The sequence below is a fragment of the Lacerta agilis genome, chromosome 14 (genome assembly GCF_009819535.1).
Source record: "Lacerta agilis isolate rLacAgi1 chromosome 14, rLacAgi1.pri, whole genome shotgun sequence".
NCBI classification, from domain to species: Eukaryota; Metazoa; Chordata; class Lepidosauria; order Squamata; family Lacertidae; genus Lacerta; species Lacerta agilis.
This window is the reverse complement of record NC_046325.1, coordinates 9,402,866-9,685,103: the sequence shown is the minus strand read 5'-3', so window position 1 is coordinate 9,685,103 and position 282,238 is coordinate 9,402,866. Positions and strand designations below refer to the sequence as shown.

Below are 282,238 nucleotides of genomic sequence, written 5' to 3'. Positions count from 1 at the left end.
ATGGGAATTAAATTTCAATGCATTCCTATGGGAAACTGCTTCGCAAGACAAAATTTTCGCAATACGAAACGACTCGCGGAGCGAATTAATTCTGTCTTGCAAGGCACCACTGTATAAGCCACTCCCTTAAAATTCCGCAGGCGCTCACACCTGTTTTACCGTATGTCTGCTTCAGCAGCGATATCGTAAAAGTCAATTGTTGTAAGGTCGCGAATTTAAGCTGCACTTTTAACTTTTCATTGTCGGAATTTGGGGGGGGGGAGTGAGGCTTATATTCAGGCGAATACAGTAATAGGGAAGGAAGCCACAAAAAACCTCGTAGCCAAGCTCACTTACCCGACTGCCCCTCCTTCCCTTCTGCTATCTTCTCTTCCCCATTCTCGGCGACAGGCACCTGGCTGCAGTCCACAGCAGGCTGAGCCGGCTTCCCAGCCTCTTCTTTCTCCGCGTGGCTGAAACGCACCACGATTTTACGGACGGCGCCGGAGTTCTGCAGCTTGTGGAGCTGCCGCTGTTGGCTGCAAGGGGGATCAGCCGCCCTGGGGCATCCATCGTTGGCAGCCTCAGTTGAGGAGCCCTCTGGGGGCAGAGGTGGAGTTGGTCCACGGCTCAGCCTGGCAGAGTCCGGCCTGGGGGGCAAGTACGGTCGTGGCCTGGTGGGTGGGCGGGGCTTAATGATGCGCGTGGGTTTCTGGGTCGGAGGGGTCGCCGGGGGGAGAGGGTCCATGGAGGACATCTTCACAGCGGGTGGGTCATCCGCAGCGCTGCCGCCATGACTTCATTTCCTGGGGGGGGGGCAAGAAGCACACAGTCAAGCAGAAGCCTAAAGGCAGGGGTGAGGGAACGTTTTCCAGCCTGAGGGCCGCATTCCTCCCAAGGGCCACTTGACAGGCTTCCCCACATTAAGCAAATGGAATCATAGAATTGTACATTTGGAAGGGTCATCTAGGGCAGTGTTTTTCAACCACTGTTCCGCGGCACACTAGTGTGCCGCGAGATGTTGCCTGGTGTGCCGTGGGAAAAATTGAAAAATTACTTTATATATAGTCAATATAGGCACAGAGTTAAATTTTTAACATTTTCTAATGGTGGTGTGCCTCGTGATTTTTTTCATGAAACAAGTGTGCCTTTGCCCAAAAAAGGTTGAAAAACACTGATCTAGGGCAACCCTCTGTAATGTAGGAATCTCAGCTAAAGCGTCCAAGGCAGATGGCCATCCAACCTCTGCCTGAAAACCTCCAAGGAAAGAGAGTCCACCACCTCCCGAAGGAGACCATTCCACTGTTGAACAGCTCTTCCTGTCAGGAAATTCTTCCTGATGTTTAGTCAGAATCTCCTTTCTTGTAACTTGAAGCCCAACTGACCACTTTCAGACCACTCCCTGCCGTGCTCATCCTACGTTTGCTGCAAAGTCTTGTGTTTTGTTCATAAACACAAGGGAGCATTCAAAAGACTGGATCCCCACCATCGAAAGTGGCTCAGCCTTAAGGAGGGTGGCAGCTCAGGGGCTGAGCATCTGTTTTGCACTCAGAAGGTCCCAGGTTCAATCCCCGGCTTCCCCAGGTATGGCTGGGAATGTCCTGATACGATAGACAGCTGATGTCAAGCCAGAGTAGGCAATATTGAGTTGGATGGACCAATGGGCTAACTCTGTAGAAGGCAAATATCCTGTGTACCTATGTCAGTTGGTTGTATATAGAGAGTAGGGACCCTTCTGAAACAACAGTAGAATAGACTGTGCCACTTAAGATGGACGGAGGGAATCGCTTTTTTAATGCTCTCTCGTGTTGTTTTTTCAAAAGCCTCTCTGCAAACGGAGAATTAGCAAAGTGAGAAACAGGCCAGAATGGAGCCTTTGTCCCCGATGTACACACATTATTTTATTTGCAGAAAGTGCTTGTTTGTTTTAGCATAAGGGAAGGATTCACAAATGGTCTCCCATTTCACTTGCAATTGTAGCCAACAGAGTCCATTGCACCATCTCGTGACTAAACTCACATCATTCTGTTTAAGACAGGCATGGGTCAAGTCTAGGTTTAAGAAGCTGGAGGGGCCCCGGACCCCTTGGGGAAGGGGGGACACACATACTGGTCTACCAGCCCCAATTTACACTGTCCCACAAATGCTACTAGCAGACTCTCTAGCAGCAACGGCTACTAGCAGTATATATTCATGGGAAGTTGCCTTATCACACTGAATCATACTGGCTGTGTACACATACAGCTAGATAGTTCTTTTCCTCAATTCGGATCGAAGCTGGCTTTGGAGGGGAAACACACTATTTCATAAGAAACAATAGGATGCCGCTAACATCACTTTCCAAACCACCAATGGGAACACACTGGATGCAAAGCAACTGGGAGTGTGCACACTTGGTGTGGCAAAGATGATGCCCTCCAGTTCGTTACTGGACTACAAAACCCATAATCCCTGACCACTGGTCACTCTTGCAGGGGCTGATGGGAGTGGTAGTCCTCAACATCCAGAGGACACTACGTTGATTGCCCCTGTTCCTACAGAGGCAGGCAGCGACTCTCTCCAGTGTTTTTGGGCCAGGGCCTTTCTCAAGTCCAGGGATTGAAACGGGTGTCCTTGGCACGACAAGCACGTGCTCAGTCACAGAGCTACAGCTTTTCGCTCATGGGGGGCTGAGGCAAGAGCCCTGTAGGCAAAGCAGCAGCTTAAAGGAGGGATTGTGTCAACACCCCCTCAACCCTGGTTCAGGATAAAAGTTCTGGGCGTCCGGTTGAATCAGGCTTCCTTCCGGAAGCATTCCAGAGTCATACGCGAGGTCTTGGCAGAGCTTGCCCCAAAGCCTTGTCGTCATCTATCACTTGGACTGGGCCTTCACAACCTCGTCCGTTTCTGCTCTGCACGCAGGCAGCGCATCCTGCCCTCTGGGGAGCTGAAACACGCGGCAGCCCAGCCGGCTCTAAATGTCACCCCTCCCCCTTTAGGGGCAGCTGCCAGAACAGGCCCTCCAGCCTGGCTAGCATACTCCCGGGCGTGGCTCTCATACTTCCAGCTGGGGAAATGACCGCAACAGGGCTGCTCAGCCTGGCCAGAGGCTGCCCACTTGGAAATAAAATAAGAGGCAAGTCATAGGAAATGGAGGAGGGGAGGTTGTTAGTCTGACCCTGATGCAAGCAGCAAAGGAGGATGGCAACTCCACCTATTTTAGGTAAAACAGGAGCATGGAAGGGATCAGACATTCATTTTATTGTGCGTTCTTGACGTTTTGCGCTTGGAGAGTTTATACGGGACCCTGCTTTCCAATCCCGTTTTGTGGCTGCAGAGGTTTCAGGGCAGAGATATGACTTCAGTGCATCTTGCTGAAACCCTGCAGCTTTTTATACAGCAAATGCTCTGCTTTTATTTTTTTTTGGGGGGGGGGGCTTCCTTTCGTTGCTCTATGGAGCAAGAGCCAACATAAGAACATAAGATGTGCTTGCAGGATCAGGCCAATGGGCTACCTAGTCCAGCATCCTGCTCTCACAGTGGCCAACCAGATGCCTGCAAGAAGCCTACAGGCTTCTAGGCAGCAATAAAGTCAATAAAACAAGGCAAGAATCGCAAAATAACTCATAAAGTGGAATGACATGCAGACACACAGCAGGTTCTTATGGAGATGGTCCAGAATAAATCCGCCACTGATGCACTAATATTGTACCAATGGTATGTGATGCAGAATACAACCCACAAAAACAAAAGCCCAACTTTGAAGAGCCCTTGTCTGACTAGGATTTGGCAGAACAGGGTTCAAATCCCCACTCAGCCATGAAGCTCACCGGATGACCTTGGGCCGGTCACTGCCTCTCGGCCTAATCCACTTTACAAGGGTTGTTGTAAAGAGTAAGAGCTGTTTGACAGTGGAATTTGCTGCCAAGGAGTGTGGTGGAGTCTCCTTCTTTGGAGGTCTTTAAGCGGAGGCTTGACAGCCATCTGTCAGGAATGCTTTGATGGTGTTTCCTGCTTGGCAGGGGGTTGGACTGGATGGCCCTTGTGGTCTCTTCCAACTCTATGATTCTATGATTAAATGAGGAGGGGGAGAACTATGTATGCCTTGAGCTCCTTAGAGAAATATGTGGGATATAAATGCAATAAATAAATAAGAAAATGACCAAGCTATGCATTGCAGTTGCATCAGTGGTAGCCGGCACGGTGCCCCTGCCCAGATATAATTGAATACAACTCCCATCAGCTCCAGCCTGCATGGCTGATAGTTAGGGATAATGGGAGTTGTAGTCCAACAGCATCTGAAGGAGTACTCCTGGCATGGCATAATGACATGTCAACCAAAACCAGCTACAGTGGTGGTAGTGAAGGAGACTCTGGTCCTGATTGGGTCCGTGGGAAGGAAAGGAGCCATTTCCCTGCCAAAACTTTCCTGCCCACTCAAAGCTGCTATTCCACCAACCCCCCCCCCCCCGGCCTCCATCCGACAAGTAAAAGTTGTAGCCCTTTTTTCCTCCAGGGCTTTTCCGCTTCTCTAAAGGAACTCACAAAACAGCAGTTGCTACTTGACCCAAAGGGACCGTGACACCCACTTCAGTCCCTGCACAAAAACACACCCAAAACATCCCACAATCGAGTGAATCTTCCATACTTCTGTGTTTGCATGAGAATCTCCCTCCCCCCCACACACACACTCAAACAAACACATCAAGTTTGTAGCCCTTATGATTTCCAAAAGATACGTGGGGGGGGGGGAATATAGGGACTGGTGAAATCTCAAGTTATACAGGAGAGGCCACTCAATGAATGAGTGTTTATATGGTCAGGATGCCAAGCAAGGGCAGAATAGCTCAACCCTCCCCCTCCAAGGGCAGAAGCAGTAACAAAAACTATGCCAAAGAAACTATTAGTGCAACTGCAGTAAGCTTGCATCACCGACTCCACTAAATACTTTTGCATTCCTCAATGAAGAATGTGGAGGGGGCAGAGAGAGAGAGAGAGAGAGAACTATTACAGAGAGCACATATCCCTGTATAGATTCCCTTCATTTCAAATCCAATGCCACAGCTTCTATTTACTTCTGAGCCCGAGCGAGTGCCCTTATCAGCAGCTGCATATAAACTCTCCTGGATCAAAAACTGGGCAGGGCTGGAAAGAATGTGCCAGTCGTCCCCTCTAAAATCCCCCTCCTTGCATCCCAGCAGATTAATTCCCAGGCCGACTGATCCTTTTAAAAATAATAATAATAATAATTGGCGTAGATCTCAATTCCAGAAAACACGTTCCAAACCCGCCACAAAGGGACACACCCTCGAACATCCCCAAGCACACACATACAACACACAACGCTCTTCCTCTGCAGGCTTCAGACTTCCAGTCTGTTCTCCTGGCCTCATCTTACCTGTTCCCGTACCTGACAGCTGCGAAACCACGGCCAAGCAAACATGCACTCACATACATGCATGGCGGGGGACTGGCAACGGGGAGGTGGGGTGGCGAGGAGGCAGGAGGCAGGAATGAATTTGGGACAGCTGTCTCTTAGGAAACAGTTGCAAGGATGTCAGCTGCTGGGTATTTTGGGCCCGCCATGTGGGTAGAGAAAGTCAGGCTTTGTGCCTGTCAGGAAATAGAACAGCAAGGGAGGCAAAGGAGGAAAGCAAGGGCCTGCAGAGAAAGGATGTGTGTGTGTTTGGAGGGGTACTGGTCGGCAACCGGCGGCCGTCAAACCAAAACACGGCCAGTGTAAAGTCCTTGCTTAGCCTGCTGCTCCTATTGGGCCCTAAAATCAAATGCCAGAAACCTTTAGCCCCAGCAGCTCCAAGAGGCTGAGAAAATGTCGCACAGGTTGACCTCCCCCAACAACAGAATACAGCTCCTCTCCCCAATTGGCCCCAAAACATGGCCTCCCCTATACCTTCCCCCCCCCATCGTATGTTTTCATACATATGAAAATAAAAATTAGTCCTCTGTGTGTGGACTAAAGGGAAGAGAAAAGAGAGAAAATCACGGGAGGGAGGGAGCAGGAATGGAATGGAGTATCCTGGAAGAGGGAAGGACTAGCTGGCTCCCTGAACTAGGAGTGTAGGGCCAGGAGCACTCCAGTCTGCAGCTGAGCAGTGGCGGGTTCAAGGCAGCCTGCTCTGCTCTTTCTCATTCCTGCACTGCAGGGGTTGGACTAGATGACCCTTGGCATCCTTTACAGCTCTACACTCCTATGAGTCAGTTGCAGGCCTCTCTTGTTCTCTTTGTGGCCAACCACGAACAACCTCTGGGCAGCACTATAAGACTGCAGAGGAAGTCGGGAACCTTGGGCCTAGGGGCCGAATGTGCCCCCCCCCCGGTCTTTATCCAGCCCTCAGAGCTCTCCCCAGGCAAAACCCAGGTTCACACACCCCAGAGCGGTTTTGCCTAGTTGGCATGCACCCAAGTTTTCTAATAATGCTGGATGGAGGATAAGGAAGGAGTGTGCTAGTATGTAGTACGTAGAAACTAGCCTCCTGTAACAAAGGTAAATTTTACCTCTGTTGCTGTGTCACCTTCTGACAGGTGGCCCTCAGGAGGTTCGTGCAGAAGGGAATGTGGCCCTTGAGCTGAAATAAAAGGTTCATGGTTCCTGCTTTACAATCTAAAGCACTGAGTGTGGACTAGAAGGTTGCAGAGAGTCTGTCTGCCCCGAAAACCACGTGACTCCCTTCCCCAAAGCCAGAGCTTCATCTTCACGTCTTTTTGAGATGCTCTTTAGGCTATGTCTAGGACTGAACCTGTACAAGCCATGGGGTGGGGGGGGGCAGAAGTAGGAAAGGAAACGTTCCCCTTTTTGCTTCTCTGTTCAAAGATGATCTGCTTTATTTGCCTCCTTCATTACCATTCGAGAAGAAGAGCAGGCCTCTCCCTTTAGCAGCAGGAGCGTAGGCCGCAAGAGTGCAGCAGTTGCTACGGCAACCCCGTAGCGGGTACCTTACAGCTGCCCCCACCTAAGGCTTTCAAGCCTTTGCAGCCACAACGAGGGGCCAGAAATTCAACAGGAAAGCTCCCTCCACACCTGTTGAATTCCTGCCTGAGGTTTTTTGCAGTCATTTAGTGCATAGGAGCTTTGCTGGGGGGGGGGGGGATGAGAGGCTATCCTGCCTCCATTCTCTCTGCAGAGTCTCGTTCCTCCCTCTCTCTCCACTCCACCCCCTTGGCCAGAAAAGCCCCTGTCTTGATCCCGTCCAAAAACTCTCGCTCTCAGCCCCTCCTTACACTCCCCACACGCTCATCATATCAATGACAGGGAGGGAAGGCAGAGCATGCATGAGCAGCTGAGGAGCAGCGCATATCCAACGCCAACCAGCCGCACGCCAACGTCCCCCGGGGAGGCCAGAGCCAGGCGCCTCCCAGCTATAGTTCCCTCCTCTCCCTTGACAGGCTGCAAAGCTGCCTGCCTTGCAGCTGATCTTCAGCGTTTCAATGGCAGGCCCCTCCATTCCAGGCTCCCAGGAGAGATACAGCCATGTTTTGGGAGTGGAGAGAGGGAAAACATTCAATAAAAAAGCTTCTCTTTCCTCCAGAACAGCGGAAAACATTTCTGGGGGGTGCTCGCCCCTGCCATACACTTAACAGCTTCTACACAATTCTCAAATTACCTCTAAGCAGCCCAGTCATACTCAGAACCCTATTTCTAATGGTGGAACTCATCCTGGCCCATGAGAAATAATTATAATGATCCCATATATTGAAAGCAAACTGTGAAGATCCTTAGGTAGCCAAAACAACATAGCAGGCTTTTGGGAACAGTCTCTAAGACGAAGTACTGCAATAGAACATAGTCATAATCAATTATGGGGTGTAAACCCCAACACCTCTCATTTTAAGAATTGAATACCAGAGAGCCCTGCTTTCCGAAGAAGAAGAAAATAAAGCAAGATGGTCAGAGCTTGGGCAGAGATTAAGACTTTTAAACTAAGGGAACAATTCCCTATTTGGGCAGCAGCACTTTTGTTCTGAGCAGGCTTAAACTCATCGAGGCAGAGCATGCTAAAACTCCCAGATTCAATCCCTACCATCTCTAGGCAGGTTTGGGCAGGAGCCCTGCCTGAAAACAATCTTCTGCCAGTCAGTGTAGACAATACTAAGCCAGATGAGCCACTGGCATGACTGAGTATAATACAAAACAAAATAAAATAAATTCCTTCCAGTAGCACCTTAGAGACCAACTAAGTTTGTTCTTGGTGTGAGCTTTCGTGTGCATGCACACTTCTTCAGATACCTTCTTCAGATACCTTCTTCTTCAGGTATCTGAAGAAGTGTGCATGCACACGAAAGCTCATACCAAGAACAAACTTAGTTGGTCTCTAATGTGCTACTAGAAGGAATTTTTTATTTTATTTTGTTTTGACTGTGGCAGACCAACACGGCTACCTACCTGTAACTGAGTATAATACAGCGTCCTAATGAATTCTAGGCATGCTCAGAGATTCTCTGGATGGGGAGAGTCAGTTCAGGCATCCTTCCTACAAGTAGAATGCATGACAACATTGTGTGTGTGTGTGTGTGTGTGTGTGTTTATGACTCTTAAGTCCAGCGTCCTCAATTAGCAGAGACAACCCTCATCCGACAACATCCCAAAGCCATTCTTCAACCGATGCAAGCAAGCCCTCCGCCCTCCTCAAATCTGGGCTATGCCCTAGAAACCTGGAGTGATCTAGCCAGCTCTGCAGTGACAAGAGCTTGTTTAGGTGACAGCTCCCTGGAGGTTCACACTCCAGAAGGCAGCAGCTCCTTAAAAGTGGGACAAGCTTAGAATGGGATAGATCCTCAAAATATCAAAATGGAAACACAACCCAGAGCTCTTCAGTTACATCTCAAATAAAAAGCTGCGGCTTGTTTTCTTTAAAAGGTGGGGGCTCTCTTCCCGCTTTGCAGCAAGTTTCTCAGCCTGAGGGCCGCCTTTCCTCTGGAAAACTTTCTGGGGGCCACATGTCAGGGATGGGCAGGGCCAGAGGCAAAGGCGGGCAGAGGAACGAATATAAATGTTACCTTTGTATGGTCAGCTGCTTTCTAAACACATTCCCATACCCATCTCTAGCCTGTATCTAGAAAAGCAAGTGGAATTTTCATAGTTCAAGAGCACATCCCGTCAGGCAAAAACACCAGAGGAGGATTTGAAGAAAGACCAGGTGAGGGTGTGGCTGGAGAGGGGAGTTGGAAAGAGTCCTAAGGATGAGACTAAAAGACAGAATTGGGAGGTATGGCCCCGGGGCCTTAGGTTCCCCACCCCTGCTTTACATAATGTTCCTCCTTCAAGAAACCTGTTGCAATATTCACCTAAGTCCAAACCACATGCTATGCCATGGGTAGCCAAACTAAGGCCCGGGGGCCGGATCAGGCACAATCGCCTTCTAAATCCAGCCCGCAGACGGTCCGGGAATCAGCGTGTTTTTACATAAGTAGAATGTGTTCTTTTATTTAAAAATCATCTCTGGGTTATTTGTGGTGTGGTGCCTCAGTGGGGCCTGCCTGGTGTTTTTACATGAGTAGAATGTGTGCTTTTATTTAAAATGCATCTCTGGTTTATTTGTGGGGCATAGGACATACATTTTTCAAACTATAGTCCGGCCCCCCACAAGGTCTGAGGGACAGTGGACCAGCCCCCTGCTGAAAAAGTTTGCTGACCCCTGTGCTATGCGATAAGAAACTTTGACTTCTGAATTCCTGCTCCTCGTGCAGCTTGGGACTGAGGAGACCCAGGTTCAAATTCCAAGTCAAGACAAGAGGTTCATTGGTAATAATAATAATAATAATAATAATAATAATAATAATAATAATTATTATTATTATTATTATTATTATTATTATTATTATTATACCCTGCGACTTTCTGCTAGCCCCTCTCTTTCAGCCTTGCCTACCTCACTGGGTTGTTGTAAGAATAAAGTAGCCAAGTAAGCACAGCATCATATACCCTTCCCTGAGCAGCTTGAAATAAACCTCCATAAATGAAACAAACACGCTTCCCCTTTCCATCCCCACTGGCACTCCAGATAACTTTACATGGCAAAAAAAAAAATCACAAATTGGTAATATCTGTAAAAATGTTAAAACACTGGCAATTGCAAAACGCAGGGGCAGGCACCTCCCTCCCAGAAGCAAAGCATAGGTGCAGGATTCTACATTTTGAACAGAGGCTCAAGCCATAAGCAACGGCCATGGGGTCGCGTGGGGCGGGGCTTTTGCACAGAAATGCCAAAATAAAAGATACCGTTTTACAAATAACAAGTTGCTAGTCCACATTATTCAGGACCGTACAGGCATACTGCGCTGCAGCCCAGGCTTGTACAGCAACTTGGAGCCACCAGATAGAAACCCAGGGAGGAATCAAAAAGGGTAGGCAAAGCCGAGAGGTGAATCTGTCCGTACCTGGAACAATTCTGCTGGCCCCTCTTGGTCAAGGACCTAGTGGAGAAACTGCAGGCAGGCTCCCTGCAGATGCGACTTGGATCTTCCAAGCCACAGCCCCTTCGTGGATCCTATCCTTCCAATCCTTTTCCATGGAGAAAGGAAATGCGTCTTTCCGGACGCAGGAAACGAGGAGGTTTTAGTTAGCATCCTCTCACTGCAAAGGAAAGGAAATGCTAGGGAAAATGGAACGGCCGGGGAAGGGGCAACAGTTGTTCGGCCAGCACTGCCAGAATATTGTTTTCTTATTATTTCTAAAGCGCCATCTATGCGCAAAAGCTGTGCTTTTTACATCGGGGTGTGGGAGAGCAGCAACTCATCCGCCCCCCCCCCCCATGCAATTTTCCCAACAAAAAACCCTATGCGCCCTGTTCTTTGCTCCTGCTAGACTTTTTCCTGTGTACAAAACTATCTGTCATATATAGCTCAGTTGGGTAGAGTGTGATGCTGATAACACCATTGGTCGCGGGTTCAATCCCTGTACGAGTTCAATCCCTGGACTAGATCAGGCATGTCCAACAGGTAGATCGCGATCTAACGGTAGATCGTGGGGGTGTCCCAGGTAGATCGCGGTATGAAGTGTAGTGATCGCCTTTGGTCAACCCTCCCCTTAAAAAAGCCCAGCAACTCCTGGCAATGACAATGGGTAGATCACAGCCGGTCTTTTTATACTGTGAGTAGATCACAGTCTCTTGGGAGCTGGACGTGCCTGGGCTAGATGCTCATCGAGGTCCCTTCCAACTCTACAATTCTGTTATTCTATGACCCCAAATTCCATGTACAGCTGTGGTCGCCTCACTTAAAAAAATATATACTGTTCTGAGTGATTATATACATACAGATGCACGTATCATAGCACGTTACTTCAATCTGGAACAACCAGTTCACCTGCTTCCGCTAATTTGGAATAAGTGTAATGCGAAAAAAAATCAACTTCCTCCACAAGCAGTGGAGCGAGGTGGTAGAACAGAGTGTGCCACTTTAGCCTGCAGGTGAAGAGGAGGGGTTGGTTGCTGAGGGAGGGGGAGTCCACATTATAAAAAACAACAACCCAACCTGCTATTTTAAAAAACAAAAAGCCTAGGATAGCAGTGAGAAATGTTCCAGACTCGAGCTTTCCCAGCTATACTATTTTTCCACTTGCATGCAGATGTGCTGGGTATGTGGTTTGCTGGGTTTTCTTAAATTCAGGGAAGCATTTTTTAAAAAAAGAAAAGAAAAAGGGAACCCTCCCCCACCTGCAGCCTAAACTGGTTTAATCCACTTTCTGCCCCCTCATTTTACTGCATGTGTTGCCCCACCAAAACTTAATGCATGCGTGTGTTGTGTTCAGAGCACAACTGCCAGCTAAACATTCAGCTGCTTTGAAATTATCTGTCAGCATCAAACCAGCTTCTGGCCACTTCCCAGATGTGGTCCGCTCAGTAAAACACTTTAAAGCCCTTTAAAAGCCCACACAATGCTCTTAAAATGGGCATCCCGGATTTCCAGCGTTTCCCGGCATGACCTAAGGCCGCCGTTATGAAAGAGCTCCCATGCACTTAATCGCCTTTCTTCCAACAATAGCCAACAAGAAGCCACATGCAGGTTTAGAAGCAAGGCATGGTGGGGGAATCCATCACCTGCAAACACTGGGCACCTGCTAGCTGCGAGTCCGGGTTTTTATTAAAGCCAGGAGCAGAGCATCTTAAACCCATATTTATCAGTGCCACTCAGCCACTAGTATTACTCAAGGCAAAGTAATATAGAAGAAAAGAGAATCCCTTCAGGATTTGCGGAACAACCTTCTCTCTCAATTAAAAAACAGGAATCAATATCTATGCAATCATAGGTGCTTATCTGATATTTTTTGGGGCGGGGGAGGGGTTTACACATTTTTGGCCCAGCAGGCCAGATCTTTATCTCCCTCTACCCTGGAAGATAACTTTGACAAGTGGGTGGAGCAACCCACTTATCAATCACCTGGCGCCATGATGACATCAGGTGACCGTTAGGCGGCCAGTCCTGGCATCTGCAGGGTGGGGTCTGCTTCAGCACAGAATTGCTTGCACGGAGCGTACTTGTGAAGCGGCACCCAGCAGGATTGAACTCTCCACTTAACCAACTGATGAGCAGAAACTTCGATCGTGCTCTCTGCAGGGGTCTGCTTCACCAACCCAACAAAACTGGGCCACGTCCCCCTGCCCATCAGTGGCAATGAGTTCCATGGACAAGTTACTGGCTGCAATATCAATACCACACCTTTTTGAACCCAAATAGGGCAAGGCAGCTAAGAACCAAAATGAAACTCTCATCAGGTTAAAAACAAACAAGTTTTATTTCCATGATCAATGAGGGCTAGAGACCTGTTATCTGCAAAACAGCATCTCAGATTCTGGCAATTCTGCACAGCACCCCCACTACTAATCCTTATTGTCTAGGCCTCTAACAAATTCTCTGAAATTGTGACACTGAAAAGCACATAAAAACCATAAAGTTTTTATCTGGCATCTAAAGATACAGACAGGGGCCTGAAAAATCCACCTAGGCAGTGTGATTCACCAGCATACGTATTTGAGACAAAATCTGCAGTGATGCCAGCACACCAGCAGAAGCTACGCACACATAGACTCCTGACCAAAGCTATCGCCACTTGTCAATCCAGGACAATGCCAGTTTCAAGTGTACTCCTGTACTGTGAACTATTGGAATTCATTTTGTTAGTTTGGGCCCAGTTTTACGATCTGTTAGGGTCATCTTAAGTCCTGATTCTGTCTCCTGAGGCATTAGCTACCCCTCCCAGTTTGGTGTCATCTGCAAATCCCCTCAATTCCTTCAGCCAAGTTGTTTATAAATGGTCCCCTCAATTTCTACATTCCAGTCATGAGTCTCATCCCACCAGGTTTCAGTAATGCCTATTAGGTCATATTTGCCATCCTCTATTAAGAGCTTAGATTCATCTTGCTTGTTTCTCATTCTCTGTGCATTAGTATAAAGACAACTGAGACCATAAGCCATCCCCTCCAACTGCTTCCTTCTTTAGTTTCCTGTTCTTTAGGTTTCTGGAGCACCACCTCAGTTCCCTGTGTATCAATGAAGGTATTATCTCTAGTATCTGTCGTCTGTGATATTGTCTCCCTCCCTCTCAGTATTTAGTTTAAAGTTGTCCTTATTGGGTTCCCTGGGCCTCCTGCCACCACTCCCAGCCTGTACCTAGCAGCTGAATAAAGGGAAGAACTTGTCCACAGACCACAAAACGATCTCCTTCTTCTTCTTGAAAACCAAAGTTTACCCCAAAGTTGAAAATGAAAGAAGGAAATAGGGAAGAACAGAATCTGTCTCATTGACTCTTGGTTTACACCAGGGTGAGTCACAAAGCAGATACTGTACTTCTGATTTCCTAAGAATATAAGGAGATTGCTGATTGAACAGGCAAATGGCCCAATAGTGGCCAAACTGCTGTCTGTGGAAATAAGCCCACAAGCAAGACGCAAGTGCAACAGCACTCTTCCTACCAGTGATTCCTAGAACCTGGTATTCGGAGGTATACCGTCTCCTCTAATGACAGAGGTAGAGCTTGGTCATTGTGACTAGCAGCTATTGGTAGTCTGATCCTCCATGAATTCCTCTAATCCAAGTTGGTAGCCATCACTACCTCTTGCGGGAGCAAATTACGCTGTGTGAACAAGCACTTGCTTTTCCCTGGATATCCACAAGTTTTAGCATTACTCCAAGATGAAAGGCAGAGTGAGAATCGTGACCACAAAGCCAAACACACAGAACCTCCGAGGCAGCTAGAGTTCAGCTGAGTTAAGGGGGAGAGGAGAGGTGAGTGGGGAATTATCCTTCAGAGTTACTCCAAATTTACACGCCCCAAAATGGAATGATTGCAAAGAGGTCCGGATTCATTCCAGAGCAGAAAGAGGTAGTAGAGGCGAAATCCCAGGATTTCAACTGAGTGAAGAAGGGGGAGGTAACTACAGGAGAAACTCGAAAAATTAGAATATCGTGGAAAAGTCCATTATGTAAGCAATTGTTTTCATTAGCTACTGGAGTTTAATATATGAGATAGACTCAGGACATGTAAAGCGAGATATGTCAAGCCTTTGCTTGTTATAATTGTGATGATTATGGCGCACAGCTGAGGAAAACCCTCAAGCTGAAATTGTTTATTTGGGGTTCCCATCAGCTGTACGCCATAATCATCACAATTATAGCAAATAAAGGCTTGAAATATCTCGCTTTGCATGTCATGAGTCTATCTCATATATTAGTTTCACCTTTTAAGCTGAATTACTGAAAGAAATGAACCTTTCCACAATATTCTAATCTTTTGAGTTTCACCTGTAGTTTAGGAGACCTCATATTAGTTGTTCCCTGGTGAACAAGCACAGTGAAAGTCAATTGCACTGATGGTCACTAAGTGTTACTCCAGTTTTAAAATAAAAGGAGCCAGACAGTTGGGCTATGTACACACTGGTAGATGGCCATCTTTCATGGATGCTTTAGCAGAGATTCCTGCATTGCATGGGGTTGGACTAGATGACCCTTGGGGTCCCTTCCAACTCTATGATTCTATGAAAACACAGTGAGGTCATTCCCTCTCGCTGCATTTCAAGTTGCTTTTGAACGCTGCTGTGCACACCAGACTGGGAAGGGGGCAGGTATGTCTTCACCTAGAGCGCACTAGCAGATCGGCTTCCCCCCAGCCCTGCAAACCACCATGCCATGAACTCCTAATTCATGAAGCTGTCACCTGGCCGTGTGCTGTCCTCTGTTCATGTGCAATTGCTGCCTCAAACGTACAGACCTTAGCTTAACCGCAAAGCAAACGTGGCCTACGTTTTCAGATCAGATGGAAGCTGGTTGGAGGGGAAACGCATTGAACGGCTGCAGCTAACATCATGTGTACATGACTTCCAACACCAGTGGTGGGAACAACACACTGAAGCCAAAACATGCACACAGCCTTCCTGGCTCCAGCAGAATTACACCTGGTTCACACAAGGATAAGGAGTTGGTGGGGCAGAGGTTTAACAGGGGAGGATCTCCTCCCACCCCCCACCCCCAGTTTACAGCAGGGTGAAAAAAATCAGCCCCCATAGAGCGCTCTTCTTTATTTACAGCAGGAATACACGAGGAGAGTCCATTTAGCTACATGATTATTCCAACGGAGCACAACTTGATCAAACCTAGAGAAAGCTGAAGTTCTACTGCTCAGTATCCCTTCTGCTGGGTAGATATTGGGCTCCTGAATCAAACCCAATTTTTCTGCTGCTAGAAAGGCACTGGAATTGTCTTTGTCACAGTACGATCTCTTCTCCAATTAAGTTATTTTGCTTTGTAACCAAAGACTCCTAATGTGCTGAACTACAGTACTACAGTGGTACCTCAGGTTACCTACGCTTCAGGTTACAGACTCCGCTAACCCAGAAATAACGCTTCAGGTTAAGAACTTTGCTTCAGGATAAGAACAGAAATCATGCTCTGGCACCGCAGTGGCAGCGAGAGGTCCCATTAGCTAAAGTGGTGCTTCAGGTTAAGAACAGTTTCAGGTTAAGAACGGACCTCCGGAACGAATTAAGTACGTAACCAGAGGTACCACTGTACTTGGGGTTGTGGGGTTTGTTCGTTTTTGTTGGTTTAATTTTATTATAGGGGTTTTCTTCTTTTTTTCATTTTTCTGATTTTCTCTTGATCCGTGTGTGCTTGTCTTTCATGAAATTTCAATAACCAATTTATCACTTTAGTAATCTTTTAAAGTCTTTTTACTTTTTCTGGACAAATTTGTGTGTGTGTTTGTGTTTAAAAAGGCAAGATAATCTGGCAACTCTGTGTGTATTCAAAAGCACTCTTTTTGATGACATCACATATTCCTGCCTTTTTATAACTCTCTGAACTGTATTTTCTCCGTGGCTGCAACCAAAGTCTGTCCTGTCATTGTGTTCGTTTAATGGGTTCTTCTCTCATTTGAAAAATCAAACTGCTCGGATGAATCATTCAAAATTGAGAACACATGAAGCAGGCAGCTTTGTAAATAAACCATTGAAATTGGCAAGTGTGGGGGAAGAAGGGAGAGAAACACTCATTCTTTAACCCTGGATATATTTTATTGCCCATACCCTGTTGCCTACTTTAATTTTGGGGAGGGGAGGAGAAGACCCTTTCACTGCTATGTTCCTTTTTAGTTGGCCAAATTTATTCCAGCCCTGCAGTTTTCCCACTGCTCCAGATTTCTGGAGAGGGTGGGGGGCGTTCCTATTGCTGTAAGACTTTTCACACTCCCAGTTCCAAAGTAGGCTCCCTTGGGAAGCGGCTTAAGAAAACACATGTAATCCAGCCAGCAATAAGACACGTTTCACTTGAATTTTAAGCCTGCGATGGGAGAAGACAAAGGATTCCCCAGATAGTGAATGTGGAATTGGTCCCTATGGTAAGGTTACCAGACGTCCCTGTTTCCTGGGGACAATCCCCGGATTTACACAGCAGACCATCGACGTTGAAAAATGTCCCCGGATTCGTTGGGGAAAAAAATCTGGTAACCTTACCCTATGGGGCAGAGTCTTTTCCAGCTGAAGGACCATGATGTCTCCTCTTGGGAAATATTGGGGGGGCCACATGTGAGTGGTGGGTGGAGCCAGAAACAGAAGTGGGAGGGCCAATGGATGTTTGAACAGCCATGCAAAGGAGAGATGCTTCCACAGACACATACACAAACACACGTGTGCGCACAGACGGCCCTCCGCCCAGGCGAGCAAAAGGCATAATTGCAGCTGAAGGACAGATTCCGGCCAGGCAAAAGCACCTGAGGAGTGTGTGCAGCAAGAATGGTGAGGGGTGGGTGTCTCCTGGGGAGGGGGTGTGGCCTATTATGGAGCGGGGCCAGAGGTGTGAAGGACCACGTAGGACCACAGATTCCCTACCACCTTTAAAAAGAACATTCTAGGTGTTGCTCTGAGCCTATGTAATTGGAAGACTGGATCCCAGCCAGCCTCTAGTCCTTCCTGGAGAAGATGGAGAGGTAATTCCTTCTACCACTTCCAATCTACCCTGGGACCAGATCCGTTTCTCCAAAGGAGATTCTCCCAAGCCTACGGAACTAAGAGGAACCAGCTACACCCACCCCTCCACATGGTTGCCAGGGAGTGGGTGGGGTGACGAAAGGCGCAGAAAATCCTGAACAGGATCTGCCCCCTCAAACTGCTGGCATTGATGTTCCAATGAGCAATGAAAGCCCCCCGCATCTTAGGAGAAGATTTCCAAAAGGTTGGGTTGCCTCTCCCCACTGGGACCCTTTTCTCTCCTAAATAAGAACACCTTTGTTAGGCCGTGTTTAAAATTAAATAAAAACCCTTTGTTAAGCCCACCCTCCCAGAAACTCCCTCCTACGAGAAAGATCCATTACCCTTCAGTTCCAGGCTGCCTCCGGAGCATTTCCACGCCAGATTGGCTCGACCATCCACAACGCAGGAAAAAAAACCAACGAAATATCTGCAAGGCTTTGGGAACTTCACATCTCCGACTCACTTGAGTTCTCAGAGAAAAGCCAGAAATCCAGAGGCGGACTTGCACACACACGCACACACACAAAAGAAAAAAAAAGCAATCCAGCTTCCAGAGTGGGAGAAAACCGTCCTCTTCCCTTCTCTCTGTTGTTACAGGATGGTTACAACAGCTGCATTCTGCAAGCCTGCCGCAAACTGAGTCCTCGCCAGCCGTCTCTGCCTGTGGACCTCCAGAGAGAGCTTGCCCGTAAAAAGAATCAAACCGCTCCTTGTTTCTGAGTTGGCCGCTGGAAAAAAAAAAAAGAAAGAAAGGGAGGGGAGGAAAAAGAAGAGCTGGTCCTCCTCTCCTCTTGTTGGAACGGTCTGATGAGAGGGTGCCGGGTGGCACAAAAGCAGGAAGGGAAGAGTTGGGATTGGCAGATGCCTTTGCACACAGGAGGAAACCAAGAGAGAGAGAGAGAGAGAGAGAGACAGAGCATAGCACGCCTTTTTTTCCTCATTCATTGGGAAGGGAAGGGAGTGGCTGTCGGAAAGGTGGGAGACAAGCACAGAGGGCTTATTCAGGGAGCTGGCTTGCTGGAAAGAAGCAAGAGGACCTATGGGGTTTGATTCTGCAAGAAGAAGCAGCGAGGACCACCAGTTTGGATGGCTGTGAAAGATGGTGAAGGGAAAACGTGGATCAGGCTATCCGTGGCTCCTGGCCACGATGGCTGTGTTCTACCTGCATGGTGCCTCTGAATTACAGAGAGAGGTATCTGACCGGCTGCCACAAGAACAGGATGCTGAATTAGATGGGCCATTGGGCTGATCTTGCAGGGCTCTCGATTCCCTCAAGCGTTCCTTAAAGGTTCTGGAAGCCAAGCCTTATGAGGAACGCTTGAGGGAGCTGGGTATGTTTAGCCTGCTAAAGAGGAGACTGAGAGAAGATGCGATAGCCATCTTCAATTGTCACATGGAAGACGGAGCAAACTTGTTTTCTCCTGCTCTGGAGACTCGAACCAATGGATCTAAGTTACAAGAAAAGAGATTCCAACTCAACATCAGGAATAACCTTCTGACCACAAGAGTTGTTTGACAGTGGAACGGACTTCCACGGGAGGTTGTGGACTCTCGTTCCTTGGAGGTTTTTAAGTAGAGGCTGGATAGCCATCTGTCATGGATGCTTCAGCTGAGATTCCTGCATTGCAGGGGGTTGGACTAGATGACCCTCAGGGTCCCTTCCAAATGTACAATTCTATGATTCTTGTGTTTAGATGGGCCAGAATGATGCAAAACGTTGGCATGGGTGGAGATTTGGCTAAGGTATGCCAACTCATTGCAGCATACACCAATGGTTTATTTAAGAGAGCGCCACCCATATCAGGTTAAGGCTTGCTCTCTTCTCCCGGGGTTAAAATGCAGTGTGCCAAATAATGACTGCAAAAAGAATCCATTGTTATTACAAGCAGAAACCTGCAAACACACACACACACACACACACACACACACACACACAGGTTAACAATTTTGGGAACTCAATTCCTTTCAACAGTGGCATATCTAGTTATTACATTTTTGCAACCCCAACCTTCTGCCACAGAGCTCAGCGTGGACTACAAGATTCCCCTGCCCCCAAGTTAAGCCACACAACACCCCTGCGAGGTAGGTTAGGTTGGCCACTGGAGGAGATTGGGTCAAAACGCTTCTGGCTGTGGAAGATCGATCATGCAAGATATATGTCTAGTGTAAACTGTTTAAGTTGCTCCACCTTAGGGTGTAGGGACCATTGGTCTAAAAATAATTCAGCATGTTTTGTATATACACCATTTAATATATTTACATGCGCACTAGTTGGTTAATATGTACTGTGAACTGAGGCGCAAGTCAAACCGTTGGTTCACCCAACCTAACACTGCCAAGACTGACTGGCATTGGCTCCATGGTTTCAGCCAGGAGTCTTCTAGCAGCCATTTTAATTACCCACAATGCCCCTGACGTAGCACCAACCCCAGGCACTGTGGGAAATTAAAATGGACGCCAATTGCTGCTACCTGCCACTACCTGATAAGCCCACAGCGGGAAGGGGAGACACAGCTTTGCCACCCCTTAAAAAAAAAAAAAAAACCTGTAACAAGTGAACACACCGTGTTTATTAGAACAGTCATTCCTGGGCTTTGTTAAACCATAGCTGTGGTACTCCAGATCTTGTTGGCCTACAACTCCCATCATCCCCTGTTCTCTGGCCACACTGCCTGGGGCTGATTGGAGATGTGGTGTCCCAAGAGCCCCAGGAAGACCATGGGGGTCCCCAGGCACTTTGGCTGCAATCCAGAGAGCCCAGCAGATCTCAGTCACTCTCTGGAGCTTCGGCCCTTTCCCTCCCCCAAAAAGTTCCACAACGACGAAGGTGGGATTCGAACCCACGCGTGCAGAGCACAATGGATTAGCAGTCCATCGCCTTAACCACTCGGCCACCTCGTCCTTCCTGGCCTTTCTGTGCACAACATACACCTCATTTGCTGACAGCAGGATCTACACCCCCCTTTTTTTAAAGCTTTCATTTCTTAAATCAGAAATACAGTTTTCAAGGGAAAGGATTTAAAAATACCTTTTAAAAAAACTGCTCTGTGTGCAGAAACAGGCTCCTGCATGCATAGTTACTGTTTCTTTGCACAAGAGGGTTGCGCAAAAACCTTATTACATAAGAGGGGGAGGGAATCAAATGTAGCCAGACATCCCACTCTGAAAGCTTTCTTGCACAACTTTCCCCCAAAGCCGCCCACACCCTGCGCCAAAAGCTGCCTGTATTGTCATGCACTAAAAAATAATGATAATAAAAGAAACTATACCTGAAAAGAACTTGGGTTTGCCCACCTGCACAAATTATGCAATTTAAGGACATTATTTCACCGTGTTTCACATCGTTGTTTCTGCAAATATCAAGGGACGGTCTGCAGCAACAATGCCTTGCTTCCGTGACTTCTCAAAATCTTATTCAGCCACCCCTTCAGCTTCCAAGGCTGAACAAGCATTGCATGCATCAAGCTGGCCTCAATAAGAACTAGAAACTTACCAGGGGGAGGGTATAAAAGGGAAGCATCTCAAGGAGCTGAGCTTTGCTGCCAAAGTCGAACCCTTTTGTGAGTGTGGCGTCTGCATAGCTTTCTCTGGGCACACCCCAGTTTGTAAAGCGCTTGTGCATTCCTGCACAGAGAGTAAGGTAAAGGTAAAGGGACCCCTGGCCATCAGGTCCAGTCGTGTCCGACTCTAGGGTTGTGGCGCTCATCTCGCTTTACTGGCCGAGGGAGCCGGCGTTTGTCCGCAGGCAGCTTCCGGGTCATGTGGCCAGCATGACAAAGCCGCTTCTGGCAAACCAGAGCAGTGCATGGAAACGCTGTTTACCTTCCCGCCGGAGCGCTACCTATTTATGTACTTGCACTTTGATGTGCTTTCAAACTGCTAGGTGGGCAGGAGCTGGGACCGAGTGTGGCGGTTCGCTCAACCTGCACAGGTCCCCCAGACGTTTAACGGTCCGTTGATACCTGCGCTCACCACTTTGTTAATTAACCGCTGCCACCAACCAGTCTGTTTGGTATTTACTTCACTCAGTTCAGTCAAGGAGAATATTGGAACAAAACTGTTTTATTTGAGGTTTGGTACATAAGCATGTGGTTTCTGAATAAACAGTTCTTTCTTGGTTGTGTTCTTGTTAACAACAGTGCCCACCGTTTTCTCCCACCCCTGTTCCTACTCCTTCCAACCTCTCAATACCCACAACAAGCCCCCAAGACAAAGACCAAGACCAAGACCCTGTCAAAAGACAAGCCCCAAAAGACCCTCTGCCTTCCCAGGAAGGGGTTTATATAGACCACTTAACTCCGCCCCTCCTTAAGGTTCTTACTGGTTCATCCTTTTAACTCCTTCTATGCCATTCCTAAGTTTGGGTGATCGCCACACCGAGCAACGGGAGCTCACCCTGTGGCAGGGATTCGAACCGCTTACCTTCTGATCAGCAAGCCATAGGCTCTGTGGTTTAACCCACAGCACCACCTGGGTAGGGAGGGATTTACTGCTCTGCATATAGATTTCTGCATCAGGAGCAACAATATTTTTTTGGCCTTCGTGTGCTGGGTATGGGCCAGCGCAGGGGCATAAGAGCAAGGTTGTGAAACCTACAAATGTGTTCTGCAAACCCACTTGCGGCTTGAAATCAGATAAGGTGTTTTAAATCACACTGCATGTGCTAATTAGCACGCCCGGTGCTCGAATGTTGTGTCAACACCTACACATTAATAACGGTAATTGCCGCTGTCTGTACATTTCTGCCTCTGTTTACATACACAGCCCTGTGTAAAAACACCAGCAACTCAGGAGAACGCTTCTCATGAGGTGGGTTTGTAATGCAGAAAAGGCTCGTGACAAGGATGAGGAACTTGTGGCGGTCCAGATTACCGTATTATTATTATTATTATTATTATTATTATCAGAATCAGCATCAATTTATATACCACCCTTTATCAAAAGTTCCCGGGAAGTGTACAACATTACAAACACATTACAGAACATCAGTGATAAAAACATTGATAAAAAGATGATAAAAAGCATACCGACAGACAGCCTAAGAACAAAATAACCACCAGTCCTCTCCCCCGCACTTTTACACATGTTCCTGAACTACACCTCCCATTTCCCCTGACCACTGGCCTTGCTGGTCAGCGGTTGATGGGAGTCCACCAACATCCAAATGGCTAGCGCCCCCCCCCCCCAATCCTGGACGCATGTCACAATAAAATGTCAAAACAAAATAAAAAATTCTTTCCAGTAGCACCTTAGAGACCAACTAAGTTTGTTCTTGGTATGAGCTTTTGTGTGCATGCACACTTCTTCAGATACCTGTGGTATCTGAAGAAGTGTACATGCACACGAAAGCTCATACCAAGAACTAACTTACCGTAGCTGGTCTCTAAGATGCTACTGGAAAGAATTTTTTATTTTGTTTTGACTATGGCAGACCAACACGGCTACCCACCTGTAACTGGAACAATAAAATGTTTTAGTTGTTCAGGTGCTGCAAGTCTGTTGATGTTGTAGCAGCAGACTCACACAGTTCCCCTGATGGAAATCAAGTGTGATCGTGGGGGTACGCTCCATTTCACCCCCCAACACATAATTATGGGAACTCTGAATGCCAGGCCCCTTTAAAGCAGTATTTTACTACTTTAAACAGTCACGGCTTCCTCCCAAGAATCCTGGGAACCATTGTTTGATAAAGGCACTATTGTGAGTTGTCAGCAGACTCCGATTCCCCTCACAGAGCTACAGTTCCCAGCGTTCCCAGGAAAGGCGAATTAATGGTTAAGCCGTTCTGGGAATCGTAGCTGGAGAATTGTGGCTTGCTGCTTCCTCTTCCCAAGGAACTCTGGGAATTGTAGAGATGAGATTTACAATGCCACCGCCCACCCTGCCCCGCCCTTTTTTGGGTGGTTATGTTGAGACCCAACTGTTTAGAAACTTTTGAAAACTGGCACACGCTTTTCCCAGAGAGGAGGCTGATGAGTCACTTTCCAAGTAAGGGGAGCAGTCCGCAAACTGTCTCCTGTCCATTGTCCCTTTCCAACACAATGTACACTTCCTTCCAGGCAGAATGAGTGCCCGGTAAGCAAGCAATCTCAATGGACATCTACGCATGAAGAGACAATGCCTTCCTTTCGCCTCTCTGCCCCATTTGCCTTTTAGCAATTAAGAAGAAGAAGAACAGCACCCATAGGTGCAGACAGGAAGGTTTAGATTCTGGACTTAATGGTCTCCTGGGGTGGAAGACCCCAATGCATAGACACCATACAGTAAAAAAATATTTGAAGTACACGCCCTCAAAAAAAAAAAGAATTCTGGGAATTGCAGTTTACCTATCACAGAGCTTGTTGTTGTTCAGTCGTTCAGTCATGTCCGACTCTTTGTGACCCCATGGACCAGAGCACGCCAGGCAAGCCTATCCTTCACTGCCTCCCGCAGTTTGGCCAAACTCATGTTAGTAGCTTCGAGAACACTGTCCAACCATCTCATCCTCTGTCGTCCCCTTCTCCTTGTGCCCTCCATCTTTCCCAACATCAGGGTCTTTTCCAGGGAGTCTTCTCTTCTCATGAGGTGGCCAAAGTACTGGAGCCTCAACTTCAGGATCTGTCCTTCCAGTGAGCACTCAGGGCCGATTTCCTTGAGAAAGGCGATCAGCCTTCTTGATGGTCCAGCTCTCACTTCCGTACATTACTACTGGGAAAACCATAGCTTTAACTATACCGGGGGTCAGCAACCTGCGGCTCCGGAGCCGCATGCGGCTCTTTTACACGGCTGTCGCGGCTCCGGGGCGGATACGCCCGCCCACTTCTCCAGCTGGCAGCGACCGCCCTCCAGCTGGCCGGCGGCCCGCCCTCCGGAGGCTGAGGGCGCTGCTCAGGGGCGTACCCAGGATCACCTGGCCTTGAACAGCAGGGCAGCGGGGCTCGGAGGCGGTGGGGACGCAGTAGAGGTGGCGCAGCTCAGCTAAGGGCTCTGGCGGGGAGCGCGCCTGAGGTGCGCACGCTCCTTCGGGAAGAGATGGAGCTGGGCGAGCGGGAGGGGGAACTTTGAAGACCCCGCCTCCGCCTCCGAAGCAGGCGCCCATGGGAGAGGCCGCCCCCCGAGCCTGCCTGGCGGGACCAACCCTGCCCAGCTCCGGGAGTCTTCCTAGCGTGGGAGGCGGCCTTGGGGCGGACAGGGGAGCTCCGGGGTCGGCGGGTATGTGGGACCCCGCGGCATCCAGAGGCAGCTGGGAGGCGGGACGGGATGGGGGCAGGAAGGGGGCCTTCAGACGCGTCCCCGCACGGGCACTGGAGGCCAGGACTCCTCGGCTGGGTCGTGGGACCGCGGGGGAGGGCTGGCCGTGGTTCCTCTCGGAAGGCTGCTGGCTGCTGCGTCGAGGCGAGGACGAGGTAGGCAGCTGTGGCTGGGCCAGGGGCGGCGGGTGGCGGGCGAGGAGGGAAGCCCTCTTTTTAAAAATGGTCGAGGAAGCGGCGCCTGTTTCCCTGCCGCTGCCTCCTTCGCTCCTGGTTCCGCTCTCAGCCTCAGACCGCGCTCTCGCGGGCGCGCGTCTCTCTCCGCCCCGGAGCAAGGCCGGGACGTTTTGCAGTTTTTCCTCTGTCCTGAGTGTGTGTTGGAGGAGCCTTGACAAAGCACCTGTTGGCGTGGAAGAGAGGAGTCCTAACTTGGATCTGTGTTCATGTGCAAAATCTATCGCCATTGTCATTAAGGGGGCAGGGAACTCCCCTAGAAAGGTTTGAACACTACGAACTACTACAGCCACCTGTAAGCAAGTCAGCACAAACATCACAGGCTTCTCTGGTGCAATTCTGTGCTTTATTTAGCAAGAGAGGAGGTTGGAAGAGGTGAACATAGCCTCTGGTCTGGAATATTAAGGGTAAAAGACACTAAGATTATTGTAAAAGCCAGCAGTCTTCAATTAGACATGGGACAAACATTTAACACAAGTGTGCAGTTGAGGACTCATTTTTTTAAAAAAACAACAACAACAACAACAAATCAAATATTTGTATGCTGTTGCAACCCACCTTGGATCAGGCTGTGACCTGGTAGTGGTCCCCAGGGTGGATAAAAATGAATGATTTTTTTTTAAAAAAAATGGATTTTTAAAATTTAAATCGGATTTTATTTTATTTAAATCGGATTTTTAAAAATTTAAATCGGATTTTTTAAAAATAAAATGCAGTGTTATATTTGTTTTAAATGTCGCAATGGTTTTGCGGCTCCCAGTTCTTTTTTCCCCTTCGGAAACGGGTCCAAGTGGCTCTTTTGGTCATAAAGGTTGCAGACCCCTGAACTATACGGACCTTTGTCGGCAAGGTGATGTCTTTGCTTTTTGTCTTGTCACAGAGCTAGCACCCTTAAACTACAGTTCCCAGGATTCCTGCATTGCAGGGGGTTGGGCTAGATGATCCATGGGGTCCCTTCTAACTCTACAATTTGACGATTCTATGGTTCTTTGTGGCTAGCAATGTGCTTCCAAATGTATAGTGTATACGCAGCCTCATTCTAAAATGTGGTACGCCCACCCCGCTGAATTTGGAAGCCCACCTGTTCTTTCTGCAGTGTGGGACCCCAGCCTGCTACTCCAAACTACTGCCCTAATGGTGCCACCCTCAACCCTTAAGAGAGATGGCTTTAATGCTAACAATCCCTTTCACCCGGCTCCAAATTTCCACAGAGTGGCGATAGTGGCTATTAGCAAATTTACATCGCACTCTTCCACCTGAATGAGCCCAGGGCAACAAACACGAAACTGATAAAGCGATGCCCTCAAAAATAAAATAAAAATATACTTAGTCAAGCCACCAGTCCACAATGAGGCAAGAAACCTATGTCTGACTAGCACCACCTGCAGCAGCACAGGGAGGTTCTTAGATAACTGAATGCTTCCCAAGACACAACACTTCCATGCACATAGAAAACTAAGTGTTTAGGGGCAACAGCTAGGCTGCAATCCTCCGAGACACCTTGTTTACCTTGGAAGAGGTCACAAATAATGACTGCCTGGGAATTTCCGACTGGGAATTCCCAGGTGTCAAAAAAAAAGTTATTTATGTACGCTACTACATATTTTGTTAGCCCAAAAATGGAAAATGAGCGAGGTCCCAACTAAAGAAGAATGGCAACTTAAGCTGATGGAATATGTGCAGTTTGCGGACTTTAACATACAGAATAAGAGAACAAGAAGAACATATGTTTAGAGAAGATTGGAATTTTTAAAATTGAATATATGGGGGGAATTGGGTACACTTGAAAACGTTGGCAGCATTAAGATAAATTCAACAGTGTAAATAAGTTTTGATGGATGTAATAATGGAATACTGAAGGGTTTGGTTTATATAAAATATGCAGGAATTTATAATATGCAAAATGAACCATGGAAAGGAAAGAAGAGAAGTCATTGATATTTTAAGGATGTGTAAATGAGTATTCTAAATTGTAAAACAGAAATTTTAATAATATAGGCAAATAATGACTGTGACCAGCGGCAGCCAAAATCCATGAGGCACCAACCTCTTTAAATCTTTGGCATGCTGAATGCATTAAAAAAAAAAAAATTAACCGTGAATGAGCTTTGAGCTTAAACAGGGCCTGTGGCCATGGTCCCTGTCCCCAGGATCATAGATAGAAAGAGCGAGAGAGCAGTTTCGAGCATGCACAGAGCGCCTTCCGCTACGGAGCTATCAAAATAAAAATAGGTTTCCTGGCACGCACTATTATAACATTTCAGGAAAGTCGACCAGCCCACACCCCTGTTGAATGATCGCCCTGCAAAATAAACACATTTACCGCCTCCTGATATCTTACCTGCATTTCCTCTGACACAGTTTCTCTGGTATCTGAAGGTCTGAGGGCCTCCCACAAAAAGCAGGCGATGATCCTGCATCCCGGGAACTGAAACTGGCTGGCGACATTATTATGAATCTCTCCTATTGGGATTTTTTTTTAATTGCGAAAATGCACTTTATGGTTCCGCAGTCCGCAGCTGAAGGCGGAATCTGAACCCAGCTCTCCCCTAGCCAGACTCCAAAGACGGAGTCCACTATGTCAGGCCAACTCTGACTCAAACCATTTCCCCCATGCTGCCAGTGTTTCACGGAAAATAAAACAGCGAAACAATTAAAGTCCCATCCCATAATTCTCTTTATCACCTTGGCCTCCTTTCAACCTGTCTCAGAAGCAGGAAATTCTTCCACACCTCTGCATTGGATATAACTGGACCATTCAATCACTCCTAAAGCGAGCATTCAAGAAAATTCAACTACTTCTGCAAGAGGGTTGGCAATTATCACTCTGCAAGACTCGTGGTTCTCAGCTCCAGTGTTAGAAACTCAGATATATCAGCTAATCACCAAATAGCACTTTAAACCTAGGTTGTGGAATGTCCAGGCACATTTTTTCCTTGTTACAATGAAGTTTATTATTACTGTTATTATTAATCTCTATACAACTTTGCATTTTAAAGAAGAAAATCTCAAAGTGGTTTACAACACATTAAAACATCAAATAAATAAATTGGATAAATAAAACAAATGGAAGCTTCAAAGAAAATATTTCAAATCCTTCTCTAAGTGACGTTTTGCTTTCCCCATATTTATTTACCAACTTAATTTACAGAGCTGCCCCATAGCAGAAGTACTCTAGGGAGCCAGGGTGGTGTAGTGGTTAAGGTGTCGTTGTAGGGATCAACTGAAGAGGCGGGTGGACCTTGGGAGAAAAAAGTGGGATATAAATGCAATAAATAAGCTATTCTGCCTACCTGCTTAAGAAATCTGGAGGGGCCAGCCAGATGGCAATGTTAGTCACCAAGCTGGCATCCAGAAATCACAAATGGACCTGTGCCAGTCCCAAAACGTGGCTGGCACCTGGAGAATTTGTAACACTGCACGGATAGTGAACCTTTTTTGTACCCAGGTCCGTTGACCCATGGGGAAAGAGTTTGCAGGATTCTATAGCATTCCCTCTCTCTAAATCCCTCTCTCTCCATCCCTCCATGCCACTTCATCTGGGCAACAAGCTATATACAATTTGGGCAGTTTCCCCCGAAAGGGTGAGCCTGTTTGGTCTGTTGCAGAAAGAACAAAACGTGGCAAGAAGGCTTTCCACGAGCCACTTGGCAAGCATATGAAGGGATTTGCGACACCTAAAGGCTAGCAGATTTACTGTGGCATAAATCCACATGGAACGGAGCCCACTTCGTCGAATGAGTTGGCAAGCACACATCCCACATGCCCAAGTGTGCACTGAGCGGGTCGGGATGTAAACAACAGGGGTCCAGAGAGCAGGTAACACAATTACGATCATCTGACGCTTCAATTAAAGCTGAAAGGGACGCCAAACAAGCACAGCGGCCGCCGCTACTCATTGCCATATTGAATCAGCCCTGTCTTTGCTATGTTTCATTTCACACAGGAGTCTCCCATTGTAGTTCCTCATTTGGAGAACAGCGACCTTCACAATGAAAATAAGGCTTTTCGGGGTGGGGTGGGGGAACCAGCAACTTCTTTTAAAGACAAAGATGATGGAGTGTTTCTGTTTTAAAGGGAGATTGTTCACATAGATGTGGGGATGTAAAGGTAAAGGACCCCTGGATGGTTAAGTCCAGTCAAAGGCGACTATGGGGTTGCGGCGCTCATCTCGCTTTCAGGCAGAGGGAGTCGGTGTTTGTCCACAGACAGCTTTCCAGGTCATGTGGCCAGCATGACTATACAGTGGCACCTCAGGTTACATACGCTTCAGGTTACATACTCCGCTAACCCAGAAATAACGCTTCCGGTTAAGAACTTTGCTTCCGGATAAGAACAGAAATCGTGCTCAGGCGGCGCAGCGGCAGCGGGAGGCCCCATTAGCTAAAGTGGTGCTTCAGGTTAAGAACAGTTTCAGGTTAAGAACGGACCTCCGGAACGAATAAAGTACGTAACTAGAGGTACCAATGTACCACTTCTGGTGCAATGGAACACCGTGACGGAAACCAGAGCGCACCGAAACACCGTTTACCTTCCTGCAGCAGCGATACCTATTTATCTACTTCAGGGGTCAGCAAACATTTTCTGCAGGGAACCAGTCCACTGTCCGTCAGACCTTGTGGGGGGGGGGGCGGACTATAGTTTTTGGGGGGCGGAATCCTCCCCTCCCTTCTCCACTGCACCGGTTGAGCTTGTGAGTGGCAGGGGCTGGCGGCTTGCAGCGACGGAGGAATGATGAGCGGCGCGAAAGGGCTGGCTCCGGAGAGGGACTGCTTAAAATGGCGCTCAGACAACAAAGCCCAGCCCCCTTCCTCCTCTAGGCAGGGTGGGGAGAAGCCAGGGGGAGGGAGGGAGGGAGGAGGCGCCGCTGCCACAGTGGGGGGGGGAATGGCGCAGCCCGAACGATCAGAATCCCCACGCTGATCCACGTGGCGATCCCCTGACCGTCTGCAGGCCGGATCCAGAAGGCATTTGGGCCGGATCTGGCCCCCGGGCCAGCCTTTGCCGACCCATGATCTACCTGCACTGGCATGCTTTCGAACTGCTAGGTTGGCAGGAGCTGGGACAGAGCAACGGGAGCTCACTCCGTTGCGGGGATTCGAACCACCAACCTTCTGATCGGCAAGCCCAAGAGGCTCAGTGGTTTAGACCACAGCGCCACCCACGCACGACCCTGTGGGGATGTACACCCCCGTTGGCATCCGTCTGTCTGGAGGGACAATGGAGGAGCGCACTTTCAGGGCGAAGTCAAACCGTTGGAGAGTTACCGCCATGGCTGCACACACCCCTAAACAAAATATATTCAGATGTTTATATGCAGCTGTTTTAAATGCCAATAGAGAGAGAGCTGTATATATTTTCAAAGTGCAATATTTTACAATTTTATATATATATGCTGTAAGTATATATATTTATTGTAACATTTCAATATCCATTTTCGCAAGAGTTCTTTACGGCAACTAACGACATTGGAATGAAACGAAAAGTGCCCCAAAGGCAACAGTCTAATTCTCTACACGTCTACACGGCAGTAATGTTTCAACGGGACCTGCTCCCAGGTAAACATATCAATAAAAAGCAATTAACTACAGAACTGCAGCCAAAGATCTGACTGATAGCAGGCTCAGGTATCAGTGTCAAAGCAAAGTCCTTTTGAGATCAAGCACTACGTATGTTGCAACAGGTTAGAACTATAGATTCCGCAGATTTGCAGAGCTGGAAGGGACCATGAGGGTCATCCAGTCCAACCCCCTGCAGCACAGGTGTCTTCTTGCACAATATAGAGCTTGAACCCACGATCCTGAGATCAAGAGCCTCATGCTCTATTGACGGAGCCATCCCAGCTTGTTAGAATTGTCAGGCAAACTATAAACCCGGTGTGGGGAACCTTTGGTCCTCCAGACGTTGCGGAACTACAACTCCCATCATCCCTGACCGTTGCTGATGCTTGCTGTGTCTGATGGGAGTCGTAGTTTAGCAGCAGCTGGATGGCCAAGGGTCCCCCACCTGCTTATAAACATTTAGACCAGCGGTGGGCAACTATTTTCAGGTCCAGGGACCCGTGTCCTTGTAGGCAGCGCTTCAGGGGCCAGAGGGGACAATAGTAAAAGCCACAAATACATTCTAGCCACATATAAATCTTTTCAGTATACCTGAAAGAGCGTCTCCACCCCCTTATCGATCTACCCGGACACTGAGGTCCAGCGCTGAGGGCCTTCTGGCGGTTCCCTCACTGCGAGAAGCAAAGCTACAGGGAACCAGGCAGAGGGCCTTCTCGGCAGTGGCACCTGCCCTGTGGAATGCCCTCCCACCAGGTGTCAAAGAGAAAAACAACTACCAGACTTTTAGAAGACATCTGAAGGCAGCCCTGTTTAGGGAAGTTTTTAATGTTTGATTGATTATTGTATTTTAATGTTTGTTGGAAGCCGCCCAGAGTGGCTGGGGAAGCCCACCCATTTATTATTATTATTATTATTATTATTATTATTATTATTATTATATTCAAACACACTCAAATCACCATCATCCAACCAAGCTAGCAAGAGACATTATCACAGTTCAAGCGCGCATTCCAGTCAGGCAGCAGGATTTCAACAGGTGCTTCTCCCAGAGTCCTTACCTAGAGATGTCAGGGATTGAACCTGGGACCTTCTGCACGCAAGGCAAATGCTCTACCACTGAGCTGTGGACCTGTGGACCTCCAAACCTGCAGCCCTCCAGATGTTATTGGGCTCCAACAACATCTGGAGGACAAAAGCTAGCCATCTGTCTCTGAGAGAAACAGGGCCTCCTGTCCATCAGATTCACCTCCCTGAGTCCGACCAGACTTCCTTCTTCTCCACGGTGCAACTCCAGGATTGCACCCTCAGCTTCCAAGCAACGCGTTTATCTCACTTTGCACATCTTTGCATCTGCGCAGCAAAAGCTTATCAGAAACCTGTGCATTATCTCCAAGCAGGTATAATTCACCGCCACAGGGGTGGTGAACGACCAAAGGTTTTTGGACTATGGTCCTAGGCTCTATAAACGTGGTTAGTGGTTAAAAGCGGTAGACTCATAATGTGGGGAACCGGGTTCACATCTCCGCTCCTCCACATGCAGCTGCTGGGTGACCTTGGGCTAGTCACACTTCTCTGAAATCTCTCAGCCCCACTCACCTCACAGAGTGTTTGTTGTGGGGGAGGAAGGGAAAGGAGAATGTTAGCCGCTTCGAGACTCCTTTGGGTAGTGATAAAGTGGGATAGCAAATCCAAACTCTTCCTCTTCTTCTTCTGCTTGGGAGCAAACTGAAATAATTCTGTGGTTATATAAACCACCGGCTTGGGTGCATGCATGCATGCATGTTCAGGAGAGTATGTGCATTAAAAAAAGAGAAGGTGGGAAAGGGATTTAAATCATCCCGTTAAGAAGAACCCCAAACATCGATCAAGCCCAGCATCCGGCTTCACATAGTGGCCAACCAGATGTGCTCTGAAAGGCGAACATGCAGGACGTCAGCACAGCGGCCCTCTTTGATTGCTACTCTCCAGCAAGCGGCATTCAAGCCAAGGGATGCATTCCCTTTGGGGCAACCTGGCAGGGGTCACATGCCTATGGTGGGTGGGGCCAGAGGCAAGTGGGTGGAGCATCAGGCTAGTTTCGCTGCAGCACAAACCCCACTCTTGGTCCCCCATCCATTATCAGAGTTCAGGGATACAATCTAGCCAGGGGAAAACAACTCGGGGGGGGGGGGAGAGAAGGGCCAGTGAAAGGCGGGGTCTGCAGAGCATTCCAGAGGCCAGATAAAAAGCCTTGGAGGGCCACATTCAGTCCTCCAGCACCTGGAGATTCTCTCTAGTCTCCACAGCTAAAAAATAGTTAGTGGGTCCCCCCCTTCTTCTGGTCCCCTTTTAAAGCCACCTGTTTGAAGCTACAGCTGCTACTGCCATACCTTTGCCAGTTCCTTCAAAAGGCATCTATTTAAAATGCCTTTTTTTGTCCCCACGGCAATTTAAATCCAATCACCCAGAACACACTTCCCATTCTGCTTCAGATGAAAACAAAGGGTCCCTTAGGCACCCGAGATTTGGCACAGCACTGCTCTAACCACTAAGCACGACTTCCTCCAAGAGCAGGACCCCAAATTCCAGGAACTTGCCAGGATGTGGATGCAGCTTGTCACCCATTGGGTTCACTTTCAAACATGAGGCTCAGGGAGCTGGAAGTTCCCCATCACTCGCCCACTAAGCACATGAGTGTGGGTGCAAAGTCACCCAGAAAAAAGGCATCTGTCTTGTGTACACACACACACACACACACACACATGTGCCAAGGATTTCCTCTCCCAGCTGTCTCTGTATGGAAAGGCAATTGCTGACAGGTCCTCCATATTTCATCTCCCCTGTACAAAGCTTCCTTGTCTTGTACACAGGGCACACCTTTGCCATTTCTAGCCCAGCAAACCTGGTGGGTGACAAGGAGAAGGTCTGTAGTTGAGCGGTAGAACATTTGCTTGGCTTCAGAAGGCCCCAGAAGGCTCAGTCCTCAATGGCACCTTCCAGGTAGGACTGGGGAAAGACTCTCTGGAGAGCTGCTGCCAATCAGTGGAGGCAATACTGAGCTAGACGGACCAATGGTGTGACTCGGCGTAAGGCAGTCCCCCCCCCCCCCCGTTCTCTGCAAGCCCTTCTGGATCGTCACAATTTTCAATCCCATTCTGGCAAATTCGGGGTTGCGCAATCAAAGTTGGACTGGGTGGGTGTGCCTTGAACGACAAACCCGCTTGCTGAAAATATCGGACCTTTTGCAACAAGGAAAGCGAAGGGGAAATGCAAACGTGTGAAATAACACTTGTTTGACACGACGTCGTCTAACCTCCTTGCGAACAAATCAGGATAACCGTTCAACAGACAGGTGGAGTGTGTGTGGAAGTGGTGCCCTTTGTCCAGAAAGCCTCCTGATTTTGCCATCTGCTCAGGAATCAGGCGTCACCCGGAACCCTGCAGAGCTGGGGGCTTTTCCCTTTGCCTGTGACTGGAGAAACTGACTCACTCCTTTTGCTCAAGGGTTTCCTGCACCTTCATCAGATTAGAAGCCAGGCTGATCTCTCAGCCCCAAGCTGTAGAAGCCTCACCCTTGTCTACTCCCCACCCGCAACAACCTGGAATCAGTCGCTCCATCTGGGGCCCTACAGTGAAGTAACACCCCAAGGCACTAGGATTATGTGTAAAATAGAGGTTGCAATAGCCTGAGCACAGATCACAGCCAGGTAAACTGAGCGCTGTCATTTACAACATCCGGCTGTGGATGTGCGAGAGAAGGATTGTGCTGGACTTTGGTCAAGAGGTCACCTGATGGACAATGTCTTTGGAGGGGTGTTCTCCAGGTAGCAAACCTGAACCACAAGGTGATCAAATGAGGTGTTCTTGGTGACTACCCTCTGTAACAGCAGGAAATGGGCAAGAAGGTGTTTCTGGAATGGCAGCTATAAATCACTCCCTCCATTAGCAAGCTCAGGTGGTGCATGCCGACAGGACAGTACCAAAACAGGGCAGCCGAGGAACACAAAGGAAGTACCAGCATGCTCAGGGGAACATCCTGAGGACTTGAACATCAATGAGGACCAAGCTTGCTCAATTGGTAGAGAACGCCGAGTTGGAAAAGGGAAACTGGGTGTAGGTGGAATGGAGTGTCCTGGAGGAGGGTAAGCAGGTTGGAACCCTGAACGGAACACTTGCTGAAATGTCGATATACACAGCCACATTCTACTGCTGGTTCCACACATGTTAGGAGCAGCAAATGGTTAAATAAATTGCTTCTTGACTATTTATATGGTCTTTAATTCATTGGCAGTAGAATCGTATGCATATGTACTCAACAGAAAATCCCACAGAGTCCAATGGGGCTTACTTCCTGGTAAGTGTGACTCTCATTGTTCCTGAGCTGCATCCTGGCATTCAAAACCAGGTGAGAGTCTGGAGCCCAGGCTGCAGATTTTTCTAACCTCTGGGGATGCACGGGCATTAAGAATATCTAAATAAAACCAGAGGGTACAAACTGTTTGTGGGGCACCGTTCTAACAATGCGCTGCTATGCACAATTAGTCTCGCTTTCCACAATCCGGAACACACTTGTTCAGAAATAAATGCTACGGAGTTCAACTTCAGCCGCCTGTAAACATGCACAGGAATTCGTGTAGCCTTTCGCCTCCTAAATACATGTACATACCTCGGGGGCAGAGCACATGATTTATATGTGGCGTCAGGCTCGAATCTCTGGCAGTCTCCCGTTTTAAAATCTCTGGCAGCGAGGGTGGCAAAAAGACGCCCACTGCCCATGCCTTGGAGAGTCACAGCCAGACAGAGAGGGCAGCAGTGGACCAACGATCCGACTGAACGTAAGAAACCTGAATACCCTCATAAGTCCAGCTCTTCCACATGAAAGGTGTTAGGGCCGCTGCTGGAAGCCGCCCCATAAAAAAAAAACTCCATAAGGAGTCACCGATTCTCACCGGGGTTGCAAAAGGCACTCTGCATATGTTCAATGACACTCTCACACACTTGCACGCGCTCTCTCTCCATATATACATATATATTCTTCACGCCCTTGGGGAGCGGGGGGAGGAAATGTTCCGGGGCGCAGTGGGAAAGGTGCGCGCGCGCGTTTCTAAGCAGAAAGCAAGATCACCCACCCACCCAGGCGCCGGATCAGGTTTATGGGAGATCCAGCCGACAGATTCCAGAGGGAGCGCCTCTCCCTCACCTTCTCACCTTGAGCGGCTCAGAGTCAGGAGCCTGGCACGATCCGTCGAGAGCGAACGAGGAGAGGGACGCTCGGTCAAACGGGAACGCCGATCTGCGCCTTGGAGAGCAGCAGAGGCGAGGCTGGCGATTCCTCCTTGGTCGCTCCGGGTCTCCGATCTCCCGCAGGAACTGGGCTCGGCCGTCCTCCTTTGTCCCGCCCGCCGCATGCCGCCCGCCGCATGCCGTGCTCGCCTGCTGCTGCCGCCTCCGCCGCCGCCGCCTCCTCCAGGGCGCAGTTGGCTCAGGGACCCGCCTCCATGTGCGCCCCCGCCCTCGCCTGGGACCCGGACAAGAGGAGGAGGAGGAGCCGGCGAAGAGGGCGAGGGAGACGATCCACCGAGACGGCGCCCCCGCCCGGCGCTTCCAGCCCCACCCCGGGGCGCTGCGGGTCGCGCGTAACGCGCAGTACGGGCCCCTGTCGTTAACATGTTTGCTAAGGGGTAAGGCACGCTGGGGTGGGCGGTGTTAGCGTTAGGGTTAAGGGAGAAGTCATAGTTAACTGTCGAGTTGGAAGGGCACCCCCAGGGTCATCTAGTCCAACCCCCTGCGGTGCAGGTCTCCACTTTCAGCTACCGCCACTGCCCCTTGAGCGTGGTGGGTCTCGCTTCTTTGCAAGCATTATTATGAATTCCTTATGCGCAGGACTGCGCTGCAGTCGTTGCAACACTCTCTTTCTCTCTGGGTGAGCTTAACGAGTTGTCTGCGCCCCCAGCCCAAATTATTAGGAATGTAAATGGAGGTCAGGAAAGATCCATACGCAACCAGCGTTCATTAATCATCAACCACCGTTGCCAGGAATCATAAAGTAAAAAAGTAAAGTAAAACTAGTGAAAATAATGAGGTCGCCCTGCTTTTTAATCTCCTCTCTAATGAGATGGACGGGGCTGATAAAGCTTTAACAAGCATGTGACTGTTGGGCCTCAGGGTTGTGAGTTCGAGTCTTGAGCCACCGCGTTTTAAGAAGGTTCGCTTCCGCCTGCTTGTTTGTACAGAAGATCGACAACATGGCTGAATCCAACTTCAACCATCATAAAAAATGTGCCGTGCTCTTCTTTTCCACGCTAGGCCCCTTTCCACTTCCTAGGTCTTTATTCACCCCCTGCACAGTTCCACTGACCCCAGGGGAAACCCTGGTCTAATAGCTGCGTTAGGCTTCAAGCCCAAGACAGTTACTCATTTCTGACCTTATTAAAAGAGAGCCAACCTGTGTCTGCTCCTAGCATTTGGTAAAAAAATAGTATTTTATTTTTCAATGCCTGTAAATGTTTAGAGAGTCCCTGCTTTAAAATGATATAACAAATCCAACCCCACAATACGTTTACTGCACTTTGATTGATGGCATTTACTCCTAGGTAAATGTGCATAGATGGACATTAAGCTTAATACAGTGCCCAAAATAGGGCTGCAGGGCTTAATAAATCTATTAATAGACAATAAAAGAAAGTTCCTCCTGGATGAACTGGGCAGCAGTTTGGGTTTAAAAAATAATAATAATCTGTTATTCTTAATACAAGCCCTTACAAAAACTACAGGCGGCAAAAAAAAAAACCTCAGCACTCTTAACAAACTATACTTCCCAGAATTCTCTGGGGGCACCACGATGGTTTAAAGTGTTGTGATACTGCTTTAATTGGATAGTGCAGATGGGGCCTAATAAGATTTCGTTAGACCAATTACTTCTATTTATTATGTCCGAGAGAGGGGTGTCATTGCTAATGCAGCCAAAACAGCAGCACCCATGCACCAAGGGGGGTATCTGCAGACTCAGGGAGCCCCCAATTTGCACAAGTATTTTTTTTTTTTTTAGCTACTAAAAGTGAGGGTGGCCACACATCAGCCCAGTGAGATCTGAGCATGCTCAGTCAGCACGGAATGCTGGCTGGCTGCTTGTGGCGGGTGGCAGAATACGGAAAACCAGGTGGGAGTGGAAATGGAGTGTCGTGGAGGGGGGGCAGGACTGGCAGACATTTGGTTGCAGCTCCCACTTCCGTTCTGCAAAACATGGGCATCATATGAAAGCAAAGGGTGCTTCTTGCATTGGGTTGACCCTCTGAAATAAATGGACAGGAGGCAATTCCGGTCACGTTAATTCAGAGGGGAAAACCTGTCATATTAAAGTGCAGTAGTCGATGCTCTCCATCAGGATAACTAGGTAATTGGAGGAGAAAGAACCAGCATTGTTCTGTTAACATATGTGAGAATTGGAAACTGAATGTAGCCAGATTTTATCTTTACAAGACAGCCCACAAACAACTCCGCAGTGGTGCATTAATTTTTTTCAGACGCGGCCGTTTCCAACACCCTGGACAGCCATCCCTGCAAGGAAAAACTGCCTGCCAGCTTCCACGTTGGAGCAATTTCCATGCCACTTGGTAAGACCACCAACTCTCTTATGAATCACTTGTATGCTAGATTGTTCCTAAGGGATACTCATCCCTGTTCCAAGCACTGATGTAGAAACTTAAGTGGGCTGCAGGTGAAGGGAACCCAGCATATAAATAAATGCAACACTCTGTCCCTTGTTTGCTAGCCCCTAGCAGGAAAGTGGAGATATATGTGTATATATTCATATATAAAATTGTTAATATATAAATATAAAATCGCATGCTTGTAAATTTTGTGGGCCTACTTGCCTACGATTTGGGGTACCCTCTAAGGAAAGCATGCTGTCGTTCTTATTTTATTTGACTTTAATTTTTTTAAACTAATTATTAACAGTTTAAGAACAGTGCTATGCTCCTGTTCCGTATCGCTGCTTGGACGTTCTAATCTAAACTTTAAAATAAAGAATCAATGTCCACATGTGCCCCTTTTTTCAGCACACATCTCTCAATGCACTGTGCCTGTTTTTTGTTTTTAAAAATAAGAATGTGATGTATGAAGAAGCTCAGAGCCAAGACTTCCTGCTTATTTCCGCCAGGGGTCAGCATCAGACATTTTTTCCCCTCGCCTGTAGAATGTGCGCCAGCATCCCATTCTGGGGCGATGCTAAATGACCATCATTACTCCTCCTGCCTTAATTAAATTGGCAAGTCGCAGAAGCGGGTGGGATGCTCTGCAAAGCTGCCATCTGGAGGAGGAGGGTTGCCAGCTGGACCTTTCCCCACCTTGGATGCTAATTCGCCTTCTCCTATTGGCTGGCCCCCAAGGGCTCCTGGACCAGCCCCAGCATCTGCCAGAATTAACTCTGCCTCTCTCCATCTTTCCATGCTGCATGTGGCTGCCTTTTCTACAAGTTCCCAGAGATTCCAAGGAGGAGGAGCCGAAGCTTTTGTCTGAAGCTTGTAGTCCTCCATGCTGCGAATCTCATTGATCCTGCCCTCCTCCCTCCCTTCCTCTTGGGGATATAAGGAGCTGCTGCCTTTAGGCTTCCCCACCTAGATAAATGGTTTTTTGCCACAAGCGTTTGCCGGTTAGGGTTTTGGTTTATTATTGTTGTTGTTGTTGTTGTTGTTGTTATTGATTTTTGTTGTTGTTGTTTTACAATAAAATGTAATCAAAACATAAAGAATTCTCCGAATTATTTGACATCCTCCTTCCCCTCTGTGGAGTCAATTGATAATCCTTTTTCACTGCATATCATAACGTTCTCTGTTGTCGTTCAGTCGTGTCCGACTCTTCGTGACCCCATGGACCAGAGCACGCCAGGCACCACTATCCTCCACTGCCTCCCGCAGTTTGGCCAAACTCATGTTGGTAGCTTCGAGAAGACTGTCCAACCATCTCGTCCTCTGTCATCCCCTTCTCCTTGTGCCTTCCATCTTTCCCAACATCAGGGTCTTTTCTAGGGAGTCTTCTCTTCTCATGAGGTGGCCAAAGTACTGGAGCCTCAACTTCAGGATCTGCCCTTCCAGTGAGCACTCAGGGCTGATTTCTTTAAGGATGGATAAGTCTGATCTTTTTGCAGTCCATGGGACTCTCAAGAGTCTCCTCCAGCACCACAATCACTGCCTTGTCGTGGCGAAGGGGCTTGAATAACTCAGGGAAGTATGAGCTATGCCATGCAGGGCCACCCAAGATGGACAGGTCATAGCGGAGGGTTTAGACTAAATGTGATCCACCTGGAGAAGGAACTGGCAAGCCACTCCAGTATCCCTGCCAAGAAAACTCCATGGACAAAGACAACGTTCTCTAGTTGTCCATAAAAATCTAATAATATCCATAGTTCATTTCACATTGCAAGAGTTATTGTATTCCTGCCAGTGTGTTAAGCTGCTTACAGTGTTCTCTCAAATAAGTTACAAATTTTCCCCAGTCCTTTTTGAAGTTTTCCTCACCCTGGTTCCTGTTTTTTTTCCCATTCAATTTGGCCATCTCAGCATAGCCCATCAATTTTATTGTCCGCTCTTCTCTTGTAGGAATCTTGTCATCCTTCCATCTCTGGGCTACGCCATCGTTGCATACATGAAAAGTGTTTTTTGCTCCTTTGCTATCTCTGCACCTATAATTCCTAATAAAAAGGCTTTTGGTTTTTTAAGAAAAGTTAATTTAAACATTTTTAACTCATTATAAATCATTTCCCAATAAGCTTGTTTGGGCTTGTTTTAAATGTAGTTGCCATTTTTGTTTCTTTGGCTGTCTTTAACTATTTTCACCTTGAGACAGCAGCTTAGAAGGTGACTAACAAATTAACTTCGTAATAATAATAGCAGCAATAATAGATGGAGGTGGCACATCCTGTTTGGCCATTTGAGGTTACCACCTCAAGTTAACGCGGTTTCAGGTGACAGCTTGTCGATTCTGGGCAAGATCTCAGCAGAAACCATGTGAGGTTGCCCCAAAATTGGTGAGATCTTTCCCCAAATTGTTGCTGGTGGCAGGGGAACACCGTCACAGGGGCTTCTGCCACCTGAGGTAGCAACCTCACCCCATCTAACAGCTGGGCCAACCTTGATAATAGTCATTGTCTAGTGGGTGAGTTTTGGTGAAGGACCTTGGCTCTGCGGTAGGTTTCCTGCTGCCAGTCAGTGTATGCACTATTGGGCTAGATGGTCTGGCTGGGTGTTGTTGTTGAATCTGGGGCTTTTGGCAATGAAAGCAGATACTCTGTCTCTGCACCAAGGTCCTTTCCCAAAACTCACTTGCCAGACAGTGTCCACCCGCCCCTATCCAGCCCTAGAGGTGGACCCACATGGGGCTCGGTTAAAGTGCTTTAAATTGAGACAAAGCCCTTTTGTGGCTGGGGGCGCCAGCGCATACAAAACAGCTAGCTGCTCTTGAAAAGTGCTTTAAATCTTTTTAAAGCTCTTTACCACCAAGCGACTTCCTGCCTTCATGTTTTTAATGTAAAGGACTTGACACGTAGGCCTAATGTGCTTAGACCAGGCGACCGTTGATTCGTAAATCTGAAAGCCACATACATCAAAAACTTCCACAATGTTTCTCAGCTCCTTGTTCCTCAGTCCTTTCAGTAGACTTAGGCCCCACTTGCATACCCCAAAAATGTCCCAGAAAAGCCGGGACACCCCATGTTTTTTGTGAGAGAACGGCGGCCATTTGGGGAGCCATGATCTCGCGCGATTTCGTGCTTCTGTCCCTCTCAAAAAAAGAGCTCTTGTTCAGAACCACAATTTTTCGCAATGCCCCATAATATGCATTTTTGAGTGACATGCCCTCCCCCAAAAAACACTTTTTTCAGCGGAAAATTGCAGCGTGAAATCGCGTATGATCATGGCTCCCAAAATGGCCGCCATGCTCTCGTGAGGAAAAAAAAAATGGGAATACGGCATCCAGGAAGATGGTGTCCCGGATTTTGCTTTTGCGGTGTTGGAAGATATGCAATTGCACTACTGTATATCTTTTTAAAGCTGTATGATGCCATTTGAAACACTTGCGCCTTCTCCCAAAGAACCCTGGGAACTGTAGTTTGTTCAAGGTGCTGAAAGTTGTTAGGAGACTCCTATTGCCCTCAGTTCCCAAAGAGGTTTAGCAAACAATCACTCTTCTGAGGGGATTCTGGGAACTGCAGCTATTTGGGGGGGGGAATAGGGGATCTCCTAAGGACTCTCAGTCGCACCCTTAACAAACTACAGTTCCCAGAATCCTTGGGGGAAAGCCATGACTTTTTAAAGTGGCATGATGCTGCTTTAGACATATAATCTGAATAGCACCCTAGTAAGAAAATTTAGATACCTCTGCTTCCCCACCCCAATTTGGCTATCTCATACCACACTGTCCCCTTAAGATACACCAGCACTCTCGAGTCAGAATCCTTGTTTTCACAAAATGTGCTTTAACGCATGATTACCCCAGGCCACATTTATGAATCAGGAACTAATAGTTCCTACAGGAACCCACCTCCCAATATGCTTCGGCCGGGTCCCTAGAATTGTGTTTGGCCCTATGAAGGTGTGTCAGATTTAATATATATATTTCTCCATATGTTGAAGACATACTTGTTCTCACTGTGATCTTTCACACCCTAGAACAGGGGTCTCCAAACTAAGGCCCAGGGGCCGGATGCGGCCCAGTCGCCTTCTCAATCTGGCCCGCAGACAGTCCGGGAATCAGCGTGTTTTTACATGAGCAGAATGTGTCCTTTTATTTAAAATGCATCTCTGGGTTATTTGTGGGGCCTGCCTGGTATTTTTACATGAGTAGAAAGTGTGCTTTTATTTAAAAGGCATCTCTGGGTTATTTGTTTGGCATAGGAATTCATTCGTTTTTATTTTATTTTTCAAAATATAGTCCAGTCCCCCACAAGGTCTGAGGGAAAGTGGACCGGCCCCCTGCTGGAAAAGTTTGCTGACCCCTGCCCTGGAACTATATGTATCTTAGGACCTAGCCTAGTCTCCTGATTGTAAATTGCTTTTAATGGGTTTTAATAGTTTTACGTTGTTGTAACCTGCCCTGAGACCTGATGGAGAAGGGTGAGTAATAAATGTAATTGAGGATGATGGCAATAATAAATAATAATTGACGTCTATTAAGAAGCGCATGTCTTACACAGAGGAATTCCAGCCATGTAGAAAATTGTTCACTGAAAAGATGGATTTGTGTTTTACTGTACATCGTTTTAATTTTTGTTTTAGTTGTTTGGCGATTTTGAAATGTTATTTCCCTATATAAATGTTTCCAAGAACTAAATCTGTAAAATAATGTAAACTGGTAAAGTTGCTAGTGCTGTTTTAGGTCTCTCTTATTTATAAACATTAGTGTTATTGCTGTTTTTATGTGTCTTTTTTCATTTCTGAGGTGGTCGTATTTGAATTAAGCTTCTAAATGTTGTGTTGTTGCTTTTACTTGAGTGTTGATCGTAAGCTTCCTTAATTTTTTCAAAAGATTTTAAAGAAATGGGGTAGATTTTTTATTTGTTTGTAAAGAAGATGATCTGACTCCACCATATTTTAAAGTATGGTACTTCCTAGGACTAGAGAGCAAAGGATGACAAGAGATGCCAACCCCATTATATGAACAGATCTGAGGAGTCCAATCTCAAAAATAAATAAATTAGGTTTGTTGGGTGGGGGCATGGCTTCTTTCTACGCTCTGGCACTATTACTTTTGCAATGCAACCCCACCCTTGCTTTCTAAATACCTCTCCAGATTTCATGGTGATCTGTGCTCATGATGGCATTGGGGCATTTCCCCATCCCTACTGTATTGTATTTTGTTTTGTTTTTTTATTTATTAAATTTGTATACAACCCTTCATCCAAAGATCTCGGGGTGGTTCACAGCATAGAAACACAAAACCAAACCACAAAATGCAATGCAAGTGTGCTTAGTTAGGACTGCCGCTCTTGAAATAGAAATTTGCCACTGCTTGAGGGGGTTGTAAACCTCACCAGACACGCAGCATCTGAGTCATATCCAAAATACCCACCATCAAGGGACCGTGATTCATCATGCTGGGCCCTGAGGAGACAGGCAGGCATGTGCTATCTAATGATTAGCAACCGCTCAGAGGTGGCCTGGTCACCTTTGAGGCAGCTTCAAAGCGAAGCTCCCCCTCTCGCCAGTGGCGGATGCTAAAACAGCAGCCCAAAATGTCCCACTTGGGATATAAATCTCATTCCATCCTGAGAGGGGTCTGTAAAGGATGAGGATGGTTAGAAACACATTCTAGTCCAGTGGCGGTTGCAGGGGCATACCCAGGATCAAAACTAGAGGGGACAAGCCATGGTTGTTCAGGTTCAAAAACAAAAACAGCTTCAAAAAACAGAAAACCTTCCCCGCCAAACAGAAAACCCCAAATAGCTGAAAAACTCAGTTTCCCAGGATCCTCAGTCCTCGCAAAGGAACTACTCACCATGCAAGGGAACTCATTTTGCCAAGCTCCCTTGCAACGATGAATCCCGGCAACGATGAATTCGCCCCCTGACACTGCCCAAGTCTCAGCCTGCATCCCCATTTGACCAAGCAGGGTGCAGGCTAGGATCCGGTCTCTGATAGGCACCCCAGCTCTTTGTCGGCATGAGGGAGGGGGAAGCAGCTGGCACAACACACACATACACATACACACACATAGAGTGGCCAACTGCCTCGGCAAGAGTGGAAGAGCTCAATTGTTATTGAGATTTTGGGAGGGGGAGAAAGCCCAGTCTTGAGCTTTTTTCTCCTTTTAGGCTGCCAATAACCATTTATTTTATTTATTTGCTTCTGGGTGGGGCAGCTCCCTCCCCCCTGGGTACGCCCATGGACGGTTGTGCAGGTGGTGTCTGGAGCAGCGGTTTTAAAAACAAACACAAAGTTTTTGTCCATTTAGGTGTGGGGGGGGACTTTTTTCAGCCTGATGGCCACCGTCCCTCAGTGGCAACCTTTGCAGTGGGACATGCCAGACATGGGCAGGCAGGGATTAACCAATGCCCATCTTAAAGGTAAAGTACCCCTGACAGTTAAGTCCAGTCATGAACGACTCTGGGGTTGCGGCGCTCATCTTGCTTTACTGGCCGAGGGAGCCGGTGTTTGTCCGCAGACAGTTTTTCTGGGTCCTGTGGTCAGCATGACTAAACCGCTTCTGGCGAACCAGAGCAGCGCACAGAAACGCCGTTTACCTTCCCGCCGGAGCAGTAATTATTTATCTACTTGCACTTTGACGTGCTTTCGAACTGCTAGCTTGGCAAGAGCTGGGACCTTACTTTTGTACAATAAGCAAAATTTCAGCCACGCGGAAGTCAAAGGTACATAGGAACAGACGAAGAGTGCTCCTGGATCAGGCCAAAGCATCCTGCTCTCACAGTGGCCAAACAGATAATCTTTAGAAGACATCTGAAGACAGCCTTGTATAGGGAAGCCTTTTGTAATGTTCTGTTATGTTTTTATATATGTTGGAAGACGTCCAAAGTGGCTGGGGCAACCCAGTCAAATGGGCAGGGTACAAATAATAAAAATGTTATTGTTATTGTTATGCCCATGGGAAGCCCGCAAGCAGGACCTAAGGGAGGCAGCATACATTTTAAATTCAAGTTCTCCACACTGACACATCTGTTTGTGATGTTTTTAAAGTCCCCATGAAAACCCACCAGCATTTTAGCTGCCTGTTTCTCCTAAAGTATTTTTGTACACACTGCCTTGCAAAACAATTTCCCCAAATATAATGCACAGTCGTATGCCCTCCTCACTAATATATGCTTGTTTATGCGGACTTTATCCTAGTAAAAGTTGTGGAACTTCCTTTCCACAGAGGTGCCTCTGGCACCTTCATTATACGGCTTTCATTGAATGCTTTCATCAAATCTTTACTTTGGCTTTTGATACTTGGGGTGTATATATTTAGCACCCGCCTCATTTCTGTGATTGGAAGTTGTTTCAACTTGTCTTTAATATTGTTTTAATTGTTGTAACTCGCCCTGGGACCTCAGGGTGAGGGGCAGGCTTGTTGTTGTTGTTGTATTTGTACCCCACAGCAATAATAACATGCAGTTTTTGGCACACATTACGTGACTGGAGAAATTTTGAGAAGTGTGCATTCAAAGGTTGGTGGTGTTTTGGTTCATATTTGGGGGGGGGGAGCAATCAATCAATCAATCATTCTCTTTTTATTCACAGTTTATACAGTTTACAATGTTCAGACTAAAGTTAATTCCATACTAGCTCTTTTTTATTATTAAATATTTTCTTGATTTACAAAGGTAGCGCAGTGTCTCTCTCGTATTTTTCCATATAACATTTTAACAAATCAGTTTTTGTGGTTCATATATTGTTTCAGGAAGTGCAAATCTCTTAGGTTCACTTTTAAATAAGAATTGGATTGGATTTCTCCTTCACCCCTACCCCCCCCTCAACAACCAGCCAACGGGCACATCCAGGGGTAGTTGTTCCGAATTTTCGCCTTTCCCGCATGGGAGCCAAACCTTGACTCACCCCTCCTCCATCTTCCTGGAGTTAATTGCCATGATGACTAGAAAGCTGATAATGATTTTCGGAGCCTCCTACACACCAGGCCGGTCCATCTCCTCAGGGCAGGAGGCCGTCTTGAAGGAAGCATGTGCTGCTCAGCACATCCTGCAGACTCAGCCAGGGAGCACTTATCATGCCGCTACACATAATTCTCCCAACAAGCTGCAGGTGGAATCTTTTCATGCCACAGCAATGGCCTAAGCGAACATCACTTCCAGCTTCCCACGCATGGATCTCCCTTAGGGCAATGCTTCCCGAGGCATTTTGAATCCAGAAGTTGGGCTGCTAAATTTGTTCCGCCTTCTACCTTGGCCACCCTGCCCTGACCCATAGAGGTGGGGGGGAGAAATCCAATTCAGGTTGTGTTTAAAGCTGTAACCTACCTAATTCACACTTTTGGAAATGATCCATAGACCACCACCCCCCTTGTTGTTGTTGTTGTTGTTGTTCAGTCGTTCAGTCGTGTCCGACTCTTCGTGACCCCATGGACCAGAGACGCCAGGCACGCCTATCCTTCACTGCCTCTCGCAGTTTGGCCAAACTCATGCCAGTCACTTCGAGAACACTGTCCAACCATCTCATCCTCTGTCGTCCCCTTCTCCTTGTGCCCTCCATCTTTCCCAACATCAGGGTCTTTTCTAGGGAGTCTTCTCTTCTCATGAGGTGGCCAAAGTGCTGGAGCCTCAACTTCAGGATCTGTCCTTCTAGTGAGCACTCAGGGCTGATTTCTTTGAGAATAGATAGGTTTGATCTTCTTGCAGTCCATGGGACTCTCAAGAGTCTCCTCCAGCACCATAATTCAAAAGCATCAATTCTTCGGCGATCAGCCTTCTTGATGGTCCAGCTCTCACTTCCATACATTACTACTGGGAAAACCATAGCTTTAACTATACGGACCTTTGTCGGCAAGGTGATGTCTTTGCTTTTTAAGATGCTGTCTAGGTTTGTCATTGCTTTTCTCCCAAGAAGCAGGCGTCTTCTAATTTCGTGACTGCTGTCACCATCTGCAGTGATCATGGAACCCAAGAAAGTGAAATCTCTCACTGCCCACCCCCCTTAATTCACACTAATTCCGAATTTTGCAGTGCGGTTCTCCGGGCGAGTAACGTATACTGCTAGGCAGAAGTTTGCCCACAAATGCATGCGTAAGTGAAAATAACCTATACAAATGCATTGGTGGACGTAACGGTGCCCTGGAGGCTGTTGTCCTCTTCTCAGTTGGTATCTGCGTGTCTCTAGAGACAATGGAGTGCACCTCCAGGGGTGAAATCAAACTGCTGTATTAGCAGCACCAAAGCAATCTCCCTGGGGCCATAGGAGCCAAACCCTAGGGGCCGGGGTCCTTTTGCCCCCCCATAAAATATTTGAGGGCCCCCCCAGTTGATAGGCATTGCCGTGCCTTGTGAGATATGTGTCCGCTGTGTCTTGTGAGATATTATGTGAGATATGTGGGACAGAGCTTGCCTGCCCCCCCCCCTTTTATTCAAGCTGTCACCCCTGCCCAGGGCACTGAAACCTGCAGGTATAGGGCGGTATATAAATTCAATAAATATACATAAAAATGAAGGGCCTGGGCTGCCCAGACGACAAGACCCTCCATCTCAGCCTTGCCGATGTGGTCCAAAGGAAAGCAGAGCAAGACGTTTGGCACTAGCTTGGCTTCAGGAGTTCTCAGGCATGTCCAAAGTCTGTTTTGGGGGCCTAATCCAGCCACTTCAATCTTTAAAAAGCTCAAGAACCTTGGGGTAAAATTGTAATCCTTAAAAAAGCTCAACAACCTAGGCTGGTCCTCATGCATGTTCACTTCATCAAATCTGGCCCTCTTTGAAAAAAGTTTGGGCACCTCTGCTAGATGGACTACCTTCCAAGTTGATGAGCCTCATCGACCCCCCACTTCCCTCTACAGCACAGGCAGAAAGTGCCTTCTTGACTGTAAATAATAATAATAATAATAATAATAATAATAATAATAATAATTATTATTATTATTACTATACCCCACCCATCGGCCTGGGTTTCCCCAGCCACTCTGGGCAGCTTACAGCGTATATAAATACATAGTAAAACATCAAGAATTTAAAACTTCCCAATGCAGGGCTGCCTTTAGACGTCTTATAAAAGTTGTGTAGTTCTTTATCTCCTTGACATCTGAAGAGGGGGTGTTTCCCAGGGAGGGCACCACTACTGAGAAGGCCCCATGCCTGGTTCTGGCCCTCTTCCTGTTCGATTCACTATTGGTCTTTTCTGCCTGTCTTTGCATGGAAGGGAAGTCCCTAACTCACTGAGGGTTTGAGGCCTATTGGCTACCCTCACCTGGTTTCCAGAATTCTCCTGGAGTGGACTGGTTTAGGCTTAGGCCAGAGCATTCTGGAATCCTGGTCCGGATCAATAAATGGATCGACCATAGACGTTACATTTAGTTTGCTAAGGATTCTGAGACCCCCCATTTCCCCCAGAGAACGACAATTCTCAGAGTGGCTTAACCATTAGTTCCTCTTCCCAGGTCTTCCCGTAGGCATCTGCTTGGTCACTGTGAGAACATAGGAACCGAGACAAACCTTTCTAGCTCAGTATTGTCTACACAGTGATTGGCAGCTGCTCTCCATGGTTTCAGACAAGGGATATTCCCTACCTGGAGATGCTGGGGACTGAACCTGGGACTTCCTGCATGTAAGGGAGATGCTCAACCACTGAGCTACTACGGTCCTTCTCCCACAACGGGATGGACTAGATGGGCTCTGCTTTGTTCTTATGACATGTTGGTTCACCTAATAAGGGCATCGCCGTAATATGGATTTAGGGATTTTTCTTATGGGCCAACACAGCTTTACTATTTGTGTTCCTGGGATCCAAGACTGATGTTGGGTGACTGTCACTCCACCAAAATGCAGCATTCAACATTGTTTTGGGGTGCGTGAAGAGGTGATTGCAAGGGGTTAAGAGCTGGCAGGAAACTTTCCTCCTGCGAACTGTCTTTAAGTCATCTTAAGATCCAGTCTGACGTTCATTAAGAACAAAGGAAACACAACAGGGATAAACCACGATAGAGTAAGACAAACTTTATTGGTGACAATAAATAAATACAATAAATAAATAAATAAATGAGTGTTCAGAGCCACACAGGGCCCAACCCGTCTGAATAATTTAACAAATGCAAAATTAAAAAACATTTAACAACAGCACAAAAATAGATATCCTCTCCCACTGTGGACAAGTCTTGGAATAGTTTCCAGGCTAAGACAGAGGAAACCAGATTTGGGACATCTGAAAGATGAGGAGGACAACAAGGGGTTAAAAGGCAAATTAGCAGCTAGGGGAAGGGAAGGGGCTTATGGGGGTTTCCCTTTGGCTCCAGCCTTGGAGGGTGGGGGGAGGTCACAGTGGAAACTGGCAATTTTAAGTGACTTAAACTTAAGTCACTGCCATTTGAAGAGCAAGGACAGCTTTGGGTTGATTGTCTCCCCCAGCAAGGAGTATTTTTTTTGATAGTGTCCTTTGAATACTTCATACTTTTCTACTCAATGGAAAGGAGTTTGGGATCTCTGTTGCTTTTCCTTCTCATTGCAGGAGTAATGCAGAGGACAACAGCAATACCACCCCCCCACCCACCCCCCAAATGATAAGAGAATGGTTTTGTTGCAGAAACTAATGTGGGTGTAAAGAGTCTGCTGTTTGCAAAGGTCGGTGGGAAGGCACCTGAGAATTTTGGGAGCTCAGAGAGTTTCCATCCCCACAATTTGTTTCAGCTCAGTTCGGAGGATACAGACATAGCAATGAAAACACAGTGAACATCACCGAAACAACAGTATCATGGACTCACACAGCGGCCAAGTACAAAATTACATTCTAGCCACAAATCCTTCCTCCCCCCCCCCAAAAAAAGGAACCCAAACCAACACGTGAATTGAATTGAATTTCCCTGAGTTTACAAGTTCTGACTGAGAATTTTGGATTCAGTTGCACGCATACACAGGCCTGAGAATCTGAAATGACTCGCGTTTAGCTGCGTGGATCATTTCCACGCAAATACACAACTTTTGAGGATTTCTCCCCAGATAACCAAATCTAGCACATCGTATCTGGCCATTCTAGTTGGGTTTGCCTCTCATGGCAACCCTGCCGGAGATCGTTCCTTTTCCCTGTTTCTGTTTTAAAATCAGTGAGCAACCATTATCAACGTTGAGCTTTAATGACTTGCCTGAGGCCTCGCAATAAACCCAGGCCAACTTTCTCCCGCTTCATGCCCTCTGGGTGTTGTTAGACTCCAACTCCAAGCAGCCCCAGCCAGATAGCTAATGGTCAGGGATGATGGGAGCGCAGGAGGTTGACCTAGGTAGTCCCTAGTCAAGAACCAGGCTGTTTTCTTAGAGGATGAAAGATACAGGCCATCTTTCTTCCAGAGGTTCTCTTGTTTGCTGCCATCTGTTGTCCAACATTCCACCAGGAGATATTGTCTGACCAAGAAGACCCAATGGTCCAATCCAAGATGGTAGAAGAAAATGGCTGACTGGTTAGAGGATTCAGTTCAGTGTCTCATTACAACAGGTCTGGCTCAGACGTATGTTTTGAACGTCTCCTTCCTGAGGCAGTCGCCGCATTGCTGCCGCCAGCAGCTGTCCATCCTGTTGCCCAAACTCCGAACACGGCGCACCTTCCGTTTGGAAAACTGGCCTTTGCGTTTCTCAGCCATCCTCAGCTCCGTCTGAGCCTCCTTGTTCTTCTTCTCCTCGGCCAAACAGCAGATCCGGACAGCGCCTTCCAGAGTGAGCCCATCCTCTTGGAGGAGCTGCTGCCTGGTGAGGCTGTCTCGGCAACCCAACACAACTTGATCCCGCACCAGGGACTCCCGCTGGGCCCCGAAGTTGCAAAAACGGCACTTGTGCTGCAGGTCGGCCAGGAAATCCTCCAGCGACTCGTGGGGCTCCTGGAAGCGGGTGCGGAAGAGGAAGCGCTCGTAGGCCTCGCTGCGGCGCGGCACGCAGTGTCTTTCGAAGCGGGCCAGCACCACCTCGAAGTCTTCTTCTTCCGCCGGGTCCAGCTGGAAGGAGTTGTAGACCTGCAAGGCCTCTGGCCCAGCCACCGTCAAGAAGAGGGCCACTTTTTGGTCGCTGGGCCACTGCGCTGCGCCTGTCGCTTTCATGTAGAGGAGGAAACGTTGCTTGAAGAGTGGCCATGTCTCTTCCAAGTCCCCATTCATCTGCAGGTCTTCAGGAGGCACCAACAAAGCCATTTTGGGATGGACAGATGCTACGTTTGAGAGATGCCTTGCTGCCGGTATATCCCTGGAGGTTATGTCCAAAGTAGGGAGACTGCTCATGCACTGCTCTGCACACCAGCATCAAGCTCCTATTTGTACCTCCCGTCGGACGCGAAGTGATGAATCATGGGGGAACCATGCAGGGCAGGCAGCGACTCGCTGCCTTGGTTCTCATCCCAGCTTTGTCACTCCAGGGCAGGAGTCGATGAGACTGAATGTACCCATCTGGGAAAGGAAGGGACTCACCAAACAAAGCTTTACATGAGCCGCCTCTTAAGGGCCATTAGATGACAGCTCTCCACCGCCACATTCTCCGACTTCTGCCTGGGGCTGCAGCAGGATTCCCAAGGACAACCCTGTGCATGGGGCTTGCTGCGTCAGCAATATCTGCCGGTTGCACACAGCGTGTACACATGAGCTGCGTACCCATTTAAAGCATGAGCTGCGTACACATTTAAAGCATATGGCTTCCCCCCCCCGAGAATCCTGGGAGCTGTAGTTTACCTTTCACCGAGCTACAGTGACCGGCACACTTAACAAACTACAGTTCCCATAATTCTTTAGGGGAAGTTATGGGCTTTAAATGTATGGTGTCTATGCAGCCTTAGGCGATCCCCCGGGGCAGCAGCATTAGCGGTGCAGAAATGCAACAGCAAAAAAAAAGGATTAATACAAACAGTTCATCTTCACTCGTAAAAGCTGGGAACGGTGTCCTGCTGGGTTAACTATGTTTTCTTCTTAACGCACGGGGAAATTGGCAGCATCGGCATCTGTTGAACAAGCTGTGTGTGGGCATACGTGTGTGTGGGTGTGTGGATGAGAGCGAGAACGCTCACAATCAGATCTATGCATGCAGACTTAATCTCGTGTACGACAATAATAAACCATGAATGCACCAGAATCACAATGTGGGCTCTAAATATAAGTGAGAAATAAAAGATGTTCCATAGTAAGAGCTTTTCGGCAGCGGAACAGGACTCCCTCGGAAGGTGGTAGACTCTCCTTCCTTGGAGGTTTTTAAGCAGAGGTTGGATGGCCATCTGTCATGGATGCTATAGCTCAGAATCCTGCATTGCAGGGGGTTGGACTAGATCAGGGGTCGACAAAGTTTTTGTGGCTTGGGCTGGTTCACGGTCCTGCAAACGCCGCTGTGGACCAGAGTGTGTATGTGTGTGCGTGGCACACATGCATGCGCAAACACTATTTCTGGCGCTCCTTTTGGCATGGAGGAGGCGTGTGCAGCCAGGCCCTTGCAGAGCCAGGCACAGGCCCGGGCCAGGTAGATAATGTGCTCCCCCCTTTTTTACCCTAGGGATTTCAAAGCTTGAACCATATCTGCATATAAAGACAAAATGGAAAATACAGATATACAATAGTGCTTTAAAAAATATATATAGGGAAAAGGATTATTTTAAGTATTTACATTTAAATAATGGTGAGCGATTGTGAATATGCTGACCGAGGCCCCCTTTGGAATCGGAGGCCTGGGCCAAGTGGCCCATATGACCCCCCCTCTCTCTTTGGGCCTGTGTGCAGCTTCCCATTGGCTGAAGGAGCTTGCTGCAGCCAATGGGAAGCCGGCCAGCGTCGCGGAAGGCAGTCCCCGCTCTGCTCCACACACGGGAGCTGACCAAGCGGAGGGGGGGGGTCCCTGAGTGAGCGGTGGGGGTCCATGGGCTGGTTAAACAATCCCCATGGGCCACCTGTGGCCCTTGGGCCTTAGGTTGCCAACCCCTGGACTAGGGGATCCCTCGGGATCCCTTTCCAACTCTACATTTCTATGAAATGGAGGCAGCGAGTGACGAAGATTGAGATGGGCAAATCTGTCAGTTTCAGTTTCTCATTTTTTCCAGTCCTAAATTTGGTTTGCCCTGTTTCCATATTTGTGACTTTAAATACATACACACATACACACACACACACACACACACACACTGTTGTGTATTGATTCAAGGGTTATCATATCTGTATTATTATTGTCTGTATTCACATTAGGGGAAAGTAACTGCCTTTCTGTTCCTGAAGGAACAGCTACTATTGGTTCATTCAAGTTGCATTTGGATCCTCAGTCTTATTGGTTCCCACCAAAAGGCAGCTTTGTGATTGCTTGATATTGTTCCCTCCAAAATGTATCCTTTTTAGCCAGTCTTTCTGTTCCTATAAATGTAGCATCCCTCTCCTCAGTTCCCCAGTCTTGTTTGTCTGAATACAGTAAAGAGTGTTACATGAAGAAGCTGTCTCCTACCTGCTATGTCAGAGCTGAAATCACTTGCTGAATCATGATCCCCACGTTACATGAACATTCATATACAGTTTCATTTCAAGTTCATATTTATGCATATTTTTATGCCATTCTGCCTAGTAGATGCATATACCAGGAAAAAGTACATACACAAATGTGCCTATGAAGAAAAATTGGCATGAGAATTTCCACCTAAAAGAATGTGATCTTTGTACAATGTGTTTGTACTAATATTTTTGCTTCCATTTTTCACTACAACAAGCATTTTTGTATGCATTCTTAGGTGGGAGAACGGCGTCGTGAAATTCATAGAAGAGTGATTTGGAAAGAGCCGTTTTTTCAGCTGCATATTGGTTCAGGAAATGTTAAATTGGTGGTTCACATTAAAAGGGGGGGCAGATTCCTCCTGATGCTCCTTGCTTGGGGCGGCATTTGGCTTTGGGGCTGGGCCTAGTTGCCCTATATCCCCAGGGTCCTGCCAGTCTTGAATAATCTACCTTCTCTGCTCTGTCCAATTCCAGCTGCTCTATGTTGGGCTCCCCCCACAAATGATCCGAAAGCTGCACTTAGTACAGAATGCTGCAGCCACGATTCACCTTTCTGCCCGCTCAAAGATTTTTAAGTTGCCATGTTCCTGGTGAGGATGCCGAACTCCGAAGAGCAACTCTTACCCTCCCTGCCTGTTTTATGGCTTTGTTTCCTGTGTGTTTGCTTCCATCTGCTGCTGTAATTGTTCTCTCCATTTTATATGCAATATATAATGAAATTTTAAAAATATGCACGAAATAAATAAACAAAGTGAGCGACTCCCTGGAGGGCAAAGGGAATGTAAGGAAGCAAAAATAGGAATGCAGGAGCAGCGATTTTAACAGTAATGGGCGGGAACAAATAAGGGACCCTGGGAGGGGGGGAGAGGGAAACCGGAATTGTTGGGATGCCATGGGGATGTGGCAGTTTTCACGCCTATTTAAACCATGCACTTTTTTTTTGGTTTTTCAGTTTTATTTCATTGTATTCCATCTGTTTATCTATCTATCTACTTCCATATCCTCACAACAACCCTGCGAGGCAGGTTTAGGCTGAGGGTTGGTGACTGGTCTTGTCGTCGTGCCGCTGTGTAAATACATGAATACATAAATAAGAATAAGAAAAACAGAAACGAAATGAAAGTTAGAAAGGCCGCCTCAGGCCCTAATAGACAGTGAACAACAGGGTGTGAGTGTGTAATGTTTGTGTATGTGCATTTGCCCCTTCATTTGGAAGTCCTCCCTTCAGTCCTCCTAGGCCTACAAAGGCGACACAGCAGCGTCAACAGTCATTATCTTGTTCCTGGCTCAGGATTCCCAGGCCCTGTTGGGTTATGTAATAGACTACTTTCAGGCAGCTCCCAACTCCCCTCAGGGCTGAAGTTTAATCACAGGCCCTGTTAGGTGACCAAGCGACGCGTGAGCCATACGCCAAACTGGATTCCACCTTCAGGCTGCCAAGTCTTGGGTTCAGTACTTTTATGATGGAGAGCAGATGGGGCTGAGTCAAACGCAGCACATGATTAAGAATAAAGCTGTGTACATACCGTACATTTACTGTACACCCCTCCCGCCCATGAATCCTGAAAACTGAGGTTTATCCCTCAAATAAACTGCAATTCCCAGCACCCTTAGCAAACGACCATTCCTTGGATTTGTGGGTGTGCACGCTTTAAAGGTATACAGCCAGAGGCTGAATCTTGTTGTTGTTGTTTAGTCATGTCCGACTCTTCATGACCCCATGGACCAGAGCACGCCAGGCACTCCTGTCTTCCACTGCCTCCCGCAGTTTGGTCAGACTCATGTTGGTAGCTTCAAGAACACTGTCCAACCATCTTGTCCTCTGTCACCCCCTTCTCCTTGTGCCCTCCATCTTTCCCAGCATCAGGGTCTTTTCCAGGGAGTCTTCTCTTCTCATGAGGTGGCCAAAGTATTGGAGCCTCAGCTTCAGGATCTGTCCTTCCAGTGAGCACTCAGGGCTGGTTTACTTTAGAATGGATAGGTTTGGTCTTCTTGCAGTGCATGGGACACTCAAGAGTCTCCTCCAGCACCATAATTCAAAAGCATCAATTCTTCGGCGATCAGCCTTCTTGATGGTCCAGCTCTCACTTCCATACATTACTACTGGGAAAACCATAGCTTTAACTATACGGACCTTTGTCGGCAAGGTGATGTCTCTGCTTTTTAAGGTGCTGTCTAGGTTTGTCATTGCTTTCCTCCCAAGAAGCAGGCGTCTTTTAATTTCGTGACTGCTGTCACCATCTGCAGTGATCATGGAGCCCAAGAAAGTAAAATCTCTCCCTGCCTCCATTTCTTCCTCTTCTATTTGTCAGAAGGTGATGATGTTGAACTTCAGACCATACAGATATAAAAAACACTGTGAAAATGCTTTTTTTTTAAAAAAATGTAACATATACAATGGAACCTTGGTTCTCAAACATAATCTGTTCCGGAAGTCCATTTGACTCCCAAAACGTTCAAAAAACAAGGCGCAGCTTCCAATTTGTGCAGGCGCCCTGGAAACAATAGCCGAAAGCCACATCGGACGTTTGGCTTCCGAAAAACGTCGAAAACCGGAACACTTGGGAACCGATTTGTTCGTCAGCCCAGGTACCACTGTAAGTTGCTTTGAGTTGCCTTGTGCAAGAAAAAGCAACTAACAAATATGTTAAAACCAATAAACAAAATGAAATGTGTCTGAATCTGTTCTGAATTTGAAATTGTTTTTAATTGTATTCCCATATAGATTTTTTTAAAATCAGTTTTCTTGTTTTTACTGTGAAATCGCTTCGGAGATATTTTGCAGAAAGATAATTCATAAATTGAATCAAATCAAAATAAACCAACTTGTATCAGTCTTTTCCGGGGCCAGCCTAAAGAGCTGAGGTTATATTTGCCAGGGAAGAGTGGCGTCTGTCAGACTGTCCTCATTTACATTAACACTTTTCCTTGAGGAAAACCCTCAGGGTTTTCTCATCTTCCTTTTCTTAATCTCCAGCATTGTCATCTTCCTAAGAAACGTCCTCATTGCATTTCCTCATTCCCTAGTTTCCCACCTGCTCAGTGAGGCCACCAACACATCACATGACTTGTTTGCATTATGTCTGAGCTGTAGACACCCCTTTATTTGAAAACAAACAAACCAATTTTAGAGGGGGGGGATTCCTTCCAGTAGCACCTTAGAGACCAACTAAGTTTGTTATTGGTATGAGCTTTCATGTGCATGCACACTTCTTCAGATTTTAGAGATTTCTCTAGATTTTCCCCTCAGCTTGGTGACTGCTCCCTCTAATTCAGCGGCTGATTTCCCCCCTAGCTGCAGTGTTGCATTACAGCCTCTAGGTGTCACTGTGTTCCATTAAAAATGTGAATCACTAGAAATTTTTCTGGAGCACAAGCAATGCTGCAAGATTGTGCTAGGAGTGATAAGGATGATAGGAAGCCATCATTAGCCTGAATGTATCACCCTCTCGAACATGTGGGCATTATCTTTCTCACGATTACGTCAAAGGGTGACCCCTGCCACTGAATGCAGGTTCTGTGAAACTCACTGCCATAGGATTTGGTTATGGCTGCCACCATAAAAAGCTTTATTTTAAGGACAAGTTGGCTATGATTAAAGCAAGAAGCCTCTGTACTTACAAACAGCATAGCTATGATTTCCTGATGGGAGGAACAAAGCAGCAGCTCTTATCATTTTGTCTTGTTTATGAGCTTCCTCAGGGCAGCTGGATGGTCAGTGTGAAAATCACACCTAGTAGGGCTTAGTTCTGCATACAGCACAAAATATTCATTTTAGTTAAAATAGTATCCCACTCCCAAGGCATTTCTCAGAAAAGGGTAAACGAAAACAATTTTATATTGTGCAATATGAAACACTTTTTAAAATGCATTGCAATAAATATCACATCTGAGAGCCTACGAAAAGAATAAAATCAATTATAACATGTCTGAGAAAATAACAAGGATTTTTTTAAAAATTTATGACAGTGGGAAGAGATGGGGTGTAGATATTGCCCAAGTCGGAAACATGCAATTGTTGTGCCATCACCAAAAGGCCCTGCCAATCTGATCTTAACAAATGACAGGCCAGAAAACAGTGGTATATCCAGTAGGTTTGTATGAGTGCAAACAGACCTTCAGATAACTTGGTAATATATTGTCCTCCAGGGGGAAAATGGTTTCTGTATTTTTGCAATCAGAGGGGAGAAGAGGAATGAAAAGAGAAACTCTCCAGACCTATTGAATTCATGGAATCAGAGGCCAGTCTTGGGCAAGATAATAAAATGTGTGGTTGGACAGAACATAGCCTAGGTGAAATTACTTTTGCCAGAGGACAGACTGAAGGTGTGTCGGTTACACGTAGGTAGCCGTGTTGGTCTGCCATAGTCAAAACAAAATAAAAAATTTCCTTCCAGTAGCACCTTAAGACAGTGTTTTTCAACCAGTTCCGTGGCACACTAGTGTGCCGCGAGATGTTGCCTGGTGTGCCGTGGGAAAAATTGAAAAATTACTTTATATATAGTCAATATAGGCACAAAGTTAATTTTTTTAACATTTTCTAATGGTGGTGTGCCTCGTGATTTTTTTCATGAAACAAGTGTGCCTTTGCCCAAAAAAGGTTGAAAAACACTGCCTTAAGAGACCAACTAAGTTTGTTCTTGGTATGAGCTTTCGTGTGCATGCACACTTCTTCCGATCTGAAGAAGTGTGCATGCACACAAAAGCTCATACCAAGAACAAACTTAGTTGGTCTCTTAAGGTGCTACTGGAAGGAATTTTTTTATTTTTTATTTTGTTTTGAAGGTGTGTCGTTATTGATCCATCCTGGATTCCTTTCTTTCTTAAACATAGAACAGAACTAATGAAATATTCCACCACTTCAAAGAGAGAATGAAAAACAATTGAGCATGGCCAGGTAAAGAGATGAAATTATAACACACACACAAAAAAAAATGTGCAAAAGAGCTAACACAGTAATTCAGTGCCTTGCACCATCTGGCAGGGTTAATAATAAGATGCATTTAATATTTGATCCTAAATATCAGGGGAAATGCAGGGGTTGGTGCTGAAGGCGACCACGTTTTTCTGGAAAATAATGCCAATAATATCAATAGAATAAATGGCTAGCGGTTTGCTGCCGTTTCCTAACACCCAAAACCAGCTGCCCGAAGCAACCACTTCACTCCATCTAATGGTAGGCCCGGCCCCTTAAAATTGTGCACGAAAGAAAATTGTGTTGAAAGCGGCTCCCAACAATACAGAGAAGGCACAGCGACGCAACAGCCTGTGTGTCAAGTTCCCAATAGCCACCTCTCGCTACTTCTGGTTACCAATTGAGCACGCTGTGCTACCATGGCAAAGCCAACCGTAGGGCTAGAGCGACTCCCCCACCCCCCACCGACTTTCAAAAGCTTCAAAACAGACCCCGTGGCACCTCCTCTCAGAATCTCTTTAGGCTCTTTATCAGCTGTCCCCGCACACAGCAGCCTCTCTAGCGGCCCCCACGTGCTTCATGCCCCGCATATGGCTGCCTTCGGAACCACAACCGCAAAATGCCGGAAGTCAAGCCTGCGCGCCAACTTTACTCCGTATCTCTAGGCGTGGTGGGGGGGGGAGAGGGGAGGGCGCGCGAAGAAGAGCCGGGAGCGCGCGCCCTCTCTATACCTGGCGCATGTCTACATTCAACCCGAGGCTCTCCCGCGCCTGCGCACTGGAGCCCGAGCCGCGGGCAGGGGTGGGCGGTCCTCGCGCAGCCGTGGCCGCTGATTGGCCCCGGTGTCGAAGTGGGCGGGGAGAGGAGGCGGTGCCCTATTTAAGGAGGCTCGGAGGGCGGGGACGGGGAGGCGTGTCCGAGCCGCGCTCCTTGTCAGTCGGCGCCGGGAAGCGGCAGGGGGCGGAGGCTGCGGCAAGAGCAGCAGCAGCGGCGCCGGCGGTGGAGGAGTCGGAGCAGCCTCCACCACCCGCCTCCCCCTCGCGGCTTCTTCTCCTTCTCCTTCCCCTCCTTCTCCTCCCGGCCTCGGCGGCGGCCGCCGCAGCCACCGCCACGCTGAGCCTCCAGCAGCGGGACTCGCCGCCGCCACAGCAGCAGCAGCAGCAGCGCAGGTGAGGCGGCGCGGGGGAAGAGCCTGGTCCCTCCGCCGGGGCCTGGCAGCAGAGAGGCCGAAGGATGCCGTGCGAGGGGAGCGAGGCTGCAGGGAGCACGCAGGGCAGCCAGGGATTTTGGGGCGGGGGGTGAATCTGGGGGGGGGGCTCCCTTGCAAAAAAAGAGAGGTGGGGATGCTCGTTATATGTGGTTTTCAGCAAGAGCAGGTGGAAGGGGAATTGCAGAGGTGTGGTGGGGATGATATCTGGGGGTCTGACATAGTGATGAGCGGCAGAGAGGCTTGAAGGGATGTGGGGTCGGTGGTCGGTGGGGTGCCTCGAAAGGGTGCAGGGGGCCAGTGATGGCGTGGCGGTGAAAGGAAAGCGTGGGGCTCTGCTTTGGGTGTCTCCACCAGAGAGGGGTCTAGAGGGATGTGGGGTGGGTGGGTGGGTGGTCCATGTAGCGATGCTCACCAGGGAGGTTCAGAGGGGTTTGAAGGGCGTTAAAATGGGGTGGGAGAGTATGCGGGCCTGTGGAGCAGGTGGGGTTGAAGGGATATAGAGGATGGTATGGGGTGACTGAGGTGTATTAAAGGAAAAAGAGAGGGGGCTGTGCTGTTCCAAAGGGGGTCCAGGAGAATGGGAAGGCTTGATCAGAGAAATTATAGGGGTTTCTTAAGCAGCGAGGGCTCAAAGGAGATAGGGATGCACAGAGGTGTTGGCTTGGCTAGCTGCAGCGAAGGGGAGGACAGTTAGCTGTGGATGAGCTGTAATTCCCAAGGTTCTTCATTTTAAAAAAAATATTGGAAGTTTCCAGCATTTGTTGACCCTCGGAGTATGAGACAAAACGTAAAAGTGCGATTCCCCTCATTTTTGTCTGTGTGAGAAACTACCCTGCCCCACTTTCAGTCTTTTGCTTTGGCCCCCTGCCCCCATAACATTTCTACAGATGCCCCTGGGTGAAAGGTGAGTGGAGGGAATTTGATTGGGGTTTCCTTAAGGTTAAAGGGAGGTCTGATGTGGGGAAACTGCTGCAGGTAAGTGGAGGTTAGGGTGATGGAAACAGGGTAGGCAGCGATATTGGGGTATCTTTCATTGGGTGAGGGGGTTCTTCACCCGAGAGTGACAACAGCAGATACAGGGGTATGGTGGGATGCTGAGAGAAGCGTGTGCATGTGTGAGAAAGCAGGCAATTAATGAAGAGGGGTTCAGGACACCATTGGGAAGAAAGGAAGATAATGTGGGCTCAGGTTGACTCTGCATAAAGGAGGGTGTGTTTTTTTAAACTGTGAGAAATGGATTGTGGCAGTAGAGAGGTACAATAGGGCATTTCAGATGTGGCTGTTAAAATAGTGGCAAGGGGCCCTAAGGTAGTGGTGTGTCCCCTGAAGGCTGTTGTGAGAGATTGGCTTTGAAACAAGAAAAGATAAAATGGGGAATAAGATGCTGACTGCACAGTTGGAATGTGGGGACTTCACTAAGAGGATGAATAAGCTTTTTTGTAGCCTTATCCTTCAGCATAATGCAGGTATCTTCAGCCTTCTCAGGCCCAGCACCCATTTTTAACCCTAACACGCACCTGGAGGCCCATTTCTTCATCTTTTACCATACATTGGCATTCAATGGGCTACGTTCAAGCTACACTAAAGCCAGAGGTTTCTGCATTTGCATGCATCATCTAGGCAAGTGAGAAGCATTGTCACAATTCGAGGACTCATTCAAGCCAGGCAGAAGTGTACAAGGAAGGCGCAGAGCATGGTTGGTGAGTGGGTGTGGCTTGTACTAGAGGCCTGATGTAAGCATGGAGAACTGCATTCAGCCCCAGGGCTTAAGGTTCCCCATCCCTCTTTCCTGTTGCGATCAGACTTTATCTGCTCCCATCAAGAGGACTAGAAGAATGGGGGAATAAAATGGTCTTGGAGAATGCATGGAAGAGAATAGTGCCAAACTCTCTCCCTTTGACTGTTACGATAACTACTAAATTTGATGCCTGTTGCCTTAACAGTTCTGCGCTTGCTCCAAGGATGGCTTTGGCCTACTCTTAGTGTTGGTTACTGAAGTTTGTAACCAATTCAGGTCAAGATTGACTGTATGGATTGCTATAATTCTTACCCCGATTTCATATGCAGCTATTAAGTTGTCTGTCTCTCTGGGGCAAAAGCTAGTGTGCGTGGAAATAACAACCTTGGCGGGACATAGAAGTTCACCTGAGTGTGGAGGGACTTGCAGAATGCTGGAGACACAAAGACTATTGAGACAAGCTTGAGTTCTGAAATGTGCAGCACTGGTTTCGACATTCACTTCTCAATCAAACAGGATGAGGTGCCTCTTGAGTGAGGGTGATCTGAAGTCTTCATTCCCATTAACTTATATCTATATGCTATGAATTCAAGATTTATACACTGCTTGATTTTTTTAAAGTTGAAATGGTTTACAAAAATATTAAATAAAATGCTACAATTTTCAATAAATAGTTAAAAACATTATTGAAGAGCATTCGGAAGATAGTTAACATCAACAGTAGCGGAAAAGAGATAAAGCACATGTAACTTAATGTCTGGACAGGCATGCCTAAACAAAAATGTTTAAGCAGGTGCCAAAAAGAGTACAGGGAAGGTGTTGTCCTGATGTCAATTGGCAGGGAGTTCCAAAGTGTATTTGCTCCTACACTTAAAAATAGGTTTCTTACAAATGCACAAGCAAGTATTATGCAGCACCTGTAACAGTGCCAGTTTTGCAGATCGAAGCAGAAAAGTGGTTATATCTCAGACATGGCGATCCTGCAAGTAAAGTGGTCCCAAACTATTAAGGGCTTTACCTATTAAAGGCTGCGGTGTACTATGCAGAGAGGGTCTCGCTCGTCTTAACTACCACGCTGCAGCATTCTGTACTAGTTGCAGCTTCTGGGTCCAGCTCAAGGGAAGCCCCACATAGAGTGCATTGCAGTAGTCCAGTCTTGAAGTCACCAGTTCCTGTACCGCTTCGGTCAGACTCTCGGTCCAGGAACGACTGTAACTGCCGTACCATTTGAGATGTGCAGGGGCTGGCGTATGAGTCTGCTTGTTCGAGGATGGGAGTTACTATGAAACAGAAGCAGGTCTTTTTGCTCTGATATGCAGAGCTTGGTGGAGATCACAGCTCCCTAGAAGTGATTCAAAGATGGCCATGATAGTGTGTCAGGGTTTCTGGGGGTTTTTTTGGCAGTCAGGTGTTAAGTCGTCTTGTGTGTTCTGCCACACCTCCTGCTCTCCCTCCGCTCCACCTAGGCCTCTGGGATGGAGGGTAGCTGCAGAGGTGGAAACCACATGTGGGAGATGCTAGAATTGGAGCAAGCTCTCCAGTCTAGTCTAATCGATGGCTGGAGCTCGCGGAATCCTCCCCTGAGATCCAGTGGTGGAAAAACAAGCCAGGGAGAGATGCTCTCTTGGGAGAAGAAATGGCAAATGGTTCTTCGCCTTCACTTAAATTGCAGAGGGGTGGTCCCAGCCATGCTACACATTTAAAGTGTACCACTTTAACAGTTAGGAGGGTTATGGGAACAGTAGTTTGGTGAAAATGTCAACCCAATGTGCGGCAGCTCTGGAAAATGCACATTCCCTATTCAACTTCACAAATCTGTGGTGAGGCTGCATTTTGAGTTCTGCATGCATGTCTGGTCACTGTTCATTTAGAAGGAGCTGGAGAGGAATTTTCAGCAAAGAGGAACAAAAAAATGATCTATAGGTTAGAGTCTCTTCACCCATGGAAGAAAGGTCACACAATATTTGGGAAAACAATATAAAAAATTAAAAAATTCCTTCCAGTAGCACCTTAGAGACCAACTAAGTTTGTTCTTGGCATGAGCTTTCATCTAGTTTAGGAGAAAGGCATGTGCATAAGGGAAGCATGATAGAGGTGTGTGAAATTAGGCATAGTCTAGGACAGGGGTCGGCAAGGTTTACCCCACTTGGGCTGGTTCACTCCAGTGGAGATCCCTCCGTGGGCCAGATAGCGCACACAACATGAGTGCGAGCGCCCGCGATTTCTGGCATCTGCAGACGGGATTTCCGGCATCTGTGCATGTGCAGACGCGAGTTCCGGCACCGCAGAACCTAGTCCCCATGCTGTGCTATGCTGGTTTAGCACAGTGTGCGGGGATTCACCAAGCGGGCTGCTCGTCTGGGTCAGGCTCGCTTGTGGCCAATGGACTTTAGGTTGCTGACCCCTGGTCTAGGAGGAAGCGGGTGGGGAGACTTCTTTCTCTTATTATTCCGGAACTCGGGGACCCACATTGAAGCTGAATGTTGGAAGATTCGGGGCAGACAAGAAGAAAGTACCACTTCGTGCAGTGCTCAGTTAAACTGTGAAATTTGCTCCCGCAAGAGGCTGTGATGGCCACCGACTTGGATGCCTTTAAAGGGGAATTGGACAGATTCTCGGAGGAAAAGGCAGTCAGTGGTTACTAGTCATACAGCCTCCAGGCAGCATGATCCTGAATACCAGTTGCTGGGGAGCAATTGCAGGAGAAGGCATATAGTGCTCCTGTCCTGCTCACAGGAGACCCATAGGCATCTGGTTGGCCGACGTGAGAGCAGGATGCTGAACTGGAGGGACCTTGTGTTTGCTTCAGAAAGTTTCTCATGGGTTTGTATCCATGGGCAACTCTTGCAAAGTGTCCTCTTGGGGATCGCGGGTGGGTGGGGAAGAGATCCCTGTTCTTAAGCAATATTATATTTGCTGTGGCAGCTGCTGGTTGTGCCGTCCCAACATGGACTTGTCACCTTTGCACAGACCACCTCAAAGATGCTGAAGTAGCCTGCCACTCATTTTTGTTTGCTAATAAGGTTAAGTGAGATTGTGATAGTGTCCTTGTAATTTGTCGATGGGAATTCTGATTGTCTCTCTGTGGGGGGTAGGAACCAGGGGAGCTAGATGAGCTGGGGGGAAACCTCCGTGCTGGCAGTCTTAGGCCAGCCTTCCTCAACCTGGTGCTCTCCAGATGTTTTGCAGTACAACACCCATCAATGAGCATTGATGTGAGTTGTAGCCCAACTGGAGAATTTGAAGTACACAATTATGGGAGAGCTGGACAAGCAGAGTGGTACCTCCGGCTACGAACTTCATTCGTTCCGGAGGTCCTTAGGAACCCAAAACCGTTCTTAACATGAGGCGCGCTTTCGCTAATGGCACTGCCTGCTGCTGCTGCGCCGCTGGCTCGCGACTTCCGCTCGCATCCCGGGGCAAAGTTTGCAACTGGGAGAATCTACTTCTGGGTTAGCGGAGCTCGTAACCTGAAGCATTCGTAAGGAGGACGGTACGTATCACGAGGTTCCACTATAGTGGCTTTAGGCTGTTGTTGTCCCCCCCGCCCCCAGTCTCCAATGGCTTCCGTATTTAGAGTGTTAAGGTAAAGATAAAGGGACCCCTGACCATTAGGTCCAGTCATGTCCGACTCTGGCGTTGCAGCACTAATCTCGCTTTACTGGCCGAGGGAGCCGGCGTACAGCTTCTGGGTCATGTGGCCAGCATGACTAAGCCGCTTCTGGTGAACCAGAGCAGCACATGGAAACGCTGTTTACCTTCCCACCGGAGTGGTACCTATTTATCTACTTGCACTTTGACGTGCTTTCGAACTGCTAGGTGGGCAGGAGCAGGGACCAAGCAACGGGAGCTCACTCCGTCACGGGGATTCAAACCGCCGACCTTCTGATCAGCAAGCCCTAGGCTCTGTGGTTTAATCCACAGTGTCACCCGCGTCCCATTTAGAGTGTTACTTGGTTGCAATGGATTGGGTACCCTTTCCCAAAGCTGTATCCTCCGCTTTCAAAGCTATCTATCTTCTGTATGCTGTTCGGGGATTTGAAAGCTCTATTGCCTAACAAATACTTTCTGCTAGTATTTGGAGCATGGGGCCTGCTTTAATGTTAAAATTCTGATAAATCTCCACCACTCTGCTTTGAAGTTTTACCAGTCTTCCCTCCGTTTCAAGCTTGAAATGGTACATCCCTATGGACTAGGAACTTGGAGTATGCCGCTTGATGCAAACTGGGATTCAGGCCCCTCCATGGAGAGCCATGCATAATCAAGACAATTGAAGCCACCGCTTTGTTGATGCTTAGCAGGTCTAGGCCTCGTCAGTGCCTGGAAGAGAGATTTACATTTACACCACTTTGGGTTCCATGATGGGAAAAAAGTGGGATAAAAATGTAAGAAAAGGTGGAATGGCTGTTGTCCGTCCCCCCGCCCTCGGCATGAGGTCAAAGCAAAGAGGGAATAGCCAGTCTGGAATTATACATGGAAAAATACAGTATATATATTTGTATTTCTAACACTGAGTGGAAGGTAGCTCGTAGTGGGGGAGTTCTCTTTTTCCAGGAATGTTTCTTGGCCATTAGGGAAGCCTGGACAAGCTTCTGAGTAAATCTATAGAGGTCTCTTGGAATTGTTTGGCAATATGTGGTCATCTGGCCTCCTAGTCACTGCCCAGCCACGCTGCACATCCCTGCTGTCAAGGCTGGCTATGCTGACTGGGTCACAGGATGGCCATCTGTGTGGCCCAGCTCTTTGAACATTGCATTCAAAATCCAATATAGTTTTTATAGCACACAGTGAAAGCTGTCGTTTCTGCTGCTTATTTGTTTGCCCCAGTAGCTAACTAGTCCAGCCCCATCTCAATTCCTGGCTTCCACCTCCTGCTGACTAGGGTGTAGCGATTTGTTTTTTAAGGTAGTTTTGGTTCCTTTAGGCCTCCCGATCAGTCTGCAGGGCTAATTGCTTATGCTTGGTGCAGTCATGGAACATCTGAGCCTTTCTTGCTTTTGCAGTGTGCAGAAACATCAGGTGAGTTCTCTCTCCGCACACCCCTTAACAGTGCACAATACTCAATGAAAATATTAGTTCAGATGTCATGTCTTTGCAGGGGATGAGAAGAGGCGCTCACCTGATTTAGTGGGAATAGATGTGGGTGGTAGAGCTGTCGCCAAATGACATTTGCTGAGGGGCAAAAAAAGAAGTAAGTTTAAGTAGCAGCTTTGAGAGGTGGTGGAGTTAAGTCAGCCACTGCATCGTACTTCCTGTGGTCACATTTCTAAACCAACTAGAGCCCCATTCAGAAAGTGTTGGTGACAGATAACCATACCTCGAGGATGAAAAACCATGGTTTGTTGAGTGAAGTGGAAACCATGGTTTGGCTGCGGTGGACTACTGTTCCCCACTAACCAGAAAGCAATGCTAACCAGATTGCTGCTGAATTGCCAATCCCAGCATGCTTGACTGGGGCTGATGGGAGCTGGAGTCCAGCAACATCTGGAGGGCCACAGTCTCCCCATCCGTCACTCAACATCTCACTCAAAGTCCCCTCTATGACAGTCAAATCTTTGTTTCGAAACTGAGTTGGGCCACTCCCATCAAATGCTGGCCCACCCTATGGTGCCGTCTGCTGCTTTCAGACTATGTTCCTCGACATGTGTTAACACCAGGGTGGGGAAATCTTCTCCGTCGAGGGCTGCATTCCCTCGGTAATTTTGGAGTGGGGCGGTGGCAGTATTAGAAGCCAAGCCCCAAATTTGTCTGGGGACCCCTTTTCTAGGAACAGAGGAAACTGCCTTATACCAAGTCAGACCCTTGATCTTGCTAGTTGAGTATTGCCTTCACCGTCTGGTAGTGGAGCTGCCAGGGACTGATCCGGGGGCCTTCCTTGTGCAAGACTGATGCTCTACCTATGGTCTGTGTAGCTCAGTATTGCTTACCGCGATGGACAGGTGTTCTCCAGAATTTCAGCCAGGTGAGGGAGCCTTCCCTGTCCATCCTGGAGATGTTGAAGATTGATCATGGGACCTTCTGCATGCAAAACCGTGGCCTTTAAAGGAAAGGCGTTTTCCTTCTGTCTCCCCTCTTTCTACCTGTGTGATATCAGCTGCAAGGCTGTGTAGGTTGCTGGCTGCCTGCTTTTAACATCTCTGCTGCCTGGCTAGAAAAGGGGGTCAGCTCTTCCACTGGCACATGCTTACGAGTGATGGGGAGAAAGATTGAATTCTGGGCAGAGACAATGCATAATCATTGGGTGATAGTGCTGAGAGTACAATGGGTGTGGCTTTACATACACCAGCAAATGTGTTAGGACAAAATAAAAGCTTTGTTCCCTCCCCACCTCCACAACCTCTAGCGCTTTTCGCCAAGCGCTCTCTCCGTCTCAACTCAAGGGGGAAACGGCAACTCCCACTGATACGAAAATAGGAGCTGCTTTTAGCACCTGCACCTGCGTGGCCCTCCGAGACCCAGAGAGTCGCTGCGGAGCCCAATTAAAGGCTCTTGAGAAGTCTGAATGAACAATCGCAGGCGACGGGGCTGCAAAACAACGCCTGCGTTTTCGGTCCTTTTGTTCCTCCGGCTACGCTTGCCGCCGCTCGAAGGTATCCAAAAGCAGAGACTCGGACCTGGGGCCGTGTTCGGCCAGTAATTCCACAACACTCATTTTAGAATGGTGTAAGCCAGCTTTCTCCAACCTGGTACCTTGAGATGTTTTTGGACTGTGATACCAATCATCCCAGACCATGCTGACTAGGGGTGATGGGAGTCAGACAACATCTGGAAAACACCTGGTTGGGGAAAGCCAATTTTGGCCACGCTGGAGGCCTGCTAATTCAACACCCCAACCCCCTTTTAGCCTCTCGTCGTAGGAAAGGTGCCTCAGCCCGCTGGTGGTATTGGTTGCCCTTTCCTGTTCAGTGCTACCTTGGTTTAAGAACAGCTTAGTTTATGAACAACTTGGAATAAGAACGCTGCAAACCCGGAAGTAGGTGTTTTGGTTTGTGAACTTTGCCTTGGAAGCAGAACATGTTCCGCTTCCTGTTGAGTGTGTTCCATTTGTAAATGGAGTCCCCCGCTGCTAATCGGAGGCTTCCTGTTGAGTCTGTCGGCTGTTGAGTCCCGAGCACCCACACAACACAGAGGGGCCATTCCGTGAAAAATGAGCCTGATAAGAATGCTAGATGAGCACTGGACTTTGGTGAGGAAGATTCCAAACGTGCAGTCTAACCATTTTTTTAAAAGCTAAAGACAAAAGAAGTCCACCCACGTAGTCTTCACAGAAGTGTTCAAATTAAAAGTTTTCTGATGATTGTCCCACCCGTGACAGCATTTTTTCCTTAATTTTGTATCATTAAATTTCTTAAACTTAATTCCTGATTGCATAGTTGTAACCAATAAACATTGATTTAAACAGATATGCTGAGTTTATCATTGAGTCACCTCCCAACTCACAGAGTTTTTCCATAAATCAAACTTATCTCAAGCTCCGTGTCCTTTTTTTGTCCCACCCGTGACAACACTTTTAACATTTAATAAAATTGTCAAAAATATCCATAAAATAATAAAACATTAGTAAAATGTTCAGTATCTTATTAAGAACATAGTTTAAATTTTGGTTGTTAATTTTTATGTATATTTACATTGTTACACATGTGTGAATACCAAAAAACATGGTCAAAGTGTCCCACCCGTGACAATGGAATGGCCCAGAGGTGATATTGGGAGCTTTTGGTTTTTTGTTGCGTTTTTGTTTGTGTGGCTTTTCATATTTTTTTACTGTGACTTGTTCTTCGTTTTACAGGACTGACTTGTGACTGTGGCTTGTGACTTTGTTTTTGAGACTTGTTTTTGTGACTGTGTGGAACCCAGTTCAGCTACTGGTTGATAAAAGCCCCCCACCCAAAAAATGACTATCAGTGCACGTAAGAAAAAAAATTAGGTTTAATTTTTATAATCTACAATACTGTCTTATTTATTTTATAGTACAGTACATTGATTATTGCTTTCATTTTATGGATCAATGGTCTCATTAGTTAAATTCATGTTAAATTGCTGTTTTAGGGGTTGTTTTTCATCGTCTGGAACAGATTAATCCATTTTCCATTACTTTCTATGGGAAAGCACGCCTTGGTTTAAGAACGGGCTTCCAGAATGGATTAAGTTCATAAACCGAGGTACCACTGTACATCAGGTGTGTGGAACCTTGGGGCTCGGAGTTCAGATGTGGCCCTCCAGGCCTTTCTACCTGGCCCCTGGAGTTCTTCCCACTCTTCTGTGTTCCTTGAGTCCTTTTTCCTGGCTGGAATGGGTCAAGCAGTTAAACTGCCTCTCGCTTGTCTGGTGGAGGTTCAGAAGGTGTGAGTGGGGATGTGGCTGTACGTGTAAACCTCTGACTTTTACTGTATAAAGGGAAAGGTCACACCTGTTTCTCCACAAACTTGGCGTGCAGCCCCCCAGAATGTTCTCCTTGAAGAAATGCGGCCTCCAGACTGAACCCCCCCCCCCCCCGCTGTGCATTTTCCAGCTCTACAATATCCCTTTTTATGAATGGGTGAGTGGACTTACCGCTGTCTTTTGTGGTGGGCTTGGGAAAATGATGCTGCCAAATCTATTTTCAGCCCCTTTCCTAAGAATTCCTATCATGGGATTCCAAAGGCCTTCGACACCCCCCCCCCCAACCTTATGTAGGGAAGCTTGTGCAATTGTTTACTGTTTTTTCAACCTCCCTCCCTTCCCAGAAAACTCGGCAGGCCTAGTCCGTCACTTTCAGCCTTAGGGGCCCCCCAGTAGACTGATGGTAACAAGATGGTAAAAAAAGCAGAGACATCACCTTGCCGACAAAGGTCCGTATAGTTAAAGCTATGGTTTTCCCAGTAGTAATGTATGGAAGTGAGAGCTGGACCATAAAGAAGACTGATCGCCGAAGAATTGATGCTTTTGAATTATGGTGCTGGAGGAGACTCTTGAGAGTCCCATGGACTGCAAAAAGATCAAACTTGTTCATTCTTAAAGAAATCAGCCCTGAGTGCTCACTGGAAGGGCAGATCCTGAAGTTGAGGCTCCAGTACTTTGGCCACCTCATGAGAAGAGAAGACTCCCTGGAAAAGACCCTGATGTTGGGAAAGATGGAGGGCACAAGGAGAAGGGGACGACAGAGGATGAGATGGTTGGACAGTGTTCTCGAAGTGACTGGCATGAGTTTGGCCAAACTGCGGGAGGCAGTGGAGGACAGGCATGCCTGGCGTGCTCTGGTCCATGGGGTCACGAAGAGTCGGACACGACTGAACAACAACAAACAAGGAAGGGAGTCAATCATAGGAAGTCATAGCTATGCCCCAGTTTGTGTCATCTCTGGGCCTAACTCTTTCCTCCTTGAAGACCCTATGAAGGAAGCAGCAGCCCCAAAACTTCAGATCAAAGACTAAAGATTGCCCTGTGATAAGTATGCTTCATGTTGTCATCTCAGCAATGTTTTTCCCCCCAAGATCCCGCATAATGCCTTCCTCATCCACTCTTTCTTTTTTTTTCCTGGCTTGCGGTAGTTGAGATGTGGCCAATGTGCTGTTGCCTAGCAACCCCATGAAGGTATCTTTGGTCGTGGTCAGAAGGCTTGCTCTAGGCCAGGGATGGGGAAACTCAACTTGCTTGGTAGCTGGGACCTGCCAGTCATTTTGCCTGTATCTTTAAGTCACCTGTTTTCTTGTGTGAATTGGTTGACATCTGGTATAGCATGGTTTATAGAAAGTGGGAAGGGATATGTATTTCCTCACTTTATCATAATATTAGGACCTGGACCACCCAATGAAGTTGAAGATTTCGGACAGACAAAAGTAAACTTTTTCACACAGCACCTAATTAAAACTGTGGAATTGGATGTAGCAAGTACCCCAGTTGATGGAGGATAAGGTGATCAATTGCTACCAGCCACCATCAGTGTTAGAAACTGGGATGGAAAAACTAGGAGCCAAGTGGCTCCTGGGACCTGAGCTGTGGGTGCCAAAACAGAATGTGTAGTCGCCATTTGGGGAGATCGGCAACACTTTTTATTATTTTGATAAGCATATTGTTAATATCACATTTTTAACAGAAATTGCGAATGCATGTTTAATTTAGTGTTTACAATAAAAATACTGGTACCATACTTAACACTCTGCTCTTTATTGCTAAACTCCTTAACGTATTGTCTCTCCTTAACATATACTTTGAGGTTTCAAAGCACATACATTTCAGTGATCCTTCAGTGTCAGCCAGGCGCAAAAAAAAAAACGGCACCCAGACTTTTAGAGGTGCTTGCAAATGGAGAATTTTTAGGCGTGAAATGCGCCTGGTGCCCTGCTAATTTTGAACCCTGGCCACAACGCCTATGTTTCTCTCCACAGTCAGAGGTAGTATGCCTCTGAATATAACGCTCTGCACAACAGTCCACTTTTAAAATGAAGCTGCTGCGGTCAAACCTGTCTGGAAAGTACACAGCTGTTATTTCTTCCACCATGGATCTCAAGACTGTACGTAGGGTTCCTAGGCAGCCTCCCATCTTAAACACTGGCTGGACCTAGACCTGCTTAGCTTCTGCAGTGTTATTGCGCCCTCTGCTTCCTAACCATGCAGGACCTCAGCAGTGGCTATTGGTATGCAGACAGTCTTCTGTAACCATGAGTAGTAGGAGAGGGTATGTATAATTGCTCTGGTCCTCATGGTTACGGAAGACAGCTTGTGTATGATCAGCCACTGCTCAGAGCCTAGCCTGCTCACCCACAAGGTCCCTCCGAAACAGATTTTTACACAACTGGAATAAAAAGCAGGGGAAGGAACTGTATGCCAGCCCAGTTGGCGCTGAGCAGCTGACTAGGGTTTGGCAAAAGTGAAACCCATTCTTATGCCTTCTCATATCAACGGCTTTAGCCAGTACGGCGCTTAATGATTGAGAAACACTCCTGAACGCATCTGCGCAATGGGATTGGGCCGAGAAAAACACTCAAACTTTCAGTTGGAGTTAATGAGATCCCAAGGCATTTGCTCCAGAGTTAGCAGCACAGCCCCCCTCAGAGGGTGCTTTCCTCAAAAGACATTTTGGAGCTTGGAATACAGAGACTGGTCTGTAGTCTGGGTGACAATTGCTGTTCATGGCTTCTTTTAGGGAACAAGGCAGGCCAAGGCTGCCAGTACTGGGCATTATTAAAACTTCCGCTTTTGAGGCAACCTACTGTCTGCACCGTTTCCTTCATATAACTCGGAGAGTTCCAGCTCCATTTGTTATCACCATATGCCCGGAGTCCGGGACGGATGGGGGGGGGCAGTCGGCGTTCTCAGTTTGCAGGCTTAATGTCTTAAGAACGTAAGGTGAGGCCTTCTGGATCAGGTTAAAGGCCCGTGTAACCCAGCATCCTGTTTCCGCAGCACCCAGCCAGATTTTATTTACGTATTTGTAATCCACACCTCCGTTGAAATATGTCAAAGTGGTATACGGCGTGCAGTGAATAAACTCTACAAAAAGCATCTCTAAAAATCTGTCAGTAAATGCCACTTGGTGAAGAAGAGAAAACTCGTATTGCAAAGGCCTGTCTGAACAATCTCGTTTTCAGAAGGCGTCTGAAAGAAGGTGTGGGGGGGTGGTTCCTGCTGAAACGCTGCAGGCAGGGCCTGCCATGCCAAAGGTTAGGTCCATAGTGAAGGCCAGCTGATGCCCATTGGATGCCCACAAGCAGGACTTGAGCACAACGGTGCTTTCCTTCCCTGCCGTCCCTCAGCAGCTGGCATTCAGAACCACCCTGCCTTGGACTATGGAGGTCAAAAATAACCATGGCGAAAAGATGGACTTCCCATCCCTGAGCTTGTCTAATGTTTCCAGGTTGGTACCTTTACATCTTGTAGGAGTGAATGCCATAGTTTTTGCTATGTGCCTTCTCCTGCCCCATTTGCTGGCCAAGACCTCAGAAAGGCATCTCTCTCCTGCCCCCTGTTCCCCCCACCCAAGGCTTTTCCAAATTTTATGGGTACTGAAACATGCAGACAATTGGGTGGGGGGGGGGGAAGGCTATCAGCAGAACTGCATTGATCCCTGGGGCTGAGGTTCCCCATTCTGGCCAGAGGCTCGTGCTGATCCTCAAGCGCCGACACAGTCTGGATTGGCTGCAGTTCTTTTCAGAGTCCAAAAAAAAAGAGAGCAACTGCTTGCTTGGCCTGCATCTCTCTTCATTCCGTGGCTGACGGCTGCTTTTGGCCCTCGCGGTGTTTGCTCAGCTCTGCTTGTGCTGCCAGCCGGGTAAACGAGAGATTTTCCGATGAATAAAGTTGCGCTGCTTTGGAGGCCAGGCTAAAAGCCAGAGCCCAGCGATCTTCTGTAATCAAACTGGAGCGGAGCCGGCCCAGCTTGTTCCTGCGGCCTTTATGCGCTGCTCCTTCACTCTGGCAGAGAATTCGTCCAGCTAGCGCAGGAAATGGGAAGCTTGGAGAAATGTTTAGTTTGGTACACTTTGAGAACCAGATTTGCATTATTTTTCTTTTTGTGCAAAGGAGTAAGAGAGGCAAGATGGCAGGACAAGAAGCTGGAGGATGAAAAGTTCAACCAGAGGCAAAACAGCAGACTACTTAAGCCTGCACAGAAGCAGCTGTGCTCTATCCTGCCTGCAAACACCTCTCCCTTGTGCTGGCAGGGCGCACAATCTATTTTCAGATGCCTCATTCAGAACTCTTGCTACTGGTGATGTGTCTGTCCCCTCCTTCTTTCCCACCAGACTCACACATGAATCAACACACAGGTGATGTTTCCTGTCCAGTAGTGTTCCACTTTCTGCAGACAGTAAGCACTTGGGACAGGGAACTTGGAAAGCTTCCTCTCCCGTACGGTGTCACTCTCTTCAACCTGGTGAACTTTCTGCTTGTCAACTATCGGCTTGTGACTCAGCTTCGTCGCTCTGGTCTCATTTCGCAAGGCAGAGAAAACGGCTGTATGAATAACCCCACAGCTCAGTGGTAGAGCATCTGCCTTGCAGGTCATGTTAGAAGCTCAGATACATAAGCTAATTGCCAAATGAAACCTTAAACCTAGGTTATGGGACCCAGGTGGTGCTGTGGGTTAGACTACAGAGACTAGGGCTTGCTGATCAGAAGGTCGGCGGTTCGAATCCCTGCCACGGTCCCAGCTCCTGCCCACCTAGTAGTTCGAAAACACATCAAAGTGCAAGTAGATAAATAGGGACCGCTCCAGCGGGAAGGTAAATGGCGTTTCCGTGCACTGCTCTGGTTCGCCATAAGCGGCTTTGACATGCTGGCCACATGACCCGGAAGCTGTACACCGGCTCCCTCGGCCAGTAAAGCGAGATGAGTGCCGCAGCCCCAGAGTTGGACACGACTAGACCTGATGGTCAGGGGTCCCTTTACCTTTATGGTTGCCACAGTGGTATATCTAGGCACCTTTTATGGTGAAATTTGTTGTTGTTAATTTCATTTGTATACCGCTTTATATTTTAAAGGAAAAAACCTCAAAGCCGCTTACAACACACTACAGCATCAAATAAAACAACCCAGAATAAAACAAACCCAGTCTGTTGGACCTGCGCCAGTCGCAAGACACACCTGGCTAATTTCTAACACCATTTGCAAGCAGAAGGTTCTAGCTTTGGACCTCTGGCATGCCCAGGTAGGGTTCCTTGAAACCCCCACCTGAAATCCTGGAGAGCTGCTGTCAGTCAGTGTAGGCAGCACTGAGCAAGATGGGCCAGTGGTCTGACTCCACATTAGGCAGCTTCCTGTGTCCCCTGACCTGTTAGGGGAAATCTCGCTTGCTTTCAGGTGCTTGTGTCTCCTTAACACCTTGAGGGCTAGAGCCATGCCTTGACTTTTCTTTAAAATAAGAAGCTGTTGGTTCTGTAGATTCCGGAGGTGTCCTCTTTTCATCTTGGGAGGCCAGGCTCCTGCAGTTGAGTGCTGGGTTTCCCCTGCCTCTCCCGCAGCTTTCCTTGTTTACATCTTTAGCTCTTTCTCTCTCCCTTCTTTATTTATTGATGGCCAGAGGCCGCAGTCCTGTCGGATTGCATCAAGGAGAAGAGGTTGCAACTCGGTCACCGTGCGTTGCAGAGCCGGGAGCTTGGGGTGGGGGGGAGAGGGGACGCACGGCAACAGGGGGGCAAGTGGCAAACCAGGGCCAGTTTCTACGGAACATGGCAGTGCTGAGGTAGGAAGGTGCTGCCCACCCGTCTTTTTCGGGGCAGTGTGGTGGATTGGACTGCCTCTCCCCACACGAACAGCTTAGCTTAGGCAGATCTGTGGGGTTGATCGCTGTGTCCCAGGAGGGGAATTTGGGTATCGGAGAGACCGAAAGGCAGAGGGAGGGAGGCAGGCAATGCGCTGGAATAGGGATGTTGCGCTCCATGAATTTTGATCCATACTTTGTGGACCCATGTGCTGATTGTGGTGCAGTTACCCTTCCCGTTGTGTGTTCTTTTGAACTTTGCTCTTACGGTACTCAAGCTGTGCCAGAATGCATTCATTGCGTCCATCGAAATAACGGGTGCACTTTTTGAACACTGGAAACCTGCCTTTTGCAGAGTCAGACTGGTTAGCTCAGGGGTAGGCAGCCTAAGGCCCGTGGGCCGGTTGTGGCCCAATCGCCTTCTCAATCCGGCCCACGGACAGTCTGGGAACCAGCGTGTTTTTACATGAGTAGAATGTGTCTTTTTATTTAAAATGCATCTCTGGGTTATTTGTGGGGCATAGGAATTAGTTCATTATTATTATTTTTTCAAATATAGGCCGGCCCACCACATGGTCTGAGGGATGGTGGACCGGCCCGCAGCTGAAAAAGGTTGCTGACCCCTGGGTTAGCTTGTCCACTGCCTGGCAGTGGCTCTCCAAGGTCTTGGAAAGAGAAAGAGGGATTACCCCTGATTCTTTTAAACTGGAGATGCCATCAGGGATGAGCCTGGGGCGCTCTGTGTGCAGATCAGGTGCTCCACCACTGAGCTGTGGCTCCTTCTGGAGGAAAAGGAGGGTGTTGGTATTAGTGGGCCCATTGGGCAAAAGATTCCTGCATTGCAGGCATCGGACTAGACGGCCCTTGCGGTCCTTTCCAACTCTACAATTCTATTCCTTTGAGGCTGTACCGATAGAATAGCTCTATGTTAGAGCCCATGCTTTGCATGCAAAAGGTTCCAATTTCAATTGCTGGCCTTTCCATGTAGGTCTGGACAAGAGCCCTTGCTGAAGATGCTGCTGCCAGTCAGTGTAGACAGTATTTAGCTAGATGGAGCAATTGTCCAACCCTCTGTAAGGCAGCTTCTTATAAGTGTGATGAGCAGCACTAGCACTGGATACAACCCAGAGGGGGAAATGTGTTAAACATACCCGCTTCCGTTAGTTGTTAAATGACTTTTTTTATATATAAAATTGAGCTTTTACCGTAATACGATAAAATTAGAGCTACGGAAGATAAAATAAAAAGAAATGTTAGCAATCTAACACGATCTGTCTCTTTATTTCTTCTTGATTTTTGGAAACAAGATAATACCAAATGTGAGTGCGAGTTCTGCATAGCGAAATGCAGAAATCCTGGAAAGGCTGGCATCGCGTGGCTCCTGCTTTTTGGAAGGAGAAAAAAATAGAATAAAATTATGCTTTGGCTATATTCAGCTCCCTAAAAGGTAGTCAAGGGTCGTGAGAGGCAACCAGGGGGTGGGGCAGAATCTTCAGCTGTGCTGCTTTAAGGCTGTTTGGGGATTAGGAGTTCACAGGCCATGTGCACCGATGGGGGAATTTTCTCTCTAGCAACCTCCTCCTCCAGCAACCTTTGCTATACTGGATGCAGCTTTGACACGGAGGTGATAGCAGCCCCTGCCAAGTGCAAGGAGGTTCTTCCTTCCTTTACGGTTGCCTTAAGAGGATTTCTCTCAAATCCTCCCCATAGAGCTTAGCGCTTCTGCTGCTGCCGCCTCACTTCCTTAATGGGGGTTGGGAAGCTGAGGGCACGAGAAACACCTTTGCTGCAAGTTGTGAGCAGTCTTTTCCTGGACAGGAAGGGAAGATGAGGACCAGGTGCTGGGCTAGATGGGACATTGGGCTGATCCAGCCGGCCTGCTGTTGATTTCCTTAAAAAACCACAGACCTAATCGTTTGCCAGTAGGTGCCTCCTAACCTGAGCTCGGTCGTATTCTTCGACATTTATTTATTTATAAGGTTTTCCTCACCTGCCTTTCGCCAGAAAGTCCCAGGAAGAGGTTGCAGTAGATTCATATGCACAAGCAAAAGAATTACAGTCATGAAACACAATAAAACCATTCCAAAACGGGACCAGAAAAGACTTTTTATGTACGCGACAGCAGCCACACGGATGCTACTAGCCCAGGGATGGAAAGAAGAACAAGTCCCTGCCAGGGAGGAATGGAAAGCTAAGCTGTTGGACTACGCCGAAATGGCAAAACTGACTGGAAAGCTCAGGAACCAAGAAGACAAAAGCTTCAAAAAAGAATGGGAAAAATTTATAATCTATTAAGAGACCATTGCAAGCAGATTTTAATACAAAAAATATTTTTGTATTAAATTTTTAATTTTAATGTAACAAATATTATGGACCATATGGGTTGATATGGAATATAGAATAATACACAGTTGTAAATGCTGACAATAGGATCCATGGAGGGAAGGCTCGAGATTCAAAATAATCTCTATATATGAATAAGCATTTGGATTGTTATAATTTTATATTTCTAAAAACAAATGATTTCATTAAAAAAACTGTTCCAAAATGGAGCAGATATCCCTTTCCCTCTCTCTCTCTCTTTTTCTCCCCTGTCGTCTTAGAACCTCCGATCTATAAGCTAATTGCCAAATAGCACCTTAAACCTGCGTTACTATCGCCGCAATGGAATGTCTAGGTGCCATTTTTTAATGGTAAAATTTATTAGTGTTGGTATTAATTTCATTTTCATACCACTTACAGCCGGTCACAATTTGCAGGGATAACCTACCTACCTTGCGTTTCGGCACAGGGCTACGTTGGAGAGTTTGTTCCAAGCTCAGGCGGAAGGGGCTCCCCCTCGCCCTGCTTGTAAGTGGGTCCTCCTGACAGCGCTTAATCCTTCTTTCAGGACCAAGGCAGCCGTCACGCTGAAGCGCCACAGGTAGCCTCGTTCAGGACGGACCCTTCTGGCACTTGACCATTTTGCAGGTGAGTCTCCCGCTCCCCGCATCCAGCAAAAGGGAAGAGTGAGGGGCGGGCGGGGGGGGGGAATTGCTGGGAGCCTCTGCCAAGGTGGAAAGCATGGGGGGCATCCTTCCCATCTGCGCCGTGATGTGGGCAATGTATTTCTGCGTGTGTTTCCTTTGATTTAACATTTGTCTGCCGCTTTTCCAGCAGCACCAAAATGCCTGCTGAAAGCTTCCATTCCTCCAGGCCTACACAGGCAATTAAGAATACATCCTTCCACAATAGTTACTGTATTTTTCCGTCTATAAGACTAGTTTCCCCCCCTAAAAAATAATGTCCAAAATTTGGGGGCATCTTATACATGGATAGATGTCCCCCCACTTTCTTAAATCGGAGTCCCCAAGAATAGGGGGCATCTTATAGTCAGAAAAATACGGTAATTGGTTTTTCAAAACTATTTTAAGGTTTTATTGTGTGGTTTTATATTTTTCTTGCTATAAACCGCTTTAATGTAGAAATATTTATATAAACAACTTTGAGCACAACAATTAAAAATTAGCAAACGGCATTGCCATCGATGTCATCCTGTCCAATGAAATTTGGAATTAAGTAAGGGAGGTTCAGGAATATAGTGAATGCAGAGGATAGGTTAAAATGATAAATAAAATGTGTAAGATGAATATTTAGTAAAAGAGTGTATAAGGAAAATGTGAGAAGGAGGAAAAGTAATATGGGGATCAATTGGCAATAACTGTGAATTAGGGTTAAATTGAAATCAACGGGGGGGGGGGAATCGGGGAAGTCTGTAAAAGCAATGATGATAAGTGTAAAGCAAGTGGTTAAATTGGGAAAGAATTGTTGATCACCCCAGTGAGAGGGGGGGTTTGTTTGGTATGCTTCCCTTGGTGAGAGAAAGGGGAGTTGGAAAAAATTTAATCATGTATTGTAATTTGGAATTAATTGGAAATTTTTAAATAAATATTATTTTTTAAAAAATCGATGTCATCCTGTCCAAAAACAGAATAATATGTAAGTAAAGTGGAAATAAGCCATCCAGCGAGTGATTAATGCAGCTCATGCAAACACCTAAGAATTCAAAGCAATTGAAAATATATGGCGCCTGTTTCTCATGCCTCAATATTACTGTGGTGATTGCATTGGAGAAGCGGAAGAAAACAGGAGCTGAGGTTGCATCCTCCGTCAAACCTGAAACAGATCACATATTCTGAGTCTCATTTAAAACTAGCTTCCTTCATCGCTCCTCCACTACCAATCTGAGTGGAGGGACAGGGGACCCATAATACTTCGCTTGACTGTTCTTGCTGGTTGCTTTGATGCAACAACATCTGACATCTGGCAAGGCTAGACAGAGCATTTCAAATTTCGAGGGATCCTCCAGAAGCAAAAATAAAAGTAAAAATGTTTTTGCCTGGTGCCAGAGTGGCGCCACAAATGGGGCAGCGCAACTGAAAAAATCCCACTTTCCTCTGGTCGTCTACCTGAATTCAAACAGTGGTGTTGGTAGTGAGATATAAGGGGGAGCCTTGGGCTGATGAGTTTATTGTTCAGGCATGGATCATTTGGTATTGGGAATTCCCAAGAACATTGGATAATACATGGCTGATCAAAGGTGAGCGATGCACTTAGAGCAACCGCTGCACAATCTTGGGCTCATCCAGATGTTTGGGGCTGCATTTCTCATCAGCCCCAGCCAGCAAAACGCCTGGAGGGGCCAGGTTATTGGGAGGCTGACTTACGGTAAGTGATGTGGTCGCTTCTTTATAAAGGAGTCACAATAGCTTTGCCAACTCCTGACTTGACTTTCTCTCTCTCTCTCTCTCTCTCTCTCTCTCTCTCTCTCTCTTTCTCTTTCTTTCTTTCGTCACTCCAACAGTGGAATACCGGAAACGCGCAAATCTGGGTTTGAAGCTATGAGCTCGGTAGCAGTGTTAACACCCGAAAGCTTTGCTGAGCACCGCAGCGGGCTGAGGGATGAAGAAACACGAGGTGAGATGGGCAGGAATCCTCTGGTGTGGGTGTGTCGTGAGGCTGCTGCTCGCGCAATGAATGAGATGCGTGTTTGATGATGGGTAAGGCCGGGTAGAAGCTAGAGTGGGATCCATTGGTGGAACTAATAAAACCAACACACTTGGGAAAGGTAAATATTCAGACACCCGTAGAAGAAACTCAATCTTCCTGGGACGCTTTTGTTACCGGCCCTAAAGTTGTCATTCAGAAGGGAGACTCTAGGGTCAAGTTGCTCTATTGAAGCTTCTCAAAAGTTCAGTTCTATCACCTGTGAATTGAATCAAACTAATGGCTTCTTATCCCACTACAAGTGCTGTATTGGCTGAGCAATGGCAGGGTGCTTTGTGCTATCAGCAACATTGGCTTGTAAACAGCCGGCTGCACTTATTTTACATAATATATTTCAAGCTTGTGGCATGATGGTCACAATCCGCATTGAATTTCTTTTTTTTTTATGAGATTTTATTAATTTTCCCTTTTATAAACAAAAACAAGAGATAACACAAAATACATAATAACACGCAAACATTGAACAACAATCATAACAATAACAATAAACATAAAAAGAAATAAAACATATACAAACCTCAAACATACATCTCTATCTTATTCTTGATTCAGACTTGTCTTATTTCAAACATTGTGACTTCCCCCGTTCCCCCCACTGCATTCATAAATTATCTATGGGCTCTGGGTAGTTTTGTATCTTTTCCCGTAACATTTGCCATATCTCAAACTTCAAATCAATCAAACGAATATATTTATAAACTTCAACTCCATTTCCATCTCCATTTTATATTAACATACAATCCGCATTGAATTTCGTTCCCCTCTGGACCTCGCTGCTTAATTTTTGTTTTACTCTACACCAGTGTGTGCATGTATTCCTGCCAACTGAGGATTGTACTTCACTTGCAGGCATTGGGAATTCTAATACACCCAAAAAATCAGTGCGGTTTTGAAAGGTTCCACCTGCCTTGTTGATTAAAAGTGGTGTACGACTGCATCCAAGCATAGGTGAAAACCTGCTGATTGATCTCGGGAATCATCACGCAAGGTTTGGTGCCCAAATGCATCACAGAAATGCCCCCTCCCCACCCCCACCCCAAAAACCAGAGAGCATCCAAAATGAACCCCAAAACAAACCTGTATCACAAGATGCTGTGAAAACGAGGCTTTTATTTTCAAAGCATCCCAATGCTGCCTTTTTTGGGGGGGGGTCACATGGAGAAAACAGGCTTAGGAGATAATCTCTGCTAGATATTACCTCCCATTTCCCAATTCATGTGAACGGGAGATACATATGGAAAGATCTCTGCAGGCTGCTTTTCAATTTTGACCCCTGAAGCAGCGCCTTTAGGCAATAAGTGGCTGAAACGACATTGGGCTGCTTTGAAAATAACATCCTCATTTTCGCAGCATCTTGAGATGCCGCCTCTTTAGTTGCTGGGTTCAAATGCACAGTGGACAGGCAGCTTTCCAAAACATAGAGGAGATGCATCTGATTAAGTGGTCTCTAGTCCATGAAGTAATTTGATAGAAGGATGGGTGTGTTTCCTCTGTTGCCTGCACAATCCCTTCTCTAAACCAGGATTCCCTCCCCCCCCCCACCCTTGTGTGTGATCTTGCCGTCTCTTTCTGTGTTTGTCTGCTGGGCAGGTGGTGTCCCAGAGGATGAGGCCTACATCCCCACTTACTTGGAAGCCTTTCCGCCACTCCCAGAAAAGGGAGCCCCGGGGGAAAAGTCCAGTGAGCTTACGGGAGTATGGAACAAAATTCGGCCTATCAAATCCTCTGTCATCACCCAGGTGAGTGTGCAGAGGCAGGGCACAAAGAGTTCCACTTCAGCTGCTGGCCTGTCTTCGCAGAATACCTTGTGTGTGGTTTGCGTGCGTGCAAGGGGGAGAGAGGCTTCCCTATGGGGGGTGTTAATTGTGAAGTGTTTATCTCATGGCTGGATGCGTAGCCAAAATAATCTGCAGACCTAGAAAGATGGTTATGAACTTGGAAGCAGTAAAGCTGTACTTGTGTTGCCTCGCTCAAAGCCAGCGTCTTGGATGTACACTAGGCAAAGGTTTGGCAGCGACTGTGCGAAAAAGCCTCTATGCATACTTCTCTTACTAGGAGAGCATTGTCATGGTTGTTCTGTCTCGGCTCCAGTATCTGAGACCTCTGGGTGCCAGTTGTTCAGAGAGGAGGAGCAGGAGAGTGCTGTTGCGCTCTTATCCCGCTTGAAAGCTCAGTTGATAGGGCATGAGACACTTAATCTCAGGGTCGTGGGTTTGAACCCCAGTTAGGCAAAAGGATTCCTGCATTGCAGGGGGTTGGACTAAATGACCCTCGTGGTCCCTTCCAACTCACGATAGCTCCTTGTAGGCTTCCCAGTAGCAACTGGTTGGCTGTTGCAATAACGAGAATGCAGGGCTAGGTGGGCCTTTTGGTATCCCAGCAAAGGAAGAATGGATACAAAAACTTATGGAATATGCAGAAATGGCGAAATTTACCAGAAGAATAAGAAATCAAGATAATATTTTTTAAAAATAAAAGAATGGAAATGGTTTATTGAATATTTACAAATAAATTGTAAACAGATAATAACATTGGCAGGATTATTGTAATAACCTGCAGCTTCATAAGAGTATATACAGGTATTTAAAGATGAGTAAATGAGCAAATTAAGTTAATTTGGATATGCAGAAGATCCTAAAAATTAAAGGAACCGCAGAAAGAGGGGGAAGGAAGTCAAGCTTTGAAATGTCAAAATGATTGTAAAATTAGTGAAATGTATAAATGTGAAAAGTATAAATAAAAAAAATTAGATGGGCCATCCAGCAGGGATGGGGTTGGGTAGTGTTACGATCTTCTCATCCATCCAGTTAAGTAGATTGGAAATGGAGAAACTGCTCCATGCTGCACTTAAATTAACACGTGGAACCCTCCATGGTGGCTTTGAAAGTAGATTGCGCACATTCATTTATTGCCCTTATATCTTGCCTTCTTCTCTGTGGAGATCAAAGTGGGTGGCGTGGTTCTCCTGCTTCCCCTCCTTTTAATCTCCACAACCACCCTGCGAGGTAGGTTAGGCTGAGAGTGAGTGACTGGCCCAGCATCACCCCAGTGAGCTTCACAGCCAAGCGGGGATTTGAACCCTGGTGTCCCAGGTTCTAGTCCAGCACTCTTAACCACTGCACCACACTGGCTCTCATGCAGGATAGATGTTTGCAAATAGCCATTGGCGGGCTGAGAGCTAAACAGAACCTCCCATGTTCTGAGGCACTGTGCCATGTCATGTGCAGGAGGACAACGGGGTTATAGCTGGTGCATCTGTGGGCTTATTACCAGGAAACACCTGGTGGGCACAGAGGGAAGCAGGATTCTTTGCTGGGTGGGCCTTTTGGTCCAGTCCAGCGTGAACTGCTCCTGCATTTGGAAATAGACATTTTGCGGCATGTGGACACGGCCCCTGAGGTGTTCCTCCCTTGGCAGGTGTTTCACGTCCCCCTGGAAGAGCGACGCTACAAGGACAACAGCCAATTCGGAGAAGGTGACGAGGCCAAGGTGTGCGTGGACATCATGCAGAAGACCGGGGCTCATATTGAGCTGTCCTTGGCCAAGGACCAGGGCCTGTCCATCATGGTGACCGGCAAACTGGACTCCGTCATGAAAGCTCGGAAGGAAATAGTCGCTCGGCTTCAGACCCAGGTGTGTGCAACGCCCTTCCACCCCAAAGTGTGTTCCCCTCCACCCCAGCCACTCTTGCTTTCCCGCAAGCGGCTATTATTCTGCAAACTGCCTTGAGGTCTTTTGACGAAGAGTGGGATATAAATTTAACAAATGAATAACGCAGCTCCCCTGTGTTTCTGCATCAAGCAGCCCTTGTTAAGACTGCATTTGGAAAACCCTGCAACGCCACTGTCCTCTCCCCTTTCCGCAGGCTTCAGCTACTGTCACAATCCCCAAGGAACACCATCGCTTTGTGATCGGCAAGAACGGCGAGAAACTGCAGGAGCTCGAGCTGAAGACGGCCACCAAGATCAACATCCCGCGGCCCGAGGACCCCAGCAACCAGATCAAGATCACGGGCACCAAAGAAGGCATCGAGAAGGCGCGGCACGAGATCTTGCTCATCTCGGCAGAGCAGGTGAGCCGGGGGTGGGGGTGGGGGGAAGAGTCACAACTCCCCACCCTTTACCTCCAAAGGGGGGACTTCTGGCGGTCAGCCCTCATGGCTTCTCTTCGTTTTAAAACCAACGAGCAGGTTTTTGCAGTGGACTCTGGCACTCTGCATTCTTGCGGCTCTAGACACAACGTGGAGGGGTTTTATGCAGGGCACAATATGGCGCGGCCAGTTTTTATTGCTAAATCTGGAACCCCAGCCTTCAATTTGGGAAAGCTAGGAAGGGGTACAATCCGCGATGGCCATCTTTCCCCTTGGCTGTCAGAGACAGTTTGCCTCAGAGGTACCCATTCCTGGCGATTGCAAGCAGGAAGAGCGTTGCTGTGTTCTGGCCCTGCTTGCAAGCTTCACACATCCGGTTGGCCACTGTGAGAACCAGGATGCTGAGCTATTAGTGTTTATTTCTGTGGGAATGTTGAGGAAAGTAGAAGAGCATATATTGATTAAATGTTATCCTTCCTCACTCACGCTAGTGAGCAAGCAGCAGAGCACATTCCCGTGCACATTGCTGGAAGCTAGTTGATGGATTCGTTAGAATCATTTAAGATAAGCAATCCAGTCTGGCTTGTCCAGTCTGGATTGCTCCTGGTAAGTTTCCCTTTTCATTTCCTTCTGGAATAATAATTACACGACAGTCTTGATTAAAAATAAGAGTAAAGCTTACTTACATTCATTCCACAGTTGTACTTTGAAGACTGGCTTTATCTTGTGGTTACAGTTACATTTGTAGAGAAAAGAAGTCTGAGCTTGGCCTCAGACTTTCTACCTTGTGGCTTCCATCCTCTAAGGAAAGACCAAAAGAGAGGCACAAGAGGGAGATGGCTGCGTGACTAGCCCTTTTACAGTATAGGGTCTGCGAGGGTCACGCCCATCTACCTGGTCGCCTGCAGGGGGAGGATGCTCCAGACAGGTGTGACAGGAATTCCTTGCTGTCTGGAGCAACAATTGCCTGTGTGTCCACTCTGGGCAACAGGAAATGTTGCATTTAACTGCTTCAGTGATGATACATCCCACAGTTTTCAGGTTGACATACAGTACCATTCATTCAGAACGCCTAAGTAGAATAGATTAGCTTTTCTAATCTGGGCTCTGTGTATTGGCCTTGACTGCGTTTCATGGACAGGAGCTTCTGTATCCCAGCTCCCTTCTTCAAAGGGAAGTTCATAGCGGGGAAAAGAAATCAGTCTTGGGTGATTGAATGGAAGGGGAAAGCATACAGTGAGCAATTCACCTCCCCGTTCTTTCTGAATAGTGAAGAACTGAGACTTGATCCACAGGTTTTGGATATACCAGGCCGGGGCAACCTGCGACGAAGCAGAGGTTGCTCCTTTTCAGGTGGGTCAGCAGGTTCCCCCTTGTGTTCCAGGATAAGCGGGCCGTGGAGCGCTTGAACCTGGAGAAGGCCTTCCACCCTTTCATTGCTGGAGCCTTCAACAAGGTGGTCCAGGAGATCATGCAGGAGACAGGGGCTCGCATCAACATCCCACCGCCCAGCGTCAACAAAGACGAGATCATCATCACCGGCGAGAAGGAGCCGGTGGCCCAGGCCCTCCTGCGCATCCGCAAGATCTACGAGGATAAGGTGGGTGGGTTTGCCTGTCCTCGCGAGAGGCGGCATTAACGGCACTTTGACGGAAGCACCAAAGCTGTAGAGGGCTCTGTTGCTTAGCGTTTTAGCTGGCAGGTTCTGCAAGAAAGGGGCGTCAGCTGCATCAAGCAGCCCCTTTGAGTGCAGGTGGTTCTGGCACTGCCTGGGGCGGATGGGAGTGACAGGCCAAGACATCTAGCAGGCACCAGGTTGGCAAAAAACCTGCCCTAAAGAAATCAGTGGCCACTTCTACATGCACTTCCTACATGAAATGGGTGGATTTGGGGCCGCCACCTTGCTGAAATTTGCAAAGGAGCAGCAGAAAAAAGAAACATTGATTTTATTTTATTTTTGAGAACGTGCATGTGTGTTGCAGCAGAAATCCTCTTAAAAGCATTTCCTCCCTGTTAACTGGAGGGAATGCACCTTCGAAAATGGCGCTTGCAAGGTGCAGGAGAAAAATCTACCCCCTCGTTAATCAGGGACACCAGAATGTTTGTAACTTCATGTGAGCCATTTAACAGGATAAAGTAGGGATGGGGAGCCCATGATAATAATAATAATTTTAATATTCATATGCCTCCCATCTGGCTGAGTTTCCCTGGGCAGCTCCCAACAGAACATTAAAAACACGATAAAACATCAAACATTAAAAACTTCCTTAAGCAGGGCTGCCTTCAGATGTCTCCTGAAAGTCAGATAGTTGTTTTATTTCCTTGACATCTGACAGGAGGGCATTCCACAGGGCACCACTATTGAGAAAGGCCCTCTGCCTGGTTCCCTGTAACCTCGCTTCTTGCAGTGAGGGAACCGCCAGAAGGCCCTCGGAGCTGGACCTCAAGTGTCTGGGCTGAACGAAGGGGGTGGAGACGCTCCATAGCCCTCCTGATGTTTCTGGGCTGCAGCACCCATCATCCCTGGCCATGGCCCATGCTGGGTGGGGTTGATTGGTGCTGGAGTCTGCGCACAGCATCTGCAGGGCCGCCACCACCCCATTTGCGGGATAAATGCTGCAACCCTAATTTTTACCCTATTCCTGAGTGCAGGGCGGGAAGGTTTTGTAGTAGCTTCCTTTCTCTGGGCGTGCCGTGAGGCTTTTGGCGGCTTTGCCCGTTTCCATGCTGTGAAGCAGCTGCTTCTCACCCCCCCTTCTTCTCTCAGAAGCGCAAGACGACCACGATCTCGGTGGAGGTGAAGAAGTCCCAGCACAAGTACATCATCGGCCCCAAAGGCAACACCCTGCAGGAGATCCTGGAAGCCACCGGAGTCTCGGTGGAGATGCCGCCCCTGGAAAGCAGCTCGGAAACAATCATCCTCCGGGGGGAGCCCGACAAGCTGGGTCCCGCTCTGACTCAGGTCTACGCCAAGGTAGAGGGATCCGAGCATCTGCGTTGGACCGCCTGGTCCTCTTTATGCGCAGTTTGGACCAGGTTCTCAATGTGGGCCAACTGAACACCAAGGGTGGATTGACTGCACTACTAAGGACGTTCAAGAAGGAGCATATGTAGTGGCTTGGCAGTTTTATTGCTGTTGCCAAAAAAAAAAAAAACAAAGGCTATACCCTTTCTTTTAAAGCAAGTTTATGTAATCAGTTTTTTTTTTTTTTTTGTTCCTTGCAACCATGTAGATCTTTAAAAGCACCTAGTGGGAATTGTCTTATGCAACTGTAGAGATTAATCTTCCCTTAGGAGGCTCTCTGTCCCCCCCCCCCCCACACACACACAAGGTCTTTGTCCAAAATAAGCTTTTTCTTAGCGGAGGAAAAGAAAAATAATGGTGCCGTTTAAGAGGCTGCACCTGGTCTCTCTTTTATCACAGGTTTTAGACCTGTGTTGGGAGTTATTTACACTCGTGCCTTAGTTTTCAAACAGCTTAGTTCTCGAATGTTTTGGCTCCTGAACGCCGCAAACCCGGAAGTGAGCGTTCCAGTTTGCAAACTGTTTTTGGAAGCCGAACATCCGATGCGGCTTCTGATTGGCTGCAGGAGTTTTCTGCAGCCAACCGGAAGCCGCGCCTCGGTTTCCGAATGCTTTGGAAGTCAAACGGACTTCCGGATCGGATTCCATTTGAGAACCAAGGTGCGACTGTGTTTAGTATTTATTCAGTTTTTATACAGCCCTTTATCCAAAGAACCCAGGGCCGTGTACAACATTAAAAACACATTTTATGGAGCATTTGATAATAAAAACATAATTAAAAGTGTAATAACAGTCATAATAATAAAATAATCGTAATAACAGTTCCCCACCCACTCACTGCTTTAACAGGCCATAGATTATTTAATGGCCAAAGGTCTGGGTAAAGAGGTGAGTTTTTCCAGGCACCTAAAGGCATGTAATGATGGCGCCAGGCGAGTCTCTCTGGGAAGATCTTTCTGCAATCGAAGAGCCACCACAGGAAAGGCCCATTCTCATGTTACCACCCATCAAACCTCTCGGGGGTGTGTGTGTACATAAAGAAGGGCCCCAGATGACAAGCACATGGTCCGGATTGGTTTGTATAGGGAGAGACGGTCCTTTCTGAGCTGAGTATTACTACATTTATATGCCACTTTTTTTCTTCCAAGTAGCTCAAGGGTGGTGTTCATGGTTCCCCTCACAACAACCCTGTGCGGTGGGTTAGGCTAAGAGATGGCGACTGGCCCGAGGTCACCCAGTGAGCTTCACGGCTCAATGGGGATTCGAACCCTGTTCTCCCGGGGATGCTAAGTATTGCGACTTGAGATGGATGTTTGAAACGGTATTGTGGCGGCACCTAAAGACAGAATGCAGTCATTGCTGCACTAGAAATCTGGAGAGGCTATGTGTTTAAAAGGGGGAGGGGAAAAAACCTAGCATGCCAATCTGGTCTCAAGGGAAACTGTGATTTGACCACTGAACCCTGCCTCTTCTCTCACCCCGCCAGGCGAAGAGTGTGATGGTAGCTGAAGTAACCGCCCCAGCCTGGTTACATCGTTTTATAATCGGAAAGAAAGGACAGAACATTGGCAGGATCACCCAGCAGCTCCCGAAGGCAAGTATCGCCCGCGCAAGAGACCGGAGTAATCGGGATGAAACTGCATGACTTTTCATCGGGTTTCCATTTCGATACGCGACGTATGATCCCTGTAGCCTGAGAGAGAGCTGGGTGCATCCCCCCGGTGATACCCAAGCAGCGAGACATGGGCTAGGTTGGGCTGCTGGGAGGCTTGGTTTGGGTGTTCTGACGTGCCTATTGGACGGATAGAAAGGGCAGCTAGCAAATGAGCCTGCAAGTTACTAGTCCACAAGTTTTTACTACATGTCCCACCCATTAGACCAGGGCCAGTCACCTGTGGTGTACTGATGGCCTCAAGGAGCAAGGCTTAAGACTACAAGGAGAATCCTGCTGTATCAAGCCCAAGGCCTACTCAGTCCATCATCCTGTTACTCGCAGGATCCAACCACACACCTCTGGGAAGCCCACAAGCAGGTTGCAACTGTACAGTGCTCTTTCCCATGGGTTCTCCAGCAGCTGATAACTCAGAGGCTGCTTCTAATACTAAAGGTAGTATGTAGCCAAAAAGGCTAGTAGCTTTTGCTAGTCTTTCATGGGGATACTCATCTAATCCCCTTTTTAAAGCTGTCCAAGTCAGTGGCCGCCACTGCATTGTGTACCAGCAGATTCCATAGTTCAACTATGTGTTGTGTGAAGACGTTCTTCCTTTTTGCCTGTCCTGATCTCCAACTATTCAGCTTGTATTTTAGCATCGTGAGGTGGTCACCTAGAGGCAATGACTACTCGCCGCAGGGGAGTGGCAGTTTAGCAACCTGCCTTAGGCATGCAGGACATAAGAGATGCCTTCGGGGATACTTGGGTCCTCCCCCCCCCCCAATCTGGCATATCAGAAGTTTGATTGCTTGTCCGTTTTCAGGTTCACATCGAATTCACGGACGGCGACGAGAAGATCACGCTGGAAGGACCCACCGAAGAGGTGGAGCTGGCTCAGATGCAGATCCAGGAGATTATTCGGGACCTGGTGAGCCGCTGCAGCTTCTTGCCGCACAGAGTTGTCTGTTGCTGGCCCAGACGCAGGAGTACGAACTGAAATCCCACCACCTTGTGAAAAAGTTCACTCTCGCAGGAGCCCCCTAGCATAGGGTGGGGCTTGGTATATTGAGAGCTAAGATGATGGTAATGATAATGAAAATAATAATTATTTATACCCCGCCCATCTGGCTGGGTTTCCCCAGCCACTCTGGGCGGCTCCCAACAGAATATTAAAAACATGATAAAACATCATACATTAAAAACTTCCCTAAACAGGGCTGCCTTCAGATGTCTTCTGAAAGTCAGACTTAGTTGGTCTCTAAGGTGCTACTAGAAGGGATTTTTTTATTTTGTTTCTAAAAGTCAGTTGTTTATTTCCTTGACATCTGATGGGAGGGCGTTCCACAGGGTGGGGATAAATAAAATGCCTCCCATTAACATATGAGATGGAAACCGAATCTGTTAAGAAGCCTTAGGAATATAATTAGATTATTATTTTCTAACTGCCCTTCTCCACAAGGTCCCTAGGTGGGTTTCAACAGTACAGTTATAAAAGCAGATAAAACCATTCCTGGCAGACGGGTCAGGATAATGCTGAGAGTAGACCGGGCAGAAATAGCATCAGTGTTTTTCTGCGAGGGAGTCCATATCTCCGGAGGGCACAGTAGAATTGCAAAACAGAGCCACTCTGGGCAGCGGCCACGAGACAAGCTCACCATCTTCTCTTTCCCTCCTGCCCTCCCCAAAATATTCCTTTGCAGCTCGGCCGGATGGACTACACCGAAGTGCTCATCGATCAGCGGTTCCATCGTCACCTGATAGGGAAGAATGGAGCCAACAGTGAGTCCTGGTGTGGCAACACAAGTGCTGGGCAGTTTGTCTTGTGTTGGAGAAGTTGCGCTGGGTGGCGGCTATGTGACAATTGAGGATGCTTGCCTCTGTGTCTCTGATCCTGTCTGCCTGCCTGTCTCTCTCTTCCCTCCTGCGTTCTGCCAGTCAACCGCATCAAGGAGCAGCACAAAGTCTCCGTCCGCATCCCGCCCGACAACGAGAAGAGCAACCTGATCCGGATTGAGGGAGACCCGCAAGGGGTTCAGCTGGCCCGCAAGGAGCTGCTGGAGATGGCTGCTCGCATGGTAAGGGAGGCCAGCATCTTCAGCTGGTACCCACGTCTCTCGCTTAGCTTCCCCAAGCTGGAGTTAGGGTGGAAGAAGAAGCAGGAGCCAATCGGGAAGAGAGAAGGGGAGATTGGAATGGGAAATGCATGGCAGTGGGAGGGGGTCAGGCTGGAGGGGTTGCAGGTGTGAATGAGATCTTATTTGGTGGGGGACGGAGATGGAGGGCTAATAACTCAGTATTTATTCTTTCCATTTGTATCCCGTCCTCCTTCCAAAGGAGCCCAGGCCAGCAAACACATCTATTTTTTTATTTTATTTTGATAATAATTTTAGTTTTCAATTACATTCCAATAATAGCCTCATTATTAACAATGCCAACTTAAAATACAGTTAGTAATACCAATCGTTCAAATACCAAATTATATAATTTAGATCCCGCCCCCCCCCCCGCATGCTAGAATTGATGGTTTGATGTTTTCTTTATTTCTGCGTTCCAAAATCTTACTAATTTCTATTACATTCCGGTCAAAATAATAATCCTTTATTTTGGAATCCTTTATTCAGAGACCAGCGAGACCAAAAATTTATTGAAGATTGGAAAAATTTACAAATTATTTAAAGAAATATACACAAATGAATACGTTGATAGGTTTACAGGAAGCTTTGTAGTCAAAAATGAATATTATTGTATGATGAATAAAGATAAATTATTTAAGATAAGAAAATAAAAGCAATAATTTACAGAATAATATAAAAACAAAGATTTGTATTGTTAAAACCAGACGGAAGGATTGTTGGAAGTCCAGGCCTGAAGAGGCCAAAACACAAGACGACTTATATGTAATAAATTGTAAATATAATGTACATTTGTGAAAATTAATAAAAAGATTATGAAAATAATAATAATCCTTTATGCCAACAACTGCAATATAATAACATCTATTCATGTTAACACATTAAATGATTTATAAAACAAGAAGTGAGGCACTCAAACTATATCCTTGTTCTTCCTGTGTGTGGCAATTATTCTGTCTGTGGTGTTTCTTCCTGTCCTTGTAAAATGTTATTTCTATTTCTATTTATTTTAAAGAAACATTATAAAAATTGTTCTAAATATACTCTCAAGCCGAAGAGATGCCATGAACAGTGACTTTCAGACATCAAACGCCTGGGTCAACAGGGTTGCTTTTAGATTCCTTCTGGGAGTCCCTTAAGGAGGGAGGCAGACGCTTCGCATCAGAAAGGGTGTTCCACAAATGTGGAGCTACCACTGAAAAGGCCCTGTTGGTAACTTTCCAGCCAGGCATCCCCCCCCCAAGCCCTCACTGATTGTCAGAGTTGATTGTCAGCTTCTGCCAAAGCAGGCAAGATTAGACTAAATTTGACCAGTGATCTGGCTCCATGCAAACCAGAGCCTCTTAAAGTGGAAATATTCTGCCTTCTGTAGAGTCAGAGCAGCCCACAGCGAGGTGCATTGGTTGGAAAGTTGGGCTTAGGAACCTGGGAGAGCAGGGTTCAAATCTCCACTCAGCCATGAAGCTCACTAGGTGACCTCAAGGCTGGCCACCTCCTCTCAACCTGAACCCTACCTCGCAGGGTCGTTGTGAGGATGGAACAGGGAGGGCGGAGAACCAAGTATTCCACCTTGAAGCTCCTTGGAAGGGTCTGATAGAAATGTATTGAATAAAAGAAAGGGGGAAAAAATACGACAGATGGGACTCTGGGTGCTCCTTTGTGGATCCCCTCCCAGACTTTTGCACAAGGGCAGTGCTTGTAGCAGCCCCATTGCGCAGGAAGGGCTCTCTCTTGGGGCAGATGCAGCTGACTGCTTGTGTGGGCTCTCTGTCCTAGGAAAACGACCGCATGAAGGACCTCATAATCGAGCAGCGCTTCCACCGGACCATCATTGGGCAGAAAGGCGAGAAAATCAAGGAGATCCGTGACAAGTTTCCTGAGGTAGGAAATAAAAAATCTCATATATATACTGTAGATTCTGGCGTATAAGACTACTTTTTAATCCAGGAAAATCTTCTCAAAAGTGGGGGGTCGTCTTATACGCCGGGTGGAGAATCTGCGGTCAAGTATATCTCAAACTCTATTTTAACTGGAAAAGTTGGGGGTCATCTTATAGCTCCAGTAGTCTTATACGCCGGAAACTACGGTGGTGTGTGTGTGTGTCATGAAAGTCTACTCATATTGATCCAGAGTAGATTCCAATGTATAGTTAGCAGACTAAAAACCTTAAAACAATTACAGGATTCACAAAAAAGGAGCAGAGGCAATTAATGCAGCAGAGCTTTACTGCTATTGAAGGCCAAAGGAGAATAATGGTCAGAGATCCAATACATTCAGGATTGGCACTGTCCATAATAAATCCAGTTGCAGCAGATTATTCTAAGTTGTTGTACGTTAAGTAAAGTCTAAAACATTATGCTATAAGTGGCGCTCAGGTTGCGAACACGATTCGTGCGGGATGGCGCGTGACACAATGCAGTGCTCATGCGCAAAGCGCGATTCAGCAAATGCACGGGTGCCAAAAATGGAAGTAACCCGTTCTGGTACTTCGGGTTTGCCGCGGACTTTCGCCGAAGCGGACGCAAGCGGAGGCGAACACAGAATGGTTTTGACTGTAGAGAAGTATGGCAATACCTGATTGAAAGTCAGAGGATGAGGACTTGGTGCCCTTTGTTTTAAACCTCATGGTTGCGCATGGAGAGAGGGAAAGTCGAGTTAAAGATGCAAAGCACACCTGATAGGGGAGGTCACAGGTAGCTGCGATAGCCTACTCTGCACGATCTCTAGAGTTGCTATCAGCTTAGAAGCTCCCCTTTTTAACTCTGTCCTGTTAATCCCTCCCACGAAAGAAGGGACTCGAGGTGCCTTCCCCTTGACTCTGCGTACTGATAACTGCTCCACCCCTACAGGTTATCATCAACTTCCCAGACCCTCTCAGAAAGAGCGACATCGTGCAGCTACGTGGGCCCAAGAACGAAGTGGAAAAGTGCGCCAAGTATCTCACACAAAGTCATTGCGGAGCTGGTGAGTGCACCCGGTTAGGCTTGCAGATGAACAGGGTGCTGCTTGGCTCCCCCCCCCCCTTTGCTCAATGTGACAGAATCCCACCGGGGCGAAACCCACCCTTTCCTCCAAGAACTGGGCTATTTGGGAAGGGAAGGAGGAAGGGAAGGGTGTCTGTTTGCTGCTGCCACGACCAGCGTCTTGCTAAAGTGTTGCTGCTCCGCCAGGTGTGCTTCTTTTGCCCAGGCAGGTGGCCTTGGGATGTACCACCTCATGTGGTCGGAAAGGGGTAGCACAGCGATGGGCCTGAGATGACTGGCAGGCGAGGGAAGCTTGGTTGGATACAAGGAAACTTATTTTATTATTATTATTTATTATTTAGTAGTTTATACGCCCTGTTCTTCCTCCAGGTTGGAGCACGGGGCAGCTTCCGATGCAACGCGCAACAGTAATCATATAAAAAAACACAATAAAACCGAATAAAAGCATACCACCATTGTAAAAACAGCCAAACTAGGCCTCAACTCCAGCCAGTGTCTGCATCAGGTTCCAAAGGCCTGGACAAATAAATAGGTGAAAATATATCTAAATATAGCTACTGTGGAAGGTTGACCTATTTCAATTTGGAGGGTTTTCCATTAAACAGGGCACCACCACTGAGAAGGCCCTGTCTCATTCCTTATTGGAATAATCATAATTATTTAGTTATTGTATATTCATTAATTCATACCCATTTCCATATCTTCCAATCTCGTTTCCTGTTGCCCATGATTTCCTGCCCTAATTTAAAAAGAAAAGTTCCTTCCATTTTGCTTCTTCCGTTCTTTCTCTAGGAGAATTGCCAGAAGCTTGGTGGCTTTGTCCTCTGAGTTTGCCCTTTGCCCTTGTAGCCAGGATCCTTTCTGTCTCAGCTCTATCTCTGCCATCTCAAGATGCTTCTGAATGTCTCTATCAATGGTTCCATACCTCTCCTCCAGCATTGTCTGTCTCAATTATCCAGGCACCATATTTAACTTCATGGATTTTCTTCTTCTTCTTCGCCTTAGGTTGAAAACAGTTTTTCTATTCCAGTCCCTATTTTCAAGCAGTTCCACAAGAACATTATTGGGAAAGGAGGCGCCAACATCAAAAAGGTAAAAGTAGGGGGTCTCCTCCCTATTTCCTCCCGTCCCCCCAAAACTGGGCTTGGGGTGGTGGAGTGTCTCGCTTTCTGAGGAAGGAAGTAGCTTCTGTGGATAGAGGTCCAAGCCAGTTAAGAATCGGAGAGTCAATTCCAGCATGTTGGCCTGACACCTCTGATGTTGTAAAGAACCAATGCAAACCTCTGAAGCTTTGGTCTGAGGTCCTAACCAACTGCTGCAGGACAGCGGTCTGCTCACCTAGTCACTGCGGGTGGCGCTGTGTTCTAAACCACTGAGCCTCTTGAGTTTGCCGATCAGAAGGTCGGCGGTTCGAATCCCCGCAACGGGGTGAGCTCCCGTTGCCCTGTCCCATCTCCTGCCAACCTAGCAGTTCAAAAGCACACCAGTGCAAGTAGATGAATAGGTACTGCTGCAGCGGGAATGTAAATGGCGTTTCTGTGCGCTCTGGTTTCCGTCACTCTGTTCCGTCGCGCCAGAAGCAGTTTAGTCATGCTGGCCACATGACCCGGGAAGCTGTCTGTGGACAAACGCCGGCTCTCTCAACCTAAAAGCAAGATGAGCACCGCAACTCCATAGCCGCCTTGTACTGGACTTAACCTTCCAAGGGTCCTTTACCTTTTTCCTGCTCACCTGCCTGCCTCCCTCTTCCAAGCCACTGCCAAGGGCTGCTCCTTGTAGAGTCCCTTACGGTAGCCTAGCCTTGAGGGTCTGGGTTTGATGTTATCTCTTCACAATAGATTCGAGAGGAAACCAATACCAAGATTGACCTCCCCACAGAAAACAGCAACTCGGAGGTGATCCTGATCACTGGGAAGAAGGCCAACTGCGAGTGCGCCCGGGACCGCATCCTGGCCATCCAGAGGGAGCTGGTGGTGTGTGAAGCAGTTTCCTCCTTTTAGTCTTTCCAGATCCCAAGGAAATGGCTTGGACATGTTCCAGTCTGTAACACAACGGCTGCAGTTGGAAGTCACACTATCAAACCAGAGTTTATTGTGACAGGAGTGAGCCTAGCCTCTCCTCGGGGGTGCATGTTCACTCCTTCCTCACCTTGGCGAGGAGCTCAGAAGCTCTCGGCTTCCGTTTTAGATTAACCGTGGCTTGGTATGTCATCCAAACCTTAACATACCGCTTAATCTTAACTCTGGCTTGTTTGAAACCCAGGCAACATCTAACCATGGTTTGATGAAGCCGCCTTGTTTCAACAAACCATAGATAGGATTAACTACAGTTTTAGGTTTGGCTGCAAAGAATAGAAAATTGGAACCAAAAGCTTCCACATTAACCACTGGAAGTAAAAGCTTCATTTGTTTTCCTTGTAACCGTGCCAGTGGAAGCAGGGAGATTCGGTGCCTAGGGGAAGGCTAGACTTGTTCTTTCCACAATAAGCCATGGTTTATGGTGACGATTGTCTGGATTGGGCCAAAGGCAATCTGTAGCATGCTGTATGTGGGGCTGCTCTTGGGACACCCCTGTTTCCATATATTTTAGTCCCTTTCGCTTCTGCCGTTGGATGCAAGTTGAGCAGTTTATATTGTATCTTAGTTAATTGTTTGCTCGCCTTGAAACCTTACAGGAAGGGCAGGATATTAAAATTTTATGGCAATTGCTTTGGAAGCAAGTGCCAACTTTGACCTTGGAGAAAGGGTTTTGTAGCCCTTGTCTCTCTGTGTTTCTATCTCTCTCTTTCCTTTCTTTTCCTCCCTTCCCTCCCAGGCTAACATAAAAGAAGTGGATGTGTCTATACCGGCCAAGCTGCATAACTCCCTGATCGGGGCCAAGGGGCGGCTAGTGCGCTCCATCATGGAGGAGTGTGGCGGGGTGCACATCCACTTCCCTTCCGAGGGGTCGGGCAGCGACAAGGTCACCATCCGAGGGCCTGGCGAGGAGGTGGAGAAAGCGAAACGGCAGCTGCTGCAGATCGCGGAGGAGAAGGTACCAAATGAATCGGAGGCTGCCTGGTGTTATCAGAGAGTCGGGAGAGCGTGGGGAGAAAACAGCTGTTCCTTTGGCAGTCAAGTTGCTACGATAACAGAGAGCATCCTTCACACCTCCCCGTTTTCCTTTGAGCCATGGGCCACATCCTCGGCACACTTTTAAAAGCACAATTATACCACTTTAATCAGTCACAACTCCCCCCCCCACACACACACAAAAAAAGGAATCCTGGGAACTAGTTATAAGGTGCTGAGAGCTGTTAGAATCATAGGACTGTGGAGTTGGGAGTCCAACCCCCTGCAATGCAGGAATCTCAGCTAGATCCCTGTTCCCCTCACAGAGGTACAGCTCTCAAACCACTCAGAGAAAGGGGAAGATGGGTCTCCTCTAACAAGTCTCAAACTCCAATTTCCAGGATTTTTTTTGGGGGGGGGAATCTAGAACCATTTAAAGTGGCATAATAGCGCTTTAAATAGCATGTGAATGTGGCCTTAAAACTCCATATTCCAGCATCATTTGCTTTCCTAAATTACTAGCCTATGAAGGCATGATTTCAAAGGCACACAACATGGTTAGGGCTTGCTGATCAGAAGGTCAGCGGTTGTTCAGTCCCAGCTCCTGCCCACCTAGCAGTTTGAAAGCACATCAAAGTGCAAGTAGATAAATAAGTACAGCTCCGGCGGGAAGGTAAACAGCGTTTCCGTGTGCTGCTCTGGTTCGCCAGAAGCGACTTAGTCATGCTGGCCACATGACCTGGAAGCTGTACGCCGTCTCCCTCGGCCAATAAAGCAAGATGAGCGCCGCAACCCCAGAGTCAGACACGACTGGACCTACTGGTCAGGGGTCCCTTTACCTTTTATGTCCCTCCCACCTGGCTTACCCCCCCCCCCCCAATGTGATCTGGCTGTGGTTCCTTGATGGAAGGAAGGACTGGAATTTAAATGTAATAAATCAAAGACATGGAAATTATCCCTAGGAAAAGAGCAGTATTTTAAAAGTGCAGCCCATCGCACGAAGAGTTTGGATCATTCATGGTTGCGCGGTATTTTTTGGCGGCACAACATCCACACAGAGCAGCTAAAAAAATAATTAGCAACTATCTGTCCTGGCTGCAGTTAGTGCAAATGCATTTTAGGAGTTCTCCTGCGGCTTATCTCTCCTATAATTCCTATGAGACAAAACACCCCCCTCCCCCTTTTCGAGGTGGTTTGTGCTTGAGGCTGCTGCAGCTAGCATAGTATAATTTTAACTCTGCCCTAGTTTTTGCGTTCCTTCCCACACTTCTAATGTTTTTATTGTATTGTGACATAGCTGTAGACCGCCTTGAGATTCGACATGATAGGCGGTTTGTCATTTTTATCGATTTGGCTGATCAGTCCTGCGTTGCCGAGGTCTCCAGATGACTTAAATCTGCAAACATTTTTTTTTAAAAAAACCTGAATTCAGAATTCATATAAAACGTTAACATCCTCACACAGACTTTTTGCGTGTGGAGATGTTTCTTTAAATGAATAAGTAGCGTGCCAATTCCGCGGGCTGGATTGGCTGCACACAAAAACTGTACTGAAAGCGCTCCCTTGGCAGCGAGTTCCACAGTCTGGTTTAGGAGGCGGGCGTATTTATCTGTGCCATGGAGCAGGGCGCCATGCCCCAGGGGGAATCCACCAGCCTGGAAGGGCTTTTTCTGCCACCGCTTTCTTGGCAAGCTTTCAGCTGTCCATCCTCTGCCCTCTCCACCCGCAGCAAATCAACAACCACTCGGCAGAGCTGCACGCCAAGCCAGAGTACCACAAATTCCTGATCGGGAGAGGGGGCGCCAACATCCGCAGAGTGCGGGACCGCACCGGTGCCCGCATCATCTTCCCCAGCCCCGACGACAAGGACCAGGAGATCATCGCCATCGTGGGGAAGGAAGATGCCGTGCGGCAAGCCCAGCACGAGCTGGAAAGCCTCATTTGCAACCTGGTATATATATATAGTTGGATGCTCGGCTATTTCGTTGCATTTGGATCTGGTTTGGATGGTTATATGCATGGCCAGCATACAGCACCCCTAGAATTGGTTTGGGTGAACGGAAGCCTAGCAGTTCCTTAGCCACCAACCGCTAATCAGCTATCAAGTTGGTAGCATTCAGCGTAGTGGTTAGTGTTGGACTTGGACCTGGAAGATCAGGGTTCAATCCCCACTGGGCCACGAAGCTTCTGGGGTGACCCTGGGCCACCTCTGGGCCTAACCTACCTCTCAGGGTTGTTGTGGGGTTTAAATGAGGAGGGGGAGAACCAGTGTGGTGTAGTGGTTAAGAGTGGTAGACTTAATCTGGGGAACCGGGTTCGTGTCTCCGCTCCTCCACATGCAGCTGCTGGGTGACCTTGGGCTAGTCACACTTCTCTGAAGTCTCTCAGCCCCACTCACCTCACAGAGTGTTTGTTGTGGGGGAGGAAGGGAAAGGAGAACGTTAGCCGCTTTGAGACTCCTTCGGGTAGTGATAAAGCGGGATATCAAATCCAAACTCTTCTTCTTCTTGAGCTCCTTGGAGAAAAATGCAGGACGTGAGCAGCAATACTAGGCTGACTTCCATAAAGCTCATTGTCACCAATCTCCTTGCCGAAGGACTACTAGCCTTCCAGAAAGAGCCCAAACCTTTGGAGAGTAAGATTGCGCAAAGCTGGATGGCCTCCCTTTTCCGCATTGGCCATGATTTGGGGGAGAGACTGTAGCCATGGAAGGAGAGGCTACAGGGCCCTTCCCCCCCACCTCCTCTTCCTGCCCCCAGGATAACGTCATCGAGGATTCCATGATGGTGGACCCCAAGTACCACCGCCACTTTGTGGCACGCCGGGGGCACGTGCTGCGGGAGATTGCGGAAGAGTACGGCGGGGTTGCGGTGAGCTTCCCACGGACGGGCGTCCAGAGCGACCGCGTGATGCTCAAGGGAGCGAAGGACTGCGTGGAAGCTGCCAAGAGACGCATCCTGGAGATTATCTGCGACCTGGTAGGCCTCCGTTTCCGGAGTGTGGGTCAGAGAGGGCGTTTGGAAAGACCTATTCAAAGTGCTTGTTTTGACCTATAAAGCCTTAAACAGCTCAAGACCGCAATACCTCAAGGACCACCTCTTTCCATATGAACCTACCCAGACCCAGATATCGTCTTCTGGGGCCCTCTTTCGTGTGCCTGCTCCTCGAGATCTCCAGAGGGTGGCAACACGAGAACAGGCCTTTTCTGAAGTGGCTCCCCATTTGTGGAATGCTCTCTCCAGGGAAGTTCGCCTGGCGCCTTCATCATACACCTTTAGGCACCAGGCAAAAAGGTTCCTTTTTAGCCAGGCCTTTGGTTGATCCAATTTACATCCTGTGCCCTTTTAAAATATGTTGGGGTTTTTTGGGGGGGGCTATCGTGGTGTTTTAATTTTCATTAGGTATTTTGTGGTTTTACATCTTGATTTATACCCCCAGGTATAGGGCGGTACATACAGGTGAAACTCGAAAAATTAGAATATTGTGGAAAGGTTAATTTCTTTCAGTAATTCAACTTAAAAGGTGAAACTAATGTATGAGATAGACTCATGAGCAAACAAAGGCATGACATATCTCACTTTGTATGTCATGAGTCTATCTCATATATTAAACTCCAGTAGCTAATGAAAACAATTGCTTACATAAATGGACTTTTCCACGATATTCTAATTTTTTGAGTTTCACCTGTAAATTCAATAAATAATAATAATAATACCCCCCTTTCCAACATGTGTCATGTTGTGATTCTCTTTTAAGATGAGAACAATACCTGAAGCTGCAGGTTGGTGATCCTGGGGGCTGAATGTGCCTCCCCACCCCATAACCTTGCAGAATTGAAATCCCTTTCCCCCCTCTGTTGGCTTCAAAGTCGCCGCAAGCTTGCTTAGCCCCGATGCCCCTTCCCCACAACCTTAACTCTCCTTTCTTGCCCTGCCCCTCTTTTTTTTTTTGCTTCCCATCTCTTCTCCAGGAAGCTCAGGTGGTCCTCGAGTGCGTCATCCCGCAGCGCTTCCACCGGGTCGTCATGGGAGCCAAAGGTTACAAAGTGCAGCAGATCACTCGGGACCACGACGTCCTGATCAAGTTCCCGGAGCGAGATGACAATTCAGGTAGAGGGGATTGCGGGCAGAGGGAGTGGAGATTCTATGCAGGGAAATTTTTTCACCTGGTTTTCTCCCCACCCCCCTAGGTTCAGAAGCACAGTCTCAGGAAAACGGCGACATCAGCCCCGAGCTGGACTCTGCCCCCCGCAAATGTGACACCATCCTTATCTCGGGGCGCAAGGAGAAATGCGAGGCGGCGCGGGCAGCTCTGCTGGTAGGAATCTTCTCTCTCTGCCCTGGGCAGGTATAGGCACTGCAGAAAAGGCCCTCTCCTTGGTCACCCCCCTTCAGAGCTTTCTCAGAAGGGGGGGGAGTACCTGGAGGAGGACCTCCGATGTTGACCTAAGTCTTAAGACAGCTTTCTCCAAGCTGCTGCCCTCCTGATGTTTTGGACTGAAGCTCTTCATCGGTCCTGACCAGCATAGCCCAATGGTCAAGGGTGATGGGGAGGGGGGGGTCACAGTCCAGCAATAGCTGCAAGGTGCATCGACTTGGACAATGTTGAGAATACAGAAGCCCAGGCAGGTTCATGGCAGGGGAGGAATTTGGCCAAGCCCTGAACTGAGTACGGTTCTAGTTGCACATGCATCATTGGGGAGGGAGTGGAGGAAAGAGGCAAAAGATTTCAAGTAGAACTACTTAAAAATGATTTACAGATGGTGTTTAACTGTGAGTAGTCTTGTTAATATGTATAAGACTGAATCAGATAAGTGGTGGAGATGCAAGGAGTTGAGGGATTGTTTTGGGGTTTTTTCATGTGTGGTGGACCTGTAAAAGGGTAAAAGTATTGAGAAATAATCCATAATGAATCGAAAAAGTGTTTAAAAGTACTTAAAAAAAAAAACAGAATCCTTTTCGTTGGGGATAATTCAAACGGAAATTCCCAGGTGTCAAAAAAGGTTATTTATGTATGCCACTACTGCGGCCTGTATTTTGTTAGCCCAAAAATGGAAAACGAGCTAAAGAAGAATGGCAACTTAAGCTGATGGAATATGCGCAGCTTGCGGATTTAACATATAGAATAAGAGAACAAGAAGAACATACGTCTAAAGAAGATTAGAAAATGTTTCTTGAATATATGGGGGGGGTGGAATTGTGCACACTTGAAAACGTAGTTAGAAGAAGAATTCAACAGTGTAAGTTTGGATGGATGATAATGGAATACTGAATGGTTTAGTTTATGTAAAATATGCAGGGACTTATGGTATGCAAAATGAACCCCATGGAAAGAGAAGAAGGGAAGTCAATGGTGATATAAGGATGTTTAAATGAGTATTCAAAACTGTAAAACAGAAAATTTTGTGTGTGAGAGAGAGAGAGAGAAAGGGGCAAAATATTGGGAACCTGATTCTTTAGATGCCCTGTCAGGGCACCTGCCCATAGGGAATGTTTTGATTTGGATTTCCTTGCTCGGTCGTGGATAAACCTTGGGTGCTGTAAGAACACAAGCAGAGCCCCGTTGGGGTCAGGCCCGTGGCCCACCTACTCCAGCATCCTGTTCTCACAGCGGCCGACCCGATGCCTCTGGGAAGACTGCAAGTTGGTTGGAAGAGCGACAGCACTCAGTCTGCCCTCCTGCGATTCCCAAAAACTGGCCTCCAAATAAATCCCTTATGTTTGTTGCCCTTTTGGTCCCTGCCTTCCGCGGTTCTCAGGGAGGTGAGATCGCAAGCCATGTTCCCTACATGGACAGGCGCAAAAGTGTTTTTGGCAGCCCCATGGAGGTGAGACGGGGCCTAATCCAGGGGTGTGAGCCTGCATGTATTTCTCTGGCCTTGCTCAGTTGGTTTTTCGCTTCTCGTCCCCAATTCTATGCACCAAAATAGTTATTTGCCCTGTGACCTCTGGGTATAGAGCGGTATATAAATTTAATAAATAAAAGCAAATAAAATAAAAAGAGGCCTCTATAGACACGGAGGACCAAAACAACTCTGAAGTTCCCTGCATACATCCTTACTCTTCTTATCTTTCCAGGCTCTGGTTCCCATCACAGTGGACGTAGAGGTCCCCTTTGACCTCCATCGCTACATCATTGGGCAGAAGGGGGCCGGCATTCGCAAGATGATGGAGGAGTACGAGGTAGGAACACGTGGTCCCCCTTCCATTCCTGTGTGTGGCCTCAGCATTGGCTTTGGTGTACCTTTTCCTTTAAATGCTGTGCGTGTTCTGGGTTCGCTGTGGATGGTGTATGAAGCTTCAGCGGTCTGCAACCAGATTGGCTAGGGGGCCAAATCATAGACTCACAGAATCGTAGAGTGGGAAGGGACCCCAAGGGTCATCCAGCCCAACCCCTGCAATGCAGGAATCTCAACAAAAGCATCCAAGACGGTGGCCATCCATTCTCTGCTTAAAAACCTCCAAGGAAGGAGAGTGCACCACTTCCTGAGGGAGTCTGTTCCCAGTCAGACAGCTCTTACTGTCAGAAAGTTCTTCCTGATATTGAGCTGGAATCTCCTTCCTTGAAGCCCTAGCCTCCGGAGCAGGAGAAAACAAGCTTGCTCTGCCTGCCATGTGACAGCCCTGGGCTTCCTTGTGCCAGACCAGGTTCCCACGATAGCAGCACATCTACGTTAACCCCGCCACAGCTAAGGAAGTATGAGAACAGGAGGGGAAGGGATGAAGACCCAAGCGCACTGCTAAATTTGTTTGTGTCTGTCACCAGTCCTGTTGCTTTCAGAGAGGGCACTGCCACAAGGGGGCACTGCAAACAAACATATGTAAAGGTAAAGGGACCCTTGACCGTTAGGTCCAGTCGCGAGCGACTCTGGGGTTGCGGCGCTCATCTCGTTTTACTGGCTGAGGGAGCCAGCATACAGCTTCTGGGTCATGTGGCCACCATGACTAAGCCGCTTCTGGCGAACCAGAGCAGCGCACGGAAACGCCTTTTATGTAGAAATTTCCCTTTTGGGGGAAATTTTGGTTGGGCCCAATTCACAGCAAACGGCTTTTCCAAGGTACATAGTTTGCTGAGCACTTATTTGGGTTATTTAAGAGCTTTTTAATAAAAAATAATAATAAGTTGGCTCCATAAAAAAGGTAAAGGACCCCTGACGGTTAAGTCCAGTTGCAGACAATTATGGGGTTGCGGCGCTCATCTCACTTTACAGGCCAGGTCATGTGGCCAGCATGACTACCCCAATTCTGGCACAACGGAACACCGAAACCAGAGCAGCGCACGGAAACGCTGTTTACCTTCCCGTCGGAGCGGTACCTATTTATCTACTTGCAGTTTTGGGCATGCTTTTGAACTGCTAGGTTGGCAGGAGCTGGGACTGAGCAACAGGAGCTCACCCTGTCATGGGGATTCGAACCACCGACCTTCTGATTGGCAAGCCCAAGAGGCTCAGTGGTTTAGACCACAGCGCCACCCTTTGGCTCATTAATCATCTGTAATTTAACCAAGATACCCAACACTAGAAAGTTAAACCTAAGTGCCTCTTTTTTTGAGAGACCCCTCACTGTACCCCTGAGGTTTGGCCAGCATTGAACCAGGACTGAACTTTTAGTGTGGCAGACCCTGCTTTGGGGCACATGCCAAAGAGATGTTTGACAGGGCTCCTCTCTGCCTCCTTTAGGGCACCTTTTCAAAACTGCTGTCCAGACAGACCTTTGGGACGTGAACTTTAAAAAAAAAAAACACCACAAAACCAACCTGTTCATGGTGTTGTTTGTTGTTGTTGTTGTTTTATGTTGTCTTCCACCTTGCTGCATTTTCTATGCAATTTAAGTAAATGATATTTTAAAGAAAAAAACTGGATGGGCAGTTAAGCTAGATCAGGAAACTAGAACTGTAGGAACTGTGTGTTTGTAAAGGCTGTTTGTTCTGAAGATTTGCTCCGTAATTATAGGTGTGTTTAGCTGCCTGTTTTAGTCTGGGTGGGTTCCAAGGCATGCATATATTTATATATATATATCATTCACTCATGTTTGGTGTAATTGTACTTGAGAAATAATGCGAAGGGAGAGGCCTGCTGCTTTCTCCATTGGCAGCAGCAGAAAGTAGTTTGTAGGAAAGGACTCTGTGGAGCACCTGAGTGAGGGAGGGACTTTCAGAACCACTCTGAGAACAGGCCTTTGCAAAGGATCCTGGGAACATTGCATCTAACTTGGAACACTTCGAAAGCCTAATGGGAGCCTTTGAGATGCGCTGTTCGTCCCAGAGCAGGGAACATTTTATTTGCAGATTAGCAATTGATTTAAATGTTCTGTATACACAGTTTTAAGTGTTATTGTTTGGGACGGGTTATAAATTTATCTGAAGGAAAGGTAGGAAATGACACTAGACCGTAGGCCCCTGCCTGACAGGTTTGCAGCCTGCACTGCCTTTCTTTTAAAGACAGCAACACTTCTCCCCTTCATCAGGTGAACATCTCGGTGCCCCAGCCAGAGCAGCAGTCGGACGTCATCAAGATCACGGGCTTGGTCCCCAATGTGGAGCGGGCCAGGGCCGGCCTCTTGGAGAGGGTCAAGGAGCTGCAGGCAGAGCAGGAAGACCGGGTAAACTGCCAGAGCCCAACGCCTCAAGACATAAACACACCCAACCCACTGGTTTCCCAGCTGCACCGCTTCCACCCGGCATGGAATACTGCAGGATGGGTTCCTGAGGCCAACCAGTAACTCCCGGCTTCCCTCCTCCTTCTCCTCCCCAGGCGTTGCGTGGCTTCAAGCTGACGGTGAGCGTGGAACCCAAATACCACCCAAAGATCATTGGCAAAAAAGGGGCGGTCATTTCCCAGATCCGGAAGGACCATGACGTCACCATCCAGTTCCCGGATAAGGGGGATGAGAATCAGGTGAGTCTCTCTCCTTTTGCTGTGTGGCTGGCCCCCTCTACCCAGGGGGATTATGGGTCGGGAGAGTGGCTCCATAATGCTCCACCATAGTGAAAAGGCACAGATGTTCATAAAACTTGTCTATGCTCGCTTATAAGTACAGTTGCAATTGGTTTTGGTTGTTTTTAATTTTATTTCTATTTATTAAATTTATTTACCGCCCTATACCCGTAGATCGGGGCAGTTCACAACCTACAATCACAATATGAAAAACACAAAACACGTAATAAAAATGAAAACAAAGGTGACACAATAAGCCCTCCTTCCACAATACATTTAAAAGGAACATTTTGAAAATTAATGCTTTGTATGTCCTTTAACCTTTATGGTACAGTGGTACCTCAGTTTTTCGAACGTAACCCATTCCGGAAGACTGTTCGACTTCCGAAACGTTCGACAACCGAGGCACAAAGGGCGGTCGACAGAGTCTATGGAGAAATTGAAAAACATGCAGTGGAAGCCATTCGACTTCCGAGGCGCATTTGAAAACGGAAGCAATTACTTCCGGGTTTTCGGCATTTGAAAAATGAAACATTTGGCTTCCGAGATGCTGGAAATCCGAGGTACCACTGTATAATACATTTTTATCTTTCTCTTTTCAAATGTAAGTTGCTTGGAGACCTCCGGAAGTAACAAGCGGCCAAGAAGTTTGAAATGAATAGTAGCCTCACCTAGAATCAGATACCCATGTTCCTAACTTTGCATAAAACCCATTTGGTCAAAGTGATGCCCATTTGTGGGGTTCCCTCCCGTCCCCCTCAATCTGTAGTGGCGAGGGAATGAGGCTTCTCTAAACGTCCCGCTGACTTTTTGTCTCCGCCTCTCTCCTTCCCCCGCCCGGGTCCAGGACCTCATCACGATCACCGGCTACGAGAAGAACGCCGAGGGGGCCCGGGACGCCATCTTGAAAATTGTGGCTGACCTTGAGGAGATGGTCAGCGAAGATGTCCGCTTGGATCACCGGGTTCACGCCCGTATCATTGGCGGGAGGGGCAAAGCCATCCGCAAGCTGATGGAGGAGTTTCGGGTAATGGGGGGGGAGGGTATCCAGTGGCTGTTCTCTCTCTGTTTGAGGGGCGGAAGCTGCCTGACCCTGCTGCAGTCTGCCCCACCAACAATGGCGGGCAAGCAAAATCGTGACAGCCAGGCTGTCTTTGGACTGTGCAATCTTGTGACCTCGTCTTTCTCGCCCCGGCAGGTCGACATCCGCTTCCCTCAGCCGGGTTCCAGTGACCCTGACAGAGTCACGGTCACAGGGCTGCCCGAAAATGTGGACGACGCTATAGACCACATGCTCAACTTGGAAGAGGAATATGTGAGGAGGAGGGAGATGGCTGGGAGGGGGTGCTCAAGCAGATTGATGGATGGGGGGAGCTTCCTTCTAGCTATATATACACATCCGAGAGACAGCATGGGCAAGATTCTTGCCATATCACGGGTGCATGGGCCAAATTGGACTGGTGGCCAGGGCTGCCCACCTGTCAGGTCACCTTGATGTCACGATGATGTCAGGTGGTTGGCAGAGCTGATGTTGCTTAATCGGAAAATAATCGCTGTTGACATTTATTAATAGTTGGAAACCTCTTATGGGCTTTCTGCGCAAATGAACTTGTGGTATCAGGGTAAAGACTTGGGGCGGGTGGGAAGCTGAAGGTTGGTTTAGGGAAAGTAGGAGAGTTGAATGTTACTAGGAAGTAAGAATTTTACGCAAGTTTTTAAAGCTGATAGAGAATCTAATTTTTCCCCCTTTTTCCTTTATTTTCTTTTAATTTTCCTGTTTAAGAAATGCTTGATATTTGATGTTTCTATACCATTTTTTCTTTGTTCTTTCAAGCTCTAATAAAAATTCAAGGAAAATAATGATAAATAAATAAAACAATGTTGTCAGTTGACTGGGCACTTTAAAGTCCCAGCAGGACTTACAAGAAAGAGGGCCCTGCGAGGTGCTTTGAAGTGCCTGAGGCTTTGCCTTGCATGTGCAAAATCGGCACAAGTAGTGTGTGGGTTTAGTTGGTGGTTTGAGGGGTTGAGGGCAGCTACTGCTCCTTATTCCAGTTTTTTTAATCTGTCTTGCATCCCGAGAGGCCCTCGAGTTGACCATGAGACTCTGCTAGCACCCTCCAATTTTAACAGGGGGCTTCTCCTTACAGATGATGGACGTGGTGGAGACCGAAGCCATGGCTGCGTATATGAAGCCTCCGTCCCGCTTGGAAGAGGAGCCCCGGGGCCCGGCCAAGGGCTTTGTGGTGCGCGATGCCCCCTGGAACGCGTCTGGGAACAAGGTATGTCTGCCTTAGAAGCTGCCCACTTTGGCCAATATTAAGAAACAGTGCATGTGAAGAAGGGGCCAGGAAAGCCAGGACCCTGCTTAGTCTAAAATCTCCAATCTGTTCAGTCTTTCACTCGAGACCCATGAGGCCTAGTGCCTTGGGTTCCTTTTAAAAGCGGAACCAGCTTGCTCAAAAGGCAGAGGGTCTTTGCGGTATGCGCTACCCATTTAGAACAGAAAATACATCTTCTCCCTCTCCCCTTTCAGGCCCCAGATGTGAGCAGCGCCGAAGAGTTTCCCGTCTTCGGCACCGGCGTGGTCCCCAAGCAGACGTCGGTCTGGGGCCCCAAGAAGTTCTGAGGCGGTGACAATCCACTGCCAGCCAAGCACGGCTCCCGCCCTTGGGCATTGTGGCGGCTTTCTCGCGCCATCGACTCCTCTTGCTGTCGGGATGTGGCAGATTCTTCCTCCTCCGCCTGCACTCTCTCTTTCCATGACTCTGTGCAATCCATTAACCGATCAAAAGCCATAGCCAGCCCACTTCCCCCGCCGCCCCCCTTTTCCTTCTCCTTGTCGAGCCAAAGCAGGCCAGGTTGTAAGCACACAAGTGGAAACGAGCCTCGTGTGGCTAACTCGTTTCTCTCTCTCTCTCTCTTCTCTCTCTCTCTCTCTCTCTCTCTCTCTCTCTCCATGCCAAATTTCAGGGCATTAGTCTCTCCTGGCCAAATTTGGCTGTAACACCCCTACTTCCCCCTCCCGGCTGAAAAAGGAGGAGGCAAGGACCCCCTTTCTCCCTGTCTCCGACTGTCCTCCCAGGTGTAGGATACTCGTACGGTCCACACACCTGAACCAAGGGGAAGGGCCAAATGTTTTAGGGGGACTCAAAGGACAGGCAGATTTCTCACACTGCCAACCCTAACATTATCACATCTCCCTTCCCCCTAGCCAGCCAGCCTGCCTGTTAATTGCTTCTCCTCCAAGCTTGCAAATAGCCCCTCTCCCGGGCGACAAACCGTTAAGATCTGAGCTGCACCATAGAGACAGGTTTGCGGGAATCGCTGCGTGGATCTGTGCATGAATGTGTGGACCTCTGGAAGGAGACTTCCGGCTCCTGTGACCAGAAGGAACTCTTTAGAAGCAGGGAGCACTTAGAAACTTTGGCACTCGGCAGTTCTGTCTCCTCTCCAACCCCCACTTTCCCCACCCAATCTTTCTCATCTCATGGCACAGTGTGGACTAGCCTTGCCAACCTGGCTCCCTCCAGATGTTCTGGAAAGCAGCTCTGACCTAGGGGGAGCTGCTGGCCGAAACATTGGGGAAAAGGAGCGCCACCCGCGGTTGGCAAAAGCTGGTGTCGAGTTATTGTGACTTGCTCCATTTCTTCTCTTTCCATTTTCAACCTCCCTCCCTCTCTGTGCTTTTCCTCTTTCCCCTCCCTCGTGTCTTCCTCAAGATGCACTGCTTTGAAACATTAGGGGAAAAATATGCAACATTGAACAAAAAAGTTTAAGAGCCAAGCTCTTTCTCTTTCTCTTTCTCTAATCTTCTCTCCTCTTCTCTCTCTTCTCTTCTCTCTCTCTCTCTCTCTCTCTCTCATTCAGTTTCTAGTCCACATCCAATTTCTCCAGATTTTTAAACTGTGACTTCTGGACTGTGTGTGTCTGCGTGAGTGATGTGTGTGTGTGTGTGTGTGTGTGTGTGTGTGTGGAGATGCGAGTGGGCTTAGTGGCTCCACCGACCCAACTAACCCCCGTCCCCTCTTTTTTTTTTTTTTTGCTGTGTCAACATGACAAGGCAAAAAAATAAGAGAAAAGCTAGAGTGGAGCAACATAACCAAGTTTTGTTTTGTTTCTTTTTGAAGGCAGGGTTTGTGGGGAGAAATAAAGAGAATTTAACAAAAATAAAAACGGCAGAGAACACTATTGGCCTTAAAAGAAAAGAAAAAAAAACAAAAGAGAGTAAAAGGGGGGGGGGAAGGAACTTAATGTTTAAGGAAATATGCAAACTCTGTAGGTCACATGACGGTGACTGTGGACTTTTCTAATTGCAAATAAAAATGGAGCGAAAAACTGAGCGGCAATTTCGGCGTGAGAAAGTTGTATGATTGGCGGCCCCGGGGTGGATGCAGGTCCCAAAGGATGGGCAAAAGGAACATCTGGATGAGTTTTTAGAGGAGGCTGAGAACTCAACCAATTGCAGCAAATCTTTCTGTTCAGTGTTGCTGGCGAAGAGGAGAGAACACTGGAGGCCTGAGAACGTTGGCTATGAGATGAGCCCTAACTTGATGATATGCTTTTCCCTTGGTACGGACTGGACTTCTCCAAACCACCATGTGAGCTTCACAACCCTTTGACAGCAAACCACAAAGCCCTAGCTCATAACAAACTTCCAAGAGCCCACACCTGTATGTGGTTTGTGGGATGGCACCAACCTGAGCTGGGGGGGGGGGGCAGAGAATCTCTGTTAATCTAATGTACAAATCCTTGCTTTGCTTGCGAGTTCTAGTAATTGGAGGAGACTACCCATTTGCATGCCTATAGTGAATATAGGCACTAGCCAATGCCATTAGCTGCCATCACTGCCCTCGCTCCCTTTATAACTTTCACTTGCTCCGAAGGACAGAACGCAAATAGTTTTGCAGTCCAGGCTTTTCAGTTACAGATGCCCATTCTTTGCCCTTTAACTACCGGTAGGTGAGATCATCACATCTCACTGGCTTTCAGTTTCCCATCCTTTTGAGATGTGGGAGGGAGGGGATCTGCACTGCACTTCGTTTCCTAAGTCAGGTGTGTATGGGAACCATGTTGGCCTGCGGAAGTGGACAAAGCAGAGCCTTATGCAATATCCACACTGTTTTTAACTTCTCCCCAGATCTACTGTTTTAGGAAATACAAGCCAGCCCTGCTGAAGAAATACCTTTTCAGCTTATTGCTGACCTTTCAGTTCAACTTCCAATTGTCTCACCCAAGCGTCTTTGTTGGGCTACAGAACCATTGCAGGCATTCTACATACCTCCATATATATATACCGGTAGGTCGCAATTACAGGATCAGTAAAACTGGAGCCTTTCAGATCCATAATTGTTTTCTTCTTCTTCTCCAAATAATTACTATGAAATTGGAGATCTCCGTCTCACTGCTACCACCACCACCAGTTATTTGGATCTGTGCGTTTACAGTCGTAAGGGACCCTCCGCTGTACAACTCGGAATGCCAGCAAGAAACACGATACATGAATTGAGCTGATGGCTTAGCAAAGCTTTATCTGCAGACATTCAAACACTGCATGGTTCACTGGGCACAGGTGTCCCACAGCACATCAAAACTTCTGGCAAGTATTCTCGACAGCCGTCAGCCTTGGGCGAGGGTTCTCCCTTGAACCCTTCCTTGCCTGTCTTTTGGGTGCTTAAAATTGCCTAGAAATTGGGGAAGAAATCTCCTTTAGGCACCTGTGGCTGTGAAAACACAGCTGTGTTTAGGATAAGAAAGGAGATGAATAACGTTCTTTGTGTTCCAATTCATTGCAGCAGAGATGTGTTTGGTTGCACATTGCAGCTTTGTTTGGTTGCTGTGGCTATAACTTTAAAAAGGCATATTTATTATTTTAGCAATTTATATACCGCTTAGTCACAGCGGGGTACATAAAGCAGACAGTGAATTGATAGTGTGCTGCTAATATTATCAAGGCTAACTGGTTGATATCACCAGCCTGCACAAACTCCCAAAGAATGGCCACAGTGGCATGCTAGATTGACAGGTACCTATCAGGAACTCCTGTGCTGCTGCTGCCGCCACCATTTTTCTATGTATAAATGCTGTTTAAGATTCTAGTTTTCTTAATCCAGGATCCAGCTACTCTGGTCATGTGGTGCATGAGAGCAGAGTTGGACAGTGGCCCGGTTTGTGAGAATACGACGATGGCTTCCTGCGGACAAGCAACTTCTATTGTGAATTGCTCAAACGCCCTGAACTCTGCTGCTGCTGCTGCTGCTGCTGCTGAGCTGGGAAGAAACAAACCATATCACTTACCTCAGGGCACTTCCAGCCCCTCACTATTTGGGGTAGAATTCAGTCACATCCCAGCAAGTTCAGGTTGTATTTCATTAAGAGGTCTTGCGCAACCAGACATCTTTCCCCCACAAAGCAGACTTCATGCAACAAGAGAAGAGATGGGGAAATCTCTGGAACAGGTGGGATAACAGTCGCTTTGACAGGTTGCCTAACCTCCCTCCCCACAAGCAAATCAGGAAAAAGGCTCAATAAAAGTATTTACCTGGGAGCACACCTAGTGAGGTTTTTTTTATGAACCGTTAATTGTTCATCTCTCGACACCCCTTGGGTGGAAGCCAAAAAGAAACATTGAGTTCCACTTCTGGAACATAGGAAGCTGGATTCTTGGTCCATCTATCTCACTAACAGCAACTCCAGGGTTTTCGAGCAAGGTCTCCTCCCATCCCTGCCTGGATATTATGGGAATTGAACCTGGGAACTTTTGCATGCAAAGTAAAACCCTTCCCCAAAGGAATTCTTGGCCCAACCGGATCAAGCCACCTGCATTGTTTGGGGAGAAGCAAGCCCTGAATGCTAGCATTGGGGAAATTTTAAAGGGTTCCTAGACTGGAGGCTACACTCACAGAAACCCAAAGGCAAAAGATGCAGGCTCCAGGTGAAAAGAAGCCTTTATTGAAATACAAATGCACACAGGGACAGCCTCAAAATGAGGAGGAGGAGGCTGTAAAGAGCTACACCCAAAGTGTTTTTTTTAATCCACACGTGATTTTTACTTGCCGCTCAAAGGATCACAGCGATTGTAATAGATGCAACCCCACTGTCATCCTGAACTAACCAAAATTATTTGGCTCTTCAGCCCTCATCATAATATGTGGTTGCATATAACCATTTTCAGTGTGTGTCTGACTATTTACCTATTCAGTAAATGTCTCCCAATATCCTCTTTCATCAAGATAAATCCCAATTACCATGCCTAGCCGATTCTATTCCAAGCATACAATGGCCAACCTTAGATTCCAACAGTTATTTTTTTTTCAATGTTCTCAGTACAGAAATATACTACATACAGTACCTAAAAGCAGCTAGTTCTGTACTGCAAAAGGTAGGAATGCACAGAAACCTTAGTGGCATTTTCCATTTAAAAACTTTAACCAGGAGAAAAACTAAATTATGACCAAACCTGCCACTCCCTTTAAAGTTTAGGAACCAAGCATGCAGGGAAGAACTTAAGATAACAGATGCCAAGGGATTTGCTTAAAGCAGGCAGGCTAAGCCCATCTTTGCCATTTGTTTAGCAAAGCAGCAGCTGCGTTGGTCATATGCTGCCAGCATGGATCGCTGTCCTAAGCAAAACAGGATCCACTTCCTTGCAAAGACTAGTCAAGAGTAGCGGGCAGCGACCCTCCACTGTTCCAGCCCGATCTGGAAAGTGAACCTGCGAACTTCTGCATTCAAGGATAGATGCTCTGAGAGCTGATGGCCTTCCTCAAAAAACATTCCTTGGCCCGTACGGGGATTCGAACCCGCGACCTTGGCGTTATTAGCACCACGCTCTAAACCAACTGAGCTAACCGGCCGGCCGCTGTGCTTTGGAAAGTGGGTGGAGAATTGTGCGTGCGGTAACCCAAAGTGACAGATCAGACCTCGCATTTAGAACAAAGATGAGAAATGTTTCCAACAGACGAGGATCTTGAGTAGAGCCCAGTTCAGATCCTGCGGTCATCCACGAAACAGTCACGTTTCTTACTAGGCGGCGTAAGACACTAGGGATTTCTTTCGTTTCTTGTTACGCTCAAGTCCGTGGTTGGAGTCGGACACACGCTTCTCTGAGCGAGGTGCCCGCAAGCCACACGTGCCTCCGGGCCCCGTGCGGTGGAAGGCAGCAATGCATCGAGTAGAATATCTCTAGGGGCCTGGGGATCCAAGGATAAACGTCCAATTCCCATCAGTCCCGGGCCCCATGGTCAATGATCAGGGATGATGGGAGTTGTAGTTCAGCCAAGAGGGCCACGCAGGTTCCCCATCCCTGCTTATAAATGCTTTGCATGCGTGCGCGTTTTGTATTTCGCCCAGGCCTCGGGGAATCACCGGGAGAGCGATTGCAAAGGTAGCCAATGCGGTGCCACCAGCCGGAGCTTTCGTTAAACTGCAATTCCCATCAGCCCCAGCCAGCATGGCCAACCGCCAGTGATGATGGGAAGTGTGGTCCAAACCATCTGGAGGGCACCACGTTGGCTACCCCTGGCGGATCTCGGTTCCACCTTTCCGCCGCGGGGATTCAGGCCCCGGCATTTCCTGTCCGTCGCTCCGGAACTCCAAAGGGCATGTGCCCTATGCAAGCGCGCCTAGCAAACTTAATCCAGTTTAATTACTCACGCCCACCAATGCCCTTGAAAGCGACGCAGTTAGGTGCACACTGGGGCTGTTTGCAGCATTCAGCCCTCTTTGCATCGTCATTCGCCCCAAGGAAAGTCTTGGCATTTTGATTTAAGGGTCTGATCCTACGCCGCTAATAAGAATAATTCGGTTTATTAAGGCCCATTGGGCGCAGCATTGGGCTGACTCCGGAGCAAGTCAGTCTGTTCTCATACCCTCGTCGCTTCTGCAGAAATTAAGTTTGGCACAGTAGCTTCTATTATCGAGATGATCGCGGAAAGACAGACACCCCCCGCCTCCCCCCCCCCACCCCCCACCCCCCAAAAAAATCGCATTTCCCCTCCCGCCTGTCCTGGTTTAACCCGCCAGGTTTTCATTCATAAGTCCTTGGAGCGCTCAGGTCAGGCTGGGCTAAACAGGCCCCGCCCACCACGGCTATGCAGAAAAGGAAAAAGGAGGGGGCGCGTCAGGTGTCGCTTCCCCGATTGGTGCACCAGTGGAGCGACATCATGGGAAGTGGCTGGCCGTTGGACAACTGCGCCGGTTGGGGGCGTGGCCCATCCCTGCCGCTGCGGGTATTACCTCCCGGCAAAGCCGGCGCTGGCTTAGATGGAGAGGAGGCGGCGAAGGGCGAAGGTGTTTGGTGGGAGCGCCGCCTTTGCGCACTGGCCACGTGAGGAACCGGGGATCCCGCTTCCCATCTGACAGCAGACCCCACCCCGCATTTCCCCAGATTTCTCACCCAATGCACCCCACCCTGTCCTTAATTTTGTGGTTTCCCTGGAAGGTTGTCCCCCAACACCACCCGTGGCTTCTCTGCAGTCCTCCATCCCGGCTTCCATTAGTGGTGCAGGAGAAGTCCCGCTCCTTTCTCTCCATCCATCACCATATTCTCTTTACCCCCCACCCCAAAAAAGAACCCCCTGTGCAGCAGAATCCTCGCCAGAGACTGGATCCCAAATAGCCTGGGATCCGTTGGCCACTGATCAGCAGCTTTTTAAATATTTTCCCCTGCTAGCCTCACCAACCCAAATTATGCCCCTATTTGGACCCCTTTCAAATTCTAGCTTCACACCTCTCAAAACAGTACCTTTTCCCTCCAGCCCTTAATTTCCCAGTTCCTTGAATATCATTCCCCCCCCCCACCTGGCCCCCAACCTGGAAAAAAGGAAAATCTAAAATCGTCAGTCACCCTGCTTGCCTCCCACCCCTTCTGAACCCTTATCACCTGAAAGTTTCTGGGACCTTTTAGATTGCCCGTTTCCTCCTTGCTCAGAGCTGACCCATCCATAAATGTCTCTACTCCATCCTTCACAGCTTCTGTTTCCCTCCATTTCTCATCCCAGCACTAGTGCTGTTTTGGCCTTCTGGAGACCTATAACCAAGGTCCAGTGTTTTTGGAGGGGAGTATATCTTCCTAATCCATCCAGGTCCCTTGTCCCCCTCCCCCAACTCCTTATAACACCTGGTCTTCTTCCATAGAAAAACCTGCATCGCTTACCTTCCAATCACCCACCCCAACCGTATTTCTTTCTCCCTCGGGCTCCCCAACAATGGACTTCCTCCTCAGTGGGGTGGCAGCCTGCGGGGCTTGCCTGTTTACCAACCCGCTGGAGGTGGTGAAGACCCGCATGCAGCTGCAAGGAGAGCTCCGTGCTCCGGGGACCTACACCCGCCATTACCGAAACGTCTTCCACGCCTTCTACACCATTGGAAGGGTGGACGGCCTGTCAGCTCTGCAGCGGGGCCTCTTGCCCGCCTTGTTTTACCAGTTTGGCTTTAAACGGACTCCGCTTGGGCCTCTACGGGATCGCCGACACGGCGGGCTACATCCACGCCTCCGACGGGAGCATCAGCCTGCTGCGCACCACCGTGGCTGGGGCATTGTCCGGGGTGGTCAGCGCCACCGTGAGCAGCCCCATCTATATGGTGGGTCTCAAAGCGTGGGGAATCGGTGCAGGGATCGATGGGGAGGGGTTGCAAGCCGTTGGGTAGGTGGGTGGAATTCCGTCCTCCCAAATCCGGAATTCTGCAACCTGAGTGGCAAGAAAGTCAGATTTGTGTGCTGTGTAGAACTGGGGGGTGCATGAAACTTTGCATGTGTCTGTCCTGGTGTGCAGCGGTGTCTGCTGCCCCTTGGGGACTGGTAGGGTGCAAGGCAGGGAGACCAGCAGTAGGTGCACCACCACAACCAATGGCAAGCAGAGCCCACTGATTCTAGTTTTCTCCCCATCTGCCCCTTGCTGAATCCCACAAAAGCAACACTGAGACTCAGGAGGAAGCCAGTGGGCAAGTGCCACCCCTTGGGCTGGTTGTAAGAAATAATAGGCCAGTGGGGTTGGTGGCACAGTGCCCGATTTGCTCTAATGGACCAGCAGCCTCTGTTGCTGGTATGCCATGTATATATATATATATTTTATCACTGAGTTCCAACTTGAAGTTCTTCTGTGGTTTTCTGTCGACGCAATCATTCATAGGAAAAGTCCCAGTTTCCCTTCAAGACGTACGTCTTGATTTGTCTCACTGGTCTTAAGTCCAATTTAAGTTCATTGACAGTCTTGTCAAAAATGACTTTCCAATGACTCCCTTTTTACCCATCTGACAGCACCCACTGCTGCTAGCTGTTGGGGATTTGGCCAAGACGGGATGTGGTGCCTAGGCTGAAAAGATCCTCCTTTAACTGCTACATATTCCGCACCTAGTCCTCAGCATTTAAAACACAGAGAGGGACAAACACACAGAGCTGTTATTTTTCTCTCATTTACAACCAACTGGCCTTAAAGTCCCTGAGATCAAAACACTGTCATTATCTGTCACACAGTGTCAGATGTTGACTTTCTGGACATCTTGTCATTGCGGTCCATCCATTCCTGCATCCTCCTCCCTGCCAACACTGGCCAATAGCAAGATGCTACAGGACAGCCTGTGTGTGCGTTTGTGTACGTGTTAAGTAATGCACTCTGTTTTCCTGTACTTGGAAATTTTGGACAGCCTTGAATGTAGGCGTTTGAATGGCCTGGTTCATGGAACAATGTTCCACCCGAGAAACACTTCCCTGCCTTGGAACGGAAGTGTCGTTTCTAGTTTTCGGAGATGGCATTTCTCTGTAGGGAGGCATATCCTCATTTTTATTAATAGGCCCCTTATGTTGTGACAAGACGTTTCTTCCATTTCCACTGCAGGTGAAGACCCACATCCAGGCTCAGTCCGCTGCTGAGATCGCTGTAGGGCACCAATACCAGCACCAGGTATGTGGGGCTCACTTGGTCTTTTACATTGTCCAGAGTCAAACTGCTGGTCCATCTAGCTGAGCATTGTCTACACACTGGCTTGCAGTGGCTTTCCTGGATTGAACATGGACAATATCTCCCATGAAAATATATTATTACCCCGGCAACCCTTAGGGTTGCCCAGCATCCAGGCCTCCCCGTGGGGGTCACTACCAGGAACAGCCAACAACACCGTTGATGAAGTGTACTCAATGGCCACAGAGGATGGCCGGGTTCCAGAGAGACAAGGTGTTGTTCTCTTTTCATATCCACACACTTCAGGTAGGCATGTGAAAACGGGTGGGGAACCTGTAGCCCTCTCTTTATATGTTGCTGGACTCCCAGCTCCTATAGTTCTTGGCCATTTACTATATGGACATGGGCTGATGGGGGTTGGTGCCCAAAAATGTGAAAGGCCACAGGTTGCCCACCTGTGTATTGTTCTAGGCTGGCTGCCCCCTAATGGCAAAAAGGTGTATTGCAGGATGGGGTTGCGTTACACCTGAGTTTCCCAAACTTGGGTCTCCAGCTGGCTTTGGACAACAACGCCCATCTTCCCTAGCTAGTAGGACCAGTGGTCAGGGATGATGGGAATTGTATTCCAAAAACAGCTAGAGACCCATGTTTGAGAAACCCAGCATTACACACTCAACAACGGAATGTCTAAGCCACTTAGACTGTGTGCCCGCCATACATTTAAGGGACATTTCAAGGACATGATTTCTCCTGAGAAGTGTAGTTTACCCCCATAGAACTACAATTCCTAGCACCTTTAAACTACAGTTCCCAGGATTTTTTTCGGAGGGGGGGGAAGTCATGTATTTTAAATGGATGGCATTCCTTCTACCTTACAAGTGTAACAGAATAAGTCTCTATATTCCCATGCTGGGTATGTCTTGGCCAGTGGTGGGAGCTTCTGGGCCTCCAGATGTTAGACTCCAGTTCCCATCATACTTAACCATTGGCCATGTTGGCTGGGGCTGATGGGAGTTGGAGTCCAACAGTACGAGACCTTGTATTGCGAATCATTAAACCGGGTGCCCAATTAATTGCAGCTCCCGTCGCAATATATCACAGTATCTTCAATTGATTCCCCAATTGATTCTGGTTGGCCACTGTAAGAACAGGATGCTGGCCTGATGTAGCAAGCTCTTTATACGATCTAACTGGCTGCACGTTTCAGTCCTAACTGACCAATGACGTTTCAGGGGGACATTTGGTTCTCGTTTTCTCTCTCTTCCCATGCTCAGGGGATGCTCCATGCTCTGGCCATGATCCACAAAGAGCACGGCGTGCTAGGACTGTGGCGCGGGTCCCTCTCATCAGCACCTCGTGTCATGGTTGGCTCTTCTACACAACTTGCTACCTTCTCTACTTCCAAAGAATTCTTTAGCCGACTTGAGGTAAAGAGGGAGCAGAGATGTAGAGGTGACTGGGCTTTTGTGTGTTACCATAGCAATTGCAACAGCATCCTGGGTTTGGATTGCAATGGTGCTCCACTCTGCTCTGATGGATATAGATGCTGTTTGCTGTATAGTGCAAGATAGCAGCCCACAACTGACAGTTAGGTTGGTATGCATCTTTGGTTTATTTTGAACTCGCACTCCCTAAGTCAGGTGTGAACTACAACTCCCATCATCCCTGACCATTGACTGTTTTTTTTTCTGCTGGGGCTGATGGGAGCTGTAGTTCATCAACATTTGGAGGGGCAAAGGTTCCTCATAACTGCCCTAAGTAAGTCATGGTGACATTGCTCTTTCCCCTCGCACCTCTGAGCATTCACTTAATTGTGTTTGCATTGCGATTTGCATTACGAGTTGGGCTTGATTTGTGCCAGGAGAGCAGGTTGCAAGTGGACTCTCTATTGCGTTCAAGACGGCTGAGGCCAGGATTGTGTGTGTGCTGCTGCCCATTTTAAATATAATTAATACACTGGTTCAAATCTTATACCAAGCCCCCCCCCTACAAACTGAATACATAATGCAGACAAAAGAAATGTGCATCTGTGTGATTGCTTTGTGTAAATTTATTCTACTTTTGCCTGTTGTGGAGAAGAAAAAAATGGCTCTGATGCCAAGGAGCAGAGTAAGATGCTGAAACTCTTCCCCCCTCGTCTCCTGGAAGTTTTTCTCTGCTTTTGAGATGCCACCAGGTACTTTGCACTTGGTGCTCTGGTCCAAAGGGTGTGCATGTTTCATTTCAAAATTAAGCATGTGGTTCTCAGAATGCTCATTCTCTGCTCAGTTTAAATCCCTAAGTTTATGGGTTGCAAACCCATAAAGCATTCGGCTGATGGTTCCTGCACTATTCCTGCTTCTAGAGCTCGTGACCCCATTGGTCAGACCATTGGTCCATGTAGCTCAGCATTGTCTACACTAGGGATGGGGAAACCTATGGTCTTGGTGGGCCAGATCTTTATATCCCGCTTCCACCCATCATGTGGGCCAACTTTGATCTACTAATAATCTGGCAGCATAGAATCATATAGAGCTGGAAGTGGCCCCCGGAGGGTCATCTAGTCAAATCCACTGCAATGCAAGTATCTCAACCAAAGCATCCGTGACAGATGGCCACCTAAACTCTGCTTAAAAGATTAAAAAGGAGAGTCCACCACCTCCCAAGGGAGACCATTCCACCATTGAACAGCTCATTGTATGATGTCAAGTGACTGGCACATGGTGGACCTGCCCAGAGTTGGCCAACATGGTGGAGATAGCAGCTAAGCAGGGCTGAACTATCTGCCCATCAGCAAATGTATGGAGAGCTCAGTCCTCCGTACTGCAGGGAGGGACCAGCTACATGAGTATCCAATCATCCCACATCTCTGCCTGCCACACACCTGTCATCACATGGCAGGTTGGCACTGTTTTATGGAAATGGCCTGGTGGGCCACATCTGGCCTGGTTGCAGGGTTCCTCACCTCTGGTCTACACTGACTAGCAGTGGGTCACCAGAGTTTCACACAAGTGACTTTCTCATCCCTGGCTGTAGATGCCAGGAATTGATTCTGGGACCTCCTGCTTGCCAAGAGCTCTGCCTCTGAGCTGTGGCCCTTCCACCTGCTCCTTCTTGATCACTCACCCCATATCCTTCCCATCTCCCATTCCCAGATCTTCCCTAAGGACAGTTGGCTGCTGGCATTGAGTGCTGGAATGCTGAGCAGTGTCACTGTGGCTGTCGCCATGACACCCTTTGATGTGGCCAGCACCCGCCTCTACAATCAGCCTGTAGGACCCCGAGGTGAGGTAAGCATGGCTTGGGAGAAACATGGTGAGAAAGCATGAGCTATTGGTATGTTTTAGGGGCAGGGTGGACAAGGGCGAACATGGAGACCATGGGAAGGATCCAGGTTAAATTAGTTGCACTTATGCACCATTGAAATCAATAGGGCTTAAGTGTGTGTCATGAGTCACCTCATTTCAATGGGACCTAAGTGCAACTAACTTGGTCTGGATCCCAGCTTGCCCCCAGATCCACTATTAACTCACCCCACTCATTCTCTGTCCATCTCAGATGTCCCAGTCGATCCCCGACAGCCCTAGGGCACTACACAAACCTTGTGTTAAATTGAAATACACACACACACACACACACACACACACACATGAAGCTTTCCATAACATTTTAGAATTAATAAGATTACCAATAAGATTTAAAAACTGGATTTTGCTGAAAGCGAAAATAAATTTGCAGGCCAATCCTATGCATGTTTATTTGGAAGTAAATCCCTCCGTGGGGAAATGTGCATACAGTTTCATCTTTTAGGAAGCTGACTGTATCTCGAATCAAACCACTGATATTGTCATCGCTGATTTCCAGGGTCATTCTTAGCCCCCCACATGAAACCTGAAACCTTCTGCTTGCAAAGCAGATGTTCTACCACTGAGCTGCAACCCTTTCTAAAATAATTCACAGCCTATACAGGGATCAAATCCAGAGTTTTGGTGTCATTAGCATGGAGCGCTAACCAACTGAGCATTTCAAACATTCACTCATCAGAAACTGAAGTCCAGCCTCTCGAAAGTAGTTTGAAAGTTCTCCCCTTCTGAATTCGTAAACCAAACCCATCTGAATAAATCCCCCTTCTGATATTATAAACTACCAATATTTGCCTGTTATCTATACACAATCAATTCCTTCCATCTCCAGTAGCCTACTCTCTTTTTGCCTTTAAAAACAACCCTGGCTGTTGTCTTGATCAGTTTCCTGGCACCGAAGGTTTCTTTGCAAAGCACAAGGCTTCACCCAAAGCACAAGGCTTCACCCAAAGAATCTCAGGAACTATAGCTTACCCCTCACAGAGCTGATTCCAAGCAACTTTAACAAACCACAGTTCCCAAAATCCTTTTTTGGGTGGGGGAGAAACCCAATTGATGTTTCCTGCAATTCAGCTGTAAAGATTGGGTTTCCCTGGGCAGGGGCATCGTAGGGTGGGGGTGGTGGGGGCGGGCCGCCCCTCGTGCCGCCCCTAGGCGGGTGTGTGCGGTGCTGCTGCTCCCGGGGTGACGGAGGCAGCGGCGGCGCGTGGGGTGACAAGCGGCGGCCCCTCCCACCACTCCCACGCGCCGCCGCTCCCTCCGTCACCCTGGGAGCAGCAGCGCTGCACGGACAAGGCTCCCGAAGTGGCGGCCCGGCATCCCCGGGGGCGGGGCGTCACCGCGTGTGCGTGCGTCATGACGCACACGCAGCGATGCCCCGCCCCCGGGGATGCCGGGCCGCCGCTTCCGGAGCCTCGGTGGGCTGCAAAGAGCCCTGAAGCCGCAGCCTGGCACCCCTTTGCGCTACGGCAGCGGCTTTGGGGCTCTTTGCAGCCCGCCGAGGCCCCCAAGCCCCCGCCCGGCATACCCTGGGGGCGGGGCGGGGCCGCGCGTGCGTCATGACGCACATGCAGCGATGCCCCGCCCCCGGGGATGCCGGGCCGTCGCCGCGCGTGCGTGCGTCATAACGTCATGACGCACGCACGCGCCGCGATGCCCCGCCCCCCAGGGGTGCCTCTGGACTTCCCGCCCCGGGCAGCCAAGGGGCTAGGAACGCCCCTGCCTGGGGGAAAGTGGGAGAACACAAGCTGAAGTCTGGATTGAGACCTCAGTGAGTTTTATAAGAAAGGGGGGAAATAAAAACACAGCTTGATTTTCTTCTCTCTCTCTGCTGCAGGGCCTGATGTACAAGGGCCTTTTTGATTGCTTCTCCAAAATCATCCGTTCGGAAGGTTTCTTTGGGATCTACAAAGGCCTAGGCGCTTGCTATTTCCGTATCGGTCCTCACACCATCCTGAGCCTCCTCTTTTGGGACCGGCTGCGCCAGTACTACCGGGGCTGGACACAGCAGAAGCGATGATGTCAGCTGCGGCGGCCTTTGCCGGCTGCCTGCTTGAACTCCCCTCGCATCTGCAAGGCCAGGGTCATCTTCCTGCAATGTTTCTGACCTTGGCTCCAGGGCCACGGCGGGCATTGCAACCCATCATGCGGCAGCTGATTTTGCCCGCCTGAAATGATTGTTCTCACCAGCTGGACTTTTCTCTCTCTTGCTGGCTGCACGTTTGGGAAGATGCTTTATATATACATACATATAAATGTAAATATATATACATATATGCCCACAAAACCCTCCCCCAAATAGTAAAGCTTGCGGCCATAGCTTATCAACTGAGGAGACCTCGATTGTGTGAGGCGAGTGGATGGAGAGCATGTTTTAGGATTTTTGCACCCAAAGCAGCCCCCTCTCCCCAGGCCAGCCCACCAAGCTGAAGGTAGTTTGCTGCGAGTTGTTTATTATGGTCTGCTAAGTCCTTGGCCAACAGCCCCAAGCAAGAAGCAATCAAAGAAAGATTTGTGGCTGGCTAGGCCAGCCCCACATTTTAGATGAAGAGGCCTGCGGAGCCTCACAAGGCGTTTCCATAGCAACCATTGTAGTAGGTAGGCCTCATAGGCCTCCTGTGCCCATGAGAACCCAGTTGCAATAGGCCAGCCCCTGGGTGGCGCCAGAGAGCAATATATCTCCTTCCACTACTGCCAGTCTCAGCTAGAATTAAAATTCAATTGTCGGAAGATGGCAATTCAGGTTACTTTTTGATTCCATCCTCTCAAATCTGCTGAGGAGGAGGGGGGAGAGTGACAGCTGTCCAAAGATGTAGGAGATCCAGGGTTTTATCACGATTGTGACTAAACCACGTTGTACAGCAACAAACCACACAAACGATAAGAAAAGACAAGTGCTTTTACCACAGGTGTGGGGAAACCTCTGGCCCGCCAGATGTTGCCAAACTACAGCTCCCATCAGCCCCAGCAAGCATGGCTAATGGCGAGACAGGGTGTGTAAATCTAGCTCAACTCATGTTCTAATAGCTGCAGCCCCAGGAAGAAGAGGTGGCAAGGTCTTTATTCCAGTTATCATTGGAGTAACATTTATTTGCAATCCATACACATCATTCCTAAAAAATGGAACTATGAATTCCAGTTAGCACAGAGCAATATATATGACTGGGTTTTTAATGCAAGACTTAGAAGTATATCATTTTTTATATATATTTTAAAAGGCTGGTCAGTTACTGCCTTTTCCCAGCATGCCTCTGTGCAACTTGACACTCTAGCACAGGGCAATATATAACCTAAAGAAGTCTGAAAGAACCACCTTAGTTGAAATAGCGACAACAACAGGGGGATGAGAATGTGTAGGAAAGAAAAATAAAAGAAACATCTCATGAACATCTGCTTTTGATCCTCAAACCCAAGAATTTACTATGTATGACTAAAAGCTTATACCCTATATTATAAACATTGGTTGGTCCAAATAAAAGGCATATTGTTTTGGTTTTTTAATTGACTCTGAATTTTGTTCTAATGGACTGGTACACCAAAACACCCTTGTTGCAGGAAATTCAAAAGGCAGGTTGAAGAAGGTGGTTGATACATTGGCAACCAGGACAAGTCCAGCTTCCCTCCCTGAACTGGGTGGGGTTACGTAGTTGGAGCTGAGAGGAACAGACCCCCTTCTAAAGGCAAACGGAAGCACAGCAGGCCAATATCGTCCAAAGGCAGGGGGAGACCTGAAACCACCTTCTGGGAGAGGAGGTGCCACGAAACCGCCCTCTGCCATGCAAATGTCCTTTGGTCAATTGGAGTCAATGTCCAGAGAGCCGAAGCAGCAGATGGATGATCCAGACATTTAACCAGAATTAGCCTCCTTAAGAGTCTTCACCCAAACGATTCTGGGATTGCAGAACAGATGGTTAAGCGGCTGCATCCTGGAGATGTCCTAACCAAAGATGCCGGGGTTGAGAAGCCGCACGCTGCGTACGAAGGTGTGGAAATGCTCCACTGTCCACGGAGGCTGAGAAGGAGAAGCTGGAACCTCTGTTCCTGGGGCTGCGCTGCTGCTTAGAGGACTGGCACCAGAGGAAAAAAGGGAAGGTGGTGTGTTACTGTAGGAGTACTCCAAATTCTCTCTCTCTCTCTCTCTCTCTCTCTCTCTCTCTCTCTCTCACACACACACACACACACAGCCAGCCAGCCAGCCAGCCTCTTCCTCTTTACCACCACCTTTGCAAAGTGTTTTTCCTTTCTGCTGTGCCCGTGTGTTCAAGAAGCAATGCAGAATTCCTCCATGAGGACTGGCACCTTTCCTTTAAGGTTTTAAAAAGCCCTGCCCCAGGAGCCTGCCTAGCAGAGCTCTTATCTGTTTTAAAGCAGGGGTGGGGAAATTCAGCCCTCCTTGGAGCCAAATGTTGCCCTCCCAGCCTCTCTTTCTGGCTCTTGAGACTCTTCCCCAGTCACACCCTCCTCGAGTATTTCTGCCCGGCTGGTCAATGCGTCCTTGCTCGGCTGGATGAAGAAGAGGGAGAAGCGAGTGTGGTCCTCAGTCTCCAAACAATTCTCCAAGTATACTCACTGGATATAGGTGGGGTTGTTAAAGGTGAGAAGCAGGTCTGTCCCATACTGGGGCAGGCGCAGCAAGACTAAATGTAGAGTCACCTCGTTCTTGGCCTGTAAGCGAAAAGGGAGTCATCAAAGCCCTTGGGAATGGCCTTCTGTTTTCTGATCACCTAGCATCCCCCCCACCCACCCAAAGAGCTGCCCCCCCACATGCAAAGACACTACTCAAGAAAATGAGTGTAAAAACACACACACGAGAAACGTAGTTTACCCATCACAGAGCTACAATTCCCCGCACCCGTAACAAACTGCAGGTGGAATTGGCAGAGGAATGTTGAAAAGAGAAGGCGCTCTCTCCCGGCTTTTAAAAACTGGTCCTTTCGAATCCTAGCCTTACCTGGCAGTGCTGGGGATTGAACTCAGCCACAAAAATGGGTAACGCCCAAACAGGGACTTGAACCCTGGACCCTCAGATTAAAAGTCTGATGCTCTACCAACTGAGCTACCTGGGCTCTGTGTGAGGGACAGGGGACCTGTGGCCTTCCAGCTGCTGTTTGGACTCCCATCAGCCACAGCCAGTGTGGCAAGCGATCAGGGATGGGAGTCTTGCAGTGTCTGGAAGGCCACAAGTCCCCTATCCCACCTCTAGTGATAAAAGAAAGAGAAAGGGGGGAAAGGAGGGAACTAAGTTTGGAGTCCCTCTTCCAAAAAGAGTTCTAAGCAGACACCTTCTGTTTTAACCACTGAATGCCTGCTGGAAATTTTCCATGCTATAGAATTTATGTAGGCAATTTAAAAACAGTTCATCAACTATGTTTTTTGATTGGATGGCATAGAAAAAAATTCAGCAGGCATTTAATTTTAACTTGTTGCATGCTTTTAATTTATTATATATACTCTTGCTGTAAGCCACTTTGGTTTCCCCCACCCCACACCCAATGATGAAGCAGGATATATTTTTGTAAATAAATAAGCAACCCCTCTGCCCCCCTGAACAGACCTTGGAGAAAACTTGAACAATCCTTGGGAGAAAAATTCCCAACTGATAACCAGGCAACACTGCTAGGATAATTTATGCCTGCATTGGGGTGGGAAACCCCTGTCTCTGTTTATGCCTATACTGATAGAATCAAAGTTCCTGATAAGTTCTATTCAGGCAGCCCAGATACCCACCTCCTCATCGAACTTTGCCACCAGCTGGCGGGCAGTGAGGCCCCAGGCGCTGCTGCAGCCTTCCAGAGCCAGGAGGTGGGGGGCAAACGTTTCCTGGCTCAAAATCTCAGCGCTGGCAGAAGCACCAGATATGTCCTCAAAGTGGTATCTGGTTGGAAAAGGGGGAGGGGGGGGAAAGATGTGAACACCAGTCTCAGTCATGGAAAGAGACCAACAGGTGACCTACAGTTTCTCATAGATAAACAGAGATCAAGCCTCACACTCTATCCAGCATTTCGCAGGAAAGATTTGGCAAAACTGGAGATGCTGGGGATCGAACCCAGGGCCTCATACATGCAAAGCATGCGCTCTCCCACTGAGCTACATCCCCACTTCCTGTTCTTGCAGGCTGGGAGCGCTCTCATGGTTTGTTCATTTGTTCCTCACCTTACACAAGAAAGTCAATGAAAAATTGCACAGAAACAAACTAAATTGTTATGTCTTTCATAATATGGCAACAGTGTGTTATTGCCCTAATGGGTGTAGAGGGAGTGCAGAAAGAACAATCCATAACAATCTGATTAAAGATTAAATGTACGCAAAGTACCACCCACAACAGCAGCCATTTTGGTAATAACACAGTCACCCTAAGATGGTTAATACTTATAGTGAAACCATTGTCTCAATTCATGCCCATATTATGAAAATCGAACTTCCTGTTAAGTTCTAATTCAGCTGTTTCGCGGTGGAGTCCCCCTTTAAAGGTCCTTCACTGAAGAACAGCAATTGAAAACTGGAAGCCTGAAATATTTTTCCACTGGTCCCTGAATGTTAAATGTCCACACATTTAAAATGGGGGGTTTGCTCTTCTTCATTCTGTCTCTTTAGATGTTATCTAGAACAGGAGTGAGGAGCAGGGTGGCTTGCCACAGATCAGCAAGGATGCCGGACTCCCAATTGTTTTAAAAGGGCAGGAACAAATGTCAGCGCCCAACCCCACCCAACTTTTCAGATTAAGTTGCTCTTGAAAAGAAGAATAACCAGGAATGGGCTTATTTTGTGAAGGGACTGTGAGCTCAGCTCAGTTCTAGTACTCAAAACAAATCCTGGTGTGTGTGTGTGTGTGTGTTTTAAGGCTACGTCTTATCCACCCAGTTGACGGATCTTGGGTTTTTTGTAAAACACTTAGCAGAACCTGCAAGCTTGAAGCCATAAAATCATAGAACTGTGGAGCTGAAAGGCGATCCAAAGGGTCATCTAGTCCAAGCACCATCTTCTTTGTACCCCATGTTAAGAACTCTGTGCAAACCCCCCCAAATAGTTAGAGGAAAGACCCTAAAACTAAAGTGTACTTTTCTATGCATGTGAGACAAAGACTGCCCACAAACCTGGGTCTTCGTCATTGCTAACTGGTTCATTTGTACGCTGCCAACCATTTTGTGCCCCCCCCCCCCCCGCATTGCAATCTGGATAATTGGGGGGTGTCTAGAGAAGACCATGCTTATAGTTTTCTGTACAGTGTTACCTCGGGTTACGTCCACTTCGGGTTGCGTTTTTTCGGGTTACGAACCCCGCAAACCCAGAAGTGAATTTTGTCGCGCAGATGCTTCTGCGCATGTCTGTGCATGCGCAGAAGCGTTCTGCGCAGTTCGTGAATGCGCAGAAGCACGCTATCGCACTTTGCGCATGCGCAAAATGGGCGCTTGTTACGTACTTTTCAGGGTGCGAACGGCACCCCGGAACGGATCGGGTACGTAACCCGAGGTACCACTGTATTTGTAATTGTTTGAAAAAAACAGTTTTTTTAAAAAAAGGAAAGAAGGTGGAGATGCTGGGGATTGAACCCAGGACCTCATACATGCGAAGCATGCGCTCTACCACTGAGCTACATCCCCTTCCTGGGTCTATGAGGCCTCCACTAAAGCATCTATTGTTCAAGGAACTAAATGTGTCTCTGAGAACCCATTGTTGCCAGCTGGGTGAGGAAGGGATCATTAAGCCTCAGGCTACATTAAAACAGGAAGCTAGAAATTAGCATCTGTCTTTTATCCAAGCAAAAGGAGCATATTTATCTGTCTGCATACCTACCTAGGCAGTGGGACTACAAACAGATCCAGAAACTCATTTATGCTTATAGGCAGGTAGCCATGTTGGTCTGCCATAGTCAAAACAAACAAACAAACAAAAAATTCCTTCCAGTAGCAAATTAGAGACCAACTAAGTTTGTTCTTGGTATGAGCTTCCGTGTGCATGCACACTTCTTCAGATATTTATGCTTTTATTATTTTATTTATCATTTATGCTTGTCATTCATTTACCCTCTTAAAGGTAAAGGTAAAGGGACCCCTGACCATTAGGTCCAGTCGCAGACGACTCTGGGGTTGCGGCACTCATCTCGCTTTACTGGCCGAGGGAGCCGGTGTACAGCTTCCGGGTCATGTGGCCAGCATGACTAAGCTGCTTCTGGTGAACCAGAGCAGCGCACGGAAACACTGTTTACCTTTCCGTCGGAGCGGTACCTATTTATCTACTTGCATTTTGACGTGCTTTCAAACTGCTAGGTGGGCAGGAGCAGGGACCGAGCAACAGGAGCTCACCCCGTCGCGGGGATTCAAACCGCCGACCTTCTGATCGGCAAGCCCTAGGCTCTGTGGTTTAACCCACAGCGCCACCCACGTCCAATTTACCCTCTCAGGCTTCAAAAAATCTGGATTGCACCAACTGAATGCCGTGTTCGAAACTCCCATTGTTCTAGGCGCGTTTTGCGACAGCGAATCTCATTAGCGCGAGCAGTTTCTGAGCTCTGGGTGCAGTGCTGCGCCTAAGATTTCAGATTAAAACTGCAGAGTGGAAGAAAAGGAGGAGCTTTTTCTGCCTCCCCACTTCCAGCTAATTTCTGAAGACTGGAGAAGAGACCCTCTTCAGAATATCAGGAGGGGTGGGGGGCAGGGGAAGGACTAGACCATGTGAAAAATGAACGCAGTATTTTAGCTGCAGTTCATACTTCCCTTACGTTTCTCGTTTGCCTGCAGAGCAAGGAGTAAAAAGGGGAGATTGCACCCAGAACCGCGCATACATGCACAGCATGCGCTCTCCTACAGAGCCACAGCTGCTGAGTACTCTCTGGTTATTTTTTTATTAATTATTAGATTTATATATTGCCCTTCATCAGAAGATCTCAGGGCGGTTCACAGAGGGGAAAAAGCACAAATAAATAGTTAAAACAAAAACAAACGAACTGTAAACCCCCACCTTCCCACAAACACATTTAAAAGGCATTTAAAAGCATTACTGTAGCCTCCATGATCCGCGGAAGCAGAGAAAGAGCCTCCGTCCTGGCTGTGTTCAATTCTAGCATTAAGGGCAGCTCTAAGGATCACATTTCCTTCCATGTGTTTTAGGCTTTTCTCCCTGCACACAACACATTTAAGGCTGGAGTCCTGCATAGGGACACTTCCCCTGGGGAAAAGCACCCCTGAACGCAGTCCGGCGTAAGCCCAAGAAAACCTGCCAAGGACCACACTGTAAATCCTTTCCTTAACTCTGCAATTCGAAGGCAGCACATATTTGCTAGAAGCAGTTAAAAATCAGGTCGCTTTCTGTCCTGTCTTGTCTTAATGGCCACCACTCCAGGGGTGCAGAGAAAGAACAAGGGAATGCTAACTGTGTATTCATGGGAATAGCCAAGATTTATGTTTGGGGGGGGGGATGGCGGGGACAGAACACTCACCTGTCATCTTCCCCTGTCTGGCTGTGTCTAGCAGATTCAGAATGAAATGTCTCAGCAAACTTACTTTCTTTGGACCCCAAGTGCTCAGAAAAATCTCTCAAAACCTTTCTACAATTTCTACATTTAGTTAAGTATTTTTATTTATTCACCCATGTGTGTATGGCCTAAAGCATTTATTTATTTTTTTAAAAAAAGAGAGAAAGAACATTCCTGTGTTCCAGTCACACTGGATGCACACAAAGCCACCAGGCAATAGGGAAAAAAGAACCACCCTGGAGATGCTGGGGATTGAACCCAGGACCTCATACATGCGAAGCATGCGCTCTACCACTGAGCTACATCCCCTTCCTGGGTCTGCAGTGTCTCCACTAAAATATCTACCACTAAAGGAAATGAAAGAAAACCTGACAACACATTGCACCCAACTAGGTGAGGAAAGGGTATTTTTTTAAAAAAAAAAAAAAAGCTTCAGCTTGCATTAAAAAGGAAACTATAGTTTAAAACCTGTCACTTATCAAAACATACCTAATGTTGGAATCATAGAATTGTAGAGTTGGAAGGGACCTCATGGGTCATCTAGTCCAACCCCCTGCAATGCAGGCGATAGATAGAACGATAGATAGATAGATAGATAGATAGATAGATAGATAGATAGATAGATGTTTGTTTGTTTTGTGTTTGTGTGTGTGTGTGGTGGTAAAGGGTAGGGAAGAGCCTGGATGATATCTGTGGGTCACTTCCAGGCCTGTGATTCTGTAGCTGGTGAGGTTTGGAATCTAGTAGAAGCAGCTGCTGAACACGTCAGACCAGTTCCCTTTGTTAGGCTGATCTCCTTAACAGCCCCTCAGTCATTTCCCTTGGACTACTGCAACACACTCTACGTGGGGCTACCTTTGAAGGTGACCCAGAAACTACAACTAATCCAGAATGTGGCAACTAGATGGTGACTGGGAGTGCCTGCCAAGACCATATAACACCAGTCCTGAAAGACCTACATTGGCTCCCAGTACATTTCTGGGCATAATTCAAAGTGTTGGCGCTGACCTTTAAAGCCCTAAACAGCCTTGGCTCATTATACCTGAAGGAGCGTCTCCACCCCCATTGTTCTGTGGTCCAGCGCCGAGGGACTTCTGGCAGTTCCCTCGCTATGAGAAGCAAAGTTACAGGGAACCAGGCAGAGGGCCTTCTTGGTAGTGGCGCCCGCCCTGTGGAACGCCCTCCCACGAGATGTCAAAGAAATAAACAACTATTTGACTTTTAGAAGACACCTGAAGGCAGCCCTGTTTAGGGAAGTTTTTAATGTTTGATCTTTTACTGTGTTTTTAATATCCTGTTGGAAGCCGCCCAAGAGTGGCTGGGGAAACCCAGCATTATTATTCCCTGCACAGCAAGGAGTAACAAAAAGTGGAGATGCTGGGGATCGAACCCAGGACCTCATACATGCAAAGCATGCGCTCTACCACTGAGCTACATCCCCTGGCTCCGCACCTGCTGACCATTCTCAGGTTGGTTGATCTGTGCCACCACATGGTCACTTTTCTCATTATTGGTCTGTTATGGGCGCTAAGGTGTCGTTAAGATACCCTTCGCAGAGCTACAATTCCCAGAACCCTCAACAAACTAGCGGTCCCAGGATTCCTTGGGAGGAAGCCACAACAATTAAAGTACTTTAGATCTATGGTGTGGATGTGACCTATACTTCCCTGCTGGTGGGATGTTTTCACAATCATTCTCTTCTCTCCCCCAGTTCAAATAAATCGCTAGAAGAGCGTAAGATGCGATGGACAACCTCCATTTTTGTCCTGCCTTAATAACCATCCAAAGGTGCAGAGAAAAAGCAAGGGAAATGTTTTAACATTCCTAAAACAGCACGTTAAGAGCAGGGATGGGAAAATCGGTCTATTTCGGATCTTTCCGTTTCTCGTTTTTCCAATCTGTTTTTCGTACGCAGTTCTAATGGAAACATTTTTCAGAGCAATTTTCCCTAACGGAATGCATTTCTTTACATAGTTCTCTCTAATGCATGGCTCTGTATGCACACACTTTCCCCATATATATACCGGTATATATATTTTCCATAAATGACGGTTGGTTAGAGAACCGCATCGCAAAGTGCAGATAAAATGGCCGTGTTCGGTTCTCAAATTGTTTCAGATTTGATAAGGTTCGGCTTTAAACGCAAAGTGAATCAAACCACACACCCCTAGTAAAGTCTTTAAAAGGGATTTGAAGGAAGAAAAAGCAGCACACTTCAGGAAAGATGTGCTGAAGAACAGATGTTTATTCCCTCCTCAAAAAATCTGGAGATGCTGGGGGTTGAACCCAGGACCTTGCTCTCCCACTGAGCTACATCCCCTTCTCCTGTCTTTGCTCTGTTACTGCAGGCTAAGAGTGGCCTTGCATGGTGATCTGGCCGATGTATTATTGAATTTATTATTGCAAAATTGCTTCAAGATGGTTCCTGGGAAGGGATTCCTGTGTGGAATGAAATAAATAGGCTTCCCTGTTTGTTTGTCTGTCTGTTTGTTAGTTAGTTAGTTTGTTTGTTTAACTCATGCAGAAATACATCAGATAAATGCCCAAAGGGAGAAAACGTTTTATGAAGGTCTTGAGGAAGATATACAAATACGAAACTCATGATGTCCCCCCCCACCCCACCAGTGTTGAGAATCAGCCCTCTCTGCATGTGATGATAAGAGAAGATTTCTCTGAGCAGGTGAAGTGTGTATTTAAATCTCAGTTGGTCAGTTTAGGATTAGGGTTCTTCCTGCAAAACTTTACTCTGTTTCACAACAAAAGGACTGCAATTCTCATCACAAACCTGGCAGCATTTTCGTCGGGGACATCTGCCTGGTACTCCAGAAGTTCTACGATGACGCTCTGATCCGTGCTGGGGTGAACAAAGACTTCCTGGTTGTCGGGGACCTGGCGCATCTCACTGCAAGGGAAAAAGTTGGGTAAGATGGGAGGAGAATCAAATAACACTGGGCTGACTTTGCTAAGGTTGGGCAGGCGGGCTAAAGGTATTCCTCATCGCTCAGCCTGGACACTGAGGTCCAGCTCCGAGGGTCTTCTGCTGGTTCCCTCACTGCGAGAAGCGAAATTACAGGGAACCAGGCAGAAGGCCTTCTCGGTTGTGGCGCCCTCCCTGTGGATGTCAAGGAGATAAATAACTGCTCCAACAGAGCCTAACCAGATGGCCCCAAATAGACTCCAATGATAACATCCACACTTTGCCACTTCCTCCCAGCACCTGGTAATCTGAGGTCTACCGTGCCTGCTTATGGATGCTCCATTTATCACAATCATGGCTGATAGCCATTGATAAGCCCATCATTGCAGAGGGCCTTCTCGGTTGTGGAACACCTTCCCTTCAGATGTGAAGGAGATAAAGAACAATGCAATGTTTAGAAGACATCTGAAAGGCAGCCCTTTTTTATGCTTGATGTTTCACTATGTTTTATATATAGGCTGTAAGCTGCCCAGAGTGGTAAGGGAAACCCAGCCAGATGGACAGGGTATAAATAAAATCACCACCACCACCATCATCATACATGATCGTGTCCAATCCTTTTTTTTTTAATTAAAAAGATGGCGAGGGGAGGGGAGACATGTAAGTTATAAATTAGCACAATCTCTTCGGCCAATTAAATCCACAAGCTAATTGTGTATTGCATTTTTTAAAAATGCAAGGGAATGCACGAAAGCTTTTACTTCCCTCTATCACCCTCTTTTCTTACCTTAGGGGCAAAGCAAAGGGGAACTCTTAGGTGTGAGGATACCCTCAATCAAACTGCTGCCCCCGAGGTCTGGCGTACCTGATATCCAGGCTTCCAGGAGGGAGGAAAGCAGAAAAGGCTCCTCCAAAGAGCGGGTGGCCTTGCAGCTGTGGACCCACCTCATTGTCCATGGCCTTCTGCCTGCAAGAAAAGTGGGTGGGGGAGAGATTCATGTGAGTGCACTGATTTTTGGAAAGAATTTGAAGCTGAACATACAGGTGTCATCACCTCCGATACCCTGGCAAAAAGTATTGCTTAATTTCTTCAGATAATATTTAATTATTTGATTTCTTACCTGCCCTTCACCACAAGATCCCAGGTCGCAGTAAAATAATATTAAAAACAGTTTAAAACAAATCACCGTCACAGTAAGAGGCGAGTCCTAATATATAACTCAGGCATCCAAGATCAGGATATAAAGAGGGGCCTCTTCTGCATATGAGGGACAAAAGCTGTAGGATGACATAACACACAAGGAAAAGAGGAAATGGGGGGAAGAGGAAGAAAAATCAAACTCAGGCACCAGTTCTTAAACATTGTATATGCCGAGAGCCACGGATTCACTTCTTACATATTCTCGCTCTTTTACATACACAACCTACAGCAGATGCCTACAAAAATGTACACAGGGAAGGGCCATAGTTTGGGGGGGGGGTGTCTGTGGCTCAGTGGCTGAGCATCTGCTTCGAACGCAGAAGGTCCCAGGTTCAATCCCTGGCATCTCCAGGTGGAACCCTGGAGAACTATTGCCAGGCAATGTAGACAGCTCTGAGCTAAGTGGTGTGACTTGGTAAAGAACACAAGGATGTTCCTAAGAACATGAGGATGGTGTGGTCCTTGACTCTAACAGCTTGAAAAGAAGGTTAGAAAAATCCATCATGGGCAGGGTTTTTAAAACTACTTCTTCAACCTTGGGTACCCAGATGTTGCTGAACTACAATTCCAATCACCACCACAAATTAGCCATTGGCTAAGCAAACATCTGGAGAACCAAGGTTGAAGAGTTAATAGACCCTCCAGGTTCAGAAGCAGGGTACCCCTGAATCTGGAAGGAATCTGGAGGGTCTACAGTATTAACTAATAGCTTATTGATCCTCCAAAACAGGGGCGGTCAATGTGGTGCCCTCCAGAGCTTGTGAGACTACAACTCCCATCATCCCTGACAACTGGCCATGCTGGCTGGGGCTGGCGGAGCTGGAGCTGAACAATGTGGCGGGCACCACTCTAGCTACTCCTGAAAGGCGGTGGGAGGGTTGTTGCTTTTAATCGTGTCCATAATCATCTGACCACCCACAGTTGGAAACAGGAGACTGGGGCTAGATGGCCTTTTGGCCTGATCTAGAAGGGCAGTGATTATATTAAAGGGAGAAGAGATGGGCAAGGTCGGCCGATGGGGACAAACGACGAAGAGTCAATGGCACCTGGAAGAGTGACAACTTTAATATGGCGCAAGCTTCCGTGGACCACAGGTCACTTCGGAGCTACGTCATGGAAAAGAGGGAATTCCTGGAAATCTGCACGGGGGTGGGAAAGAAATAATTCCTTTGATTTTATTTTATTATTATTATTTTTGAAAGGCTCCCAGCTTGATTATTGGGGTGTGGCCCGCTCTCCCTCGGCCAGGCTCACCTTTGAGTCACGTTCGTTTCAAGGGCTCCAGCCGCTGCTTCCCCTTTAAATTGTACCCCGCGAATGAATTGCCCGCCCAAAGGCGGAAGGTTTTGCAGGCAAACCAACCAATCAGAAACTACGGATTGGACTCTGCCGCGCCATCGCTCCGTGCATTCGATTGTGACGTCCGCAGAAGGTGGTGTGACTGACATGCGCCTCGTCCAATCGCGTAGGTCGATGTAGCCGACTGGTTTCGAGCGACTGGCTCCAGCAATCTATGCCCCACCTAACTCCAGTGACGCTTTGAAAGGCGGTGAATGATACACGTAGCAGCGAATGAATGAGCTGCTGCTTGTGCCAGCTTGAGAAGCATTCTGTGTGACTCAGAAGCTGACACATTTCCTACCCAATCGTATCTCTTACGATACTTTTTCTGTTTTAACTATTTCATTTAAAAATCATTAACTTTGATAAAACTGTGGCTGCAATGCTCTACCCTTTTACCTGGGTCAATGGGACTAACTTCTGAGTAGCCACGTAGAGGACTGCACTGCGTATTTAACGGGGAAGCGATTACTTTGATGTATCCATGTATTTGATGTATCCATGATTATAAATCTAGGAATAATTTCATTTCCATATCATTCCCCGCCTCCCACTCCAGTAGCTACACACAATGTGGCTTCTTTGATTTAACTGAATGGTTTTGGGATGAATTGGGGAAAAATTGCAAGGGTTACTACACCTTTAATAGTCATGCAGAAGCTGGAATTTTAGTAAATGTAGCCAGTCACCTGCTGGAATTTCTTCTCCACAACTATTAAAGAAGCAGGTTCCCTGCCCTTTTCTCTTTTTCTTTCTTGTTTTTCCACCTGGCCACTGTAATTTTTATTGTGATGGGTCATTTAATTTTTAAATTGTTGCTGTTTTAAAGATGCTCTGTGTTGTTGCTATTTTCACCCTCTGGTTTTATATTATAAACCAGGTAGCAATTATAAGCTGAAGCACAGTTGAAAAGCACTGTGCATAAATTAATATTTATTGTATGAGATATATAGAAGTGTCAAGTGGAAGCTTCTTTTTTGCCATCACAGAGATAACAAAACTGCACCTGTTGGATGTCTGACTGTCTTGCCACTATTCAAGGCACAGACCTGCTGACAGAGGTGATGCCTGCTTATACTACCCTAATATTTTTTAAGCATCTTGCTGATTTATTGCAGCAATTTATATGCTGCTCAACACCATAGTCAGTACAGTAAAGTTTAAAAGCTACAATAAAGATAAAATCAGTTAAAAGTAGCTGTAAACTTTTTTTGATGTTACTGTTTTATCTTCTGTAAGCCAACTTCTTTTCCTCTTAAGTGCTCCCATGCATTTAATAGACAGAAATTCAGCAGCAGAAGCTTGTCCTGGAGCTGCATCTCAATGCAGGGGGGAAAAGCTTTACCTGCTGAATTCCTGTCTGTGAAAGGCACAGGGCAGGAGGTGACCAGGGAGAGGAAAAAGAAGAGGTTGCAAGCCTACAAGCAGAAGTTTTGTAAATTCCTGAAGAATAAAAGAAGTAGAGAACGTGGGAACAGGAGAAGGCAATTATTCCTTTAACACTTAAAGCCAAAACAGACATCTAAGCTGTTAGCAAGGTATAAAACCCAATTACACAACATGTAAAAACGTAAATCCGTACAGATCTCCTCTTGATTCACAGCATCCTGTTAGTCCATTTAGCTCAAAAGCTATGAAATTAGGACAACCCCCCTAACAGCTCCTGATGGTGTGACTAGGAGCAGGTGAGAGACACTCTTTGGAACCAACAAACAATATAAAGTGTTCTCATCTGCTGCAAGTCAGAGGCAGCTTGGGTGGGAGGCTGCTAGGGGAAACTCTTAGGGGAGAGAGTAATACAGTAGAATCATGTCTTCCCCTTCCTTCGCAGGGTAAGTCAATTTTATTTTTCTTAGTACGTCTTTGGGCATGGGGGGCAGTGCTGTTTGTTTTCTGTAAGAGAGGTCTTCATCGTAAAAAAAAAAAAAACAGGTTGTATTCTAGATTAGAAAGGTTATGTAAATAATTGTGGTGTAACAGCATTTTGCCCCACCGGTACTTGATCTATCGGTAGGGGGAGGACAGTAGTTAGGGAGTGTGGAGGGTCTTCTAAAACTCCCAAACTTTTTATGCTCATGTAGCTTTTTAACTGCATAACTAGGGGAGAGTTCCTGTCCCCCTGGAATTTGTGGGTGCTATAGTATAGTGGCTGTCATGCCTGATTTACATGTAGGTTTTGGGTGTGAACCCAATGGAAGCCAGTTTCATTTTATGAGGAAAGGGTAGAGCATCAATTCCTGGCACCTCCAGGTAGGTTTAGGAGAGACTCCTACCTGAAGAGCTGCTGCCAGTCAGAGTGGACGCTACAGAGCTGGATGGACCAAGGTTTTGACTGTGTATACGGCAGCTTCATGTGTTAACTATGGAATTTGAAAATCTGCTCACTTGACCCCAAAAGTTTTCTAGTGCCTCCTTGGAGACAGCCATACAGTACTTGTTAAGTAAACAATCACATCATTGAATCGATGTGGGGTTGTTGGGAGGGGGAGAGAGATAGAACGGGTCTGTAATGAAATGTTGTGCTGTGGGTCAGAGCATTCTTGCGCTGCATTTCCTAGTCATAGAATCTTAGAATTGTAGAGCTGGAAGGGACCATGAGGGTCATCTAGTTCAACCCTCTGCAATGCGGAAATCTTTTGCCTAATGTGGAACTTCAACCCACAATTATCAGATAAGAGTCTCGTTCTCTACCCACTGAGATATCAGTCCTCTGCTCCCCAGAATATTCTCTTTTCTTCCTCTCCCCTGTCTGCTCTCTCCCTGCCCTAGGGAAGGTCAGCATTCTCAGACCCCGGGTTGTTATTAGGTGTTTTCCCTTTAACTTAACACACACACACACACACACACACACACACACACACATATATATATAGTATTTCTGCAAACCTTAAGGTGGGGTTGCCATATTTCAAAAACTGAAAATCTGGACACAATAGTTGAGATTTTTTTTAGCCAAATTTGTTGAGTTTAATTTTTCTTTTTTTGCAAAATTGCAAAAAAGAGACATTTCTGAGCTATTTTTATGGAAAACCGGCCAAAACAACACTGCTGACATGGGTTGCCATATTGCCTAGACATTTTGCCCAGACACTGTTACCAACTATAGTGTTCCTTGTGTGTATGGGAAATTCTGGGCGTATGGCAACCCCAAGTCGGTGTAGACAACACCGAGCCAGCTTCACCAATGGTCTGACTCTGTATAAGACAGCTTCCTAAGAAACGCACGTAACAATCATTTTATTCAGCAAAGCTGAAATCTTGAAATATACCCTCCTACTGACATGCACGCTTGTCATATGATTTCAGCTGACTCTGTTGGAGAGGGCTTTTCATCATGAGGCGGGCATGTTCTGTAACTCTTTAGCTGCTTTAAAAATAGAAACTACACAGGAAATTCAGAGTGCACGTGAAGACTTTTATTTGCAATACAAAGAGGGACTTCTGCAAATCGCATTTCAAGCTGTACACTTCATAAAGGCAATAAGAAAAGCCAGTGAGGCTGCAAATCTATATCCATTTGGGAATTAATTCCTACTGAACTCATTCATTGTTGTATTTATATCCCTTGTGTACATGGTTCTCTGTTTCCCTCCCTGCCCTTTCTAACTCCTGCCATCACAGCTGACTCTCTCAATGGGATTTTATTCTAAGGCTGTGTACACACAATAACTTTAAAGCACATTACTTTCCTCAAAAGAATTATGGGCACTGCAGTTAGCCAATTAGTATTGCAATTCCCAGCAAACTACAGTGAGATTTGGACACCTGGCGTTTTCAATACTGTGCTCAACTCTTCCTCTAGAGAAGGAACATTAGAAATAAACTGTTGGGTTGGCGGTTTTTTTTTTTTAAGGTTTCTTTCTTCAAGCTTGAATGCCTTTTTGAACCTTAAACCTGAAAGTTTCCCAGTTTTATAGGAATTTGTTCTCTTCTCTTCTGCTGTCCTGAGATCTCTGGATCTTTCCATAGGTTAGAGGGGGCTACACATGCATATAGCTGGAGATCATATTGCTCAGTTGCCGATTTTGCACCCTTCCCTACTCAAATGGGGCTGTGGTGTGTGATGCTCTCATAACCTCTTTCCTGTGTAAAAGCCAAACTGATTCAGTTTCTGTCTCTTGGTTTCCTTATTTAGGTTAGCCCTGCTTTGTATGTTTCTGTCCCAAGCGGTGGAGTCGATACCCTTCCCCCCAGGTGAGCATCAGGTCTTTCTGTCAATGCGCTTGAGGGTAAAACTAAGAGGGAGGGAGTGGGTGGGTCGGCAAGTGATCTTCATTCTTACCATCTCCTTTGTGTGGTGCAACTATCGGCTTCAGTATTCAGCGTTTCTCAAACTCGGGTCCCCAGCTATTGTTGGACTACAAATCCCATCACCCCTAGCTAGCAGAACCAGCGGTCAGGGATGATGGGACTTGTAGTCCAACAGCAGCTGGGGACCCAAGTTTGAGAAACACGGGCTGTATTTTGGAAAAAAAGCTACTTCAGGCATCTCCCCAAATATGTCTGCTCAGAGTTTCCTAAACAGCACAGCTCCATAATGCAACAATTAGCATTAGTCAGTGGAATTCAGTACCCTTCGATACTGTTCTGTGAAGCCATATACACTCGGATCTGCTGGTCTGCGACTGGATTCCTGTGTGTGCAGCTCTGGGGATAGTGTCTAAAGCAGAGATGAGAGACCTGCGGCCTTGTCAAAGTGGTCTGTGGAGGGTGGGAGGAGATCAGGATCCAGCCTACTGACCAGATCCAGAACTCCACTCCTAAAGCGGATGTGAAGGAGGAGGATGTTTGTCTGCTTGTTGGGGCAGAAGGGAAGCTGGGATATAGAGTGTCTGTGGGCCTTTCCTTGATAAAGAAACATTTTCTTTCCCGGAAGGTGCTGCGCGGACAGAATGTCGGGGCCGTTATTTCTGGATATGGATGGACAAGGCTGCCTTGGGCCAGAATTTATGGCATTACAGCGTCTTCAGTAAGTATGGAGCATTCCTCTTGAAAGGAAGAAGTGCTAAGGCAGCCGTTTCTTGGCATCGTGCCCTCGGGTCCTTTGGACTACAACTCCCATCAGCCTGAGCCAGCATGGCTGCTGGGAGTTGTAGTCCAAAACATCTGGAGTGAATATCGGGGAAGGCTGTGGTCAAAGGTTCACTCCCGATCCCAGGCACACGGAGGCTAGCTGTGATTTCTCTGCGGTAGGAAAGGAATTGTCGGCGCATGCTCAGAGGCACTCTTTACTTTCCCCCCAAGCTAACTGAACCCTGGAAATCACAAGTAAGTGGTGTCTTGGGGTACTAGAGTGACTTCTGCCATATGGAATCAGCCCTCCCCAGTGGATTGCCAAGAGACTGAATCAGATTGTTGGCAGCACAAGAGAAAGAAATTCTGCCAGTGCAAATTTTCTTGCTGAAAACAGTGTCAACTGGGGCTGGGGAACCTCAGGCTCAGGGAATGTGGACCTCTGGGCATCTCTGCCTAGCCCTTGGGACTCTCCCCAGACCCCCTCCCCTCTGTTGTACCCTCCTTGAGTGTTTATTGCCTGGCTGGGGCGTGCCACTGAATTCTGACAATGCCTCTTGCCTGCCTGGATGGAGCATAGAGAAGTGGTGTGTGTGTGTGTGTGGAAATTCACCTACCATTCACAGCTAAAATGTGCATTCTTTACTCCACCCACCTTTACCTCTGGCCCTGCCCACCACTCGCATGTGGCCCCTGGAAGGCTGCCCAGAAGCTGCCCTCAGACTCAAAAAGTTTGCCCATCCCTGTTGGATGCCTGAAGCAGGATACTCTGTTCAAGCACCCCTGCTGAGGTGGGTAACCAAGATCCAGTTGCTTCAAGGAAAGTTCAGCATGATGCAGGAAGGTCTGTTGTGAGGGTGTTTGTGTGTTTGTGGCGTGTGTGTCTGTTATGGAAAAAATCCCAGGTGTGGAACTGCCCAGCCACCTGGCCCTTAGGGATAGGCCCACTGGTTTCTGCGGAGTTAAATAAAAGAAGTCCAGCCACTGGAGCAAGGACAAGACAGGGTTTATTGCGCAATAGGTTACAGTCAAACTGCACACCCAGAACAGTGTTACAAGCACTTTTAAAACTCCTATCATATCCCAGAATACAGTTTGGAAACATCATCACTACATCATCACTACCTCACAAAAGGGAAGGGTTATACATGATTTGCATATAGGAAAAACAGGAAAGACAAGATTAGCATATGGGGGAAACAGAGCAATATCAGGGAGATAGCCCTGAGAAGTGTGAATGGGTGTTAAGTATTGGCAAGGATACCTTGAGCACTTATCTGGGAGAGAACAATGGGATTCTGGTTGAGGGATATTAGCCTGAAACACCCAGAGATTACCTGCTGAGGCATTTCCCTGTGTACGTGGTCTCTCGCCTACTGGATCATGGCAGAGAGATGGGTCCCCTTAAGGGCATCACTCCATACCCCAAATGAGTTTACTCAGGAGGAGACTTTGCTTAGGTGACCCCCCCCCCATAATTTCCGTATCATTCCCCCCTTCGGAGATAGATTTGCATCAGGTTCTGAAAGAACCGCAAATCCTTTCTCCGCACTGAACTACAGTTCAGAGATAGACATATTTCCCACCCCCCTTTCGTCCTGCATGTTATATACACTAAATATTATCATGGCATCCAACCTCCCAGGTGTGGGTGTATGTAACCTGAAAGGGACTTGCATGTCACGCCTCTTAAGGCTCTTTGGAAGTGTATCAGTGTACCTAGCGAGACATAGGATATTACGTAAAAATAACATATGCTACATTTTGTTACTAAATTACTATTCTAGCACTTTGGGAGAATCATTTCCAATAGTGGTTTATGCTTATTTACCAGAAAGGTCCGCCTGTGACTGAAAATGCAGTTTGTTTTGTTTTTTCTCTTTTTTTGTGTGTGTTGTGTTCCCAGGTGTCAAAGCTAGCTGTCCTCTGGTCTCTTGATGCCACAGCAACACCCATCAACATGCATCCCTGGTGTAAGGGCTTGCATTGACTTGACCTAAAGCCTTTTTTACCCCATGTGGTTAGGTGTGACACTCCCTGGAGAGAAATGCCGCACCCTGACCAACTGTGGGGCCTCTGTGGCTTTGGTCCTGCTCTCAAAGGGGTGGGCCTGCGCTCTTGCTATTTAAGGGGACAAAAGCCAATGGCACCTTGGATACACTTTGTCCAATTCAAACAAAGTCCAATTAGAATTTACATATGCCCCTGGTTCTCACTTTCCAAACCAAACTGTGAAAAACCATTCTAAAAAGGCAGTGGTCCAAATTAATAATTTAACCTATAGGGAACCATTCCTGCTAAATCAAAGCATAAACACCTTCATGTATCTGGGGTTCTGTTTTGATCTTGAAGTTTCTTCTTGATAAAATGACCTAAAACAATCTAAAATGTGTAGGGAAGGTTGGAATACCATGTGAGACAAGGAATGTGGTCATAAATTGGTCTAACCTAAATACATGACTATGCAATAGCCTGATCTATTGAAACATAAAATGCATGCAATATACTATACATTAAACATAAAAACAAAACAATTAAACACAAAAGGAACACACTATCAGACACATTTCAGCATTCCTACATAATAACACATTATACACAACATTCAATTATTAATTCCACAGCAGTTGGATGTCTTTGAGGAACTCATGTGATTTTGAGACAGAATCTTGAGGTCAAAAGAAAAATGTCCTTACAATTCAACTCCCCCCTTTGTTAATTCCCCCAAACCCCCCTCAGTCTTATGTCCTTTGGAAGGAGATTGCTGTGGCCACTCTGAAAACTCTGAAGTCTTGTTGCTGTTGTTGCTGCTGCTGTTGCAGGAGGTAGCTAGTCTTGTGGTCACATGGAATTGGGCTGAGGGTTTTCCATCATTGGGTCTGCATTAACGTCTGTAGAAGGGATATCCTGTAAGGGGTAGGGTTTGGGGGCTTAAGGACATAGTTATCAAGGGAATAAGTAAAAGCAAAAAAAAAATAAAAATAAAAAAATCTCCCGGAGTCCTCCTGGGAAACTGCAAACAAAAAAATCTTGATGCATTAAGCATTTTAATTATTTCAATATTATCATCATATTTCTATATAATTACTGTTAGTACCTACTTAGTTTGTTTGGATTCTTTTTTTTCAAAAGGTAAAAATATTAAAAGGAAACAAAATTAAAAATTAGATCCACATTAAACAATGTGCTATCTGATAAAAAAGAACTTTATGAAGGAAAAACAAACAAACTTATAGATGGTACCTGACCCCATCCAAGTTAGTCAAAAATAAATAAATAAATATCAACCATAAGTTTAGGAGATGCAACAAATGACATGTCCCCAAAATAAAAAAATGACCTATGAGGAACCAAAAATAAATGATAAAAAACACAATTTCTAACAATGGTTCCCAAATGAAACAAAAAAAATGTTTGTTTATGTGACAACATCAGCTAGAATGTTAATAGCAAAAATAACACCAATAAAAGAATACTTGGTTGTGCTTAGATCAATTTCATAGACATAATGGAGAACTAATTTAATAAATGAAAAGCAGATTATTTGTAGCCTAAAAATATAGGGAAGTAAACTAACATAGCAGGGATTATTAGCAGGGATTCAAACTTGTTATGAAGAGAGGAAAGGGTTATAGCAGATTAACATAAGAGAGAATGCTTGGAGTCAAATGCAAAGAGTGAGTACCTACTGGGAAAGAACAATAGAACCTTCGTTTTGCATAGTCTTATCACCTGAGTGGATTTCAGAGGAAGCATTTGACCAAAGGTGCAAATCAGTGGTAGAATAAAAAGAAGACGGCAATTTACCTTTAGGTGCCCCTCCCCCATTCCTTAACATCCCCACTCAGAAATAGAATTTGCATTTAAGGTTCTGAAAGAACTGCAATTTTTTTTTTTTCTGCACCCTGGATCTCAGTATCCTGATGTAAAAGGAAAATTATTGCCTGTGAAAATCTGTCAGGATGTGCTGTGGATAAAATGCATAGGCATACATACATACAAAACAAAACAGAAGGGGAAAAAACTACTAAAGAGATGAACTAGAGTGCTGGGATATTTACCTGTGGAAAGAATTTTGCATGTTAGATTTGGAATGGCAACCTCCTAACTTGCAATGGTTCAGTACTTAATCCCCCCCTTTTTCAAAAAAGAAAAGAAAAGAAAAGAAAGAATAGTGCTCCTGAGAGAGCACTCATTTTTACCTATTGAAAGAATTTGGCATGTTAGGATTTTAAAGCCCGAATACTTAATTCTGTTCTTGTTCTTCAGGTGGCTTCTGCAGCAATCTCCCTGCAGGGCTAAACTTTGTCAGTAGCCTCTGTGCATGTACAGAGTTCATGATTTAGAAACCTATTGTACCATTTGAAAGAATTGTATCCATTGGCTAAATTACCTTGAATAAAGGAAGGTAAGCGTGAAGAGTAGATTTTTAAAGAGCAGGGTGGGATTTTTAAACAGAAACCTAGCAATTCACACCCCTAACCAAACAGCAATGAAATTGGTCAAATTAAATTTCGGTTTGGTCAGTTTAAATCCATTTTTCTAGGGTTTCGTCCTAAGACATTTTCTGACACATTTCCTGTTTCTCACTGCTTAGGAAATGGGCTTATAAATCTTAAACTTTAAATAATTAGAACTTCAGCATTCAGACAAACCTAGCTAAGTTTGGTCAAATTAAATTCCTAATAATGAAGTCTCAGCACTAATTAATCATGTTTACGGTATCAAATAAACATCTCATACCCCAGGCAAAATAAATTGGGAGCTATGCCTCCTTTATCTACAGGTTTCGGGGTACAGATCTCTATTAAATGTGGGCTATCATTATTTTGTGTGCACCCCCTCTGGTCATTTAGCAGAATACCTGCTCCCTTATATATGAGTAAAAATGGCCAGAGAGTCAGAATTCATAAAATTCAAATATTCTCAGTGATTTTAGCCAAGGCAGACTAAACTCTCTGCCCCCCTCATGTATGGGAAAATGGCTCTTATAGGGAAGGTCAATTTTGTATGTGTGTGCTTAAACTTTAAAACTTAAATAATAGGTGAAATGGTAAAACTTAGATAATCACTCCTTTAAAAAAAACAAAACACAACACTCTCCTCTTAACTCGGAAAGCTGGGCTGAATTTCAACCCACCACCACACCAGGATTTAAAAATTACCCTACAATGCTTGCAGACACATGGCCTTCCACATAGCTATAAAGTGGGAGTTGAAAGAAGGACCCTGAGGTCATCCAGTCCAACCCCCTAAATTACAGGGTTCACAAGTTTTGTACTACCTCGTTGTTGTTGTTGTTGTTGTTGTTGTTGTTGTTGTTTTAAGGCTTAAGGCTGATGAAAATCAGACACTGCAGTTTATCTTGTAAAACTTAAGACTTCTGCAGCAGGAAAATTGTGTATTGCACCCTCTTTTACTCTTTGGAGGGGGGGGGGGAAATGGCCTTCTACAGTCTCTTTAAAACAACAAATCTTTACACACCACTTCCACCCATTCCAATATTTGCCATGTTTTTGGGTTGATCAAGCCCTCACATTTTTTTTTTTTTTTTTTTAAACTGTGCACCCTTAAGAAGCTATGGCCAATTTCTAAGGCTGACAAACTCAAAAGGAGAACCTGGGCAAACTCCGATTTGGGGACCAGAAAGAGACAGAAACTGAAGGGGCATTTTCCAAGAAAAGGGCTAGTTAATCCTGGCTGATCTTACAGACTGATATTGGGAGCCTTACAATAACCCTTCTGTCCAACCAAATCAAAGTTAAAACTGGACTCAGATAGACAATTGCTGGCTATGGAAGCTTCTACCCTTAATAACACTTTTCCTAGAAGGAACACCATATTCTCATAGGCATGTAGTCATAACAATTCCTCAGAACAACAGCAACCACATTTCTCTCTCAAAGGGGAACCTACCTAAGGCTTAATGAAATTACAGGCGCTGCAGTTTAGCTTGCGAGAGCAGTTATACTCAACTTGGCTGTCTGCAGCAGAAACATTAGGCTAAATTCACAGCACATTCCAAAGTAGACTAGAACACAATAGTAGACTAGCTCTCATAAACTTACGTTGCAACTAAACATTTCTCATTAGGTACAGATTTCTTTCCTGTTTAGTTGCAAAAGGAAGGGGGGGAATCCCCCTCTCAGAACACAGTCAAACCCCTTCAGGGGATTTTCCTACCACTTGGAGAGACACTTTTGGAGCCTCTCTTGAATAATAAATATTTGCTCACACCTCAGTTTTATATTCAATAATAATAATAAGTTATTATTTACATCCCACCCATCTGGCTGAGTCTCCCCAGCCACTCTGGGTGGCTCCTAATCGAGGGTTAAAACATATCATGTTTAAGTTGATCAGGTCCAAATAGTTTCTTTAAACTAAAAATTTGAAGCAAGCTTGCAGTTTTAAATTATGCACACTTAAGAAGGGCAGTCTGATGGCCAGTTTTAAAACACAACTCTCTTAAGATCTCTAACATACATGCTCTCAGACTGGATTTTTGTAATTGTTTCTGGTTTTCTCTGGCCCTTTTAAGATCACTGAAATTACATAAGGAAAACAAAATGACAGAGACACAACAGACTCACATACACATAACAGACAACATGTAACATGTAAAAGAAAACTTAACAACTAAACCTATCAACTAAACTTCCGTGTACACCTCAACAACCGTCTGGTTCCCTCCCCAGACCTCTTCTTCCTTATTCCTTTTCCCAGGGGTGCAATCTACCACTCTGCCTTGTCCTGCCCCTCAGGCCAAGCTCTCCCTCCTGGCAACCTCCTACCTATTGTCACAAACTTGAGAAAAGGGGGGACACCCTACTGAACGCCCACTCAATGTGGTGCCAGATCGGGTGGCCCCTGGATAGAAGACAGTCCTTCCAACCCCTTCTGTCGACAGGACACCCGTTTGCAGGGAGGTGGTTGTTTAGGCCGTCCTCCCCGACTTATTCTTCGGGCTCCACACCGATAAGGCAGGCAGAAGTATGAAAAAGAACTCTGACCCCTTGCTTTCGATAAGGTGCCCACAGCGGTGAGGTGGTTGTTTAGGCCGTCCTCCCCGTCTTACGTTCGGGCCCAGTCTCGGTGCGGCTGGCCAGAGAATTTGAGAGAAAGTAATAGAGCTCAGAACTCCCCTGTCGAGTTGAGCAAAGGTCCACAGGCTTTGTGGTCTGGACCAAGAGAAAGGCAAGAAGTAATAACAGGTAAGAGGGCAGAGAATTCGTTGCCAGGAGTCACCACCCCTCTCCCACCAGTGCACTGGGTTTTTCCCTTTAACCTATACTCACGCGTCCTGCGCTGGGATCCCGGGATCAATGAATAAGCCGGCTGGATCTTGTCTTTGCTCCCCGGCTGGCTCCTTAGAGACTTGCAAATTACCGCCCCTGAAGATGGCCGGGGGTCCAAAAGATCTTCCCAGGCAAATGGCCTGGTGCCGGCTGAAGATTTCAGGGCCCCCAGTCAGCAACATGGGAGAACCGCAAGTCCCGGCTTTCGGCACCAACTGTTATGGAAAAAATCCCAGGTGTGGAACTGCCCAGCCACCTGGCCCTTAGGGATAGGCCCACTGGTTTCTGCGGAGTTAAATAAAAGAAGTCCAGCCACTGGAGCAAGGACAAGACAGGGTTTATTGCGCAATAGGTTACAGTCAAACTGCACACCCAGAACAGTGTTACAAGCACTTTTAAAACTCCTATCATATCCCAGAATACAGTTTGGAAACATCATCACTACATCATCACTACCTCACAAAAGGGAAGGGTTATACATGATTTGCATATAGGAAAAACAGGAAAGACAAGATTAGCATATGGGGGAAACAGAGCAATATCAGGGAGATAGCCCTGAGAAGTGTGAATGGGTGTTAAGTATTGGCAAGGATACCTTGAGCACTTATCTGGGAGAGAACAATGGGATTCTGGTTGAGGGATATTAGCCTGAAACACCCAGAGATTACCTGCTGAGGCATTTCCCTGTGTACGTGGTCTCTCGCCTACTGGATCATGGCAGAGAGATGGGTCCCCTTAAGGGCATCACTCCATACCCCAAATGAGTTTACTCAGGAGGAGACTTTGCTTAGGTGACCCCCCCCCCATAATTTCCGTATCAGTGTCCTGATTTTTTTTTTTACCCGATAGAATTAACCTGCTTCCTCTTGTCCATAGATGAGCAGAGACAGCGCATCCCAGTGACAGGGCATGTTGCCTCTCAGTGTGGCTTCACCAGTGGCACAGACTTGTATGGCAACCCTGAGATAAGAGTTTCCTTTCTGGCCTGCTCGGTCCGCAATTCGGTAAGCGGCTGCTGCACTTTCTTGTCAATGATGTCTTTGTAAACTTGTTTAAAAAGCAAACTGGCATGCTTAAATCTTGCGACAGCTGGGGCATAACGAGTGGTGCGGGATACATAACGCACTTTATTTTTATTTTATTTTTAAAAATCTTATTCCGCTGCTTCCCAGGCAGGCGGTCTCAAATTCAGTCTGCCCCTGCCTGGATGGCAGGCAGGAAAACTCTTGTTACAGGACCGGCTATGCTGCTAAATCCTTCGGAAGGGGCAGGGGTCATGCGATCATGGCAAAATAGGAGAGGGAAGAGAGGGAGGTGCCTTATTCAGAGTCAGACCGTTGGTCCATCTAACACAGTGTTGTCGACACTGACTGGCAGCAGGAAATGGGCAGGACTTGGGCTTCATCCTGGTGCCAAATGCCAGCAGGCAGGAGAGAATCTGTGCACCTCTGAACCTGCCATGTGATTTGTCCCCCTTTCCCATCTGTTAAGCCAAGGTCAGGGCCAGGGTCCAAATGCGGCCCTCTAATCCTTTATCTGCCCCTTGGGACTCCCCAGAGCACCACCACAGATCAGCCATTTTTAAGGAGCATTCTTGCCTGGCTGAAATGTGCTTAAACTTTGTAATGTGTCTTCCTGGATGGAGGAACAAGAGTGTGGGTCCTTGTGGCCTGCTGTACAAAGGTAAAATTTACATTTGTAACCAGGGATTTTTTCAGGGAGAACTCGCTGGAACTCAGTTTTGGCACTTCTCAGGTGGGTGCCATTGCCATTCTAAGAGAAAGAGGTGTTCATGGTGAGTTTCGGTACCTCTTTCTCTAGAAAAATAACACAGAAACTTAATAACAATTATAAAAAACACACGGCAGTGCCCACAATGGTGATTTTGTCGTTCATGCGGAGATAAAAAGTTCAAGAGTTTTAGGCCACATTCACACCATACAAGTTGAGTACTATAATAACACTTTAAATAGTCGTGGTTTCACCCACAGAATTCTGGGAGTTGTAGTTCCCTTCACAGAGCTACCATTCCCAGAGTTTCCTGTGAAGAGGTTCTGACTGTTAAACCGCTTTGGGAATTGTAGTATTTTGAGGGGATGAGGGGTCCCCTAAAAACTCTCAGCACCCTTAACAAACTACAGCTCCCAGAATTATTTGGGGGAAATTGTGTCCATTTAAAATGGTATCAGCGCGCTTTGAATGTTATGGTATGGATGCAGCCTGGGGCAGGCGAATGCTACTGAGGGGACGAAGTGGAGGAGAAAATGAGATTTCCTTTCTGTCCAGTTTGACCAGGAGTTCAGCCTCCAGCTCCAGGTGGAGGTAACCAGCCCAGCAAACTTGACGGCCACTTACGACGTCTTTATGAACTGCCCCCTTGGTGCCCCATGGAGCCCCCGCGAGATCGTCTGTGAGGAAAACTACATGGAGGTGAGTGGAGGTGGAAGGGAAACCTGCGTCCTTTTCGCCTATCAAAGCAGGTTTGGCAGGAACCCGAAAACATGGGGGTGTCCTGGGGAGATGGTGTCGGAAATGCACAGCGAGGTAACAAATGCCCCAACTGCCTGCAATCAGGAAAGAGAAATGGCATGCAAGGTGATGCAGAGACAACCACTGGGGACATTTAGAAGTTGTCCTAAGGTAAAGGTAAAGGGACCCCAACCATTAGGTCCAGTCGTGGACGACTCTGGGGTTGCGGCGTCCATCTCGCTTTACTGGCAGAGGGAGCCGGCGTACAGCTTCCAGGTCATGTGGCCAGAATGACTAACCAGAATGGCGAACCAGAGCAGCACACGGAAACGCCGTTTATGTGGAAAGCCCTTTTTGGGGAAATTTTGGTTGGGCCCAGTTCACAGCAAGCGGCTTTTCCAAGGTACATAGTTGGCTGAGAACTTATTTAAAGAGGACTGTTGGGTGATTTAAGAGCTTCCAGGTCATGTGGCCAGCATGACAAAGCAGCTTCTGGCGAACCAGAGCAGCACACGGAAACGCTGTTTACCTTCCCACCGGAGTGGTACCTATTTATCTACTTGCACTTTGACGTGCTTTCAAACTGCTGGGTTGGCAGGAGCAGGGACCGAGCAACGGGAGCTCACCCCGTTGTGGGGATTCGAACCACTGACCTACTGATTGGCAAGCCCTAGGCTCTGTGGTTTAACCCACAGCGCCACCCGCGTCACCTAACATGTCCTAACAACATGCAAATCTATCTACTTTTTTACCTTGGCTATGCTGGGGGTCTTTCTAGACGAGAGAGAGAGAGAGAGAGAGAGAGAGAGAGAGAGAGAGAGAGAGAGAGAAGCGGGATCAGGTTAACTAATTTACTGATGAATTAATATTGAGTGAAGATCGCTTTTGAGTGGCCAACTATTGAGCTGGCTCCCTTGCTCCTATCCATTTTTATTGATAGTTTTAAGTATTTCAAGGACAAAGCTCTTGCATAAGGTAATTAGAAATGCAGTATATTTTATTTCAATGAACAGTCATGTAAAGCAGCAGCTTAAGCGCAATGCACAGGCTTGCAACATACCACTGTGAGCTTCTTGCTGCCATTTTAAGAAAAAGCATTTCAACCTAGGAAAAAAGGGTTCCCCACCCCCAGACCCTTTTGTAAGCCTGTAGCAAAGTAACTGTGTGCAAATCACTTGAGAGGAAGTTCACGCTCCTTAGTCTGTACAGCCCTTGTACAACTCGGAGAACGAAACTGGATAGCTCAGTTGGTTAGTGTGGTGCTAATAATGCCAAGTTTGCAGGTTTGATCCCTTTATGGGACAACTGCATGTTTCTGCTTTGCAGTACAGGGGGCTGGATAAGCCGATTCTCAGGCCCCCTTCCAACTCTACAATTCTATGAAAACTGGAATTGGTTGGCTCTTCTATCATTGGTTCTGGCTTCTCCTATTCTTGGCCTCCCTGCTTTCTGCTCTTCTGGTCCCAGTGGGCATCAGCAACCACTGAATATGGGGCCACCACTGAGAAGGTCTCACCTCCTGCCTGCCAAGCTGCTTGATCTTGCATTTGGGCTTATGAGCAGGGCAAAACTATTCATAAAAGTACAGGCAGGGGATGTGTTAGCGAAGGCAATCTTTCAGATCTAGAGAAGAGTGGTGCTGCAAAACCTCTCCCAGATCTGAGCATCTCTGTCGTGGCTCTTGGGAACTGCACACTGAGAGCGCCAGACCGGGTGCTTTTATGGACCAACGCAGGGCTGTTGTTGCAGGTCTCCGTCCGACGGGCAGTCCCAGGAGCAGCTAGCGAGGCTCTGAATGAAGACTGGATTGCAGTGTGGCCTGTGGTAAGGATTTTGAGGGACAAAGGGGGCGGTGGAAGATATTCTTGATAAGAGGGAAGTAGGAGGAGAAGGCTGGATGGATCTCTTCAGGGAAGTCAATAATGAGCTAGTGTTGTCCAGAGTCAGCCCTACCATTAGACCAAGTGAGGTAGCTGCTCTTTCAGGCAGCAGATGCGGAGAATGTTTGCAAAGTATTGGAGGACAGAGCTCTCTGTGTGTGCCAGGCTGTTGGCCGCTCACCCTCTCTAAGCCAGTTTTGATGCCCTCTGGGACAGTGAATGGCTCTGTCCTTTCCCCAGCCCAGCTGAACAGTCAACCTGGTCAGCTTCTGTGGGGAGGGCAGTATCTTGTTTTCTGACTTAGGCACCAAAACGGCCTGCCTTGGCTCTCTCCCATTGGGTATGGGGGGGGACCCTTGAGATGTTGGACTACAAGTCCCATCATCCTTCACCATTGGCCAAGCTAGCTGAACCTCATGGGAGTTGTGGCTAGCACCCGTCTGTTTCGAGAGACAATGGAGTGCGCCTCTGGGGGTGAAGGCCAACTACTGCATTAGCAACACCAAAGTGACCTCCCCGGGGTACCTGCCCCAGCCTAGAGGGCCCTGTGTGTCATTGGGAAGGCAAGTGGGTTGACTCCAGTCTCTGTTTAAACACTCGCCTTGTGGGTTTGCCTTTTGTAGGCCCAAGGGGCTGTGAACCAGGTGTGGCAGGTGGCTTTCCACTATCAGAACGGCTCCCTGCAGAACATGATGGCCACCGAAGCGCACGCCTTGGGCTACGGCGTCAACACCACGGCTACCCGCGTCCTTTTCCGCACACCCTACGGCACCCAGCAGACCGAAGTCTCCCTGGTAAGGAGAAAGAGAGAGAAAACGCCTGTGTCTGTGTTGGGAAGGATTAATGGCTACCAGCCATACTGCCTAACTATGGTGTGGTGCTCAGTGCTTGGTGCCGGAAGTGGGATGGCTTTCCTGCATGCAGAACATGGCAGCGTGGTGTAGTGGTTAAGAGCAGTGGACTCATAATCTGGTGAACCGGGTTCGCGTCCCCTCTCCTCCACATGCAGCTGCTGGGTGACCTTGAGCTAGTCACATTTGAAGTCTCTCAGCCCCACTCACCTCACAGAGTGTTTGTTGTGGGGGAGGAAGGGAAAGGAGAATGTTAGCCGCTTTGAGACTCCTTAGGGTAGTGATAAGGCACGATATCAAATCCAAACTCTTTTTCTTCCCTTCTCTTCTTAGTGAAAAGAACCAGACTAGCTCAGATACCCTTGCCCTCTGGGGCACTGCAGTGCGCGTTCCTAGTTAAATAATTTCCCACTTAACTTGCATCAGCGGTGCACTCGCAAAAGTGTGCAGCCAGTGCTCTATAGCACTTTGGTTTTTTCCCACAAAACGAAACAAGAACACCCGTTTAAAGAAGATTGGAAAACATTTATTGAACATATGGGAAATAACCGTATACAGCTGAAAACGCTGGCAGCATTAAGATAAATTCAACAGTTTTTGATGGATGCAATCATGGAATACTGAAGGGTATCGTTTTTGTAAAATATGCAGGGACTCGTGATATGCTAAATGAAACATGGAAAGAGAAGGGAAGTCGTTGATATCTTAAGCATGTAAAATGAGTATTTTAAATTCTAAAACAGAAAACTTAATAAAAATTATATAAAGCATTTTGGGGGTTTTAAGGGAGTCCAGACAATTATCAGATCTGGGATGTTCTGCCTGTGGCCATCCAAACATTGCTGGACTACAACTCCGCTCATCCCTGGCTATTGGACGTGCTTGCTGGGGCTGATGGGAGTTGCAGTTCAGTCGTGTCCAGAGGGCTGCAGGTTCCCCAGCTGTGCTGCCAATTAAGAACTTGGCACCTGGAGAGCCATGGGTTGTTTAAAGCCATTTTTTTAATGTTGGATTTTAATGCTGCAACCCACCCTGGGACTGGGGAATGAGGAAGATAATAATGACACATGAAGTCCTTCCCTAATGGTTTCGCTGCCTGCCTGGCCTGCTAGGTTTCAGTGCTGGAGCTTTAACCATACATCCTTACTGTCCATTTCCTTTGCAGGTAGAGGGCCTGGAAGTGGAGGTGGCAAGGGCCACAGTCTTTTACAAGCAGGCCTGGATGATCATCATGGTAGACACTGCTCTTGCCTGTCCCATTAGTGAGTCTCTCTGCTTTTGCATTGCCTTCAACATTTAACACTGGGACTTAGCCAGGGGCCGGATTTGGCCCTCTAGGCCAGGCATAGGGAACCTTCGGCTCTCCAGATGTTTTGGCCTACAACTCCCATGATCCCTAGCTAACAGGACCAGTGGTCAGGGATGATGGGAATTGTAGTCCAAAACATCTGGAGAGCCGAAGGTTCCCTATGCCTGCTCTAGGCCTTCCTACCTGGCCCTTGGGGGATTCTTTGCAGGTCATGCCCCTCTCACCAGTTGCCTCATAAGTTTTTTCCAGGATGGGAAGTATCCTTGAGCAGTGATGCCTCTTGTTTGCCTGCTGCTATGGAGATATATGTGCGCCTGTAAATCTCTGTGTGTGTGGCAAAAAACAGTTATACTTGCTGCTGCTCCTAGTCCTGTCTCTGGCTCCACCCCCCCACAATATGGCCCCCAGAAGGCTATCCATAACGGAATGCGGTCCTTGGGCCGAAAGAAATTGCCCAGCTCTGATTTAACGGATTAAAAGTGACGGCACTCTTTTTCAATAGACTTGTCCCTATTCTTAATGTCTGGCATTGATTCCAGAGCATTTACCTCTCCTTTACTTGCTGCTGAAGATTCTTATTTTGCTATGACTATGTGCTCCGTCTGCAGTGGCAGCAAAAGGTCCTTTCTTTGCATCAAAATATGCGTGCAATGGATACGGGGACAGTGAAATCCATTTGGATAGTAGAGCTGAAGGCTGTTGGCTGAGCTGTGTGAGCAAATTCCCCACAAGATCACACAGCCTGGAGGACTGACCATGCTAGCAATTTCCCCCAAGGCAAACTCGCTCTGCACAGCAGATGATCTGAAGAAAGCAGGCTCATTGTTTCCTAAACTCAGGTCTCCAGCTGTTTTTGGACTACAACTCCCATCATCCCTAGCTAGCAGGACCAGTGGTCAGGGATGATGGGAATTGTGGTCCAAAAACAGCTTTTTGGGAAACCCTGTTTTAAAGCATCATGCGGGGTTCTTTGGAAACCCTGTGGGGTGCTTTGAAGTCCCAATTTTGGGGGACTTCTAAGTGTCAAATCACCTGACTTCATTGTGACACCAGGTGATTGAGAGGTCCCTCCCACCTGTCGAATTTGGCTCACGTGGCTAGTGTCTGATCCAGATATAGCCTGCAAACCCAAAACGGTTTCCTACTCCTGCTCAAAAAGTCTTGCGCCCAGATGAGCCTTGTACTCGCCATGTCCTAGAAGGAAATTCCAGTTTCTTAATGCCAAATCTTTTTAAGAGTACTATAGGAGACGTCTTTGTTGATCGCTTCATGATGTGATGCAGTGCCCAATAACAAGGGGAATGTCACTGTCTCTTGCAGATCTCCCTATTTTCACCACCACCACCTTAAGGTGGGGGACCCCCCGGATCTTGCCGTCCCTGGTGAGATCCCCGCATCTGTACAGAGATGAAGCTGCTGAGATGGGCTTGGACGGGCGTGTGATTGACGCAGCCACCATCCTGGCGAATGGATACAGCTTCCTGGCGGACACCAAATTCGTCAGCATCACAGTGCCCATTGGGGCCGCAGGAGGTCTCATGGAGGTCAGTATCTGCTGTGTTTTGGAAAGGGCTATAGCTCAGTGTTAGAGCATCTGAAGGTCGCAGGTTCAATCCCTGGCATCTCCCTTTTGCAGAAGAAATAACCTTTTGGGAAATTGGAGAATTTACTGTATATTCTGGTGTATAAGACTACTTTTTAATCCAGGAAAATCTTCTCAAAAGTCGGGGGGTCGTCTTATATGCCGGGTGGAGAATCTGCGGTCGAGTATATCTCAAACTCTATATTTTAACTGGGAAAGTTGGGGGTCGTCTTATATGCCAGAAAATATGGTACTATTTTTGGCACAGCCCTAGCTAATATTCTTCCAATGAAAGAAATCTGGCTGCCTTCCAAGGAAGACTTCTTTTTGCCCTTACTCCATTTCTTATACTTTCTTTCACCATTAGAAAGTTTATCCTAATGTCTGGCTGCGATCTATCTTCAGATGGTGAGTGTGGAGGTTAATAGACTCAGGGGTGGGGGGATTAATGCTAGGGTTGCTTGTAAAGAAATTTGGGGCAGTGAAAGGAAGACAGGAAAGCAGCCTTATGCAGAGCTGGTACCAGGCTCCATCAAGTTTAATATTGTTCCCACTGACTGGCAGCAGCATCCTCTCTAATGTTTCAAGCAGGAGACATTTTTAACATTCCTCCTCCCACTTTTTGCTTCCAGAGCGACGTGATTGACAACCGCTATGGCACCACCTACAGCATAAACCTGCTGTTGGACCGCAGGTGGCAGGGAGACGAGAGTGACCGGACTCGCCACCGCAGCCTCAAGGCCATCCGCACGCCGTTTGCTCCTCATGCACCTGTGCTGACTGACAGTAAGCTCAGGCCTTGTTCTTCCTTCCTCTCGGAGCTTGAAATACGCCCCTGTCTGGGCAAGAGAAATCGCATTCGCATCTGAAATCCTATTTTGCGTCCTAGCAAGCTGAACGTTGGCTTAGCCCATCCATCTCGCCCTTCTTTGCATCCTGGTCCTTTGCTTGTCCACTTTTGTCTTTTAAATTTTTTATTTTTTAAAAAGCACCACATGAAATGAATGCACCCATCCGTACTCAGATGTCCTTTTTATTGTGCATTCGTGACGATCCGCACTCGTGACAGCACCGGGGCGGTTATACTCGAGCCCATGTTGTTCGCACCTGCAAAAGCCTGAGGGCAGACATGACGTTTATAAGCCATGCTATGAAGCCCTGTGGGGTTGTAGTCAGTGTTAGCCCTACTCAGGGTAAACCCATTGAAATGAATGGCTGTGGCTCACATAAGTCCATTAATTCCAGTGGGGCAACACTAACTTAGGTGGAAACAACCCTATTGGTGGAGCTGAAAATAATGCCAGTATATTTCACAACTAGCACACCACCTGAAGTATATTTTGCTCTTGGAGGCTTAGTTTGGTCAGAATTGAGTATACAGGTCTACAGTTAATGCTAAATACTTCTGGTAAATGAGCCACCATAGCTGCTGTGGAAATTTGTGTACCAAACTTTATAGACTCGTCTACCCCTGTACTGTCTGAGACCAAAGGGGCACATTGGTTGCTAGATGTGATTTTTTTTTAAACAGCTCTCCTACCCCACAATACGTAGAATATTCGGGGGGGGACCCCCAACATTGAACATTGTGGTACAAAGAATGGGCCTTGGCAAGGTTTCTAGAATATTCCCAGCCAACATGGCGCCCATCCTGACTTCAACTCCTATTGGTTCTGAGGACTGGCCATGCTGATGGGAGTCAAACACATCTGAAGAGGCGCCATGTTGGCTACCATTGGTCATAGGCCCTTGCGAACATCCATTCTTTCGAGGGAAGCGGAGCCGTGGGGGACAATTTTGCCCAGTGTTAGAAACTGAGATAAGGCAGCTAGGCGTTAAATGGCACCTTAAACCTAGGTTATGGGCGCAACAACGGAATATCTAGGCACACTTTTTAATATATATAACAAAGCTGAAAATGTATGAACTGCAGCTAAAATACTGCGTTCATTTTTCACATGGTCTAGTCCTTCCCCTGCTCCCCACCCCTCCTGATATTCTGAAGAGGGTCTCTTCTCCAGTCTTCAGAAAGTAGCTGGAAGTGGAGAGACAGAAAAAGCTCCTCCTTTCCTTCCACTCGGCAGTTTTAATCTGAAATCTTAGGCGCAGCACTGCACCTAGAGCTCAGAAACTGCTTGCGCTAATGAGATTCCCTGTCGCAAAACGCGCCTAGGACAATGGGAGTTTCGAACGCTGCTTTTGTCTCCGCCTTAGCTGACGCCACCTGCTACCCAACGCACCATCTCTCTTCCAGACACAGTCGCCGAGAGAGGTTACTTTGACATCAGCCTGGGCAACTTCCTCCTAGACTTGGAGCTGGTCACCATCGCGGTTGGCGGGAAGCCCTTAACGTCCGCAGAGCTCAAAGGGCATGGTTTCGGCCTGGGCGAAGCCCCCAACCCCAACAACACGAGGGTCTTCATCCTGCAGGTCCCTTTCACTGACCCTCTGGTGGAGCAGGAGGTAGGGGCCTAACTTGCGGTCAGCTTTGAAGGATTGTTTCTGTTACACAGGCACCGGGGTGGGGGTGGAGTGTAGTTTTCAGAGGCCATGATGCTAGTCCTCATTGCTTGAGCAGGGAAATTACGCTCTTGTCATTTGAAAGACTAGAATGTATGTGTTTGCTAGGCTTTCGAGGTGAGGCGTAGAAGTTCCTCCATTCAGGGAAGGTAGTCAAAGACCTGTTTACATTTACTTTGGGCTCTTGTCCTTTAGCATTCTCCTTCTGAGTTATCTGAGTAAACTTCGCCTTGGTACAGCAGCTTAGTTTCTACTACCCCCACCTGTCCTCTATCCAGGAAAGCAGAATTTAAGTACAGGATATTCCAGCCAGAACAAAAGCGCTTGGGGTATAAGGCCTGTGAAGGATGTGGCATGGGGATTGCTAAGGGCCACGTTCGGCCCCTGGGGACCTGAGGTTCCCACCCCTTTTCTAGAATATCTTACATTTCTTACTTCTCCATCACACAAGCAAACAAGAGACCTTCCCAGTTGTAATTTGGCTATCCATAACCATAGCAGGTAAAACACTATTTTAAAAAAGAAGTTAAGCCAACTATATTATTTACAAGTCGGCTTATGGGCCAAAGAACTGTTTAAACAAACATGTATTTGCCTGGTAGCAGAAGACACAGGGAAAGGTCCTAAGTCAGTGGCAGAGTAACTGTTTTTCATGCAGAAGGTCCCTGGTTCGAATCCTGGCATCTCCAGGTAGGGCCCTTCCTGAAACCCTCGAGAGCTACTGCCAGTCAGTTTAGACAGTATTGAGCTGGATGGAACCATGGTGTGACTCGGTATAAGGCGACTTCCTATGACTCAGCTAGCAAAGCCTCTCATGGCAAGGAGTTTCAGAGCCTGAGAATAGCCACCGAGGGGGTCCTCTCTTGAGTTCCTGCCAAATGAGCCTCAGATGTTGGTGGGAGAGGCAATATTATTATTTATTAAAAAGAGGGCCTTCTCCCAAGCAGCTTAAACCCAGGCAGGCTCCTATGGGAGAACACGGTCTTCCGAATAACCTGTTCTCAAATTGTGTTTGTAGAGCTCACAACCCACACTCTGAATCATGCCTGGGAACTGGCCAGTAGTCGTTGAGGCTACTGTAGCAAGCAAATCACATACCTCGGGTTGCATTCGCTTCGGGTTGCGAACGCGGCAAACCCAGAAGTGTTTACTTCCGTGTTTCACCAGACGAGCATGCGCAGAAAGTGTTCTGCGTAGTTCGCGCATGCGCAGAAATGCGATATCGCCGCTCGGGTTACGGACTTTTCGGGGTGCGAACGGCACCCCGGAACAGATCGGGTCCGTAACCCGATGTACCACTGTAGTGTACAGTCATACCTCTGCTCCCGAATGCCTTGGGAGCCGAACGTTCCGGCTCCCAAATGATCGAAAACTGGAAGTGATTGTTCCGGTTTTCTAACGTTCTTTCAGAAGCGGAACATCCGACAGGGCTTCCGCAGCTTCCGATTGGCTGCAGGAACTTCCTGCAGCCAATCGGGAGCCACACTTTGGAAGTCGAACTGACTTCCGGAACGGATTTTGTTTGACTTCCGAGGAACGACTGTACTGCCTATAAAACCAGCCCGGGTCAATATTTTGGCTGCATCGTTCTGCGCCACCTGAAGTTTCAGAGCGCCCTTCGAAGGTGTACCCATATAGAGTGCATCGCAGTTAAAAAAAAAATAGTGTCATGCTGATAACAAGCTGGATGGAGAGAATGATGGAATATTCTACTTTGTAACCTTTGGGGTGGTGTAGGGGCTTCCAGCTTTCATTGTGCTGTGAATGGGCCCTTCTATTCTCCAGTACCTGTATGGCAACATCAGAAGATACACCCTGAGGCTAGAGTACACCTTCAACCTAGTCTCAAAAGGCAAGCCTTTCACCTACCCTGCGGTAATCGAATGTGACGTCACTGATGTTGGTGAGTCTGCTTGAGTAGGGTGGGATTGGGATTTGAAGTGTCTGTCTTTCAAAGCATTTTTAAATATTATACATGGGAAGGAATTTAGTGTAGCTCAGTGAATCTATTATGATTGCCTATCAAGTGTAAATTACATCTGTACAGACCTTCTTAGAAATAAGCAGTGCCGGATTTATGTATAAGCTAAACAAGCTATAGCTCAGGGCCCCACTCTCTTGGGGGCCCCCAAAAAAGTTAAAGGGAAAAAACCTGGATGTACATTTCCAAAATACAAGATAAAAAACAAATAAAATGGCTTTAGATACATGCGCGACATTAGGTTCATAAATTACCATATAACATACAGTGGTACCTTGGGTTACATACGCTTCAGGTTACATACGCTTCAGGTTACATACTCCGCTAACCCAGAAATAACGCTTCAGGTTAATAACTTTGCTTCAGGAAAAGAACAGAAATCGTGCTGTGGTGGCGCAGCGGGAGGCCCCATTAGCTAAAGTGGTGCTTCAGGTTAAGAACAGTTTCAGGTTAAGAACGGACCTCCGGAACGAATTAAGTACGTAACCAGAAGTACCACTGTATATTCAACACAAAAAGCAGTGACAATTTGTTGTTGACAAAGGACAGCTGGACATACAAAGGGCCCCATTACCTTCAGTAGCTTAGGGCCTCATCAAACCTAAATCCGGCCCTAGAAATAAGCAATAGTTTGGAAAGATTCACACCATATGTCGGAAGCACATTTCAAGCATGTGGTTTCCTCCCCAAAAAATATTTGGAACTGTAGCTCACCCTCTCCCAGAGCTACATTTCCCAGCATCCTTAAGGAACTACAGTTCCCAGGATTCTATGTGGGATCCTTTAAATGTATAGTGAAAGCCTTGTTCTCTCATATGAAACCTTTTTGTTTTTAAGTTTGTGCTTATGTTTTATGTCCTTGAATTAAGAATAGGGGCCTCTGGCCTCCTCACCTTGCAGAACTGCTCTTAAGTTATTTCATGCAGGTGTGCCAAAAAAAACCCCACAACATAATTGCAAGCATTATAATAGATTAGGGATACCCAACATGGTGCTCTCTAGATTTTGAACGCTCCTCAGCCAGCATGAATGATGGTCTGGAAGCACGGGAGCTGGCATGGACAGCATCTTGAGGGCGTCTATGTTGCCTATCACTGAAAGAGACCGCAGAGATTCCTAATGAAATGTCTGGAATCTCTGGAGAAGACGGCCTCTCTTGCAAGTAAAGCTCAAAACAAAATAATTCCTTCCAGTAGCACCTCAGAGACCAACTAAGTTTGTTCTTGGTATGAGCTTTCGTGTGCATGCACACCTCTTCAAAACTGTGTGTTTTTAGAGAGGCTGTGCCTTGTAACGTCTTCTGTATACGTAGCAAGATATATTTGGTGATGCCCTCTCCCTCACCCACCATCCTTCAGTTCTTCCGACCTTCGAGGGCTTCTGTGAGACGGGGAGGATTGGACTGGTAATGACCCGTGGAAACTTGGATCGCTACTGGGTCCCGTACGTGGGGAATTTGCAGCTGACAAATGAATTGGCCGCATCGCAGAACTACACTCTGCAGGACGACGGCAGATACTATTACCTCTCTGTGCCCTTTTTGGCATCTGGCTTGGTGTATGAGGTAGGCCTGAGCTGGGGAAGGCTCCTGTCGCCACTTTTGGCCTTGAGTTGACGCGGTAGCCGACCCGATCGGATATGTGTGACGTGAGTTTGTGTGTGTTGCCACAGGATATCTCCCTCCAAGGACTAACTGCCCGGCTCGACTTTACCCTGAGGGACAACAAGACATCGGCGACACTGATAGCGTTCCCTGTTGGCTGTATTTTCCCTACTGGAAAACTGCTTGGTAAGGAATTTGGCCTGGCGGTTCCATTTGGTATAGAGTAAGACGCGGGTGGCGCTGTGGGTTAAACCAGAAGGTTGGCAGTTCGAATCCCCTCAACAGGGTGAGCTCCTGTTGCTCGGTCACATCACCTGCCCACCTAGCAATTCGAAAGCACATCATAGTGCAAGTAGATAAATAGGTACCACTCCGGTGGGAAGGTAAACGGCGTTTCTGTGCACTGCTCTGCCAGAAGCGGCTTAGTCATGCTGGCCACATGACCCGGAAGCAGTACGTCGGCTCCCTCGGCCCATAAAGTGAGATGAGCGCCGCAACCCCAGAGTCGTCTGCGACGGGACCTAATGGTCAGGGGTCCCTTTACCTTTAAGACTTGTTTGGCAACCTATTTCAACCCAAGGCCCACATTCCCTAATAGGCAGCCCTCGGAAGGGGGGTGGGCATGTAGCAGGCAAGGCCAGAGGCAAAAATGGAGAGATTTCAGCTATGTTACGAGGGTGGAATTGAGACTTCTTGTAGAAAGTGATGAACAATAATTTTGGAGAAGGACTTTAGCTTGGTAGTAGAGCTGTTGCTCTGTATGCAGCAGGGCCAGGGAGCGGGGTTCTGCCCCCGCCACCCCCCATTTGAAGTCGGCCCCACATAATGTCCTCTTCTGGGGGAGGGTATATTTACCCAGGATTTCCCCCCCCCCAAAAAAAGCTTTAGGTGTCCTGGCTACACCCATGCTGGGTAACATGGTGCCCTCTGTGAGGCCAAAATTTGACACACACGCCCAGCCCTCATGCCACCTTCCCAAAGGCCAGGTAAAGGAGGTGTCTTCTGGCGGTTCCCCCATTGCGAGAAGTGAGGTTACAGGGAACCAGGCAGAGGGCCTTCTCGGTAGTGACACCCGCCCCGTAGAATGTCCTCTCATCAGATGTCAAGGAATCAACTATCTGACTTTTAGAAGACATCTGAAGGCAGCCCTGTTTAGATAAATTTTTAATGTTTGGTGTTTTATTGCGTTTTTAATATTTTGTTGGAAGCCGCCCAGAGTGGCTGGGGAAACCTAGCTAGATGGGCAGGGTATAAATATATTTATTATTTTATTTTATTTTATTTTATTTATTATGAAGGAGGCACAAGGCTCTGGCAGGGTCCTAGAGCTCTTCCACCTCTGACCCAAAGCTGGGCAAGCGCTAACTAAGATTTGGGAAGGAGACAGGAGGACTCTAGGACCCTGCCTGAGCCCTCATGCCTCCCCGCCAAAGCCAGACACACATTAGGCTTTGGCAAGCAGTTTGGAAGGCACCTACTTGTCAGCTGTGCAGGGGAACTACCCTAAATCTGCCTCTATGTGCAGACTCCTGCCTGAAACTCTGGGGAACTGCTGCCAGTCAGTGTTGACAATGCTAAGTCAGATGGACCCAATGGTCTGATTCAGTAAAAGGCAGCTTGCTGCATTTTCTCTTTCTCCCTGCAGTGTGTTTCCCCAATGGAACCATAATGGCCACGGTCCTCGGCCTGGACACGAAGCCGGCTTTGGACCCCAGGAAAACCCACCTACGGGACAAGAATTGTGGCCCAGTGGCTGCTGATGAGTCCAAGGCCCTCTTCTCTTTCCCAGTGGCTTCTTGTGGCACCACGAGGAGGGTAGGTAGCTCCCAGGACGAGGGAGCACACAAACCACCTGCTCCTGACAGAACTCTACAGCTTTGGGCAAATGCTGAAGACACACTTGGGCCGGAGACACTTGAGACATGCGGATTCAAGATTCCCCACCCTATTCCTGTCACTGTAGTCCGTGTAAACTGCTTTTAATTCTGAATTTTAAATGGTTGTCACCTGCCCTGGGACCCACTAGTGGAGGGCAAGTAACAAATTTAGTAGCAAAACAGTATTTAGTAATAATGCTATTTAGCAGTAACAGTATTATTAACCACTGTTGGGGCAGCTCCTCTAGCACCTTCCTTGGGGCTGCTAAAGACCAATAATGGCGGCAGTAGCAAAAGAGGCACAGGCCAAGGAAAACACATACCATTGGCTCCCATTTGGCCTGGGAGAGCTCTCGTCATTCTTCGTTTTATCGAATGGTTTTAGTGTAAACTGCCTTGGCTGGCAGAAAGGTGGCTTATGAGTTCAACAACAACAACAACAATAAAATTACGTACAGTCAAGAGGCCAGGTTGTAAAGAGGTGCGTCTTCAGATGGAAACAACATAATGAAGCTGCCAGACGCACCTCTGTAAGGGAGACGATTCTGCAAATCTGGGGGCTGCCACACCACAGACAATGCCCCCCTTCCCCAACTACGGAGCCCCCCCACACACACACTGAATTTCTTCTCCGCCCTTCAGTTTGACGGTAGCTACTTGGTGTACGAGAACGAAGTGACCTTCAGGAGAGAGTTGATTCCGGAAGCAAGTCCAGTTATAACCAGGGACTCCCAGTACAGGTGAGGCCGCTCTGCGGTTAAAATGTTCCAGGAGAGATGCTGTCCTTTTCCTCTTCCTCTTTTTCCGCTGGCACTGGAATAGACCACGTGACTTGTATAAGAGTACAGGTCTGGCTTTTCTCTCCAGGCTGACCCTGCGCTGCCGTTACCCCCTCAACGACGTGCTCCGGGTGTGGGCCCGCCAACTGCAGGGGGGGCAGGTGACACCTCGACCCTACGCTCTTGAAGCCAAAGGTAAGCGGGTCCCTCACGCTGTTGGCATGTGCTTCCCGGATCGGGCATGCATACTGCCTAACCGGGAGAATTTTTTCTCCCTCCGTTGTAATGCAAGAACTTGGTGGCATCACAGCGAACGCAAATTCGTGGAGGGATGTGGCTGCCCGTTTGCTACTCGCCACAATGGCTGTGTTCTGCCTCCACTGTCAGTGTGACTTAGAAACTCTGTAAACCTGTTGCTGGGAAGTGCAGTTGGAGAGAATGTTGCTGTGCTCATATCCTGCTTTTGGGGCTTCCTGTGGGCATCTGGGTGGCCTCTGTGAGAACGGGGTGCTTGGTATATTATATATAGTATGGTGAACTCACGAGCAGGATTTCAGCTATAAGCCACAGAAGTAATTGGGTTGTAATACTGTAGTTATAGGACCCAGGTGGCGCTGTGGGTTAAACCAGAGTCTAGGGCTTGCTGATCAGAAGGTCGGCGGTTCGAATCCCTGCCACGGGGTGAGCTCCCGTTGCTTGGTCCCAGCTCCTGCCCACCTAGCAGCTCGAAAGCACGTCAAAGTGCAAGTAGATAAATAGGTACCGCTCCGGTGGGAAGGTAAACGGCATTTCCGTGCTACTCTGGTTCGCCAGAAGCGGCTTTGTCATGCTGGCCACATGACCCGGAAGCTGTCTGCGGACAAACGGCGGCTCCCTCGGCCTATAGAGCGAGATGAGCACCGCAACCCCAGAGTCGGACACGACTGGACCTGATGGTCAGGGGTCCCTTTACCTTTACCTTACTGTGGTTATGATTTAATAGACAGAAGGATGCAGCAGAAGAGGAGAAACAACAACTCCATGGAAAACAGGTTGCGAAGTCGACAAAAAGAAAAGTTGAAATTGTTTTGATTGTACATGTTAAAAATGTTGAAACTTAATAAAATGTAATTGAAAAAGAGAACAAGATGCTTGACCTGATAATGCCTTTGGCCAACTCCTAAGGGTTAAGGTACCTTCGCCCCCCCCCAAATAATATTTGAGAGGGCTGCGCCTCCCCCAAAATGGATGGGCATTGCCATTCAAATGGTGAGTGTGTGCTGTGTCTTGTGATTATGTGGGGTGGGGCTTACCTACCCCCCCATATTTTATTCAACTTGGCACCCCTGGACTTGAAAAGGGCTGTTTTCAGTTCCCAGAGAGATATAGGACAACCTTTCTGCCTCTCCACTTCTTGAAAGCATGTTGTTGTTGTTGTTGTTCAGTCGTTCAGTCGTGTCCGACTCTTCGTGACCCCATGGACCAGAGCACGCCAGGCACGCCTATCCTTCACTGCCTCCCGCAGTTTGGCCAAACTCATGTTAGTAGCTTCGAGAACACTGTCCAACCATCTCATCCTCTGTCGTCCCCTTCTCCTTGTGCCCTCCATCTTTCCCAACATCAGGGTCTTTTCTAGGGAGTCTTCTCTTCTCATGAGGTGGCCAAAGTACTGGAGCCTCAACTTCAGGATCTGTCCTTCTAGTGAGCACTCAGGGCTGATTTCTTTGAGAATGGATAGGTTTGATCTTCTTGCAGTCCATGGGACTCTCAAGAGTCTCCTCCAGCACCATAATTCAAAAGCATCAATTCTTCGGCGATCAGCCTTCTTTATGGTCCAGCTCTCACTTCCGTACATTACTACTGGAAAAACCATAGCTTTAACTATACGGACCTTTGTCGGCAAGGTGATGTCTTTGCTTTTTAAGATGTTGTCTAGGTTTGTCATTGCTTTTCTCCCAAGAAGCAGGCGTCTTCTAATTTCGTGACTGCTGTCACCATCTGCAGTGATCATGGAACCCAAGAAAGTGAAATCTCTCACTGCCTCCATTTCTTCCTTGAAAGCATGGCTTCTGCTCAAATAATGATCCCATTTCTAAGGACCCCAAAGTGTTATGCTAGAACAGGGGTCAGCAAATGTTTTCAGCAGGCGGCTGGTCCACTGTCCCTGAGACCTAATAATAATAAATAATATTTTATTTATACCCCGCACATCTGGCTGGGTTTCCCCAGCCACTCTGGGCGGCTTCCAACAGAATGTTAAAATACAATAATCCATTAAACATTAAAAGCTTCCCTAAGCAGGGCTGCTTTCAGATGTCTTCCAAAAGTCTGGTAGTTGTTTTTCTCTTTGACATCTGGTGGGAGGGCGTTCCACAGACCTTGTGGGGGGCAGGGCTATATTTGGGGGGGGGGATGAACGAATTCCTATGCCCCACAAATAACCCAGAGATGCATTTTAAATAAAAGGACACATTCTACTCATGTAAAATCACACTGATTCTCGGACTGTCTGTGGGCCGGATTTGAAGGCGATTGGGCCGGATCCGGCCCCCGGGCCTTAGTTTGCCTACCCATGTGCTAGAATTTAATGTGGACACATGTGGTGGGTGTAGGAACAACTCCATTTTGTGTTCCTCTTGTGTAATGTTTGATTGCTTCCTAACAACTGGGGTGTGCCTCCCTTTCAGCATATCAGCGGAAGAGGTCTGCAAATCACCATGCTGCATCCCAGATAGCAGGCCGCTCTACATCAGGTAAAGCCTCGACCATCATCTCAACTTGTGGGATGCCACTTTGATAGGAATAAGTATCTGGTCTTCAGTAGCCCAGATATCCCAGCAGGGACTGTGTGTTGTGGGAGGAGGGAGGTTGGTAACTTTGGGTAGATATCAAGGACTCAGGCTATGTGTAGAGAAGAAGGTGGGATGGGGAGGGGGGTTGGTATCTTCAGGCAGATACCAAGCGTCCCAACTGGCAGCTAGAGCTCTATGCTGCGGGTGACACTCATTTGTCCCATGGGCTGCTGAAATTTTGAACCAGCCTTGTCTGCAGGTGCTTGACTTAAAATCATGGCATGTTGAAAATCTGCTTCTACAAAAATAGAATAAAAACACACTCCGAAAACCCGCCACTATGGTCACCCCCAAAGGTAAAGTAAATGCTAATAATACAACCTGGAATTGATGTCATATAAACTTTGGGGAGCTCATGTTTCATGATAGTTCATTGGGGAGGGAACAGAACTCAGTGGTGTAGTAGAGAAACAGACTTTGCATGAACGATGGTCCCAAGCAGGTTCAATCTCTGGTCTCTGTCTGCATTTAAAGTTTGGAGGATCAGGTGATGATTGCAGAGATCCTCTGCCCTAAGATGAGCTGCTGGTAGTAGGACCTGACAACACTAGGCTAAGATGAACAAATAGTCTGACTTCAAGTATAATAAGACCACTTGCTGTGTTCTTAGGGCAGAGCCTCTGCGGCCCCGAGTCAGCTCAGTAGACACTAACTCCTTGTTCCTTTTGTTGCAGGAGCAGCTGCAAAATCCATCTCCATAGCTCTGTTTGGGGTAGCTGCTGCAACCGGCATGATCCTCCCTGTTGGATTATTTGGTTGTTAAAAACAATATTCTGAAAATGTTATGTATCCAAAAAGAAAACAAATAAAAGGCTTCAAACGACTTATGAGTTGGAGTTTTTCAGTATAGCCTATCTTCTTTGGTGATCACTCATAGCCGAGTAAGATTGTCTTCCATAAACACGGTTTTAAGAAAGAATCCGTAGCCTATAGGTCTCAACTATGGGGCGACAAACCAAATCCCCGCATGTAGAAAATCAGCATGTCAGGGAAAAGGCTTGGCTTAGAATCGTCCATCCTGACCTGCTAGTAGCCAGCTGCTACGTGTATGGATGTTTGTGTGTTCTAATAGACAAATTGATTTGGAAATCTGCACCACTTCCTTGGCACGTGCCTAGTAATCTTTCAACATACCTCTCCGAAATATCTCTCTTGAGGCTAAGTAGCCACAGGTGTGGTTATACTTGATCTTAGCTGGAAGTGGTAGGTGGCATCAATTGCATATCCTAAACAAGCCCACATAAGGAATCTGCAAAAATTATTTATTAGACTGCCGGAAGGCTAGCAACATGGAAATGCAAGCCCGTAGCTTCATAGCACGCTAGTGAAAAAATATTTCCACCTACCAGACAGGGAAGGGGCAGCGTGGAACTGCCCCAGGTAGCTTGGGCGCCAGGCTAGCTGCAAACTGAAGGCAGCTGAGCAGATTCACTTGCCTGCCCTCCATATTGCCTTTGGGCAATGTTGTCGAATACAAAGCTGTTTCATGCTACTTCTGCTCTAGGGAAACTGTCACATAACCCAGGGACATTGAACTGATGGACCTCTGAATGTTGCTAGACTACAAATCCCATTATCTGTTGGGCCAGGTTAGGTATTTTTCCCACTCCTGCAGGCAAGAGGACCACACACACCTGTTGATGGGTGATGTCAGGTGAGTGGTCCTCCTGCCCACCTGTCAAAGTTGTCCCATGAGGAGGGGCAGAGATGCTTCCCTAAGCAGGATTGAACTGACGTGTGGTGGGATGTTCACTCCAGCTTCCTGCTGCCGTGTCTCTACCTGGCATCGCGTTGGGTGTGGCTTTGGGAAAACAGGCCTTTGCGGGACAAATGGGGAGGCCTGCAAGGCCAGCCCAGGGATTGGCAATGCCGGCTGGGCCTGAGGGGGGAGCTGGGAGTCCAGCAACATGTGAAAGCGGCAGCAGATTCCCTCTCCCTGGCACAGCCCCAGACTCGTGCTGGCCTGCCAGTCAGCTCATCTTCTGCACAGGGCTGGGGGGACACACTGTCCTCAAACTCTCTGCAACGTGCACTCTGAGCTGCCAAAAAAAAAAAAAACTTTACTCTTACGGTGGCCTGCTTTGGCCTGTTTGGGCTCTTACAGGAGGCCAATGGATGGTGTGTGGGGTTATGGTGTCCCCACCCCCTTCCCTCTCACACTCCCATGGCCTTGGATGAGGTATTTCGCTGCTGTTATGACGTCAGCAGAGCAACTAAAGGAGAGTTGGTGGCAGCTCCACATTTGCTCTGCAGAAGGCTTTGTGCTGAGCAAGCTCTGGAGCTTTCAAGTACGGGACTTCAGTTCTATTAACGCCACATTGTTAACTAAAATAACACACACACATCCTTCTTTTTGTAACATACACTATCTTCTCTCTCTCTGTTTTGTTTTCTATGTGGGTACTATTGCTTCTGTGTCTTAGCTTACTCTGTGTGCTTGTAATGTTTCAATAAATAATAATAACGATAATAAAAAGTACAGGAAACGACCATTCTCCGCCGTTAAGTTTCCCCGTCCAATCTGATCTGCTGTCTCCCACCCCAGCAGTGTGATAAACCCCATCTACTAAAGTTTGCATTGTTAGAGTGTCTTCCTTTCGTTTGTCCTGAATGAAAAGAAGCCTCCTGCGTCAGGCCAGTGCCCCAATCTGGCCCAGCGTCCTGTTTGCATAGCGGCCAACCAGGTCCAGGAGAAGCCACCAAGCAGGACCTGAATGCAAATCCACTTCTCCTGACTGCCTTTCTCAGCAACTGGTATAAGAGTCTGCTGGGTTCAGGCCAGTGGCCCATCTAGTCCAGCATCCCATTCTCACAGTGCCTTCCTGCTGGAAGCAGGCAAGCAAAAGTATTCAGAAGCAGTAGAGGTAAACCCTAGCGACCAAGATTAGTAGCCACTGACAGCTTTATCCTGCATGAATTGGTCTAATGTAATAATTCTCTCATCATTACCTTGTCTGTCTGTCTGTCAGGAAGGGAGATGAGCTCCAGTTGGTAAAAGAAACAAGCAATTCTGGCAGAAGGCCCTGGATAGAGCGAATTGGACCCTAACTGTCAAAGGGTGGTTTTATAGTTAGTTGCAGAAACTCACGCCTAGGGCCCAAATAATAGAATTGTAGAGTTGGAAGGGACCCCGGGGGTCATCTAGCCCAACCCCCTGCAATGCAGGAATCCTGCCCACAGCTGTCCCTGGATGGGCTCGAACTACCAACCTTCTGGTTAACGGCAAGACACACCGACCCATTGTGTCCCGCCGTCTCTAGCTGGCCCTTGGGACTCTGCCCAAGTCATACCTATCCATAGCTATCGGCCATTATGGATAAACGGAACTGCCATGTTCAGAGGCTGTGTTACCTGTAACCATTTATTTATTTGGTGTGGCTAAAGAACAGCATTTTCAGAGCTGCTGCCTCCGGACTCTGCTGCCTGCTGAACCAGACCAGTGGTCTGATCCCATATGGCTTTTTCTGTATTCACCAGGAGCTGGTTAATAATAGATCTGGGAACTGTTAATCACTGACACACCAAAGGTTGGATGACAGGAGGGCATCTGCTTATCCACCCTGGGGAGGTTCACTGAACCCCACAAAGGTAAAAAAGATCAAGTCTCTCCCCCCTCAACCCCAATTAATTTTGGGAGACTTGGGCCTTGTCTTAGCTAGTTTAAACCTGATCATGATGGGACAGGGAGCGATATTTCTAAAGAATTGTAAAAGTGCCTCTGTGGTTGTATGTCGAAATGTACACTCAGGCTCAAATCTGAACTTTGGTCACAATCTGCACATATAAATTTAGACTGGGCTGAGAAGGGAAGGAACTCCACAAGCTACAGGAACCCGCAGGTGGCAAAGCCTAAACTTGGGAGACTTAAGTAGCGGAGCAGAGGGGTAAGTACAACACCCATTTATTTTATTTATTCAAGCAACAGCTAATTAGGCTAATGAGAGCACAGCAAAGGCCAGTAACGCGAGATGAGCGCCCCAACCCCAGAGTCGGACACGACTGGACCTAATGGTCAGGGGTCCCTTTACCTTTAAAGGCACTGTGTGTAGCAGAAGCCAAATCCTACAATAACTTAGAATCAGAATTGTAGAGTTGGGAGGGACCTGAGGGTCATCTAGTCCAACCCCCCCCCTGCAATGCAGGAATCTAAACTGAAGCATCTATGGCAGATGGCCATCCAAACTGTGCTTAAAAAACATCAAAGGAAGGAGAGTCAATTTCCTTCTGTGTTTCCTGGTTCATACTAACCATCGTTTGCTGTGAAATCTGAAAGGGGGGAGGGGAGGGATGGACGACAACAACATATCACTGTAGTTCCGCGTTCAAATCACCCAGCACCCCTGATCGACTTTAACTGCAATACCTTAATTTTTTGGTATCCCACCAGAAATCAGCAATATTCTGGATGTGCCCTGGACAGGTTTAACCGACCTATGATTTTGGTTGCTCTAATAAAACTGTCACCCTAATAAGGATTTTGGAATTTTCCCTTTTTTGTGTGCTTGCCCCTCCTGGCATTAGACTTAGCTACTTGTGCATACTCCTAGTTATAGGCTGAAATTCTGAATCTAGACACATAAAAAAGCTAATCGCTTAAACGCGTTGTGAACTTCATACAGGGAAATCCCATTGGCGAAAGACAACCATCTGGTGTTACAGTGTTACAACGCATAAAAAGCGCTTTATCTTTACGAATGTAGCTGAGTCCATTATATAGTTACTCTGGGCATACTGCTAGTCTGTATCCAAAGAAACAGAAATAAGTTGCCATATACTGTAATGCATGAGACTATTTTTCCATCTAAGTCAGGACTGCTTATACTGCCTGGCGGTAGCAGCAGCTTTCTGTAGTCTCTTGCCATTACTGTTGGATCTCAATCAAGCAATCAAAAATAAATTTCGGACCACCAGTGATGGACTGTGAACCCTTTCTGCCGGCAAGCGTGGGTTCTGCCCACGAGGGTTCTTTCAAAGCTTCCATGTCTTCACACACAAAAAAACCTATGGAGTAGGTTCCACCGAGATTTGAACTCGGATCGCTGGATTCAGAGTCCAAAGTGCTAACCATTACACCATGGAACCTTACACAAGAGCCTTCCCTGGTTACGAGCTAATTAGCTACCTGGCTCTGCTACCTCGTAACCCCCAGAAAGTTAAGTGGTTTGGAGAAATAAAAGTAATTTTAAAAAAAGTTTCTTTAAAAAACAACAAGCTCAACAAGGGGCACGAGGAGGAGAGCGCATTCTCAGCTCAGGAGGGAAGGAGAATGAGCTAGGACTCCTGGGTTCTCTCTTCCTGGCTCCGATCTCAAGAATAGGAGATTTGGGAGGCAAAATGTCGAGGTGAGGGGTGGAGATAATGACTCTCTATGGGGAAATCGTAAGGAGGAAGGGGGTCAAGATTCCTGGGTTTACCTCCCACTGCCTTCCGCCCCCCCCCCGCAACAAAGTTTGGCCATCGCCCCCACGTGCCTCCATTCAAGGCCGGGAGGGAGGGAGGCAGAAGGGAGGCAGGGGGATCGGCCAATGGGGAGGGCGCTAACTCGAGTCGCCGCCTCCCCCGCGGAACGTCCCCCTTTTTCTCCTCCCACCAAAGGGGCTGCGCGCAAGAAACCTTCCCCCCAGCGCAGGGAAGGCAGGCGCGCCTCTTTTCGCCCCGTGATCAAGGGCCCGCCGGGGTAAAAGATCGCGTTGTTGTGGGGCTCAGAGAGCGTGTGAGAGAGGAGGCACTCCGCGGGACCCACAGGTAATCTCGATGGCACGCGGGGAACCAGGGTGGGAAGGCTGGCTGCCCCTTGCGAGATCCAGGGGCGCGTGGATCCCAATCATTTGCTCCGCGGCCGCGATCTGGTGGGTAGTAGGAAGTGCTTCTGCTCGGGATTCGAACTCTAGACCGCTGCGGGCATGTTGGGTATAACTAGCAGAGGCTATGTGTGGCGTGCGGAAGTTGTTGGTGAGTTTCCACTTCGCAGGGCTGAATCCAATCCTTCCCGGGATAGCTTCCAGGCTTCTGCAACGGTCCATCTTCAAGGTGCTACAGATTTATTAATTTTTGCTCCTGCTTATGTTAATTTTCGCATCCTTGTCAGAAATAATACCGAACCCGCGTGTGGGTTGTCCACACGTGATGATTCCTCGCTTGGAGAAAGGGCTGGTGAACAGAGGCATGCAGACGCAGCCCCGTGCTAGAGAGCAACATGTGATCCAAACACGACTTTTTTTTTTTTTTTAAAAAAGGGGGGGGGTTAGAAAAGGCCAGCCCACGATCATTTTACAAATTGGCCCGTGTGCCCCCTTTCACACAAATGCTTGTGCGCGTGGAGAGACAGCGTCTACCTGCAGGTTGTGGCTGTAGTCAGAACATGTGAGCAAGACATTTCTTGCTGAAATCGTATACAAGTTTATTTTCCAGTTACAGGATTTCAGCAGGCAGTTGCAGGGCATGTGCAGGCTGGAAAACTGTAGAATATCTGTTCTGAACCTTTTGCAGCCTCAAACAGTATTGAAAGTGGGAGCACATAATGTTACCATAATGAGCACAAATAACCGTGAATACACAATATAAAGAAGATGTCTGCAGTGGCCTTTAGGCACCAATCCCCTATTTCTTCTCTTTAGATAGCTTTATGGGCGACTAAAAGAATTCCTCAATCCACTTAAAATTAGCCAAAACTAACTAATCCTTGGCCCGTGTCCCTGAATTAAATGCATCCTCCTCCTCCCTTGGTTATCCTTGCCTCCGTTTCCCTCGTGCCTCATTTGGGTTGAATTTCAGACTGTAGAGTCTTTGGGGGCAGGGAACTGCCCTCTTGCACTTCATAAAACACCTTGGCGCTTCAATGAGAACGTTATTAATCATATTAATCATCAATAAGAGCATCGGCACTTTAGTCAGGACTTCAGTGATGGCAGTGACAGCAAAGTCCCAGCTAACTTTAGCTAGGTGTTTGTGGAAAGAATAAAGGATCGAGCCACGTTCACAGAGCCAATCTCTGCCGGTTGCACGTGGTGCGCGGTTTGCCGTTTGGTTCTCAGTTGCCGTTTGAGAGGCGGAGAATTGGGGGATGTTCCCCGAGCCTTTTAAACTTGGACGATGAAGCAAGAAATGTGATTCGGAGGCCACTGACCTATTTGCTTCTTCTTATCTCTGGGATATTTGGCTCCAGCGAGCTGGCCTTTGGGACATCTGTGATTAGAGCAAGGTGGATTCTGGGGTGGAGAGGGACGTTGAGAAAAGGGGGTGGGGGTGGGAAACTCTTGGGTTGATTCAGCCCACTCAGGGCCGGCTCACGCATGAGGCAAGGTGAGGCAACAGCCTCAGGCGGCAGGATCCACAGGGGCAGCAGATCTGCCCTCCAATGAATGCATTGCTTGCTGCCGCTGCCGCCGCCTCTACAGCGCCTCTTGGTAAATAGGAGGTGCTATTGGTCTTCTCCTACCCTTGTTCCCAATGGACATCTCCACCCTTCTTCCCTGGTGAGGAGAGCACCATTTTGTGGTTTGCCTCAGGCGCCAAAATGTCTTGGGCTGGCCCTGCCACCAAAGCCTCTTCATCTGTTCGCAGACACACACTGGTAAGCTCTTGTTGTCTGTATGCTCATTCCCCTGGCATCTTGCTCTGTGTCTTATGTCAAGGATGGGCAAGCTCTGGTCCTCCAGAAGTTGTGGGGCTACAGTTCCCACCATCCCTGGTCCCTGGCTGGGGCGTGGAGTTCAACATCCGGACGGCCACGCTTTCATGCCTTGAATCACGAACCTAGTCGACGCCTGGCAAGCCCTGCTCCCTCCGTTACTGTGGTCCTTCACCTGCCATGGGTCTTTTCCTGCTGTTCTGCGGCATCTGCTCCCTTTGCCCACCCTTCCTTTCCCTGCATGGCCTGGGTAGACCAACCTAGGAAGCTGAGTCAGACCCTTGATCCATCTAGCTCTATGTAGTCTACACTGTTGTTGTTCAGTCGTTCAGTCGTGTCCGACTCTTCATGACCCCATGGACCAGAGCACGCCAGGCACGCCTATCCTTCACTGCCTCTCGCAGTTTGGCCAAACTCATGTTAGTAGCTTCGAGGACACTGTCCAACCATCTCATCCTCTGTCGTCCCCTTCTCCTTGTGGTCTTTGTCCATGGAGTTTTCTTGGCAGGGATACTGGAGTGGCTTGCCAGTTCCTTCTCCAGGTGGATCACATTTGATCCAAACTCTCCACTATGACCTGTCCATCTTGACCTATCCATAGCTTCCCTGAGTAATTCAAGCCCCTTCGCCACAACAAGGCAGTGATCCATGAAGTCTACACTAGCTGGCAGCAATTCCAGGGTTTCAGACCCACAACCCTACCTGGATGCACCTTTTATGGAGGAGAGGTCTGTCGATGGCTACTAGCTGCAATGGCTGTGCTCTTCTGCCACAGTTGGGGACAACAGTGCTTCTGAATACGAGTTCTGGAAACCAGAGTCCTCTTGTGCTCAGATCCCGCTTGCTGGTTTCCCACAGGCCACTGTGAGAACAGGGTGCTGGATTAGATGGTCTGTTTGGCCTGATGTTCTTATTGAACCTTCTACATGCAAGGCAGTTTTACTGCCACAGACTTAGGTTCCTTCCACCAAGATTTCTTCCATCTCATTTTGTGTTGTTTTTTTTAAAAAGGAAAATGGAGGCCCCTTACAAAACGCCATCCCAAGCAGTCCCTCACGGTTGCCTTCTGTTCTTTCCTTGGCAGGACTCCGCCATGGGGGTCCTACACTACTACCAGCGGCCCAGCGAGGCGGACACTACTATGGGCACACTTCTGCATTCGGCCGAAGCCATCTTGGGTAATGGCGTCCAAGGGGTGCAGAAGGAAGTATGTTTCAACGTCAACTGGACAGGTACGAAAATGGGATACAGACTGTGTCTGGATTCTGATATGAAACGAATGGGGAGTTATGGAGGGAGGTGTGCATATTGATTCTTTTTTCCCCTTTTTGAGTGGGTAGAGGTTTGGCATGGGGCTGCCCCCCCCCACCCCTTCTTGTCGCAAAGCCAGTTGCCTCTTGGGTGATTGCCCTGTTGCATTGTGGGTAGCTACAATCTTTTCTCCCTTCTCTTTCCTCGCCAGGAGGAACACCCCCAAACTCTGAGGAGACGGAGATGCTGCTGTGGATCTTTGGTTGCCCTTTCGAACACGGCAACATCGCAACCAAGTCCTTCCTTAGCCCAACTCCTTCCGATCTGCTGATAGAGATCGGCCCTCGGTATGTCCTGAGCTGAGGGAAAAGCCACTCTGCTCACGTCCTATGGCAAGGGGGGAGAGAGAGAGAATGTGTGTGGTTTCAGGCATCCTGAACAGGCCTCAGGCTTACACAATTGTAGAGTTAAAAGGTACCCCAGGAGTCATCTAGTCCAGGGGTCAGCAAACCTTTTCAGCAGGGGCCCAGTCCACTGTCCCTCAGACCTTGTGCGGGGCTGGACTATATTTTGGAAAAAAAGTGAACAAATTCCTATGCCCCACAAATAACCCAGATATGCATTTTAAATAAAAGCACACATTCTGCTCATGTAAAAACACCAGGCAGGCCCCACAAATAACCCAGAGATGCATTTTAAATAAAAGGACACATTCTACTCATGTAAAAACACCAGGCAGGCCCCACAAATAACCCAGAGATGCATTTTAAATAAAAGGACACATTCTACTCATGTAAAAACATGCTGATTCCCGGACTGTCTGCGGGCCGGATTTAGAAGGCGATTGGGCCACATCCGGTCCCTGGGCCTTAGTTTGGGGACCCCTGATCTAGTCCAACCCCATGCACTTCAGGAATCTCAACCAAACTTCCAAGGAAGGAAAGTCCACCACCTTCCAAGCGAGTCAGTTCCCTTCTTCGTTTCCTGGTTCATGCTAACCATAGTTTTCTGTGAAATCTGAAGGGGGGGATGACAACATATCACTGTGGTTTGCCTCCAAACCAGAACTGGAAACTCTTGTTTAAGAACCATGGTTTGCAGTTTGTGTCTGGTGGCAAACCAATGGTTTTGTGGATTTTGATGTCAGGGCAAACTGGTTACTGAGAAGCAGAGTGAAAATCGGAGTACGTTGGTAGGAAGGAGTATCCCACCCCGATGCCTGATCACAACAGACAAACCATGGATTAGTTGTGATGTCTGAAACTCGGCCTTTACAGCTGAATCAAATGTTGTATGAAAGCTTTCATTTGCCAACTTAAGTTACTTAACCAACACTGTTGTTTATTTGTAGGCCACATCAAAATAGTTTGACATAGTTCGTTGTTAATATAAGCCACATGAAAACTTAAATAGTATAAACATTAGGCTAACAAAAACATCTATTAAAAAATGTACAGCAAAACTGAACTGTCTGCTAATAATTCATTACAAGGTCTAAACATAACAATGCAAAATGTAAGCCAGGCAACAGCAGAGATAATGCATCTCCAAAACAAAAACTTGACCTTAGACGGCAATCCCTAAACAACTCCCCACCCCACCCCAAAGGTCTCCAGGGATCCCAAACTGGATTGTCTCTGGAGTCAGGCAGGGTCCCTCACCTCCCAAGCCTGGTGAAAATAGAGCAGCCAAAGGAAGGAGCAGGTTTTGCTGAAACAAATGTTTTATGTTTGTAGGTTGAACTTCTCAACTGCGTCTTCCACAAACGCAGTGTCGGTGTGCTGGGCAGCCGGACTAGAAAAGATTGACCGAATCGAATGTTCCCGTCGATACCTTTTCAAGGTGACTGTGGGTGGATCTAAACACAGTGGATCTAAACCGCTATAAGATCGTTTTAACAAAAGGGGAAAAATCTCTATGGAAAAACGCGTTTTAAAAATTCCTGCTCTCTGACGCCATCTGGTATTGCATGTTTATAGCGTATTCAAATCGCTGTTTCTTTACTAATGTAGCTGAGTCCCAAGTGTGTTTCTGTCCCTTCTTGTGAAGCCAATACATTTCCCACTAGAATAATTATTTTGGCACAGAGTATCTCCGATTTACCGCCTCCCATGGCTCATCTTGGATGGAAGCTGTCTTCATGCTACACATGACTGCTTAAAGTGACATCACAGTGTGAATGTTACGTAAAACCCTTGGTGTGTTTTTTTTTTTATCTTGATAATTCTCTGTATGACGAAATTGCCACCGTGGACAATGCCATGATTTTATTGGCATTACGTGTGTTGTTATAATATTCCACCTTTTCTCCAAATAACTCAAGGTGGCATATGTAATTATCCCTCTCTGTTTTATTCTTACAACGACCCTGTGAGGTTGGTTAGGCAGAGGGGAAGAAGCTTTGTAGCTGAGTAGGGATTTGAAGCCCTGCTCCCTTGACCACTACACCAGCAGAGGTGGATTTAGGGGACAGTGACCGATTCGGTCACACAGGGCAACACAACTATTATTTAGGATGGAGCTTGAGAGGTGGAGGGTCGCTGAATTTTGGCATCACACAGGGCATGAATGAAATTAGAGACTCCAAGTTCTGTCCCTGACCCCCAACCTGGCACTCTTTTATCACACTGTTAATGTGGGGGGCTGAGAATGCTAAAGTGATACCTTAAGACTGGAGCATTTGAAAGTTTTCTCAGGAGAGGGAAGGGTGGCAGAGAGAGGCAATTTAGCTTCTTTCAGAAGAAGCGGCCACATGCTGAATGGCGTACCAGCCTGTTGGGAGGGAGAGCATGACTGAGTTCACGCTAAACAGGAACACTCCTGCTAGGAAGCGAGGGTGTGCTGCAATATTTTGTTGGAGGTTGAGCTTTCAGGCATAGGCAAACTCCCGGCCCTCCAGATGTTTGGGACTACAATTCCCATCATCCCTAGCTAACAGGACCAGTGGTCAGGAATGATGGGAATTGTTAAACTCATCTTTGATCCACTTGGCTGCCCACTCCCAAGATGATGATGATGATGATGATGATGATGATGATGATAAAAATAAATTTATTATTTATAACCTGCCCAACTGGCTGGGTTTCCCCAGCCACTCTGGGCGGCTCCCAACGTAATATTAAAAACACCTAACATCAAAAACTTCCCTAAACAGGGATTCCTTCAGATGTCTTCTAAAGTCAGATACCTGTAGTTGTTTATTTCTTTGACATCTGATGGGAGGGCGTTCCACAGGGTGGGAGCCACTACCGAGAAGGCCCTTTGCCTGGTTCCCTGTAGCTTCACTTCTCGCAGCGAGGGGATCGCCAGAAGGCCCTCAGAGCTGGACCTCAGTGTCTGGGCAGAACAATGGGGGTGGAGACGCTCCTTCAGGTATACTGGGCCCAGGCCGTTTCGGGCTTTAACGGTCAGCACCAACACTTTGAATTGTGCTCAGAAACATACTGGGAGCCAATGCAGATCTTTTAGGTCCGGTGCTATATGGTCTCGGCGGCCACTCCCAGTCACCAGTCTAGGATGGCGCTTAGGAACATTGCACTGACTTGCAGTCCTCTGGATTCGTTACGCCAGCACATACACAAGAACCCCATAGGGATTTGGAAATGTTTAACCTGATGGCTTCCACACCCATCTCTTTCAGTGCGGGCAACGGCCTTCGGCATCCCAGGAGGCCTCCCTAGCATCTACGCTGTATGATCGGATGACGGAACAGTGTTACCCAGAACCCATCAGCAGTTTTGCTATAGTCACCCGCCCTGAGCCTGTGTTCCACGTTGATATTTTGGGAGAAGGGAGACCTGCTCTGGTCAAGGCCAACAACCAGCTCGGTATGAATCAGTAGGGCAAAGCTGGGCTTGGATAGAGATGGAGGACCTTCAGTGGCTATGCTCTACCTCTCATGTTTCTGAATGCCAGCTTCTGGAAGCTAACTCCGAATTTATTATTGTCCGACCCTAGCTTGCATGAGCACAGCTTTGGCAAATACCTCCTCGGATCCTTTCTCCTTTTCACTTAGTTTGCAGAGACCCACGTGGATTTAGAGCAGTGTTTCCCAAACGTGGTTCTCCAGCTGTTTTTGGACTCCCAACTCCCATCATCCCTAGCTAGCAATGGGAATTGTAGTCCAAAAACTGCTGGAGAACCAAGTTTGGGAAACACAGATCTAGAGGGATTCAGCCTTCTGGTCTTAAAGGGTTTCGTAGAATTTTGGAGCTGTGGAAGAGACCCGAGGGTCATCTAGTCCAACCCCCTGCAATGCAGGAATCTCAACTCAAGTATCCATGATAGATGGCCATCCAACCTCTGCTTAAAAACCTCCAAGGAAGGAGAGTCCACCACCTTCTGAGGGAGGTGATAAAGCTGTGTTCGCCCCAGTCCGGGAGTATTCTGGCCCTACCTCTGAAAGTGGAAATCTGTTCTGTCCCAGTTTCCCTCGATTATGAGAAACAATGTTCTTTATTTGGCCAGGTTTGTGTGTATGTGTTTAGGATAAACTATAGATGCTTCTCTGCCTTACAGGTCTGGCATTTGATTCCTGGGACCTGGACTTCTACACTGACCTCTTCAAGAAACTTGGGAGAAATCCCACCAGCGTGGAATGCTTTGATCTTGCTCAGTCAAACAGGTGTCTGCTTGGATATGGGGTGCAGGGGTTGGGGGTGGGAGTGGGGCGGAAACTGGGAGAAACCTCCCTGCTTGAGGCACAGGGGCAGCTATCTTGAAGCATTGAGTTCTGCAGATTTTCACCATGTCCTGGTGAGAAGTATGCAAAGTTTTTATAAAGTAAAAGTTTTTAAACTGCAAGTTGCCTTGTGGGTGGGGGAGAGGGCCTTTTCGGGTCAAAAGTGGCTTCATATTTTTTTTGTTAAATAATTAGATGTTGGATAACCCTATGCCAGAGGCTTTCAAAAGTCCATGGCTCTCTTGACCAACTACATTCTTTCTGTGGCACCCCTGTGGGGCTCAGGAGCCCAGCTATGTCACCCCTTACCTTGAGAGCCAGTGTGGTGTAGTGGTTAAGAGCGGTAGACTCGTAATCTGGGGAACCGGGTTCGTGTCTCCACTCCTCCACATGCAGCTGCTGGGTGACCTTGGGCTAGTCACACTTCTTTGAAGTCTCTCAGCCCCACTCACCTCACACAGAGTGTTTGTTGTGGGGGAGGAAGGGAAAGGAGAATGTTAGCCGCTTTGAGACTCCTTCGGGTAGTGAAAAGCGGGATATCAAATCCAAACTCTTCTTCTTCTTACCTGCAGAGCTGGCAGCCTCTCACCCTTTTTCGAACACCCTCCCTTGTGGTGTGTTCCCTCAGCCTCCTCTCCTCTCCCCTCTGCTTGGGAATCCTCCGGGCAGCTGATCCCGCTGACCCTGGTCTCTGAGCTGCCCCCCCCGCCCCAAAGAGAGATGCCTCCTCACACTGCCCCATAATGGCCTAGGACTTGTCTGTCCATTCCCAACAGCAAGGGCTGGCTGACTGGGGTCCCTCACCCGCTTGCTTGCTTACTCTGAGGCTGCCTCGGCTCCTGGCAACCGGCACCCCCTGGCCAGCCCCAGAGGCACCATTCGCCTGCGGAGCTTGTAGCCAGGGCTGCTGCAACAAACAGCCGTGGAAGCCTTTGGGAGGTAGAAATGCAAGAAGGCATCAGAGGAGGGAAGGAAGGAAAGAGGGACAGAGGTCAGTGTTGTTGGCGGCACCCCTGACCATCATTCAAGTCACCCCAGGGTGCCACGGCACACTGGTTGAAAACCACTGCTCTATGCTACCTCTTCAATCCAGAGGAGCGATTGGTGAACAGTTGATGGGGATGATAACAGGAAGGGGCTTATTTCAGCTTCCCATAGGCATCACTCTGGGAAACGGGATGCTCAACCATAGAATCATAGAATTGTAGTAGAGTTGGGAGGGACCCCCAAGGGTCATCTAGTCCAACCCCCTGCAATGCAGGAATCTCAACTGAAGCATCCATGGTAGAAGAAGAAGAAGAAGAAGAAGAAGAAGAAGAAGAAGAAGAGTTTGGATTTGATATCCCGCTTTATCACTACCCAAAGGAGTCTCAAAGCGGCTAACATTCTCCTTTCCCTTCCTCCCCCACAACAAACACTCTGTGAGGTGAGTGGGGCTGGGAGACTTCAGAGAAGTGTGACTAGACCAAGGTCACCCAGCAGCTGCATGTGGAGGAGAGGAGACGCGAACCCGGTTCACCAGATTACGGGACTACCGCTCTTAACCACTATGCCACGCTGGCTTCCAACCTATGCTTTAAAACCTTCAAGGAAGGAGAGTGCACAACCTCCCAAGGGAGTTTGTTCCTCTGTCGAACAGCTCTTACCGTCAAAAATTCTTGCTGATGTTTAGTCGGAATCTCCTTTCTTGGAACTTGAAGCCATTGGTTCTAGTCCTACCCTCTGGAGCAGGAGAAAAGCAGCTTGCTCCATCTTCCTCGTGACAGCCTGTGAGATATTTGAAGATGGCTATTGTATCTCCTCTCAGTCTCCTCTTTTCCAGGCTAAACCCGCCTCTTCTTCCTGCAGCGAGCACAGTCGCCACTGGTTCTTCAAGGGGCGCCTCGTGGTGGATGGACAGGAGCTCAAAGAGTCCCTCTTCGAGTCCATCATGAAGACCCAGGAGCGGAGCAACCCCAACAACGTCATCAAGTTCTGCGACAACAGCAGGTGGGGGTCCTTGGGAACCGGCGGGAGGAGCGGCTAGCCTGCAAAATGGCGGCTTCTACTCCCCTGTCACTGTCCTGGGAGCAGAGAAGAAGCAATGGGGCTGGCCTAGAACAGAGGTGGAGAACCTGTGGTCCTCCTTGATCTGGTTGAACTACCATCATCCCCAACCGTTGGCTGAGGCCGAGGGGAGTTGGCATCCCAAATTGTCTGCATGGACCCAGGTTCACAACCGCTTCTGAGCCAACTCATAAGGCCTGGCTGGGGACCTGGTCACTCCAGATGTGGGCAGACTCTTAACTCCCATCATGCCTGGCTTTTGGCCTTGTTGGCTACGGTCAGTGGGAGTTGGGAGTCCCTTCCCGTGTGTGGCTTTCGGTGTCCGTGTGGCTTCTTCTTTTTTAGTTTTTTTTTTAAACTTTTCAAATTTATTCATTTCATTAATTTTACAATCCGTTTAACGTTTCAAAATTTGACTTCCTTCCCCCTCTTTCTGCAATTCCTTAAAATTTATTTTTTCATACCCTCTGCATATCCAAATTCATTTAATTTACTCATTTAATTATCTACTGAAAGTTATATACTCTTACAAAACTGCAGATTATTACAATAATGCTGCTCATGTTTTTATCTGTTTACAATTTATCTGAAAATATTCAATAAAAACATTTCCATTCTTTTATGAACAGTTTGTTATCTTGATTTCTTATTCTTCTGGTAGGTTTCACCATTTCTGCATATTCCATAAGTTTTTGTATCCATTCTTCCTTTTCTGGGACTTCTGCTTCTTTCCATTTTGGGGCGATTAACATTCTTGATGCTGTAGTAGCATACATAAATAAATTTCTATACAATTTTGGTAGTTCTGTCCCTATAATTCCCAAAAGAAAAGCTTCTGGTTGGGTTTTTTTTTAAAGTTGTTCTGAACATCTTTTTAAAGTCATTATATATCATTTCCCAGTAAGGTTTAACCTTACTACAAGACCACCTCATGATAAAAAGAACCTTTTTTCCCTTTACATTTCCAACATTTGATTTAGATTTATACGTTTTTGCCAATTTACTTGGTGTAAAACGAAGGCCGTGTGGCTTCTTGAAGCTGAGCGTGTGTGTTGTCTTCCCAACACAGTGCGATCCAAGGAAGGGAGGTCCTCTCGATGTGGCCCAGAGACCCATCTCGCGCCAGCCCCTTTGAGAAGCGGACCTCCACCCGGCACGTCATTTTCACAGCCGAGACCCACAACTTCCCTACTGGTGAGTGGATGGGAAAGGGGGCATGGTCTGAAGGGCAGGGGGCTTATTTCTAGTGCATCGCAAATTCCTCAGGCACGTAGGCAGGCAGGCACCCCTGTTGACCACTACTGCCTCAAAACAAATGACCGTCTCCCTTGCATTGACAGAGTCGGTGAATAACCTGCCTGGGTGCTCCGTGGAGGGAGTGCATTTGTGTGGGCTTTGACGTTGCTTTTAAACTCTCCTTGCAGGCGTTGCTCCCTTCAGCGGTGCCACCACTGGGACTGGCGGGCGGATCCGCGATGTGCAGTGCACAGGCCGCGGGGCCCACTATATCGCTGGCACTGCTGGCTACAGTTTCGGCAATCTGCTCATTCCAGGTTAGTAGCGGTGGCTTGGGCCCAGCATCCTGAAAAGGCAGCCGCGGAAGGATGTTTTGCTTGGCAACAAATGGATGGGTGTTCTACAGGTCGTCCCCCCCCCCCGATTCCTTCCTCTCTCCCTTCCGAGTCTCCGCTCCCATCGTTCAGCCCGGACCCTGAGGTCCAGCTCTGAGGGTCTGGTGGTTCTTGCATCTCAAGAAGTGAGGTTACTTCTTGTGATTGGGGCGGGAGATCATGGAGGGCAAAAATCGGCCCCCTCAATATGGGCGGCTGAAGGCCATCCTGTCCCCTATACCTGGCCGGTGTCCCTGCCAAGGCAGCAAGGTGTACATGCACAAAGGTGATTTGAAGCAGCCCTAGGCTACGGGAGAAATCTGTCCTGTTCTTTCCCCATTCCTCTCTGCAGGATACACTTTACCCTGGGAAGATCCGTCCCTGCTGTATCCGGACAACTTTGCTCCGCCTGTGGAGGTTGCCATCAGAGCCAGCGATGGCGCTTCAGACTACGGAAACAAATTTGGGGAACCTGTCCTGGCAGGTGAGATGTGGGGGATATTTGGCCCCTTTTCCACTTCCGAGGTTCAGTGTCCGGCTGGTTGGTTTGTTTCTTTCTTTGAAACCGCGGCATCCTTTAGCAACAACTTAGGGCAGCTGAGAGGCCAAAGCGAGGGAGAAAGAGGAAGGCCGTGTGTTTGGAAATGTGAGAAAAGCCCCCCATCACCTGTCTTCCAGGTTTTGCACGGTCTTTCGGGCTCCGTCTGGCAAATGGCGAACGGCACGAGTGGATCAAGCCCATCATGTTCAGTGGTGGCATTGGAGCGATGGAAGATGCCCATGTCCGCAAGGAAGCCCCACAGCCTGGTAATTTTTATTTAATTTAGCCTGTTTTGGAGATTGCACTTGCTGTGGTACTCATGCTTCTTCAATGCATCTAAAACACATTGCTCTTTATTCCTTCAGCGCTAATGCTTTTGCTTTCAAAAATGATTCATCGATCGATTGACAGTGATGAATTTACCGATCTGTTATTATTAGTAGTAGTATTTATTAAACTTATTAGTTGCTTTAAAAAAAAAAAGACGTAACTCAAAGGGACTCACGAAAAGAAATAAACAACACGTACATTTGAAAATCAGCACAAACGTTTAAAACGCATTCACGTTTTTAAAAGGCAAAGCTAAACTTCTGACCCGCTGAAGGAGGCCACTGACCATTAAGGGCAAAAAGCCTGGTCGCAAAGGAATGCTTTTGCCTAGCAGCTAAAGATGGTGGTTCCAGGTGTATCTCCATCACTGAAAAGTCCAGTTCTTGTGTTCTTTGAACCTCCCATGAATGGGGCGTTCATAGAGAAGGAACTCAGATGATGATGATTGCAGGAACCGGGTCAGTTCATAATAATGAGTGCTTGCTTATTCTGCAAAAATGTGTTATGCTACCTCTGTCGAGCTTGGGGAAGTTAAAGAGCTGCTGAAGCATCTGCTCCCGTGGAAATCCCACCCTCCAATCACTTGCGTTCTGATATTTTACCAGATGCTCCCAAGGAGTCATGAGGACTAGAGCCTTTTTTTTTCTTTGAAAGAAAACAAATCACAGTTGAGATGCTCAGAATGTTGAATTTGGACCAGAAGTTAGATTCTTTCTTTCTTTCTTTTCAACTGTACAATTGCGACTTAAGTTCCCATTTCCTCCTTAGGTATGGATGTCGTGAAGGTTGGAGGCCCCGTCTATCGGATTGGGGTTGGTGGAGGAGCTGCTTCCTCCATCCAGGTAAGTTGGGCATTGCCTTCTGCTCCTCACCTTTGCAGGTGAAGGTGGCATCTCCCTATCAAAGCCTTAAGGCGAAGGTTCGGAGATGCAGGTACCTTTTAGGATCCCTGGGCAGCAGAGGCGTAGCGAGGTGGGTGTGTCGCCTCCGAGGGGGGGGGGGTAACAAAATGCTGCGCGGCACTCAACGTCTGTGAGAGATGCAGCGGCTTTGGTGCGCGCAGGCTTCCTGCTGGTGAAACTGTCCGCCTGCCGGCTCTACCTCAGCTGTAAAAACCTCAACAACTTTGGCTCTTTAATAATAATTTAAAAAAGAAATAAAAGTCAAACCATTTTTGCAGGCAAATAAATAAATAAATTTCGATGTTTGGTGGTGGTGGGGTGACGACAAGAAATTTTCCGCACCGGGTACCACCTGACCTTGCTACGCCACTGCTGGGCAGCAGGCCCTCCTTATTGGCCTCATTCCTTGGCCGCCTTCTTAATTGGCGATTGCCGACAAAGCTAGCACTTCCCTCCGGGAAGCCCTTCACACCTGCAAATGCTCCCTGTGTGTGCAGGTGCAAGGGGACAACGCCAGCGAACTGGATTTTGGGGCGGTGCAACGTGGCGACGCCGAGATGGAGCAGAAGATGAACCGGGTGTTGCGAGGCTGCGTGGAGAGCGGGGAAGGCAATCCCATCTGCAGCCTGCACGACCAGGGCGCTGGAGGCAACGGTGAGCGGCTTTTGGGAATGTGGCTCTCGCTTTCCCCCCTCCTGAGTGGTTTGATTTGGGCCACATGCCACAGCTGAAGAGCGTTTGGACCTTACGGCGAAGGGGAAACTTGCAGGATGAAGAGCAGAGCGGTTTCTAGTGGCTCAAATGTGGTTGAACAGGATATTTCCTTTGTGATGTTAGGGGGCCAGGGAAGGGCCGTAGCTCAGAGGTAAAACCCCCTGCTTCGCATGCAAAAGGTCGCAAGTTCAATCCCCAGCATCTCCTGGTAGGACTAGCAATGTCCCTTTGCCTGAAACCCTGGAGAGTCGTCACAACAATTCTGAGCTAGCTAGACGAAGGATGTGACCGAGCTAGATGGATCAAAGATTGGACTCAGCAGAAGGCAGTTTCCTGTGTCCGTATGTCCCTAAATTTCCCTTTGACCACAAAGGTTATGGGATGACCTTAAGACAACCCCCCCACCCATAGCATAGCCGACTTCACTATAAGTATTCTATACCTGCTTGGTACATTAACTGGCTCATTGGCCTAAGGGTTTGATTCTTGTTCTGGGTGCAAGAGGTCCTAGGTTCAAATCCTGCGTTCTGGTTTCCCACAGGTCTCTGGTTGGCCACTGTGAGAACAGGATGCTGGATTTGATGGGCTATTGGCCTGATCCTGCAGGCTCTTCTTATGTTTACATTGTTACAAAGAAATTACGTTAACTAAGCGGCAGTAAATGATTTGTGAATTGCAATGGTTTTGTTGCCTGGATGCTCTTGGAAGAGGAAATGGAAGATGAGAAGGTAGTCTTCGGCCATCAGGGGTTCCCCCAGGGAATGAATGGCTGCACTTAACCATTCCCCCCACCTCCAAAGGTTGTTGTTTAGTTGTTTAGTTGTGTCCGACTCTTTGTGACCCCATTGACCAGAGCATGTGAGGCACTCCTGTCTTCCACTGCCTCCCGCAGTTTGGCCAAACTCATGCCAGTCGCTTCGAGAACACTGTCCAGCCATCTCATCCTCTGTCGTCCCCTTCTCCTTGTGCCCTCCATCTTTCCCAACATCAGGGTCTTTTCCAGGGAGTCTTCCCTTCTCATGAAGTGGCCAAAGTACAACTCTACCTGCATGGATAAGGACAGTGTTCTTCAACCTTGAGTCTGCAGATGTTGTTGGACTACAATTCCTATCATTCCTGATCTTTAGTGTTATCTATCAGGGACAATGGCAGTTGTAGTCCAGCAGTATCTGAAGACCCAAGGTTGAAGAACATGAGATAAGAATGTTTTGAGCTGGGTGCGAACAATAGGCCATTGACGGATAATTTTCTGGGTGATAATAAGTTTGGAAGAATTATAGTAGCTGCTACCTCCAAGGATTTGTGTGTGTGTGTGTGTGTGTGTGAAAGTATTTCCAAAAAAACCAATTTGCTTTCTGTTGTAGGGAATGTGCTAAAGGAACTGAGTGAGCCAGCCGGGGCTGTCATCTACGCAAGCCGCTTCCAGGTCTGTTTCTCATTTATGACTTTCCTACAGACACCAAGCTCTTGTTTCTTCTGGTCTACCATCCATTATATCTATTTATTACTCACCCATAGATGTTTCCCTGTTCCTAAATGCACAGAGCAGGGAGCAGTAGATTTAAAAACAAACCCATGCAAACAGAAATCTGGAAAAATCCCAGATTAAATCTAGAGCTGTCAACCTTCCTTTTTTTGCATTGGGAAACGGCCATAGCTGTCAACTTTCCCTTTTTTTGCAATGGGAAATGGCGCTGGAATAAGGGAATTTCCCGCAAAAAAGGGAAAGTTGACAGCTATGTCTACATCTGGGTGGAGAACCTCAGACCTGAAGGCTAGAGGTGGCCCTCCAGGTGTATTTGTCTAGGCTGCATCCTCTCTTTCCCAGCCAGCGCGTCTGGCTTAGCACCCTCCTGGAGTGTTTTTGCCTGGCTGGAATGTGCCCTTGAACTCTTGACAGCATAAATAAAAACATAGTAAAACATCAAGCATTAAAAACTTCCCAATAGAGGGTTGCCTAAAAGTTATGTAGTTCTTTATCTCCTTGACATCTGAAGGGAGGGCGCCATCGCCGAGAAGGCCCTCTGCCTTCTCAGTTCTTCGTCATTCAGTTTCTCTCTTTCTTCTTCCTTTTCCCAGCTAGGCGATCCCACGCTGAGCGTTCTGGAGATCTGGGGTGCCGAGTACCAAGAAACAAACGCCCTCTTGCTACGCCCTCGCCATGCAGATTTCCTGCGCCGCCTTGCCCGCCGAGAGAGGTGCCCTGTCGACTTTGTGGGCAAGATCAGTGGCGATGGACGGGTATGACAGCGGGAGCCAGGGGAAGAGGTGGAGAGAATAGGTGAAACAAACCATGGAGACTGCCTTGATGTGGGAAGGCCCGTGCAGAAAGCCATGGGCATTATTTGGACATAACAATAAACTACACTAGCGGCCAAAATTGTGGAAACCTTTTGGAAAAAAGTCAAAACAAAATAAAATAAAAAATTCCTTCCAGTAGCACCTTAGAGACCAACTAAGTTTGTTCTTGGTATGAGCTTTCGTGTGCATGCACACTTGTTCAGTGTGCATGCACACGAAAGCTCATACAAAGAACAAACTTAGTTGGTCTCTAAGATGCTACTGGAAGGAATTTTTTTATTTTATTTTGTTTTGACTATGGCAGACCAACACGGCTACCTACCTGTAACTGGAATTTTGGAAAAAGTGTATTTCTGAGCTTTGATGGCTCATAACCTCACTTTTAATTTGGAGCAATGCCATAAAATTATATACCAATGGAAAGATAATTTAATGAAGAATGCGATGCAACAAGGTTTGTTCCGTTATCTGTATTCTATCATAAGTTATAGCCGAATAACCAGAAAAGGGAAGCACAACTTTCCTTCATTTGAATGTAGCCAGTGAGCAGGAGTGTTTAGAGAGCCAATCAGGTGTTATGAACCATCAAACCTCAGAAAGACACTTTCCCCAAAAGGTTTCCACAATTTTGGCCACTAGTGTCCAGTTGTGGGAACTAGCTGCAGCCGAGACCCTTGGGGTCCTGCATTTCTTCCCTCCCTTCTCTGGCGAAGTGGGAGTTTTGAAACTTCCGCTTCCATTTTTAATGGACGCAGTTTAACATACTTGGGAGAGGTTAAAGTTGAGTGCCAAAATCCAAGAAGGGAGAGAAGGAATTGGGAAGGTTTGAAGGCTGAACAGTTTGGGCATCAGCAATATCCAAGCAACACGATGACCATGTACATACGCAATAGACAATCTTTATAGAATTTCTTCAAACCATAGCAAGTGCAAAATGAAATCTTTAGTCCAAGTCTCTAAAAGTCTTTAAATGAAGCGAGGTACCAAACGTTATACGATGAAAGACAAGCTGTGAAGCTTTGTGTACTCAGCGAATATAATGTCCAACATTGAACAGTGATTCTGGATATTGACAACCGTTTCATAGAATTCTTCATCAGCATGGTGGGAAGATATAGAATAGCTTCATAAACTGAAAATAAAACTTACAGACGATGCACATATCATGCAGATCATCATCTGTAAATTTTATTTTCAGTTTATGAAGCTATCCTATATCTTCCCACCACGCTGACGAAGAATTCTACGTGTTGCTTGGATATCGCTGACGTACTTTTTGCAACACGGGGGTTTGTTTGGTGAACAGTTTGGGAAGCGTAAAAGTGACTCCTCTTCCTCCTTCTGGGCGGATCCTCGACAGATTGTGCTAGTTGACGACACAAAGGTCCCGGCGAGCGACGTGGAGCTGGAGAAGGGGCAGGTTGGAGGGAGAGACACTCCTGTGAACTTGATGCTGGAATGGGTTCTTGGCAAGATGCCACGCAAGGTATGGCACACGTATGTGTGTGTGTGTGTGTGTCCTCCCCCTGCCCTGCCACCCCCAAAGAAAAGTCTTGGTAAAAGATCTGCTTAAAGGTGTCCCAGTAGACCAAGGGTGGAAGAACCTGTGGCCTTTCAGATGTTGGGACTACAGCTCCCATCTTCCCTGACCACTGACCAGGCTGCCTGGGGGCTGATGGGAGTCGGAGTCCAACTAACATCTGGATGGCCACTAGTTGCCTCACCCCTGCAGTACATCTTGATGCTTTGAATCTGTGATATTCAAATATTTATTTATTAAATTTGTATACCACCCTTCATTCGTAGATCTCGGGGCGTTTCACAGCATAAATACACGAGACAAAAACACGAAATACATAATACAAAGGAAAAGGAAAACAAACCAATCCCTCTCCCGCATTTGAAAAGCCATAGAATGTTAATCAGCCAAATGCCTGGTTGAAGAGAAATGTTTTCGCCAGGTGAACCACCACAAATGGGGGGCCACTACAGAAAAAGCCCCGTTCTCGTGTCACCACCCTCCCATCCCTTCTCTAAAATGTTCTGGCTTGGATTCCAATATCCTGTGTCCATTATTGTTAATTCCTTCAGCTGGTTAGGATCTGTCCCTTTTATACTTACTGGACGAATATTTTCAGGAACTTTGTTCTTTTGTATTTGATATAGAGTTGTTGTTTTTAATTTAAGGGGGGGGGAAGCATTCTCAAGCCGTTTTACGTTTGGCGGACTTGTAAGTTGCTTTGAGACATTTTCTTAGCGGTGAGTACGTGTCATAAATGAACAAACAACAGCGACTATTTCTGCCAACCAGGAATTTGTTTTGAATCGTGTCCACCGAGACCTCAGGCCTCTGTCTCTTCCCCGTGGCCTTAGTGTGTCAGACGCCCTCCAGCGTGTGCTCAGGCTCCCGGCCGTGGCCAGCAAGCGCTACTTGACCAACAAGGTAAATGCCTCTCAGATTTGCGCCTCTGGGTTCTTTTAACCCAGCCGTCTTTTTAAAAAATGGAGGGAAGGTATATTTGCTGCTGATTGGATCTTCTCCCCTTTCTACCGCTGCCCTTCTCTCTCTGGTGCAGGTCGATCGCTCAGTGACTGGCCTGGTGGCTCAGCAACAGTGCGTGGGCCCCCTTCACACCCCACTGGCGGACGTCGCCGTGGTGGCCCTCTCTCCCTTTGAGACGGTGGGAGGAGCCACGGCCATTGGGGAGCAGCCTATCAAAGGGCTCATTGACCCCGCAGCCGGTGCCCGATTGGCTGTGGCAGAGGCCCTCACCAATCTGGTCTTCGCTCGGGTGACTGACCTTAAGGTGAGGCAGTTCCCCCCCCCTTCCTTCTTGCCTTAATATCTCTGTTTTCCATCCTCCCCATTTATCCGAGGTGGACTAGGCTGAGAGAGGGTGACTAGCTCTGCACTCTGCGAAGGTCTTTGAAATACCTTCATTTTGCTAGAAGCTGTGGCATTTTGTAGTGCTTTCAGTTTTAAGAAAGGCTGCTTTCATTATATAATTTTGCGCAATAACCGACATGACTGCTGATTGGTTTTCTTTACTGCTTATCATATTACTTCATTTTACGTCACACACTAGCCTAAAGGGGCCGGGAAACGTTAATATCTGTTAAATCGGCCAACCTGAGGCCCTGCAAATTTTTTGCGCTGCAACTCCCATTCAGAGCCAGTGTGGTGTAGTGGTTAAGAGCGGTAGACTCGTAATCTGGGGAACCGGGTTCGCGTCTCCTCTTGTCCACATGCAGCTGCTGGGTGACCCTGGGCTAGTCACACTTCTCTGGAGTCTCTCAGCCCCACTCACCTCACAGAGTGTTTGTTGTGGGGGAGGAAGGGAAAGGAGAATGTTAGCTGATTTGAGACTCCTTCGGGTAGTGATAAAGCGGGATATCAAATCCAAACTCTTCTTCACGCCACACTGGCCGGGAGTTGTAGTCTACAATATCTCAGGAGAGTAGGCAGGGGGGCAGGTTGGCAAAGACTGTGTTAAATCTTAATAATGCACAAACTCTTAGATAATGGGTTGCTTCTGATAGGGCTGGGTGATTTATCAACATATCATCGCAAACCAGTTTGAAGTCCATATCGCGATATCGGTTTCATACTTTTTGCCCTTGCAATATATCGCGAACCGTGATGTATGTGTTATGCAAACATTTTTAAAAGGGGGAAATCGTGACGCTAGCCAATGCCTCTATGTAGCTCCATCCTTATTTCAGACATTGTGATGTATCGGTATATCGCGATGTTTAGCTTGGTGACATATCACAATGTTGAAAACCAGATTATCGCCCAGTCCTAGTCACTGACCAGATCATATTGTGTGTAGGACCCTCACTGAAATCAACGCATTTCTCTTAAGAAACCTCTAAGCAGTTTAAATATAAAACATTAATTTGTGTGCTAGAGTTGGAGGCTAGCCGTACAGGCAACCGCCTCCTTCCCACTGTTGCCTAACCTCTCTCTCTGTATATGTGGCGGTGGCATTTGTGTCCTTCCAGGATGTGAAATGCAGCGGGAATTGGATGTGGGCAGCCAAGTTGCCTGGCGAAGGGGCTGCCTTGGCGGAGGCCTGCAGGGCCATGTGCTCCGTGATGGCTGAGCTGGGCGTGGCTGTGGACGGCGGCAAGGACTCCCTCAGCATGGCAGCCCGCGTTGGCACGGAGACCGTTAAGGCACCTGGTGAGGAACGGAAGAGCTTCTGCCAAGGGACTGGGTGGTTAGTGCCCCCTCCCTCCAAAAATAAAATTGCTCTCCTTAACTTAGGAGGGTTCGTTTATCTGAGGATCTGAGGCTTGTTTCGTCCTCTGGTGTGTGTTTTGCATTTTCAACTCCTCCCTTGCCCTTTTCATATTTTTATTGCCTTTCCAAGCCATCTCTGCTACTTATTTTGGAAAGACCGGCTTCTGATAGGGCATTCAGACACCTTTTAAGATATTGTAACCAAATTTTGCCAGATGGTTCCTGAGACCAAGGAGCAGATATTCATCAGCGTTTGGATAAAATTGCAAGCCCTCCTGAGTAAAAGTGGTGAACTTAACATTTCGAAACTGCACCAGTTTTAACCACTGACTTCAAAACTGCAGATTTATTTTTATTTTTTTAAAAAAACACCTTAGAACTTCTGAGCGATGCCAGGTTTGAGGCAGCTAGTGTGTATGTGTGTGTTTCACATATATGCACAGATGCACAGACATTTTCCAAATCCAACTGAATGTGGATTATAATAAACTTTAGAGGCCGAAACACTTTTGAAAGGGAGAGAAAAAGGTTAGGCTCTAGCTTTGTCTAGTCTCCTGGGAAATAGATCTCCCCGCTCCTTGGGCTGATGGGACATTCTGTCCAAAACACAGGAGCTACGTTTTCCCTGTGGTTGCACCTTGTCAAACAAGCTCTGAAAAATCCCCTGTGGCTGCTTGACTTTTGGTCCCCCCAGTCAGGGAGAAGAAGGGTGTTGTTATTTCCTGACAAGGTAACAAGTTCCTAACAAGCTTGACTGCAGGCGACTTTGGGTGTTTTCCTAGCTCTCAATAAATGTGCTTTAACACTCTGCATATTTTCTGCATTTCCAACTCTCCCCCCACCTTTATGCTCCTTCTCCCAGGGACACTTGTCATCTCGGCTTATGCTGTCTGTCCAGATATCACTGCTACGGTCACCCCTGACCTCAAATGTCCGGATGGAAAAGGTAAAGTCAAGTGCTGATGAGAATAACATCTTCCTGCCACACTTGCCATCTTCTCCTGCCTCACCGCTGTGGCACGTCACACCCTTTGAAAACCACTGCTTTAGGGAATGACTTGTAGAATATTTGCTAATACAGTCAAACCTCGGTTGTTGAACATAATCGGTTCCGGAAGACCGTTCGGCTTCCGAAACGTTCGACAACCGAGGCGCGGCTTCTGATTGGTTGCAAGAGCTTCTTGCACTCAAGCAGAACCCACATCGGACGTTCAGGTTCCAAAAATGTTTGAAAACTGGAACACTTCCTTCCAGGTGTTCGGGAGCCGAAACATTCGAAAACAGAGCCATTCGAGAACCGAGATTTGATTGTACCCATTTGTCACTTGTGGCAATTGAAAGCAGACGATGAAGCTTCTGTAAACTGGGTAGCAGATTTTTAAATATACATTTGTTGCCTTTCCAAGCCATCGGGTAGCTTCATGTGGGCTAGTAACTTTGGACTTGCTTGCAAACTTGACTCGCAGGATCCTCGGCTATCTAGGTTTCTCCCACATAGAGGGCACCTGCTTTCTTTCACCCTAAATAAGGTGACAAATGAGGAAACTTTTTTCTAGGCTCAATCCTAGCAAGGAGCACAACTGACTGGTTATCTCAGCTGGTTAAACCGTGGTACTAACTTGAACCCATGACCCTGAGATTAAGACTCTCATGCTCTACCAGCTCACCCAGTATAAGACTGCTTCCTATCTTCCATCAAGGGACATATATTCTCTCCCCCCCCCCAACACACACTTTGCTTTGCAAGATTTTTTTCCCCATTTCATTTCATTTTTTATATATATACAAAAAACAGAGAACAGTTATAGCAACAGATGAAAATTAAAAAGAGGAAAACAAACTACAAAATAGGCATGTAGAATGAGCAGAGTTGCACATGGGTTAAAATAACAAGGTCCAAGTAAAGAACATTAGCAATATATTCTCAAGTAGATTTCCAGGTTTGCCAGGCTTGGGATGAGGGTTGTCTTGAAAATGATGGCTCTGCTTTATATATTATGAAGGAATGCCAAATCACATAAAAGGTGCCTGGAAGTTCTAATCCTTGTCAAAACCTCAAATGATGCACTGTTTCCTCTATTTTAGCTATTCCAGAGGGTGTGATGCCAAGCATCTAGCGTAAGATTTTAGGCTTCTTTTCCACCCCGTTGCAATTACTTCTTAAGATCAGATATGACCAATTCTTTTGGCAACGGATCTACATCGGTATCATCTGAAATATTCAGTAACATCCATTTTAGACAAGAAGCAGTGGCTTCTTTAGTAATATTTATCATTTCTGTCATATTCCAAAAAACACTGCACCAACTTGCCTTCCCACCATAAAGGATAATGTGTACTAAGTGCAGACAACAATTAGATCTCTCTCCCCTCCCCCAACACTTTTTGTAGGTGTTTTGCAGGGGAGAGAGAAAAAACCAAGACAGTCGTTTTGTCCTCTTCACTGATTTCTTCCCATTTGGGGCATTTTTCAGGGACCCTCCTTCACGTGGCAATCTGTCCTGATCGGCACCGCCTGGGGGGCAGCGCTCTGGCCCAGTGCTTCTCTCAGCTGGGGGATGTTTCGCCAGACCTGGATAACCCCAGTACGCTTGTTTCCTGTTTCCAAGTCACCCAGAGTCTGCTACAAGGTAAGCATGTGTTGAACGAGGACAGGGTCACTCCTGGCCTGCCCACCCCCAGACTCAGCCCTTCCGGTCCCAGTCCCTGGTACAAGATACTTAAATATTTGCTTATAATCCCCCATTGTGTAAAGGCACTCTAAAGGTAAAGGTAAAGGGACCCCTGACCGTTACGTCCAGTCCTGTCCAACTCTGGGGTTGCAGCGCTCTTCTCGCTTTACTGGCTGAGGGAGCCAACGTACAGCTTCCGGGTCATGTGGCCAGCATGACTAAGCCGCTTTCTGGCGAACCAGAGCAGCACATGGAAACGCCGTTTACCTTCCCGCCGGAGCAGTACCTATTTATCTACTTGCACTTCGACGTGCTTTCGAACTGCTAGGTTGGCAGAAGCAGGGACTGAGCAACGGGAGCTCACCCCTTCGCCGGGATTCGAACCCCCAACCTTCTGATCGGCAAGCCCTAGGCTCTGTGGTTTAGACCACAGCGCCACCCACGTCCCTTCAAAGGCACTCTAAACACACGTAAATGAAAGGCAAGCACTCTTACCTCTGAGCCATGGCAGAAGGCAAGAGGAAGGTGGAAAGAAGAAGCAGGTCCCTTATACTTCTGTAATGGGAAAGAGGATTTGGGAGGCAACCTTGTGCTGCAAAGTAATCTGAACTGAGCACCAAAGAAAAATGAATATTCTGTGACCTGGGTAAACTGAGCACAGGTGAATGTATGTGCTTATTTTGCGTAATTAATCCTGCTTCTGTTTGCCATAAGGAAAGGGCAATTTGTAGAATTTGTACTGTTAAAACGGAAAGGGGTCAAACCATTGCAAGAGGTTTTGACGTTTTGGGAGGTTAGATAGTTACAATGGAATTGTCTCGGGGGTAGGGTGCACATTTATTTATTTTTATTACTTTGTCAAAAATAAAAATAAAAGGACGGGGTAACAAGTTTTGCAGGGCTCTTTTGAAGTCAGGCTCTTTGACTTCTGCAGATCCTGCTCTGACCTCGCCCGGCGTTGTGTACAAGCCAGCTTCCTATCCATACTAGAAACTTCCTTTTCAAATTAAATAAAAGATGAGGTTCTCAGAATTGCAGGAGCCGCTGTTCCAGTAGCAAAGTCTCTCTTGTGTGTGTTTTTAACAAAGCTGAGGACAGAACTCGGCCACGCAGACAAATTTCTTTCTCTCTCTCCTACAGACGCAGTGATTTCCGCAGGGCATGACGTGAGCGACGGCGGCCTCTTGACTTGCATGCTAGAAATGGCCTTTGCAGGGAACTGCGGTGCCCACATCGAGCTGGGGGCGCCTGGAGTCAATGGTCAGTGAGTTAGGGAGAAGAGGAGTTGTGGCGTGGGAGTTTGAGGGTGTCACTGAGCTTGGGTTGCTGCCGGAGATTGGCTGATTTGGAACAAGATATGCAGTGGGGAGGGAGGGAGCGCCAAAGGGAAGTCCTTGGCAAATGAATGTGATGGGCAGGGGCAGCTGGGATAGTGCCTTGAGATCAAAGCATGAGCGGGAGAGTTGGTCAGGGGTAGAGAAGAAAGGCACGGAGAACGTTGGGCAGAGAAGGATGAAAAGGTTTCCTTGACCTGGGTCTCAGAATGCAGAGGCAGCTGCTGTCCATTGGGTCTGATGGGGTGGAAAGCTGGGAGCTGACAGTAGGTGGCGCCAGAGCCCAGAGCAGGCAGAGCCAATTCTCTCCCCGTTGAGTTCTGCAAGAAGCAACGCTAAGACAAAGAAGGAGGCACTGGTAGTCGTTGCAGTGCAGCAGCAATTGGCATTCAGAGAGGCATTACTGCCTTGGAACCTGGAAGTGGTTATATACCAGACATCCTGAATAGCAGTCACCGGTAGCCTTACGCTCCCTGAAATTTACAAAACTCGTTTTGTAAAAGCCATCTGAATTGATGGCCGTCTCCACTTCTTGTGGCGGTAGTGAATTACATCCTTTGGCTATCAGAGCTCTGGCCCGAGACATCTTTGATGCCTAAGGCAAAGGACAAGATGGTGGCCCCCTGAGAGCTGACTCAGACTTCAACTCCAGCAACAAGAGAGCAGCACCACACCTGAGGGTTGCTGGCTGGGTTAGAGGGTACAATGCTCTCCCGCTTCTGAGGGGAACAGCCATTGAGGTGCTGCTGCCCACCCCTCAGCTTGTGCCGCCTGAGGCGGTTTCCTCCCTCTGTCCTATGGTCGCGCCGCCCCTATTGACTAGGCATTGTGGGAAGAGGTCTCTTTTCAATCTTCCAACGTTCAGCTCCTGTCAGGATGCTGCCAGCGCTCCCAGCTGGTTGCCCAGGAAAGTATAAAGACAAGGAAAAGTTTCTTCCAGAGAGAGACTATAGAACCCAGCCTCTTGGATAATGGCGTTGTCCCGAGTGAATCTCTATCTCTCCCACCTCCTCTACTGGTGCCTCTGTCTTTGAGCTCTTTGCTCTCCTACTTTTAAGGCTCGCCTGGTTCTGGGAGATGGAGGGTCTGGACAGGGGCGTAGCGAGCCGCTTGGCTGCCAGGGGCGGCAAGCCAAGCGGCACCCCTGGGGGGCGGGGCGTCGCTCCGTGCGCATGACGTCATGACGCATGTGCACAGAGTGACGCCTCCGCCCGGGCCAGCGAGGAGGGTGTCATACTTGTGGCCCACCCTCTCCATTCCCCAGGAGCCCAGCCAGCAGCGAAGAAAGCTTTCTTCGCCGCTGTTAAGGCATGGAGAGGGGTGGGCTAGCGAAAAGGGGTGTCACCGCTTCTCGCTGGCCCGCCCCTCTCCGTTCCCCGGGAGCCCTTTCTTCACCACTGGCTGGGCATGGAGAGGGGCGGGCCAGCGAGAAGGGGTGTCACCCCTCCTCGCTGGCCCGCTCCTCTCCATACCCCGACTCCACTCAGGGAGCCCAGCGGCGAAAAAAGCCGCTGAAAGGGGGAGAGCCCCCTTTCAGTGGCTTTCTTCGCCGCTGACTGGAGGCGCCGATCATGGAGGGCGGGGCCCCGCCCCGAGTGTCACCCCCCCCAGGCGCTACCCGGGGTGGCCCTCCCCCTTGCCCCCCCTTGCTCCGCCCCTGGGTCTGGAATGCTTTCTAATAACAATGTGTCAGCCGGGTGTTGCTCTGGCTCTCCCATGATTTCCCAGCTTTCCTCCTCCTCTGCCTCTGAGCTGCGACCTCCCTCAAACCCTTGCTCTAAATCTATACTGTCTTCCTCTCTGTCCTCCCTGGAAGGGTCAGGATGCGGAGGCAGTCTCCACCATTCCTCCTCTGCCCAGTCCCTGACAGCTCCACTGGATTGCAAGAAAAACGTCTCTCTGCCTGCTTTCTCCTCTATAATGTCCCTCCCTCATTACTCACCTTTCTCCCCTAAATTAACCAGCGCCCAGTTCCCTCACCCTAACGCAGCCGTGCTTCCTCTCTTCCCTTAGCCCTTGACGCGCTCTTTGCCGAGGAGCTGGGCTTGGTGCTGGAGGTGCCCCGGGCAGCAGCGGCCGACGTCTGCCAACGGTACCGGCGTGCTGGTGTGCGGTGCGTGCCAGTCGGGCATTCAGGCCCCCGGGGCCCTAATGCTATGGTGAGTGTGGAAGTGAGCCCTGGGGGGGCAGCAGTGGGGCTGGTGGGGGAAGAATTGCATAAAGGGTTGCTGTTAAGAGATTATTTCCAGGCCGCCTTTCAACCAAGGAAGACCCTCCGAGGCAGCTCACAAAAGGATACCACACAAACACAACATTCGAGTAAAACAAACCCTTTCTAGTTATTTAATATATATCCAACCCCTTTTCTCTGAGGAGGTGGCGTGCATGGTTCTTTCCCCTCTTCCTCATTTTATCTGCACAACACGCCTGTGAGGTAGGCTAGGCCGAGAGGCAGTAGCTGGCCCAAGGTCACCCAGTGAGCTTCATGGTTAAACTATGGAACTCCCTCCCACAGGAAACAGTGATGGCCACCAACTTGGATGGTTCTATTATAAATAATATAAGATCTGTAAATTTTTATTAACTTTTCCATTTTACAGTTTAGAATATTCATCTAGACAACCTTAAAATAACAATAACTTCTTCTCTTTCCGTGGTTCATTTTGCATACCATAAATCCCTGCATATTTTATATAAACTAAACCATTCAGTATTATTACTTCCATCAAAACTTATTTACACTGTTGAATTTATCCTAATGCTGCCAGTGTTTTCAAGTGTACACAATTCCCCCCTATATATCCAATAAACATTTTCCATTCTTCTTTAAACGTATGTTCTTTTTGTTCTCTTATTCTGTAAGTTAGATCGGCAAGCTGCTCTTATTTGATCAGTTTAAGTTGCCATTATTCTTTAGCTGGGACCTCACTCATTTTGCATTTTAGGGCTAGCAAAACCCAGACTGCAGTAGTGGCATACATAAATAGCCATTTTTGACACCTGGGAATTTCCGTCTGAATCATCCCCAACAAAAAGGACTCTGGTGGAAGGTTTTTTTGGTGGGGAAGGTGCTTTCAAACATTTTTTTTTCAATTCATTATAAATTATTTCCCAATACTCTTTTACCCTTTTTCGAGTCCACCACATACGAAGCATTCTTCCAACTTATTTTAGAAGGCAATTTGACAAATTCACAGAGGCAAGGGCAATTGATGGGCCACCAGTCACAATGGCTATGCTCTGCCAGAAGAAGAAGAAGAAGAAGAGTTTGGATTTGATATCGCGCTTTTCACTACCCGAAGGAGTCTCAAAGCGGCTAACATTCTCCTTTCCCTTCCTCCCCCACAACAAACACTCTGTGAGGTGAGTGGGGCTGAGAGACTTCAGAGAAGTGTGACTAGCCCAAGGTCACCCAGCAGCTGCATGTGGAGGAGCGGAGACGCGAACCCGGTTCACCAGATTACGAGTCTACCGCTCTTAACCACTACACCACACTGGCTCTGCAACAGTTGGAGGCAGCCATGCTTCTGAATACCAGTTGCTGGAAACCACAGGAGGAGAGAGGGCTCTTGTGCTCGAATCCTGCTTGTTGGTTTCCTGCAGGCATGCTGTGAAAACTCCTGCGGGATGCTGGACTCGATGGGCCTTTGGCCTGATCCAGCAGACTCCTCTTGTATTCATGGCCAAGCAGGGATTTGGTCTTCCCACTTTCTTTTCTTTTCTTTTTTTAATAATAATTTATTGGATTTTCAAAATTAAACAAATTACAAATACACACACTACGCACAAAACAACACAACACACACAAAACAACACAATTAATAAAAATCCTTCACTTCTTTAAAATCCTAAACTTGGGACTTCCTCGCGACCTCTCTTATGCGTTCATTTCTAATCTTCTTCAGTAGCTTTGTAACATTGTAAAATCTAGTTTCTTACATCTAATCTTAATCTTGCAATTATAATCAACATATCTTAACTCGTACAACTTATTCTAATCAAATAAAACATCAAGTTCCAAATCTTAACTTCTTATATCCTTTCTTCTCTTAACTTAGTAAAGCTGTTGCTCTTGTTACTTCCGATTCCAACTTCAGAAATATATAAATCAACACATTTTAACAAAAAATCTAAGTATTTCTTCCATTCTCAAAATCCTTTCCCCCCTCTGATGTCGGGGTACCGTGGTCAGCATTCAAAATACATCTCTTAAATTCCATTACTTTCCCACTTTCTCCCCTCTTTAAGGTTTTTCCATCTCCCGCTGCCGATGCCTCCTGCTTTTTGTTGTTGTTGTTGTTGTTAACTTGCTGCCTTGTTGTGACGCTTTGCAGATCCAGGTCACCGTGAACGGCCAAGAAGTGTTGGCGGAGAAAGTGTCCGCCTTGCGGGGCTGGTGGGAAGACACGAGCTTCCAGCTGGAGAGGCTGCAAGCTAACCCGGACTGTGTGGCCCAAGAAGAGGCCGGGCTGGCCAAGCGCATGGAGCCCAACTACACCCTGACCTTTAACCCCCAGGAAGAACTTCCACTGCTGCAGGAAATGGGTATGGGGCAAAGACCAGTCCCGAGGAGAAGGGTGGGGAAAGGGGGAGGCCGCCTGGTACCTGAGTAAAGGTTGCCGACCCATTGACAGGAAGGAGCATCAATTCGCTAGGCAACATGGACTTCAGTTGGTCTACTCTGAGTTGGGCTAGCGCTAGATACCACCCTGAGAAAAAAAGGAAATGGAGCTGTTGCCTGACCCCTTAGCAGATTAATTTTAGTAAATTAATTGATTGCATTTGCATTTGGGTAAGAACAGTGGCGATGAAGTGAGAATTGTATATTTTATTAGCTTTGGATAACACATGCATGAGCCCCTGTAGCCATGATCTTAGGAGAGACATCCTTTTGTGAGAGGAAATGGGGGAGGGGGTTCCTCTTCTGAGATGTGATAATTGTAAATACAGTCAAACCTTGGTTGTCGAATGTAATCCGTTCCTGAATGTTCGACAACCGAGGTGCGGCTTCTGATTGGTTGCAGGAGATTCCTGCACTCAAGCGGAAGCCGCGTTGGACGTTTGGCTTCCGAAAAACGTTCGAAAACCGGAGCATTTACTTCCAGGTTTTTTGACATTTGGGAGCCGAAATGTTCCAAAACAGAGGCATTTGGGAGCCGAGGTTTGACTGTACCTGTATTAAAAATTATGTTTAAAAAAACCCTGCCCACTTAATCAAGGACACTTTTTGAGTTGACTTAATCAGTAAGGCCACTTTTTTTTAGTTGACTTTATTTTGAATTGGAAGGTACTAACATGAGTTTGGCCAAAGTGCGGGAGGCAGTGAAGGATAGGCGTGCCTGGCGTGCTCTGGTCCATGGGGTCACGAAGAGTCGGACACGACTGAACGACTAAACAACAACAACATTTTGAATTGTGAAATCGATTAATTGTTCATGGTAAAATCTTGTAGCCTCATTATTAAGGGATGATAACAAACAGTGCCTCTCTTTCCCACAGCCCTTCCTGCCCCCCGAGTCGCTATCCTTCGCGAAGAAGGGAGTAACGGAGACCGTGAAATGGTGGCTGCGCTCCTCATGGCTGGCTTCCAGGTGAGCAGAGCGATGTGGATTTAGTGAAGGCATCCCCCACAAGTGCTTTCAGATGGAGATCTAACCTAATAATGTAAGAAGAGCCATGCAGGATCAGGCCCCAGGCCCGAACTCCTCCAGCATCCTGTTCTCACAGCGGCCAAGCAGATGCACTCTCCCCTCTTGTGAGGGCACTCAGAGGCATAAAATGGTCTCTGGCACTGGAGGTGGATCTCGGCCATTGGCTAGTGGAATAACTATGTCTTAGTTCAGGGGTCTGCAAACTAAGGTCCCTGGGCTGGATCAGGCCACCCTGGGTCCTGGACATAGCTGTCAACTTTTCCCTTTTCTTGTGAGGAATCCTATTCAGAATAAGGGAATTTCCCTTTTAAAAAGGGAAAAGTTGACAGCTATGGTCCTGGATCCGGTCCGTGCCGCAAAGCCAGAACCCACCGCAAAGCCGAGACTCCTGCCGATGGTGACGGGAGGAAGAGGCCAAGCGGTGGCTCTGCCAATCAAACGCCACGCCTGGTTTACCTCAGCGGCGTTTGATTGGCAGAGACGTCCCTGTGCTGCCCTGAGGTAAACCAGGCACAGCGTTTGATTGGCAGAGACGTCCCCGCGCTGCCCTGAGGTAAGCCAGGCACAGCGTTTGATTGGCAGAGAGGTCCCCGTGCTGCCCTGAGGTAAACCAGACACAGCGTTTGATTGGCAGAGACGCTGCCGCTCGGCCTCTTCCTCCTTCCGCTGCCGCCCTGGTGCTCTTGTGGGCCAGAGAGCGGAGCGGACAAGCTCGCTTTGCCTACCCACAAGAAGCAGCGGCAGCGGCGGCAGCCCCTGGGAAGTTAAGCGCAGTGGGTGGGGGTGGGGAGGAGGACTACTTGCTCCCCCTTGCCTCTTCTACCAGCTCCCCCCCCCCAGTGCCACTTCTCCAGCCCGCCACAAGGTCTGAGGGACAGTGGACTGGCCTGCTGTTAAAAAAAATTGCCGAACCCTGTCTTATTTATTTATTTATTTATTTATTACACTTAACACACCATATTTTCCTCTGAGGAGCTCAAGGTTCATATTCATGGTTCACCTCTTTCCCCCATTTTATCCTCACAACAACCCTGTGAGGCAGGTTAGGATGAGTGACCGGGCCCAAGGTCACCCAGTGTGAGCTTTGTGGCTGAGTGGGGATTTGAACCCTGGTCTCCCAGGTCGTATCCTGGCACTACGCCACACTACATGGAGTAGGTTCGTTGAGATTAACGGACGTAAGCCATTTCAGCGAGTCTCCTCTCGGTAGGACTTTTAACACTGGATATCACCGGAAAACTGAAGGAGCAGGAACCTCGCGCAAGGAATTGGATCTCCTACCCGCAACGCTTCTGTCACTTTGATCCCCTCCCTTCCCGAAAGGCCTCCTCTTTATTGTCCTCTCTCCGCCCTCACTTCAGGTCTGGGACCTCACCATGCAAGACCTGTGCTCGGGCGAGATGACGCTGGACTCCTTCCGCGGCCTGGTGTTTGTCGGAGGGTTCAGCTACGCAGATGTTTTGGGCTCTGCCAAAGGTCAGCCTTGCCTCTTGCAAGGAATGGGGCCGTCCGCTTGCCTCGGGTCGAGGAGAAAGCTTCCACCCAATCTTGCGGCCAGGGACGGCGGCCTCGTCGCTGGGTTTGGGGCAGGGGATTCCCACCTGCCTCACGCTTTTTGTTGCCGCTGAAGCTGCGGGGTCTTTGGCGTGCGGTCCAGAAGGGCTTGCGAAACCCACACAGTTGATCTCCTTTTTTTTTTGCTTGCAGGCTGGGCAGCTTCGGTGACCTTTAACCGCAGGGCGCAGGCTCAGTTCCAAGCCTTCCATCGGCGCAGAGACACCTTCAGCCTGGGCATCTGCAATGGCTGCCAGCTGATGGCACTGCTAGGTTGGGTGGGGACCAAGAGCCCTGATGTGCAAGAAGAAGGTAAGCGAGTTGGTAGTGGAATGGACTCCCTCGGGAGGTGGTGCCCTCTCCTTCATTGGGGGCTTTGAATCAGAGGCTGGATGGCCATCTGTTGGGGGGCTATTTAGTTGTGATTGCTGCTTTGCAGGGGGTTTGGGCTAGGGGACCCTTCATGATTCCAGGACACTTGGAGCGAGGGCATGCTTGCTTTGCACCCTGAATGCTGCTCTGAGGATCCTGGGAAACATTGGCCTGCGAGCGCTTCCAATTGGACAACAGTCTTTACCCAAAGGTGTCATTTGAAGACACTCAAACTCGGGACGAAAGGGAGAAACGCGCTAAGAGAAAGGCACGCTTGGCAAACCCTCGCCGTGATCGACTCCCGCCCGGAAACCTATGTCCCTGCTGTGGAAGGGTGTGTGGATCCAGAATTGGCCTCCACAGTCACTTGCAGACTCAACTTTTAAAACTGTGTTTGTGGAAGACAATCTTACTCGGCCGTGAGCGATCGCCAAAGAGAGGTTTGAGGGTGGTGCAACCGGTTCGGCCGCAGCGGGTGCCGCACAACAGCAACGCTGTAGAACAGAGCACAAAAGGAGGGGCTGGTGCTGAATTTTAGCATTGCAGAGGGTGGCCCTGAAATCTGAGAAATGCCACTGCTCTGGTGTTGGCATGGGTGACAAATCTTGGATTGTGGCGTTTCAAGGTTACAATCCTAACCTTGTCTGCTCAGAAATAAGTGGTGGCTGGTGCCCCTTGGCAGAGAGGCAAACTCTGTGCAGCCAGCGCCAGTGGGCAGGCAGAGCCAGCAAATTCTAGTTTTGACCCCATCACCTTCCCTGCTCCTTGCAAGGGCAACACTGAGACTCAGGAGGAGGAGGGAGCTGAGAGTCAGGGCCTCCCCCTGGACTGTATGCAAGTAAGGAGAGGGGCAAGTGGGGGCAAAATTTGTTTGGTTGGGCAGCACCCTGTTTGCCCTAATGGACTGGGGAAGCGAGGTTAGACCTGCAGCCTTAAATCTGTAAGAAATCAATCTTTTTAGTGTGCACTTTGGAACTCCTTGCCTCATGATATCAGGCAGGTAGCTTCACTGTACTATTTTCAGTGCCTGCTGAAAACCTCTTTGCTTTGGCAAGCCTCTCCAGGTATGTAGAACACTGGCACATGTTTTAACTTGTTTTCAGCTTATGGCTGATATTAATCATTCTCTGAATTTTGTAAAAAATACTTGCTTCGGCTGTTTTTACTGACAATGTCATTGTTTTATTTAAACCACGCTGAGGTTTGTTGGGTTTATTTTTTTACAACCGAGCAGTATGTAAATCGTATGAAATAAAAAAAAGAGATATAAAATCTTTCTTGGTCTTTGTTATTATTCCAGGCGGTGCCATCCAGCCAGGTGTGCTGCTGAGTCCCAACAATTCTGGGCGCTTTGAGTCTCGTTTTGTGAGCCTTGGCATCGAGGAGAGTCCGGCGCTGATGCTGCGGGGCATGGCTGGTTCTACCCTGGGCATCTGGGTGGCACATGGAGAAGGTAATCCTAGAAAAAATAAAAATGAGTGGGGTGAGGAGAGGGTTCATAATTAGATTTAGAAAAACCTTCTGTGCAAGTACTGGAAATGAGGATAAAACACCTATGATTTCTGAAAGGCATAAAAAAAAATTTAAGGGGTTATTATACAGTAATATGTAAAATGACAAATTATATTTATTTTAGAGATGGGGATTAAACAAGCTTGATTGATAGCCAATTAAAACTGCAAACATATTTTCTATCTGTAACATTTGTATTCAATATGCTGCACTTAGAACTCTGGTGCACAGCGTTGACTTTTAATAACATAATTGCAATAATTAATAAGCTTCAGTACTGGGAGCTGGAGGCCGCCTTTTTCATTTTTAAAACATTTCTATTTTTTTTTTAAGAGAACACAGAAGCATGCAAATATGAAAAAAACCAAGACTTTAAGCTCAAAATACAACAAGCTAAACAATGCACACTCTTCATCAAGAGGAGCTATTGGGAATGGGGTTAGGAGAAATGAAGGAAAAAAAGAAACTTTTTTCCAAGTCCGGTGATCCCTCTGACTTGTGCTAACACCATTGCCAGACCTTGCGTGCGTGGGCATGTCCTCCTGGGAAAAATTCTAATTCCAGTAAGAAATCCCCCCCCCTGGTTTGTTTGTTTTTAGAATTCAACACAAAGCATTAAGAAAACTGCCCTTGTGGCCCCATTTGCAAGTTCCTACTGGACTGAAAGTAATCTAGGCTGGCCAACGGAGTGAGGCTGGCGCATAAATATTGTGAGAGTCCATGACTCTTCACTCACCTTTTCCCTCTTCCTCTTCCCCCCAGGTCGGATGCGATTCCGCTCAGATGAAGTCCTGGCGCAAGTGCGCTCTGCCCGCTTGGTGCCTCTCCGCTACGTGGATGACCAGGGTCTGCCAACGGAGGAGTACCCTCTGAATCCCAATGGGTCTCCGCTGGGCATTGCGGGCATTTGCTCTCCGGATGGGCGCCACTTGGCAATGATGCCTCACCCAGAGCGATGTGTCCTTCCCTGGCAGTGGCCTTGGATGCCCGCCTCCTGGCGCCAGTCTCTGAAGGTCTCCCCATGGCTCCGCATGTTCCAGAACGCCTGCGAGTGGTGCTTGCGCTATCCCCAGGGCCAGCCTTGACCTTGCTTTCCGCTGCCTTTCTGAAAACTTTTACACAAGCTACACTGCACCATCAGCTGCAAGATGGACTAGACCAGATTAGACACGGCCCCTGTGCTGTGGGCACAAAACTTTCCAGTGCCATTATCCTCATACATAGTCTGGGTCCCTAGCCCCCACACCCGCAACACACATTTGAATGAACTTAGGAGGGGTCAAGGAAGAATGGATGTGCAGTCCCTCCAGTGGGCACAGGGGGGTGACATTGTGCAATAAATAAGTTGGTTTGTACCAATCCAGTTGTGGGACAACATGGGACCAATGGAGTTTCTATATTGACAATAAAATCAAATTTGACTTTAGAAATATGCACCTGTGTGTCTGTGGCCTGTTTTTGTTTTCCTTTGCGAACTAGGAAAGAAAATCCCAGATGTGGGTATGAGTGTACTGAATTGTTTCATTTAGTTGAGTTAACTGCCCGGTGGTTCACAGCATACATCTATTAATTATTTAATTAAATATGTATTTAATTTAATGTTTAGTAAACCAAGGTATACAGGCTAACATGCCGTCTGCCATTTGAACCCAGTCTTCTAACCACAGGGTTAAAAGTCTATCCCTCTGAAAGGATATTATCAAGGTTGGTGGAAAGTCAAGTGGCAAAGTGCAGCTGTTGGCTACAACTTTCCACTCCCAAAGGCAAAATCTATGGGGAAAACTTTAATATAGGAAAAGACATAAATCACAAATTACAAAAAAAAACAAAAAAAAAACATTTAACACATTTTTAAAAATCAGTAATGCTGAAGAAGGGGAAATGCAATGTTACAGTGAGATGCATAGTAGCTGAAGTCCAAAGAGGTCATTTATTGAATCTGTTATAAGGCACTCATTTGTTAAGAATATAAGAATAGCTGCACTGGATCAGGAATAAGATCCATCTAGTCTACGACTCCATTTCCATTGTGGCCAGTCAGATGTAACAGGAAGGGCAGTAGAGCATATTCCTTGCATGCAAGAAGTCCCAATTTCAATCCCTGGCATCCCCCGGTATGGCCAGCCAAGACTCCTGTCTGAAAACCTGGTGAGCTGCTGCCAGTCAGTGTGGACAATACTGAGCTAGATGGTGGTCTGACTCGGTGTAAAGACAGCTTCTTAATGTTTCCATGCCACTCAGCAGCTCATAAGGAGGATGTGAAGGCAACAGTCCTCCACTGGTATCTGTTGGCATTTGACCACAGATTTTTGAGGTTCTACACAGGAATCTTGTTCTTCTCTCATATTATTTGCTGTTCCTGTGCTCAGAAAGGAGAAAAGCCAAGCCTTTAAAGGACAAAAGCCCTCAATTTCATGCAGAGCTTCTGACCTCATAAATCAGATGTACATTGAGCAAAGACACTGAGATCCCAATAAATCCCATTAGTCATATACAGTACTGAAAGGCCTTGGGCCAATCACTCCTTAATGCCTCCAGCCTTGACTGGTTGCTCCTCTGCAGATGCTTGAATGACTTATTTGTGTGTTTTTTTTTAAATTAAAAAAACTAACAACAACAACAACAAGGAGCCACAAATGGAAGAGATGGCAGGTGCAGGCAAATGAGGGTTGGACAAGCATGGATGAATGCCGTCCACCCAGGAGCAAAAGACACAACTCAGCTTGAAGCTCACAGGTCTGTTGTAAAGATGAAATCAGGGAGTGAGGAGGAGAACCACCATAATCGTGGAGGAAAGATGGGATATAATTGAAATAAACACCAGTTCAAAACGCCTTGTAATGAAATGCAAATACCTTAAGGGTTCTTTTTTTTTAAGGAGCGGTGAGGTTGATGCTCTTCCCTAGAAGAAGAACTAATATTGAGAGCAGGCCAGAAATAAAAATAAAACCACATTATAGACCCATTATTTCCCTGAATCAGACCTCCGCTAGTATACAGGAACCCCAGAAGACGCCTCATACGCGATAGATGGAGGATCCAAGCGTGCCCAACCGAGGCACCGCCGCCTGACTTTTATGCCGCCAAAATTATTTGCAATTGCTAAGCACATTGAGTGTGTCATTATATTGTAGTATGTAGTTATGGAAGCCTTGAGCAGAAAGTGGCCGGTTAGCTCAGTTGGTTAGAGCGTGGTGCTAATAACGCCAAGGTCGCGGGTTCGATCCCCGTACGGGCCAGCTGTGTTTTCCTTTTTTTTTTTTTTTTAAAGTGCTACCTTATTAACTTTCTCATCATTTCACAGTAGGAAGTTGTACCGTCTGATGCAATTCCAAAGGTCCTAGTAGGCACTAAAGTGGGGAGAGAAGGGATCGGGATCCCTGCTCCAAAAGATTCCTTCAAGCCCCATTGTTTTCAGTCAACCATTAGCTTTTAAGAGGGTCTATTGGCCACCTCATGAGAAGCGAAGACTCCCTAGAAAAGACCCTGATGTTGGGAAAGATGGAGGGCACAAGGAGAAGGGGACGACAAAGGATGAGATGGTTGGACAGTATTCTCGAAGCTACTAACATGAGTTTGGCCAAACTGCGGGAGGCAGTGAAGGATAGGCGTGCCTGGCGTGCTCTGGTCCATGGGGTCACGAAGAGTCGGACACGACTGAACGACTGAACAACAACAACAACAACAGAATACTGTACTGCGTACAGATTGTTGCTCCTTTTCTATTGCATGTTCTGTTTCTTCCACGCCGCTTTGAGTTAGATCATAAAATTTTGGCCAAACAACGGTGTCGCTCCTGCATTAATGTATACCACCTCCTTTAATTGTTGTGGAAGGGGAAAAGCAGAAGGAAGCCGTTGTTTATAGCTTCCATGCGTATTTCTCAATATTCAGTTCCCTTTAACTTTTTCAATCAATTTCCATTATAAAAAAAACCACCTTTGTGGTTCCACTGGGGCTCGAACCCAGGACCTTCTGCGTGTAAAGCAGACGTGATAACCACTACACTATGGAACCCACGACGGGAGAGAAGGTGGTATTTTCCTACTTAGAAGAAGTGTTACTGTTTTTAAAAGGGATGATAGCAAAGTTGTAGTGGCTAACTTAGAAAACAGGCTTTCCAATTGATATCAAATACTGTACATCATAAAGAAATGACACACTAGAACACACACGCGACTGTTTTGAGCAAAAGGAAGCATCCCGAGAGCTCCTACCGGAAGAGACGAGGTGGCCGAGTGGTTAAGGCGATGGACTGCTAATCCATTGTGCTCTGCACGCGTGGGTTCGAATCCCACCTTCGTCGAGGCTGTTTTTTCCTTTTTCCTTTTTTTGCTATTCCTTCCATTTGTCTGTTATTCCCACAGGCGAAACCATTCTGAGCTCCCGACTTTCTTTAGCAAACCAACATAAAGGTCAGAGATGCTTTCCTGTGTGGTGATATGACTTTCCCCTCCCTTAAACTTCGTTATTTGGGCAGTGATGTCTAAGATAATGTGTTTATTTGCTGCCCAATACCAGAATTGGACAACACACACATGCACGGAGGCGGTGAATCTGGAGGCATGCTCTCTGCCTGAGATTAGTTACTGATTTGTTAAAGCTCTCTGTATGTGCTCAGAGAACTTCTCACCTCAACTGCTAAGCGCAATTGTGACTTCTGTTTATAATGCATGAGCAACCATCACGCAAATGCAGTTTTCAAACTCTTGCTTTGCCTTGCAAGTATAATAACTATTATTATTATTATTATTATTATTATTATTATTAATCCCTCGATTCCAAGGGACCCCAGATCATAGCAAGTTAAAAAGATACAATCACGTGGAGATGGTGGGATTTAATAAAAGCAGCAACCATCACAATAGCAATATATCGACATCTTCAATGGTGAATGTAAAAGGCAAGGGCAAATATGGGATTTTCACACAAGTAGAGCCAGCTAGTCAGAAACGTCTCTTTAATGGAGAAACGGTAGAGAAATGTCGTCCCGCAGCGCCCGTAGGTTACAGAAATCTAATAAACTGCGCACACAAGCTTTTCAAATGGATAGGCAATATGACTGATAATTGACGTGCAATGTAATTGGTTGTTTGGCACTTGCAAAAATAGAAGCTCTTCAGAATATTAACGCGGGAGAAGCCAAAGATTAAATCAAAAGCATTTCTTTTAAACTGAAAGGATGGAGAAACCCTGCCACAGCGGGCACACACGAACGTCATGAGTTTGTAAGGCTGTCTAAAGGAGTCTTATGAATCATTGTCCTAGCATTGCACAGCAGCACCTTCAGGTCGTGTGGGTTTCCCTTGTTGAGCACAAATATAACATTGAATCACAATGGTACAAAATAACTCAGCAAGCTGACATTCATAGAATCATAGAATCAGAGTTGGAAGCAGAGGCGTAGCATCCAGGGGCGGCATTGCCGTGGAGGCACCCCCTGGGGGCGGGACATCATGACGCCATGATGTCATGACATCATGATGCATGCGTCAGGACCCGCCGAGCGAACGCTGGCTCCTGGGGCTTCCCTGTCTATGCTGCTTTAAAAATCCGGGCATGCGCAGTCCATCTCAGCCGGCGCTGCTGCTCCAGGGGCGACCCGCTAAGCGAGTGCTGGCTCCTGGAGCTCCCCCGTCCGTGCTGTAGCAGCACGGGTGGGGGAGCCCCACAAGCCGCCGATCTCGCAGGGCAGCCCCATAGCGGCAGTGACGGGTGGACCCCGGATGGGCCGCAGGGCAGAGTGGCTTCACTCTGCGGCTTTCTCTGGGCCACCGGCGGGGCGGGGCTGGCCCAAGTGTCACCCCTGCCCTCCCCTGGAATCTGGGGCAGACCGCCCCCCGCCGCCCGTCTCTATGCCCCTGGTTGGAAGAGACGACAAGGGCCATCCAGTCCAACCCCCTGCCAAGCAGGATACACCATCAAAGCATTCCTGACAGATGGCTGTCAAGCCTCTGCTTAAAGACCTCCAAAGAAGGAGACTCCACCACACTCCTTGGCAGCGAATTCCACTGTCGAACAGCTCTTACTGTCAGGAAGTTCTTCCTAATGTTTAGGTGGAATCTTCTTTCTTGCACTTTGAATCCATTGCCCCGTGTCTGCTTCTCTGGAGCAGCAGAAAACAGCCTTTCTCCCTCCTCTATGTGACATCCTTTTATATATTTGAACATGGCTATCACATCACCCCTTAACCTTCTCTTCTCTAGGCCAGCTCCCTAAGCCGTTCCTCATAAGGCATCGTTTCCAAGCCTTTGACCATTTTGGTTGCCCTCCTCTGAACACGTTCCAGCTTGTCAGTATCCTTCTTGAACTGTGGTGCCCAGAACTGGACACAGTACTCCAGGTGAGGTCTGACCAGAGCAGAATACAATGGTACTATTACTTCCCTTGATCTAGATGCTATACTCCTATTGATGCAGCCCAGAATTGCATTGGCTTTTTTGGCTTCTGCATCACACAGTTGACTCATGTCAAGTTTATGGTCTACCAAGACTCCTAGATTCTTTTCACATGTACTGCTCTCAAGCCAGGTGTCACCCATCCTGTATTTGTACCTATCATCCCCCCCCCCAAGTGTAGTACTTTACATTTTTCCCTGTTGAAATTCATCTTGTTTGCTTTGGCCCAGTTCTCTAATCTGTTAAGGTCATTTTGAAGTGTGATCCTATCCTCTGGGGTATTAGCCACCCCTCCCAATTTGGTGTCATCTGCAAACTTGATCAGGATGCCCTCAAGCCCATCATCCAAGTCATTGATAAAGATGTTGAATAGACTGGGCCCAAGACAGAACCCTGTGGCACCCCACTAGTCACTTCTCTCCAGGATGAAGAGGAGCCATTCATGAGCACCCTTTGGGTTCGGTCAGCCAGCCAGTTACAAATCCACTGAATGGTAGCATTGTCTAGCCCACATTTTACCAGCTTCTTTACAAGAATATCATGGGGCACCTTGTCAAAGACCTTGCTGAAATCAAGATAGGCTACATCCTCAGTGTTCCCTTCATCTACCAGGCTTGTAATTCTGTCAAAAAATGAGATCAGGTGAGTCTGACATGACTTATTTTTCAGAAACCCATGCTGACTTTTAGTGTTCACAGCGTTCCTTTCTAGGTGCTCACAGACCATTTGCTTAATGATCTGCTCTAGAATCTTTCCTGGTATTGATGTCAGGCTGACTGGGCAGTCATTTTTTGGGTCCTCTCTTTCCCCCTTTCTGAAAATCGGGACAACATTTGCCCTCCTCCAGTCTGCTGGGACTTCGCCTGTTCTCCAGGAATTCTCAAAGATTACTGCCAGTGGTTCTGAAATCACCTCTGCCAGTTCTATTAATACTCTTGGATGTAGTTCATCTGGCCCTGGAGACTTGAATACATCTAAACTAGCCAAGTATTCCTGTACTACCTCCTTACTTATTCTGGGCTGTGTTTCCCCTGCTGAATCATCTGCTCCGTATTTTTCAGGTTGGGCATTGTTTTCTTTTTTTGCAAGCAAGCCGCGGAGCGGGGCCGCTCCACCCCGCGGCCTGCCTGGGACCCGCCCACCAGCGCCACTATGGCGCGGCACGCATGCGCTGTGCGTCGCACTCAGCAATGGGCCAGCGCCAAGAAAATCCTGAAGAAGAAGAAAAAGGAAAGGAAAGCAGCACAAGCGGCTGCTTCCCTTTCTTTTTTCATTTTTTAGGAAGGGAGAAGAAAAGCGTGTGGCGGCCAAAGAGCAGACGGTGCTCCATAGCGCATGCGCCGTGACGTCGCCACAAACAACAACAAAATAGATACAAAAAAATACACAAACAAACTAAAACTACAATACAAAACATCTATCAAAAAATAAAAACAAAAAACAAACTTTCGTATTAAAAAAGCTCCACTTTCCTCACATCTTTACATGGACTTCCTCCTGTTTCCCCTTATTTGCGTCCCTTAAAAAATATTTCACGTAACTTCCCAATTTAAATTTATCACATATTCTATACATACTAGTAAATGCAAAACAATTTCCAGATCTATTTCTATACTCTATACTCTCCTAAAATTCGTATTGTTAATTCACATTATATATTTGACAGCCTATCCTTTTCCTTCAAACAAAAATCTAATTTTGAATCTTACAATACTTTTTTAGATACATTTTAAATTTTCCCCATTCCTTCTCCACCACGTCGTCTCTCTGGTTACGGATTCTCCCGGTCATTTCTACAGGCTCCATGTACTCCAACATCTTCATCTGCCATTGTTCAATAGTAGGCAATTCCTCCAACTTCCAGTTCTTGGCTATTAATACTCTCGCTGCTGTTGTGGCATAAATTTCTATCGCATTTCAAAATGTCTTTACCTAAAATGCCTAATAAAAAGGCCTCTGGTTTTTTCTTAAAGGTATATTTAAGAATTTTTTTTCAGTTCATTATATACCTTTCCCCAAAACTCTTTCACCTTAGGGCACAACCACCACATATGAAAAAAAGTTCCTTCTGATTGCTTACATCTCCAACACTTGTTACTTAAACCACGGTAAATTTTTGCCAATTTAACAGGTGTCAGATACCACCTGTAAATCATCTTCATAAAGTTCTCTCTTAATAAACTGCACTGTGAATTTGATATTTTGACTCCACAACCTCTCCCAATCTTCCATCATGATGTTGTGCCCCAGGTCTTTTGCCCATTCAACCATTGCCGATTTTACCAACTCATCTTGTGTATGCCACCCCAATAACAGATTATACATTCTGGAAAGATTTTTCCTTTTCGGCTCTATTAATTCCGTCTCCAACTTGGATTTTTCTATCTGAAAACCAACTTTCTTATCTGCTTTAAATGTTTCATTGATCTGATGATATTGTAACCAATTTGTGACTTGTTCTTTCAGTTCTTCATAAGTTTTTAATATAAAATTCTGACCTTCTTGTATCAAAATGTCTTTATATTTCGGCCATTGTCGGTCCAAATTTGCTCTTTTATGTGCTTTAGCTTCTAAGGGTGATAACCATCTGGGTGTTTTGCTTTCTAAGAAAACCTTATATTTCATCCAAATTTTAAACAGAGAATTTCTAATTATATGTTTCTTAAATCCACTATTTACTTTGCATTTATCATACCATAAATATGCATGCCAACCAAAAACATTGTCGTGACCTTCCAAATCTAATACATCAGCATTATCTAATGTAAACCATTCTTTCAACCAACAAAAAGCAGCTGCTTCATAATAAGTTCTTAAGTCTGGCAGGGAAAATCCCCCTCTGTTCTTTGCATCTATTAAAATCTTATATTTAACCCTGGGTTTCTTTCCCTGCCAGATAAATTTCGTTAAATCTTTTTGCCATCTTTTAAAACATTCCATCTTATCAATAATTGGCAACGACTGAAACAAAAATAGCATTTTTGGCAGAATATTCATTTTTATCACAGAAATCCTTCCTAATAATGACAATTTCAATCTAGTCCATATTTCTAAATCTCTCTTTATCTCTTTCCAGACTTTCTCATAATTGTCTTTATAAAGGTTTATGTTATTAGCAGTCATATTAACACCCAGATATTTTACTTTCTTCACAAAGCTAAGCCCTGTTTGTGATTCCAATCTCATAATCTCTTGTTTACTCATATTTTTGGTTAAAACTTTAGTCTTGGTTTTGTTTAACTTGAAGCCTGCGACCTGCCCGAACTGTTGAATTGTTTCCAGTGCACACACTGCACTATTTTCAGGATCCTGTAGGGTTAGGACCAGATCATCGGCAAACGCTCTCACTTTGTATTCTCTTTCTCCCACTCTTATTCCTTTAATATTCTCATTCTGCCTGATCATATTTAAAAGGACTTCCAGGACCGTAAAGAAAAGTAATGGGGATAGGGGGCACCCTTGTCTTGTTCCCTTCTCAATCCTTATTTCCTCTGAAACCACACTGTTAACAATGATTTTTGCTTTCTGCTCTTGATATATTGCATTTATTCCGTTCATAAAAATTACCTCCCATCTCCATTTTATAAAAGTTTTGTTTCATAAAGTTCCAAGATATGTTGTCAAAGGCCTTTTCCGCATCTACAAACATCAAAATAGCTCTTGTATTGCTTCTCTTTTCTAACCTTTCCAGCACATCCACTATATTCTTTATATTTCCATTGAGGTGCCTTTCTGGCAAAAAGCCTGCTTGATCATTGTGGATGTACTCCTTCAACACTCCTCTCAGTCCCTTGGCCAAAATACTTGCAAATATTTTGTAGTCTACATTCAATAAGGAGATTGGTCGGTAATTTTTAACTTGTGTTTTTTCTGTGTCCGGCTTTGGTATCAGAGTAATATAAGCTTCCTTCCAAGACTCAGGTGCCTTCTTCCCCTGTATTATTTCATTGCAAACCTCCATCATTGGTTGTATCATCCAATCTTTTAAAACTTTATAGTATTTTGCTGTAAGTCCATCCGGTCCTGGAGCCTTATCCAACTGCATATCCTTTATTGCTTCTTCTATCTCTTGCTTTGTGATGGGGAGATTGAGCATAGTTTTCTTTTCCTCTGGTATCTTACGCATTCCATTTTTCTCCAAAAACTGTTGGATCAAATCACTATCCTGTTTTTCTTTCTTATATAATTGCTTATAGAATTTTTGAAAACATTTCCTAATATCCTTAGGATCCTCGATGCTTTTTCCTTCATAATTTAGACTTGTAATAGTGTTCTGTTTCTGACGCTTCTTCAATTGCCAAGCCAATAACTTTCCGCATTTATTCGCCAACTCAAAGGTTCTCTGTCTCAGCCATTTAATTTTCCACTCTATTTCCAAATTTATCAAATTTGAAAATTGAACTTTTAGCGCTTTGATTTCTTTTTGTATCTGCTGGTCTTTTGGTTTACTCCTCAATTTTTCTTCTTTCTCTTTAATTTTTGCCAAGATTCTTTCTTTCTTTTCATTTTGTTCTTTCCTTCTGATCGCATTTTGCTGAATCAGAAAACCTCTCATTACGGCTTTGCTCACGTCCCAAATCACCCTCTTTTCCAAATTCATATTTAAATTGATTTCAAAATAGTCTTTTAGGGTTCTTTGGGCCTTCTCAATAATTTTATCATTTCTTAGAAGCGAATCATTCATCCTCCATCTGAATGAACCTTGCAAAGTCAATTTTAATTCCAATTGAACCGAATTTTGGGTCTATCTGTACCTTAGTGATTCTTGGTGCCAAATCCTTTGTAATCCATATATAATCGAGTCTGCTCCAAGCCAACACCGCCTCTGAAAAGAAAGTTGCCTCTCTTTCCAGAGGATTGTGCAGTCTCCATGAGTCGATTAAGTCCAAGTTATCTGTCATCTCAAAAAATGATTTTGGTAGTCTTCCTTCATTCGAAAACTTGGTTCTTTGTGACCAATCCATTAATGTGGAGACCACACCATTCAAATCTCCCATGCAGATAATTTTGTAATCCAAATAGTCCAATAGAGTATCATGGATTCTTTTAAAAAAGTCCACTTTAGCATCATTCGGTGCGTAGATTCCCAGAATTAAGAATTTTTCTCCTTGCATGTTTATTTCTATTGCCACGTATCTTCCCTCATTGTCCTTGAAAAGTAATTTTGGATTGTACTTTTCCTTTGCGTATATCACCACTCTTTTTTTAACTTTGTCTGATGAAATAAAGTCCTGTCCCAGCTTTTTGTTCTGTAATACTCTTCTGTGGATTCTCACAACATGAGTCTCTTGCAAACAGATTACATCCAAATTTTGTTTAATCAATATATGATTTACCTGGTTCCTCTTGGCCTTTGAGTTAAGACCTCTTACATTCCACGTCAAAAACCTTAGCGCCATTTTTACTCTTTGTCAGGTATCGGTGCTGTTGCTCCCAATAGCTCTTTGTCGTCGTCCTGTTCAGGTCTAGCTGGTGGTCTTGATGACGGTAGTCCCAACCTTCCCAGAAGTGCTTCTTGTTCTTTTCCTGCGTCAAATTCCTCTGAATATGTATCCAGAAACTTTTGTTTCTCCTCCACTGATCTTATTCTTATCTTTCAATCTTTATACTTGAAGGAAAGGCCTTATGGAAACTCCCACCGGAAAAAGATTCCTTTTTTCTTCAAAACTGTGGTCACGTCAGTATATCTCTTCCTCAGGTCAAGGAGGAGTTGAGGGATGTCTTTAAAAAGTATAAATTGCTGGTTGCCAATCACCAAATTCGTTGCGTAATGGAGTTCCAATATTTTATCTCTATCTTCCTTGGTTCTAAATTCGATCATACAGTCATTTACAGTTTTCCTTTTCTTACTTTTCCCACCAAATCTGAATGCTCTCACCACCGTTTTATTCAGCTCCTCCTCATCCAGATCCCAAAATTCTGCCAGCTCTTCAATTTAAAAAGTTTTAAAGTCCTCTTTTTCCAGTTCTGGTAGCGATCTGATCCTCAAATTAGTCTGTCTCTCCTTCAACTCCAGCATAGCCATCCGAATCTGCAATTCCTCCTGCTGTTGATCCACTGCCTTTAATTTGACATTTTTGATAGTATTGACTTGTACTTGCACTTCTGTAAGTTGTTCCTTAGTTTGCTTTATTTCTGTTTTCATAGAACCCACCTCCTTACCCAATCTGTCAAGTGTCTGTGTATTCTGACGCACCTCCTGAGAATTTTGCTTCAATTGTTCTGTGTTAGCATTCACACTTGCTGTCAATACTGCCAGCTGTGCTAAAATTTGCTCCTCAAAAGATTTCACAGAGCCTTTTCTTTGATCCCTTCTTTTCACTGTCTGTGCTGGTGTTGTTTTATCATCATCCATTCTCAAGGTCACCCAGCTGCAGATGGTTTCCTAGGCTCTGAGAACTCCAAAAATCACTTTAAACTGTCAAAAGCACTATTTTTTATGGCCACTAGAGGGACCCTTGCTGTTCAGTCTGTAATCCCAATAGATAACCACAGAAGTCGTACTGTTTCACTTTCAGTTACAGGTGGGTAGCCGTGCTGGTCTGCCATAGTCGAAACAAAATAGAAAATTCTTTCCAGTAGCACCTTAGAGACCGACTGAGATTGTTCTTGGTATGAGCTTGGTATCTGAAGAAGTGTGCATGCACACGAAAGCTCATACCAAGAACAAACTCAGTTGGTCTCTAAGGTGCTACTGGAAAGAATTTTCTATTTTGTTTCACTTTCAGGCAAAGTCAAAAGAGTTACCAAAAGTTTTTGTACAAATCCAAAGTGTTTCAAAGTGGCTTTCTGCTCCTTCTAACCCTTCAAAGTCCTCCCAGGGCTTCCACAGGTTTCAAAGCAGCAGTAAATTCAAGTCGGAAACAATGTATCCAACAGTATACTCAGTTCTTTGCATCACAATGGCTGCCCACAGACTGACCCGGCTTCCGTATTCCAGAGGGCGCGTGAGGCTTCCTCTTTCAATTTCGCCTTCAAAAACACTCTTAAGTCCCACTTTCTTGCCCCCCCCACTGGGTTTTACCCCTCAGGGGGCTTGCTTTTCCCAAACTTTAAAGTTTTTATAAACTTCAAAAAGTTCTCGGCTGTACATTAAGTCCCGTTACAACAGTCCTATCGCAAGCAGGGGGAGACGGACTTCCTTTTTACGTCTCCCTCCGATCCAAATCTTCTAAAATTTTCAAATAATGAATGCTCCTTACTTACAGAGTCCAAAACTTTCAAATCCAATTTAAGGAAGGATGAGGCGCTCTTAATCCGCCGGCAACGCTGCTTCACAATGTCAGGCAAGCGGTTGATTCAAGCGCCCGCGCCTACCACCTCACCCGCTCTCGGCAGCTCTTATTAGAGCTTACCGGGGGGCAAAGGAGGCGCAAAGGGCATCAGCCGAATCTCCAAGTCTGCAGAACTCTCAATCTGCAGTTTAAACGGGGCCGTATCACAGTAACGGTACCCCAGAAGCCTGGCAACGTCGGCACCCCCCAGACTGGGAAGGAACCCTGCCGATCGGTAATGGCGCTCACCGGAAGTCCAATAGTTTATAAATTTTACCCAAAAGGTAGACCTCTATTATGATGGACTCAAATTTTGTCTTTTCAATGATTGAACTGTCTTTCTTGAATCTGGATATAAGTTGAGAGTAAGCAAGCAGATTCATTGTAGAATTTTACAATTTTAAAATTCTACAAGGCAGGCTTAAATTTTAAAATTCTACAAGGCAGGCTTAAGCAGTACGTGGACCGAGAACTCCCAGAAGTGCAAGATGGATTTTGAAGGGGCAGAGGAACCAGAGACCAAATTGCAAACATGCGCTGGATTATGGAGAAAGCTAGAGAGTTCCAGAAAAACATTTACTTCTGCTTCATTGACTACGCAAAAGCATTTGACTGTGTCGACCACAGCAAACTATGGCAAGTGCTTAAAGAAATGGGAGTGCCGGATCACCTCATCTGTCTCCTGAGAAATCTCTATGTGGGACAAGAAGCTACAGTTAGAACTGGATATGGAATAACTGATTGGTTCAAAATTGGGAAAGGAGTACGACAAGGCTGTATATTGTCTCCCTGCTTATTTAACTTATATGCAGAATTCATCATGCGAAAGGTTGGGCTGGATGAATCCCAAACCGGAATGAAGATTGCCGGAAAAAATATCAACAACCTCAGATATGCTGATGATACTACCTTGATGGCAGAAAGTGAGGAGGAATTAAAGAACCTTTTAATGAGGGTGAAAGAAGAGAGCGCAAAATATGGTCTGAAGCTCAACATCAAAAAAACTAAGATCATGGCCACTGGTCCCATCACCTCCTGGCAAATAGAAGGGGAAGAAATGGAGGCAGTGAGAGATTTCACTTTCTTGGGTTCCATGATCACTGCAGATGGTGACAGCAGTCACGAAATTAGAAGACGCCTGCTTCTTGGAAGAAAAGCAATGACAAACCTAGACAGCATCTTAAAAAGCAGAGACATCACCTTGCCGACAAAGGTCCGTATAGCTAAAGCTATGGTTTTCCCAGTAGTAATGTACGGAAGTGAGAGCTGGACCATCAAGAAGGCTGATCGCCGAAGAATTGATGCTTTTGAATTATGGTGCTGGAGGAGACTCTTGAGAGTCCCATGGACTGCAAGAAGATCAAACCTATCCATTCTTAAAGAAATCAGCCCTGAGTGCTCACTGGAAGGACAGATCCTGAAGTTGAGGCTCCAGTACTTTGGCCACCTCATGAGAAGAGAAGACTCCCTGGAAGAGACCCTGATGTTGGGAAAGATCAAGGAGAAGGGGACGACAGAGGACGAGATGGTTGGACAGTGTTCTCGAAGCGACTAACATGAGTTTGGCCAAACTGCGAGAGGCAGTGAAGGATAGGCGTGGCCTGGTCCATGGGGTCACGAAGAGTCGGACACGACTGAACGACTGAACAACAACAACAACAACAACAACAACAAGCAGATTCATATTTCTCTTCTTCTTTAATACTTCAGCATGAATTTGATCTGTTCTTGAAGACGAACCATATCTTGGTACAATATATAGTCGTACATTCTCCTCTTGGCTCTAATAAAAACGTTCCAGTGGTCACATTAACAGTGCAGGAGAGGGTATTTTTGTGTTTAATGTGGTGCAACATGATTTTTGTGGTGCAGGTTGTGCCCCGGGCTATGATGTGTGATTTTCCGGTGACTTCTGGGTGGCCCAAACAAAAAGGGTGCGGATCAATGAGGATCCGTGCTTCAGAACCAGGTTTTGGGGCCGTGGTATCACCACGAAACGGTGGATCCGTGTTTTTGTGGTGCAGGCTGTGCCTCTGGCTATGATGTGTGATTTGCCGGTGAGTCTGATGTGGCGCAGTGCAAAAGGGTGCGGATTCGTGAGGATCCGCGCTTCAGAACCCCGTTTTTGGGCCATGGTGCGGCCAGGAAGCGGTGGACCCGTGTTTTTTGTGGTGCAGGCTGTGCCCCTGGCTATGATGTGTGACTTGCCGGTGAGTTTGATGTGGCGCAGTGCAAAAGGGTGCGGATTCGTGAGGATCCGCTCTTCAGAACCCCGTTTTTGGGCCGTGGTGCGGCCAGGAAGCGGTGGACCCGTGTTTTTTGTGGTGCAGGCTGTGCCCCTGGCTATGATGTGTGACTTGCCGTTGAGTTTGATGTGGCGCAGTGCAAAAGGGTGCGGATTCGTGAGGATCCGCGCTTCAGAACCCTGTTTTTGGGCCGTGGTGTCTCCAGGAAGCGGTGGACCCGTGTTTTTTGTGGTGCAGGCTGTGCCCCTGGCTATGATGTGTGACTTGCCGGTGAGTTTGATGTGGCGCAGTGCAAAAAGGGTGCGGATTCGTGAGGATCCGCGCTTCAGAACCCCGTTTTTGGGCCGTGGTGTCGCCAGGAAGCGGTGGACCCGTGTTTTTTGTGGTGCAGGCTGTGCCCCTGGCTATGTTGTGTGACTTGCCGGTGAGTTTGATGTGGCGCAGTGCAAAAGGGGTGCGGATTCGTGAGGATCCGCGCTTCAGAACCCCGTTTTTGGGCCGTGGTGTCGCCAGGAAGCGGTGGACCCGTGTTTTTTGTGGTGCAGGCTGTGCCTCTGGCTATGATGTGTGATTTGCCGGTGAGTTTGATGTGGCGCAGTGCCAAAAGGGTGCGGATTCGTGAGGATCCGCGCTTCAGAACCCCGTTTTTGGGCCGTGGTGTCGCCAGGAAGCGGTGGACCCGTGTTTTTTGTGGTGCAGGCTGTGCCCCTGGCTATGTTGTGTGACTTGCCGGTGAGTTTGATGTGGCGCAGTGCAAAAGGGGTGCGGATTCGTGAGGATCCACGCTTCAGAACCCCGTTTTGGGCCGTGGTGTCGCCAGGAAGCGGTGGACCCGTGTTTTTTGTGGTGCAGGCTGTGCCTCTGGCTATGATGTGTGATTTGCCGGTGAGTTTGATGTGGCGCAGTGCCAAAAGGGTGCGGATTCGTGAGGATCCGCGCTTCAGAACCCCGTTTTTGGGCCGTGGTGTCGCCAGGAAGCGGTGGACCCGTGTTTTTTGTGGTGCAGGCTGTGCCCCTGGCTATGATGTGTGACTTTCCGGTGAGTTTGATGTGGCGCAGTGCCAAAAGGGTGCGGATTCGTGAGGATCCGCGCTTCAGAACCCCGTTTTTTGGGCCGTGGTGTCGCCAGGAAGCGGTGGACCCGTGTTTTTTGTGGTGCAGGCTGTGCCCCTGGCTATGTTGTGTGATTTGCCGGTGAGTTTGATGTGGCGCAGTGCAAAAGGGTGCGGATTCGTGAGGATCCGCGCTTCAGAACCCTGTTTTTGGGCCGTGGTGCGGCCAGGAAGCGGTGGACCCGTGTTTTTTGTGGTGCAGGCTGTGCCCCTGGCTATGATGTGTGACTTGCCGGTGAGTTTGATGTGGCGCAGTGCAAAAGGGTGCGGATTCGTGAGGATCCGCTCTTCAGAACCCCGTTTTTGGGCCGTGGTGCGGCCAGGAAGCGGTGGACCCGTGTTTTTTGTGGTGCAGGCTGTGCCCCTGGCTATGATGTGTGACTTGCCGTTGAGTTTGATGTGGCGCAGTGCAAAAAGGGTGCGGATTCGTGAGGATCCGCGCTTCAGAACCCCGTTTTTTGGGCCGTGGTGTCGCCAGGAAGCGGTGGACCCGTGTTTTTTGTGGTGCAGGCTGTGCCCCTGGCTATGTTGTGTGACTTGCCGGTGAGTTTGATGTGGCGCAGTGCAAAAGGGGTGCGGATTCGTGAGGATCCGCGCTTCAGAACCCCGTTTTTGGGCCGTGGTGTCGCCAAGAAGCGGTGGACCCGTGTTTTTTGTGGTGCAGGCTGTGCCTCTGGCTATGATGTGTGATTTGCCGGTGAGTTTGATGTGGCGCAGTGCCAAAAGGGTGCGGATTCGTGAGGATCCGCGCTTCTGAACCCCGTTTTTGGGCCGTGGTGTCGCCAGGAAGCGGTGGACCCGTGTTTTTTGTGGTGCAGGCTGTGCCTCTGGCTATGATGTGTGATTTGCCGGTGAGTTTGATGTGGCGCAGTGCAAAAGGGTGCGGATTCGTGAGGATCCGCACTTCAGAACCATGTTTTTGCGCCATTGCAGCCTCACGGAATAGTGGAAACGTGATTTTTTTGGTCCTGCCTATAGATTAGTATTTGGTGTAGAGTATCATGGTGGTTTTATTTTGTTTCAATATAAAAATCATATGAATTCATGTGGATCCATGCCTCAGATCTATATTTTTGTGGTGCAGAACCCCGTTTTTGGGCCGTGGTGTCGCCAGGAAGCGTTGGATCCGTGTTTTTTGTGGTGCAAGCTGTGCCCCTGGCTATGATGTGTGATTTGCCGGTGAGTTTGATGTGGCGCAGTGCAAAAAGGGTGCGGATCCATGAGGATCCGTGCTTCAGAACCCCGTTTTTGGGCCGTGGTGTCGCCAGGAAGCGGTGGACCCGTGTTTTTTGTGGTGCAGGCTGTGCCCCTGGCTATGTTGTGTCATTTGCCGTTGAGTTTGATGTGGCCCAGTGCAAAAAGGTTGAGGATCCGTGAGGATCCGCGCTTCAGAACCATGTTTTTGCGCCATTGCGGCCTCACGGAATAGTGGAAACGTGATTTTTTTGGTCCTGCCTATAGATTAGTATTTGGTGTAGAGTATCATGGTGGTTTTATTTTGTTTCAATATAAAAATCATATGAATTCATGTGGATCCATGCCTCGGATCTATGTTTTTGTGGTGCAGAACCCCGTTTTTGGGCCGTGGTGTCGCCAGGAAGCGTTGGATCCGTGTTTTTTGTGGTGCAGGCTGTGCCCCTGGCTTTGATGTGTGATTTGCCGGTGAGTTTGATGTGGCGCAGTGCAAAAAGGGTGCGGATCCGTGAGGATCCGTGCTTCAGAACCACGTTTTTGGGCCGTGGTGTCGCCAGGAAGCGGTGGACCCGTGTTTTTTGTGGTGCAGGCTGTGCCCCTGGACATTATGTGTGATTTGACGGTTAGTTAGGGGTGGCCCAATGCAAAAAGGGTGCGGATCCGTGAGGATCCGTGCTTCAAAACCAAGTTTTTGCGCCATATTGTCGCGAGGAAGCCATGGATCCCAGATTTTTGTGGTGCAGGCTGTGCCCCTGGACATGATATGTGATTTGACGGTGAGTTTGGGGTGTCCCAATGCAGAAATCATGAGGATCCATGAGGATCCGTGTTTTTTAAACAAGTTTTTGCACCATTGTGGCCCCACAAAACAGTGGGTGCATGATTTTTTTGATGCTACATATAGACTGAGATGTGGTCTACAGTATCATGGTGGTTTTTTTTCATTTGAATGAAAAAATCATATGAATTCATGAGGATCCGTCTAGATCCGCCTTTTCCCCTTTTCCATCCAAAGAGGCTATAAGGAATTTGCTAATCTCCTGTTTACCCTGTAGACCATCAATGCACTTAAAACGAACTTTCCTTCTTTCAAACCTGCTTCGATTTTATTTCACATCGAAATGTCTGTGCTATTCTTATCAGCTCCGGAAAGTTGTGGCAGCCTAAAACTCTCCCGCTTCTTAGAAACACCATCCTTAGCCTCCTCCTCACAAGTGTGGGTGACAGCGAATGATGCTCTCCTCTCTTCTATGAAGACGAAAAGTCCTCTGCACCTGACCAATGAACTTTTCCCACGTTTATTTACATGCATTGCTGCAGGGCAGAACCTGGTCCTGCTTCTTCAGCAATAACCCATCGGAAGGCATTTTAAACTATACAGCGCCACCGTGTGGCGGATAGGTTCCCTTGATTGCGATAGACTTCCCTTCCCCACGTTGGGGACCAAATGGCTGCCTCCTCCCCTGCAGATTAGGTATCAACTGGGGAAAGGAAGGCCGTTTTCACTGAGGGTGATTCTTGCTAACAAGCTGATTTATCAGCTGCTCCTCACTGATGTAACACATGGATAACTGTCTTAAACCAATGTATTATAATGAAACATACTTTCTTCAACAAAGAAACCCCCTTTCTCAAGTAGTCAGGATGGCCGAGCGGTCTAAGGCGCTGCGTTCAGGTCGCAGTCTCCCCTGGAGGCGTGGGTTCGAATCCCACTTCTGACAAGCCAGCTTTTCTTGGGTCAGATATATTACGGGCAACCAGGACTCACCAGGTTATTAAGGCATTTTAGCGGACTTAATACGTATCTGAAGAAGTGTGCATGGACACGAAAGCTCATACCAAGAACAAACTTAGTTGGTCTCTAAGGTGCTACTGAAAGGAATTTTTTTATTTTTTATTTTGTTTTAACTATGGCAGACCAACACGGCTACCTACCTGCAACTGGAGATATCTTTGTGTTAGGTTACTATATCTCTCTGAGTAGCTGTTCTCAGAGTCAGTTAAGTATTTAAGAAACTCGGTGCCACTCTTACCTGGGCTTCAAATCTACATTGGGGTGGGGAAGTAAAGCCAGGAACTGCTTTAAAATTGCAACGTTTCCACCCCAAGTCAAAGTTATTTATGTAACCGGTTATTTAGCTTCCTGAAATTACAATAAGCTGCTTGGCGTCTTTTCTTCAAGTATTGTGTGCGGAACATAAAAATGGAAAAAGTAGGGCGTTGGAATTTACTAGCTTTCATGGAGACATAATGATAAATAAATTTTCTCCTCCTCCCAGCAGGAAATAAACGAAGATCTACCCTGAAGTTTAAAAAGGCTTAACATAAAACTCCTAAATGCATTTCAATGTAGTGCAGTTACTAAAGAGCCAGAAAACCTGCAGATAAAGATCAAGAATCGAACAGATACTCGGCAGCTGCCGGAGATAATTTTGCATCGTGCGAGCTCTTTTCCAAGACCATGTGGTGGCTCTTAAAAGAGCCTTTGCGGTGCAACAAGATTCGTGTCCTGGAGACGCACACAGGCGGGCGGGCGCTTCTCAGGCCCTCTCTCCGCGGAGAGCTGGATGTCCTTGGGCATGATGTTGGCGTGGATGGCGCAAAGGTTGATGCCCTCCAACAGGCCCACCAGGTAAGCCTCGCTCGCCTCCTGCAGAGCCATCACGGCTGAGCTCTGGAAGCGCAGGTCCGTCTTGAAGTCCTGCGCGATCTGGCGCACCAGGCGTTGGTGTGTTAAATTGAAAAGAAAGGGAAGAGAAGGTGACTTGTGTATGTGGGGGTGGGGTGGGGTAGTGGGGAAGTTTGTATGGTGGGATTTGGGAAGTTGTGCTGGCCCCGGGGGTGCCTGGGCCAGTGGACACCGGGTGGGAAGACCAGAAACTCACCAGGGGCTGAGCGGGGCGTGGTCAGCAGCCCCAGACAACAGAGGTGGGTCCAGTGAAGCGACCAAGTCCTGGATCAGGTAACAGTCAGTGGGTCTAGCTGGGTGGTCAGAGATCAGGAACACGCCAAGGGTTAGTCCAAGAAGCAGGGTCAAGGTCCAGTCCAAGGTTCAGCAGTCCAATATGATGTCAGTCCGGCAGGAAGCAGGGCAAGGTAAGGGTCAGGAACAGGAACAAGGACACAGGCAGGCACAGGGTTGCAACTGTGCTGCTCTCGCAATTTGGGGCTGGGTGTGGCCGGCTTTTGTCTGCCCCGAGGCATAGGCCGGCCCCAATCATCTGGTGACTTGCCTCTCCTGGCCTGGAGTGGAGCACTCCTCCTGCGGGAACTCAGTTCCCTTCACCTCTCTGTCCTGAACCTCTGCAGCTCAGGAGAGGCTGGTGGGTTACCGGACCCAGGAGCAGCCTTGGCTTCCTCTGAAATGTAGAATATTGATCTCCAAAAGGACACCAGGGTCACTTAGTCTGACCCACTTCAATGCAGGCATTTCGACCAATAAATATAAAATATTGACCCCGGGATCATCTAGTCTGACCCCCTACAATGCGGGAATTTCAAGCAAGAAATACAGAAGTTTGAGCCCAAAGGGACATCAGGGTCATCTAGCCTGACCCCCTTCAATGCAGGAATTTCAAGCAAGAAATAAAGAAGATTGAAGCCAAAGGGACCTCGGCGTCATTTAGTCTGACCCCCTTCAATGTAGGCATTTCAAACAATAAATACATAAAATTGAGCCCAAAGGGACCCCGGGGTCATCTAGTCTGACCACTTCAATGCGGGAATTTCAAGCAATAAATATAGAATATTGACCCCCCCCAAAGGGAACCCAGGGTCATCTATTCTGACCCCCTTCAATGTGGGAATTTCAAACAAGAAATATTTCAAGAAATATAGAAGATTGAGGCCAAGGGGACCCCAGAGTCATCTAGTCTGACCCCCCTTTCAGGCAGGCATTTCAAGCCAGAAGTATTTCAAGAAATATGGAAGATTGAAGCCAAAGGGAGCCCAGGGTCATCTAGTGTGACCCCCTTCATTGCAGGCATTTCAAGCAATAAATATAGAATATTGCCCTCCTTTCCCCTCCTGGCACACCCTCCTTGAATGCTGGAATGTGCCCCGGAACCCTGATAACTCCACTTGCTCACCTGGATGGAGGCTAGAGAAGCGTGAGTATTTATCTATAGACACAAGCCTACTATACAAAGATACATTTGCATCCGTTGCTCTGCCCCTGTTGTCTGTGGCCACACCCACCAATGGCATGTTGCCCTCAGGAGGCTGCCTAGAAGGGAATGTGGCCCTCAGGCTGAAAAACATTCCCCACCCACTGCCTTAACCCTGTCTAAACATCCTGCTTTCAACAGTGTCCAGGCAGATGTTGCCTAGAAGCCCCAAGCCAGGTCACAAAACGAGGAACCTTCCGCTACTGTTTCTCCTTCAGCAACTGATATTCACAGATAGACTGCCTCTGGACATGAAGGTTCATTTTCGGGCATAAACTGCTTCGGCCTCACCTTATCCTTTGTGATCTAGTCACGGCTCACTTGCAGGTTTTCTGAGTACAGCCAACTTTCGTTGGTTTTGGGCCTTACATTTACTGCCGGAGGGCTTGGAAAGGTGTGGAGGAGTGGGGGAAATCAAATTTCACACTGTCTAAAAGGAGTTGAAGGCCGGAAACCCACACAGGTGAGAATGCTGTGCTTTGCTGTTTTTTCCTGCCAGCTGGTTCCGGAAGGCTCATGGGGAAACTTTAGACCAGTCTTCACCAACCTGGTGCCCTTGATGTTTTGAACTACAACTCCCATCATGCTGCCTGGGCCTGATGGATGTTGCAGTCTAAAATGGGTGCACTGTCTACAAATGATGGGAGTTGCAGTGCAAAACTGTTAAAGAGATTTCAAAGTGCCTACGTGCAGCTAGCCACCTATGTCAATTAACTGTTGGCTGAAAGCCAAGATCTGCTCTCTCTCCAGACCCTTAGCAACAACCTATGATTGGTTCAGGAGTTCCTAAAGAATGAGCTCTGAGTGAGAGCTGTGTGTGGTGTGTGTAACTTGGTTAATGAAGGTTGAGAGAGAGAGACAGACAGAGAGGGGAAAGGTTTTTACTTTTGTTTCTTTTATTTCCAAAGCCTGTACATAGTAACTTATGGATACTAGTTGTTTCAATAATACTGTATATAGTTATCCAAGTGAGTTGCTGAGTTCCTGCGTTGTGCTGTCCAGTCAATGCTCTACAGCCAGAAGCTTCCAGAAAACCTGTGTTCACTCTGCTGTGTCCAGGACTACGTTATTTCATGTTGTAAGAAAATCTGCCTTATTCCCTTATGGGGTACACAACAGCCCTTGCAAAGTCCTCTGCAGTTCTCCATTGGTAGGAGTAAAAAACAGAGGCCAACCAGAGAAAACTGAGAAGCAAAGCAGCTAGCAAGCTTGATCTTTATTTAAGCTGTTGCAACAACGGTGTTTCAGGGAAAAGACCCAGAACAAAGCCAGCATGCTCTTATAAAGACATTTCAAAACCCCCCTTGGAGTCTAGCCCACCCCCAGAAACATCAATCACGGAATAGGTGTAACCCAAGCTCATCACCCAGGCGCTATCTGATGTCTCTTCTCAGTAGCCTAGCCATTCCTTTGAGATGGTAATCTTCTTTAATTCCTGGAACAATTAAATCCCTCACCCCTCCTTCCTTGCAGAGACCCATTTGGTAAACATTTGGTCATTTTGAGAGTCAAAATGGTGTGAGACCTGTCTGCCTCTGACATGTGGCCTGTTTGCTTGGAAAATTAATAACAATTATAATATATATATAAAAGAATTGTAATTTCTTATAACATTCCTGACACTAAATCTTAATAAAAACATCTGCAGAGCACCCAGATTGGTGGAGCCTGATTTAATTTGAAATGGACAGCATTTTTACATCCCTAATTAATTTATTTACTACCATCAACATCTGTATGTTGATTTTTCCTCTCTCATCCTGACGCTTCCCCCCCAAAAAACCATAATTTACCACTGAACTGGAGCAAACGGCAATTAGGTTTTCCATGGATAATCCACTTACCCTTCCGCTACTCTTTCCAGGGACTGCCTGCGATTTTAAAGCTCCATATCTGAGCGCCCCCCCCCCTTTGCAGTTTCTCTGTGAAGACCCACTCATTGAAGCTCAATCACAGCAAACATCAATCTTTGGAAACCCAATAGCTGTTTGCTCCAATCAGCTTTAAAGAGCGGGTTTTTGCTGGGAAAACCTGGGACAAAGAAAAACCACACTTGGATGCTGAGCATTAAAGTGCGGACCTCTGCCTGCAAAGAGCGGGGCAAAAGATAAGTGTGGATAAGCCGGTACAAAGTAGGAAAATGCCAGGACAAGAAAAAATCCACTGGACCTGGAAAGCGTGGAGCAGTGTGGAAAAGCAGTCCCGTCCCCCACCATTTCCCTGGTTACATACGCTTCAGATTGCAGGACTCCGCTAACCCATAAATAACGCTTCAGGTTAAGAATCTTGGATCCACTTTTTTAAAAAATAGTCCAGTCTGTAGGCGTGGCTTCCAGATTTGATTTGACACCGGATTGTTGAGTTATTTTTTAAAAAATTAGAGGATCCATGAGGATCCGCGTAGACCCGCGTTTTACCCAGACCCCTTGCGGATCAGCAGCTCCGTCGACTTCTGGTAGCGGCGGATCTCGCGCAGCGCCACCTTGCCCGGCCGGTAGCGGTGAGGCTTCTTCACTCTTCTGGGCGGCTTTGGTCGCCAGCTGTTTGCGAGGCGCCTTCCCGCCAGTGGACTTGCGAGCCGTCTACTTCGTGCGGGCCATCTTCCTCTTCACGCGGATAAAAACTTCTTCGTCAGAAAGGAGAAAGAAATGAAGCAAAGGGGCTTTGGACCGCCTTTGTATAGCCAGCGGCTGCGTCGATTGGTTGAATGAGGTCAAGGGGACCGTTGCAGAATTTGAATTTCCCGGGCTAGGCATTGATTGGATAGACTTTGCAGCACGCCTTCATCCCTCCGCTCCTTGCCAAGGTTTTTCCTATATGGAAATACAATGCTATAAGAAATATAGGGAATGAAGTGGTTTATTTCTCCCCCACCCCGGAAAATATCTTAAAAGTAGGAAGAGTTTCAACACATCTCACCGCAGCACTTAGCCGTAAACAATAGGTGATCTGTAGGACCCTGAATGTGAAACTATAGTGGTGAATTTCAGTAAACTTGATAAGGGGCATTGCATAACATACATTGAAGACTGATTGGATGCGTTAATAAATTGGTTCAGGCTGTTGCATTGCTTTGCACGCTTTCTTGGGAGTAAACTGCACTGGGCTGAGCGAGACTTCTCCGTAGACATTCATAGGATCAGGCTCCACGTCTTATTGCAGCTCAAGACTCTTGTCTGCAACCCTATACCCACTTTCCTGGGAAGAAAGTCCATTGAAATCGGACATTTCCTTAAAGACTAAGAATTCATTTAGCCATTACTGAAGAAACTGAGTTGCTAGATAATCTGTTAACAAAGGATAATTTGAAAGCCGCGCCCTAACATGTGATTGGCTACTCAAGGGCTCCCGCCCTCAAAACACCGCGGGGTTTTTTTCATTTGAAATTGCCGCCAAAACCGCAGTTTTATGCTTTCAAACATGGATTTCACAATTGTGTTCGTCTCGTAATTGTGCAATTCTATGCAGTTACACAACATAAAATCAGGTTACTCGCAGCAGAATTGGTTAGGTTTGCAACTACGCTCATGGAATTGAACCAATCAGTGAAATATTCATTGAACGGAGAAAACTTCGCATTTAAGTGGCAATTCCAGAAACATTTTATCCTTCTCACTTACAAGAGCCTTCTAGTATCTTTTAGTATCTTAAGTGACATGTGATATAGCGGAACCCTATATAGTTGCAGCTTTCCCCCCCTCTGCAACAATGTAGCACATTTCACATTATTTAAGTTGTATCATGGGTATTGGCCTTGAAACTTTTTTCTACACCTGCTTAGGAAAAGTACACACGGTTCCAAAAGGCAACGCTAAAAAGCCTAAGTTTCATATGATCAAAGCTCTTATGAATTGTGGGTGGCTCTTAAAAGAGCCTTTGTGGGGTTTTTTTTCTGCTGTAGTTCCGATGAAACGGTATCTATTTTCCTTTGGCCTTGTGGCTCTCGGTTTTCTTGGGCAACAGCACAGCCTGGATGTTGGGGAGGACGCCTCCTTGAGCAATGGTGACTTTGCCCAGTAGCTTGTTCAGCTCCTCGTCGTTGCGGATGGCGAGCTGCAAGTGGCGAGGGATGATCCTGGTCTTCTTGTTGTCCCGTGCAGCGTTTCCGGCCAACTCCAGGATCTCAGCAGTCAGGTACTCCAGCACAGCAGCCAAGTAGACGGGCGCTCCGGCTCCGACGCGCTCTGCGTAATTCCCTTTGCGCAGAAGACGGTGCACACGACCAACGGGGAACTGGAGCCCAGCGCGGGAAGAGCGAGTCTTTGCCTTGGCCCGAGCCTTGCCTCCTTGCTTTCCACGTCCAGACATGATTCTAATTTCAAAAGAGTATAAAACTAACGAGTCCTAGCAGACACAACACAGCTGAAAAACAAACGCGCTCCTCGGCCTTTTATTCAGTCCTGCGGATTGTAATTGCGAATTCCCATTGGTTAGCTTTCGAGTTTCTCCCTATCTGTCCAATTGGAAGACCGGTGCTTTTTGCTACCCAATAGGCAGACAGCATTTATACCATCCAATAGAAATCAAAGATGTAGAATTCTACTATTTGCATGTAACAATCTAATCGTCCAATAGTCGTCGCTGGTTTCTGAGCCAATGAAAATTCGATTGTTTCAATCCTGCGATTAGCATGGAAGCCGTATAAATACAGGACGCTCAGTCGCTGCTTTCATTTCGTCTCGGATTTCCTGTTGATTTGCCTGTGATTGAGAGAAAACAGTACCATGCCTGAGCCAGCCAAATCTGCTCCCGCGGCCAAGAAGGGCTCCAAGAAGGCCGTCACCAAGACTCAGAAGAAGGGCGACAAGAAGCGCAAGAAGAGCCGCAAGGAGAGCTACTCCATCTACGTCTACAAGGTGCTCAAGCAGGTCCACCCGGACACGGGCATCTCCTCCAAGGCCATGAGCATCATGAACTCCTTCGTCAACGACATCTTCGAGCGCATCGCGGCCGAGGCTTCCCGCCTGGCGCATTACAACAAGCGCTCCACCATCACCTCCCGGGAGATCCAGACCGCCGTGAGACTCCTGCTGCCCGGAGAGCTGGCCAAGCACGCCGTCTCCGAGGGCACCAAGGCCGTCACCAAGTACACCAGCTCCAAGTGAATTTCGCCTCCTCACATACCCAAAGGCTCTTTTAAGAGCCACCCACTTTTTCATAAAGAGCTGTTATAACTACGGATATTTTATTTATTTGCTTGCTTGCATGCATTTCTAAACTGCAAGCTGGTTTACAATATGGCACGGTAACCAATAATGCCCCGCCCAACGCTTTAAACGCCATAGATTGCTTCATTAGTTAAAGGGCTGGAAAAACAGGAATGTTTTTGCCTGCCGCCTAAACAAGATAAGTAACAAGGGTCCCAGGCAAGCCTGAGGGCAGCATTGAATAAAGTTGGGAGTTGTTACTATGGGAGTATTGAAAACGTATCCTATAGTAAGAAGACTTTAAGGAGTGTTGTGCCACAGATAGTTAGCTAATATCTTCTTAATAGGAGTTTTAAGAGAGTCGAGATCTTGTCCCTCTCATTTAAAAAATAATAATCTGATTTCTAAATTCTTCCTTAAAAGTAGCATATAACTTTATGGCTAGGCTATGCTGCAACTTCAACGAATTTAATGTTTTAGTTTATATACTACAGTCCCCTCTTATTTGGCTATTTTAATGGCAGATAAAATCTACTTCACTTCCGCAACAGTGACAGTCTCCCAATCCCAGTTGTTGGGATAGCGTTTAAAATGCTAAATTTTGTCTCTAACCAAATTAGAGTAAATTGGGTTGCAGTAGATTGCCAACCCAAAAAAAGAAGCATTAGGGCCAGTTTATTTGACAACCCAGTAAGAGAGACGTTAGAGACGTTTATGCTTATGACAGTCCTATCTGCTTTGAAAAATTCGTATCCTACCTCTTCTGTTTCATCCTTTCATTTGTTGAGGTTTCAATGTCACGCTTCCATGTTACGGGAAAGCGCTGCAGTGATAAATTCGCATATGGATAGCTCTATGCCCCAGAGACGTTTACAAGGAGTACAGAGTTACAGAAACACGTGATGGTTGCAGATTAATTCCTTCTAGTTTGTGTTTGCGCCAGATACATCTTGCCCGCAAATTGAGTAGCCCTGGTCTTTTTTCACAAAAGAATATGTTATTTGCACACCGTAACTGGAGTGTTTTATTTTTCCGTGAAAGAACTCGAGGCAATTTCAGTACATATTCCTGGTATCCCTGCGGAAATGCGTCGAGTTTCCTTGTTCCTTGTCTTTTGGCGCCGCCTTGTGATGTGATTTTAAAAAACAATGCACAGGACGTAGAGCGTTTCCACATGGAAAGAATGAGCAACGTGCAGCTGGCCGGTTAGCTCAGTTGGTTAGAGCGTGGTGCTAATAACGCCAAGGTCGCGGGTTCGATCCCCGTACGGGCCACTACACTGTATTTTATATTTGTGAAGCGTCACAAGGCTAATGTAACAACAAACTATATACTATTATATATGTTTTCCAATGGAAAGTGAGGCCTTTCTGACCCAAACTGTATTTGAGCATTCTGGAGAAAGTTACACATCATGCTAATGCTAAATGTGTTTATAACATTTTATGCTAAAAGGGGGGGGGATATTTTGCAAAGAAGCTACTAGTTTTGCTGTCCTCACAAAAAGTTTAATACTAGGGCACTGAAAAGCCCCAACCAGATGTTTCAAAAGTCTTTTCTCTTCTTCGATGAATGTTGAAGATGTGGTGAGTATTGAAAACAGTACATCTTTTCATTTGTGGAACAGCTGCCAAAGCTTCATCTCTGGGTGGGTGATTGATAGTAGCTTCCCTGAGACATAGGAACCTGGAGTTTGGAAAAGAGCCTATGCTACACAATTTCCACTTACTTGGCTGAGGCCTCTTAAGAGCTTGAGTGATAGACTGTCATAATGTTCAATATCATAGGCCAGGGGTGGCCAGCTCCCAAGAGACTGCGATCTACTCAGAGTTAAAAACTGGCAGTGATCCACCCCCTTTTTGGGGTTCAGGTCAAAGTTGTTGTTGTTGAGCTTTTTTTTAGGAAGGAGGAAGGCCCATTTTTTAGGGGAGTTCGGGTCAAAGTTGTTGAGTTTTTTCAGGGAGATGGTAACATGTTGAACTTTTTTAGGGGGGCCACAGTTGTTCAGCTTCTTTGGGGGGACCCAGTGATCTACTGCAGACGTCCAGTGATCTACCGGTAGATCACGATCTACGTGTTGGACATGCCTGCCATAGGCCAATGGCCCATCTAGTCCAGCACCCTCATTCTCAGTCGCTAACCAGATGCCTGTGGGAAACCATTGAGAGCAGATCATGAACACAAGAGCCCTGTGGTTTCCAGAAATATTCAGAAGCATTGCTGCTTCCAAATGTGGAGGTTGAACATAGCCATCATGGCTGGTAGCCACTGATAGCTCTCTCCTCCATGAATTGGTCTAATCCTCTTTTAAAGACATCCAAGGAATTTGATACACGATAAAATAATAATAAATAAAATGGTGACAGTCACTGCCTTGTGAGGAGTGAGTTCCATAGAACAAGCACTTTCTTTTATCTGTCCTAAATCTTCCAACATTCAGTTTCATACGATGTCCATAAGAATAAAAGAAAATTATGATAAATTCATTTGGAGATGGCATTTAACACCAGTCAGATTAAATCAAATAAACAAGGAATATTCAGTGTTATGTTGGAGGGGATGCCAGGAAACACGGAATTATGTTCACATGTGCTGAGGGTGTAAATATGTTTTAAAAAAATATTAATGAATGGCAAAGGGTGTTTAAGGAGATAACAGAAATCACTGGGTTAAAGCTGACCAAAAGCCCAGAGGTAGCATTATTATCAATTTATGATGGTGTGGAAGGTTTGCAGGCTATGAAGGACTTGCTCTCAAATTTATTGACAGCTGCACAAATTATGATAGCTAGGAAGTGGAAGGGGCAAGCAGAATATAAAGTGGAAGAATGGTATAAAGGGGTGTGGGATATAGCTACAAATGATAAATTAACATGTGCCACTAAGGTAAGATGGGGAACAAGCAAGAGAAATGATTTTGAGGAGATATGGAGAATGTTCATAGAATCTGTACTGTTAAAACAGAAAGGGGTCAAATCTTCGCAAGAGGTGTTGAAATTTTGGGAGGTTGGATGGTCTCACTGGTGGGGTGTACATTTTTATGATTATTACTTTGTCAAAGCAAAACAAAACAAAATAAAAAAACAAGTACCGTACTGGTGTTATGAAAGAGGGAGAAAAACTTTTCTCTACTTCCACTTGCATAACTTTATAAACTTCGCCTTTTACTTGTCTTTTCTATATATTAAAAACTACCAAACATTGCATCTTTTCTTCATAGGAGAGTCGCAATGCTGGTAGCCCTTTTCTGAATGTTTTCCAGCTCGACAATATCCTTTTGAGGTGGTGTGACCAAAATTGTACACAGTACTCCATGTGTGGTTGCACCATAGATTTGTATAGCAGCATTATGATACTGGCAGTTTTATTTCCAGTTCCTTTCTGAATGATCGCTAGCATGGAATTCACCTTTTTCATTGCAGCTGCCAACAGGGTCAATATGGTCACCAAGCCATCTACTATTATCCAAAGGTCTTGCTCCTGGTCCATTACCTCCAGTTCAGACCCCATGAATGTGTGCGTAAAATTAAGTTTTGTTTTGCTCCAACATACATGACTTTACTTTAACAACCCTGAACAATTTAGAGTCATCAGCAAACTTGGCCATCTTTATTGCTCAGTCCTAACTCTAAATCATCAATGAACAAGTTTAAAAGCACAGGTCCCAACACTGATCCTTGGGGACATTGTACCACCTGGCCAATGGCCAGGAAAATTAGCAACATTATATATGTTTGGGTAGCTAGTACCACCTGTATACACAGCACTTTTACAGCTGACACAGAGGCAAGTCGCTGCTCCAAAGCCCTTACAATCTAAAATTTGACAAAGAGAAGCTGAAAAAGAAAGATAACTGGGTAACCTATGGAGATAAGGTCACCATTTTGGGCTCAAAGACTCTTTCAGGTTACATTCCCAGTGAGTAGACAAAGACATCCACACCCTGCCCCATTCATGATGCATTAGAAGGAATGTTTGTCTGGCAACCTTATCTAGGTCATTTTGCTTCAGTTGCATCAATGGGCACTCCAAGTCTGTTTTTAGCTTTGGGTGAGGTTCAATAAGATATTGGCATTTTCAGGCTGTGCATTTAAAGTTGTTTGGGAGGTCTTGTGCAACAAACTTGCCTGGATTTATTTATTTTATTTTTTTTACAAAGAAAGCAATGGGGAAATGCACTAGAAAGTGATTTGAAACAACTTCGGCCTCCCCACAGACAAATCTGAAAGCCTTTTCTGAGGCCAGACGAATCTGATGCTTCAGCATATGGCTTCTGAAGCCCTCAACACATGAAAAGATAGTTCCAGTTACAGGTGGGTAGCCGTGTTGGTCTGCCATAGTCAAAACAAAATAAAAAATTCTTTCCAGTAGCACCTTAGAGACCAACTAAGTTTGTTCTTGGTATGAGCTTTCGTGTGCATCTGAAGAAGTGTGCATGCACACGAAAGCTCATACCAAGAACAAACTTAGTTGGTCTCTAAGGTGCTACTGGAAAGAATTTTTTATTTTGTTTTCACATGAAAAGAGTAATGTTTAGTAGATTTTGAAGACTTGGTTGCTGTATCTGACAGTCCAGGAAATGCTTGTGTTATAAGACATCGAAGGTGTCATAAATAAAATGAATGTTCATAAGTGCACAAGGTAAACACACATGCTCATACCAAAAACAAACTTAGTTGGTCTTTAAGGTACTACTGGAAAGATTTTTGTTTTTAATTTATTTTTTATTTTGTTTTGACTATGCGTAAGAGTGTTATAAGAATTTTAAGGTCATATATAAAAAATTAAATGTTCATAAGTGTATATATAAACCACATGTCTGAAACCCCACAGATAAGCCCCTGAACAAATTGACCTCAAATATTTCTCTGCAAGGTCTGTTACGGAAATTATGGGGGGGGGGTCACCTAAGCAAAGTCTCCTCCTGAGTAAACTCATTTGGGATATGGAGTGATGTCCTTAAGGGGACCCATCTCTCTGCCATGATCCAGTAGGCGAGAGACCACATGCACAGGGAAATGCCTCAGCAGGTAATCTCTGGGTGCTTCAGGAAGCCACTGGGCTAATATCCCTAAACTGGAATCCCATTGTTCTCTCCCAGATAAGTGCTCAAGGTATCCTTGCCAATACTTAACACCAATTCACATTGGCCCAGGGCTATCTCCCTGATATTGCTCTGTTTCCCCCATATGCTAATCTTGTCTTTCCTATATGTCAATCATGTATAACCCTTCCCTTTAGTGATGTAGTGATGATGTAGTAATGATGTTTCCAAACTGTATTCTGGGATATGATAGGAGTTTTAAAAAGTTCTTGTAACACTGTTCTGGGGGGCAGTTTGACTGTAACCTATTGCGCAATAAACCCTGTATTGTCCTTGCTCCAGTGGCTGGACTTCTTTTATTTAACTCCGCAGAAACCAGTGGGCTTATCCCTAAGGGCCAGGTGGCTGGGCAGTTCCACACCTGGGATTTTTCTTTTACAGGTCAAAGTGGGAAATCTTCCCATTGTCTCTATCCTCACAAATCCTGTCTTAAGGGCACATTCCAGATATGAACAGGGTGTGAGCCTGTGACCTGTGACCTAGATTCAGGAATTAAGTAGTTATAATAACAAAAGAGTGGCCAAAACCCAGATGATGCAATCAGATAACTTGCTGGACAGGAGATAAACAACGCCTTTGCAGACTCCAGCAGGACTTTAACTGCAGATTAATTTCAGTTGTGTGTGCTTCACAGCTGCAGAAGTGTCTTGCTAATATATCAGGGCGTTGTTTGGTTTTCCAAATGAAGTGCCTTTCTTTTTAAAAAAATAAAATAAAAAAATCCAAAGCAGAACCATGTTATTTTACTGCAGGAAAAACAGCAATAAGCCTTCTGGCATCTTAAAGATTGCCATATCATTCCTGTATGGTAGAAATTTTGTAGCCACAAGCATCCTGCAAAATGGGTTCCTGAAAGCTATATGGCATAAGAAATAAAGTTGTTAATATCTAAGGAAGCTTAAGGACTTGTTCTTCCTTTTAAAAATGATCTTACAATTGTGATAAAATGAACACATTGTTTTTGAACATTTATTTAACCTGGTAATGCAGTAGAAACAAAAGAGGGAGGAAACAAAATGTGAATATGAGCTTTGAAGAAACCAAAACAAAGACCTGCGTTGGCCGGGAATCGAACCCGGGTCAACTGCTTGGAAGGCAGCTATGCTCACCACTATACCACCAACGCATTTGGTGTGAAACGCATTTTCTGATTCCTTAGGGCTAAGGATCCTATTAGTTATGCCTCTGAGTTTCCACATGGTGGCGCCATCCACTAAGGATTTGAAAGTTGTGGGTCGCTTCATACATTTATGTCGAAGTTTTTCAAAATTCACTCCTTGAGTGGGAGGGGAATCCTTTTCTCACCTTCACAACTATAGTGAAAGTTAAAACCACTGTCGAATGGTAATCAGTATCGAAACACACCGTGCCACCTTTTTGAAATGTTTTTTTTTTCTAGTTCCATGGCTCAACTTCAAATCTTTAAGCACATCTGCTAATTCTCTAAGATTAATGAAAGAATCGGTTAATGATCGGGGACGCAGGACGGAACAAAGACCCTGGGGAGTAAAATTTATGCTCCAGGTGAGGCTCGAACTCACAACCTCGGCATTGCTTTCACAAGTACTGCTGTATAAGTACCGCGCGCTAACCGATTGCGCCACTGGAGCCACTGCTCCACAAGCCTCTGCCCAGTTTTCCTTGTGTAGCTCTCAAACTTTTCAAAAGTACTGTAAGTACTGTATTTTTTTAAAAAAAAATACGACAAATCTAGCGGCACAGAATATGCCATTTATTTATTTTAATGAAGGACAGACATTCGTAGCAAGGATTTCAAAGTAAATGGGAAAGATTGTCCTGGAGTATTCTTAAGTTTCTATCACATCTTTGTGTGCCTGACTTTTTAAGATCAGGCCGCCCCAGTAAGTGGTTTTGTCCCACAGAACATCCACCGGAGTAAGCATAATTAAATTGGAATAAGCATTCAAAAAAGGATTATGTTTTAAAACCACGGGGTAATCTTTTGAAACTACAGGATTTTTTTAATGGCAGAAGTACTGTACTAACAGAAGTCTATGTAATAAAAATCCATCTTGTCAGAAGTGGGATTCGAACCCACGCCTCCAGGGGAGACTGCGACCTGAACGCAGCGCCTTAGACCGCTCGGCCATCCTGACTTCCTGAACTCTTAGCCCCCTCCCCACCTATTTGCAGATTACAGTAATACACTCTCCCCTCTCCCTCTTCTCAGTGTAAACCTTTGGCATATTGTTATAATGTAAACCTTTATGCTTTATCATTGCATCATCATATATTCCTTTTTTTAAAAAAGGTATACTTTCAAAGTACGAATTTCAATAAGATTACGAAGGAAGCACCCCCATCGACGAAGGCAATAAATTGTTTTACAGTACATCCAGCTGCGCGACTACAATTTAAGGAACTTCAAGGGTGCTGTCACAACGTAAATGGAAGCCTTTGGGAGTGCTGCCCACTTTACGGATTGGTTCTCACGTGCGAAGTCTTTACGTGGTTACCGGACACTTGTTCAGGATTCACACAAGAAGCATTCCCAAGTGTACATTATCTGTTGTTGTTGTTGTTGTTGTTGTTTATATGTTTGATGACCGGCCACTGAGCAGCGTAAACTGGCTGGACTGAGAAATCCATGGTGCGTTTGTGTTGATGTGGCGGGGACTAAAGGTGTGCCATAACTTTGTTGACCCGTTCCCACGGCCACGGTGTTGGTCTGAGTCTGCTGATTGTTTCAGTCTTTTTAAAATAGTGACGGAAGAGGAAGCTCTCTGCAGGCTGATGATTCAGGTTAATTAGAAAACACAGTCCTGTGGTGTTCGGCGAGGAAAATGTACTGACTGGAAGCTACAGAATTAAGTATGGTCTCAATTGCTAAGCTCAAATGTCACCTTCCGTGACATCAATTTGTAAAGCAGCAGACTGAAATCGTAACTATTTCCATAGTATGAAAGGTTGCACGATTGTTTATCACTTGGTAGTCGTGGCCGAGTGGTTAAGGCGATGGACTAGAAATCCATTGGGGTCTCCCCGCGCAGGTTCGAATCCTGCCGACTACGCAATTCATAAATCTTTTGTTTGGGATCTTTAAAACCTCGCTTCTTTTGTTGTGGTTTCCTACATTTTTAAATAATATTTTCACACGGTAACCGACCATTGGGCTGGAGAAATGGTGCCTACTGTTTGCTAGCTGTGTCATTTTACGCAAACGACGCAACACTTACGATAGACGGCTTAGATAAATTGGGGTTGCTGTTCCTGTCGCTTAGAGTGTGTTTCAAAGGATGGATTCAGCCTCCATGGTGGTGGTGTGTGTACTTTTTAAATGTCCCGCTTGGTCGATTCAGTCGTTCACATTTTAATTTTTGAAAAGCAGACGTGCAGGAAGCGATTGAAAAAGAAAAAGTTTCCTCAGCCCTTCAAACTTGGCTGCTGGGTGCGTTTGTTTTTCAGCAGGTTCCGCATTTTTTATATGCTCAGATGATACACTATCTCCTGGGCGGTTACATTTCGCAGGCACCTAATATGGCTGAGCTCTGGTTACCTGAACAAACCTCACATTGCGCTTTGCCCTGAGAAATCGTTGGTTAACTTTGCGCACAGAATTTATGTACAGCAGGAGTAGGACAGTCAATTTACTTCTCGTTCATGGTTTGTCACAATTGACGTATGCTGCATAGCAGGGAGAACTCACGAACTTTTCCTTCGTAAGCGTTGGTGGTATAGTGGTGAGCATAGCTGCCTTCCAAGCAGTTGACCCGGGTTCGATTCCCGGCCAACGCAAAGAGTTTTTCTTTTCCGAGCTTTAATATTTTTAAGGCTGTTTTTTTTTTAACTATTAAAATACTGTTTTCCGGTTTTCGTTTTCAAAACAATTATTAAACTTTGTGTTCAGGGAATAAAGGAGGAAGAGGAATGAAAAGGGATCATAGGTTACATTTTATTTCCGTAGAAGAATGTGCCTGCATGGACAAATTTTTATTCAACCTGCTCTGCAGCATCTTTCTTTCTTTCTTTCTTTCTTTCTTTCTTTCTTTCTTTCTTTCTTTCTTTCTTTCTTTCTTTCTTTTTTTTCTTTCTTTCCTGAACGAGTTCTTCGTTACGGTAAATTGAAGCTGAGGATTGAAAAACTAGGCATAGTTTTGAGGAGATAATTGAACCATGGCAAAATATGATGTTAATATAAAAGTTTGTAAAGTACTTCATTTGTAGCAGCTTTTTCCACCCTTGTGAAAAGCAAATGCGTAACCAGGTCCTCGTTAGTATAGTGGTAAGTATCCCCGCCTGTCACGCGGGAGACCGGGGTTCGATTCCCCGACGGGGAGATGGTAATAATTTTCTCCCTCATTTATTTATGGGGGACACACGCACACTAAAAATGCTCCATTTTCAAAAGCAATTATAACGCTACAAACTCAGTAACATGGAATTGATTTACAGTGTATGTATGAAATCTTATTAACTTAATGTTTAATGTGCGAGTGGGGGTGTTGTGAAAGATAGATAGCGCTGCTTAGCTTAACTTAACTGATCTCTTGCTTGATCTGTGCCTTGCTTAATTTCTAAAATATTGGGCTCACTGCCCCCAGACTAGCTTTGAAATGTTGTCGTTTCACCTGACAACCCTTTCTTTCTACGCTCAGCAGACTGTGATTGTGGCACAGGTCACGTGTAAGAAAGGGACATTGTACATGTTATGAAGAGAACTCTTTCTTTTTCCTTGGCCCGCTCCAGAGTAGTCTTATCAATGAAACAGGTTTTGGGAACCCGGAATGACCATGTCCTCATACCAAGAACAAACTCAGTTGGTCTCTAAGGTGCTACTGGAAAGAATTTTCTATTTTGTTTCGACTATGGCAGACCAGCACGGCTACCCACCTGTAACTGCATATATGGATTGAAAGAGAAACAACTACTTCCCTAAACTATTACATAAAGTGTGTGTGTGTGTGTGTGTGTGTGTGTGTGTGTACATTTTATTTATATATAAATTATATATATGTAAATTAGTTGGCATCCAATTTCATTGTACTTGTACAAGGGCAATAAAGAAATCTTATCTTATCTTATCTTATATATAACAACTACTTCCCTAAACTATGTGTGTGTGTGTGTACATGTATACATTTTATATAATAGTTTAGGGAAGTAGTTGTTTCTCTTTCAATCCATCTCCAAAGACACCTGACTGCATTTCATTTTATTCCACATTATTTAAGAAAATAAAAAAATATTTCCCAAATAGCTTTTTTTCATGAAAGTGTTATTTTTAAAATACTCTTTTTGTGAATGTTTCCCTGCTTTACAGTAATTGTTGTGGGTGCGTGGGTGTGTGCTTTATTTAACATTAGCTGGCCCGACCACAGGTTGCTGTTGGGTGTTTTTTTTGTTTTGTTTTTTTGCTTTTTAAAATTCTCCTGACCCCAAGAGTATTCTGGAAGCCCCTGTTTTCATTCTTCCCTGTCCCTTTAGAGCAGGGGTCAGCAACCTTTTCCACCCATGGGCCGGTCTACTTTCCCTCAGACCATGTGGTAGGCTGGACTATTTTTTTGGGGGGGGGGGAGGAATGAACTAATTCCTATGCTCCACAAATAGGTCTAACCCGGAGATGCATTTTACATAAAAGAACACATTCTACTCATGTAAAAACACCAGGCAGGCCCCACAAATAACCCAGAGATGCATTTTAAATAAAAGAACACATTCTACTCATGTAAAAACAGCACGGCGGCCATTTTAAGTGAGGGCACTGGGGACCTTAAAGAGAATTCTCCCCCACCATAGTCCCAAAATTACACGCCCCAGCGACACAATCCCCTCAGAGCCGGTCTTGCTCAGTGCAACCTCTCAGGCATGCCTCCTGCTCCGTTTTTTTATTTTTTTATTTTTTGCGCATGCGAAGCTGCAGCGGCCATTTTAGATGAGGGCACTGGGGACCACCCCAGCCCCACCCCCATCCCACCAAAAGCAAGTTTGCCTGCGCCACGTTTCCACTGATTCCACTGAGCGGTTTGTGTCAGAAAGTCCTCAGGTGCTTACAGATGGCAGTTTTAAAATGGTGGACAGGGCATTGTTGCTCTGGCCAGGTCTGATGATGTCGACGGGCGATCTGCCTTTCTATTGGATGCTGTTGGAGTCTTCATTCCTTTTGCTGGTGAGGTATAATAGGCGCGCCACTCCCCCCCCCTTTATCCTTTATTTTAGGCATGACAGGTGTGGTTTTTTAAAAAATTTATTATGCCAGATACTTCCTTGATGGTCAAGTTACGCTTTGTCCTAATTTGATGCTGTTTGGTGCAGCGGTTACGGAGAACATTGGTGTCCGCCACGCACACAATGGGAACATTTTTATATATATAGATAGATTATCCTTTTTTCTGCTGTTGTTGTATGTACCGGTAAGACTTTTAGAACAGGACCAAAAAGGAAAAAAGAGAATCAGTTCAGAAACACAAAGGCACCACTGGGATTTGAACCCAGGATCTCCTGTTTACTAGACAGGCGCTTTGACCAACTAAGCCATGGCGCCCCACATGTATAAGAGAGAAAGCATAGAAATTAGAGGCTTTTATGCAGTTATAAATGGAAAATTCTCAGTGGCAATAGAGCTCGAAGACCTTTGCTGAATGCAAATTTTAAAAGAGGCAGGCTGCAATCAAGCGTGTACACTCTTCCTCTGTGCAAACTCTCCCACCTCCATCTGAGTGTAAATTGTCGCCGTGGTGCATTTAAGATAGTGCGAACAGAAACACAAATTTTAAAAGGAGTTCTAGGAAGCGTTGTCTCCACTGGGAGAGACAAAATGCTGAACTGGATGGGCCCTGGCCTGATCCGGCAGCGCTCTTCTTATGTTCTTAAGCGGGTTCAATGTTTTTTAAGACACATTTTTTGCTCAAGCGAGTCAGAGAAGCTAGTTCTCATACTATGTTAGTTCCACTTGATTTTTTTTTATGATTATGGTTGTGTGGACGGACTCCCTTGATCAACACTGCTTGCGGTTCTGGAAAAGACGCATCTGATGGCTTGCTAACCTGAAATGAAGCAGGCAGTGGGCTGGAAGGGCAAATAAAACTATTTATTCTAGAAGCTACTTAATATAATACGTTAAAAAAGGTGTTCAAGAGCCTGGGTAGCTCAGTCGGTAGAGCATCAGACTTTTAATCTGAGGGTCCAGGGTTCAAGTCCCTGTTCAGGCGTGTCCTTTTCCTCCTTAGGAAATAGAAATCATTGTTTTCTTTAAATAACTCCTCTTCACCTTTCCACCTTCTTGACAATTAATGGTTAGCATAGCCTTCCCCAGCCCCGGTGCCCTAATATTTTGGGTTATATCTCTTCTCTGGGGCTGATAAGAGTTTTAGTCCCAAACTTTAGGGTGGGGGGTGACTACTAGGCTGCAATGGCAGCACCGGGGATGGGGGGAATGGGGGAACAGACAGAAGGGACAAAGTATAGTTCTAGATGGGTGAGCTGTGTCCCACAGGTAAAGAAAGCTCTCTGAAAGAAAGAAAGAAATTCTGTATATGTTAGTGGCAGGGGCCCAGCAATGGGGGGCAACGTAGGGGGCGACCTCCTTATTTGGGGGCACTTGCCTCCTTACCCCCCTACTCTGGTGCCAACCATGCTAGGCAGGGTTAATTTAGAGGAGGACAGATTGTCTGAGTGTCACATTATAACTGTGACATAAGCTTCTGCAATCACTGACTACAAATTTGGCAGGCCATACTCTACATTTATTATAATCCCATTTGATCACCATGTGGTTTGGCAGAAGTGGCCTAAAAAATGCTTTATAAATAACGAAATCTTTTCCGCCTAGCAATTTGTACCACTGAGGAAGAAGATGGGGAGCTTGTTGTGATAGGCAGATTGTTGTTACCTGGAAATACAGGTATGTAGGGCAGGGCTTCTGGGAGAATATCTGTGGCCCTCTAGATGCTGCTTGACTACATAGAATCGTAGAGTTGGAAGATAGCCCGAGAGTCATAAAGTAGTCCAACACCCTGCAATGCAGGAATATCAACTAAAGCATCTATGACAAAAGGAAAAGTGAGGAGAGGGGGGGGGCTCTGTGAAATGGGAGGAGACCCTCCCTCAACTCAGTTAGAGTTAGTTGTAAGACAAAGGGAGAACTTGAAGGAGAGTTTTAGGGTTGGCCATGAGGGGAAAGAATTGCCTGCTGTTAAAGGCAGCAAGCTGGAGAGGGGGTCAAAGCATGATCACTGGTGTCTAGCTCCAAGGCTGTGACTATGGGAGAAGCAAGACCTTCCTGGGGTGCTAATGCGGAGAGCCCCTCCATTGTAGGCTCAAGTTGTATATACCAGGTGAAACTCGAAAAATTAGAATATCGTGGAAAAGTCCATTTATGTAAGCAATTGTTTTCATTAGCTACTGGAGTTTAATATATGAGATAGACTCATGACATGCAAAGCGAGATATGTCAAGCCTTTGCTTGTTATAATTGTGATGATTATGGCGTACAGCTAATGAAAACCCCAAAGCTGAAATTGTTAATTTGGGGTTCTCATCAGCTGTACGCCATAATCATCACAATTATAACAAATAAAGGCCTGACATATCTCGCTTTGCATGTCATGAGTCTATCTCATATATTAGTTTACCTTTTAAGTTGAATTACTGAAAGAGATGAACCTTTCCACGATATTCTAATTTTTCGAGTTTCACCTGTATGTGTAAATAAGCCATAGATCAGGGGTCAGCAAACTTTTTCAGCAGGGGGCCAGTCCACTATCCCTCAGACGTTGTGGGGGGCCAGACTATATATATTTTTTGGGGTGGGGGTGAAAGAATACCTATGCCCCACAAATAACCCAGAGATGCATTTCAAATAAAAGCACACATTCTACTCATGTAAAAACACGTTCATTCCTGGACTGTCCGTGGGCCAGTTTGAGAAGGCGATTGGGCCGGATTCGGCCCATGGGCCTTAGTTTGCCTACCCATGCCATAGATCCTAAAGACACCACAGTCTCTGCTGTACCTCATTTCCAAAAGGACTCGTGAATCCCTGGAATCTCACACTGTTTGGTGTGCGACAATATAAACTTTGGTGCCTTGTAGAGTTTCCTGATTGAGCTCTATTTCAAACGTTTGTTCAGATGAGGAACTAGGGACTATTTACCAAGAAGCCCACGTGACTAGGTGACCCTGGGCCAGGCACCATCTTTTAGCCTGCCTTGCCTTACAGGGCTGTTGTGAGGGTAAAATGGGGTGGAGGTGGGGAGAAAACACTGCCTTGAGCTCTTTAGAGGAAAAGACGGGGTAGAAATTCAATAAATAAATAAGTAATAAAATAAACAACAAACCAGCACTATACTATACTGCTGCTAGTAGCATTTGTATTTTTAAAACTCTGCAGAGTTGACAGGAGTCTGCTTTTGTTAAGGATCCTGATCATTTAATGACAGTCTCATTTAAGTACAGTGCATATGAATAGTTCACGTGAATGCTATTAATACAAAACGAGGAAGTAAAATTATTACCTCTGGTTTCACCCACCTGCTGCTGGTACTCATTTGGAGAGGAATATCATTAAGTTATATTAAATCGGTGTGATGGGGGGAGGTGTTATGCCAGCATATCTGGAAAGTCCTCTTTCGAAACAACCCAAAGATCTGAATCTTTACTGAACATCTGTGTTTAGTCCTGAAAAGAAATGACTTGAATGAAACGGAGTGACACTTTAACAGTAGGAAGTCAACAGAATAATAGAGCAGCATCTAAGGTAGTGTGGCCGAGCGGTCTAAGGCGCTGGATTTAGGCTCCAGTCTCTCCGGAGGCGTGGGTTCGAATCCCACCGCTGCCAAGTGTCCTTTTCCTTCGCTATGACTTCTAATTTAACGGCACCGCTTATCTCTGTGAGATTTTCTTCCAATGCAATATACACATAACAGAGGATAAGCGGTTCAGGAAGGCAAACGTGTAGACTTAGGGTTTTGCTTTCTTATACATTCCCGTTTTTCTTCCTGCTTTTAAGAACTTTGGCTTTAAACAATAAATAAAACGAAACTTCCCACCTAAAAAACCCTTTTTGGTTTCCTGTTGTAGACGGTAGAATTCTACCGCCGCTTCGAATCAAAGAAACAAAAAAGTGCCGTTTCTGCCTCCCACCAATTAATGCATGTTGTAGAATATATGAAAATATACAGTAAAGTTAACGAAGAAGCCTGGCTACTGTTTCAAGACATGGGTAAGGCTGGATATCTGGCGGCGGCGGATAAATACATAGCGCTATCGAGGCTAGACTGAGCACGCAGAAGGCTAAAAGAAGTGAGGAGAACGCTTGCAATAACTGCCCGGCTAGCTCAGTCGGTAGAGCATGAGACTCTTAATCTCAGGGTCGTGGGTTCGAGCCCCACGTTGGGCGCACGCTTTTTGTCTAATTATAAAAAACAACAACCAGTAACCATTTTAGAAGCCATATGTTACCGCAGACTCCTTTTTTTATTTGTTGTCTTAAGTGAAGCAGGACGGAGCAGTAGCAGGAAAATGGAACAGAGGAACCGTGGACTTGAAGTCAACCTTCCAGAAACTTGGAAACTTTGGCACTGAACAATGGAGGCAAATCAATGGGAATTGACAACCATGACTATTCATAGCGGCTTTTAATTTCATCAGGATGAATTTGAAAGGTCATTGGATTCCATGTCACCACAAGATCTACACGTTACTACATTGCAATCCCGTGGCTGCATTCTGATTACAAGGTCTGGTCTAGCACAGCACAGAGAGACATTTTTTGAGAAGCACCAGGTCCACCAACAAACCCCCGCATTTCCCAGCGCTGATTCATCAGGGAATCATATAAGTTTATCATCTAGTTCAGCTTCATGCTCAGTGCAGGAATCTTGCAACAAGCACAGCACCTCAAAAAAAGCCCTTGTTAAAATAGCTCTAGTGAAGGAGAGCCACCCTCCGCCAGAGACAGAGTCTACTGCTCTGTCCAACACCAACAGCTCCTACTGTTAGGAAAGTCTCCTGATGTTTACTCCGAATCTAATCTGTGCAATTCTGCCCACTTGCTCAGTTCTGCCCATAGGCTGTTGCGCCAGGGCATAAATCAAAATCCATGATTTCAGAAATCTGGTTGAAGAAGCTACACTGTGGCAGTAGCAGGGCTGGAGCACTCACGTGGCAAGGGGAGGTGACCAACTCAGGTGGAAGGATCCACAGGGGCAGCAGATCTAAACTCCAAGGAACGCATTGCCCACAGCTGTTGGCACTGCCGCGCTGTGGCACACAGGACCGGTCCTAGGGCTGCTTGCACCTTAGGCAAACCACCTTCTGGTGCCCCCCGCCACCCCAAAGCCTGCTTTAGCGGGAGGTGGGGGGTGGTGGAGAGGCAAGCAGCAGTTTCTCCGCTGTAGCAGAGAAGCTGCTGCTCGCCCGCCCCGCCCAAGCCTGTCCAGCGCCCCCTACATTTTGGCACCCTAGGCAATTGCCTAGTTCGCCTAAATGGATGCGCCGGCCCTGGTGGCACACTCTGGTCAGATTTGCTGCCTCTTCAGCATTCCCCCCCAAAGCTGCCTCTACAGTGGCCTCTTGGAGCGTAGGAGGTACTGCTGGTCTCCTCCCACTCCTAGAGTAGAATTGGCCAGAGCAGCCCTCTTGGGTCTCCTGGCTACTCTGCACCCATTCAGTGTGCCACCGGGCAAGGTTGACTCGACTCCCCCACTTGTTTCCGATCTACTTAGATCTTTATTCCCTCTTTGTTCCTGATGTTGATCTTCACTCACCCTCTCTGCTGGGAGGGGGACGCAACAGTTTATGGTTTGCCTCAGGTGCCAAAATGTATTGAACCAGTCCTGGATAGTCTTAAAGACTTTTCAACTCAAAGGACTGAGAGACCACCACCACCACTAAGACAAACTTCATCCCCAAGCACCCTCTCTCAGAGGTCCAGAGAGGATCAGGCCACTTCCCGATTTGAAATCATAATAATAATTAAAAAAGAAATGATCCCACATGCACTTGATCTAGAAACAGCCACTAGTGGTGGGTTGTTGTTGTTTTTTTTTACACAACCAGCTGGTCTGAGAGGCCATGTTCATCATGGTATAATCTTCTGCCATCAGAAGTGATCTAATTTAATTTAATTACTATTTATGAATACTTAAAACTCTTTAATATGACAAAATATGCATTTTACCAAATAACATCTCTTATTTGTTTAAATTTGCAGCTCTAAGCTGAAAGTGTGCCAGAATTTAGGCCGATGCGCATGAAAAGTAGTTGCGAAATTATCAAATGCCAAAAGAATTGACACTCAACTAAATCTAAGCCTTCCACAACCTGGTATCCTTCAGATGTCCTGGACTATAGCTCCCAGTATCTCTGACCATTAGTCCTGCTGTCTATGGTTGTGTACACACTACACCTTTAAAGCCCATTCATAAGCACACTCTTTCCTTCAAAGCATTCTGGGCACTGCAGTTTATTAATAGTTGCTGGGAATTGCTGCTCCCTGGGGAGGGGGGGGTGTAACTACAGTGCCCAGAATTCATTGAGGGAATGAATGTGTTCCAAATGTGCTTTAAAGGTATGGAGGGTATGCAGCCTACACCTAGATAGAAGGTGCTAGGTGAAGGAAGACTGCTCTAGGGTCTATGTCTCTTGGCATTTGATCCGCCACTGCTGAGAAGCAGGATGCTGCATGGACCTTTGGTCTGACCTGGAAGGGCTCCTATTATCTTCACATATCTCTTCATGGTCTCTTTTGTATCCCACTTTGTCAAGGAAGAAACATGCTGCTTTCAGAGACAGAGCTCTCTTCATCATGCAAGGAAAAGAGAGGATGCTCCTACGGGTTCTTCTGTCACCCTCCTTCCTTGTGAATTTTTCTGGGGTGGGTAGCTGCATAAAGGCTACTGCAGCAAAAACATAATAATAATAATAATAATAATAATAATAATAATAATAATAATAATAATAATAATAATAATAATAAATCCTCTGCTACTCTGGGCGGCTCCCAATAGAATATTAAAAACACAATAAAAACACCAAACACTAAAAACTTCCCTAAACATGGCTGCCTTCAGATGCTTTCTAAAAGTCAGATAGGTGTTTCTTTCCTTGACATCTGATGGGGGGGGTGCATTCCACAGGTCGGGCGCCACTACTGAGAATGACATCTGCCTGGTTCCTTGTAACCTCACTTCTCACAGTGAGGGAACCACCAGAAGGCCCTCGGCGCTGGACCTCAGTGAATGATGGGGTTGGAGACGCTCTTTCAGGTACATTGGGCCAAGGCCGTTTAGAGCTTTAAAGGTCAGCACCAACACTTTGAACTGTGCTCAGAGTACAGTACAGTATTGCAAAGTTTTCTATACACACACACACACACACACACACACACACACATTTATTATGGCACAAGTTTTAGTGAACCTCAAGTGTACCTCAGCTGATGCACGGAGTTTTATCCAGATCTATATATACACATCAGGAGTGCCAACTTGGCCCCATGACCATTGGTGCCTGGGGCCGTGGGTGCCATGCAGCATGCACGCCCCTGGCACCAAAATTTGTGGGTGCATGGCCCCTTCATGGGAAATTTTGTGGGTGCTCAGGGCCCCAGGGAGTTGGCACCATTGATACACGTGGTTTTCATATGCGGGGGAATCTTAAGTAGTAATGTTAGAGGGAGAAGGCATGCAAAAAACAAAGCCTGTGAGTCTGTTACATTAAGCAGGCGTGAAGAACCTCAGGTCTGGGGGCAGATGTGTCCCTCCAGCCATCCCTTGGTGCTCCCTCTAGGCCATGTTCCCTCCCCAGGAAACTCCTCCCAGGTTCTGAAGAAGGTATCTGAAGAAGTGTGCATGCACACGAAAGCTCATACCAAGAACAAACTTAGTTGGTCTCTAAGGTGCTACTGGAAGGATTTTTTGATTTCATATTTTGTTCTCCCAGGTTCTGTTGCCTAGATGGAATGTGTTGAACTGTGGTCATGCTTCTTGCTTCCCTAGGTAGAGAGGTGTGTGTTGTGGGGGCATCAGTAGAAGCTCTGTATTTGCATTACTGTACTGGAGTGTAGCTTACGGTGCAAAAGAAAGAGTCACCTTCATTACTTTGCCCATTTCCTATTTCTACCCAGGGTAGCGTGGCCGAGCGGTCTAAGGCGCTGGATTAAGGCTCCAGTCTCTTCGGGGGCGTGGGTTCGAATCCCACCGCTGCCAGTGAATTGCTTTTCATTCTCATAGCAAACATAAAATCTTCCCAAACAATGCAAGACTTCCCCAAACTTTCGGAAAACAAAGCTTTGCTAAGGGAGATACCGGTAGTTAAAAACATAGGGACTATCGTTGTTTTTGAAAACAGTATAATTTTTTTTAAAAAAAATCTTCCAGTAGTGCCTTAGAGACCAACTAAGTTTGTTCTTGGTAAGAGCTTTCGTGTGCAGGTCTCTAAGGTGCTACTGGAAGGAATCTTTTTATTTTTTATTTTGTTTTGACTATGGCAGACCAACACGGCTACCTACCTGTATTTGAAAACAGTAGTTAGGCTTAAAGGCCAGTAGTTAAGAGAACGATCATAATAATAAGCGAAGGAAGGCGGAAACAGATGAATACTTATTTGTGTGATCTAAATTGCACCTCTCAGTTGTTTTAATAAATAGAAGTCACATCACCCATTGAAATACCCAGAAAGTTGACCTAAACCAACCTGTTGTATGGAAATATATCTGGCAGGATGCTTTCATAGGCATATGAGTGCCCAAATATAGGAAACAAACTTTTTTAAAAAAATCTTTGCGAGGTTGAACATAATTCCATCGGAATGCTCAGCGATGAATTCTCTCATCCCGCAAATCGTAAACTAAGGTCTGATAATATGTGTTAGCATTCGCTACTTTTGCAGCAATCGACAGTTACCTCTGTGGAACAAGAAAAGTCGCTGTTGACCTTTGACATGCGGTTGCTATTGAGAAAAGGAATCCAATCGTCCCTGGGTGGGCTCGAACCACCAACCTTTCGGTTAACAGCCGAACGCGCTAACCGATTGCGCCACAGAGACTGCCTCGCTAATGGATTGGAAAAAGAGTCCTCAAATAGCACGAGGAAGCACCTATTTCCCCCTTCTAGCTTTGTAACATATATGCATTTTTTAAAAAGGCTTGTTGTAACAGAGTTACAAGCAGTGATCAAGAAATAAGAAATTACCGTCCTCTAGGTGCTCTGCATACAGATCATCATGAATTGGCACGCAAGGCTAGACCAAATAACTTGGTTTCCCTTTATGTCAGGGAAGGGGAACCCAAAGCCAGGGGTCCAAATGCAGCCCCCCCCCCCCCAGGGCATAGCTTTCATTTGCCCTGCCTCGCTCCTCCCGCGGGCTGGTGTCAAAGACACATACCTGGCTGGTATGTGTCTTTGAACTCTAAGAAAGCCTCTTGCTCCCCTAAATGAAGGAGCGTATGCAGAAGCCAGCCTACGGCACAAAGAAAGCTAAAATTGACTTTTGTCGCTCTACCCACTTTCTTCTCTGGCTCTGTTAACCACTGCCTGCCACGTGGCCCTTGGAAGCTTGTGCAGAAGAGAATGTGTACCTCGGACTGAAAAAACAAATATCCCCCAGTCCTGCACTGTGTGATTCTAATAAGTATTTTACATCAAATTAAGACGCAAAAAAACGAAGTTGGCAGCGGTGGGATTCGAACCCACGCCCCCGAAGAGACTGGAGCCTTAATCCAGCGCCTTAGACCGCTCGGCCACGCTACCTTCTATGTACGGTTTTTCGGGGAATAGTGTGAACAATGCTTTCCCACCTCCTCTTTCCTGTCGTACAGCATTCATTCATTCATTCATTCATTCATTCATTCATTCCGCTGATTGCTGAAGGTGGCCTGCATGAAGCACAACTACATGATGATCAATTGCACTATAAACTGATTGCTCTAGTGATGAGATACTGAAAAGGTTTCAGCATCTTGAGGCTTTGAATCAGTGGGGTTAAGCGAGAGACACTTGCTCCGCGAATTAAAAAATAAAGGGAGTTGCGTCTGAAACTCCAAGAGAGTTGTTGGTAAGTTCTACAGCACGCCATGGGGGAGGGGGTGTCATAAGAGAAAGCATGATCAGAGAGGGGAATTGGGGGATATGAACCTGCCCATATCTATATTTGTTTCGCATTTTACATTTATATGCTTCCAAATTGTGAAAGAAGGTGCTTAGGACTCCAAGAATGCATCTGAATGTGTCCTTAGTGAGAATGCATCTGACTGTGTCTTTACTGAAGAATGTACCCTTTTCCTTGCTCCAAGAATGTATCTGAAAGAATGTGTCCTTTGTGTCTTTCACTGAAGAATGTATCCAGTACATTTCCGAGCACAATTCAAAGTGTTGGTGCTGACCTTTAAAGCCCTAAACGGCCTCGGTGCTGTATACCTGAAAGAGCATCTCCACCCCCATCTCCAGCCTGGACACTGAGGTCCAGCGCCAAGGGCCTTCTGGCAGTTCCCTCGCTGCGAGAAGTGAGGTTACAGGGAACCAGGCAGAGGGCCTTCTAGGTGTTGGCGCCTGCCCTGCGGAACGGCCTCCCAGCAGATGTCAAGGCAATAAGCAGCTATTTTACTTTTAAAATACAACTAAAGGCAGTCCTGTTTAGGGACGTTTTTGATGCTTGATGTTGTATTGTTTTTAATATTCGGTTGAAAGCCGCCCATAGTGGCTGGGGAAACCCAGCCAGATGGGCGGGGGTATAAATAATTTGTTTGTTGGTTGGTTGGTTGGTTGGTTTATATTGCTTGCAGGAAAAATGTAGCGCTGTAAAATGTATCTCTTTATTTGTATATCCCCAGAACCTGTATCACGGTAGTATAACCTTTAATTTGTATCAAATGTATTTTAGTGTATCTCTCTTTTATGCATCTTTTTAAAGAAGTATTTTCTTGTATCAGAAGAGTGTATTTTATTTTCCCTGTTGTGAGACCACCGTTCACGAACTGTCAAAACACTTTCTTTCGCCACAGCGCCACCTACTGGGTCTACAAATGACACAGGGAACACACAAAAAAATATGCAATGAAAAACCAGTTTAATTAATAAAAATATGCAAAAAAATGGAACTTCACACCAGAACTGATAATTATGCAGAACAAGATTTCACACCAACACTGAAAACCATTTCCCAATTATCCAGCCATGTAATCTGCATGCGGATCGCCGGTACGGAGCTTTCACAACAGTGCTCCTCTCGAGGGTCCGATCCTCCTTATGAGGCTGGGACCCCCTTTGTAGGGATTAATTTGTCTATTTCACATGTACACCTCCCTCCAATATTCCACTTCACTCATTCAAATGCCACCTTTACCCTAGCCAGTTCCACCTGCCCCTTTCTCAGTTCCTGCTCTCTCTGCCCCATCGCAACTGTCATACATACAGAGACTTACTTTACCCGCACTTCAATTAACCTTGCCATTTAGCACAGACATGAACCCCTCTCTTCTCTCCTTCCCAGCCCCCACCACCATGAGTGATGCCATCCTTGCTCTGCCAGGAACATTCTCTAAACAGACAGGATCCCAACATGGCTGCCTGCTCTTTCCAGTACTCCATCTTCTGCCATGGTGCCTGGCTGTCTCCTGCCTGCTTTTCTCTGCCCTGAAATTAACTTGCCCTAACCTGCTCCATTTGTTTCTAGTCATCATGCTGTCTTCTCAAGGCAATCTCTCCCTGCCCTAGAGCTTTAGGAAACAGCCAACAAAAACAGTGTGATGACAGACTAGTGAACATATAATACAGAAAGATATTCCACTCACAGCATCATCAGTGCACATCAGGGTGGGGAACCAAAGAGACCATTCCCCATTCCCTGCTCTATGTATAGTGCATCTTTTCCAGATACACTGACATGATCCCAGTATACTGGTTTGGCCTTGATATACTGGCCCAGGCCAGTACACTCTTCCTATGTTCTTATGTTGCTATAGTAAATTATATATACAAAAAGAGACAGGCTCATGCCCTGCCTTCCAACCAAGCCTAATATCCAATAATACCTAACATTTGTATACTGCTTTCAAGCACTGAAAGCACTTCATGCACATTATACAGCATTAATCCTTATAAAACCCATGTAAAGGTTACAGTGCAAGGCCATGTCAATAGTGTATTATTATTTGTGGGAATGTTGTGGGTAGCAGGAGAGGATATATTGATTAAATATTATCCTTCCTAACTCATGCTAGTGAGTTTATTCATACAGCAGAGTACATCCCCCTCTTTACGCAGCAGGAAGCTAGTTGGTAGATTTGTTTGAATCTCTTTACTCAAGCTTTTAGTGTCTTTATTCTCTTTAGGAGGGAGGGATAAAAAGGGGATTTGCCAGGAACCAAACCCAATCTGAACAAAGCCAGATTGGATTGCTTCTTTTAAGAGTAATAAGAAGTTTACTCACATTCAGTTCACAGTTGGATCCCTGAAGGCAGGCTTTAGCTTAGAGTTACAGTTACAGAAAAGGGTTTGAGTTCATCCAATGGGAATGAGCCCATGTCCTTCCTGGTGGCTGAGAGCCAGCAGACAGCAAGGTCTGCAAGGGTCACGCCAACTTACCTGGTCACATGCAAAGGAAGGATGCTCCAGACCAAGTGTAACAGGAAGTTCAACTGGCTGGACCAACATCCCCCTGCATGTCCACTCTAGCCATCAGGAATTGTTGTATTTGACTGCTTATGTAACACCCCACATTATTCCCCCATATTTCATATATGGGGCTGTGGTTAATAAACAGTGGCTTCCTTGCCCAGCTAGATATGTTCACGACAGGCAAAACTCAAGGGACGTCCTTAGTCCTACTTCACACTCTTACACCAGTTTGAAATTAGATATCATAGTCTAAAATGGATTTGGGGAGGGAGGTAAGAATGTGGGAATATGAATGTACTCCTACTTTAAAGCTTACTAAGGAAAAAGGCAACAGAAGCAAACAGAAACTTTAAGATCCACATTTACTTCATAAGATCAGGAGAGGAGCCTCCTGGATCAGGCCAATGGCCCACCTTCATAATTATTTCTGGAATTAAGCATTGCTTACCTATTCATTTTGAATTATGGTGCTGGCCTGGAGGAGACTCTCGAGAGTCCCATGGACTGCAAAAAGATCAGACTTATCCATCCTTAAAGAAATCAGCCCTGAGTGCTCACTGGAAGGACAGATCCTGAAGCTGAGGCGCCAGTACTTTGGCCACCTCATGAGAAGAGAAGACTCCCTAGAAAAGACCCTGATGTTGGGAAAGATGGAGGGCACAAGGAGAAGGGGACGACAGAGGAGGAGATGGTTGGACAGTGTTCTCGAAGTGACTAGCATGAGTTTGGCCAAACTGCGGGAGGCAGTGGAGGATAGGCGTGCCTGGCGTGCTCTGGTCCATGGGGTCACGAAAGGTCAGACATGACGACTCAACAACAACAACAACAACAACCTATTCATCTGTGCTAAAAACAAGCAAGCAAGCAAGCAAGCAGCCCAACCCTTTTCATTTTCTTAACTATATTCTCCAAACGTGCATTAAAATACTGGTTTATACTGAGGCTGAAACATTATCAAAGATGGGGAGGGGGAGAGAGAAAAAGTACCACTATCTCCTCGTCGGGGAATCGAACCCCGGTCTCCCGCGTGACAGGCGGGGATACTCACCACTATACTAACGAGGAGAAAGCTGAAAGCGTTTTTTCTCTCAAACGGCTCTAATAGATAAGAAAAGCCAACTCACTTCACATGTGTTTCTCTGTGTTTTTTTTCTTTGTGGGGAAGAAAGTCGGCAGCAGAAACATGTAGAATCCCCCTGTCCTTTGAAAACAGTTATTAAGGACGTGCAAATATATATAACCCATATTCAGCCTATCACATACCATAGGGTTTAAAATTAGGAATATGCACCCCTTCCTAGACATTTTTTTATTATCCTTTTTCATACATTTATGTCCTGTCTTCTATTATGGAAACCAAAGTGGTCCCCAGGCAGCCCCCTCCGCCATCAATGCAAAAATCCATACTTGCTTATTTATTTATTATTAAATTTATACCCCACCTTTCCTCCAATAACCTCAAGGTCACTTACATGTTTCTGTTCACAACAGCCCTGTTAGGCTAAGTGGCGGGAACACAGTGAGCTTGATGAGCGGGTATTTGAAACCCTTTTCCGTCTCTCTAGTCCTTGTCCAATATGATGGTAGTCCTCATAATCCTTATAAGCGAACACTGATTTAATGCATTCTCAAAATAATACCAAAGTTTGTCTATTAGGACTGGAAATTGTAGCAGTGGGAGGATTTAGAGCGCTCAACATACTTTTCCAGCACACCACAGCTTCGAGCCTTCCTTATAAATGTATTATAAGCAAAGATGTAAAAGGTAGGAAAAGGGAGTTGGGTTGTAGAAGTCCTGGTAAAAAAAACAAAAAGTCCGCCACCCTCCAGAAAAAAAACAACTACTGCGTTGGCCGGGAATCGAACCCGGGTCAACTGCTTGGAAGGCAGCTATGCTCACCACTATACCACCAACGCTTACATGAAAAGTTTCTGGAGAGCATATTTACGTATCATATAAATGCTTTTCTGAAGGAAATGAATATGGCATGTCAAAACGCTACTGATACAGTAGGTGGCGCAATTCTCTTCGGAACCTAAATTCAAAGATTACAGGTGTGTTCAGCTGTAATTAGTTTAGCTCTCTCTCTGCATATATTTACATTTCATATACATTTCACATACAAGTTAATCATCATTACAATGACTGAATCCACGCCATGAAGTGGGATAATTGTTAAGAAAAGCTAATCTCAGTGGAATGCAGAACCCTTTTTTTTTTAAACTTGCTATTCCTGAATGACAGCATTGCACAATTCATAATGTAGCAATACTAATTTAAACCTTCCCAGTTTAGAAGAGGAGGCTTTTAAAAAGAGAGAAAGAGGTAGTATATCAAGCAAACTAACTGGTGAAGAAACAATCAGTAGAAGAAGAGAATAATGCTCTGATATGATGATTATTAAATATGGATGCAGGTGATTTCAAAAATATTATATTTTGAACGTAGTCGGCAGGATTCGAACCTGCGCGGGGAGACCCCAATGGATTTCTAGTCCATCGCCTTAACCACTCGGCCACGACTACCTACATTAATGTATGTATTAATACGTATAATATATATATGTCTCTCTCTGTGTGTGTTTATATACATATGTGCATGCACACGAAAGCTAATACCAATAACAAACTTAGGTAAAGGTAAAGGTACCCCTGACCATTAGGTCCAGTCGCAGACGACTCTGGGGTTGCGAAGCTCATCTCGCTTTATTGGCCAAGGGAGCCGGCGTACAGCAGAGTATGGAAACGCCTTTTACCTTCCCGCTGGAGCGGTACCTATTTATCTACTTGCACTTTGACGTGCTTTCGAACTGCTAGGTTGGCAGGAGCTGGGATAACAGACTTAGTTGGTCTCTAAGCCTTGGTGCTCCTGGAATGAATTTTATTATTATTATTATTTTGTTACCACTTCCATAGTGATTTTTCCTTAGAGCAAAGCAAACTTTCAGCGTAGCTGTAAAAGCCTTAACAGTCTTTTGCCTTTGATGACTAGTGATTCTCATAGGAGAAAAATTACAGAATAAATGCTGCGCAAAACTTAGTAAGTCTGATTTTTTTCTTCAATGAAAAATGTTGTTGTCGTACTCTGGATATCATATTCCACCCGTGAGCCTTTATATTGACTTGCACTAATATCCTGAAACGTTATGCAGCTATAATTAGTTTGTGCAAAAACGCTGACAGCTGGCTCGTTGGTCTAGGGGTATGATTCTCGCTTTGGGTGCGAGAGGTCCCGGGTTCAAATCCCGGACGAGCCCAAACTCTTTTCTTTTTTGCTTCAATACATACATAGAATAATGTCATTTTTTAAAAGGAAAAAAATAATCGTTCTATGGCTACATTTGAATTTCTACATTTCTGAGTAACCAATCAACTAGCAAACTTTAATTGCTGTCAAATGAATATGTAACTGTATTTGTACTAACAGCAAAGTCTTTGTCAAAGGGCTGGGCCTTAAATCGCCCAAACCGCACCATCCGGTCACAAAAGGGGGAGGGACCCTAATGGCTCAGTGGAGCATACTTTGTAGTAACATAACGTTGAATGCCCCCTTCATGGATCACTGCCTTGTCGTGGCGAAGGGGCTTGAATTACTCAGGCAAGCTATGGACAGGTCAAGATGGACAGGTCATAGCGGAGAGTTTGGACCAAACGTGATCCACCTGGAGAAGGAACTGGCAAGCCGCTCCAGTATCCCTGCCAAGAAAACTCCATGGACAAAGACAACAGGCATATAAAAGATATGACGCTGGAAGATGAGCCCCTCAGGTCGGAAGGCGTCCAACTTGCTACTGGGGAAGAGCGGAGGACAAGTACAAGTAGATCCAGAGCTGATGAAGCGGCTGGGCCAAAGCCGAAAGGACGCTCAGTTGTAGATATGCCTGGAAGCGAAAGGAAAGTCCAATGCTGTAAAGAAAAGTATTGCATAGGAACCTGGAATGTAAGAACCATGAACCTTGGTAAGCTGGATGTGGTAAAAAATGAGATGGCAAGAATAAACATTGACATCCTAGGCATCAGTGAACTAAAATGGACAGGAATGGGCGAATTCAGTTCGGATGACCATCATATCTACTACTGTGGGCAGGAATCCCGTAAAAGAAATGGAGTGGCCCTCATAGTCAACAAAAGAGTGGTGAAAGCTGTACTGGGATGCAACTTCAAAAATGATAGAATGATCTCGATACGAATCCAAGGCAGTCCTTTTAACATCACAGTAATCCAAGTTTATGCACCAACTACCAGTGCTGAAGAAACCGAAATTGATCAATTCTATGAAGACTTACAACACCTTATAGAAATGACACCAAAGAAGGATGTTCTTCTCATTATAGGGGATTGGAATGCTAAAGTAGGAAGTCAAGAGATAAAAGGAACAACTGGCAAGTTTGGCCTTGGAGATCAAAATGAAGCAGGGCAAAGGCTAATAGAGTTCTGTCAAGAGAACAAGCTGGTCATCACAAACACATTCCAACAACACAAGAGACGACTCTACACATGGACATCACCAGATGGGCAACATCGAAATCAGATTGATTATATTCTCTGCAGCCAAAGATGGAGAAGCTCTATACACTCAGCAAAAACAAGACCTGGAGCTGACTGTGGCTCAGATCATCAGCTTCTTATAGCAAAATTCCAGCTTAAACTGAAGAAAGTAGGAAAAACCACTGGGCCAGTAAGATTCAATCTAAATCAAATTCCCTATGAATACACAGTTGAAGTGAAGAACAGGTTCAAGGATTTAGATTTGGTGGATAGAGTACCTGAAGAACTGTGGATGGAGGCTCGTAACATTATACAGGAGACAGCAACGAAAACCATCCCAATGAAAAAGAAATGCAAGAAAGCAAAGTGGCTGACCAATGAGGCCTTACAAATAGCGGGGGAGAGAAGACAAGCAAAATGCGAAGGAGATCGTGAAAGATACAGGAAATTGAATGCAGATTTCCAAAGAATAGCAAGGAGAGACAAGAGGGCCTTTCTAAACGAGCAATGCAAAGAAATAGAGGAAAATAACAGAATGGGAAAAACCAGAGATCTGTTCAAGAAAATTGGAGATATGAAAGGAACATTTCGTACAAAGATTACCACAATTAAGGACAAAAGTGGAAAGGACCTAACAGAAGCAGAAGACATCAAGAAGAGGTGGCAAGAATACACAGAGGAACTATACCAGAAAGATATAGAGGTCTCATACACCCCAGGAAATGTGGTTGCTGACCTTGAGCCAGACATCCTGGAGAGTGAAGTCAAATGGGCCTTAGAAAGCCTTGCTAACAACAAGGCCAGTGGAAGTGATGATATTCCAGCTGAACTATTTAAAATTTTAAAAGAGGATGCTGTTAAGGTGCTGCACTCAATATGCCAGCAAGTTTGGAAAACTCAGCAGTGGCGAGAGGATTGGAGAAGATCAGTCTACATCCCAATCCCAAAGAAGGGCAGTGCCAAAGAATGCTCCAACTACCGCACAATTGCACTCATTTCACACGCTAGCAAGGTTATGCTTAAAATTCTACAAGGCAGGCTTAAGCAGTATGTGGACCGAGAACTCCCAGAAGTGCAAGCTGGATTTCGAAGGGGCAGAGGAACCAGAGACCAAATTGCAAACATGCGCTGGATTATGGAGAAAGCCAGAGAGTTCCAGAAAAACATCTACTTCTGCTTCATTGATTATGCAAAAGCATTTGACTGTGTCGACCACAGCAAACTATGGCAAGTTCTTAAAGAAATGGGAGTGCCGGATCACCTCATTTGCCTCCTGAGAAATCTCTATGTGGGACAAGAAGCTACAGTTAGAACTGGATATGGAACAACTGATTGGTTCAAAATTGGGAAAGGAGTACGACAAGGCTGTATATTGTCTCCCTGCTTATTTAACTTATATGCAGAATTCATCATGCGAAAGGCTGGGCTGGATGAATCCCAAACCGGAATTAAGATTGCCGGAAAAAATATCAACAACCTCAGATATGCTGATGATACAACCTTGATGGCAGAAAGTGAGGAGGAATTAAAGAACCTTTTAATGAGGGTGAAAGAGGAAAGCGCAAAATATGGTCTGAAGCTCAACATCAAAAAAACTAAGATCATGGCCACTGGTCCCATCACCTCCTGGCAAATAGAAGGGGAAGAAATGGAGGCAGTGAGAGATTTCACTTTCTTGGGTTCCATGATCACTGCAGATGGTGACAGCAGTCACGAAATTAGAAGACGCCTGCTTCTTGGGAGAAAAGCAATGACAAACCTAGACAGCATCTTAAAAAGCAAAGACATCACCTTGCCGACAAAGGTCCGTATAGTTAAAGCTATGGTTTTCCCAGTAGTAATGTACGGAAGTGAGAGCTGGACCATCAAGAAGGCTGATCGCCGAAGAATTGATGCTTTTGAATTATGGTGCTGGAGGAGACTCTTGAGAGTCCCATGGACTGCAAGAAGATCAAACCTATCCATTCTCAAGGAAATCGGCCCTGAGTGCTCACTAGAAGGACAGATCCTGAAGTTGAGGCTCCAGTACTTTGGCCACCTCATGAGAAGAGAAGACTCCTTGGAAAAGACCCTGATGTTGGGAAAGATGGAGGGCACAAGGAGAAGGGGACGACAAAGGATGAGATGGTTGGACAGTATTCTCGAAGCTACTAACATGAGTTTGGCCAAACTGCGGGAGGCAGTGAAGGATAGGCGTGCCTGGCGTGCTCTGGTCCATGGGGTCACGAAGAGTCGGACACGACTGAACGACTGAACAACAACAACAATATTTTCTCCCAAAATTTCTTTATTTCATTGCAGTTCCACCAAATATGCATAAATGTACCCAATTCTTTGTTATATCTCCAACATATATTGTTACTGACCTTACACATTTTTGACAATAAGATACCATCTGTATTGCATTTTGTATATATTTTCTATTAGAACGTAATTTCGGGAAAACTTCATGTCTTTTATCCACAATCTTTCCCATTTCTCTAACATGATTGTCTGCCTTTGTTGACTGGCATTCAGGGACATATTTAGGGAAACATGAGATTTGACAAGACTGGCTCTTTTCTAGATTTTGTTTGACTCAATCATGGAATCTGGGCCAATTCTAATGCCTGCCATCTCTTTGTACAACAAAAAGCAGACCAGAGCAGAAAAAGAAAAAAGAAAAAACTGTCAGAATCTGTTGTCCAATGCCTTTATAAACAACATGGATGGAGGAATTGAGGGGATGCTCATCAAATTTGCAGATGACACCAAACTGGGAAGGGTAGTTAATGTCACAGAAGACAGAACCAGAATTCAAAATGACCTTAACAGATTGGAGAACTAGGCCCCAGCTAACAAAATGAATTTCAATAGGGACAAATTTCAGGAAGAACAAGATGCACAAATATAAGATAGGGGACACCTGGCTTTACGGTAGTACATGTGAAAAGTATCTAGAGGTCTTAGCTGACTACAAGCTTAATATGAGTCAACAGTGTGATGCAGCAGCAAAAGGGGGAAATGATCTTCTAGGCAACATCAACAGAAGTCTAGTGTCCAGATCAAGGGTAGTCATAGTACCACTCTATTCTGGTTTGGTCAGACCACATCTGCAATAGTATTTCTAGTTCTGGGCAACACAATTTTAGAAGGATGTTGACAAGCTGAAATGTGTGCAGAGGAGGGCAACCAAGATGATCAAGGGTCTGGAAACCAAGCCTTCTGAGGGTCACGAAGAGTCGGACACGACTGAACGACTGAACAACAACAACAACAACGTTGAATGCATGTGTTGGTGAGGGGTGGAAAAGGAGGGAGGATGGGATTGGATAGAAGAGGGCAGTAGTGCGGACTTGTAACACTGAACTGGTGTATTCCACGGGACAATATTTTGTCTCTGTTTTTGCATCATGTACCGAACTATTCCAGACCTTAACGTTTACACACTTTTGATTTATATGGACGTTAAGTCCAAAAGTTGAATCGGAAGTTTAATGAAAAACGAATGTGATTTACCAACCAGTTATGGACTTTCCTGTTTGTGTCTAGGTTTCCCATTGGCAGAACGGTAGCGCTCCGTGTTCTGTGCGTTGTGGATGTCCAGAAAGGGGCAGGAAACTCAGAGGAGAAAGCCATACCAAGCTACAGCAAATGGTGGTGGATACTGAAGCCTTGCTGAGTTATGATCATAACTTCTGCAGATTGAGCCTGCTAGAGACATTTCAGTGAGAGGGAAGGACAGTTAGATAGCAACAGCTAATATAGGTTTGTGCCATGCTGTAAGATCGTTAAACGTCCTTTGCCACGTTCTGTTGCAGAGTCTGATGAAACGTCATATATTTTATTAAAGTGTAGCTCCAGTGGCGCAATCGGTAAGCGCGCGGTACTTATAAAGCAGTACTTGTAAAAGCAATGCCGAGGTTGTGAGTTCGAGCCTCACCTGGAGCAGATGCTTTGTTAACATATTTTAACTTGCAACATAATGGGGCTTATTTATTTATTTACTTTCTATAGTGCCCTTCATTAGAGGATCCGCGGGGCAGATGGGTCAACCTGGAAAGTGAGTCCATCTAAGAGAAAGAAAACTGATACTAAACTAAACCTCTGCTGCCTTGCAGGGTATCTTCGGGAGAAGAAAAGGCCAAGGAGTAAACCCTACAGAAACCCAGAGTGGAGTCCCTAAGACGGTTCGATGGAGCTTTGTATGCCTCCTGGCAACTTAGGCAGCCAAGCTGCTGCCAAACGTATTGCTCTGCTTTCCTCTGGAAGACATCAGTGGGGCAGAGGTAAGGGGGGGTACTGAGGTCTGGGGGAACAGTGTAAAAAGTGGATCTACACAGATCCTCCACTTTTTTAAAAATAGCTCCAACAAATCCAGGGTCAAATCACATCTGGAAGCCTCGCCTACAGACTGGACTATAAAAAACATGGATCCAACACTTTGCCGCACCAAAAAAATAATAATAATAAAAAATTAAAAAAAATGGATCCAAGGCATGGATCCTCATGAATTCATATGATTTTTATATTGAAACAAAATAAAACCACCATGATACTCTAGACCACACCTTAGTTTGTGTTGTTGTTGTTTAGTCATTTAGTCGTGTCCGACTCTTTGTGACCCCATGGACCAGAACATGCCAGGCACTCCTGTCTTCCACTGCCTCCCGCAGTTTGGCCAAACTCAAGTTGGTAGCTTCAAGAACACTGTCCAACCATCTCGCCCTCTGTCGTCCCCTTCTCCTTGTGCCCTCCATCTTTCCCAACACCAGGGTCTTTTCCAGGGAGTCTTCTCTTCTCATGAGGTGGCCAAAGTATAGGAGCCTCAGCTTCAGGATCTGTCCTTCCAGTGAGCACTCAGGGCTGATTTCATTCAGAATGGATAGGTTGATTTTCTTGCAGTCCATGGGACTCTCAAGAGTCTCCTCCAGCACCATAATTCAGAAGCCATGGGACCAAAGATTGGGCCCACTGGGAGATTACAAATCGGTCAAGCGAGAGGAAGTTGGAACAAACGGGCAATTCTCTCAGTTAAAGACAGTGAGCAGTTGGGTCCCACAAGGATCAGAACCGGTATTATTTCATTTATTCATGTATGATCTGGAATTAGTGCTGAGCAGTATAGTGGCTATGTTGGCAAACCATATTCCAGGCTGGAAACTATTGAAAAAGGAACTGAAATTGAAATGGTCAGTATTGTAATGTCCCTGTACAGTTCTATAGTGTGGGCCCATTTGGAATACTGTGTAGAGTTTTGGGTGCCATATCTCTAAAACGAATATGGTATAGCTGGAAAAAAGTGCAGAAGAGGGTGTTCTCGCTCTGTGTGGGATGGTCATTCTCTTCTATGGAGTGTGTGGCTTAGGGAGGGATGCACAGTGATGGGGACAGTGGACACATCCTTGCCAGTCTGATCAGCCAAACCAATCCTGGTGATAAACAGGGTGATAGATGTGGCAACCAGATTGCTCTTACATCTAGAATTGGGCAAGCAAACAATTAAGGGGTTACAGTGCTTTTCCTTTGAGAAAAGGCTGAAGCGTTTGGAAATGTTCAGTGTACAAAAGGTCTATAAGCGGGTAGCAGACATGATAGAGGTTAGAAAATTAAAGAAGATAAAGTGGTTAGAGAGAACTTTTTGTCCCTCTCCCATAATACTGACCTCGGGGCACCCAGCAAAAGGAAGAACTCTTTACTCCATGTGTGATTAAAATGTGGAGTTAACTGCATGAAGATTTGGTGATGGCCACAGGAAAAAAATAAAAATATTTCTGGACAAAAATTCTGGCCCACTGGTCTTATGCATCCCTTTAGAATTAACTTTGGGAAATTATTCCAATGAAAGAGACCACTCCAATATATACCGTAGAGCTTTCTTAGTGACATTTTTGAGCAATTGCACAGAGAGACACAGACACTGCATTAAAGCTGATCATTTAACATTTTCCTGTATAATTTTATTTACATTTGTGTCAAGAGAAAGGCAAAATGGATAGAACTTAGCAGGAAACACACAGGTGGAGGAAGAACTGAGACAATCAGAGCTTGGGTTGGATATTAAAAAACTATAATTTAAGCATTTACTTAAGAGTCACAAAGATCAAATATGCACAGCTGTCTTTTGCAGAGGTCATCCTGCAATTAACTATCAGCCTCTTGCGGCCTTCTCCTCTGTCTGTCCACATGCTCATCATATGGAGCCCTGAAAGCATAACACAGAGAATTATATGCTTAACTTACATTCTTCATTCCTCCTTTCATAACAATTTTTCCTAAACTTTTGTCTCATCTTTTAGGAAGATATTTCATGCTTTAGGAGCTATCATAACACTTATGTTTCAAAAATGATAACAACAGGGCATTATTGACAACTGGAAAAGGCACTTCAGGTGTGGTGTGGTGGTTATTAGCGGTGGACTCAGTGGCGAAGCCGAAGACTCCGGCACTGGGGGCACAGAGCAGGCAGGGGCGTGGCTTGTGCACACCCCAGGTGGTGTGGAGTATGTCCCAGGGGTGCTCTGCGCCGCCCGTGGGGGTTTGGTACGCATCCCGGGGACGTGGCGAGCATCCTGGAGGCGTGGTATGCCGCCAGTGGGGATGTGGCACCTGGTGCGTGAAGGGAGCACACCGTGTGTCCGGGCTTGGCCACGATGGCACCTCAACAGAATGGTGATGCCTGTGGTGGTGCGCTCACTCAGCTCCCCTTTCTCCACCAGTGGGTGGACTCATAATCTGGTGAACCGGGTTCGCTTCCCTGCTCCTCCGCATGCAGTCTGCTGGGTGGCCTTGGGCCAGTCACACTTCTCTCTGCACTCTCTCAGCCTGACCTACCTCACAAGGTGTCTGTTGTGGGAGTGGAAGGGAAAGGAGATTTTTAGCCGCTTTGAGACTCCTTAAAGGTAGAGAAATTCAGGATATAAAAACCAATTCCATGAATAAGAATTCTATGGAAAAGGACCACCCTTGCCATGATGATGAAAATTAACATGTTTGGATTTTGCCGTATTATACCAACCTGTGGAATATGACGGTTCACTGATTCAAAATCTATTTGGCCACAGTGGATTGACAATCTGGAAACACGAAAACCTGTGGAAGATCTTTTGAATCAATGCCTAAGCAAAAGCAGTGGTACCAGTCCTTGCAGTTTCCTTCACAATAAACCATGGATCGGTCACACTCACAACTGGGCCTAGCTCATCGTGACCTAGCTCTTTGGCCATGATCACTCTGGAGGCAAGAAATGCATCTATTATGCCGTCATTTATCCATTTTGATCCTTTCAGTGTGTCTATGTCACAACCATGCACAACTGAACCCATAAGTTTCTCGGTTTGAGTGTGTTGAAGGTACAGTTGTGCCATGAGGGAACTGATGTACAAATCAGTGATTTGCCCAAACACTTCTCACTTTGTGTTGAGAATATGGGGCTGCTATCAAAAGAATCAATATTGGTCACTGTCAATTCCTCTTCCCCACTTTTTGGAGTGGAAGTCATCTGAGGGTGAGTGCTTTCCAGGTGTCTTATAGTCAGTCGGTGATCTGTTTTTAAGGAGTCCCACTCCTCAGCAGCCTGCACTTAATCATATGCTGGAGCTACAGTTATCTTTCCCTTCAGTCTGGGGAACTTTCTTCCTGATCTGCTCTTCTGCCTTTTATTTCACTTCAGCTGTGTGAGCTGCAACCGGCGAGGCTTCCCTGGTTCTGGTGGCATGCCAATAGATTTTTTTGGCAGCTATAATATGGTAGCAAGTCCTGGATGATGGGCAAGAACAGGTCTCTTTGGGGAAGAGGCAGACAACATAATGCTTTTCCTTAATACCCCTTACCACAAATACACCAAGCTGTGGACAAACAGCTGTTAAATTGTTCTGTACAGTGAAGCCCGCTAGTACCATTTGACAAACTGATGGTGCCTTCTCATAGCTTTCATCTTTCTTAGGCCACGGAAGTTCTCCCCTTTGTACAAGATCCATTATTTGTGATGTATCACAAGCTATATGAAGAAAGACTGTATGTTCTGGTGATCTTGAGTATCTGATTTACTGAGGCCGCAAATGAAAGTTTCCAGTGTTACATAGTCCACACAAAGTTTCTTTCCAGTAAATTTTTTTGCATTGCATATAAGTATAACACCTTTGCTTCCATCGTCATTTCTTTCCATTCTGAAAGTCTTTTTAAAACTGCATGAAAACTCTCAGAGACATTTGTGATGATTCCACTTTTTCATTATATATGTCTAGTCTCTTTAGAATCCAGGTCCCAGCATGATTTATTATTGCTTGGTACAGTTAAAGTAGCCCAAGACTGCTTTGCTCCAACTTATACTGAGTTTATCAAATTTGAATTTGTAGTCTTACTCAGAATTGGACCTCAGAAGATCAAAAAAATCAGCAAGGTATACCTTGGTATCTTCTGAATTGGCCCCATGTTTTTTCAACCAAAACACGATGTCTCTGCGGATGTGATTCCAGCATACCGCTCTGTGGCTCTTGAGCAAAACATGATCCAAAGCCTTTTCAATTTCTTTTTCTCTGCCAGACACTGTGACAACTTTATCTGTAGTGAGCAATGCCTTGAAAGGGTTTCCAAAGATCTCCTGTGATTGTCCTCTCACCTGCTGTCATGTATTATGAACATAACAGGAATCAGTGGTGATTCAGCAGAAAGCACATTTTGAAATAATGAAGTAGATAGGTAGAAGTCTCCAAGTTAAAAAGTTGCGTCGTATGAAAAAAGCATAGGTAAGTCTGCCTTAAGTGATATTGCTTTCCCAATTTCAGATGCAATATCCTGTAGGCCCATAATAACAATCACTGTAGGACACGGAGAGATATCATGGATGAAGCCTTCAAGGAGTTCTGTTAATTCAAAAATACTGTAGAAATAATCATGGCTGATTCGTGTACGTTTCTTTCAAGCTTAAGTTTGTTTTTTACCTAAGGAAACAAAAAATCAAAATTGTATGGGATGCTTGTAAAGTAGACATGAGAGGTCATTTCATACAACAGAATGCTGGTTAAAAATAAAGAAGAGGCAAGGAAGCAAGGAAAAAAGAAATTTTGGATGCCATATCAAAGAAAGAAAACAAATTAGGAAAAAACCCAAATAAACAATTGATAAAAGAGGCAATAAAACTATTACAATCACAGCATTCAATGATAATCAATGAAGAAATAGCATGGAAAGATAAAAAATTGAAGCCGAAATTCTTTGAGCATACAAACAAACATGGAAAGTTGTTAGTATGGCAATTAAGGAGAAATCAACAGAATATATGTAAAATTAATTCCAATGGGAAATTTCTAGATAAAACAAAGGAAATAAGGGAAGCCTTATAAAAATATTTTCAGAATTTATACCAAAGAGGAAACAAAAAGGCAATCAACATACAGGAATATATAAAAAAAGAGTAATCTGCCAAAGATAAAACAAGAAGAGATCGTATTCTTCAATACCGTATATCGCGGCGTATAAGACGACTGGGCGTATAAGACGACGACCCCCAACTTTTCCAGTTCAAATGTAGAGTTAGTGATATACTCACCGTATAAGACAACGCACACCAAATAAAAATTTGAAAAAACATCAGATTTGATTTGATCCTCAGACTGCATGTGAAATCACCCTCTTCAGCGGGCCTTAAGCCTAGGGAAGCTCCAAGATTCCTTTATGAAGCACGTGCAGGCGGTGGAAGGGCTTCAGAGTGGACCAGTGGGTCTCCCTCCTCCTCCCCTCCCTGTGTGTTGTTGTGAGTTGCATTTTTCTCCCTCCCTGTGTGTTTCATTTCCCCCTCCCCTCCTCCTCCCTCCCTCTCTGTGAGTTGCATTTCCCCCCCTCCCCTCAGCCTTTTTTGTAGATCTGCTGTTTTCTTCCCTTCCCCGCAGGCTGAGCGCCTAAGCGGCTCAGCCTTTTTTGGAAGACCAGCAGGAGCACGCAAAGAGGAGGACTGGCCGGGTGAGAGCCGCGGGGACGCCGAAGCGGCTGCCGCTCTGACGGGAGGCTCTCCCACGGCCTCCCCTGCGTCAGAAGCCCCCGAAGAGCTGTGTGAGAGTGGCGCTGCCGACGGGTGAGAGTACCCCGGTTTTAGTATCCGCCTTACAAGACGACCCCCGACTTTTGGGAGGAAAAAAAGGGTCAAAAAGTCGTCTTGTACGCCGAGATATACGGTACACAAGTAACAGACCAAGAAATCTCCAATGCAATAAGTCAAATAAAGGTGGCCAAACCACCAGGAACAGATGGATTATCAGCAAAGTACTATAAAAAATTTAAAGAACAGCTTTTAAATCCAATCAAAGATATAATAATAATAATAATAATAATAATAATAATAATAATAATAATAATTTATTTATACCCTGCCCAATAATCTATTAAACTTTAAAAGCCTCCCTAAACAGGGCTGCCTTCAGATGTCTTCTAAAAGTCTGGTAGTTGTTTTTCTCTTTGACATCTGGTGGGAAGGTGTTCCACAGGGCGGGTGCCACTACCAAGAAGGCCCTCTGCCTGGTTCCCTATAACTTGGCTTCTCAATGTTTTCTTAAGAAGCGGTTTAATAACCGCCTTTTTCAGTGGGTCTGGGAAGGCTCCCTCACATAGAGAAGTATTCATGACCCCACAGAGCCCATCACCCAGCCCTTCCCGGGTAGCTTTTATAAGCCAGGATGGGCAAGGATCAAGGAGACAGGTGGTTGGTTTCACTCGTCCAAGCAGCCAGTACACATCCTCGGATATAACAGATTGGAATTGATCCCATGCAACTTGACTAGACAGGACTCTAGCACTCTCCCGCCCTGGCCCTGCTCCCACGGCGGAGTCTACCTCTTCCCATATCTGAGCGACTTTATATGCAAAAAACTTTGCAAAATCATTGCAGGAGATCATTTGGCCTGTACTGTAATGGAGCAGGTGGTTCCGCTAAAGTGCGAACTACCTGAAAGAGTCTCCTGCTGCTGTTTTGCGCAGGTGCAATAGAGGCGGTGAAGAAAATTTTCTTCGCCGTTGCTACTGCCACTTGGTAGGCTCGGCACTGAGCTCTAACCCGTGTCCGGTCAGCTTCAGAATGAGTTATCTGCCAACGGCACTCTAGCCGTCTCAGCGATTCTTTCATTGCCCTCAGATTCGTGGAAAACCATGGGGCTGTCCAGGCTCCATACAATCGGAGAGGACGCTTTGGAGCCAAACAGTCAATAGCCCTGGCTAACTCCACATTCTGGTCACCAAACGACCAACCCCTGTGTTGCAAACTGAAGCCAATAATAAACAAAGCAACATGATGACCAATTACAATACGATAGCACTATAACTCTTTATAAATTCTATACAGAACATAGTACAATATGCAAATGTGAATATGCACTCTCTACAATACCACATGAACAGAAATCTTACGAATATCTGAAGGACACAATATGTGTATTCTTAATGGATTCTCTAGAACCACATAAACAGAAACCTTATGAATCTCTGAAGGATACAAAATATATACTCTTATCGGATGCTCTTGTAAACTTAGAACCAAATGAACAGGAGTCTATAAGTCTCTGAAAATCTTTGAAAGCAATACAAGTCTCTGGAGGAAGCAATGCATCAGATTCTTATCTGGTGAAACAAGCTGTGAAGCATTGTTTATGCCGAAGTAGTTCACAAACAAACATTGTGAACAGTGATTCCGGATATACCAATTGTTTCGTGGAATACTTTTTCAGCACAGCAGAGGATACAGAAATGCTTCATAAACTACAAGAGAATTATTAAAACGATGACCTGCATATACATGGTAACTACATTGACTCAAAACATTCTAAACTATATACATAAACACTGATGTAAAATAAGACCAAAGGTACATACCCCATCTATTTGATGAATGAAAATGAAAATGAATAACAACACTATCGATGGAACAGTGGTCATAAAGTTATGTAACCACTGCTACTGACTGTATGCTACCAGAAATATAAAAAGCCGATCCCAGGTGGTGCTCATTACAAGGAGATTAAATTTAAGGAGATTGAATTTAAAGGCACAGTACAGTTTAACAGTCAGAAAGTGAAAAATTAAGCAAAACAATTGAGATCCAATTCAGAATTAAGTCCTTCCGGGTGAATGGTTTTAAACATAAAGATAAACCAAGATTCTTGCTGCCGTAGCTGTCTTTCATAATCTTATCTGATATTCAAAACATAAAATAAAAAATTCCTTCCAGTAGCATCTTAGAGACCAACTAAGTTTGTTCTTGGTATGAGCTTCCGTGTGCATGCACACTTCACGAAAGCTCATACCAAGAACAAACTTAGTTGGTCTCTAAGGTGCTACTGGAAGGAATTTTTTATTTTATTTTGTTTTGACTATGGTAGACCAACACGGCTACCTACTTGTCTGATATTGATAGCTTTCTGATTCACCCACAATACCGTGAAGAATAAATCTGTGTCAGAATGGTTATGAGACACAAAATGTTCAACAAGAGGTGCCTCCAAATTGGCATTGTGAATGCGTGAACGGTGTTCCCCAATCCGAACTCCAACTGCATGGGTAGTGGAGCCAATATACAATAAGTTGCAGGGGCACCGAAATCAAATATACTACATCTTTGGTCTGGCAAGTGCTGAATTGCCTAATGGTAAATCTGAAATTAGTTTTTTTTCATTATAAATTTCCTTAGTTTGTAAAGCAAAAGGGCAAGATGAACACCTGCCACATCTATGGTGTCCCGTTGGCCCAGAAGAACTGAAGGTGCGAGTGATAATATTTGCAGGGTTTATATCAGTAGGTTCTAACAAGTCTTTGAAGGATCTTGTCCGCCTGAGGCCTATTAAAGGAAATTCAGAACAACCTGGTATATTTCAGAGTACATGCCAGTGTTTTCGTATTATTTTGATAACTCTGTCTGCATAAGACATTCTATCTGCATTCTAACGATCCCGTAATACGATTTTGTGTACGTGGGGTAGTGGTGGGGCCAAGAAGCGAAGAACGACTCTTAGCGATTTGGTTTTAGATCTATTAACTCTATCAAAAGGAGACCCCCTGGCATATAGAGAATCAGCTAGCATGTCAGCATTCTTATGAAAATCATAATCAAGAGAGGAATTCCTTCTCAGACGTAGAAATTGCCCATAAGGTAAGTTGTTCCTCAGTCGTTTGGGAGTGAAATGAAGAATAATGTAATAAAGAATTGCAATCAGTAGGTTTGTTATGAGGTTTAACGGCTAGAAAGCCATTGTGTTTAATGAAACTCAACATCCAAAAAAATACAAGACACGGCGCTGTGATGACCCGAAAAAGATAGAGAAGGATGTAAGGGATTAAGCCATGTCGAAAACTGTAAAAACTCATTCTCATCGCTAAACTGAAAAAATAATCAATGAATCTGTAGTAAAAGGATTATTATTTAGAATGTGAGATTTTTCAAATTCACCCATCCATGAAAATATTCGCTGCTGAGGGGGCTATAGGCGAACCCATAGCCACACCTTGTAATTTAAAATAAAATTGGTCCATAAAACGGAAATAATTCTTGTCAAATATGATGTCCAACAAATCCAGGAGGAAATCAGAAGGGGGTGAAGGATCAGTCTGGGACTGTAAAAGGTGACTAATAATAAAACGTGCCTCGTCCAAAGGAATATTAGTATAAAGTGAGGCAACATCCAAGGTAGCAAGAACCATAGCATCAGTAACTTTTGTCTGTTCTATGACTTGAATGAAATGAGCCGTATCATGTGGTAAATACACTGGAGAGCCCTTAGCAAATGGTTGTAAAAAGGAGTCTAGGTATTTTGCAGTGGGCTCCAGGATGGAACCCGAACAGGGGTTTGCCAGGGGGAGAATGAATGTTCTTATGGATTTTCGGAAGGCAGCAGAAAATTGGAATCCGAGGAAAGGGAGGTAACAGAAACTCAAAGGTTTGTTTATCAATGACTGCGACGCAGTAAGCTTGTTGTAAAACTGTCTTTACAATGGTCACTATGGAATCCGTAGGTTCTTTAGAAGGTTTTTTGATAAAACCCTAAGTCAGATAACAATCTCATTGCCTCCGCTACATATTGCTGTCTATTTTGAATAACAGTGCCACCCCCGTTGTCCGCAGGCTTTATGATGATGTTAGGATCATGTGACAAAGTTTTTAAACAGTCACGTTGAAGTTGGACAAATTATCTTTAATTTTAGGCCCTTTCTTTTTTAATTTTTCCAAATCACGTGTGACCAATTGATGAAATAAAGAAATGGACGGATTCGTATTGGCTGGAATGTATGTAGATTTTGGTCTAAATTGGCGTAACATACGGTCGCTCGTACCAAACATGTCACGTAATTTAATAGTATGTATAAGTTTAAATAAGTCAGCTCTTGTTCGGAAAGCATTGTAAGAAGGTTTTGGAACAAAGCCAAGTCCCAGCTGTAAAGTTTGTAGTTTGTTAATAGATTTTTTTGTGGAGCAGGCTGTGCCCCTGGCTAGGATGTGTGATTTGATGGTGAGATTGGTGTGGCCCAATGCTTAAAGTGTGAGGATCCATGAGAATCTGTGCTTCAAAACCACGTTTTGGGGCCACGGTGTCGCCAGGAAGCAGTGGATCCATTTTTTGTGTGGTGCATGCTGTGCCCATGGTCATGATGTTTGATCTGATGGTGACTTTGGGCTGATCTAGTGCAGAAATCATGAGGATCCATGAGGATCCGTGTTTTTTAACCAAAGTTTTGCACCATTGCAGCCCCACAAAAAAGTGGATACATGATTTTTTTTTAATGCTGCCTACAGACTAAGACGTGGTCTACAGTATCATGGTGGTTTTATTTAATTTGAATGAAAAAAAGCATATGAATTCACGAGGATCCGTTTAAAATCATCTGGATCCACCTTTTACCCTATCCCAGGTCTGGGCAGCCCAGTACCTTCATGCATCTTGCCCAGGCAGGCTCCCACTTTGGTGTTGCTAACGCAGGTTTGACTTAACCCCCAGAAACGTACTCTTTTGTCTCTCTAGGGGGCAGACAGATGCAAACACACCACCCTTCAATATAAAAAAACACACAATTGCATAACATAGTAACAACAGCAACGAAAACCCAGTACCATAAAATGTAAAAGGCCACATAGAATGATTACTTAGGCAAAGGCCTGCAAGAAGAGGAATGTTTTTGCCAGGCGCCTAAAGATATGCAACAGACACCTTGTGAGCATTTCTGGGGAGAGCATTCTACAAGCAGGGAATCACAGCTGAAAAGGCCCATTTCCTGTGTTTTGCCACCTTCCTGACCTATTGTGGATGAGGCACACGAAGAAAGGGCTCAAGGGATAATGGCAGGGTCTGGGTAGGTTCACATGGGGAGAGGCAATACTTGAAGTATAGTGGTCCTGACCTGTTTAAGGGTTTATAGGTCCAATGGGGCTCAGATACTAATTTGCAACCAGTACAGTTGGGCCAGGATTAGTGTAATTTGCTCAGTCTTGTTCCAGCGACCAACCTGACCATTGAATTCTGCACCAGCTGTTCGCAAATGTGCTAGCAGTTTTGTTTTATTGCTGCACCATTAGGTGGAACCTATGTCATAGAAGGAAACCAGCAAAAAAGAATCACAGCAAACACTCAAGAGTTCAAAAGAGCTCAAAAGAGTTCCAGAAAATTAAAGTAAACAAAAACGATGGCCCGTACGGGGATCGAACCCGCGACCTTGGCGTTATTAGCACCACGCTCTAACCAACTGAGCTAACCGGCCATGTTGCCAAGCATGACATCAGAAAGAAAAAGGGTTAAGTTCGTATTTATCTAAGGAAAAAATCTGCACTAGTCAGATATCGAAAAGGCAGAAGATTAAATAATCTCCCAGAGGACTCATTCATTACACGATATCCCATCAATTTTAACCTTGGTAATTTCGAGTGCAAGGTGGCGTTAAAAACATTGCATAAATTATACTTCCACATTCTAAGTCTTTCCAAGAAGTTTATAGGGCAAGTTACAAAAGTCGTGGGGCTGCATTGCTTCTTGACTAAGACAAACTAAGCCCAATGTTGTAACAGAAAAACCGCGTAATTTTGTGATAAATGAACGTAATGATCAAAGCTCTCCTTCTGACAAGTTAAGCGGCTCTTAAAAGAGCCTTTGGGTTCAGTACGTATTTGGGAACGAGTCAAAAATTACTTGGAGCTGGTGTACTTGGTGACGGCCTTGGTGCCCTCGGAGACGGCATGCTTGGCCAGCTCCCCGGGCAGCAGGAGTCTCACGGCGGTCTGGATCTCCCGGGAGGTGATGGTGGAGCGCTTGTTGTAATGCGCCAGGCGGGAAGCCTCGGCCGCGATGCGCTCGAAGATGTCGTTGACGAAGGAGTTCATGATGCTCATGGCCTTGGAGGAGATGCCCGTGTCCGGGTGGACCTGCTTGAGCACCTTGTAGACGTAGATGGAATAGCTCTCCTTGCGGCTCTTCTTGCGCTTCTTGTCGCCCTTCTTCTGCGTCTTGGTGACGGCCTTCTTGGAGCCCTTTTTGGCCACAGGAGCAGACTTGGCTGGTTCCGGCATTGTGAAACAACCTATTTACCTTTCAGCAGAAAAGAAATAGTAGGCAGCGTGTGCTCAGACCATTCAATTTATAGCAGCAGGATGCAATTAGCATATTCAGCTTCAATGATTTTTATTGGTTAGCAACAAAAGCTACCCAATCGCATCTTCTCAATTTTAGGCGCCCACTTCAAATTTCAAGCTGCTACTTCCTTCGATCCTATTGGACAGGCTCCGAACTGTACAACCAATGGACTAAAGGAAAAGACTCTCGATTCCCATTCGCTAGTTAAGTCACGTGGCTTAAAGCACTACCCAATAGGAATTTACAATTACAAGCCGGCGGCACGGATAAATATCGAGGAATAAGCTGTTTCAGAACTATTCTTGCACGAGCTTTGGAAGTGAAGTAGCAACTGAACCTAAGGAAGAAAAAATGTCTGGTCGTGGCAAGCAAGGTGGAAAAGTCAGGGCTAAGGCTAAGACTCGCTCTTCTCGTGCCGGGCTGCAGTTTCCTGTAGGCAGAGTGCATCGTCTTCTGCGCAAAGGGAACTACGCAGAGCGCGTCGGAGCCGGAGCGCCCGTCTACTTGGCTGCTGTGCTGGAGTACCTGACTGCTGAGATCCTGGAGTTGGCCGGCAACGCTGCCCGGGATAACAAGAAGACTAGGATCATCCCTCGCCACTTGCAGCTCGCCATCCGCAACGACGAGGAGCTGAACAAACTTCTGGGCAAAGTCACTATCGCTCAAGGCGGAGTGTTGCCTAACATCCAGGCTGTGCTCCTTCCCAAGAAAACCGAGAGCCACAAGGCTAAGAGCAAGTGAAGCTCTTCTCAACAAGGAATCCCAAAATCCAAAGGCTCTTTTAAGAGCCACCCACCACTTCAGCGAAAGAGCTAGTTATCTCTAGTATAAGCTATTCTAATATATGCTCATCGCAGCCGAACAGCCTATCAAAGGTTACACATTTAGTAGGTTCAAAACAAATTAAAAAATTCATTCCAGTAGCATCATGAGGCCAACTATGTTTGTTCTTGGTATGAGCTTTTGTGTGCATGCACACTTATTCCGATATTTGCTAGGTTCACATTTATCTTGCAATCCTGAATAAAGCATGCTGTACTTTAATGACACACTAGCCCTATTTGTGTAATCCCAAACGTGTTTACTCAAGTAAACAACTAAGTGGGAAAGAAATCTCCAGAACATTGTGGGTGGGGAGTGGCTACCCAAAACTGCAATGATAGAAAGTTATACGTATTCAGTACATAAGGATAGGGCACTTTGAGCCTAGTGACTAAAAACAGTCCTCTAGGCATCTCTTTCTGGCCCTGGCCCAGTAAATACCCTTTATTATGAGACCTGTTTTGCACACTCCGTGAATGTTTTAGCCTTGCTGGAATGAGTCCTGTGCTTCCTGCTTGACTGGATGTAGGCCAGAGTGGTGTGCAAGTGAGTGTGGAATTTAGTGCTATGTTTGAAGGTAACATTCACATTTGTTCCTCTGTCCACTTTTGCCTCTGGCGCTATACATCCATGGCATGTGGCCACCCAGAAGTTGTCCGCAAGGAAATGAAGAAGCCCTCAGGCTGAAAAGGGTTCCCCACTGCTGTTGCTCATCAAGAAATTATTGTAGAGGTAGGAAGGTTTCCTTCAGAGTTTTATTTATTTATTTACTTATTTTGCCAAAAGGACAAGAACAAGATCTGCCCAAACAAATGCAAGAACACAATAAAGTCTGGCATCACTTTTTGGAGGATTGTTTCAACACACACACACACACACACACACACACACACAATATATATATCAAAAGCAGGAAACCAGCTATAGAGAACTGGAACTTAAGAAGGAAAATGCAGACAAGCTGAATGAATTTTTGTGTGCTCCAGTCTTCACCGAGAGAGACATGTCAGATACCTCTGCCTTTACCAACGTTTGCAGGAAGAGCACAAGAAAGCTCATAGCAAGAACAAATTTAGTTCATCTCTAAGGCGCTACTGGAAGAATTTTT

At 46.6% G+C, this 282,238-nt stretch overlaps 10 protein-coding genes, 32 non-coding genes and 1 pseudogene across 45 annotated transcripts in view; 19 read left to right on the top strand and 24 right to left on the bottom strand.

Moving 5' to 3' along the window:
- Positions 1–778, bottom strand: part of ARHGEF15 (Rho guanine nucleotide exchange factor 15) — a gene marked incomplete at its 5' end in the record, with an annotated part of 18,413 nt that extends 17,635 nt beyond the window's left edge. Inside the window, 1 exon segment of the mRNA XM_033169628.1 lies at positions 337–778. Within this exon segment, the coding sequence (XP_033025519.1) occupies positions 337–778 (442 nt within the window).
- A 19,476-nt stretch (positions 779–20,254) lies between these two features.
- On the bottom strand, positions 20,255–20,336 carry TRNAS-GCU. Its single transcript has one exon. It is a non-coding gene; the product is annotated as a tRNA-Ser (tRNA).
- Positions 20,337–59,392: 39,056 nt separating this feature from the next.
- Positions 59,393–109,177, top strand: LOC117058030 (vigilin-like). The gene is given in 29 exon segments (XM_033168904.1): positions 59,393–59,649; positions 78,498–78,577; positions 80,451–80,563; positions 82,244–82,392; positions 84,071–84,286; positions 84,519–84,725; positions 86,128–86,343; positions 87,511–87,717; positions 89,254–89,361; positions 90,242–90,346; positions 91,119–91,197; positions 91,354–91,493; positions 93,327–93,431; positions 94,400–94,492; positions 94,494–94,514; positions 95,540–95,626; positions 96,373–96,504; positions 97,349–97,567; positions 99,314–99,535; positions 100,344–100,562; positions 101,555–101,693; positions 101,774–101,901; positions 103,662–103,766; positions 106,050–106,184; positions 106,337–106,480; positions 107,367–107,546; positions 107,718–107,834; positions 108,670–108,801; positions 109,056–109,177. Coding segments are annotated over 27 exon segments (3,774 nt in total). The 5' UTR covers positions 59,393–59,649; positions 78,498–78,577; positions 80,451–80,487; the 3' UTR covers positions 109,149–109,177.
- Positions 109,178–114,299: 5,122 nt separating this feature from the next.
- TRNAI-AAU lies at positions 114,300–114,375 on the bottom strand. Its single transcript has one exon. It is a non-coding gene; the product is annotated as a tRNA-Ile (tRNA).
- Positions 114,376–116,663: 2,288 nt separating this feature from the next.
- On the top strand, positions 116,664–123,850 carry SLC25A35 (solute carrier family 25 member 35). Its single transcript, XM_033170895.1, is given in 6 exon segments — positions 116,664–116,949; positions 116,951–117,103; positions 118,357–118,422; positions 119,694–119,846; positions 121,554–121,688; positions 123,598–123,850. Coding segments are annotated over 6 exon segments (912 nt in total). The 5' UTR covers positions 116,664–116,727; the 3' UTR covers positions 123,781–123,850.
- Positions 123,851–124,829: 979 nt separating this feature from the next.
- On the bottom strand, positions 124,830–136,757 carry RANGRF (RAN guanine nucleotide release factor). 2 transcript variants are annotated; one of them, XM_033170459.1, is made up of 7 exons: positions 136,605–136,701; positions 135,271–135,427; positions 135,015–135,116; positions 134,018–134,134; positions 127,488–127,635; positions 126,331–126,425; positions 124,830–125,827 (listed from the first exon to the last, which is right to left on the bottom strand). In XM_033170459.1, exons 3-7 carry the CDS (start codon positions 135,104–135,106, stop codon positions 125,698–125,700), a joined length of 582 nt encoding a protein of 193 aa, XP_033026350.1. In that variant the 5' UTR covers positions 135,107–135,116; positions 135,271–135,427; positions 136,605–136,701; the 3' UTR covers positions 124,830–125,697. The 2 variants fall into 2 exon arrangements, with proteins under 2 accessions (XP_033026350.1, XP_033026351.1); XM_033170460.1 differs by lacking the exon at positions 135,271–135,427 and having other exon boundaries at positions 136,605–136,757.
- TRNAK-UUU lies at positions 126,754–126,826 on the bottom strand. The gene has a single exon. It is a non-coding gene; the product is annotated as a tRNA-Lys (tRNA).
- On the bottom strand, positions 127,786–127,857 carry TRNAA-UGC. The gene has a single exon. It is a non-coding gene; the product is annotated as a tRNA-Ala (tRNA).
- Positions 129,290–129,361, bottom strand: TRNAA-CGC. The gene has a single exon. It is a non-coding gene; the product is annotated as a tRNA-Ala (tRNA).
- Positions 131,470–131,541, bottom strand: TRNAA-CGC. The gene has a single exon. It is a non-coding gene; the product is annotated as a tRNA-Ala (tRNA).
- TRNAA-UGC lies at positions 132,602–132,673 on the bottom strand. Its single transcript has one exon. It is a non-coding gene; the product is annotated as a tRNA-Ala (tRNA).
- Positions 136,758–138,423: 1,666 nt separating the features above from the next.
- Positions 138,424–169,518, top strand: LOC117059252. Its single transcript, XM_033170857.1, has 19 exons — positions 138,424–138,523; positions 140,827–140,885; positions 141,568–141,660; positions 149,879–150,006; positions 151,289–151,432; positions 153,221–153,295; positions 153,975–154,145; positions 155,368–155,464; positions 156,832–157,055; positions 157,726–157,879; positions 159,348–159,556; positions 161,399–161,516; positions 162,953–163,158; positions 163,266–163,383; positions 164,843–165,012; positions 165,717–165,814; positions 165,942–166,048; positions 168,520–168,585; positions 169,359–169,518. Exons 1-19 carry the CDS (start codon positions 138,501–138,503, stop codon positions 169,445–169,447), a joined length of 2,349 nt encoding a protein of 782 aa, XP_033026748.1. The 5' UTR covers positions 138,424–138,500; the 3' UTR covers positions 169,448–169,518.
- Positions 169,519–172,222: 2,704 nt separating this feature from the next.
- PFAS (phosphoribosylformylglycinamidine synthase) lies at positions 172,223–209,465 on the top strand. 3 transcript variants are annotated; one of them, XM_033169301.1, is made up of 29 exons: positions 172,223–172,272; positions 177,399–177,546; positions 177,777–177,912; positions 179,302–179,407; positions 181,206–181,392; positions 182,084–182,189; positions 184,095–184,235; positions 185,362–185,486; positions 185,717–185,845; positions 186,255–186,386; positions 186,581–186,709; positions 187,542–187,615; positions 188,173–188,329; positions 189,754–189,815; positions 190,469–190,630; positions 192,051–192,176; positions 193,002–193,133; positions 193,267–193,497; positions 194,696–194,876; positions 195,799–195,882; positions 197,411–197,566; positions 198,749–198,868; positions 200,956–201,101; positions 203,277–203,487; positions 204,442–204,533; positions 205,955–206,069; positions 206,301–206,459; positions 207,820–207,972; positions 208,794–209,465. In XM_033169301.1, the coding sequence occupies exons 2-29, from the start codon at positions 177,408–177,410 to the stop codon at positions 209,114–209,116; spliced, it is 4,014 nt and encodes a 1,337-aa protein (XP_033025192.1). In that variant the 5' UTR covers positions 172,223–172,272; positions 177,399–177,407; the 3' UTR covers positions 209,117–209,465. The 3 variants fall into 3 exon arrangements, with proteins under 3 accessions (XP_033025192.1, XP_033025193.1, XP_033025191.1); XM_033169302.1 differs by lacking the exon at positions 172,223–172,272 and adding an exon at positions 172,487–172,568 and having other exon boundaries at positions 177,398–177,546; XM_033169300.1 differs by lacking the exon at positions 172,223–172,272 and adding an exon at positions 174,292–174,429.
- Positions 173,695–173,766, bottom strand: TRNAQ-CUG. Its single transcript has one exon. It is a non-coding gene; the product is annotated as a tRNA-Gln (tRNA).
- A 1,731-nt stretch (positions 209,466–211,196) lies between the features above and the next one.
- Positions 211,197–211,270, top strand: TRNAI-AAU. The gene has a single exon. It is a non-coding gene; the product is annotated as a tRNA-Ile (tRNA).
- A 705-nt stretch (positions 211,271–211,975) lies between these two features.
- TRNAV-UAC lies at positions 211,976–212,048 on the bottom strand. Its single transcript has one exon. It is a non-coding gene; the product is annotated as a tRNA-Val (tRNA).
- Positions 212,049–212,255: 207 nt separating this feature from the next.
- Positions 212,256–212,337, top strand: TRNAS-GCU. The gene has a single exon. It is a non-coding gene; the product is annotated as a tRNA-Ser (tRNA).
- Positions 212,338–227,893: 15,556 nt separating this feature from the next.
- Positions 227,894–227,976, top strand: TRNAL-CAG. Its single transcript has one exon. It is a non-coding gene; the product is annotated as a tRNA-Leu (tRNA).
- Positions 227,977–228,728: 752 nt separating this feature from the next.
- Positions 228,729–233,021, bottom strand: LOC117057352 (annotated as a pseudogene).
- A 1,295-nt stretch (positions 233,022–234,316) lies between these two features.
- LOC117058108 (histone H2A type 2-C-like) lies at positions 234,317–234,779 on the bottom strand. Its single transcript, XM_033169048.1, has one exon. It carries the CDS (start codon positions 234,727–234,729, stop codon positions 234,340–234,342), a length of 390 nt encoding a protein of 129 aa, XP_033024939.1. The 5' UTR covers positions 234,730–234,779; the 3' UTR covers positions 234,317–234,339.
- A 328-nt stretch (positions 234,780–235,107) lies between these two features.
- LOC117058117 (histone H2B 1/2/3/4/6-like) lies at positions 235,108–235,586 on the top strand. Its single transcript, XM_033169058.1, has one exon. It carries the CDS (start codon positions 235,146–235,148, stop codon positions 235,524–235,526), a length of 381 nt encoding a protein of 126 aa, XP_033024949.1. The 5' UTR covers positions 235,108–235,145; the 3' UTR covers positions 235,527–235,586.
- A 1,182-nt stretch (positions 235,587–236,768) lies between these two features.
- Positions 236,769–236,842, top strand: TRNAI-AAU. The gene has a single exon. It is a non-coding gene; the product is annotated as a tRNA-Ile (tRNA).
- Positions 236,843–241,725: 4,883 nt separating this feature from the next.
- Positions 241,726–241,797, bottom strand: TRNAG-UCC. Its single transcript has one exon. It is a non-coding gene; the product is annotated as a tRNA-Gly (tRNA).
- Positions 241,798–242,187: 390 nt separating this feature from the next.
- On the bottom strand, positions 242,188–242,281 carry TRNAI-UAU. The gene is made up of 2 exons: positions 242,244–242,281; positions 242,188–242,223 (listed from the first exon to the last, which is right to left on the bottom strand). It is a non-coding gene; the product is annotated as a tRNA-Ile (tRNA).
- Positions 242,282–242,705: 424 nt separating this feature from the next.
- Positions 242,706–242,788, bottom strand: TRNAL-CAG. Its single transcript has one exon. It is a non-coding gene; the product is annotated as a tRNA-Leu (tRNA).
- Positions 242,789–243,621: 833 nt separating this feature from the next.
- Positions 243,622–243,703, top strand: TRNAS-AGA. The gene has a single exon. It is a non-coding gene; the product is annotated as a tRNA-Ser (tRNA).
- A 652-nt stretch (positions 243,704–244,355) lies between these two features.
- Positions 244,356–244,427, top strand: TRNAG-UCC. Its single transcript has one exon. It is a non-coding gene; the product is annotated as a tRNA-Gly (tRNA).
- Positions 244,428–244,897: 470 nt separating this feature from the next.
- Positions 244,898–244,969, top strand: TRNAD-GUC. Its single transcript has one exon. It is a non-coding gene; the product is annotated as a tRNA-Asp (tRNA).
- Positions 244,970–247,099: 2,130 nt separating this feature from the next.
- On the bottom strand, positions 247,100–247,173 carry TRNAT-AGU. Its single transcript has one exon. It is a non-coding gene; the product is annotated as a tRNA-Thr (tRNA).
- Positions 247,174–247,767: 594 nt separating this feature from the next.
- Positions 247,768–247,840, top strand: TRNAK-UUU. Its single transcript has one exon. It is a non-coding gene; the product is annotated as a tRNA-Lys (tRNA).
- Positions 247,841–250,385: 2,545 nt separating this feature from the next.
- On the top strand, positions 250,386–250,467 carry TRNAL-UAG. Its single transcript has one exon. It is a non-coding gene; the product is annotated as a tRNA-Leu (tRNA).
- Positions 250,468–250,955: 488 nt separating this feature from the next.
- Positions 250,956–251,028, top strand: TRNAK-CUU. Its single transcript has one exon. It is a non-coding gene; the product is annotated as a tRNA-Lys (tRNA).
- A 3,729-nt stretch (positions 251,029–254,757) lies between these two features.
- On the top strand, positions 254,758–254,839 carry TRNAL-AAG. Its single transcript has one exon. It is a non-coding gene; the product is annotated as a tRNA-Leu (tRNA).
- A 764-nt stretch (positions 254,840–255,603) lies between these two features.
- Positions 255,604–255,677, bottom strand: TRNAN-GUU. Its single transcript has one exon. It is a non-coding gene; the product is annotated as a tRNA-Asn (tRNA).
- A 622-nt stretch (positions 255,678–256,299) lies between these two features.
- TRNAL-AAG lies at positions 256,300–256,381 on the bottom strand. The gene has a single exon. It is a non-coding gene; the product is annotated as a tRNA-Leu (tRNA).
- Positions 256,382–260,239: 3,858 nt separating this feature from the next.
- Positions 260,240–260,311, bottom strand: TRNAD-GUC. Its single transcript has one exon. It is a non-coding gene; the product is annotated as a tRNA-Asp (tRNA).
- Positions 260,312–261,091: 780 nt separating this feature from the next.
- On the bottom strand, positions 261,092–261,163 carry TRNAG-UCC. Its single transcript has one exon. It is a non-coding gene; the product is annotated as a tRNA-Gly (tRNA).
- Positions 261,164–261,690: 527 nt separating this feature from the next.
- On the bottom strand, positions 261,691–261,772 carry TRNAS-AGA. Its single transcript has one exon. It is a non-coding gene; the product is annotated as a tRNA-Ser (tRNA).
- Positions 261,773–262,431: 659 nt separating this feature from the next.
- Positions 262,432–262,503, top strand: TRNAP-UGG. Its single transcript has one exon. It is a non-coding gene; the product is annotated as a tRNA-Pro (tRNA).
- Positions 262,504–267,570: 5,067 nt separating this feature from the next.
- TRNAI-UAU lies at positions 267,571–267,664 on the top strand. The gene is made up of 2 exons: positions 267,571–267,608; positions 267,629–267,664. It is a non-coding gene; the product is annotated as a tRNA-Ile (tRNA).
- Positions 267,665–279,368: 11,704 nt separating this feature from the next.
- Positions 279,369–279,442, bottom strand: TRNAI-AAU. The gene has a single exon. It is a non-coding gene; the product is annotated as a tRNA-Ile (tRNA).
- Positions 279,443–279,798: 356 nt separating this feature from the next.
- Positions 279,799–280,252, bottom strand: LOC117058119 (histone H2B 1/2/3/4/6-like). Its single transcript, XM_033169059.1, has one exon. The coding sequence runs from the start codon at positions 280,242–280,244 to the stop codon at positions 279,864–279,866; it is 381 nt and encodes a 126-aa protein (XP_033024950.1). The 5' UTR covers positions 280,245–280,252; the 3' UTR covers positions 279,799–279,863.
- Positions 280,253–280,625: 373 nt separating this feature from the next.
- Positions 280,626–281,135, top strand: LOC117058110 (histone H2A.J). The gene has a single exon (XM_033169050.1). It carries the CDS (start codon positions 280,660–280,662, stop codon positions 281,047–281,049), a length of 390 nt encoding a protein of 129 aa, XP_033024941.1. The 5' UTR covers positions 280,626–280,659; the 3' UTR covers positions 281,050–281,135.
- Positions 281,136–282,238: the final 1,103 nt, after the last annotated feature.

Bases quoted from the DNA above. Each gene is read 5' to 3' on its own strand.
- RANGRF (XM_033170460.1), bottom strand. From the start codon at position 135,106: ATGGACAATGAGGTGGGTCCACAGCTGCAAGGCCACCCGCTCTTTGGA. The intron at 127,636-134,017 runs GTTTGTGATGAG...TTTTCCAACCAG, and splicing joins CCCGACGAAAATGCTGCCAG to ATACCACTTTGAGGACATAT. The intron at 126,426-127,487 runs GTGGGTATCTGG...TTTCGCTTACAG, and splicing joins TGGCAAAGTTCGATGAGGAG to GCCAAGAACGAGGTGACTCT.
- LOC117059252 (XM_033170857.1), top strand. From the start codon at position 138,501: ATGTCTTCCCCTTCCTTCGCAGG. The intron at 138,524-140,826 runs GTAAGTCAATTT...TTCCTTATTTAG, and splicing joins TCTTCCCCTTCCTTCGCAGG to GTTAGCCCTGCTTTGTATGT. The intron at 150,007-151,288 runs GTAAGCGGCTGC...CTTTCTGTCCAG, and splicing joins CCTGCTCGGTCCGCAATTCG to TTTGACCAGGAGTTCAGCCT.
- PFAS (XM_033169301.1), top strand. From the start codon at position 177,408: ATGGGGGTCCTACACTACTACCAGCGGCCCAGCGAGGCGGACACTACT. The intron at 194,877-195,798 runs GTGAGGAACGGA...TCCTTCTCCCAG, and splicing joins GGAGACCGTTAAGGCACCTG to GGACACTTGTCATCTCGGCT. The intron at 206,460-207,819 runs GTAAGCGAGTTG...TTATTATTCCAG, and splicing joins CCCTGATGTGCAAGAAGAAG to GCGGTGCCATCCAGCCAGGT.
- LOC117058108 (XM_033169048.1), bottom strand. From the start codon at position 234,729: ATGTCTGGACGTGGAAAGCAAGGAGGCAAGGCTCGGGCCAAGGCAAAG.
- LOC117058117 (XM_033169058.1), top strand. From the start codon at position 235,146: ATGCCTGAGCCAGCCAAATCTGCTCCCGCGGCCAAGAAGGGCTCCAAG.
- LOC117058119 (XM_033169059.1), bottom strand. From the start codon at position 280,244: ATGCCGGAACCAGCCAAGTCTGCTCCTGTGGCCAAAAAGGGCTCCAAG.
- LOC117058110 (XM_033169050.1), top strand. From the start codon at position 280,660: ATGTCTGGTCGTGGCAAGCAAGGTGGAAAAGTCAGGGCTAAGGCTAAG.